This window comes from Zootoca vivipara, chromosome 7 (assembly GCF_965207765.1).
Source record: "Zootoca vivipara chromosome 7, rZooViv2.hap1.1, whole genome shotgun sequence".
Classification (NCBI taxonomy): Eukaryota; Metazoa; Chordata; class Lepidosauria; order Squamata; family Lacertidae; genus Zootoca; species Zootoca vivipara.
In genome coordinates, this window is record NC_142590.1 from 56,242,507 (window position 1) to 56,487,995 (window position 245,489).

Here is a 245,489-nt window from a genome sequence, read left to right on the forward strand (position 1 = left end):
CAGCACACACGCGCCCTTCAGCCGGGGGCGGAGCAAGCCACCCATGGCGGACATTCGGCACACCGCCCGACCCCCAACTCCCAAGCCTCCCTCAAGCTGTCAAAATGAAGAGGGAAGGGGAGAATGCCACTGCCAAAGCGACACAGCTTCCCCCTTTACCCCAACGGCTCGGGGTAGGCTTAGGAGTCGTGGGCGGGCGGCACGTCAAATGTCACCCCCCCCCCCAGTGAGGGCACCCGGGGCACCACTGCCAGTCATTATTGACAATACTGAAGTAGATGTACCAGTGATTTGACTTGGTATCAGGAAGCTTCCTATGTCCCATTTTTTTAAAACTCCTAGGAATATTGATTTATGTTTTTGTTCTTTCGCATTTGTATGGAAATGTAATCTGTTCATTCTAGTTTCACACACACCCTTCTAATTGATGGCATTATAGAATGAGCTTTGGACAAGTTGTTTACTTCCCTTCCCTCCTATATATGGAATTTCTCTCAAGTGTCTTATCTCATTTTACAGGGTGCCTCCCAATTGGCACAATGACTGGCATGTGATAAGTACACACATCTTGATTATTACCTTTGTGATCGATCCATCAGTGTAAGTGCCAGCCAAACACCCACCTTCATCCTATAATTAACAGCAATTATCCCTGAAAGGATTAATACATTGCAATATTGCTAGGACATTATGGCACACCCCCATGGTAATTTATTGGGCACATTCATAGAATCATAGAATCGTAGAGTTGGAAGAGACCACAAGGGCCATCCAGTCCAACCCCCTGCCAAGCAGGAAAAACACCATCAAAGCATTCTTGACATATGGCTGTCAAGCCCCTGCTTAAAGACCTCCAAAGAAGGAGACTCCACCACACTCCTTGGTAGCAAATTCCACTGCCGAACAGCTCTTACTGTCAGGAAGTTCTTCCTAATGTTTAGGTGGAATCTTCTTTCTTGTAGTTTGAATCCATTGCTCCGTGTCCACTTCTCTGGAGCAGCAGAAAACAATCTTTCTCCCTCCTCTATATGACATCCTTTCATATATTTGAACATGGCTATCATATCACCCCTTAACCTTCTCTTCTCCAGGCTAAACATACAAAGCTCCCTAAGCCGTTCCTCATAAGGCATCGTTTCCAGTCCTTTGACCATTTTGGTTGCCCTCTTCTGGACACATTCCAGCTTGTCAGTATCCTTCTTGAACTGTGGTGCCCAGAACTGGACACAGTACTCCAGGTGAGGTCTGACCAGAGCAGAATACAGTGGTACTATTACTTCCCTAGATCTAGATGCTATACTCCTATTGATGCAGCCCAGAATTGCATTGGCTTTTTTAGCTGCTGCATCACACTGCTGACTCATGTCAAGTTTGTGGTCTACCAAGACTCCTAGATCCTTTTCACATGTACTGCTCTCAAGCCAGGTGTCACCCATCCTGTATTTGTGCCTTTCAATTTTTTTGCCCAAGTGTAGTACTTTACATTTCTCCCTGTTAAAATTCATCTTGTTTGCTTTAGCCCAGTTGTCTAATCTGTTAAGGTCATTTTGAAGTGTGATCCTATCCTCTGGGGTATTAGCCACCCCTCCCAATTTGGCGTCGTCTGCAAACATGCTCAGGATGCCCTCAAGCCCATCATCCAAGTCATTGATAAAGATGTTGAATAAGATTGGGCCCAAGACAGAACCCTGTGGCACCCCACTAGTCACTACTCTCCAGGATGAGGAGGAGCCATTGATGAGCACCCTTTGGGTTCGGTCAGTCAGCCAGTTAAAAATCCACTGAATGGTAGCTGCGGCGGTGGCGAAGAGGCGCCCGATCAGCTGAGAAGCGGGCTGATCGGGCGCCTCTTCACTACCGCCGCAGCGCTCAGGGCACTCGTCCCCAATCGCCCACCCAGATCCCGGGCTTCACCTGCAGCCGCAGCTGCCTCTCACCAGGCTCTTCGCGCTGCGCTGCGCTCCCCGAAGTGGCTCCCGTGCAGCCGCCTCTTGCCGGTTCCTCCGCCGCCGCTTCTCTCACAGCCGCCTCTGCGGCTCCTTCCTGCTCCGCCGATGCGTTTGGATCCTTGGATCACGGCGTTTCTTCTGCTCCCCAGCAGCACGCAAATGGGAGGGCCGGAACTCCGCTGAGCTCCGCAGCTCCGCAGTATTACGGTATTATTGTGCTTTGTTACAAGGGCAGCCTTGCCATTTTTATTTTCTGCTCCCCGGCTCTCAACGGGTCCTGCACGGTGCGCTGCTGCCGGCTCTCAACGGGTCGGGGCTCGGCGCAGCATGCTGTTGCCAGCTCCCGCTCGAAAAAAATAAGACATCCCCCGAAAATAAGCCGTGGTGTGTTTTTTGGAGGAAAAATAAATATAAGACGTGTCTTATTTTAGGAGAAACACGGTAGCAGGGTAGGGGGGGATCTCAAGCCAACCTAGATTTCTTCTGATGTGAATGAGCCCTTTGTATGCATGTGCTGTTTCCCTTCACATGAGCACTAGAAACAGAGCTTCCAAGGGTGAGGAGTCATGGCTGGTATGCACATAATCCGTGGAGAACAGGGCTGGCCAGCATAACTCTGCAACCCTTTCACAGTGCTTTCAACACTTGAGAAAGCCACATCTTAGATGGCAGTGACACGCCTTCTCAGGTTCCTATGCTGCTCTCCTGTCCCCTCTCAGATCCAACAGAAACTCCATGTCCTTCAAACCACCCAATGGCCTCTCCTGCCCACCCTCCAATGCCTGCTCTTCATTCCTCTGGCTAAACCACTCTCAGACATACAGAGATGTCCTGCTACCTTAAACAACTCTACCCTTTCTGCTTGCCTGACCCTTATACTGAAGCCATTGTAGAACTGGGAAAGGGGCAACTCAAAAGGCTGGTGCAGGCATCCCAAAACTCGGCCCACCAGATGTTTTGGGACTACAATTCCATCATCCCTAGCTAACAGGACCAGTGGTCAGGAATGATGGGAATTGTAGTCCTAAAACATCTGGAGTTTGGGGATGCCTAGGCTGGAGCAACTCCTCATTGAGAAAAAGTTGCAACATTTCTGTCTTTTTAGCTTAACCCCCCCCAAACAAAAACAGGTAAGTAAAAGGGGGCAGGGGGCATGATAGAAGTGTATAAATTATGCATGGCGTAGAAAAAGTGGAGAGGGATCATCCAGCCTTTCTACTTAATGTTGGTTTTTATTTTAAAGTTTTCAGAACTTCCTCTGACAGTGTGGGAGTTGGGTGAATGAAACATTTATTTTTGCCTCTTCCCTCCCAGGTTGGCCTTTCTACAATGCACTGTTTTCCTCCACAAGTCTGCTTTGCTTTGTATTCTTCTCCCCCATGCAACCCAGGAAAGCATACATGTGAAAAGCCACATGGATTTTTCAGGAAAGATCTGCAAAAAGCGTAAAAGCACTGCATCAAATTTTCTTGAATGGCATTACTAAAACACATTGTTGGAAGAACTGAGAGTAGCAGGGTAATTTGCTTGGGGGACTTGATCCTCGAGTGGCATAGGTGCCAACTTCCTGGGGCCCTGGGTGCCTGAGCACCCACAACATTCCCCATGAAGGGGCCAGGCACCCACAAATTTCGATGCTAGGGCCATGCACACTGCATGACACCCAAGCCCCAGGCAGCCACAGTCGTGGAGCCAAGTTGGCACTCCTGCCACATGGAATGACTCCAAAAGGTAGTAGACACTCCCTCTCCCAATATTTCCTGCCACTCTTCTCATTCCCTAAATTTTCAGTTACAGCCCATGAAGTTATGCTGTTGCCAGGGGTGTAACAAGGGAGGTGCGTTGGGGGCGGGTCGCCCCGAGTGCCACCCTGGAGGGGGGTGACACTCGGCACGCCTCCCAAACCAAGCCCCGCCGCCCAGTAAAAAGCCTCGCTCGGCACGGCGGGGGCTGGCTTGGGAGGCGCACTTTGCTTGAGGGCGCGGCGTCCGTACGGGCTACCGCTCTCACGCGCTGTCCGTACAGGATGCCGCCCATGCAGCAACCTATATGGCCACTGTGTGAGCAGCAGCCCGTACGGACTGCGCATGTGTGGCACCCTGTACGGAGTGCGCACATACGGGATGCCGCACTTGTGCAGTGTGTATGGGGTGCTGCACAGGCGTCGCACCGGGTACCGTTTGGGCTTGGTACGCCACTGGCTGTTGCGTGGATTAAATCTTTGCTTCCTGAATAATGGTCTTTGCCAGTCTTTTTCTTCCCCAAACAAGCTTTTTCTGCAATTGCCTCAGGTCCTTACAATCATTGGAGCTAGCTGTCATTTTGGAGTGGGGGGTGGGCAGGATATGATTGTTCAAGCTGTTCAGTTCTGGAACTAGGAATGATCTGAACAAAATCATGTGGACATTCCAAACCATCTAAGTAAAACCGGCATGTGTTTGTGTTTAAGAAAGCACAAAGCATTATGCAATCGGAATCACGCAGAGTTGCAGATTACCAGTTCAGGTTCATTTGGCCGTGCAATATTCTGCAACAGAGAATAATTATTTTGGAAAAGGAAGTCCTTCTAATTTAAATGTGAGAAAAGATGGCTGAAAGTTGAGGAGGGAGGTTGCTAAGCAACAACTGCTTTACAAAGGGTTTTTTCACTCTCCTCTCTCAGCTGACATTTTTCTTGAATATTTTAGATGGAGTTTGGCCAATATATTAAACCACCCATATGACTGTGATACTGTTTTCAAACTATGATTTTCACTACTTTGCTTTAGCAGCAAAGCATGAGTATCAGGTTTTTGAAATCAGATAAAACAAGTGTTTACTAGCAGTACCTTTTCCTGAACTAGTTTTTCATTGGAAATTACCCACCTGGAGCAGAGTAAATTCTCCACCATTCCTGAAATTAGCAGGTGTGCTAAGAAGTTTCCAACAATTAGAAAATGGATGTAAATTGTGTGAAAATTTCTATATAAGATGCATTTCCCTCTCTGACAGATGCAGCGTGACTGGCCTTTTAATTCTACCTTCTCATCTTTCTTTTCAAGAGACTGTTTCACTGCAGTGTTTATTTTATTGTTGACTTGCTGTGGCAATGGGTTGAGCATATAGACCACAAAACTGCAAACTGTTATAGATTTGGGCAACTTGGCTTCCCATTAGGATTAGTGCTTGACAGTAAATGGTATCGGGATATTACATTTGCTCCACCTGGACTGTGTTTAAATGTGCATCCTTCCTTTGATAGTCCAGGCATTGGTTATCTCGGAAGGGGGGTGGGGAGGAAATCAGATAGACTAATATAATTAAAGAACCTTTTTCTTTCCAGGTTAAACCCAATTGGGATACCATTGTAGGGGTTCCAGGACTAATCCTGGAGTTTCTTTGTTCCTACAATAACTGCATCTTTGATTAGCTGAGGTTTCTGATAAACACTGACACCGCTGATTTATTATCTACTTCTTGGTTCCCAAGGATACCGTGCATGTTCCATTCTACAATATGCTGTTCCTAACCTAAAGGTGAATGTTTCAAAATACCAGTGTCTCTCCTGTTCTCCATGGGTATTTATCTTTTTCCATTCCATAACCTGTATTTTAGGCAGCTTTCTGATAACAAATCCTTTCTCTGATGCAGTGTGTCTCATTCTTTCATTTTTTTTAAAAAATATATTTTATTAATTTTCCAATTAAAACCAATTATATCACATTCATTATTTCAAATTATACACATATATATATCAATCAAGCCGAATGTTATGCCAAATCATCTAAAGAATTTTTTATTTGGGTTCCCATGCTTCAAGAAATTGGGGATTCCTCGCAACCGTCCACTGCCGTCTTTTTTCTAAAGTTCAAATCGTCCTCCAAGTTCATAATAATCCAGATCTTCCCCTTACAGTCACATAGATGTTTTCCACTTTCAACCAATTGTTTCCCAGCTGCTGTGTGTCTCATTCTTTCAATTTGACTGGCTTTTGCAAGTCTTTTCTTGCCATATCAAATCAAATCAAACTGAAAACCTTTGGTTTCTTGATGTTGTCAGGATGTATCACATAGGACATGCCAGCATAGGGGTTTCATAGAGGAGCTCTGATTCATTGATCCAGCAATCCCCACAGGCTATTAATATGTTCATTATTATTATTATTATTATTATTATTATTTAAAAATATATTATTATTATTATTTAAAAATATATTATTATTTATTAAATATACAGCCCTTCATCCAAAGGGCGGTTCACAACATAAAAATAGAAAATGAGAAGACAAAATACATAATAAAACACAAACAAACCAATAACTCCCCTCCCACAAACATATTTAAAAAGCTGTAGAATGTTAATTAGCCAAAGGCCTGGTTGAAGAGAAACGTTTTTGCCTGGTGCCTAAAGATATGTAATGAAGGTGCTAAGCAAGCCTCTCTGCCATTCAGCAACAGAAACAAGGTATAGCCATAGTTGCAAATCAGTGCAAGGAATGGACAGCATAAGCCAAAAAGAATAACCAATATAGCTGGTTGGTTATTAATATTAAAGTAAATGGCTGATAAATAGTTCTTCCTTATAGTGACCAGTGTTTTCTTCATCTGTGACACACATGAAGCCAACATGGTGCCTTCCAGATATTGTTGGACTATCGCAGAGCCAGCCAGCATGGTCAATAGTCAGGAATGATGGGAGTTGGGAGTTCAGCCTTGGGTTAGCCACTGCTGGTCTATGGTGTTTCATAACACTGGCAATGTTTGGTTCAGCTGTTGTCCTTTGGCTTATGCTTAGCCCATTTTTCTTCTCCAGCAATGAGTCCTCATCCCTCCCTTGATCACCCTCAACATTAATTGACATGACTAACCAAAGTCCATCAATTTCAATCTGAATCTACTCTGAGTAGAACTCGGTTGGACACAACATCCTATATTAAGGATTGCTATCGATTGGGGACCTGCCTCAGACATTTAAGAACTACAGGTGTTTGGGCAAATATAACATCAATTGGCCAACCTTGCCCTAGCTTCTTCTAATGAGGTCAAATGACAATGCGGCATGTCAGAAATAGACAGATCTCACTCATCAGCTGAGAGCATGCTGGACATGAACAGGGATTTGTTTCTTGGGGAAACAAGCTGCCATTTGGCTTACGAACGTATTTGTGGGCACTCCTCATAACAGGAAGAATTACCTCAACTAGGTGGAACAGTTGTCTGCTAAGATAAAAGTAACTACTCCAGTCTGGGTGACTGAATAAATAAATCTGACAGACTGACGTGCCCAGACTTCACTGCCTCTGCACAGGGGAGCCTCTCCCATCCTCTGCAGGCGAAAAAAGGGAGAGCCCAGATGTTTTTGCTTCAAGACCCACCCTCTCTTTAAGCACATCAGGTTAATTTTTGAAGGTGTGAATAAATCTCAGGCTGATACTTTTGACAGAACAAGAAAGTCTCAAGGTTACCCACCCATCTCTGCAATCTGTCCTCCATTCACTCCTTCCCCATAAAACTGTGTCATGCTTCATTTCAGCTACTGGACACTGTGATCCAAAGGCTCCGAGTTATGGTTTTACTACTAACAAAATGTGCACCAAATGGTGGAAGTGTGTATTGAATAGCTGAGTTGGCGGTGAAAGTATGCCCACATTCCTTCTTCATGAGTACTTAATTTCTAAAGAAGAAATGCTGAGGCTCAAGTCTGTCTGGAAACAGAAACATCTGATCTGGAAGCTCTTCTTATCCTGGTTGTGTGGAGGCTCCCTCTCAGTGACAATGCTCTGAATCTGTTCAGTAACACCTCGTGCCTTTCAGGAACAGACCATGGCATTGAAAATAAATGCTCTGGAACAAACAAAGCCCTGTTGCCAGTCCATTGGTACACATGCAAATAGGTGCGAGATGGGGGTGGGAATTGGTGAATTGCTGTTGATGTCACATAGTGCTAACACAGGGGGAAGCGGTGATATTCTCAATATGCTTGCTGGAAGGGGGGAGGCATTTGAGGCAGTTCCCTCCCAACTGTAATGTTCCCTAAACTCAGTCTAATACTTTCTCCACCATCTTGGCTGTCTGTTGGTACATCTTCCACCGGTAGGAGCAAAGCTGAGATAAGATGAATGAATACCTGCAGGCGTGTAGTTAGTAGATCATATTCTGTAACAAATCTATCCACTACTGCAGCCAATTCCACCGAGTACAACAGACAATGGCATCAGTGGCCTGCTTTCAGCTAGAGCACTCTGTGCATGCTACTCATGTAAATTGGTTCCGGGGCCATTTGTTTAGCCCACTGCCAAGGATGCGCAGCTTCTCCTAACCCCTCACCCATTTAAGAATACCGTAAATGTCTAAAGCAGGCATCCCCAAACTGCGGCCCTCCAGATGTTTTGGCCTACAACTCCCATGATCTCTAGCTAACAGGACCAGTGGTCAGGGATGATGGGAATTGTAGTCCAAAACATCTGGCGGGCCGAGGTTTGGGGATGCCTGAAAGCAAGGAGCCTTTTCTCTCCCTAGTGGTTCCCCATGTGTTTTAGTAACAGGGTTTTAAATCATGCAGGCAGCTTACATGGACAGAAAAGACTTCCTGATTTAAACATTAGCAGGTGAGGGGCCAGCAGCTGTGCTGGGGGTGAGGGGGGCTAAACAAATGGCCCTGCAGCCCCTTCATATCTGTGTTGCCCTCTTAAATGAGTGGCACATGAAAGGGCCATAGTAGATCAATGTTTGTTTTAATGCAATTTCCCTGATTGTGTGTGTGTGTGTACATTCATAAGCCCCTACTCACCAATAGACATCTAAATAGACAGGTGCAATTGTGCTCTGGAAATCTGTGGTCATGCTTATGCACATCTTGTGTGTTCTGGGTTCCTTGAAAGGATGATGTGCTCACATTTTATACAATTTGCGGGGTTGCATCCGATATTGGAATATGATTAAAGGAGGCATAATTGCAAAAAATTGTGAACTGTAATGTTCAGTAGGGTTTTAATATGAACTTAAAAAGAATTGTGTTGTTGGAGAGAAGCAGCATGATGCTTCCTTATTGAGAAAGCTCCTGGCTTCTCAAGCTCACATACAAGTTCCTGTGTACACCGACATACAGATGGAAGCCAGTAGGAGACATTTTGAGCTAATTTTCCTGGAGTATGATGTTACCCAGAGACATCAAATTGTCAGTATTTTGAAGAACCACAGATGATGGGCAAACAGCTGCCAAAACCACATGAAGCGTGAGATTTCTTTTGAAGAGTCCAGACCTGGGCATCTTGTTTTCTTTTACTGCTGTCCAAAATTAGCTCCGTTTGAGTAAAAAAAAAAAATCAATGAGGAGTGCAACCACTTTTAGTTTAAAGCATACGTTTTGACAAGGAGCACTGATGAAAGACTTAGGAATGTTTGCACACAAGATACCATTGAGATGTGGCTGCTGCTTTTGGCAAGCTGGTTACAGAGTTCATGGGAAGAGCAGACAAAACATGCCTGCTAGAACACTTTCCACCCTTCCCCCACACCCGTTTCTTCTTTCAAACAGAAACCACACATGTGAGTGAGCCATTTGCCTACAGCAAGATATGGACGTACTGCTGCCTGCATAACAGCACCGAATCATGGATCCTGCAATTATGGAAGGCTCTACCGTTCAAAGCCATCCTCTTGGATAACATGCACCCAGATGGCCAAGCGCCATTTTAGTGGGCTAAAGAGTGAGAGTCTAGTTCTAGTTGCTGTAGGTTTTAATTCCATCACACGCAGCTTGCCTTCATAGGCAGAAAGGAAATCATTAATTATTACAGGCAGCCTTTTGTTCCGGTGTCCTTGCAATGTGGCACTTGTGAGCTGGCTTCTCGTATCACAGCAATGGCTGCGTTTCAGTGGAAACCGAATCCCTACGTGTGCTCAGCGTATACTTTTTAGAGGTTATACATTAAATTATACTGAAAAAATGGGGAAGACTGAAATGATCCCTCCCCCTTCTTAACACGGTTCCTTTTAGAATGAAGCTGAAATGATTTATCGTTGTCTTGCTGTGACTTTTCCCCTCTTCCTTCCTTCTGTTCAACCTGTGCAGCCAGCTACGATTGGTGTTGAATAATGCATAGAAAAGAAAAGAGAATGCATTACCAATAACACTGATATTGTTGCACACAAGTGTGCGGCATCTTAAAACAGACCTGAGGGAAAGCAAGTGCACTTGCTTTATTGGAATTCAGATTTTTTTATATGGCTCTTCTTGTGCCATCCAATTTGGGTACGGCAAGCCTCTGCATTTGACATTGTCTCAAATTCAAAACCCAAATAGGTCACTTGTTTGTATGTATGTGCGTAAGACACACAGAAAGAGAGAGACATAGCTCTAGTTTAAGCAGGTGCAGAATTAGGCTATTCCCCCCTTATGAAATTCTGAGGACAGTTATTTGATTCTTCTCCTCCACTGCAACAAGAAAAGTATGGATATATGCCTGCGTACCTTGTTTTAGTGACACACACACACACACTTTCAATAGCAGTTTATGTATTCGGGTTTTTGGAGTTCAACAAACAGCATTACTTTGACCTCCCTGTGCTCAAATATTGCCATTTTATAAATATAACATACACAACCAGTTGCATTCACAGCAGCATTAGGGCCTGTACAATAAAAAGTCATTTAATCAACACTATGCTGAAAATTTATGAACTCCTACCTTTCAGTATGACGGACAACAAATAAATCAGTTTATTGCTTATGCCCACATTGTATTTTAATATTACTACCAAAACTTTAGTGAATATTAGGCTTGTGTATCTTCGATCAAATCATTGTTTTAACTGGGGTGGCTTGACAGCTGACAAACCGGCAAGAGCTAAGTGTAGAGACATAATTCAGCTGAACTAAGCACTTTGGAGTCATGCATTCTGTTGAATAATGCACACTTTCTTTTTGTTTAGAGTACCTCTATCAGTGCAATCCGATACAGGTTTACTCAGAGGTAAAGGTAAAGGGACCCCTGACCATTAGGTCCAGTCGTGACCGACTCTGGGGTTGCGCGCTCATCTCGCATTATTGGCCGAGGGAGCCGGCGTATAGCTTCCAGGTCATGTGGCCAGCATGACAAAGCCGCTTCTGGCAAATCAGAGCAGCACATGGAAATGCCGTTTACCTTCCCGCTGTAGCAGTTCCTATTTATCTACTTGCATTTTGACGTGCTTTCGAACTGCTAGGTTGGCAGGAGCTGGGACCAAGCAACGGGAGCTCACCCCATCACAGGGATTCGAACCGCCGACCTTCTGATCAGCAAGCCCTAGGCTTAGTGGTTTAACCACAGCGCCACCTGGGTCCCTCTACTCAGAGGGTATTCATGAATTCAATAGCGTTAATGCATAGACAAGGACAAAGGATCACACCCTAATTTTCTCATTGGATTTTTCTTCCAATGCAGCATCCAACTGATTATCTGTGGGGTTTGGAAGGCTTGTTATGACCCTCTGCCTGCAACAGTTTGTTTACACAACCCAGACGGTTTCCCAAAATTGTTTTTTATCTTCCACAAACGCCCATTAAGCTCTCATATTGAATCAGATTGTAAGTCCATTTAGCCCAGCACTGCCTGCTGTCTGTCACAGCCCTGCTACTCCAGATCATTTGACAACAGATGCTATTGATTGAACCTAGGCCCTCCCCAATACTTCTGAAATGGATGGCTGAACCCTACACAATGTACACAATGCTTCCATGTGAAGACACTCATGATTACTTTTAAAGGTCCAGCATATGTTCTGAAAGTTGCTTTAGAGCAAGAGGTGGGGGGGGACTCGTAGCTCTCCAGGTGTTGCTGGACTCTAGCTCCCACCAACTCCTGATCACTGGTCATACTGGCCTGACAAGATTTGGAGTGCAACAGTCATCGACTCTTCTGGTTCCATGGATCCACACCACTACTTCCCAATTCATAGAATAAAAATAATACTCCGCTGCCAAAGTCTCACGTTCTGCATCAGAAGTGACAATCCTTGCATGGTGCTGCTTGTTTATTTGAAACTTCTTTTCAGGAGATGCTGAGTGCAAACATTGAACAAAGTAACAGGTGTTTATAATCTTTATGTCCTTGGGTAGCTACAAGAATCTCAGGATTTTTAATATTTGTGCTCAACTAAGTAACACATGGTGCTGCTTTTTCACTGTGTGTGTGTGTAACGAATGAACAAAATGCAATTGTTCTAATGGCTAACTAGATGTTCTTCAAAATACTTAGCTGCCACTTAAATCTGGCAGTGGTGCATTGAGCTTCCCTTCCATAATGTTCTGCAGTTACCCATACCCCACTCGGGTGCCACCCAATCCTAAACTCATTTACTAGGTAGTAGGGAGCAATGTCCTTTGAACTTAGTAGGTCTTACTTTTGAGTACACATGGTCAGGATCTTACTGCACAACTGATTTGTTGAGAATGCTATTCCCCCACTTTTTGCCTTCCTTATTTTACAACTGAAGGTCTTGATCTTTCTGACATTTTAAGTCAATTTCTCACTTTAAAACACATTCCCAGAGTGAATTTTGTGGGTTTTTTTTTTTAGGGCAGGTGTTACCTTAGCGGATTTTGTGTATACAAAGGGTGCTCTTATTAAAGCTGCAAATATTTTGTGCTTTAAATAAGTTGGTATTAAACTGAAGTCAGTTCCAAGAGAAGTTGAGTTCCAGAACCTGGGTAAATGATGCTCACCATTTGCTTTGCTTCTGCTGGCTGGGAGGAAAGCAACAACTTAAGCCCCCTGCTTTGGCATCAGAGATTTCACCAGGCTTATATTGGAAGCCTTAACAGCTAGAAAGCAGTTTTAAAAATAAATAAAAGGTGAGAATCTCCAGATACTGAACTACCGGTATGTTATTGTGGAAATGCATAATACACACAGCACACTGACTTTTATTATATACAGTTCATATAGCTGATAGATATTTGAACTCTCTGCAGTTAGGGAGGCATTTTGGCGCAGAAGATGAGGCCCTCAGTAGAATGAGCAGAAGGGCTCATAGAAAGTACAGCAAGGCTGGTGTACCACATTTTGAAGTAATCAAATAATTTACACCATAGAAAGCAAGAATAGGGAACGCTTTTCAGCCTGAAGGCCTCATTCCCTTTGAGGCCACCTGCTAGTGGTGGCTGAGGCTAAAAAATGGGTGGAACAACAAATGTAAAAGTTACTTTTGTGCAGTGGGCTAGATAAACACACACACACACTTCTCTATCATCTACCTAGAAAAGCAGGAGGCATCTGAGTTCAAGGACGCATACCTGCCATGCAAAAATAATCAGTGTAAAAGTGAGCATTGTGACCTAGAGAACTATGAGGGCCAGATTTGGAGGCTTGGAGGTTCTCCTCCGCTGATCCAAAGCATGTGCGTGCGCATGTGAGTGAGTGTATGAGAGGGGGGGGGGAAGAGAGAACACCCATTAAATTGAAAGTCTAAATTACCTAACTGCCCCACTTACTGGCAGATACCTCCACTGTTATGAATGACTGAGTCAGTCTATAACTTTTGGAGGGTTTCACATAATGATCGCACCTACGCACCAAGAAAACGTAAAAACATAACCAACATTCTGGAAATTCATTCAGCACCATCTTGCAAACACCAACAGCACCAGCAAAACTCAGGAAGCATTTGGAATAAGCTGCTCCCTGAATTTATGACTGGCTCCGTTCAAGTGAATGAAAGCAATGTGGGCACTAGAGTTGTAGGCTCACCACAGCAAAGATTCTGGAACTGCACCAGGCCCTAAAATGCCCTATAAACTAGAGCAGTGTTTCTCAACCTTTTTTGGGCCAAGGCACACTTGTTCCATGAAAAAAATCACGAGGCACACCACCATTAAAAAAGTTTAAAAAATTAACTCTGTGCCGCCCTATATTGACTATATAATTATGACTGTAAGAAACACTTGCCAATTGCTGTGTTGGTTGCAATCTCCTGTAATAAGGCTTCACAAGCCGCTGATTTCTCTGCCAGCACAATCCTTTGCTCAGCAAGTTTCAGGTTGAGCTCATCCAGCCAGCTTCTTTAAGTTTGTCTAAAACCACCCTCCCGTGGTGGTGGCTGTTGAGAGCTGCGCTCGCCCCGCGTCGTGACCCGGCCGGCTTCCTTTCCGGCAGGTTAGCGCTGTTTATTGGCGGCCGCCAGGCACGTGACAATGCAAATTGCCCTTCTCGTCGCTGCACGTCGCGGCACACCAGCCAGCGTCTCGCGGCACACTAGTGTGTCGCAGAACAGCGGTTGAGAAACGCTGAACTAGAGGGCTGAAAGTATCAACACAGCTTGAAAATTCTCAATATTTTTTCCTTCTTCCAAAGAGGATATTAGTACCCTTTAAAAAATCATGCTCCAGATAACACTTACATCATTTTGAAAAAGAGTAAATGTTCTACCTGCGGCTACTTAGCTGCTTCTGCTACTTTAGACTTCAGTACACTACTGGCTAGATGCAATTCAAGCCATGCCTGGTTGCTACATTCTTTCCAAAAGGCACTGTGCCACCAGATACGTAGGGAATACTCTTATGCCAGCAGTAGAGAAACCAGAAGGATTTAAATTTTTTTTGACCTGACCCTGCATTTACTACATTCTCCTTCAGCGTCACTCTCACTGCTCATTTCTTCTTGTAAACAACTAGAGAAACGGACAAACACAGTTAAAAATGCTGCCGCTTGGACACTGTTCTTTTAAGCCTCTTTGTTTCTTGATTGCACGCATTAAAGGGGATATCTGCAGGTCCAGAAGCTGGGGTCTCTTGTTCTTTTGTTAGCATTTCTTTGCATCTTCTCCTTCCATTAGGAGCAGGGAAACATGCCAGTTCCCAGGCGATGTCCTCACACTTGTTGGCCATTTGTGCGCTGGCAGAGAAAAAGCTATTCAGTAGGTTTCCTCGAAATCTGGCCTTTGAGCAGAACCAAACATTGTGCTGCACTTGCACGAGGGAAGCAGAAATACCTAGATTTAAGAGCTTCCCAATATGTTATGCAAACATGGGATTCTGGAAGGCAGCCAACAGCACAGAGTTGGTATTCACTGCCGGAGCGCTGTGTAGCAGCATTAACCGTGGTTCCTGAAGAGAGGCCTTTTACAACCCCTGACTCAGCCAGCAAAACAGGGAAAAGGAGTCATGCAGGCCGGCAGATAACTTGCCACATCAAACACCACTGGATCTTTCCCTGCGTCGCTTCCAGACCTTTTTTTGTGCAACCAGGAGCGATGGCGATGTGGAGCTCATTCCTTGATCTTCCGTACATAAATGCTGTCCTGTAGGATATGGGCAATAGCAAGCAGTTGCAGAAGCCAGGGGGGGCATACTGATGGTGCTCTGGAAAGCAAGGACTGACTTTTGACCTTCAAATCCTGGTCATCCTGTACAACAGGATGCCTAGCAGATCAGACAGTGTAAGGTCAACAGGTATTATTACCCTTTGAAGTGCTTTCCCTCTGTCTTGCTGGGATTTGCACATCGTGTTTCTTGTCCGTGTGAGAGGCACACCATGCAGCACATAGCTGGTGACATTTATCGGATGTACTCGTCTTCAGAGATGCTGGACAAGTCTTCATCTGCGCTTTCCTCTGAATCTGGTAAGTTGCCCCAAAGCAGTAAGTTTGTACCTTAAAAAGAAAAGGCAAAAAAACTTCCATTGCATTCTCTCTGACCAGGATCTCATGCTAATGAAGCAAAACACGTTGCCAAATGAAGCTACAACCCCAGCAATAGATAAAGGCTAATAAACAAAGTAACATGAACATGCAATTTAAGCCTTTAATTCCACCTCCGTATTTAAATGCCACATTCTAGAACAGGGCTGGTCAACCGTCCAGCACCCAGGTTCCTATAAACTAGGGGTAGGGAACCTTCTGTAGCCCGAGGGCCGTGTCCCCTTACAACAACCTTCTGAGGGCCTAATTAATGCTAGTGGTGGGTGGGCCAGTGAAGCAAAAGTGGGTGGTAAAATGACTGCAAATCTTACCCTTTGCACATTAACCAACATTCCAGCCATACAAAAGCCAGAGGGTTGTACAAACCATGCATTATCACAGCTGATTGGTTGGCCTCCCACTCCACTGAGCTCTGCACGTTGTTGCTCAGAAATGAGACTATGACGCTATGATTCTATGCTTCTGTTATATACCTGAGGCCTTGTTCTCAAACATGGCAGTTCAAGATGGCTTTTGCCTGAGTATTTATCACTTCTTTTTAATTCATGCTTTCCCACCTTGGATTGCTATTTTATGAACTGTGAGCTCAGATCTGGTGCTAAAAACAAATTCCTGGGCCGAGTGCTTGTGCTCAGAGGCACCCTGTTCCTTAAGTTGGAAGTGTGTAAAACCCCCGAGTATGTTGACGCTTTAATAAAAATTAAAGTAGGTCCAACAAGCCTGAAGTATGTCTAACTCTCTTTGTATACATTTTCTAAGAGGCACACAATTCACTGTAGTAAAAGCTTTGGAATAGGACACTCCAAGGGGATAAGAACAATAAACTTTGTGCGTGGAATGAAATTTTCCATACCGGAAGAATCGAGCCTGTTGATTCCAAAAACAGTCTGGCTGTGAAACATCCAGAAGTGCCCATTGTTGCAGGACAGCAAACAAGGTTTGCATGGAGCGATCACATGGTAACCTACCACATTCCCACTAGAAAAGCAAACACACAAGTTCTTAGGTGAAAGAGTAGACAGAAAAGTAAGCTCTAAAATCAACAGTAAAATGAATGTCCTCATGGTAAATAGCAAGTTAATAAAACAGGATCCCACCCTATCTAGTAGAACTAGTTGTGAATGTTTGACTAAATACTGAGCAAGATGCCTTTGGAAAACAGTCCAGAAATAGCCTGTACAGTATGTTCAGCCTGCAACTTTCTTTTTAACCCCCCAAATGGGCACCTATATTATGAATGTATCAACAACAGATGTTGCCTGTTCTTAAATATAAAACCTATTTTATAGAACATAACCTCACCTCACCTCATATCACAAAAATGGGAAAATACTGACCTACTGATCCCTGTGGCTCTAGAAAGCATGGGATATAATGATTATTGATGTCATGACAAATTCATACAGAGATGACTAAAACCAGGACCATTTTATGGTGGCTGATAGTTACATTTTTAGAATAAAAGCCATTAAATTGAAGAAAACTGAATAGATATGAATCTATACTGAACTTCTCTACATTTTCTCTGATTTGGGTTGGGGGACACAAGCCACAGGGTAAAATCTTGATTTGCTAGTTATTGTGCTGTTTCATGAATATCTAATAAGTGGCCACAGAAAAGGCTATCTTCTGCCCCACTGGCAATCTAGCCACCTTGATGTGTGCAGTATTGTAGTCAAATTCCTTTGAGTTTATGTATTTCAGCTAGTACTGCCCCCTCCCTATTTTAACCCTGTCCCTGTTCCATCAACAGCATACTGACATGCAGAAATTAAGGAGGAAAAACTCCTTCCATCTCTGCGTGATGAAAAACTTCACCTGCCACATTTCTGCCTGTCAGACTGCTATTAAAGCACAGAATGAAAGCCAGGAAAAAGGTGGGCAACACTACAAGTGAAGATAACACATGTCAATAACCTATTCTGCTTTGTACCTGTACTACCACAGTTTTGGAAATCCTGAGGATATCAGAATAGTCCAGTTTTCCCAAGTACAGTAAATCTGGGAGCTCTTTATGCCAACCATTTTATTGCTGGAATTTATCCTGGACATTGTCAGCCAAGGACTTCTTTGATGGTGGATAGTTAAATTCAAGTGAGCATTTGATAATCAAGTTTGCTTCAGGCTCTTGCACACAAATGAATGAAGAGGTAGAGACCACACAGCTGTTCAAAACACTATGCTAAGTTAAACTGCAGCATTACTTACTTACCATTTCAAACAGGCCACATCTTTCAGTTTACATTTGCAGATTTCTGTGAAATAGCAATTTCCAATGAAGCCAACAGTACTGTGGGAGAAATAGTTAAAAATGAACTTGATCACAGTTTCACAATGTGAAGTATTGTGGCAATAAAAGTTCCAGCAGAATGCTATTCTCTTTGTTTATTGTTAGTTTACAAATCTATATGTGCCAACAGCCATTGTAAACCTCTCTTTGCTAACAGCCATTGTAAGCAAGGCAATATACGACATAACTGTACATTGATCCAGCTTTTAGTTTAATGTGTTTTGATAGGTAGTCTTTTCCTTGCATTGTCTCTTCAAAAATGACCGAGCTGAGTTGCCTGTTGGAGAAAACACTTTAGCAAACCCTATAAAGTTGTGATCCCCATGACTTATATGAAATGCTGTTTCACTCTACTTAAAACAAGAGGCATTCGTTATTGGCTCCTATGTTACAAGGAGGGGAAACTTTTGGCTCACAAGATGCTAATGAATTCCAACTCTCATCAGCCTCAAGAAACATGGCCAATGGTCACCACTCCACACTCTGCGTAGTGGTGTAGGGAGCTGCAGGAGACAGAGAGGGGCAGGAATCAGTGGCCCCCTTCTTTCTGTGCTGGACATGGAAGAGCCCAAGTGTCCTTCACAGGAAGAAATACAGGGGGTTGCTGGAGGGACAGACAAAGTGCTCTATCCTTGTGCCTCTTAGCAGTCTTCTCACCTGTCTACATGTGAATGGTTAAAGGGAAAGTTTGGATTGGGCTATAAGGCTGTAATCCTCTTCATATTTCCCAGAAAACAAATCCCAGTCCACTTACTTCCAACTAAACATGCATAAGATCACATTGTAAGAAAGCAATTTTCTCCCAAAGTGGGCCTAGTAATGAAGCAAATTTTCCTATGAAAGCTCCACTAGTTTAAGGGATTGCACCACATGACACTAAGAGGTTTCAGGATTGCTGCCTAAGCTTGCAAAAGAAGCAAATCAGATAAGAGGTCAAAACTGCCTTCGGAGCAAAAACAGCTTGAACCCTGTAGTTCAAGCCATTGTGATCATTCCACAATAGCTACCCGGTAAGAGAATCACTATTGCTCTTTAGTAACAATAGATTAGTCTGCTTCGATTCTAAAAACATCTCCAACTCCAGCTTCCTGGTGTAACCAGCCAGGTGGAAGAGTATCAGCCAGTGCAATATGTTACCATAGCTTCTGTCCAAGAATTGGTCTGTTGATATTTGTTATTCAATAGAGCAATTTTGTTTCTGGTTCTCATGATGAAGCAGAGGGAGATATGGGCTCTACAGCCAAGCATGACCATTCCATCAGCGTTGCAGCCCAGAGCCACTTTACCTATTGCTAGCCATGAATCATGGCAACAGAATGAGATGAACAGGTGTAGAAGACTTATTAAGAGTGCCGACAGCATCCTGTACAACAGAGGAAGCGACAACCAATCATTCCATCAGCACCTGCAACTGAATAGTTTTCAACAACCATTAATCTGTGTTTGCTCTTGGATGTGTGTTCCTTTGCTTACAAATGAAGCAGTCTGATCATTACTGCATTCCTGACAGGATTAAAACAGTTTTTCTGTATGATTCACACCAAACAGACCTCTTCCCAGAGCTGATCTATATTAGACAGAAAATTAAAAACTATCCCTGGGTGTTGCCATGGTAGAAAGGATTCAGGTGGCAGGCAGCTACTACCAGTAATCAGTTATAGCGTTGCCATTTTTTATTTAGAGTTTCAAAATGTAGATGCTTCGCAACACTTAAGCTCTCCCTTCAAGTTTAACCGCTCAGCCCGAACAGAGTACAGTACCCCCCCCCCCGGCTGCCATGCTAATCAATTATTACATTATAAAGAAACCAATCATGATAAATAATTTCCCGAGGCACTAAAACATAGCTTTCCTTTTAATATCTCAGTTTGAAGTAAGAGGTTTACTGAATTCCATTACCACATTTCTGTAATAGCAATAGTCAGCGTTGTTTCATTGTTCAACATTATCATAGACATACCATTTGTAACCACACAGAATAAATTCAATTAAGGTTTGTCAGTTACTTAACATTTATACAGTATAATATCTAAGTGTGGGGAAAGTCTCAGCTATGAAACATTTCTGTCATTTGCTTAAAATATATATTTACTTATATTGAATGGATCTTGATGTTGGCTTTTGGAAGACTTTTAATTTCAAGCTGTTTTGTGTAATTTTTAACAACTTGTTTTATACTTTGCAGTTCAAAATTATTTTACTCTTTGATTTTATATTTGCTCTCTTGAAATCTGTAAGTTTCCCAGAGCACTGACACCCAACTTTAATGTATGGGGCAGGAGAGATAATAGCTCAGTACTAGAGCACAAGCTTTTTATGCAGAAGATCCCAGGTTCAGTCCCCAGCATATGCAGGTAGGGCTAGGAAAGACCCTTCCCTGAAACCTTGGATAGCCACTGCCCATTCTTATAGACCAGGGTTGGCCAACTGTGTGTTCCAGATGCCCTCTCATTGTGGCCACTGACCATGCTGCCTGGGGCTAATCAGGGTTGGAGTCCAAAAGCATATGGAGGCCACCACATTGGCTACCTTGGTGTAGACAATACTGAGCTTGACCAATGTCTTCTACATCTGTTCATCTCTTCTGAGTCCATATAACACAGATTCCTATGTACAGTATATTTGAAATAATAATAAATTTCCAGTACTACCCACCTGAAAGCCAAGTGGAGTTTCCTTTGGCCTTGTATATCTTCTCAAATAAATTACCAGCAGTACTGGTTGACCAGTTTACTCTCTGGGAACTCGGTTGATAATTATAGTACAATTTAGATTCTAAAGGGCTGTCAGATGGAGAACACTTGTTTTCTCTGGTTCTGGAGGGTAGGACCACAACCCTCTTTGTTCCTTGTTGCCCACACTAATGGATTCAAGTTACAAGGAAGGAGATTCTGACTAAACATCAGGGAGAACTTTCTGACAGTAAAAGTTCTTTGACAGTGGAGCAGATTCCCACAAGGTGGTAGAATCACCTTGGAGGTTTTTAATGAGAGGTTGGATGGCCACCTGTCATGTATGATCTAGCTAAGATTCCTGCATTACATTGTTGGACTAGATGGCCCTTGGGTCCCTTCCAACATGATTCTATGATTTGTCAGAAACATTAAGCCTTCCACCCCCAACGTGCAGGCCATCTTTTTATCCATTTGAATTACTGAATCTGCAATCATATTGCTGAAGATAGAGTAAGGCATGCTGATGACACTAGCTCTCTGTGACAAAAGTTCCATTAGTTTAGGGTTCCCTTAAGAAGTTTTGATTAAATATGATTATGATTTCCTACATGTACAGTATATCAATGTCATCACCAATGAAACTTGCCTTCTTCTTCCAACACTCCTTCCTTTTCTCATGCTTGAAAGTTGCATTTTGATTCACAATCACTGAGGATGTAGGAAAGCAAAGACTATGTCTTCCTGTGGTTTATACAACACCCCCCATTGTGCTTTTGACTGTTACCACAACAAATACTGTAGACCAGAAACTGACTATTAAGAGAAGTGAAAGTGACAGTTCTAGCATACCGGTAGTGCCACTAAGTTCTCCTACTGTTATGGCGTTGGTGGTGCTATTCTAATATTAGAATCATGCCCCGCTTTCATAATGCAAGATGATTAAGGAAGACAGACTACACAGGCTGCTGTGATTCCCTGAGCTGAACATAACAGAAGTTGTGCAGACCTGCTTTAGAAAGCCCATGTTCTGAATATTTTATTTTGACCTCAAGTCTTGGATTCTGCATTTTTACAAAATGAAAATATTTTCCTACATTATGGCAGATATTGTAAGGGCTGTATGCCACATGAGTGCATGAAATACCCAGAAGGACAGAAAAGGTTAAGACATACCTCTTTTCATAGCCCATGCACACATGTGAGTTAGGACAGCAGCCACAGCATCTGCAACCTGGCAGACCAATATAGGCGATTGTTGAAACCTGAATGTGTAGTGTATTCTGCCAAGACCCTTCACTAGTATTATTTTTATTATATTTATAGCCCACTTTTCCTCCTAGCTCAAGGCGGCATACAGGGGTCTTCCTGTGCCGTTTTCAACCTCACAACAACCCTGTGAGGTAGGTTTGGTCAAGAGACAGTGACTAGCCCAAGGTTTGTCTTCATGGCTCCTTTGAATTTTGTGTGCCAGATCCTAGTGCAGCACCTTAACCATTACACTATACTGAGTTAAGAATGTGAAAGACCACCGAAACTGGACCTTAGACCTAATGCAGATAAGTCACTATGGTTCTTGAGGTTCTTTAAAAAAAATGTGTGAGAGATGCCAAGCAAAATACTTACTGTGGGACAGAAAATTACAGCCAATTCAAGATTCTCTGAGTCTCCTTGTGTTGACTCACCTGGTGGGAGGGATGTCTGTGGAGTAGAGATCTGTCTCTGTATCAGCCAGGAGAACAGCTTTCATGCCCCGGGAACTTAGCACTTGCTGGCAAAACCTGCAGCACAGCACAGTCACACATCTGTCTGCAAAACTGCAGCTGCTGGCGGACATGGCAAGGCCCGTCTGATCCAGAGGAGATTCCAGGGCACCCCTGTGCTTCTTTCAGTAGGGTAGAAAAATAATTTGTCTTCTGGGGCCAGCAAGGTCCTTCTCCCCCACAGGACTTACTGGTACTCTTAGTTTATCAGCTTTGACTACCAACCCTCTTGTTCCTTGTCACAGATTAAAACTCTTACCAAGTGTGGTGATGGTCCTTCCAATCTTATACTGGAGGCTATCTAATCAGCATTAATCAATATTAACTATTGAATTGAGGGAAATTTTCTCCCTCCCCCAGTCCAAGTCTGTTTCTCTTATTTAGTTACTATTTATTTCTTCAAATTTATACGCCCCTTGATTGCAAAGAAAAAAAGCAATATATAAAAAGATAAGACAGAAAAATCAAGAAAAAATTCTAATATTTTGAAACATACAAAAAGTTAAAATGTTAGAACTGATTTAAATTCACAATAGCATTTCTAAGCATCTGGGAAGGCTTGCGCAAACAAGAACTGTTTTAGCTGGCCGCGAAAGGAATACAGCGAAAGCGCCTGGTTGATATCAATTGGCAGGGAGTTCCAAAGTGTAGGTGCTGCCAGCACTAAACGGTATAGTTCTTACAAATGCGGAACGGGTGTTATGTGGCACCTGCAGTAGTGCTAATTCTGCTTTATTTCACTGCCTAGACCCCGGGGTCCTTCCTATCATTCCCTTCTCCCCAACCACCGAGGGCAAGAAACATGCCCGCCTCCCAATTAATCCTACTGTCCCCAATTTAGGATTCTTTACTTCCTTCTCGGCCACTCACGGACTGACTCCGGATCCCCCTGCCTCCTGCCAGCGACCCCAACCTGGACGGCTCCTTTCTTTACGTGCGCGAGAAATGCTCAGAATTAAGACCTCGCGTCGCCTCCCAGTCCCCTGTCAGTTTGAATCTGTGGCTTTGCCTCCCATTGGGGGAAATCTGGCCCACCACCGGCACCTGATTGGTAAAAAAGACAACAACCCGCGTCTCCCCGCTTGCCATTGGATAAACTGACCCTCTCTCGTTCCTACCTACGTGCGGGGCATGAGGACGCGCCCCCTTGCTTCCCATTGGTCCACACGGGGCTTGTATTTGCATGCCCCACCCTTCGTGGTCGTAACCCGCTTCTGTCCCCTCCGAGCATTCTGAGTGGCCCCATCTCCGTCCTGGGTGGGCGGTGCCAATACGGAAAAGTGGCGGGACCGAGGCTGAGGGAGGAGGTAGGCGGGGCGCGGCTATTGGCTGGAGCGCCCGCCAGCTTTCGGAACCTCCCCTCCCGATTGGTGCTCCTCTGTGGAATGGGCGGATGCGCTGGAGCGGGGCTGCGGCGGGGAGCGGACCGTGGGAGCAGCGGGTGGCCTGAGGAACGCGCCTCATGGGGGGAAAGGACTCGCCGTCCGAGCAGCAGCACTGCAGGTAACAGTCGCGTCCGGGACGGAGGAATCCTGAGTTTGGGGTGAGCTCGTGGCAGATTCCCTGCGGTAGATCCCCTTGCCTATCCCATAATATCCCCTTGGCGGGATCCGCCTCCTTTTCCAACTTGGCTGCAATTCGTGTAATGCTAGCCTCCCGCCAGCACAAGGAAGCCCACTCCTTCCAGAAGGCTGTACAGCAGCAGTCTCCATCCTATAATACTCTTCCCGCGCGTGTGTGTCTTGTCTTCCTAGTTCCCTTGGTAGCCCGCAGCGAGCACAGGCGCCCTGCTGGAGCCATCCCGTGCTCCAGTCCACCGGGAGAGGGTCGGTGTCCCATCCATCCCATAATATTCCCCACTGCGGCAAGCGCGGGGAGGGGGGGGGGGAAGCCGGACTCCCCGCATCCCGTACTCGCCCCGAGGGAGAAGCATTCCTCCACAAATAGCCACAGCCCCGTCGAAGCCCAGCTCTTTTTAAAGGGATCCCCCCCCTCTCTCTCTCTCTCTCTCACACACACACACTCTCACACACACACACACCCCGGAGAAGGCAGTTCTATGCGCTCGCAAACGAGCCTTGAAGCAGTTTCATTCCAGATCAGTCTCTTCAAGCTACGAAGCTCAGCGGCGTCAACACAGACTGGCCGCGGCTCTCCCGAGTTTTCAGGGGGAACCTTTCCCGCCCGGCCCTACCTGGAGACGCAGCTGATTGAACCTGGAACATCTGGCATGCGAAGCGTGTGCTCTGCGGCTGAGCGAGGTTCCTTTCCGAACTAAATCCGCAGTACTCTTATTCCCAGAAGATAGTCCCATAGCAGTCTATTCCTCCTCCTCAAATACAGGTCTTAGTTCGTAATATTCCTGGGTGAGCAGGAATATTCCTGCTCGTAATATTCCTGGGTGTGGAGGTATTCCTCTGCCCCATTAAGCTAGTGTTACTTGCCAGACAATAATATACCTACCTTCTTATCCTCCCAGGCCATAAACCCCTTTTCTAGTCTGATGCATTTCCTCTTTACATCATCTCCCTGAAAAGTGCAGCACCAAGAAGGAAAGGCAGGGCTGGATTCCTAACTTCCCGTAGATCAGATCTGTACACTTACTGTGATCCACCAAGCTGAATACAGCTCACCACCCATGTGCAATGGTTTGCTATGGGCTCAGTAAACCTCCTGGTTTTGCTTGGTACTATTGGGTGGGTGGCAGATGTCAGATTCTCAAGCACTTGAACCAACTAATTGAATGTTTTCAGCTTGGTGGGTCACAAGTTGTGCAAGCCTATGACGTACCGGATCGAAAGAGGAAAACAGCATATATCCTTCAAATGTTGCTGCAATTGACTTTTGAATTGAACAGCTATCTTCTTGTAAAGGAGAAAGCACAGTCTTGAGCTTTCAAAAAGTAAAGGTAGCTGTATTGTACCATGAGAAAAATTCAAAAAGTATATTAGCACATTACTTTTATTAGGCCAACCATAATATCACAAAATAGTGTGCAAGGTTTTGAGTTCTTCAGAACACTACATCAGGGTAGACTTGGGATGGTGGCTATGGTTATGCTTCTTCCCAGCCAGACTTGTTGGAATCTGATAACATCTGTGGCACCTAAAAGGCCTCATTGAATGTCTGCTGTCTATTTCCACATTCTCCCTTGAGACTCTTACTCACGGGCATCACCATCATTAATTTTAGCCTGATGAAGAATACTGGATAATTCGAAAGCTTGCAAACTGTTTTGTGATATTTTGGTTGGCTTAGTAAAGATATTTCCCTAATACGGTTTTTGACCTTGCAAGGGGCTATTGGGATGGACTACAAGGTTTTAGTGATTTCTCTTTGTATTTCAGGGAGGTAGCTTTAAATATGTTTGCATAGTTACTTCACAGCAGGCTGACAGTATGTGCTAGCACTGGGTAGAAATATGCCAGATTTCGATTGTGTTTTCATGCTGTAGCTCTCAATCCTAACTCCACTTGTTTGGGAGTAAATCCCATTGAATTTGGTAGGATTTACATCAGAGGAGATTACACTGTTAGGATTACACTGTTATTCCTTAGTCAGTGAGCCATTACCATTTCCTGTCTGTTGGCCACATTGTTTCTCTATTTGGATGTGGATCCAGGTTTCTGGAATCCCCTCTTCTTAACATTTGCTGCCAACAGTAGTTTGTAATTCAGAAAAAGAAGTTTTGTCCTTACTTTGCTCTGCTTGCATCTCTCTTGCACATACTGCTCTGTTTCCCCAGGCTCCAAATCTGCTTTGATGTCTACAGCAGATACATATATCCCTCCTCCCTCTTTACTTTACTTTGCCAGCTTTTGGGGGTTCAATCCTCTAAAATTAACAATGATGCATAATAAAAAAATACCTAAAGCTAGTCTGTTGGCTGGACCAAGATCTGCAGCTTTAGCTACACCAAAGGGGATTAGTCTTGTTTATACAATGGCTTGTGGGTTCATTTTCGAGCTCCTGTAGTTCAAGTAATTTGAGGATTTGGGTCTGATTTCCCTTTTTAGCATATCATATTGCTCTGTCTCCAGTTGTTGTTTAAACTAACCAAGAAGGAACACAAAACTGCTTTTGCAGGACCTGTTTTCCTTTGTCTCCCCATTTTCTTGGATTTAGGAGGTTCTGATGATATTAACCCCCCCCCAGCTCTCTACCTAAAATGTAACTATTGTACCCTTTTCTTCAATTGGATGCATTTTTTTTCTGCTGCAGTTTGAGTAGCTTGCATTTGTACTTTGCATTTCTAGCTTTCAGTCACATTTGTTGTTTTGTATATGCCTGTAACTGGTTGAGAGTCAATTATGTATTTGAATTTGCAGGCAGTTGAACTGAAGAAAGTGACTTTGGAGCTTTCATCTCTTCTACCATTTGGGATTTAATTTGCATCATCTCTGGCTCTATAAAAAGAAAAAGAAAAAGTCAAACCCACACACAACATGTTGTTGCGCAGAAAGACTTCCACTCCCTGGCTGTGCTATTAATGTTAGCAATCAGGAAAAGCCTTTGGGGGCTGCAGATTCTCTGTAGTCTGATGCTGCTGCTGCTGCCACCGCCACCACTGCTGCTAAGGGTTTTGGTGCAGGGAATCCAAACTGCTGCCTTTTCTGTCCGCTGAGCTCTTCACATCTGCATGTCTCTGCTGCTCACACACACTCCATCTCCCACCCTCTCTCCATGGACTGATTGCTGTTGAGGGAAGACGAGCCTGGCCAAGTGATTGTTTTTGGGAGGAACACAAATTGCATTTATTTTGTCGTATTCTGGAGGATCTGCTCTGAGGATAATCTTTTTTTTTTTTTTGCTGGGGGTGGGTGGGAAGGAAAACATGACGTCGCCAGCGAAATTCAAAAAGGATAAGGAGATCATAGCTGAATATGACACTCAAGTCAAAGGTAAGCATATATATATTCTTTAATGTGGACATGGTTTGTTTCTGTATGTGTTTCAGTCTGCAGTTGCATATGCAGGCACTCATGCTACATTTTTGGGTGTGGAAGGGGAAAGCATTTGCAGATTGCCAGGAATTTGCAGTGCTTCTCTATAGTGCAATGTTAGAAGGGATTGACAGGGATTGTTGCTTCTTTGGGTGGGTTCTTGGTGTATCCACCCCACTATCTTTTTTTAAATATAGCTTTCATTTTATGGCACTTTTTTGCTTGAGAGTAGGCTAGAGGAATATAGAACATACATTTGTATTTTTAAAAAATCAATTTTGATTGTAAATGCCTCCTTCCCCTGGGGAAATGTATGTATTAGCCTAAGAAGCTTTGTTGAATTTCAGCTTAGAGGAGCTCTTTTACAGCTGTATGCACCAAAAGGCTTTCACTCTTCATCAACGCCTTCTGTGTGTGGCTGTTTCACACACCTCTGGCAGCTGGTTGCCGTGCCCTTCAATTGAAACTGCATATATTCAATGATAAAGTGTTTTTGGTGATTCTGTGCTCTTTTTGCAAGATGTCCATTAAAGGCTGTGCTATGTTTGCAATGGCAACAACTTGATAGGCGTGCTCCATGCAAAAAATACCTTGGTGACATTAGGCAAGTGGGTTTGGTTTCACATCCTCACATGTCCTGAGTGACACAGTTAAGAGACGCTTGCCTAACCCTTTTGTGTCTGCAGAGTTTTCAGCATTACTTCATACATGTGTTCCTAGTGAGACCTCATTCCTGCACGTGTCTAGCCTGACACAATGCTTCTTGATAGGGGAACTTTGAAGTAGTCATTTTAATGAGAAGTCCTTGATCTGCTTGTCTGCGTAGGATGGCATGAGAGAGTGATTTTGAGTTTGTGGAAAATTAACTGGCTTCTAATTGTGAACTACATGTGCTCAAGGGCTTTTCTGCTCTCATTCAAGTACAGTAATTGCAGAGCTTTTGTGGATTTGTGGCCTCTTGATATGATATGATCTGAGAGAGATCACTGTCTTTACCATGTTTTAACATATAAAAAGCAAGACTTTTTTTTAAAAAAAGGTTCTGCTGCTTGGACTAAATATGGCTTTTTAATAAAAGTGTTCTGGGATTCCTGGGTTGGAGGCAGTAGCCAGTGAAAGCATTTTTGTCTTCCACTCCTCTCCCCCCCCCCAAATGTAATCTTTTGCTTGGCCAAGCTAGCAACCAAGGTTTTAGGAATTCCAATAGCCAACAGGAGGCATTGATTCAGAAAAGCATCTTATCCATCCAGCAATAGATTGCTGTCTGGGCTGGAAGAGTAGGTGGTCTTAAAAATGCAGTTTTCCAAATATATGTAGAGACTTGGATTTCCTTTGTTTCAGGATACAGCAGGGAGGGTTCCCTCTTCCAGCTTGTTGAAACAATGCAAAAGGCATTTGTTCTGTTCTTAGTGACTCAACCTACTGCACAAGTATTGTAGCCTCCATTCTACATGGTGGTCTGTATTTAGGGAAAGGATTTCAGGTATGCAGAAAAAAAGAAAAGACTGTTTATTTTAGCAGTCTATTTGCAGTTGTAGTGTTAAATAGAGCTTGGCATTTAGATAGGAACTCTTATTAAAAAGTATTGTTACTTTATCTTTTTTAAAGAAAAGCACTGCTGTTTCAGCCTGGTTTAAAGTGAAGTTCTGTCCCCTGCTGCTAAAATATTTTAAATTCTTATTAAAAATGACAGATTTTGAACATGGGACTAAATCATGCACATTAAAGCCATCTCAACCCTTGCTTTTTCATGCAAAACCATTTGCAGTCGTTTTCGGTCATCAACAGCTATCAGTCAGTCAATCACCCATTTCCACCACCCTTCTGAGTGATCCCCCCTCCCCTCCCCCTCCCCACCCCTTCTCTACATAAGTGCCTGGGGACTCCTATTTCACTGTATCTGAAGAAGTGTGCATGCACACGAAAGCTCATACCAAAATAAAAACTTAGTTGGTCTTTAAGGTGCTACTGAAGGAATTTTTTTATGCATGGAATAGTTACATCTCTTCTGATGAGAGATGCTGTTCTATGGAAAACAGACTGGTAGCTCCTCTTAGCATGGCTGTAGCAATTTCAAGGAATTACCTGGACCTGAGTAGCCACTTCTAAAATGCCATCCTATGCAACACAAGAGAAGAGAGCTGTCCGACTGTGTTCTCTGCCTGTTTCAAACCTACACAGACTTCTCCTTTCCTTTTTCTTTTTGCTAGAGTTTGGGCAAATGGGCTGGTTCCCAAGGAAGAATAGTGAATCGCTACTTTCCTATGATAGTTTGTTTCCTCCACCTGCAATTCTTCACTTTTCTTATACAGTACAGCAGTTCTATACTTTGATGCATCAATTTACAGTGGTACCTTGGTTTACGAACTTAATCTGTTCCAGAAGTCCTTTCTTAAACCAAAGCGTTCTTAAACCAAGGTGTCCTTTCCCATAGCACCAGGGGACTCTATTTACAAATGGAACACACTCAACAGGAAGTGGAATATGTTCTGCTTCCTAGGCAAAGTTCACACACCAAAACACCTACGTGTGTGTGTGTGTGTGTGTGTTTGTGTGTGTGTGTGTGTAAAACTCAGGAGTCTGGCAGACATTTCTTGAAGGGAAAGAGTCATAGAACTACGTGGACAAGTGAGAGGAGGGATTATGTTCTTGCTGGCTTCCATTTAGGAAATTGAGAGCTGTCACAGTTTAAGCTTCTTTGGACATCTTCCAATGAGTGGCTATTTCTCGTGAGGGCAAAGTACTCTGCTTATGCTCATGAATGCTCTTCATAGTATTACCTGATTCCTGCCCTCTTTGGCAACTCAGTCACCAGGCCAAATTTTAAGGTTCTATGGCACCTAGATTTTTGCTTCTCTGACTGGTGGCACAGAGCTTTTTATCATATGATTGAACTGAAAAAAATCAGAAGTGGTTTGTTTGGGTTCTTCTGTCGTTGCGCAAAAACATGTTACAAATAAAGTATACATGTGAAATTTATTGTGATGGTTAATTAGTGGAGGAAAACCACTGTTTTTAGTGATGTGTGAATATTTCACATTAATACCATGCGTTTGTGAGCTATCAAGATATCAAACTCTGCGAATGAAACCTCAAGTTCTAGTAGCTTTTTTTGAAACTACCTTACTAAAACCTAAACATAAATGCTCTATCAGTTGCACAATTGATATTACTGAAAGTCAGAGGTTTCTATCTGCTGGTTAGCTGTAAACTTGGAGAGTATAAAAGGTGGAGCTATGTACATTACAACAGATGTTGTATGAGAAACTCCAAGTTTTCTCTGTTACACTGATGATCATGAATATTTTTGCCACTGTTGCAGTGTTGAAGTATAAACCCATCTATGGCTTGTTAACCCATCTATCACTGTAATTCTGGGTTCTCCTGTGTCATGGAAGACTGTGATTAAAAATACATGGTGTATTGGATGATGGAATATGCTGAATAGCTGAAATGGGAGGCAGGAAGGAGAATGTTGTCTTTCTCTTAAGATAAAAGAGTTCTGTAAAGCTAGAAGGGAGAGAACCATCACTTCCAATATAGAACCCTCAATAATGCAAGTTCCTTGTTCTGTCTGAATGCAACCACAAGCCATCTATTCAGCACTTTATCCCTTTTCTTCAGTGTTTCCTTGCTTGATAATTTTTGTTTTTATGTGATCTTTCACCTGACATAAAATCCACTTCTAGAAAACTAGTAGAAGTTTATCACTCTTTCCTGATTTAATTGCTCCCAGAAAAAAAATATCAATTTGTAACCCTGTGAACCCAGAAAAAAAGTTTTGCACTTTAATATTCTTTGTACTTTAATATTCTCATGGTTTTTATGGATCATGCCTCTGCTGTTCACGTTATGAAATTTTGGGTGGTATTCTGGCACATGGTTCTTTCCACTATTCTCTTGGGGGAACAGAAGTACAAATACCTATAAAGGGTGGTGATATAGCCTATATCAGTTGTGTCAAACCACGCCCACTGGTATGAATGAAACTGAGCATGGCATGGTGCTATATTGATCAAAAAGCTACAGTTCCCTCACACAATTGGGACAGAAGTGCTAGCATTATAACCAGGACAATTAACTCAATAATCACCATGTGTAAATGAATGTTTGTTATACCACCAAGCTAATTTATGTGTGATAATATGATTTCTATGAATGGTTGTAGCTTCTTCTTCTTGGAATGTCTTAAGAGTCATGGGTGTAGCCAGGATTTTTGTTGGGGGGAGGGGCAGAACCTCAGTTAGCTAAGGTATGTATATATATTGATTTATATTGATTTGGGGGGGAACAGCTGCCCCTCCCTGCCCCCCTTGTCTATGCCCATGTTAAAAGTACCACAATTATTTGTGGCTTAATTGTGTTAATGGAAGGTGGCGCTGTGGTCTAAACCAGTGGTCCTCAACCTTGGGCCTCCAGATGTTTTGAGACTACAATTCACATCATCCCTGACCACTGGTCCTGCTAGCTAGGGATCATGGGAGTTGTAGGCCAAAAACATCTGGAGGCCCAAGGTTGAGGACCACTGGTCTAAACCACTGAGCTTCTTGGGCTTGCTGATCAGAAGGTCGGCAGTTCAAATCTGCACGAAGGGGTGAGCTCCTGTTGCTCTGTCCCAGCTTCTGCCAACATAGCAGTTTGAAAGCATACCGGTGCAAGTAGATAAATAGGTATCGCTGCGGTGGGAAGGTAAACGGCATTTCTGTGTGCTCTGGCGTCCGTCGCGGTGTTCCGTTGTGCCAGAAGCGGTTTAGTCATGCTGGCTACATGACCCCGAAAGCTGTCTGTGGACAAACGCCGACTCCCTCGGTCTGAAGTGAGATGAGAGCCACACCCCATAGCTGCCTTTGACTGGACCTAACCGTCCAGGGGTCCTTTACCTTTACCTTTTTACCTAATGGCATCTAGATACACTGGGATTAAGATAAAGAACCAGGATGCTACACCACCTCACATTCTGATGAATTGTTAAATTTAATTCATTTCCTTAAAGGTGGAGTAAATTAATTCTTGAATGTTGGCATGTTTTTACTGCAGGGATAATTTACCTTCTTGGGGGGCTGGGGGCTGGAAGAAAGCTTCCAGCAAACTTAAGCAGTTTAGTGAAGTTCCTATGAAAGCTCAAACTAATCTATGCAATGGGGAGGAAAATGATGTACAGGATAAACTTGGTCACCCATTCAGTTTGCTTGACGCTTCTTCAAACTTTTATAAGTGAGGCCTAGTGCAGCAGAAATTCAATTATTGTTACAAATATTCACTTTTCAAAAATAGTTAGAAGGGTTTAACAAACTGTAGTTTGGGCTGATGATGTTGAGCATTAATACATACATACACACATAATTTTATTTGTCTGCACGCCTTCCACATTTCAGACCCTGATCAAGGAGGCTTACAACATGAAAAAATACACTACAGTGGTACCTCGGTTTATGAACACAATTGGTTCCGGAAGTCTGTTCATAAACTGAAGCGTTCATAAACTGAAGCGAACTTTCCCATTGAAAGTAATGGAAAGTGGATTAATCTGTTCCAGATGGTCTGTGGAGTACTTAAACTGAAGTGTTCATAAACTGAAGCAAACTTTCCCATTGAAAGTACAGTGGTGCCTCGCTAGACAAATTTAATTCGTTCCACGGGTCTTTTCTTATAACGAAAAATTCGTCTAGCGAATCCCATTGAGGTTTTTTTGAATTTTTTTTGCCCATGGGAACGCATTAATTGAATTTCAATGCATTCCTATTGGAAACCGCGATTCGCTAGACGAATTTTTCATAAAACGAATTCGTCTAGCGAGGCAACCTCCGCTCGAAAAATCCTTTCGTTAAGCAGAAATTTCGTTAAGCAGGGCATTCGTTAAGCGAGGCACCACTGTAATGGAAATCCGTTCCAGACGGGTCCGTGGAGTACTCAACCTGAAGCATACATAACCCGAAGCATGGGTGTAATTGGTTCCGGAAGTCTGTTCATAAACTGAAGCGTTCATAAACTGAAGCGAACTTTCCCATTGAAAGTAATGGAAAGTGAATTAATCCGTTCCAGATGGGTCCACGGCGTTCGTAAACCGAAAATTCATAAACCGAGGTGTTCATAAACCGAGGTTCCACTGTATTGCAACATTACAAAAGTAGTCACAAACAACAAAACACACACAACCAAACTGAACAATTTTCGCATAAATCACAAGATCTAAAATAAAGATACATAAAACCAACGGCAACAAACCCCCATCAACAAAACCCCCCCAGCCCTGATGTAGATATACAGTAATTCATTGCTACCAGCTGCCTGATAAAACATACTTTATGATGGTAGGATATAGAATGGGGTCTGGGGAACACTGTGCTCATAGATGGTGCACAAACATTTTTCTTGGAAGAGCCAATAAGAGCACAAACATCAAGAAGTTTAAGGAAATGGTTTAATAATTAAATTCAACCAGACGTCCAAAGCTTTAAGCAGAGATGTGTGAAAAGAGGACTTATTGAATAGAAATTAAGCATTAAGCTTACTCTTGAAACTTTCTATATTTTACAAAAATAATTCCAGATGTTCAACTTTGAAACAACACAAAACAGTTTGCTTTCATGCTTCATAAAAGAAACATGCTTCATTTCTGGATTTCACTTCAGTGTAGATATATATGTTGTTGTTGTTGTTGTTTAGTCATTTAGTCGTGTCCGACTCTTCGTGACCCCATGGACCATAGCACGCCAGGCACTCCTGTCTTCCACTGCCTCCCGCAGTTTGGTCAAACTCATGTTCGTAGCTTCGAGAACACTGTCCAACCATCTCGTCCTCTGTCGTCCCCTTCTCCTAGTGCCCTCCATCTTTCCCAACATCAAGGTCTTTTCCAAAGATTCTTCTCTTCTCATGAGGTGGCCAAAGTATTGGAGCCTCAGCTTCACGATCTGTCCTTCCAGGGAGCACTCAGGGCTGATTTCCTTAAGAATGGATAGGTTTGATCTTCTTGCAGTCCATGGGACTCTCAAGAGTCTCCTCCAGCACCATAATTCATAACATATGGGACGCAGGTGGCGCTGTGGGTTAAACCACAGAGCCTAGAGCTTGCCGATCAGAAGGTCGGTGGTTCGAATCCCTGCGACGGGGTGAGCTCCCGTTGCTCGGTCCCAGCTCCTGCCAACCTAGCAGTTCGAAAGCACGTCAAAGTGCAAGTAGATAAATAGGTACCGCTATAGCGGGAAGGTAAACGGCGTTTCCGTGTGCTGCTCTGGTTCACCAGAAGCGGCTTTGTCATGCTGGCAACATGACCTGGAAGCTGTACGCTGGCTCCCTCGGCCAATAATGCGAGATGAGTGCCGCAACCCCAGAGTCGGTCACGACTGGACCTAATGGTCAGGGGTCCCTTTACCTTTACCTATATTACATATTATATATATATAACAAAATATATTACAAATACACACACACACACACACAAAAAAAAACTCATGTAATTAAACATTAATTTAACACGAGTACTATGCTATAGCTAATTAATGGTTGCTTTTGTTAGTTATTTGAAACATGATACCCTTAGTGTGTGCTTTCCCGCAAAGCAACTGACTTTGCAAGTAGTACCTCTGAAGGCAATAGGATTTCCCCCATGCATATTATTTTCAGACTGCTGTAGAAGTTTTGTTCAAGTTTCACTTCTTATGATTCTTACAGATAAAGAGATAAGTTACTGGCAACTTTGTGCATTAGTAGCACAGACAATTTGTGGTTAGAAATCTCATTTGTTTTCAGAAGGAAATCCCACACTCCTAAAGGGTTGAGCTTAGTAAAGCCACCTCTCAAAATTAGTGTATTGTGTGCTTCATCACTTTTAATAATTGCTTGTGGCCTTGAAATTTGCCATCTGAAACTTGTCTTATGGGACTGAATAATTCTTTGTATGAGATGCAGAAATGTAATGCAGGGTGGGTGCAAAGTACAAGATTTTTAAAGAAGCGAATGTAAAATGATCTTGTGTTTACAAGAATTATAATTGTTTGGGAGTGAAGTCTGGAAACATGATGTTACAACACTAGTATGTAGTCTGTGGTATGTCTAGATAACAACAAGAGAGGGAGAGCTTGGTTAGAAATTGCCACTAGGTAAAATGAGCTGACAACTTGTCATTTCTTAGGCAGTGCTAGAAGGCAAAAGCAAATATATATGTAAATATGAAACTGAGGGGGAGCAGACTTCCCTAAAGTGGTTACAATGAGGGCTATTATATGATCTGGTACATGGCTGCTTTGTATGCTGCTATGCATTCCTTCAGGAACACTATGGATGGGATGATAGTTACTCAGCTTTGTGGAGAACATGGCCTGTGGCAGGAGGGCATCATACTGGGGAAATTAGAAACAATCCCTTAGAAGGGATCCATCTCCCCCAAAAGGTGTGATTATATAGACTATACTTCTCTGAGTGGGTGATGGAGTTCTCATAATGGAATGCAGCCATTTGGAACACAGAGTGATGGGCATGTAGACTTAATGGAAATTTGCCTACCTGGTGTGAAGGTAGGATGATGGCATTTGTGGTGCTAAGTTTCCATGTCCATAACATATTGAGGAAATAGTCTTCGAAACTAAGTTACGGTAGGTAAGATGTTGAACTCTACAGTCTCCAAGATATAATATCTACATGCAGTGCAAGCTAGACGGGAGAGTTGCAGGGCCTCAGTGATCAGAGTCAGATGTCATATTCCCACTCCAACAAACAAAGGTTGGTCTGGAACAGGGTCCCCAAACTAAGGCCCAGGGGCCGGATGCGGCCCAATCGCCTTCTCAATCTGGCCCACGGACAGTCCAGGAATCAGCATGTTTTTACATGAGTAGAATGTGTCCTTTTATTTAAAATGCATCTCTGGGTTATTTGTGGGGCCTGCCTGGTGTTTTTACATGAGTAGAATGTGTCCTTTTATTTTAAATGAATCTCTGGGTTATTTGTGGGGCATAGGAATTCGTTCATATTTTTTTTTCAAAATATAGTCTGGCCCCCCACAAGGTCTGAGGGACAGTGGACCGGCCCCCTGCTGAAAAAGTTTGCATCTAGCCTTCCTCCTTACAGTTTCTTGTGGTGTGTGAACCAGGAAAGTTAAGTGTTCCCAACAAACAAAAGAGTGCAAATCAGGATCAGCTTGTCACTAGTGCCCCATTTGTGACATGTGTTCCGATTTTCTTCAGATGCCACTAAGGTACTTCTATTCTTGATTTGTAGTACTTAACTGGGATCTGAACAATTTATTTTATAACTATTAAAAAATGGAACTTGAGAAAAGAGAGTGTGTTGACTTGAACCAACTTGCATTTCACTGTTGAAATTGCAAGAAAGTCTTTTACTGAATAAGTGGATTTAATTTTTTTCCAAGAAAGGATTTGGTCTTTAGAAAAAGAGCATTGAAAACTGTGAAGAAATTTAGTGAGTGGTATTAATTTTAAGATTCTTTTCATATTAGAGGATTCCACTGCCTTATTTATTCCAAAGTGGTATTTTCCTATCTCTGTTTGGGCATGTATTTCCATGCAAATTATAATCACAGGAACCTAACAATTTTCTGATGTCTGAGCTTATGATTAAATGGTAGCAATTCTTACCTAAAAATTAGAGTTGATATGGTAGAACAAGATATACTCTTTTTTTCTGAAACCATTTTATCCTTAACCTTCTGGATAAATATAACTTTATTGATAGTACAATCATGAATGTCGGAACAGTTTGTCCAGTAGCATACGAATCAATGCCCTTTTTGGTGAAAGCATTAAAGGTAAAGGTAAAGGGACCCCTGGCCATTACCGACTCTGGGGTTGCAGCGCTCATCGTGTGTTATTGGCCGAGGGAGCCGGCATACAGCTTCCAGGTCATGTGACCAGCATGACAAAGCCGCTTCTGGCGAACCAGAGCAGCGCACGGAAATGCCATTTACCTTTCCGGTTGGAGCGGTACCTATTTATCTACTTGCACTTTGACGTGCTTTCAAACTGCTAGGTTGGCAGGAGCTGGGACCGAGCAACGGGAGCTCACCCCATCGCGGGGATTCGAACCACTGACCTTCTGATGAGCAAGCCCTAGGCTCTGTGGTTTAAAGCAACATTGGTAGCACATTAGAATAAGGTTACCAGATATTTTTCAATGAATCAGCGGACACTTTTCAACTTCAATGTATTTTGTATGGGGACTGATTCGTAAATCCGGGGACCGTCCCCAGGAAATGGGGATGTCTGGTAACCTTACATTAGAATATTTTGCTTTTCAGGAATGCATGCAAATTCAGAATGGCTGTAGGATCTCAACACAAGCATCATCTATGCATGTGACCCTTCACTTCAGAATGTGCCTCATCCTGTGGGCTTTTTATCAGTTCTTGTTTACAGTAAGGGGATTATATGGCAGGGGTCTGTCCACTTCATATCCATAGGCTGCCACGTCATCTGCCATGATACAAACTATGTGCTATAACAGCTATATTTTTGTACAATTGTACTGTCTTGTTGGAAAATGTTTCTCCTTTCGTCTTAGGTTGTATGTTCCAGTGCAGTCATGAGACAAATAGGCTTTCCATTCCTAGGTTTGTAGTTTGAAAGCTCTAAATGATTTTAAGGGTGAGTTTCAAAACAATGTGCTTAGTGCATTGTACAATTGCTGGCTACCCTATCCTTTTGAAGTTCTGAAGACTTCATCTCTGGGCACAGAAGTGTCTGCAGCATTCTTTTATTTAAACTTCTTTCATAACTTTGGCACACATGCAGTCAACGCATGTATGAGGAAGGTAATGGGATCACATTGCTGGCACCTCCCCTGGTAATGCTTTCTCCTGTTGACAGAAACTCAGTATGTAGAGACAAAGATCTAAAAGAAGGCACCTACTTATATAGATGCACAGATCTTCCACACTCAAGGTTCCCATTTGAGAACATATGAAGAGCCTACTGGATCAGCCTTCAAGCCTATCCAGTCCAGCATCTTGTTCTCACAGTTGCCAGCCAGATGTCCGTGGGAAGTCCGAAAGCAGGACCTGAGTACACCAATACTATTCCCCACCTGTAGTTTTCAGCACTGAGCTGTCAGCTGTGAGCTCAAAGGTCTTGCTCCTGGTCAGTCATCACCCTATGAGGTATATGTAAAATTAAGACACACACGTTGCCCATATATGCATCACCTCACATTTGATTACATTGGATTGTATTTGGCCTCTCTCAATTGCAATCTTGTGCCGCTGTGCTTTTAGTGCAGGCTTCCTCAACCTCGGCCCTCCCAGGATTCCCTAGCTAGCAGGACCAGTGGTCAGGGATGATGGGAATTGTAGTCTCAAAACATCTGGAGGGCCGAGGTTGAGGAAGCCTGGGTTAGTGCCTAGTTCCCCACCTCCTCCGTATTTATTTCCATCTTCATTCAGGTAGGGGAGAAGGGAGATTTGTTCCCTCATAAGCTCCTATCAACTTCCTCCCCCGGCTGCCCGCCATCAGTTTAAAAGTTGTTCTGCCATCTTTTTAAATTTTAAGCAGCAACTATCTGGTTGCATCCTGGTTCAAGTGAAGCCTTTCTCTACTGGCCTCCTCCCCCTTAGCTCATGCATTATACATTATTACAGGATTTGGCTCCTAGCACACAATGACCTTACGGTGCCCTTATTAGTCTGAGCTGCTTTAATTAAATAATTAGTCTGAGTTGCTTTATTAAAAAAAGGGTGTTACTTGTGCTCTTGTTGCTTTGTTGTTTAACTTGCCTTGATGCTTTGTCAGCCAGGACTCACTGTAGCTCATGGAGCAATATTGCGGAGTGTGCAGATGCAGCAGTATTTGGGATGGGGGCAGTGTGCCATTGCACTCCCTATGCTATATTAGAATATTTGGAGGAAAAGGTATGAAAGTAGAATCATCCTGAAATCCAGTGTGTCTTCTAAAAATACAGCTATACATCCCCATCTCCATTCTTTTCTCTTCCCTTACATGTGGATAAAGTCCAAAGGTTCATCAAGTTAATTTATTCACCCTCATCTCAAGAATTCTCTGCAGTTATTTTGCTTTTTGTCAACTTGGACATCAGCGGAGTTGACCAAAGCCTGTCAATCAGGTTGCCTGTGCAAATGGGGCTGTAAGGTTATTTATTACTTAATATATTTTGCAGCACAAGCTGTTTCAAATGTTTGCTGCCCATCTTGATAGAGAAGATAAAATTATATTACACTGCCACCTGACCAATTTGCAATGGGACTTTGTCCAGGTGGAGACAGATTTTTATGAAGGCTTTGAGGATGCTCTAATTTCTGTAGTCCAATAGTTTTGAAGTACCCTGTTAACCTTAAAAGTAATCCCTGAAACGTAACCCCTTCGCAAGTGGCAGGCTTTCTGTAATAAACGACAGATTTTCAGCAGTGTGGCCCTAGCAACTACAAATCCTTGGTTGGCTTCTATGCTGTAAAGTTGTACTGCCTTTTAAAAGCATTTTGGGAAACCACATCTGCTATGATTTTCTCCTCTGATCATTGATGCCTTAAGGGGGCTTGTCATCAAAAGATAAAAGAGGAAACACTTTGGCTTTCATCTCCTAGAAACTGGGTGATCAACTCTTGGTGACTGAGTTGGTCTCATTTAATTTACCTCTCCATTTGTGATGCTATAGCAGTTAAACCAGGCCAAGTTCAATGTGTTACTATTGGTGTATATACCCCTTAATGACTTGGGACCAGTTTACCTCCAAGATCACCTAACCCCACATGTACCCACCTGACCGCTTCAATTGGTAGAATTGGCACTACTCCCAGTGCCACATAATACCCATTCTGCATTTGTAAGAACTCTATTGTTTAGTGTGGTAGCACCTCCACTTTGGAACTCCCTGTCTATTGCCTGGCATGCTCTGGTCCATGGGGTCACGAAGAGTTGGACACGACTAAACGACTAAACAACAACATCTATTGATATCAAGCAAGTGCGTTCACTATATTCCTTTTGGGGCCTGCTAAAATAGTTCTTGTTTAGGCAAGCCTTCCCCGATGCTTCAAAAGTTAAGGTAATTTTAAGCTGCTGTAGTAATTTAACTTTTGCAGCTTTTAAAGTATGGTTGTTTTTTTTCTTGGTTTTACTGTTTTATTCTTTGTAAACTATTTTGAGGAATATATTTGTACAATCAAGTGGTGTACACATTTTAGAAAATAAAGTAATAAAATAAATAATAAAAAGTGATGGTCTCCTAATCACATCTTCCTCTCTTACAGCCCCCACCCTAAATTTTGATAGGAGCATGTTAGTTCTTCCAAAGGGTATGTGCCAGTTCAGAGTGTTGTAAAGTATGGTACAGTAGTTGATCATGGGAAGCCTGGGACCTCCTCTACCTTCCTAGGAAGTTAAAGGTGGCTTTGACTTTCAGACCTTGAAAAAAGAGGTGTTATTTGTTGAACTGGTGTCAACTGAATTGGAAGAGAAGTTAGTTGTATAGACTGATTACCTAAGGATAATCTTATCTGTGAAACCAGGGATGGGAGGGCCAGATCATAGAATAGTAGAATTGTACAGTTGGAAGAGACCCTGATATAAGTTAAGACTCCATCTCCTGTCAGCCTCAACCAGCATTGCAAATTGTCCGTGAAGTTGGGAGTTGTCCTCTAAATACAGACGTACCTTGGTTGACAAACGCCTTGCGACTCAAACATTTTGGCTCCCGAATGCTGCAAACCTGGAAGTGAGTGTTCTGGTTTGCAAACCTTCTTTGGAACCCAAATGTCCAACGCGGCTTACGTGGCTTCTGGTTTGGTTGCAGGAGCTTCCTGCAGCCAATGAGAAGCCGAACCTTGGTTTCCAAACATTTTGGAAGTCAGACGGACTTCCAGAATGGATTCCGTTCAACTTCCAAGGTACCACTACATCTGGATGACACCAAGTTTTCCGTTCCTGTTTTAAACCAGTGTTTGTAGCTAGGCTAAAAACTGTAAACCTGAGTGAATAGGATCCAAGCACATACTGGCTGATAGAGGCTCTTTACATCTTATGTCACAAGATCTGGGGTGGAGGAAGGTTGCATAAGTCACATGACAGTTTTAATCCTGTGTTCATATTTAGTGATTAACTTTCTCCCTAGCTGTCTTGCTTTAGTTGTCCTGCTGTTGTTTCTTATCAGAGACCTACAATGAAGCCATTATTAAAGGTCATGGTTTAACTGATTAGGAGTGGGTTGCCACCTTATTCAGTTGTAAAATCTTTCCTTGTTTTTTCATTCCCCCCCCAGTGCATGTGTTCAGCAGCCTCTCAGTAGTTACCTGGCTTGAGTGTTTATCCTTTGAAGTTAGATTCCTTGTGCTTTTCAGCAGATTTCTTCTGCCCTTTCTCTCCTCTTCCCTCCTCCCCAACACTTCGTGCATTTAGCAAGTCCCTATTCCTCATGAACCACAAATGGTTTTGAAATGCAGACTTTAGCCCCTCCTTCATGTTCATTTTTAACAAAATATTCACTTTCCCCCTCTCAATTGTAATTATTCTTAAATTGGCAAAAAGGGGGCCTGTTTCCCCAATCAGTCTTCAAAGTCAGTGTGCTTCCTGTAATTTTCCCCGCCTTTTTGGTCTGCTTTTGTGCAATCAGCCTGCTATTATCCATGTAATGTCTCAATAGGGCTGACTCCAGAGGACTGCAGGAAGAAGCTATAATATGAACAAAAGACTTGAATTTTTGTGTTTCTTTTAAAGTCACATACTGTACATCTGGAGTGGGAGGGGAAAGGCTCTTTGACTGTATAAAGGAAAGGGCAACTAAAGCATTACAAAGGCCACAGGATATAGGATTGATGTTTGGATGGAAACTTAACTCTGCTGTGAATGAAAATGTGCACTCACTTTTCCCAGTGAGGTTGAATTTCTAAAGGGCATGAGTATTTGTTTTCATACCTTTCTCACAGTGTAAACTCGGGCCTACTAGTAGGATGCTTCTAGTTGTGGAAGAAAGGCTAGGACTTTTGTCTTTGGCCTGGGCTAGCAGTACATGTTGTCTTCATGATGACAGAACACATGCAGTGGAAGTGTTCCTGTATGTTAGATTTCCCAAAGTGGAGTGCCTGATTTTCTAGGGCTGGAGAGGCATTCATGTTGGACAGTTTGTGGTGAAGGGACAAGATGATATTATTGGCATGCAATGATCAGTGACATTCAGGGGCTAGGAGTCCTCCCGCCTGTCTCTGCACTCCCCAGGCTGTTCCCTTGCTGCTCTGGGTGGCTGGGTGAAAGGACAGGGGAACCCTGATACAGCTGCTTGCCAAGGGCACAAGGGAACCTAGCTAATTCCTTGGTGACATTAATGTCCCCATTAACTGTCAGCAGAGAAAGCATGCAAACTCCAGGTCAGAAGGTGCTTGAGCCCAACTGGTGATGATTACAGCTCACTAAAAAGCCCGCTATATGGTGCAGGTGTGGTCTGTTCAGGATGGGACAGTATTGTGGCAGCTTCAGTATGGTAGCATTCAGGGATTCTGCAACCTGTGACTTGCTCAATTTGAATCAACCCTATTCTGCTCAAGTGGATAACTCCATGGGTGAATATGTGCTAAGGAGGACCTAATCAGCACATGCCTCCGTGGCTGCTGTGGCCCTAGAGTGTTCTGATTGAATAATTGGTATGTGGCTAGGTATACATAGCAAGAAGCCTGCTGGATCAGGCCAAAAGCCAATCTAGTTTTGCATTTTGTTCTCACAGTGGCCAACCAGATGCCTGCAAACAGGTCCTGAGCTCAACAGCACTCTCCCCGCTTCTCATTCCCAGTATCTGGTATTCAGACACATACAGTATCTAATTCTGGAATATACATCATGGCGAGTAGTCACTGATAGACAAATTCATGACGGATAAAACTAATCCCCCTTTAAAGCCATTCAAGCTGATGCCTATTCCTACACCTTGTGGGAGAAAACTCCATAGTTTAACTATGCCCTATATCAGGCATGGCCAACTTGGCCCTCCAGCTGTTTTGGGACTACAACTCCCATCATCCCTAGCTAACAGACCAGTGGTCAGGGATGAGGGAACTGTAGCCCCAAAACAGCTGGAGGGCCAAGTTTGGTAATGCCTTCCCTATACGAATAGGGCAAAGTAAAAAATTATTTTGTCTGTCCCAAATCCTCCAATATTCAGCTTCATTGTCCCCAGATTCTAGTGTTATGAGAAACAGGGCAAAGCTTTTCTCTATCCACTTTCTCCATGCATAATCTTACACACCTTTTCACTAAACTAAAAAGTCCCAAATGTACCAGTAACCTTCTCTCATAGGGTAATTGCTCCAGCCCTTTGAATGTTTGGGTTGCCTCCCCCCCCCCCGAACTCTTTCCAGCTCTGAAATACCCTTTATGAGGTGAGGCAACCAGTATTATATACTGTATTCCAGGTATGGTCATGCATAGATTTGTATATTGGGGAGTTTTATTTTCAGCCATTTCCCTAATGATCCCTAGCAGGGAGTTGGCCCTTTTCATGGTTGCACACGAGATTGACATCTTCATTGAACTGCCTACTACAACCCAAGATCTCGTTCCTGGTCAGTCACCATCAATTCAACTCTTCTTGGTGTATATGTGAAGTTAAGCCAATCATTCTTGTTGGTGCCTTTCTGGAAGCTGCCTTTTGAAGCATTTCAATTTATTTATAAATCGAGATGTATTTTTAGATCTTCAGGTTTTTTTTGATCCTTTCTTGTTCTATGAAAGATGGTTCCTTAGATTTACTCGAATCTAATGCTCACCCTTTTTGGCCAAATTGCGTTACGAAAATTAAGATGCACATTAGATTCGATGGCGCATTAGACTCAAGTAAATATGGTATTGTCTGGCTTCTTCCCCAGTTTAAAGTGAGCAGAGTATATTAACACTGCTGGGTGTGCACGTGGGCAAGTGACTAACATACTTTTGTGCTCTTCATAAAGTACAGCATTGTTTTGCATCTTAGTCCCTCTCCTCCAAGATTACGTCAGTGAGCTTTGGGGTGTGCTCTAAATACAGATGTCCTTGATTACCCTGCATGATTGAGATAATATGGAGAGGTCTCAGTGCTGGTAACTATTATTCACATTATCCATGAGAGGGTGACTGCAGAGATGTGGTCCTGGATTACTATGAGGAAACATTCTCAAAGGTTTTGCATGTAAAGATGGATACACACATCTTATATGTTCTTCAGACACTTGAGGGAGGATGAACGAAGCCTTTCACAGTATCTGTACATCTAAGCAGGTTGGCAGTAGCTTTCCTGGGCTCTTGTTTTTCTCTATAGGTTTTTCAAGTAGAGATCTTGAACTGCAGGATGCTGGGGATTGGATCTTGGAACTGTTTGCATCCAGATTATAGGCTCTGTCACAATGAGTTTTGGGTTCTGTCCTCAATAGTAGTAGGCAGAACTAGTGATTGATCAGAATTGAAATTAAATTCCATTCTTTAGAAAACATTGGACAAAGGATTTGCCCACAGTGTCTAGCTAAAATGAAATCTGAACTATTTGCACTCTGATCAGTTTTACTTAGGGTTCTGTTATGCTAAAATGTATGCAATCCCCTTAGTAGCTTCTTTCTGTCAAATGGAAGTGGGAGGAAGAAGGATCTCTCCATTTTTAAAGTGAGTGTTTCCTAAGTGATCTTTCATTATGCAGAAGGTGTTCACTATAAAAAATAGAAAGAATCCACTAAGGGATGCTGCATCTGTCTGTAGGAAAAGTCAGCTGATCTTCTTAACTGTTTGGCATTTAACCAACTTGACCCATGTTGTTTCTTGTGAGAAGGTTAAATGGTGCTTTCAGAATGACTTGGACTCTTTGACAAGTGGTAAAAATAAATCCATCTCTGAATAGACAAAGGGCTTTCTGGTAGATGAGGAAACTGCCTCCTCCTTTTTCTGCTGCTGCTGCTCCAGTGGTTCCTTTCTAAAAACAAGCAGTTTGATTTATGTAAAGACACACAAGCATCAGTGCAATTGCTTGTATCTTTTTAAAAAAACCTGTCTTCAGTGTGCATTCTCAGTTTCTACAATAAAGGTGTAGTGTTGTGAGGAAGATAATTTATTAGACTTCATATAAGAACCATTTTTTTAAAATAAAAAAATACAATTCTTTAACAGCACATTTTAACCATGGACTTTTTTATTTGAGTGCTGCATATTCCAGTTCCACTAAATTCAGCACCATAACTGGGTCACTGTCATAGGAAAACAGGAAGCATCTTTATACTAGGGCAGGCTGCTTGTCTTGTATTTTCTGCTTGGACTGGCAGCAGCTGTCCAGGGCCCACAGGTCGAGGTCTTTCACATTGCCTGCTACTTGATCCTTTATTGATGCCAGGGAATGAACCTTGGAACTTCTGCATGCCGAGCAGGTGCTCTGTCAATGCACTACAGTTCCTCGCTGACTCATGGCACATGTTGGGTATGACAGCCTCCGTTTTGGCTTCTGTTTTCATTCTGCGTGTAGGGATTACTACGAAGTTATTCTTGCCTGTAGGTCCCCAAGCTAGCACTCTCCCAGACCTGTGGAAGTGAAATGTCTTTGAGGAGAAAATCTGAACAGTCTTAGAACTGCTTACGCAAGTATTTGAATGATGTATGGAGGATCACTGTATGGAGTCACGAAGGAGCAATGTATATTAATTACACAACATTTTAAAATGTATTCCTGTATGCTTTTCTGTCCAAAATTATGCTCTGCATCCCACAGTAAAACTTTATGTATTGCATTATGTCAGTTATGCAACTTCATTAATCACTAAGATAGCCTCTTACGTCAGAGGAAGTTCTGAAAAAACAGTTTCCTCTTATTGTGCTGAGAATATGTTGTTTAAATTGTATTCTGTTCTGCTCATTCAGCTTTGAAGAAAAGATAAGTAAGCAATTTTTTTCTTCCCAGGTTTTGATCAGACCAGAGTGGTTGAAGGATTTGTGCAGCACAATCATATTCAAGTCTACAGTGGTACCTCGGTTTAAGAACAGCCCTCTTTACGAACTATTCGGTTTACGAACTCCGCAAAACCGGTGCCCCGGTTTGCGAACTTTACCTCGGTCTAAGAACGGAATCCGAATGGTGGAAGGGCACTGGTTGCAGGAGGCCTCATTAGGGAAAGCGCGCCTCGGTTTAAGAATGGTTTCGGTTTAAGAACGGACTTCCCGAAAGGGTTAAGTTGGTAAACCGAGGTACCACTGTATTTGGAAGTAAGCCCCATTGAGTTTAATGGAACTTACTCCCAGGTAAATATGTGTAGAATTGCAGAATTGTAGAATTAAGCTTTATCATTAAGTACTTTTTAAAAATCCTAGTACAGTAACATAGATACCCATACAGTAAGGTGGCACTGTGGGTTAAACCACAGAGCCTAGGGCTTGCCGATCAGAAGGTCGGTGGTTCGAATCCCTGCGACGGGGTGAGCTCCCGTTGCTCGGTCCCAGCTCCTGCCAACCTAGCAGTTCGAAAGCACGTCAAAGTGCAAGGAGATAAATAGGTACCGCTACAGCGGGAAGGTAAACAGCATTTCCGTGTGCTGCTCTGGTTTGCCAGAAGCGGCTTTGTCATGCTGGCCACATGACCTGGAAGCTGTACGCCGGCTCCCTCGGCCAATAATGCGAGATGAGCGCCACAACCCCAGAGTCGGTCACGACTGGACCTTTACTTAAAAAAAAATCCTAGTACAGTAACATAGATACCCATATAGTAAAATTTTCCTTAAGACTACCCTATCATGATTCAAGTGTAAAAGTTTGTCATTTTGAAATGATACCAAAGCTCAGGCCTGAATGAATGCCTCAGGTGTTGGAGTTCCACAGCTGAGGAGCAATTCCCAAGAATGCACTTACTTGTATTACTTGCAGAGAGGAGACTACTTATTTCTTTTTGGGGGGTCCTTTACCTTTTATCCTTCTCAAGCACCATTTTGTAAGCATAGGGGCTACAGGATGAGTATTCCCAGTTACCATTTCAGAATGGTACTTGGGGGAAAAAACCAAGGTCTTGGTCTTCATGTGTAGCACAGAGTATCGGTTGGATGCAGTTTTTAATACAGTATTCCTCTGCTTATAATATTCCCTTCAAGTCGAACAAAACAGAAATCACTATTCCCTCAGACATGACAGGGAATCTCCCTTCTGTGCTATGCCTTGAGGAAGGACCCCCCCCCCCCATAGCACACATTTAGGTTACTTAGGCAAAAGGTAGATGGGGACTCTTTATGTAATGGACACTGAACACAATGCAGTGTGGATGGGCAACCTCTGCATTTGGTTGCACATCAGAATAGAGTTGTCCATGAGTGTTCAGTAATTTTCTTTCTGTGGTTTTCATTGACTCCTCAAATATAAAGTGATTAAAAATACTCTGAGACAATAACATAAAACGACAACAAACACCTTACTTCAAGTATTTTAAGGAGCACGGGGAATAAGAAAAGGGGAAAATTGTATCATTAAATCAATGCAGAAATATACAGAGGAGTTTTGGCATTATGTTCTTATTGTAAACACACCTTGTGATGAATCATGGGAACAGAGTGGTGGTGTTCTGCTTTATTTGTAGAAGTAATAAAATCGCACCAAACAACAACAAAAAGTTTCTTCTCCTCTAGTTATCTTTAATTTGTGTAAAACGCCACCCCCCAAGTGCTATCTGTCACACTTCGATATACCAGTAATCCGGATCTTTGGTGTGGTATTTGAATACCCAAGCACAAGCCTGTTCAGATTGAATTCAAATAAGAAAGTACATGTGAAAGTTAGGTAAACTGCTGTGAGAGGGAGCATCAATTACATAAAATCCCTTGAATAAATTATATCTTGTTCAAACTTGGTTTGTGATCAAACACTTAAGTTAATTCAGATGTTTGTTTTCCTGTTAGCAGGTTTTCTCCCCAGGGCATGCTGGTACTAGCAAGTTGGTTATCTGACACCTCAGGTTGGACTGAGCTCTCATTTCTCTTAAACCAGGACCAATAGCAAAACAAGTTTAGCACAGATTTTGCCAGTAATTCACACAGCTGTAGTGCTACACAGATATCTGGTTGTATGTGTAGCTAAACAATTTAGATATTTGGGGGTGGGGGTGGGTGACAGTCATCTAAGCCATACTTTGAGTAGACCCATTGAAATAAATGATTTTCTCTTATTTTGGGAATCACTCTCTGAATAGAATTCACAGAAAACCTGTTTAAAATTTACTTTTACAGTACTTTTAATTAGATTACCATCAAGCATTCCCATAAATAAGCTTCCTTCCAGGGTTTTTGTTCCTGGAAGTTGCCCCTATAGAACCCCAACACTGCTCTTTAAATTCACCTCCCCCAGTTGAAAAAGAGGTTTTGGGATGAGGCACTATAGCATTTTAAAGGCGAAATAACAGCAAAATATTCTAATGTAAGGTTACCAGACATCCCCATTTCCTGGGGACGGTCCCTGGATTTACGAATCAGTCCCCATACAAAATCCATTGAAGTTGAAAAGTGTCCCCTGATTCATTGAAAAAAATCTGGTAACCTTATTCTAATGTGCTACCAATGTTGCTTTAAACCACAGAGCCTAGGGCTTGCTCATCAGAAGGTCAGCGGTTCAAATCCCCGCGATGGGGTGAGCTCCCGTTGTTCGGCCCCAGCTCCTGCCAACCTAGCAGTTCGAAAGCACGTCAAAGTGCAAGTAGATAAATAGGTACCGCTCCAAGCGGGAAGGTAAAGTGCGCTGCTCTGGTTCGCCAGAAGCGGCTTAGTCATGCTGGCCACATGACCTGGAAGCTGTATGCCGGCTCCCTTGGCCAATAACGCGAGATGAGTGCCGTAACCCCAGAGTCGGTCACGACTGGACCTAATGGTCAGGGGTCCCTTTACCTTTACCAAATATCAATATCTTTGAAATGGGGAGAGGGGAGTAAAAGAGTTGTTTAAGGCTTTTGAGGGGAGACTTTCCGAGAGAAACGCTGGGTTCTATGGTTTGCATTGCTGGTGTACAACCCCCTCTTTTTAAGGTTTAATATAACAGTGATGTTGAAATTGTAGCCAAATTTATTGTTCTGTGATATGGAACAAAGTTTAGAGAAATGGAGCCTTAGTCAGAAGCCTCTGTTTAGCTCTTGATGACAGGCTAAACTTTACTTTAGACAGAGCCAAATACATTAAAAATATTCTTTTTTAAACCTCTGGTGCCTGAGCCCACAAATGTGTTTAACTAATAATAAAACTTTTATTCTCCGTGTGAGTAGTATGCATTTTTTAAAAATACTTTCCTGTATAAATGTTCCTTTTGCACCTGTGAGAACAAAGCTATGAAGACAATCCCCCCTTAAAGGTTTAGAAAAGATAAAAGCTTAAGTGAATTTTAATACCAGCAAAAGATGAGTGGGTGAAAGCCCTAGATATCAAATGTGTGACTTAAATTTTTTTAGCCGCAGTGTGTCAAGGAAATATATCTGCTGAGACTATAAAATCTGTGACATGTTCACTTTACAGGCTCCCCCCCCCCCGCATTGAATAGATTAGACTTTTATCAATTTAAAGGGAATTTGAAGCAAGAGAAATTTAGTTTTCTTTTATCGTGTCCACACACCCAACAAATAACCTTCAGCTTTAATAAAACACTTCAGCGTTTCAAATGGTGGATTTGTAAAAAGAATACAATGGGGAGAGGAGAAGCTGTTCCAAGTATTTGTCTATGGAGGTGGTTCTATGTGTAGGGGAAATGGGTGGGGGTTAATGGAGCAGGAGACCTTGGGTTGGGTGAGGGTTGTGGAGATGGAGGAGCAGAAATTGCAGGGTGGGCATAGAAGGCAGGTTTATGGTTATGGAATGGAAAGATTGGGATGGGATTCATCTAACACACACCGTCTGCAGAAGCCCTGCACAAGGAATTCCAATTGTCCCCTCACATCCCCAAAATTGGCTTGGTAGGGTCTGGGAGAACACCTCAAGAGCAACTTGCAGCAGGAGGAGGGGGAGAATTGTTCCCTCTGGCAATCCACATTAGTGCAGGTGGAACGTTTATAATAGCAAAGCATTTAATTCCATCTAAGGAGTTTTTTTGCTGGGCTCAGAAGTGAATAATAAAAGTGGAAGGCCAGAGAAAAGAAGGTTTCAGTAGTGGAGGCGAAGATGAGCAGAACATGAAACGGAGTTATAGCTGAAGGGACCAAGATGAATGGGCAGAGTTTGGGCGTATTGTGGGGTGGGAGGCAAGCCACACGTTGTCAATTGGTCAACTGACTTGAAGACTGACTATTGAACAGGCAGGTGGAGGTGTATAGTGGACCTAGCAGGGGGAGGTCTAGGGTGCACAGATGCAGCAGGATGCCATTGGCATGTAGGTAATACCCTGTCTTGTCCAAAAAACTTCCCGCAAAACAATAAATAATGGGGTGAAGAGATCAGGTGTCACACTGCCTGGAAATGATGTTTACCTTGGTCTTGTTATAGAGGTGTGGACTTGTTTGTGCAGCTTTTCACTTGAACTGGGGAAGGAAGTTTTGTCAAATTCAAACTCCTTCCTGTAAGCAGAATAGGCAAGAAGAGCAAACTACTTGAGAGTTTATATTGTGTCCTTTTTATTTAAAGTGCTCTTTATTTGTTGGAGTGCACTTGTTAAACCAAACTTGAAGGCTTGCTTTAGATGCTAATGTGGACATAAAGGTTATTGCTGTCAGAACAAGCAGAAGAGTGGGTTCAATAGGAAGTCTTGATTCCTTGCCTTCTTGCTAGGGATATTTCTGGAAACATTTATTCTGTGCTCCCTTTTCTCTCTCTTCATTTTACTGGTGCAAGTTTGCATTGGTAGAAAGCTGATCAGCCAGAGGGACTTTGATTTTTGCCCATTCTTGACAAATGCAGGTTATAAGAGGGTTTGTTTGCAAGCAGCCACTGCAACCTTACGCTACTAATCTATGATGAAACACTCATGCCCTCTCCTTTTCTTTCCTTGTTCAAAGAAGAGAAGTGATCCAAAGGCAATTTACACATAACTCTGAGAAGTGATGGATTGGGATGGGAGGTGAGAGCCAAAAGGAGTAATTATTGGGTTTGGTGCTTAGTTACTTTACAGACCTTCATTTTCTATGTATCATAGTTTTGTTTGCGACTACATAGCTCTTACTAAGATGTATTCAAACAGGGCAGAGGTTTTAAACCTCAGGACAGAACTAGCATTTAGATGGTTAACAAAATCCAAATACGTGGATTATTTTTAGATTTATGCCTGTAATTTGAGCTCTAAATAAAATACAAAATGATCGTTGCTGTCTTGGGTCCATCAACTCAGCAACTGAACACTCCCTTTCCCCCCTTTTTCCCTAACCCTCAACTGAATGTTGTACCTATTGTAAAACGAAGTACATGTATTGCCCTCTGACATACTGACATACTGACCACACTAAAGGACAGTGATGTTGCAGTCCTGTAGAAGTACTGATAGGACTCTTACTTTTGATCACACAGTATTATGTTTATTGGCTGGAAAGAGGAAGAAGAGTTTGGATTTTATATCCCGCTTTATCACTACCCTAAGGAGTCTCAAAGCGGCTAACATTCTCCTTTCCCTTCCTCCCTCACAGCAAACACTCTGTGAGGTGAGTGGGGCTGAGAGACTTCAAAGAAGTGTGACTAGCCCAAGGTCACCCAGCAGCTGCATGTGGAGGAGCGGAGACACGAACCCTGTTCCCCAGATTAGGAGTCTACCGCTCTTAACCACTACAGCACACTGACTCTCAGTGTGAACCCTTCTTTAATTATTTGGGATGTTTCTTTGTTGTGTACATGCAGCTCAGGATAGGTTAACTCAGATTTTTCTTTTGAGTTGCTTTAAGAAATTCACCTGCTCCAACTTACACCCCCCCAATGCTTGTGGTTAGGGGGCGTTGGGGTGCTGAAGGAAGAGGGCTCACACTAGGAGCCTCTCAAATCTGGAGCCAGCCCTAGATACATTCGGCTAGGCTCTTTTATTGCTGTATGGTCTGCATTTCAGCAGAAATACTTTAAAAAATTGTGACAAGCATTTAATGTTTCAGAACCTCAGTGAGACTCTTCCTGCCAAATCTCTGCCAGATACACTTGGATAGAAAAGCAATCTGGAGGTATCCAGGGCAGCTTAACCTTTATAAACCCCAAATGCCACTGGCAATTGGTATCTCTCTCTCTCTCTCTCTCTCTCTCTCTCTCTCTCTCTCTCTCTCTCTCTCTCTCTTTTAAGGCAGAATAGCTATAGCTGCTCTGGAGAACTTTCATTCAGTGTTCAGAATTTTTGTACTGTACTTGAAAATTTCATCCACCTTGAAATAATCCCCACACTTGGCATTTTCTGTGAAAAAGACTCATGCCCATAAAATGGTGGGAGAAACTGCCCTGTTGTCAAGGAGCTTTGTGGGTGGTGCTTACAGCTAAGGAAGAATGTTTTCTTTTCTATTAAGAAAGGATATGAGTTGTTCAAGCTTGTGTATGTTACCAGTGACACCTTCCTGGATGTCTACTCTTTTAGTAAATCAGAATTTCTAGATGTAGTACATTGAAGATCAAAATTATGGAAACATGCTTGTACTGCCATTTTTTGTTGAGTGGATTCACCTCAACTTCAGAAATAAAAAATGCAACATTCTGATTCTTTGCTTTGTCAATACTGTTCCCAGTAGCCATGTCTCATTGATTGATACCCAGTCCTTGCCAGAGCCTTCTGCAGAAACCCAGACTGGGCCAATGCACAAATCTGAATTACTTACTCTTACTGCACAGTCTTGTTTATGTTTACTCAGAAGTCCTCCTTGCAAAGTTCAGTAGGACTTACTCCCTAGTAAGTGTGCAGAGCTGCAGCCTTAATTGAATGTAGATGGATTTCCTCCATGAATTGGAATTTTGTTGATACAGAGTATGCCCAGCCCTGATGTGAGGAGCGTTTCATAGGTGTTGCAGAGCTGCAGCATGTCCAACCAGTTTTACTGCGCTGGTTGCTTTTCAAAGAGTTCCTGACATGTTTGAGTGGCTTAACATAAACTGCTTCTGTCTAGATTTCTTTTCTTCTTCTTTTTTTAGCATTTCAAAAGCAGCAGTGACAACCTATCTTGGGAGATAAGTTTCCAAATAAAATCATTGCCATAGTACCATTTGCATTTGATTTATTATATAGAATACTTTAGTGATTTTTTTTGGCTTTGTATTGGACATTACATGCTACTCCACTTGGCAATTGTGATTTGAATCATAACTTCACATTTTTACATGTAAAATATTTTATGATGGAAAGAAGAAACAGAGAAATGACTTAATGGGGGTATCTCATCACTAGTTATAAACCTGGTAGGGGAGCCAGCTAAGAAGGATTATGCAAATTTCAACATTAATTTACAGCCTTCAGCGTAGACCAGTAAACCCAAAGCTAAGTGGCTTGTAAACTCCTTAATTGCTGTTGTTTTTAGCAAAAAGGTGAATGTGCCCTTGTTGGTGTATACTGAATCATTGTCAGATCTCATTTACTGATAGAATTATCCCCTGTGAGGTCAGAGGTCCAAGTGAATTTGGTTTAGGTAAAAGGTGATTGAAGAGCTGGTATTGACTTTTTCCTTTCAATAAAAACTATATATAATTTTATTGCAAGCAGGTTTTCTTCAACAGCCTGTTCATAAGACTTACTGCAGGCCCTGTCAGGACAGCAAGAATACCAGAGACTTGGATAATGCCTTTAATATTGTATCATAGATAGTATCACACCCAGACTGTATTGTATCGTGTTGTATTTTTTTTTGCAAGAGATAATATAATTGAAAGATGGGGTGTAAATCTTTAAGATAGCTGAAAGCTTTGAAAGTTTTTTTTAATGCCCCTCTGTCACTGAGCTATGGCCTTTCCCCATTAACTTGACTGTGGGCAGGCTAACCGAATTCTTCCTAATTCAACTGATAATGTAAATCCATAATAGCATGTAATTTTCAAAGGAAATTTTAGATGTATCCACATCTGCTCTATTTTTAAATGCTTAGCTGATCTGTATATTTTCCATTTCCCCATGATGGTGATATTTAGAATTGCATCTCTTTAACTGAAAAGTTCTGGTTTCGGTGGCAGCCAACACACCCCAAATTAGACCATATTTTCCATGCTGGATCATGATTATAGCCATACAGACTTCTAGATTTGACTTATAGCACTTTTTTGTATTAAACATGACTAATTTGTGGTATCTTCTGATTTTTTCTATTTACAGAATACATTGTACACATGAGCCAAGCTGACATTTCATTTTTCATGGCGATGTATTTATGCTTTTGAATTTTGTTTTATTTTTTTATCACAGTATCTTAAATGTTGGATCTAAAACAATGCAGCTGAGCCATGTCTGTGCATCATTAAGTAGGTTATGGCCTATGAAAAATCATACCACAATAAATTCAGTTTGTCTCTATGCACAATGGCACGTTTTGCCTATTTCAGAATTGGCAGAATCTTTCTGAAATCTGGCAATTTCAGAGCTATTATTTAGGCTAGCTTTCTGTGTAGAAACAGATGCTGAAAGACAAACCTGCTGGTCTCGCACTTTAAATAGCCCTCAGATGGCAATGCGGATAGCGAGAAAACACAATACTGTGGAGACTGCTTGATTATGTTGGCTTTGCAGTTCTATTATTAGATCACAATAACGGGAACGGAATGCTGTAGCTACTGCATTGCACACTAGAACGATCCAATGGATATGATGCATTTTTAATTCTGATATTTAGAAGCCTTACAGGCTCCTTCTTTGTGCTACTAGTTGTTTGGAATCTAGTCTTGTTTTTCTTCAGTAAAGGTCAGAAAGGTCGTTTACAGCCCAGAGCTGCAAAATGACCATTGTTCTAGAGCAGCCTTAAATTCTCGCCTTGTTAAAATAGTGATGTGTTCCAAACATCAGCCCTCTTCAGATGTTTGTTGCTCTACATTAGGGTGGGGAACCCTTTTGACCCAACAAAAGTTTGCCTTGGGAAACTTTGTGATGCCTGAGCGATTTTTTTTTTGGTGTGTCTAATAAACAAAGCTAAAAATGTTGAAAATGCCAAAACTTGCCTAATATTGTAGGACCTAAGTCCCACCCGGGTAATAGGTGGGACTGGTGGATGCACAATCCTTTTATACAGTCACAAACAGGCAACACCTGATTTCCTCGAAAACAAAACTTAACTACAAAAAGCACATGTATTCCAAACTGCCATACTCCCTTCTCCCTTCTTATCTGGCCCTGTGAGCCTAGCTTGTATTCCCCTCCTTCCTTTATCCGGCCTTACTGGGTGGGTGGGTGTAGGGTAGGCATTTGATAACAGTTTGCAAGCTACGTGCTTATGGCCCCTTGCTTTGTCACACTTCAAGCCCCTCTATACAATGTGCTGTGTATTTGAATCCTAAATACTATGCAACTATTTTCATATCAATTATGTGTGTCTTAAAATAAAGGTATTGACAGTGTTCATGGCCCTTCAATATTGCACTTGCAGTGGGCACCCACCCATTGTTGCTTATGGGCTTACGAAATGCAAAATTTTCCACAGAAAAACAAAGGGTTTGAAAAAAAGTCTCCCTGCGTCACTGACTAAAGATGGAAAACGCTTAACGTAACGAAAATAGCTTGCTGAAATACCTGATTCTGTTTGTCATGGTTTTCTGCTGCCTGTTCAGCCACATTTTTATACTTTGTCCTCTGAAGAGGGCTGGATGGGTGGTACATATGGCTAGATTACAGGTTCCCAGAGTTAAAAATAGGAAAGCGATGTGGAAGTGAAGGAAGACTGAATCCTCTTGATGTCCTGGTAAAATGGCCAGACTGATTTATCATGGCTTGGGGTCAAGTGCCTCCTACTGCTTAAATGGTTCTTAGCCCTCCAGGTCTGCTTTGTAGCAGCCAGACGATGAGGACAAATGATTGAGTTCAATTGTTTCAATCTGACTGCACACAAAGCAGGGGAGTCCTGCATTGCTTTGGGGAAGAAAACAACCCCCATTTAGATGCTGCTGTCAATGGTTGTTGTTGTTGTTGTTGCTGTTGTTGTTTTAAATCAAACTACAGTGGTACCTCGGGTTAAGAACTTAATTCGTTCCGGAGGTCCGTTCTTAACCTGAAACTGTTCTTAACCCGAGGTACCACTTTAGCTAATGGGGCCTCCCGCTGCCGCCGCACGATTTCTGTTCTCATCCTGAAGCAAAGTTCTTAACCTTGAGGTATATCTGGGTTAGCGGAGTCTGTAACCTGAAGCGTTTGTAACCTGAAGCATTTGTAACCCAAGGTACCACTGTAGAAGGTTCAAAGCTGAAAGTAGAGTAGCATATTGGCTGTTGGCCATGCTAACGCTGTGGTTACAGTAAGAGAGAGCTGTTCTCCCACAAGCTTTTTAAATAGTCTTTTGTGCAAAAACCAAACCCATGTACCAAGGAAACTGCTGCACAGCATAAACTCTATTGCTGCCTGTTCCAGAAAGCTGCTTGGTCACTGTGTAATACTGAAAAATGATATCTAAATAAGCTTTAAACGAAATAAAACCAGTTTAAAACCAAAGAGTTAATATAGAACATCTTATTTGCCAAATACCCAGATATCTTCTGGATAGTTTTCCCAACAGACATGCTTTCTAGTCTGCCAGAATATTTATTGTTCTCCTTCATACTACCATGTGTTACTTTGGTGGTTAAAACTTTGCTTCTCTGTTTCTAACCTGACTTTATCTACCTCTCATAGTTTATTGGCTTTTTCTTGGATTGCATCTGTCCAAGTCTGAACACACATTATGTCCAGGAAACTTCAGCACCTCTTGTCAAGATTTTTTATACTAAGACTTAAAACACAAGCTCTGTTCATATTGGACTGATTCACACGCAATGGCAAACATAATTTGGCTGTTCACATCTGAGCCTTGGGTTAATTCATTTCTCCTTTCCCCTTGCCTTTAGATGCTCCATTACCTTGTTTGCACAAATCATGATTGGATATTTAATACAAATTGGCAAACAATGGCTTTTGCAAACAAGGAAGTGAAGATGATAACCTGAGCATTTGATTGGCCCAGGGGTGAGGAGCTGTATGAGTTTGAGCTACAGTATGGGAACCACCAACATTTAGCCATTAAATATGGATCATCCCTTTGTGTGAGTAAATCTATATTTTAAATCTATTTACGAGTAAAGATACAAAGTGGATAGTGTGGGTGTGTAAAGAAATAAGTCGTACCTTAGTTTTCGAACAGCTTAGTTCTCAAACATTTTGGCTCCCGAATGTTGCAAACGCGGAAGTGAGTGTTCCAGTTTGCGAACTATTTTTGGAAGCCGAACATCCGGTAGGGCTTCCGATTGGCTTCAGGAGCTTCCATCAGCCAATCAGAAGCCACACTTTGGTTTTCGAACATTTTGGAAGTCAAACGGACTTCCAGAATGGATTCTATTTGACTTCTAAGGTATGACTATAAATCCAAACAATTCCATTACCCTCCTTTCTCTTTTTCTCACCTCCCTCTACATACCTTAAAATCCTAATATGTGATATGATGTCTTCTTCCAAGAGCACCTTTTTTTTCTTCTTCTGCACTTCTGCTACACCAATGTACAGCTTAGTTTGTTGTTCAAACCTTGGCTATAGCTCATGGTTCTCAATGAGAGAGCTTAACTGCAAGCCTGGGTTTGGATAACATGCTACACCAAACTTTGATTTAGCTCAGCGTGGGAAAGCAAAAGAACAGGGAAGACCAAAATTTGCCTTACACTCAGGTGTGAATGAAGGAAATGTGGGGAATTCAGAAGTTTTTTTTTTTAACTGAAGCTGTGAGTAAAAGGAAATGTACTCAATGTACAAAGTAAATACCACAAGGCCATAATTTCTGCAATGAGCAAACTGATTTCAAGGAGCATTGCCTACTTACTTGGTGCTATTTACTTTCTCATTGATCTGAAGAAATGATTCATGGAAGTGGAATGGTACAGTACCAGTGTGTAAGACAGGTCTCTCTTTGAAGAAGAGGTAGAAGTAACGATTACTGATTTTTATCACGGAATAGTTTGGGAGTTAAACTAGCTACCCCACGTTTGAAAAATAATCCCCCACCCCCTGTATTAAATTCCTGACCAATTCAATTCCTTTTCAAAGAGCTGGGAAAGGGCAGGACTCAACTTGTCCAGACTCCCTATGGAACCATGGTCACATGACAGCAGATGCATGTGCTGCTACTTGTTGCATGTAGGAACATGACTAATATAAAATCCACAAGTTCACTTGCTAGAAGGAAAGCAATTTATTTGCAAGTGCATCAGAAATATATGACCCAGGGCATTTTAAGGGGAACAACTGTTCTTAAAGTACAAATAGACTCACAATGGTGTTTGATTCAGCCTTCAACCACTTCTTTTTGTTGTTGCGTGGTTCCATATAAATTATGTTTCTTAAAGCAGCTCGTCTTGACACTTTGGCTGATTAGACCATTCAACCTGGGAGACGAGGGCCATATGTGCTCTCTGTAATTCCATATCCATTATTTTTCTATGGCCTATGTGTCTGAAAATGCTGAAACTTCTAAAAATCGGTTAGTATATCCTAAGGGATACACAATTCCTATACTTCGTCTGCTTTCAAAGATTTTCTGGCAATCTTTCATGAGTTAGATAGGTCATTCCTCCCCCCCCCACTTTTTTAATTTGAGCCTGTCTAGGAGCAAGTCTCTTTAAAGCCTTTAAAATATTTTTAATGCTCTTTAGGCCTCAATGTCTCTTCCAGATGGTAACAGTATGAGTCAGATTGTAAGATACCGATTTTTATTTTTAAGAGAGGATCATGCTTTCTCTTGTACAGCACAGAGGAAGTGGATGAGTGATATGTTTTGCAGTGCGGAGGACCTAATCCTGCTCCCTTCTCTGCTTCCTGTTCCTTAAGGGCAAAGCCAGGTCCTCTTTATCATTTTTCTTGGCATTGAACACCACACTCCTCCTCTTTGTGGTCATACAAGACAATCTCTCTCTCTCTCTCTCTCTCTCTCTCTCTCTCACACACACACACACACACACAGAGAGAGAGAGAGAGAGAGAGAGAGAGAGAGAGAGAGAGTTCCATATTGTAAATGGTTAATAGGCTTCCATGCAAACCTCACAGTAAGGTCTTGTTGTGCCATTATATTGCTAGGAAGGGAACAGTGGGAAGAGTGTGTGGAAACACTTCAAAGTGTGCTCAAAGTTCTAAGCCACCTTTACCTTAAAATAAATCTTTTTTATCCTCTTGAAATATGAAAAAAGCAGAAGCTGTCTTGATCTGCCACAAAAGAAAAATAGCTTTAGTGAGAATAAATCGAACACATCATACTTGGCTTTTGTCAGATGCAAAGAGATATTCTCTCCTCCACCCCCTTTCCCCCTGAAGCATCTTGTGGTACCTCATCGCCTTGCAAATAAATCAATACAAATAGGTATGTTAGTCAGTTGTGGGATATGAATGGCTTGAAAGGAAAGAACCACTAACCTCCTCTTGCTGTTGACATAAAAAAATGTGTCTGCTTTATCTGGGACTATGACACTCATTGCGCGCACGTGGGGGGGGGCAGCAAATTTGGCTTAACTTGGTAGTCAAGCTTTGTTTAAAATAGCCAGTGAATGAGACTTGACTGTCAACTTGCTGCTCCACACTAGGTACTTACTACCTAGTGAGGGAATGTTTCTTTGGGAAGGAACACGGGGTGGGATTCAACTAAATAGTTCTCTGTTTGTGCAAGGACTACTGCAAGTGCAATGGTACGTTCCACCCAACCCCATACACACCCTGTGCAGTCTCCAGATCAGATTTAGGGGTGCATGATGGGTGGAGACGGGGAGAACATTCCGTTGCATATTGAGGAATCATTGCACTGATTAAATTAGCAACTTAACACTACACTGAATACAACCTAGTATTTTGTGATGCTCCAGTTTCATTCTTCCTCAGGTGCTACTTAATGAACAGTTAAAGTCTCCATAGGTAAAGGGTAAAGGGACCCCTGACCATTAGGTCTAGTTGCAGACGACTTGTGGCACTCATCTCGCTTTATTGGCCAAGGGAGCTGGGGTACAGCTTCCAGATCATGTGGCCAGCATGACTAAGCCGCTTCTGGCAAACCAGAGCAGCGCACAGAAATGCCGTTAACCTTCCCACCAGAGCGGTACCTATTGATCTACTTGCACTTTGATGTGCTTTTGAACTGCTAGGTTGGCAGGAGTAGGGACCGAACAACGGGAGCTCACCCCGTCACGGGGATACCAACCGCCGACCTTCTGATTGGCAAGCCCTAGGCTCTGTGGTTTAACCCACAGCGCCACCCGCGTCCCATGGTAGACACCAAATCAAAGGCGCTTCTCAGATTTGTAAGCCCAATACAGTGGTACCTCAGTTTACAAACAGTCCTGTTTACGAACGCCTCCGTTTATGAACACCGCGGACCCGTAAGTGTTTACATCCGGGTTCTGCGGCGTCGGATGCGCATGCGCAGACGCGATCTGCACAGCGTGTGCATGTGCAGAAGCGCTCTATCGGCGCTTCGCGCACGCCCAGAAGCGTGCCTTCGGGGAGCGAATGCCTCCGTTTACGAACGCCTCCGTGGAACGTATCACATTCGTAAACCGAGGTTCCACTGTATTGGCATTATTTTCCCAACAAAAGTTGTTCCTAGTTGATCTGGAAGCTATAGCTTGTCAGAATACTAGACAAGTGGCTTTTGAAAACTGCTCTGGGAGCCTTTTTGGCTAAGGAGTTCAATGCTTTAAGCTTATGAAGAAATAAGTTTAATGTTGTCAGCAATTTGGATGTGTGTTTCTTCATTGTATAGCCAATAGTTTTCAGGTATTTTGATGTCACTGTTAAGTCATTTGTATCTAAGGACTCGAAAGGTGGCATTCAACTAAGTTTTACTAAGCCTAGATCCATGGAAATTAATGCACATGATTAAGTTAGGTTCATTTATTCTGAGTAAAGCCATGTATCATGATAGCATTAGCCCTTTAACATTGTGCCAAGGGTCACCATTCTCTTAGATTGCAATAAATTTTATATTTTTGCACTACATAGAACAAATGATTAGTGTGATAAATTTCCTAGGTGGTTGTCATAATTTAATATAGGGTCATACTAGGAAACCATATTTGTGGACTCTTTTACTAGCTACAATTTATGGGCAGGTCATTATTTGCAAGCCTGGTTCCTCATTTTGGGGGCAAGTTTTGAGAGAGGTTGCAGGCAGCTACCATCTTGCCTTTATTTTCTGAAACCTCCTTTTAAATGATGATGATGATGATGAGTAGTAGTATAAATTTATCATGTCAGCATTCTTTGGCAACTGAACATGTTTAGCATTGGGCTGTTGTGGGTTCTCTTGGGTTTTTTCCTGCAATGTTTTTTCTCTCTACCTCTTAGACAAATTGTATATGATGATGTGAAGCAAAACTCAGCATCAGAGACAAGAAATTAAAAGAAGAAGAGGAAAATAAAAGGGGATTAGACCGGAGCTAAAACCCCAATAGATTAGGTGCCCGGTCAGCCTTTCCAGGGAGGGCATTCCATAACTAGGTGGCACTATTAAAAATGCACTTGCACTAGTGGGAAGTACATTCAGGTACTTTGGTAGCAACCCACAAAACTTCATAAATATAAAATTAGCACTATGAATTGGGCCTGAAAATGGACGATGAAACACTGGCCTAATATGTTTATATCGCCTGGTTCTAGATAGTCATCCGTCAGCCATATTGTAGGTTACCTAAAGTTTCTGCATCATTTCCAAAGGCAGTCCTACATGTTATTTATATTGCAGTAATTGAAATGGAAGGTTAGCAGGACAGCTATAACTGAAGGGAAGATTATCCTTATCCACATAGTGTACTCTCCTAAACTAGTAAAATATTATCTGGGTCACAGAGGCCAGTTATGTCTCCACTGACACAGATGGATCAAAGAGCATACCTAGACCACAAACGTGGTCCTTTATGGCAGAATGCGACTCCCTTCAGATGTGGTTGAACACAACTGACCAGGGCAGATAAACCAAGCGTTAACACGGGCATCCCCAAACTTCGGCCCTCCAGATGTTTTGGACTACAATTCCCATCATCCCTGACCACTGGTCCTGTTAGCTAGGGATCATGGGAGTTGTAGGCCAAAACATCTGGAGGGCCGCAGTTTGGGGATGTCTGCGTTAACAGTACCACTGTGTTGTCTGGATTGAGCTTCAGTTAATTGGCCTTTGTTTGGTCTGTTACTGCATTCAGGTGCTGATTTAGCACTCCTGCTGCCTCACCTGAGTTTGGTGAAAAGGAGAAATAGAACTGTGTATTGATGACATCTCACTCTTAACCTTCAGAGACCTTACTCGGCAGTTTTCTATAGATATTTAATAGCATGAGGGGTCTTAATAAACCATGTGGAACGCTAATGTCACAGTGCTGAGCAGAAATCCTGCCCCACCTTCAAACTTCCATCCAGGTATGAGCAGAACCTCTGGAGAGAAGTGCTCCTAATCTCCAGTTTGGACAGCATCTCTGTAAGCTGCAAGCTGACCGTATCAAAAACCACTTACGAGATCCAGGACCATTTAGGGTTCAAATTCTCCTGTGCATCTCCCTGAAGCAGCAGAAGTCATCCCACATCGTACGTGGGAAGCACAACTTTGTACCAAATCAGGCTGAAAAGCCACAGACCTGAACACACCTTTTAACACCAGGCCCTCCCCTGATGGTGGGTTCAACGAGCAAAAGAAAACACCCTCTTTACTTTACGGCTGTTTTTTCTTGCCTAGAGGAAGTTTCTGAATTGTTGACCACCACTGAGAATTGCAGTACTAACTCTGTGTGCACAGTGAGACTATGTTTATTATTATCTGAACTATAGCCACCCAAACCAAATGTTGGGGGGATAAACAGTGTTTGCTACTTAGGGATGAATTTCAAAGTGGCTTGTAAGGCAACACGTGAGATGTTTTTGTGTATTTTTAATGCAAAAATTCTGATGGCTTCCCCATGCCCTTGGGCATGCCTAAAGGTTGTCTATGGATTGTGCTTATTGTAAACAAATAAACAAACCCAAAACTATGTGATAACCAGTGGCATGCACTTCACTTTTAACTGGTTTTCCCCTCTAGCTTTCCCAAAGTGATGATGAAAGGGGAAGGAAGAATTAAAGGCTATTGCAAATATGAAATAGCGTTTGAAAGCTTTTTAAGAACTTGAAGGGTTTGTAATGCAGATAAAGAGATTTGGCTTAGAATTCAAAGTATGCCTTTAAGAGCTTTGACTGTCACTTTTTTGTTTTTCTTTCAGCCGCATGTGCATTAAATTCTTGTCAGTGTGTGTCTGTGCCAGGAGTGCTTCTGCATCTTAATCAGGGTATGAACCGTAAATAGATGCTGCTGGATTGTCTCTGCTTAATATTATGGCTGGCCTACATAAAAGCCCATGAAGAGTTATATATCTTATGGCTAATTAGGAAGTAAATCTCCATAGGAAAAACTAAATGTCTGCTGAGCTTTTATGAGAAAAGAACAAGCGATGCTAAGTTGGCTTATTTGGCTCAATTTTTTAGAAAAACGTAATAACATTGTTAGTGTTTGCTATTGTGTGTGTCTCTTGTTCTCCCCCCCCCCCAATTTAATACAACTTTAAAGCTTACAATATCTCAGGGCTGCTTCAAACACTCTATAGTAGGGCGTTATAGTCTGCTTTGACACACTAGTGCTTGCACTTGCAATATACATGCATTTGTTTTTAAACATGTTAATATAAAGCCTTAACTTGTGAAGTGGTCTTCAGTACAGGTGAGATCATAGCCATGTTCACCTGATTAATTTTAGACAAGCCAGTTACTCATTAGAAAAAGCAGCGTGGGGCATGCCGCTGGGAGGGTACCTGGAAGGGACACCCAGGAAGGGCACAGCTGGCATATGCCGGCCTTCAGGTTTCCCTCCCGAGCCCCAGCCGCCCTCCCAGTGGCACACCCCACAGTGTTTTTTCCAACAGCGCTGGGGTGGTGCATGCTAGTTGCTTCCCTCCTGGGAGGGATGCATGCTCAGGTGGCACGCTCTGCCCACTTGGATGCCCCAACCCCATGGTGTGGGGGTTGTGTTCGTGTACCCCCCGCCCTGCCCCTGGCACTGGTTGGGGATGCTATGCCAGTGAGGAGCAATGAAACAGGAGCATTCTGTGCCTTCAGGGTAAATCATTAATCACGATTTGCTGTAATGTCAGAATGCAACTATTGTCTGGATAAGGAAAAGTTGTTTGTTTTGAAACACCCTTGCACAGCCATGTCCAAAGTCCATTTTAGGGGCCTAATCCGGCTTGCCGGTCGGTTTAACCCGGCCCCTGTGGCAGTTTATTTCCTGGGGTAAAATCCTAAAAAAAAACCTCCACCATCCTAAAAAACGCTGAACAATTTCAACCCTAAAAAAAGCTCACGACTTTGGGGTAAAAATCATAAAAAAGGTCAACAACTTCAATCCTAAAGAAAGGTCAACAATTTTGGTGGTTGGTCCTTTGGTCAGCCCTCATGGCCCTTCACTTAATCAAATCTGGCCCTCTTTGGAAAATACCACTGCCCTTGCAGGAGGAAGCTCAAACTAAAATTAAATTAACATGCACTTTTTAATTTTGTAGTTAATGAGCTAGGGTACAATCATCTGCCACTAGGGATAATGAAAAATAACCCGCAAATTTAAATCAACTGCTGTTTGGTATCGGCTTACTGCATCAAAGGAATTAACCACTCCCTGGAAAAGATGCCTTGTGACACAGTCTAACTGGTTAAGATCTTTTGACTGGCACTTTCCGGAACTTCAGCTGCTTAGCATGTGGGATATAAGTTACAAAGAAATGCAGGAACTGTAGCAGAGCTGCAGTATGGGTCTCTGGTTAGGGTGGCAGCTTCAGGATGACATTCAAGTAAACTAGGATATGCTTGTAGATGAAAACATTGTACATTACTAGCACAGGCTAGCAAAGGCATTGTTTTACATCTGGAAGCTGAAGCACTAATGCTAATAGCTCCATTTTTTTAAACGAGGGCCCATTCATGAGGTGGGGTGAAGCCTCCTCCTAAGGTGGTGTTCCCACTGCCTCCACCACTGATGCTGGCCGGGACGTGCCACCTCTGCCTCTGTGAGCCATCATTTTCACTGCCATGTCAGTCAGCCACAGATACCTTCAATGAGTCATAACTGTTTAGCAAATTTGGCAGATTAAAAAAAAGAAAGGACTGCTAAGCTTAAATTTGATAGAAATTTTGCATGACAGGACTCGGGTGGTGCTGTGGGTTAAATCACAGAGCCTAGGGCTTGTCGATCAGAAGGTCAGCGGTTTGAATCCCCATGACGGGGTGAGCTCCCGCTGCTCAGTCCCAGCTCCTGCCAACCTAGCAGTTTGAAAGCACGTCAAAGTGCAAGTAGATAAATAGGTGCCACACCGGCGGGAAGGTAAACGGCGTTTCCGTGTGCTGCTCTGGTTCTCCAGAAGTGGCGTAGTCATGCTGGCCACATGACCTGGAAGCTGTATGCCAGCTCCCTCGGCCAATAAAGTGTGATGAGCGCTGCAACCCCAGAGTCATCCGCGACAGGACCTAAATGGTTAGGGGTCCCTTTACCTTTACTGTACTTTAATTCTAGGAAAAACTGCAAGCTCCTACTACTGTTCTAAAGTATGAAGTTTAGGTGCTATGCATTTCTCTCTCTCTCCCTCTCTGGTAGGTTCACAATACTGTACACCTTTTCATCCAGACAGCTTTTTTGCGTGTTTACACTTTTATAAGTTTACAAAAGTAAGTGTGTTATGCAGCAAACATTTCTGTCTCATTTATCTGAACAAGAAAGTGACGCATATTGTTCTCAGCACCATTCTTCCTAAATGCTTGACTATGGTTGCATTGTAATGCACTCTTAATAGGTTTCTAAACTTTTTTTATTAGTATACTAGTTAGATCCATACTGTACTGTACTAGTTTTTAACTTCTTAAGTTATAATGTAGTCTTTTGGGTTTGTTTTACACCTTTTGGTATCCCCTTGCTCACTGTAAGGAACGTACTGGATCTGCTTGTTACTTTGAAAGCTCAATGAGTTGCTAATAAGTATGAATTTATTTTGGCAGTTCTTAAATTTTTGTAAAATATTGCCACTCCCATTGCAGTCATGGGGTGGGACTGGGTAGGTGGGGAGGTCAAGAGAGCCCACAGAACAGCGCATGTGGGGAGGAGGGATATTTCTAATTCCGTCTGGCAAACTGATATACTTGTGCAGATGGAACGTTTGTAATTATGTGACATTTGATTTTCACCCAATGTGTTAAGGCTTGTCTTGTGTGGTTCACGTACTCAGAAGTTCAAAGATATTTAGGGGGAAATAACATGGGTATGCACAGTGTATTGGACATGAACTAAACAGACACCTCAGAATAGATTTATTAAGGTTTTGGTGTGTAGAACTTATGGGTATCTACAGGAAGAAATGGAAACTTCTCTCTTAATTTGGATGTTCCATATATTTCCCCATAGACTCCAGGACCTCTCAGAATAGAAGTATGTGGTACATGTAAACTTAGATAGAGGCTTGAGATTCTGTCTGAGGAGAGGAGATACAGAGCTTATCTTTATGATGAGTACAAAGTTTGGTGGTGTGGTCTCTTATTCCATGTTCCAATAAACCATCTGTAAAATGGAAATCCTACATTTGAGTTAAAAGCAGCTTTCATTTTGATCTCTTGTCTAAATCTTCTTAAACCGATTTTAAATTGGCTTGGGAATTATTGCATAAAGACTCATGAAACAGATTAAAACAGCTGATTGTAATTAATGGCTGCCTTGGGTATTGTTGCAAGGAAGTAAAAAAAACCATAATGGGGAAGGGAATTGGCTCTTTATGGATTTGCACATCTGATTTGGGTAGAGCAAACTGTCTTTTTCCAGCCTTTTAGCTTCTCTTGTGGAAACTAAAATGGGAATTTAACAATATTATTAAAGGATGGCATTGTGAGGACTAATGACTTTGCAGTTTCTCAAAGTACATGCAAAGGACTTTCATTACTGACTATAAAATAAATGGATGATAAGCAATTTTGTCTGTTTCAGATAGGAGATGGGAAATAATTGATAGGTGTCCCCCTCCTGTTTCTTTGAACCACTGAAATTTATATCAGGCATGTCAAGGGTTGCCAGATTTCAAAAAGTAAAAACCAGGAAAACCTAAAAGTTGTTGATCTTTTACTTTATTTTTACAAAAACGCCAAAAAGGTGATTTTTTGATACATCCAGAACAAAGCACCACATTTCGGAATTTCCCCCTGGACTTCAATTCCACCTTTGAAATCTCAGTAATGTTAGAGAAAATCCAGATGTATGGCAGCCCTAGGTATGTCAAAATCATTGAATTGGTAAGAAGGAGAAAAAAAAGCCTTTGGGGGGAAAAAGATGCAGACCTTTGGACTGACCACCAATTGCCCAAAGCTTTTTAAGAATATCTCTTTACTGTTATTGAAGGAATACTGGGACAAAATAAAATTTAGTCTTCTACTAGTGAGATTTAAGAGGGAATCTACTTTTATGACGCCTTGAGTGGTTTCTAACGGCTAGTAAATCAAGGAAGATTTTGTGGAGAAGAGAAAACACTGACAGAATCAGCTAAAAGAGTTGGTTGCCATAGCAGCAAGAACTCATACAGAGTAGTGGAAGTGGCTTGAGGTTATCTTTCCAAAGACACACAGCTAATAGGAAACCTATTACCGTCTGTGTTCTTGTATCTGTTGGACTGTTAAAGGAAATGCTGTGTTCAGGTTGACTAAACAATGACCAAAATGAGGGGCAAGGTCTTTTAATTGCTGATGTGTTGAGGGGCAATATGCTTGGAGTATTGTGAGTATCCCTTCATGTCATGCCTTTCCATAGAAGCTGTTAACATTTTAGCATTTCCTCTTTCTACACTTAATCACTTTCACAGTTTTAATCAAAAAAAGAGATCCTGAGTTGATAGTGGATCACGAACTAAAATCAGGCATTGCATTTGTAGCTCAGCCACATGGTACCCAAGGGATTAGCTTTCCACTGAAGATTTCTAATGTACTCCCAACCAAAGCAACATGATAAATGAGCCTTTCTAGTACTTGAAAATTGGCCCAGTGTAGTTTTTGCTTTTTTGTATTAGGTCTCCATGTGCTACATTTATATTTTCTTGCTTGCCTTTTTACTATGCCAGTTATGGTGAATATGTGGCCCTTCAGGTGTTGTTGGTATGCATCATCTCGGGCCATGCTGTCTGGAGTGGATGGGAATGGAGTCCAACAAAATCTGGAGTGACTTCCCACCTCTGATGTACACCTAGTTCAGAACTTAAGAATGACCCTGCTGGATTCACCAAAAGTCAGCCAGCTTCCGCTTCCCAACACCTGGTTTTCAAAGTTAGCACTCTCTAAATGTGGTTACAGGTAGGTAGCCGTGTTGGTCTGGGTCGAAGTAAAATAAAAAAATTCCTTCAGTAGCACCTTAAAGACCAACTAAGTTTTTATTTTGGTATGAGCTTTCGTGTGCATGCACACTTCTAAATGTGGGTTTCCATTTAGCTGTTGTGAATAGCTGGTGATTGAAGTTATAGCTTTAAAATGTCTTTATTCGTCTGAGTGATCCTTCCCCTAGTCATAATAATCAAATCGGTAGGAAAATGTTGGCTTTCCCTAGGCAGCAACTTGTGTTGGTTTGTGTTCCAAAACTTGAACACCCACTGGAATAAGTTTGGTGGTGAAGCACACCAGCTCTTTTGCTACTACCCTGTGAGAAGAAGCATGGAAATGAAACAGAAATGCAAACGAGAGAGAAAAAAATTGGTAGACCTGATTAATACTGAACCATATGTCAAATATTTAAAGTTATATAGTGGATGCTCGGGTTGCGAACGTGATCTGTCCGGGAGGCAGGTTCACAACCCGCAGCATTCGCAGCACGCAGTGCTGCGTCTGTGCACGCGTGGGTCGCAATGTGGTGCTCATGCGCAAAGTGCGATCTTGTGTTTTTATGCGCATGCGCGAGCGCCAAAACCCAGAAGTAACCTGTTCGGGTACTTCCGGGTTCGACGCGGAACACAACCTGAAAAGACATAACCTGAAGCGTCTGTAACCCGAGGTATGACTGTATTGCACTTAAAAGAGGCAACTAAGCTTTTATTAGTTCTAAATCATTCAGTGCACTGCCCAGACCCTCAGAATTTTTCAGGTTGGTAGTTCAGGAACCATTGGTCTACTTTCCATTGACGACAGCTCTTGAAAGGCCTTTTTGCTTTACTAGCCGAGGGAGCTGGCATACAGCTTCTGGGTCATGTGGCCAGCATGACTAAGCCGCTTCTGGCAAACCAGAGCAGTGCATGGAAACGCCGTTTACCTTCCCGCTGTAGCAGTTCCTATTTATCTACTTGCACTTTGACGTGCTTTCGAACTGCTAGGTTGGCAGGAGCTGGGACCAAACAACGGGAGCTCACCCCGTCACGGGGATTCGAACCACCGACCTTCTGATCAGCAAGCCCTAGGCTCTGTGGTTTAACCCACAGCGCCACCCTGGGTAGCAACTGCCAAATAGGCTACAATACTTTGATGGATGGAGCAATGGTCTGGCTTGGTATAATTCAGATTTAGCTTTTTCCTAGGCCCCTGATTTAATCCGACTTAGTAAAAATAAGAATATTGAACAAACAGATAAGGCTACATTACTGAAAGTGCCTCCGAGAATGAATATTAAAACATGCAGCTTAAATACCCAGATTTCTACCACTACTAAAACTCAGCTTAAATATTAGAAGTTTTATATTTCTTAAGTCACCCAGGAGCTTAGCTTGGCAGATCTCTAGACTGCGGAAGTTGCAGAGCTGGGAAGCAGAAATACTGCATTATGCCGTCTTCTGGAGTTGATTGAAAGCTAGAAAACAGCCGTTGGCTTATTTAGTAATAGTGCCTAAATGGAGAACCCCTTGAGCTCATTTAACTGTTTCCAATAAGTGTTACATACTTGTGAGTTAAAGAATGCCTTATACGGTACATAATGGCTTTAGAATAAAGGTTTGTGAGTTTGGTTAAACCCTCACTACGCATCCCGGAGTGTTTTAGCATCCCATAGGTTGGCCTGTGAAAATACTTGATATTGAGTACAATGTAGAGATGTAAAATTTCCGGAAATTTTGAAGCTAAAAAACAACAACAACCACCACCCGGTTTTTCCCCCGCTTCAGGAAGAAACCCCGCTTTTTTTCCTTTTTTTTCCGGGCCTTCATATCTCTAGTACAATGTGCTAGCAGCATTTCTTGCACAGGCCCTCTTTTGTGTATATTAATTCCAATGGCTTTGCTGGTGGGATTTGAGCTCAGAAATATTTTTCTCTGCTGCATAAAGACATAGCAAACGTTGGGTGTGAATGTGTTCTCTGTTGAGCAGAGATGAAGGATACAGCCTTAAAATGTTTATAAGGAGCAGCCCTTCAGCATGCACACTTTGAAGGATTAGCCAAGAAGGAGGAGTGATGAGAGTTTAAGCTGCTCCTGAACATTATTTGCTATACAAAAATGAAGTCATGTAAGGGGCTGGGGAAACTGAACACGAGCAATTTACAAAGAATACATTTTACCCTTTGGATGTTTTTTGCTGGTTCGATACTAATAAGTGATGCTGGTAGAAAATCTTTCCTAGCTACTAACAGATTTGTTTGCAAAGCGACTTTTGAATTTTATCTACTGCCTAGGGTGAATTGCCTAGGTATATTATGTAGATTCTATTATCTCCTCCTCCTTCCTCCCCATCCGCTCCCTGCAAAGGCCATTTTCACCATTATAAAAGACAAGCTTTCATGTAGAGAGTCAAGATATTGAATTTCTGACTAGCAGACAAAATAGTTCAATACCCAATAATGCAGCGTGTTTATCATTTCCCAGGACAATTTGAACCTTGATTTTGTTGAAGATTCCTGAGGCAGGGGATTATCTTCCTTTCAGATAAACGAGAATGATTTCTCTAAGGGTTGACTGGAGAATGGAGAATTGCAGAATTTATTCTGAAGACCTTTAGAGCAGTTCTAAGTGTCAGTCATTCGGTATGAATTAATAGTGTTTGTGGTGGAATGCCAGCCCTCTGGCATGATTGGTTTTTGGGGAGGAACAGGGTGGGGGAAGGTCACTTTTTATTCTATGTAATTTTAAAGAGACAAAAGATTACCTGTGGTCAAAAAGCAAACTAGCCCCACATAGAAGCTGTGCATCCTGACTCTTAATTTCCAGATGTAATTACAGTGGAACCTTGGTTCCCGAACGGCATAGTTGATGAACAAATTGGCTCCTGAACACCGCAAACCCAGAAGTAAGTGTTCCTGTTTGTGAACGTATTTCAGAAGCCGAATGTCTATTTCAGCTGTCAGTATTGTTTCTGGGGCCAATCAGACAATCACAAGCTGTGCCTTGGTTTCTGAACATTTTGGCAGTTAACGTACTTCCAGAATGGATAGAGTTTGAGAAGCAAGAAATTTGTACACAAGAAATTTGCATGCTTTCACCTTTGTAGGGTAGTAATGAACTGTTGTTGTCTATAAAACACCAACCGTCTATAAAACACCAACAGTGTTCAAACCCAGCAAGAAAATTTGTCCAACTTTTGAATAGATAGACCCTAAAAATTGGGATAGTCTTGTGGCATCCTAGAAACTAACAGTTTTACTATGGCACAAACTTTTATGGACTTGGCCCTACTTCATCAAATATATGAAGTGATGAAATCTTAGTTTGCAGGTGTATAAAGGAGAAATCAGCCATTGGCTTATTTGGTAATAGTAAAAGGATACAATTGTATGGTGAAGGTTGGATGACAATAAGATGCAAAAATTGCAGTGAGTGATAATTAGGTATATGTTAAGTGGGCACCTTTACAGTAGTAGACTGGAAATTAGCAATCAGCAAGGTGCCCATTTAACATATATTTAAGCTCTAATTATCACTGACTGTAATTTTTGAAACTCATTGCCGTTCAACTTCCACCTTGCAATTTTCTGATATCATTAGCCCCACAGCCTGGGCTTCTCACTGGGCACACAGGTCTTCCAAATAGCCTGAGAGGAAGGTGAGAGAGTGTTGAGTTGAGGCTTTGATTCAGAAGCCTGAACCGACTTTATCACTGAAGAATGAACAGTAAACCTTAAATGAAGCCGGAAGGGTGAGAAGAAAATTCCTGTAATTGTATATGCTTTTTAATATTATTCTCTCTCTCTCTCTCTCTCTCTCTCTCTCTCTCTCTCTCTCTCTCTCTCTCTCTCTCTCTCTCTCAATAAAAGGTAACAATGTAAAAATCATTTGCACTCCTACAACACTCCTACAAATAAGGCCATACAGGGCTCTACAACTTGTGCTCTTCAACTTGTCAGTGACTTGTCATATCTCACTGTGGACTGCCTGTCTCAGGCCGACAAGAGTGATTGTCGAGGGCTCATCTGGGACCTCATGTTGGACTGTTGGAGGAATTGGGAGCAGCAGGATTTCTCAAAATCAGCATAACCAGAGGGACAAGCCCTCTCCTTCCTTCAAGCCTGGAATCTGGGCAAAGGATTGGTTTTGTTGTAGAGCTTCCAGTGCAACGTTAGGGGCAAGCTTCTGCTCTTCTCCTGATCCTGCAACTTAGGAAAAGGACAGGGTTAATCTCTGCATTGCATTGACTTTTTGAGGCACCCACAGACAAGACACTGGCCTTTTCCTGAGTTAGGGGCAGACAGATGACCTAAACTTTTGATGGATGCCAAAGTCAGCCAAAATATGTTGCCCCTTAGCCATACATCATAATCCTGACTGATTCCTGTTGCTTTCATTTAATAAATTTAGGCCCTGTGATGGAACAACGTTGGGCAAATTCTTCCCCCCTGCGGTTTAATTAAAAACAATAACACTGAATGGGGAAAGGAAAATAGTGTGTGCATATGTGTGAGGGGGAGAGACTTAAATACTTTGGAACATATTCCTCCCCCCCCCACTTCATGCAACTTATTCAACAGACACTGTTAGGAAAATCTATTATTCCTGCATTGCAGGGGGTGGACTAGATGACCCTCAGGGTCCCTTCCAACTCTACGATTCTTTGAAAAGGACCTTTTGCCAGCCACTTAATAGAATTTTAGTGGAGAGCTGTGTGTTATCTGAGCAGACTGCTGCAAGACAACTAAAGAGAAAGGATCAAATATTCAAAGATCCTTTGTTACCTAATCAATGAAACGTAGACTCTGGGAGCTGTCTCAGTGAGAATATCTTTCTTTCTCTTACACCTGACACCAATCCCTGTGTAACCTTTTATTTATATGCCTTTTAAAGGGACTAGAATGCAAGTGAAAGATGCCAGATTGACATTCTTGAACACTGAAGACTTTTATCAAAGGATGGTGGGGGGGGGGGAGATGTAGCTCAGCTGGTAGGAGTGCCGCCTTCCCTGCCATTGTGTCTTTAACCCTATATTAGAGTGGAGAGGGGGAAAGTTCATTCCCCCTGTCACCTCTTCATTCTTCCTGTTGTGGAATTCTGCCAGCAAGTATGACAAGAGCAGTTGACATGGCAGGATGGAAGCTGCCAAATCTTCTGCTATAATGCCATTCAGTAGGAAGTATGTATTTGATCCAGGCAAGCATCTGAAATGCTTGTCTGGGGGTGGAGAGAAATGCATTACATGCCTGTTGGCTGGCCTCTTTAGCCTTTGTGCTCACACAAATATTGTATCGCCCCTCATTTTAGTGTGTGCTCTGAAAAGTATTGTGGTGAAATCGGTGTTAGGAAAGCACCAGTAAGTAGAACCTGGATGTCTGTTGGTGGCAAAGCCGTATGGCAAAGTTTGTCTTCCTGATGCTTTGTTTCAATCTGATAAAGTGCATCTTGAAGCAATTTTACAACTAGCTGCTGAATCCTAAAAAAAAGTGCATGCTTAAATTTATCGCCCCTGTAATAATTCTAAAACAACCATGGTAGCAGGGCATTTGAACATATACCCAGTAGATATGGATGGATATACCTGTGTGCAAATGAACCTTCAACCACCATACCTTCGTAAATGGGTTTGTCTGGATTGACATCACTAAATGACCACTTATCCTTAATTCCAGAAAATTGGTTCATTTTGTGTGTGGAGGCAAGTAGAACCTCTTTTGTTGCAAGTACTAAATGGCTTCGGTCCAGTATATCTGAAGGAGCATCTTCACCCCTATCGTTCTGCTCGGACACTGAGGTCCAGCGCTGAGGGCCTTCTGGCGGTTCCCTCGATGCGAGAAGCCAAGTTACAGGGAACCAGGCAGAGGGCCTTCTCGGTAGTGGCACCCGCCCTGTGGAACGCCCTCCCACCAGATGTCAAAGAGAAAACCAACTTCCAGATTTTGGGAGACATCTGAAGGCAGCCCTGTTTAGGGAAGCTTTTAATGTTTAATAGATCATTGTATTTTAATGTCTTGTTGGAAGCCGCCCAGAGTGGCTGGGGAAACCCAGCCAGATGGGCGGGGTATAAATATTATTATTATTATTATTATTATACAACAGAATGTTGTAAAGTGGAATGCTTTTGTTCAGTGTGCCAGCCAGCATTGGGCTGGGTTTCTGCTTTGGTTTTGTAGTGGGGATTGCCCACACAGTTTTTTCTTTCCTAAAGTTTCATTGTTGGGCAAATCTAGGGTTCCCCCATGCACGCCAATATTCCATGGTGATACAGTCTTCACTCTTACAGTCAGAGGTTCAGAGTAACTTAAGACAAGAGGTCGCCTGAATCTTCCACCTGCTAGCTTGGCAATTCAGACGATATATTTCCTGTTTTTACATTTTTTTTTATTCGTACAAATAACAAGAAAAAAAGTGCTTGGTTTGCTCACAAAGTGAGTTTGAGATTTACGTTTCACACTGAAGCAGAAAACCCTAAACTGGCAAGAGAGTCTAGTGAACTAACCAGCCCATTATTGCAAGCTCCACTTGAATAACATTCGAAACACAAGTTAATTGTAGCTTTATGAGACAGGAGTTTCTGTTTTAGTTTAGAGGTTGATTGCAGATGTGGTCTAGGATCTAAAATTACTACTTCAGCTGACTGCATAAATGTGACTCTCTGTTCATTCTGGAGCATTTTGTTTTTGACCTGCTGCTGAGTCACTTGAAAGAGAAAAGATACTAGCTCAGCCACACTGCTAATTAAAGTTTGGGTTTCTGTTTTGTTTAGGTAGCTTTATATAGTCAACTTTCCATTAATTCATTTGAGGGCTATAAAATTTGTTAACTGTTTGGCTGCAGTTGAAATTTCTGGCAACCCTCCTTCCTTCCTTCCTTCCTTCCTTTCTTCCATAGCCTAGCCTGTCTTGTCCTTAATTTCAATGTGTGCTGGCATGTATTTCATATATCTAAAATAGTTGGGAGATCCAGTTAGTTCTGAGGGAAGAGCTATCTGTGTGTGACATACAGCATATTCTACAGAGAAGGGTCCCTCTGGAAAAAGATGGCTTGGACTTCCAAGTCTCCAGCGTGAAAGAAGGCCATCACTTGTGTCGAATCACCATGAATCTTACTATGTTTGATTTTCACAAAGACTGGCAAGAGTTTCTCTGCCAGTTAACTTGATCCATGTGGGTGGTCAGAACATCTCGTATTAATTTTTTAGTACTGTGAGTGGACCCTAGGTATGGGTTTGTGTTATTCCTCTCCTCAGTCTCTTATCATTTTAAATTGCTTGGCATTTGGGAGTAGGATAAAAGCATCTTGGAAGTCCTGTGCTGTGATAAGGTAGATGGGTGCCAAGGAAATCTTGGCTTTCCTCCCAGAATGCTTTGTTTATTTCTCTTTTTTTCTCCATCTTAGGAGGACACAAAGGGCTCGGGCTCCCATTTGGTTGCTCATAATAGAATGCAATATGTATTTGTAACGTGCCAAATCCCATTGGTTCAGACAGGTATTTAAAATGAATTATTTTTTAATCTGCATAATAAAAGAAAACCAGAAATTACACTATAAGGGCTGAAACAAAATAAAAAAATACCTTCCGTGCATGCACACGAAAGCTAATATCAATGACAAACTTAGTTGGTCTCTAAGGTTCTACTGGAAGGAATTTTTTTATTTCGTTTTGACCACGGCAGATCAACACGGCTACCTACCTTTAAATAGAACTATAAGGACTGGTTTGCAATCGTGCTCTCGTACAAGTTAAGCAGTAGTGGCATCACTGTGGAGGAGTGCGTACACACTGTGCGCCAGTGATATTGCAATTACTTGGTTTGGAATGCAAATTGGCACTTCCCAAAAGGACTCCTGTATTCTGAAATAGACCATCTCAAATGGCTCTAGGTGTTCTAAGCACCAGTAAGGGGGTCCCTGCTAACACAGACTAGTAAAAGGGGCTTCTTGCACAGCTTAAATTACAAACTAAGCTGGCGAAGGAGCTCCTTTTACTTGTCTCTGTTATCAGAGGCTCCTTTCCTTGTGCTTAGAATGTTGCTATGGCAATGTATCAGCAACTCCGGATGCTTGAGATGCTGCCCCAGCATTGTACCAAGCATTAGGGAGATGGGAGAGATATATCATCTGATTTCAGAGGCAGGTAATAGGTTTGAGGGCTCATGGGTTGAAAGGGTGGGACAGGAATTTGGATCCTTTTGTTCATCTGAAAATGATAAGGTTGTTTTTAAATTACAAGTTTCTGTGCTTGAGAAAAATACCAAGCAAGTTCCTGCAGTTTCTTCCTTTCAGAGCTACATACGTGGTCTGCTTTTGCTTTCTCAACAACTGAATTTCCCTTGAAGCTTGTCATCTTTTGAAAAAAACTGCTGTTGAATTTTCCGGGGGATTTCTTCAAATCCGTTGATCTGTTGGGAAACTTTGCATTATTGAGAAGCACGTGAACACAGATTCAACCAACTTCCCGTTTTATAAATGAGAGCTCATAACACTACATATTAAAAGAAACCCTCTGTTTCACTGGTTTCTAGTGAATTCAGCAACAGGGCAAGCAGATGATCTCAACCCATGTAAAGTGGAAACCCTAAATGTAAAGTAATGCAACATCGTGTCTTTTTATGAGCAGTTAAATTACTGTAGATGCTGAGGAGTTTGTGCCAAGTGAGGCAGATGAAAGCAGAGATAAGAGGTATGAAAAAGAAGAGATGGAAAGCAAATCTATGAGGATGCAAGCAATTGTAGACCTTTACAATCAGCAGAGCAAAGGTATTTCATTTCCCTTTGGATTCCTGAGATTATTGTTGGTATTTCTTACAGCTGGCAAAAAAATAAATAAATAACAGCAGCCTTTTTTTAAAAAAGAAAGTGAGAGTAAGTACAGCTGCCCTGTAGCAAGAGGCCTTTGTATTTTAAGAGATGAGGGAGAGAGTTCAAGACAGTTGAATGTCTGGATGTATGAGATGATGAAGAAGAAGAGTTTTGATTTGATATCCCGCTTTATCACTACCCAAAGGAGTCTCAAAGCTGCTAACATTCTCCTTTCCCTTCCTCCTCCACAACAAACACTCTGTGAGGTGAGTGGGACTGAGAGACTTCAGAGAAGTGTGACCAGCCCAAGGTCACCCAGCAGCTGCATGTGGAGGAGCGGAGACACGAACCTGGTTCACCAGATTACGAGTCTACCGCTCTTAACCAGTACACCACACTGGCAAGATAAACAGGAGTGTGTGCAATGATCAAGCTCTGGGCCGCAGGATAGTTCAGAATTTTCTGAAGATCCTTCTAGTCAAGGTCATCTTTCTGTTTGGTTTACTGAACTATAAGCTTTCCTAGTCAATGACTAAATGACTACTAAGGTACTGCAGAAAGGTGTTTTTTAATAAATAAAATACAGCCGTGTTGGCATATAACACTGGTCAGAAACAATGGTTGGGGACCTTGGCCGGTGCATACAGCTTGAGTAGTTCCTCCTTTGCTCCTTCCTTAGGAGAATGCGGAAACAAACTATGGAGTGACTGGCTCAGTGTTCGCTTAGCTGTGAATCAGTGTTTTTATTTTGTTTTCCTTCCAAGAAACCAGGATCATAAGCCAAGGTTTGTTTTTGGCATCCCAGTCATTGTTTGAGAGAAACAAACCAACAGTGCTAGTTCATACTGTATTCATTTGCTGAGCCTGTTGCTCTGTGGTCTATTTCCCTCATTCTGGCTGCTTAAGGGACTGCTTAAACCAGGGGCCGGCAACCTAAGGTAGCGGCCCACGAGGCTTGTCTAACCAGCCCATGACGACCCCTGCTCCCCCCCTGCCTGCTCTTACTGGCGCGGTGCGGCACGGGACCGACTTCCGAGTTGATGGCGCCTGTGTGCATGTACACGGGCACTCCTCCGACCCGGATGTGCACCAGAAATAGCATGTGCGCACGTGTACGGGATGGAGAAGCACCCATGCACATGCACACACGCTATTTCCGGCACACTTGCTGGTCAGAGGAGTGCCGGAAATAGTGTGTGTGCACGTGCATGGCTGCTCCTCCTACCCGGAAGAGAGCACATGCACACACGCTCTGGCCCATCCTCCGGATCGTTGACTGGCCCATCCTGTGATAAGGTTGCCGACCTCTGGCTTAAACTGTGTGCACTAGAATGCAGCTTGTGCACAGGCTAATTTCCCTAACCATGATTAAGGACCAGCATTACATCTGATTGCAGCCATATTAGTGCAGCATTGGTCAGTCTATATAGTAAGTCTTACTTGATATAGCCTCAGCGAAGATGTCAGAGTTTTGAACCTGCTGGATACCAAGGCTTAGTCAGGCGTGTAAGTGCTCTTGTGATAAAGTGTGTACATTATTTAAGCAGTGGAGCTTCCAAGAGGATACTATAAGTTTGTTAAATTCATACTCTGCAAAAAGGGGAAAAGGTATCAGTTACTTTAAAATACCAGCATTCATAGAATCATAGAAATGAAGGACCCCCGAGGGTCATTTAGTCCAACTCTCTGCAATGCAAGAATCAAAAGCTAAAGCATCCCTGACAGATGTCTACCCAGCCTTTGCTTAAAAACATCCAATGAAAAAGAGTCTACCACCTCTCACGGGAGTGTGTTCCACTGTTGATCAGTTCTATCAGAAAGTTCTTCCTAATGTTTAGTTGGAATTTCCTTGCTTGTGATTTGAATCAATATTGCATTATTTATCTTGTTGTTGTTTTTTCAAATTGCATTGTGATTCTTATGGGCAAAATGTTACACTTGGCGCGCACACCCCCCCCCCCCACACACACCCTGCTGTGTTTCTTTAGGGTTTTTTGTGGGCTGGTGGCCTAGTGAGAACTGGGTGGATGCACCAGTTTTATCAGCCAGTGCCGCCATATGGGGCACTCTCTGCTGACCCTGCCATTCCCATGATTGCACCTGTCCTTTTATGCCATCCTGTTGGTCCAAATGGCACAGGCTGTGTTGACAGTACTCATGGAGAGCTTCCACGAAGCCTCCACCAGCTTCCCACTGGGTCATGAGCCCTCCAGCAATATGAACGAGTGCTTTGTTCTCCATGTGTTACAAAGTAATACGGTAACTGTTCCAAAGGATCGAACACTTTCCTGCTGTCCACAATAGAGCAAAAAATGTAGGCAAGCCAATATTTTCTTATGAATTTTAGTAAAAAGGAGAAGCTGGTGTTGGTTTGATCCAGTATGGGGGTTGCTGTTCAGAATTAATTCTTTCTTCTTTTGTGCTGTATACCAGTTGGAGTTCCTTAATTATAATTAGCAGCTGCAAAGCATCGATACATCCAAGAGTTGGCAGTATGCCTGCTCAAACTTGTGTGGATACAATCTTGGTAATTGCTGCTGCTTTTTAACCTCTGTTGGAAAGGGTGTGTGTGTGTGTGTGTGTGTGTGCGCGCGCGCGCACACGCCTTGAGTTTGTTTTAAAAAATACCGTCATAATGGAATCATCCTGGACTAAATATTGGCTTAAAGGCTTTGTGACTTGGCTTTATGCAAATGTAATACCCCAGCTCTTTTAGAATAGTGATGAGTTGCTTGTGATTGACAAGGAGCATCCTAAGGCAGTTAGCATATGGAGGGGGGGAAGGGTTAGTTAGAGTTAAGGTACGTTAAGGAAGAGAGGTTGGCAGTGGTGGAGGAGAGAAAACATATAAAAAGAAAAATCTTGTTTAGTCTTTGGATTTGCTGCTGTGAGGATTATTGCTTATGAAGATAGCATCTGTTTATTATTCAGTTCTTCAGTAATTATCAGCAAGTTTTCTTTTTATAAAAAACCCCCACATCTGTCTCATCTCTGTCTCTTTTGTAAGTGTAAAATAAAATAGCTCGCTGACCTTGCACACCTTGCAGGGTGGGGCACTCAGAATAGCATCACCTGTTCTTTAGTTAGTGCAAGAGATGCAAGTTTTGATCTTGGGCCCTTAATACATAAGTTTCTGTGCTATTATAAAAATGAAGGCTATTGATTATAAAAATGATATGAAGGAAAACTCTTCCTGTTGAAAGAGAAAGTTAAAACCTTTGGTAAAAGTACTCTTTGTAGCTGATTTGCCAAAATTGTATTGCACCAAGGCCAATATTTTTGCATTGAAAGTAGATTTATCTTTGGTTTAGAATGATTGACTATTATTTTACCCTAGGAATCTGGAGCCTTCATTAATGTCTCATGATGCATGTGTCCTAAAGGTTCTTTTAAAAGGCGGTGAAATGCCACCCAGCCACATGAGAGCATATTAACTTGCACTGGAGAGCACATTAAACTGATGCTGTGGTTCCTTAAGGCTGACTTTAAGGTGCTGGTTTCAATCTATGGCTCCCTAATTTTTTTGGGAACTTGGAGATCTGAATGCTCTTTACATTTCTTCATGATCCTCAAAGTGTTGAGTTGTCAGACTTCAGAGTTATAATTTCTGGAGCTCCACACTTCATGTGCTCTACAAGGATGATAAAAACCCACCATTGTAACTTGCAGTTAAGCTTGTCCATCAAGCTACGGTTGAGCCTGGTTTTCCCATCTCTTACTTCACCTCTTATGTTTCAAATATTTTTCTGTGTTTTGTGGTGCTGCAGGGAAGGAAAAACTGTCTCCCACACTTCGTGCTTAAGCGATTCTAGGTGACAGACTCCCTGTTGGGTCAGCTGCAGACTCTAGCATGTACTAAGCCTTCAGCAAGCCTGAAAGCAATGCAAATTCTCCTTATGTAGGTTGGTCTTTTGGTGGCTACAGCAGATAAGGGCTTGTTAATTCAGTATATTATACATTTGGCTTGTTAAGTAAATAAGGAGGATGAATCAGGCTGGCTCTGCAATTTATGTTATCTCCTCATTGTTTCTGGTTTTGTTCTCTTAGAGGTTCTCATACAAAAATGTTACTCTTTTGTGATATTTCTTACTGTGAATTTTCAAAGAAAAAAACGATAAAGCAGAGTGCTGCTGAATTGCTTATTTAATTGTAAGATTTTTTTTTAAGTCACCCGAGTTAAATTTACAGGGAAGCTCCATGAGGGCTTGCAATGAGCCTTGCAGATACTCACTGGTGTCTGCATGTGGCAGAGTGCATGCTGTGAGGCTACTTCTAAATTAGGATCACTGTTCTAAAAATATTGCATGTGTTTTTGCCCCAAACACACATTTTTTTTTCCTTTTCAGGATTTTGATTTGAGGGGGTGGTGAACACATTTTTGCAAGTTTACAGTGAACACTCCCCCCCCCCAAAAAAACCCCCTCTGGATGGGTTTCCTTTAACAACAACAACACCTTATGATCTCTTTTTAAAAATAAGGTGAACATATTACTAGATGTTAACAGATAAAATAGTAACACTTGCAGGAAGAAAATTTTCCCTAGTTAAGACAGGCTACTGATAATATATTCTGACCTCCTCCCCATGGTCTCTGTGTTAAGTTTTGTTGCTGAAATTGGATGGTAGCGCCCTTTTCTCGCATTTGTCCTCTGCTTGTGGTGCACTGTGGTTTTGGGATTGTTGTTGTTGTTTAGTCGTGTCCGACTCTTCGTGACCCCATGGACCATAGCACGCCAGGCACTCCTGTCTTCCACTGCCTCCCGCAGCTTGCTCAAACTCATGTTTGTAGCTTCAAGACACCCTCCAAGCGAATGAAGATATATAATTTTTTTAAGGAGTGTGAAATTCCAAACTAAATTGGTTGTGGCCTGTAATTCAGGGTAAGTATTTTAGGAGTTACCAGTCCTTTCAGTATATTTATTGCATCTGCAGTTTCTTTTTGTGCTGTAATACAGTGGCCCACTGTGCCTTAGTATGTTCGGACAGGAGGTGGTGGTGGTGGGGAACCCTCTCTGCTTGTATAAGGATTGGGATTGGATAACAGGAATACATTGTATAGCCTTGGAAAACTTTCTGGGCTTCAGGAAATTCCTGCATTCTTGACTTCATTTTATTTGCAGCCAGAACAACAACAAAAAACCTGTGAAAACCTATCTGTAAGCAAGACTGCTCTTCTGTATTTAAGTCTTTCAGGAGGGGCACTTGGGCCATCAATGAACCATTGTTCCCCAGTGCCAGCAAACCCAATCAGCTGCTGTTTTCCCTCCAATGGAAATGCAGTCCTATGGAAACTGGTCCTGATGTAGCACATCTCTGCAGAAACAAAAGGGAGCAACCATTGACTGTGGCTTGCAGGATGTGACATATCCTGTTTCTCCTATTTTAAGACGTAGTCATAAAATAAGCCATAGCAGGATTTTTAAGCATTCAAGAAATATAAGCCATACCCCGAAAATAAGACATAGTGATAGGCGCAGCAGCAATACCAGCCGCGGCAGGAGGGGGAGGAAAAATATACAACATCCCCTGAAAATAAGCCATAGTGTGCTTTTTTGAGGAAAAATAAATATAAGACGGTGTCTTATTTTCGGAGAAACACGGTAGTTGTTATATTGCTTGGCCCAGTTTGGTTTTCCTGAGCATAGGAGCCCTGCCTCATGACAATTCATAGCAAGCGTTTCTTTAAACGGGGTTGCGGAGCTCATCTTGCTTTACAGGCCAAGGGAGCCAGTGTTTGTCCACAGACAGCTTTCTGGGTCATGTGGTCAGCATGACTAAACCGCTTCCAGCGAAACCAGAGCAGCGCACGGAAATGCCATTTACCTTCCTGCTGGAGCGCTACCTATTTATCTACTTGCACTTCGGACGTGCTTTCGAACTGCTAGGTAGGCAGGAGCTTGGAACGAGCAACGGGGGCTCACCCCGTTGTAGGGATTCAAACCGCCGACCTTCTGATTGGCAAGCTCAAGAGGCTCAGTGGTTTAGACCACAGCGCCACCCGTGTGAGGGATAGGGATGACCTTTTGCAATGCTCCTGTTCTTGCTGCTTGTTCTCCAGTGAGCACTCCATTTTGAGAGGGTTGTCTGCTTTAAAACTATTGATTTTTCCCATGTCTTGCCAAACACTGTCTGGTGGTTTGCCTCCCAAAAGAATTGAGGTGGACCTGGCCAATATGTTCACAGAATTCTATTATGCTGTGTTTTGTAATCTCAAGAAACAACCAGTTGGTTGGGGGCAGGGGTTTCAGTGTATGGTGGTGTACTTTGATCACAGCGAATTCTTCCTACAAAGAGCAACTGAAAATACTACGGGAGCTTGTTTTATCTCACGGAGAAAAATAATTCCAGGAACAGTTAATTAGGCAGCATATAGCAAGCGATCAGATTGTTATTCAATGGTCTCTTTAGACAAGGCACCCCCAAACTCAGCCCTCCAAATGTTTTGGGACTACAATTCGCATCATCCCTGACCACTGGTCCTGTTAGCTAGGGATGATGGGAGTTGTAGTCCCAAAACATCTGGAGGGCCGAGTTTGGGGATGCCTGCTTTAGACCTTGCTTCCCTGCACAGCTCCCACAAGACCAGTACTCTTGATTTCTCCTACTACAGGCTGGCTGTTTCAGCACCGTACATTCTCTGTGGGATTTTGCTACCTCCAAACTAGCTCTCTAGGCTGCCATTGCTGCCTGCCCCCAAAGCTGCAAAAGTGATTTCCTCAGCAGGTGTAAGTGTCATGATTACTATAGAAACTACTGGATTTTCTGTACTCCCAACCTTCCTAAGAAATCAATGAAAAGCAAGAGGAATGGGAAGCTGTGGTGAGCGAAAGACATGCATTGACATTATCTCTCCTGGGGGGCAACACCTACCCACCCCCATAAGGCTTCTTTCTTTCTTACTTACACATTTGTATTCTGCTGTGCGGCTGCACCTATGTGCATCTGTGGAACATTTTAAAAGTATTTCTACCACCTTTAAAAAGTCTTCGAGCTCTAAGTCTTTTTATATCTATCTGAGAAGTGCTGTTGTGCTGCATCTAAAACTTCTGTGGAATTAACTGGAACACTATAAAGCAGCTAATTGAATTATATGCATGCACACACGCACACACACACACCATTGGTCTTCAGTCGTTGGGTTGTGAAGTGTCCAAACTGGGTGATGCCCTTTTTTTTAAGGGTAACTTGCAGTAGCAAAAACCATTGCATTGTTATTTTTAAAAGCTGCTTTAAGAGAAGAGGGGGAAGGGTTATATGGTAAAACTATTAAGAGTGAGTCCCGTGTTTGGAGGTTGAGTTAAATATGTTTTGGGTCTACAAATGCTGAAGATTATTATTAGTATATATTCTGTTCATGTGATGGATAGGACACATGAAGACTCCATGCAGTTGTTTGGGTCCCCTGAACAGTTTCAGATAAAGTAGCTATGAAGTTGAACCTACCATGTGGAAACTTGAAGATGCTCGGCATATCTGCTCTGATTGCTCGTGAAAATGAAGTGATGTATAAAATGCATTTTCTTTTTCCCTCATTGCCTGATTGTTGGCCCAGTTCAGTGTGCTGCTTGAAGGTTAAGATGATTCTTCCAGCTTTTCCAAGGGAAAGCTTTTAGACCTCTGAACATTGCTCTGAACAATGTGGTTTCTGTTACTGACCAGAGACCTACCTGTAGTTTCCTTTTTTCAGTCAGTAGTTTTCCCTCGTTTTGGATGTTATATCCAGTTATGGCACCCTTGCATAAATAGGGACTTGGCTGCAGCATTCATCTTTTCTCCCCAATATGCTTAGAGGGTTGTTGGGGGGGGGGGCTTTGGAGCAAATGGGGGGACATGGGAGCTGTGGGGGAAGGAGAAGGACTGGGGAAGTCTCAGCAGCTGGTGTGATGTTGGATCTTATCCTTGCTTCTTTGTCTGTAGTTTGCGTGCATTTAAAACAGGCCATTTAAAAAAGACAAACACTTGCAAAAGCCCTCTTGCTCTGGTGCTGCTTGCACTGCTGTTTTGTATCCAAATGATCCAGAGTCATAAAGAAAAGACAGAAGCTCAGTGAATGCTAAGTGTGTTGCATTTGCTTATTTATGTTGTTTGGTATCAATTTGATCTGGGAATGAGACTGTTATATAAATAACTGAGATCGGCCACAGAAAATCCACAGGCATAGCAGGCAGTTCTAATTAGCTTTTCAAATGTCCAGGGAGTTTTGGAGGGAAATGCATAGCCCGATCATTTTGTTGGGCATTTAGGGGGCTGAGGCAGAGGCGTTATTAATGGATCTGCAACCAACTTATTTAATAGCTCAGTAGCCAAAGGCCGTAGGTTGGTGGGGTTTGATATAATAACTGAGAATGGTACTTTTACTTGCCAGGTGTCATGCCAGTTGTTTAGCTTTCCCATGGGTCAGAAATATATAGTTTTATATTTCCAAAGGCTACTTCAAGCATTGGGTGGTCTTAATAAAACATTTATCTGCCCCAGTAGTAAAAATGGTATATTAACAGCCGTGTCATCTATGCTAAAACCACTCTCTGTGCAGGAGAAAGGAATCTGCCTGAAATTTTTGCCCAAAGACATCCTTTTCATGAAAAATGAAACTGTCTTGTGACCTTTTCCAATTGGGAATGCGAATCAGTTGGACCTTCCAAAGGCAAAGTATTCTCAATTTGATGTGCTGCATTTAATTGCAGTGGCGCAGCTGGAGTCCCAGCAACTAATTGAATGATCCCAAATTGGTGTCTTCTGGGAATGCCCGGCATGATCAGTGCTTTGGTTTTGCCCTAGGAATAGCCTGCAAAGGAATTTGATGGAGAGTCTCTGGAGGGAATTTGAGCTAACAGCGGGGCATTGCAGTGTTAGCCAGCCCTGTGGCCCTTATCTAGAGAGATTCAGTACATTTTTCGACAATGACCACTTCATTGGGATACCAAATGTGCCCTTGACATTGCTGATTGATAGAATCTTCAGCAGTAAAAGCCTTCCTTGTAAGTGAACTGTATTGGGTTCCAAGTTGCTTTGTTATCCCTTGGCCGCAATGTCCAAAACACAATTATAGTTATTTTTCTGTCTACAGGCACAGTTAATCATGGAGAGGTTTTGCTGACATTGAGGTTGGTTAGAGGCCAGAGGGGAAGTGAGAGGCATGGGGAGCAATTTTAGCCTTGATTTTACTAACTGCCTTGTACATAATATTTATAGCATTCATATCCTGCTCTTCCTCCAAAGAGTGAAGGGCAGCATACATAGGACTATCACATTTTCATTCTCAGTAGCCTTGTGAAGTGGGTTACACAGTGGGGCTAAAGTACATATGATGCTAATTGCATTATTCCCAATTATATTGTGTGTGTTCTTTTAAAAATATAATTACGGACAGAGTAATTTTAATTGGGAATGGAGTGGGAGGGCTTAACTCTTTCATTCTTGCCAAACGGCAGTTTGGCTAGTTAGGCTTTGGGGTGAAAAAATACTCTCATGTGTACCCCAATAATTGCAGTGTGGGATGGATTTATTTTGTCACCAATGGTTTGGGAGATTAAAAATCTCTCCATGCACTGCATTTCCAGTCACTCCCCATGCCTGACATGAAATGTTAGAGAACCACATTGTGATTGGGAGTAAAACAAAAAGTGGAGCATGTGGTTTGAGAAGCATAGAATCACAAATGGAAGGGGCCCTAAGGATCATCTAGTCCAGGCATAGGCAACCTTGGCTCTCCAGATGGTTTGGAACTACAACTCCCATGATCCCTGACCACTGGCCCTGTTAGCTAGGGATCATGGGAGTTGTAGTTCTAAAACATCTGGAGAGCCAAGGTTGCCTATGCCTGATCTAGTCCAACCCCATGGAATGTAGGAATATGCAGCTGTCCCATATGGAGATCGAACCTGCAACTTTGGCATTATCAGCACCACCCTCTAACCAACTGAGCTATCCAGCTTAGGCCCTGCGTGTGTAAGCTCAGGCCAGCCAATTTGTATTCTGAATTGGTTTGAAATCCAGATCCTCCAGTCAGGGTTTGAAATTAGCAGGGCACGAGACGTATTTCGTCCTTAAAATTCTCCATTTGCGAGCGCCTCAAAAAGCCTGGGTGCCATTTTTTGCGTCTGGCTGACACTCAATGCATGTGCTTTGAAATCTCGAAGTGCATGTTAAGGATAGACAATATGTTAAGGAGTTTAACAATGAAGAGTAGAGTATTTTGAAAACTTAAGTATGGTACCAATATTTTAATTGTAAACACCAAATTAAACATGGATTAACAATTTCCTTTAAAAATGTGATATTAACATTGTGTCATGTGAATTGTGTATTGTTGTTGTTTAGTCGTTTAGTCGTGTCCGACTCTTCGTGACCCCATGGACCATAGCACGCCAGGCACTCCTGTCTTGCACTGCCTCCCGCAGTTTGGTCAAACTCGTGTTCGTAGCTTCGAGAACACTGTCCAGCCATCTCGTCCTCTGTCGTCCCCTTCTCCTAGTGCCCTCAATCTTTCCCAACATCATGGTCTTTTCCAGGGGGTCTTCTCTTCTCATGTGGTGGCCCAAGTAATGGAGCCTCAGCTTCACGATCTGTCCTTCCAGTGAGCACTCAGGGCTGATTTGCGTATTAGTTCATGCTTATCAAAATAAAAAAAAGTGTTGCCGATCCCCACTCCCCCAAATGACGACTAGACATTCTGTTTTGGCGCCTACAACCAAGGTCCCAGGAGCCATTTGGTTCCTGGCTTCTCTGTCCCAGTTTCTAACAATGCCTCCAATTATATACTTATGATATATAACACTATCCAATATTGGCTCTTCTTTAGGTAGCTCAGAGTTGTTGACATGGCTCTCTTAGGCAGTTTCTTACCTGATGCCTGCTTAGTTTTAACCAATGTTCTAGCACTATGACCACCAGACATCTTGTTATATTTTATGCTCTTTTTAAGAATCTGTTTTAACACTCAATTTGTGGCCTCCCCCCCCCTTTGTTTTACAGAGATCCGAGCCCAGCTTATTGAACAACTGAAATGTCTTGATCAGCAGTGTGAGCTTAGAGTCCAACTGCTCCAGGACCTGCAGGATTTTTTCCGCAAAAAGGCTGAGATCGAGATGGATTACTCCAGGAACTTGGAGAAGCTAGCTGAACGATTTCTGGCAAAAACAAGGAGCACCAAAGACCAGCAATTCAAGTAAAGTGTTCTTTCTTGCACAAGGGAAGGGGATAAAACAAACAAATAACATGAAAACATATCTATTTATGAATGAATGTCTATAACAAAGTATTTGGTGTATTTCTTCTTCCTGTCGGGTATTTTCCTGTAAAGCAAATGCTGAACAGTAGTTTTTATCCTGCTCCTCCTTCCAGATTTAGCTTGGGAGGGTGGGGCACTCAAATGTGTTGTGTCAGCGTATGTGATCTCTGCAGAATCACAGCACTTGTGCTCATCTCTTAGTTGCTTGCCCAGTGGGAAGATGCAGTCTGCTGTGAAATCTGGTACTTTTATGCCCTCTGTTACTGCTTCCTTCCCTCCTCTTTGGGCCTTAAAGATAAGGACCCGAGAATGGAGGATGCAAATCTAACACATAACTGGCGTTTGTAAGTATAAAGTGTGGCCTTTGGAAAGCAATGATTCTTCCTAAAGCTGTGCCACTGCATTTTGTTGCTGATGTTTGTGAACTGTGGCTGCTGTGACTTTATTTGAAGTGCTTCAGCTTTGATGCCTGTGAGAGGTTTCACACATGCAAGCAGCACCAGGATTTCCCACCTATTTGCCATGGGTTGCTAGCAGGGGCTCCTCCCATTCTCTGTTATGATAATCACTGGCGTCAATGACGGGATGTGCAAAAGGAGAAGAGGAAATGAGCCGCTCCTGCTGCTTTGAGAATGGCTTTGAGAATGGATATGGGTTGCGAATGCTCTGAAAATGAATGGAAGGCTGTTTGACATCAATGTCAAAGGAAGAGGGCTCAGTATTGTATAGCTCCGTCCTTCAAGCCTGAAGGACAGCAGTCAGAGTGGGTCACCATCTATGTCTGACAGCCACACAGTTTGAGGGGGGGAGGGGATAAAGAGAAAGAGAAGATGCTTTTGTATTAAAGTGATAAGTGAGATCTTAGGGAGCATATGTGACCATGATTCATTCTTGCTTCCTCTGCCAGCTACATTTATTTTTGGAGCTGCATGTATGCACTTGAAGATGGTGCTTTTAAAGGGAACTGCCCCCAAAATTGTGAGCCAAATGGGACAGTCCTCTGCATTTTCATTGTCTCAGTAGGACATGATCTTTTATCCCATAGCTCCATGGCTCTGGTGAGTTACGTGCTTCATTTTGAAAATTGATATTTGAATAAAACCTGGTTTCTAATACTACCGTATGTATCCCCTCAAGACTGTGTTTGTTTGCTTTGCAAACTTAAAGGTGGCCAAGATACTCTGTGCAAATGCACTAATCCTTCATTCCATTGAGCAATATCCCTACTAATCTGCCTATTGTGCAGCATTTAATGTAGGATACCAGTATTTTGGAACAGAATTGAAATGAATTGCCCATGGACTCCACCACATGGCGAAGGTGCTTCTGTAGTGTCTCAATGTTCTTATATTAGAAACTATATTTTCTTCTTAAAATGTTCCTAGCACATACGTTTTCAGAGATGTGTATGGACATATGATAGCATAGAATTGTTTAACAGAACAGAAACATGGAGGCATCTAAGAGAACTCAATCTAATGGATGTTAGTGTGCTAAACTTCCCTGCTTCTAAAATATCCCCAGCAAAAATTTTGATCCCAGGGTTGCAAGTTTCTCACATTTCATGAATGCCAAATTCATGATATGTTTTGTGGCAGAATATATGCAGACCAACCTCTTATAATTTTACAGCTTCAAGACTCATGGGAATGCCATGCAAGAAATGCAAATGATGTGTAAATTAGACATGGCTTTCTGGCTCATTATGAGATCTAGTATTGCTTTCAGATGGACAAGATGCCCATCTCTAGAAAAGGGAAAAGGCCCTGCTTGTTCTCTATATTGGACTATAGGGAGAGGAGAACCTTCCTAACTTCTGCTGCATATCTCGACAATGTACGAAGCCTGTCAAATTGTGTTGTTGGGATAGCAGCTGGGATGGCAGCTTGATGTAAAATCAGTGTTGGGATCACAATAATTTCTGTTCCAGAATACTCAGCCTGTTCTCGGGAGAAAACGTCCATCTGGATGAGCCTCCATCCTAAATTCAGTTTGTTTAATTTCCAGCCATTGAGGCCTTAGAATGCTTTGTTTTTATTACTCGATTTAATTGCTGTGTTTGGGAATACTGTTTGGCTGTGATGGGAGATGCAACCTTCCTTTTTACTAGAAAGCCTTCCTCTGAAAGCCATTAACTTTTCACCCTTTGGCTTCCTTTTTATACAGCTTTGAAGTGGTTCACCTTTTGTTCTCCTCCTAACTGATACTTAATGCAAACATCCTCATTAAGACATACACTGAACTATATCACTACCAAAGCCTGATCCTCTAAGCATAGCCAATAAAGAGAGTTGTAAGTGTCCTTCTCATATTTATAGAACTATAATTGTGTCTTGAACATTTTTTGTCTGCCATTTTCCGTCAACAGGAGGAGGCTTTAAAAATGCTTTAGATCTGCACTCTATGTGCCATTAAAGAGAAATGTCAGTTTTGGGTAGTTGTTAGTTCTTGTGTAGTCCAAATGCACAACCCCTAGGTTTTTCCAGTGATAACTGCAAGAATAAACTTCCGTTTAATGATGGTGTCAAATTTCCCTAGTGGAAATGCTCTCTCATTAGAGGCATTTTGCCTATAGATGTTGCTTTCCTTCTGTTGGGTGTTTCAGTTGAACATTTGATATGGAAGTTGTTAAGCTAGCCAGCAGGCTTTTAATTAATGCTGCAGTGTGTGTTACTCAGAAGTGTTGGGGAACAGTTGTAGCAGATTACTTTTTTCTTTCTGTTCATGGGTGAAATTTTGTTTGTTAAAGCAAGGGTGTCTTGGTTTCCCATATGATTATAGCCTGAAGCGTGATGTGTATCAAAAGTAGATAAAATGGTGACTATGATCCGTTGTTCTAATTTGGAGTACACAACATTTTAAGTTTCCTAGCACTGATTCTCACCCATCCCTGCAGCAAAATTTTCACAACCCATGAAACCTGTGTTTTGGGGTAATATTCATAGGTTGTTGGAGACCAGAATTTGGTCACGAGCAGCTTTTCCTGTTTTAATGTTTGCATCTTATAGATGCTATTTTGGTGGTTTCCCTGCTGGCATCAGCGGCTTTTAAGCTACTTGTTTTGCTGTGGTGTGATCAATTTTCCCCCAGTCAGTGGTGATTATACAATAATATCACTGTTTGTAGCTTTGAAATGTTCCAAGTTGTCTCTTGTTTGTCTTCTTTGGCGATCACTCGTAGCCGAGTAAGATTGTCTTCCATGAACACGCTCTTAACAGTGAGTCCGTGAGTGACTGTGGAGACCAATGCTGGATCCACAAGTCCTTCCACAGTGGGGACATAGGTTTCTGGGCAGGAGTTGATCATGGTGAGGGTTTGCCAAGTGTGCCTTCCTCTTAGCTCGTTTCTGCTTTTCACCTTGAGTTTGTGCTTCTTCAAAGTCCATGACACCTTTGGTAAAGGTTGTTCTCCAATTGGAGCGCTTGCAGGTCAGTGTTTCCAAGTTACCAGTGCTTATACTACATTTTTTCAGATTTGCCTTGAGAGCGTCTTTAAACCTCTTTTGTTGTCCTCCGGTATTTTGCTTTCCATTCTTAAGTTGGGAGTAGTTGCTTTGGAAGATGATAATCAGGCATCTGAACAACATGGCCAATCCAACGAAGTTGATGTTAAAGAATCATTGCTTCGACACTGGTGATCTTTGCGTATTCCAGGTTGTACAAAAAGTAAAGGTGGACATGTTGGCTCATAAGAAGAACTCCAAAATCTGTATTAGTGGAATGTCTTTTTGATAGGCCTACTGAAGTATCACAAAATAGCATGCAAGCATTTGAGTGCTGCAGAACTTTTCACCAGGGTAGGAGGTAAGCAAAGCAAAGTTGGGGCAGGGAGAAAAACTGCTGGTGGTGATGCCTTGAGTCTATATCTGGTATGAATGTTAATGCAGAATGGGGAAGGAAGTAGCAGGCATTCAGATGAAACTCCTTTATGTGCCACACAGGTATCAGGTTGCACCAAAGCCTTCGGGGAAGGAGAAAAATAGCAAAGACTGATTCCTCAACTCTGGAATTACAAAAACCAACTGTTAATCCCAAGTTTATCCCTTTACCTTTGGGTAAGACACAGAATTTCCATCATAGGCGGAGAACAGTAATAAAAAGAAACTAGGGAGAAATTAGGGCTGTATACAATCAACAACAGGTAGAGATTAATTTTTGTGGTGTGCCTAAACATCAATAGAAGCAAATTTGGTAACTTTACCTAACAGCTGGAGGAAATGTTCCCTCAGAGAATCAAGTTTTATCTTCAGGTGATAAAAGACCTTCTTCTTCCAGTTCTGCTGTTTAATGACTAAATTCAGTATAAAAAGGTAAAGGGAACCCTGACCATTAGGTCCAGTCGTGACCGACTCTGGGGTTGCGCGCTCATCTCGCATTATTGGCCGAGGGAGCCGGCATATAGCTTCCAGGTCATGTGGCCAGCATGACAAAGCCGCTTCTGGCAAACCAGAGCAGCACATGGAAATGCCGTTTACCTTCCCGCTGTAGCGGTTCCTATTTATCTACTTGCATTTTGACGTGCTTTCGAACTGCTAGGTTGGCAGGAGCTAGGACCAAGCAACGGGAGCTCACCCCGTCACAGGGATTCGAACCGCCGACCTTCTGATCAGCAAGCCCTAGGCTCAGTGGTTTAACCACAGCGCCACCTGGGTATATTCCAAGCCAAATGAAAGGTAGCTGTGTTTGTCCATAAAAAAACAATACCAGAATTCATCTCAGGACAATACCTAATAGCAATACAAAGTCAAGCTCTCCTTACCATACGGCGTGAGAATTTTTCTCTCCTCTCCCACTTTGCTTTATTTTACTGTCTAGCTCGATAAGAGCTTAGGAGAACGCAAAACACTTGCACGCACGCCCCCCCCCAGTTGGCCAGTTTAAAGGTATTCCCCTAATACGGATTTTTGAAATGCTTGTAACTGTAAGTCATGTTCTTTCTTGCTACTCAGGAATCCTCTCATCTGAAGATCAGTCTGAGACCCTTCAAAGGCCTCTACTTTCCATCTCAGCTGTTTGTGTCACCTGCCATCTGTCTGTCACTTGTGGCGTTCCACAAAAGCCTCCAGTTTGAAACAAGAGAGATGGCACTTGAAGGCCTTTGCTGCAATTCTTACAAGATTTTGTGAGAATAGCAGCATCTTTCTGTCTCTCTTGAATGCTTTTCATGTCTTCTAAAACTCTTCTTCTGTAAGGGCAGAGCAAGCAACACATGTAGGCATTGTGCAGTATATGAACACTCCCAAGGATGTTCTCCACCTGTTAATAAGCCCATTTGACAGGGGACCAAAAGGGCAATCTCCCCAATTTACCTCTCTCCTTTCCTGTTTCCAATGAATGACAAGATTTAACGCCCTTGGGATTCAGACAACATGCTGGTCCCCCCACTTCCATTTCCCCTTTTTAATGGATGGTTCCCTCACTCACTCACTCCAGCAACTGCCATTGTCCCCTTGATGCACAACTTAAAAATGGGGTTGTTTGTCTCCCTTGCCTCAGGAGGTCCTGTGCATTCAACTACATATAAGAAGAGTGATGCTGCAGCTTTATGTAAGCCATAAAACTAATAATGTAGGGACTATATTAGAGGGCGGATTAGTAAAAAATATATTACTGCTTCATTTTCTTTTTTGCAGTTTCTGATATCTCTTACTTCTTTATCTTGAATCCTTTAATCACACATCCTGAATTTAAAATGTGGTGTAGATTAAACAGCTTTACTTATTCACAGTCTCAAATTGACTCTCAATCACAGTTGGGGTTTCTAATGTCATGTGGCTACTAAAAGGGAGCTGACTCGGATCGGTCTCTTCCAAGTTCACACATGTTCAGGCCAACCTTTCCATAGGGTGGAGTGTATGTGTGAGTAAATAACACAAAGGTCACCTCCAGGTTTGTCCTACCTTGGAAGGAAGGTGGGGAACCTGTCAGCCCCTTTACTTTACCCAAAGTTGCTCCAGAAACTTAGTTTCCCCCAGTCCATGAGCTGCTATAAGAATGGAAGTCAGAGAAGCTTTGTTTATGCTGTGTCTACCACACGGGTCCAATATGACATTAAAAGAGCTCAGGCTCTTCTAATGCAGCCATGATATAGAAATAAGCTACTTTTTCTGGTCATTGACGTGAAGGGAGAAGAATATTGAATTCGTCATGGTGCTTGCTGCTAAACGTGCAGGAAAATAGACACTGAGGCCTCAAACTGAAGCTTTGAATCAAACACTTTGGAAACCCCAAGAGAGTTTATTCTTTAGCAGAGCTATTTCAGGGTAGCAGATGGTTTGAAATCTGGCTCCAAGTCCCAAACTCTCTGCAGTGGATGCAGAACAATGGATTTACCTGCAGGGGAAGCTTCTGATGCTACTGTTTTCTCTTATTTCTGGAGCAGGAGCTACTGTATGTGGAATGGAATATCCAATGCTAACAATGCAAGTATGTTGCGCCCTCCTGCCTGTAGTTGAGTGCAGTAAACTGGGGCCAGCAACCTTTTTCATCCATGGGCTGGTCCACCGTCCCTCAGACCATGTGGGGGGCCGGACTATATTTTGAAAAAAATAATAATGAACGAATTCCTGTGCCCTACAAATGACCCAGAGTTTCATTTTAAATAAAAGCACACATTCTACTCATGTAAACACACCAGGCAGGCCCCACAAATAACCCAGAGATGCATTTTAAATAAAAGGACACATTCTACTCATGTAAAAACATGCTGATTCCCAGACCGTCCACGGGCCGGATTGAACAGACAATTGGGCCGCATCCGGCCCACGGGCCTTAGGTTGTCTAACCCCTGGTGTAGTTGAATCAGGAACTTGCATGTGCTAAAGGGAGAGTTCAACATAGATTTCAGGGATGAGGCCCACTTCTGGCTTTCTGCACAGCTGCATCCTTAATTAATTAATTAAATAATAATAATAATAATAATAATAATAATAATAATAAACTAGGGTACATATATGAAGGTTAGAGAATGGAATGTCCTACAGTGAAGCAACTTTTTCCTGACATTTGTAACTCTGATATGTTCTAACATTTATACTGCCAAATTACCTCTGCTATACATTGTCTTGCAAAATCACACTTATGGCCCGCTCAACCTCCAAAATGCTTAATTAAATTTGTTTTCAAGGAGAAGTATGGTGTCCCCAGTATGCTGATGATATGCAGCTCTATCTGTGCATTCCATCTGAATCAGGAGAGACTGTGGAGGTGTTGGACTGGTGCCTGGAAGCAGTGATGGACTGGATTGGGGCCAAGAAAGTGAAACTGAATCCTGAAAAGATGGAGGTGCTCTTGGGTGGTCAGCTCTCATAACAGGGAATTAGGTAGATGATGTTTGGCGGAGTTGCTGCACTCCCCCTAAAGGAATATGTTCCTTTAGCCTGGGGCGACTCATTGATATCATATCTGTCCAAGTGGCCTCTGTGACTAGGAGTAATTATGCCCAGCTCAGGCTGGTCCACTAGCTATGGCCCTTCCTGGACTGGGAAAGTCCAACTTCAGAGGTCCTCTCCTCCTGTCCGGAATCTGCAGCTAGTACAGGTTGGTGAATAGTTTAGCCCAATGGGACCACAGGTCACCAGTCCTGAAAGCACTGTGTGTGGCTCCTAGTGAGCTACCATTCCCAACTCAAGCTGTTAATATTTGCCCTAAATGGCTTGGCACCTCCACCAGTATCAACCACCTCAGATCTTACAGTCTACAGGGGAGATCCTGTTGGGGGTGCCGTCTCTGGAGGCTGCCTGGTTGGCACTGATTCATAACAGAGCCTTCTTGATAGGACACTCCTTTTTGTGGAACATTTTTTCCTGGTGAGGTGTATCTGTCTCCCTCAGTGTTAATGTTTAGGTGGAATTTTAAAACATTCCTTTAAAGAGCCAGTGTGGTGTAGTGGTTAAGAGCGGTAGTCTCGTAATCTGGTGAACTGGGTTTGATTCCGCATTCCTCCACATGCAGCTGCTGGGTGACCTTGGGCTAGTCACACTTCTCTGAAGTCTCTCAGCCCCACTCACCTCACAGAGTGTTTGTTGTGGGGGAGGAAGGGAAAGGAGAATGTTAGCCGCTTTGAGACTCCCAGTGATAAAGTGGGATATCAAATCCAAACTCCTCCTCCTCCTCCTCCTCCTCCTCCTCCTCCTCCTCCTCCTCCTCCTCCTCTTCTTCTTCTTCCTTTTCCTTTTCCTTTTCCTTTTCCTTTTCCTTTTCCTGTCCACCGAGGCACATGGTGGTTGAAAGACATCGTTTCTGGCAACTTTGAAATTAGTAGTAGTGAGGATGTTTGTTTTTTCTTTAATTATTTTTTGTAGTTTGTTGTTTGCTATCTTTGGGTGGCGGGTGGTGGTGATGATACTGTCTGCAGCTCTGCGTGGCCTGGGTGAGAGAGTTTTCTAAGTCTTCTTGCTTGAATTCCTTTAACTAGACCTGCCAGGAGGCCTTGATACAGTGTATAAAAAGCATGTTCTCTGCCATATCTTACCAAGCAGCTAAACAAAAGTAACACTGCGGCCTATTTTAAGACAGGATGATAAAATGGCTTTAGAAAATGAAGATAATCTTCGGAAGTGAGATGCTAAGCAGCAATTGTCAACTTCTAACTATCAGAGCAGCCAGGACATCCCAGCATGAAGTTCAGGCGACTTTTTGGCTGCCTGTGTCCTGAAGAGGATGCAGAACAAGCCTGGCAGCCTTCAGGCTGAGCACTTGTAAACAACAGATGTTCACAACTAGAATATTGGGTGGTGGTTGTGGTTGGTGTTTTTTTTTTTTTGGAAGGACTTGAGGTGTGGGGGAAATGAGCCTAAAGATCACCACTGCTTCAAAATGTTAAAAGTATATAATTAGAATAAAGAGTGCATTATGACTTTAGGCGGTTTGAAAGAAACAAGTCTTGTACTGTATATGAAAACAGTGCTAAACCTTGAAAATTCTATTATGCTTTGGGCATTTTCATAAATGACCTTGTACTATGGAGGGTGTGGCTTGTTAAATTTCAGCATGCCATTAATGATGAAATGGATTTATTGAATATTTTAATACAAAAAGGATACATATATTTAATATAAAAAGAATACATGCTATTAATGATAACATTGATTAATCACAGCAAGAAAGATATTGATGTTTTTATTCAGATTTTATTGTAGTTTTATTGTTGCATGTTACGTTTTGTTTGATATCCTCTATCATGTGTCTGGGTATGTTCAGTGGTGAAGTGGATTATAAACAATCACATTAAAAAGGTAAATAATGTCTATTTACCTTTTTATTGTGATTGTTTACAACTAGTTTTAGTTTAAAATATCTTTTTGATATTCCATTTCCTAAGTACTTTCATCTTGTAACAGATGTTAAGATCTGGGAATTAAATCTAAAAGCTGTTGTATTTTAGTACTTTAATCTCATTGCAAGCTACTGATAGCTAAACTTCTAAATATCAGTCATTAGATTTGAAAAATTAATACCAACCTCTTAAGTGCCGTCTTTTATCTTGTGTGTGTGTGTTTTTTTTTAAATATGGTAAATGGGCATGTTAAAGTATTCAGAACTTTTCCTTTCCTCCCCATGATCCTAGGCGTGTATTTGGCATATACGGTTTTGAGAGACCTGCTTTACCCCCTAGCCTTTGTTTGAATTACTCAACGGCGACTCAGTGGACCTGTTTTGTAAATCAAAACACTAGGAATGCCAGTAGATTTTGCCTTATTGAATTGGTTCTGCAAATGTTCAGATACATTCTGTTTCAACATAAATTTTGAAAGCCTTCAGAGGATGAGGAAAGTTCTGATTGGGGAAGTTCACCAGGGTGCTTAAGAGTGCAATCCTATACTGTACCTGGGGATAATCCTCACTGAATTAAATGGGACTTTCTTCTAAGTGTACTAAGTGTACTATACAAGTATAAATTTGTGCTGTAAATGGTTGAAATTCTACTTCTTAACATCAAACCTGTAAATTGGGTCTGTAAACTAGTTTAACAGGCAGTCGTGCTGGTCCAAAATAGCTTATCAGGTAGTGTAACCCCTGTCCTACTTGCTGCCTGAGGTATAATATGTTAACAACCTCTGACCCTCTTGCTACAGACAGAGAATCCCCATTATTGCTGAATATATAACTTAAGAGTCAATGTCAAAGGCTTGCATTACATCTGGAATTATTAAAATTTTCATAGCTATTTGCAGCATTTATGCAGTTGTTCAGTGAAAAGCGAATAGGAACCTTTTTGTTTCAACCCTTACCTGAGTTTTTTGAATAATGAATGCTAGTTGTATGCCACTGACTGTGAAATGATTCAGTTAGTAACAAGTCATTGAAATACTTTGTGTTACAACAACATGCTTATATCTTGACGGTTGTGGGCACTTTTACCTACATTGGTGAACTTACTACTATTAACTGCAGCTGAGATCTGGACTAGGTAATGTGTCTCAACATGAGCATAGGAACGGTCACACAAAACCAGAAATGGTTGTGCCAGAATTATTGCCTCTTATTTTGGCATACTTAGAATCATAGAATTGGAGAATTGGAAGGGACCACAGGGGTCATCTAGTCCAGCCCCCTGCAATGCAGGAATCTTTTGCGCAGTATGGGACTCGAACCCATGACCCTGAGATTAAAAGTCCCATGCTCTACCAACTGAGCCAAAAGCAGAAGCCCAAACTTCTCTCTCTTCCCCTCGGCTTTGCTTCCTGGTTTATCACCATTGTTTGGGAAGCAGGCATTAGCAGCGAGCGCCATATTTTTAAACAAGTAAAAAAACGGGTCTTGTTACCAAACTTCAGGAGCCTATGCTGTTGTTGTTTTTTTTATTTGCTTTTTTTGGAGAGGGGAAGTATTTGTATTTGAGCACAAGCAACCTGGTATGGTTGAACCAGCTCCAGTCTCTGGGGAAATATCATCCTTTAATCCTTTTCACACTGAAGCATTGGAGCAATAATATCCAACCAGAAGTAATGAATTGGAGTCAATGTTTGATCTACATGAAGGGATCCCTTTTGAGCACTGCACGTTTGAAGCCTTCTCCTTGGGTGGTCATAAATCTAAATTAGAGCATTCACCACTTTCACAGCAAAAGTCAGCTTGCTTGGTACAGTAGCTGCATTTAGTGGTGCTTAAATTCCTTTGTAGATTTAGTTAGAAATGCTATTAGCTTCCCTTCCATGAAATTCCCATCAGAAGCAATCACCCTCCAGTTATAAGTGACAGTTCTTGTGTATGCATGGCTATCATTGAGTGAGTTTTTAATTTTTATGAAAGCAAAACCCTTTTTTTAAACCTCCACCTCTGCTTTTCTCTTTCCCATAATATCCTGTCTGTCTTGTCTGTCTTTTTCAGATTGAGATCTCTTTACTGCAGGGTTAGTCCTTATCTCTGCAAATGCTTCTCAGTGCTGAGCTGCCTGTGTTAAATAAAAATTATGTAAATAGTCTGTTTATTTTGTAAAATCTCTTTCAGATGAAGTGTGCAAAAACAAGAAAGGCGGCCTTATTGTTCCTGGATTAAATAGGGGTCGAGGGGAGCCCTAATGGTTATAATGCAATATCTAAAGTGGGTTCCCAATACATGTGTCCCGACTGCGTGAGGCCGAGATTTGGGCGTGGACTGATTGAGGTGACAGTCCCAGACAGAAATTAGAATGGTGCTGTGCTTGATCATATTCCCCCCCCTCCTGCCCTATGGCCTTTCATGTGTAACCTCATGCGGTATGTCAACATGCAAACTGGCGCCACCAGACACCAGTGGTTCTACTTGCCATATTTCTGTGGGCCCTTGGTATTTCTGCTATGCACCACTTTGGAATAGCTTTGTGAATTGTGGCACAGTAGTTTGGACAGCTGAGAATTGTCTCTCTTAACTCTTTAATGTCCATATATTTTCCTTTGGTTTAAAGGAGATTTTCATGCTGTGCTCTTCTTGCACATACTCGCTCTCTTTTTGGCGGGGAGGGTGGGGAGAACCATGTCATCTAAGCTGTATCAGTTGGCCTAGGGCTTGGGTAGGCAACTCTAAAGAACCAGAGAATGGTGATTTCAGTCCTCCTGTTCTGGTGGCGGGCACTTTCTAGGTCTTGCCAGTGCTGTGCATTGGTTTGGCTCATAACATATTAATTCTTGACAGTTTTGGGAATTCAGTTGCAAGGCATGAAAAACTGGCATAATGGCGTGTTTGGAAGAGAGAGCAAGTCTTCATAGTTGGTAGTAGAGCCTTAGTATGGCAGTCTAGCTGGACTGGATGTAAGGAGGAGCTCCAGCTTTATGGCAACTGCTGAGAAGAAACAAAAGGAGAACTACCGTGTTTCTCATAAAATAAGACATGCCTATAAAATAAGCCATGGCACGATTTTCATGCGTTGAAAAAATATAAGACATACCCCGAAAATAAGCCGTAGTGCTAAGTGCAGTTCTGGAGGGCCTCGCCAAAACACCCAGCAGCGCGCGCCGCATGGAGCCCCAAGCCAGCGGGAGCCAGCAATGCCCAGCAGCGTGCGCCGCGTGGAGCCCCAAGCCAGCGGGACCCAGCAACGTCCGCAGCGCGTGCCATGTGGAGCCCTGAGCCAGCGGGACCCAGCTGAAGCACCGACAAAGCACCAGGCAGCGCCGCGCAGAGCGCCCCGAGCCGCAGGAGGAGGAGGAGGATTCAAAGTGCTACAGAGCACTGCTGGGTCCCGCCCGCGGTACTCCGCGTGGTGCTGCTGGGCGCTTTGTCGGCGCTTCAGCGGGGTGCGCTGCTGGGTCCCGCTGGCTTGGGACTCCACGCGGTGCGTGCTGCGGGCCCCGCTGAAGCGCCGACAAAGTACCCAGCAGCGCCATGCGGAGCGCCCCAAGCCAGCGGGACCCAGCAGTGCTCTGTAGCACTTTTAATCCTCCTCCTCCTGCGGCTCGGGGCGCTCTGCGCATCGCTGCCGGGCGCTTTGTCGGCACTTCAGCGGGTCCCGCTGGCTCGGGGCTCCCTGCGGCGCGCGCTGCTGGGTGCTTTGTCGGCGCTTGAGCAGCAGCAACAACTTAGCGGTAATAAAATAAAATAAAATAAGACACCCCCCAATATAAATATATCGTATAAATATATAGTAGAATAAATATAAGGCGGTGTCTTATTTTATGAGAAACACAGTGGTTGTTTTTACCGCCCCCCTCCAAAAGGGTGGGGGAAGCATCTTGATGAAAAGAGACATTTGACCTCCATAAAAAGGTTGACTTGGAGCAATTCTCTCCCTAAACATGTTTGCTTGGCACAACCATTGTTAGCTTTTTGGTACTAGGTTATGTCATTTAGGTATATTATTATTATTATTATTATTATTATTATTATTATTATTATTATTATTAGACCAAGCCTTTAAGACCTTTACTGTAACTGCCCTTGTTTGCTTTTTACTTGCTTTTAATATTATGTTAATATTATGTTAAATAAATAAAACAAAACAACCCCAAACTATTAGAGTGGTAAGCTGCCCTGAGGACTTCATATCGTACAAAGGTGGGGTAGATCTTCTTTAAACAAACTGTGGTATGGTCAGTAGTTTCTTCCAAAAAGCTCTCCTTCCCTCACTCTCCTTTTTAAAAAAAATGTGTTACTGTGTACTGTGTTACTTTCCATGATGACAAGCTGCTCCTCGGGAGGCTGGCCGTGAATAAACTCCTCTACCTGTTTTTCCAACGTCACACTGTTCTTTGGCTCAGAGGCATGAAGGGCAATTTTGAGGAAATGTTTTGCTAGCTTTAGCAAAGCAGAGGAAGAAGATCACGCTTCTTGCAGGAATATATGACAATGCCTACTGAAATAGATGCCTTGTTCCACCTTCCTAACCTACACTGGCTATGCCAGGGTGGATGGGGAACCATAAGCCCTCTTCAGGAGTTCATGAACTCAAGAAGGGGGAAGTGTGTGCATGCCACCCCCAGTGACTCTGTGTACACCTGCCGCACCCTTTCTCATATTTAGTCTGAGCATCTGAAGAAGTCTGGATGGACATGCTTTGAAGCTACCTCAGTGCCTGGAATCCTGATAATGCAGGGTTTCTGATCACAGGGAGGCTTCTCTGAGCGTGTTCAACCAAACACACATGAGCTTTGGGTGTGTAGGGTACGGGGCAAGTGCATGTGAGGACATTGGGGGGAAAGCCAGCCCCCTGCATACTTTTTGCCCTTGTGTGTTCAGGATGAATGCCTGCAGAAGCTAAAGATAGCCTGCTTGGTCCTTCAGGGGGAAGGGATCCAAAGCACACAATAGGGCAATACTGTACCTTTATAAGGACCCTTCAAAAATGTCACAAAGTAGTAAATAAGCTTTGGAACTTTCCAGAAAGCTTCACTCAAGCCAGGTGTTAAAACAGGGGGGTGGAGAAGTAAGGAGAAGGGGAAAGCTGGCATGACACCAGCAGATGGAAACAATCTTAAAATGGATTCCAGCAGTTGTGGTGCAGACATAATTAGATTAGTCTCTGCTGGGTGCTAAAATGGCTTTTCAGACTGTGTTGAGGGCTGTTAGGAGTAAGAAACAAAAGCGGTTCCTCCGTGACATTCTGGAAATAAAGTTGTACCTTGGAAGTCAAACGGAATCCTTTCTGGAAAGTCCATTTGACTTCCAAAACATTTGGAAACCAAGACGCAGCTTCCAATTGGCTGCAGGAAGCTCCTGCAGCCAATTGGAAGTTGCAGAAGCTGCGTTGGACGTTTGGGTTCCAAAGAAAATTTGCAAACCGGAACACTCACTTCTGGGTTTGCAGCATTTGGGAGCCAAAACGTTCAACTTGCAAGGCATTCGGGATCCAAGGTACGACTGTACAATATTTAACCGAGTCTTGGTTCTGTCTCTGGCCTGAAGTGGAGTGCACGGGCAACTTGCTGTTTTGGAAACATTCATATATGGACCAGAGTGGGGATGAGATAGTAAAGTTAGCCGTATTGGTCCATAAGAAAAATGTCTGAAATCCACAATTACCGTAGGTAATAGCTTAATTAGGATCAACCAAAAGGTCACAAACTTGTGCCAAGCTTTTGAAATTTGGACTGCAGTTCCCATCAGTCCCAGATAGCACATATTGCCCTAGAAGGTGTGGACTTAGGACTTCAAATTTTAGTGTCCTTGACCCAAGGAAGTTGCGTGATTTCCCTTACCTGCTAATGCTGACATTCTGAATCTTTGTCATGCCATTTATGTATGGGCAAAGTTATTCTGGTTTTATTAACAGGTCGCATTCTCATAACATCTAGTATCAAGGTCAGTGTTAACATTGTTTGTTCTAACCCGTTCTTTGATTAGATCATCAAATACAATGTAAATCCCTTAAGGCACATGAGGTAAGATGTTCCAAACCAGCTCAGCTCAAGAGTCCACCACTACTCTGTCCTAAAAACTCTGGCCAAAAATGAGACCGTGAGTGCTGTGTGGGTTCTTGGAGAGCTTTTAATTTTTTTTTAAAAAAAGCCTTGTTTTGTTTCCCAAATAGGAGTGATTTTTATATCTCTACTCCCATGCTGTGCCTCTTGTTTTGTTGAAATTTGAATGAAACTTCTGCCATCCTCATTCTTGCTTTGTGTGGGTTGGGGAATATATTCCTTTCTTCCAGCTTTAGTGTGTGACGTTTTAAAGCTATTAAAATGTGCCGCTTGTTTTGCAAAGGAAAAAAAACCCCGCTTCTCTGAGAGCACAATGGGAATACAGAACTGCTCTTTGGATGTTTTAGAAGGAAAGGTTTCTGATCTGTAAATATTATCTAAATCTCCTTTCTATGGGATATTAATGGATTTCCCAAATAATGTTTAAAGAGCTCAAAACATATTCTGTCTCTTGACAGGTGCTCCTGAGAATTTCAGAAGCAATCAGAGCACAGCTTCCAACCACCTCTTATGGCCAGAGATACATCAATTTTTGAGGATGCCAGGCTACCATGTGTAGTATCAGTTGTACTGTTTACATTTGCACCCTGCCCCTTCTTCACGATACTTGCTTGTCAGTTATTTATATTATATTATATTTTATTAATTATACACACATACATACACACACATACCATATTTTTCCGTGTATAAGACTAGGTTCCCCCCTAATAAATTATGTCAAAAATTAGGGGGCGTCTTATACACAGATAGTGCTGAGGCCATTTTCTTAAATCTGAGTCCCCCCAAATAGGGGGCATCTTATACATGGGGGTGTCTTATAGATGGAAAAATATGGCACTTTATTTATATATCATATTAAATGCTTCTACCTTGGGGGGGGGTGGAGGGGAAGGGAGGAGGGTTATTGTTTTGTTTTGCTCTTGTTTTTATTATGTATTTTGTGTATTTATCTTGTATCTTTATGATTTGAACTGCCCCGAGATCTACAGATGAGGGGTGGGGCAGCATACAAAATTAATAAATGGACCCTTGTGCCGAGTTTGGCAAGGATTACTTTTAAGCAGGCACCTAAATGCCAATACTGCAGGTGCCTGACAAATGGTCCTTGGAAGCGTATTCCAAGGGGCAAGCAATCACACTAAAGGCCCTGCTGGTCTTGGTAGGGTACAACAAACACACAAGACATAACCGGCTGTGCATTCACATAAATAATGCTCTTCTGTATTTTCCACAATATCAAATATTTCTCTCATACGTAATCAACACATAAAGTTCAACAAAGTAAACAGAAGTCCCAATAGATCAGTTCATTCACAAAGCCCAAATATTTGCTAGTTTCTATTCCACGTATGTCTTTGGATATTCATGAAATCCAAAAGGGGGCTTGCTACAGTTCCACAGAGTCTTGACAAGGATTTCCGGAATAATGACCTTGTTTCACCCTCCTGGGCTTTGTCAGTTGTACATGTTCGTCTGTAGTATATCAAGATTGTGCATCTTATGACATAGTGGAGGGTAGTATTTGAAAGCCCACAGTATATATAGGCAGCTTCCCAAGTGTCCCCAGTGTCCCTTAATTCTTGATTGTATAGCCCCAGGCTGTTTAATCTGCCTATGATGTTACAGCAGCTAAAATAGATCCTGACCAGGGTTGCATTGGAGCAGATCGACCACTTGCTGTAAGATGACCCCCTGCGAGCTCTTTTGCACTAGCACAGTGTCATATGAAAATGCATAGCCAGGTGGCTAAAGAAATGCAAAGCCTGTAAACTTTATGGAGTAGCATAAGTACAGTCCATTAGACTGGCAGACCTCTTGCTATTTTTATATAAGAAGAAAGAGCTTGTGTGTCCCAGCCAGCTTATTGTCAAGTTTGAGGAGTGCTGCCTTTTGATCCTTTTGTTGGCTTTTGTCTGTTGTAGCAGCATACATACACAAGTTCAGGGAATGTGAACATTTCCCCCTCTTGTACGTGCTGGCTTTCCTTGGCAAGCAAAGCTAAGTAGTAGTTTTGCTTCACCCTGGCTCTCTCACTTCCCTTACACACTGAACCTTGAAACAATCCAGATTGCAAACTTCAGTCATTTCCTGTGATATTTTTCACAGGGCAAGAAACTCTGCCAGATCAGCTGCTTTGAAAGTGCCATTCTTGTGTTTTGTTCTTTAAATGAAACTATAATCTGTTTTTTTACTACAGATCCAATCTCTCTCTCTCTCTCTCTCTCTCTCTCTCTCTCTCTCTCTCTCTCTCTCTCTCTCTCTCTCTCTCCCTCCCCCTTCGCCCTCCCCGTCTAAGGAAAGAACAATGGAAGTCAACAGTAATCTGTATTCCTAACATTTCTAGGAAAGTTAACAGCATTTTTCTGACAGGAAACCTCTGTTATCTTCTGACAATGGAATAAGGGATTTGTTTTTTTGGGACTGCATCCTACTCCATCAGGAAGATGGTGCTGCATTTGCATCACAGTGGAAAATATATCCTAGAAGCTGAAACATGAAGTAAAATACACAGAAGACGAATTATGAATCTTGGCTTAAAGGCTGATTATTCTGTGCATGTAGTAGAGGAACTGCTATCTCTTTGTGTATGCGTGTGTGAACAATTTATACTGGTTTAGAGGTGCAAACTATTTGTTCTTTATACATGTTTACCTTAGCCTCCTTCTGAAAATATCAAGAGGATATGCCCCTCTATTTTATCATTATAATAACCTTATGAGTTGAACTAGATTAGGCTTCCTCAAACTCGGCCCTCCAGATGTTTTGAGCCTACAATTCCCATCATCCCTGGCCACTGGTCCTTCTAGCTAGGGATCATGGGAGTTGTATGCAAAAACATATAGAGGGCCGAGTTTGAGCAAGCCTGGATTAGAATGAGAGAGAGAGAGAGAGAGAGAGAGAGAGAGAGAGAGAGAGAGAGAGAGAGTAATGAGTCTATGAACACCCAATATGTTTCACACCCATGCAGGGATTTAAACCCAGGTGTCATTGGTTCTAGTCCACTAGTATACCAGCTGTGGGGAACCTCTGGGCCTCCACATGTCATTGGACTCCAATAACCATCAACTCCAACTAGCAAGGCCAGGACGGGAATTGTAGAGGATAGGAGTTGTGATCTACCCCTGCCCTTTATCATATCAGTTCTAGTTGAGTTGTAAATAGTGTGGTCGTGAGAATTAGTCCACCTTTGTTTGCTGCTATATTTCTGGTGCCATCTGTACACATTGGACTTCCCATGCAGCACAAATGGGTCCTGACAAACCATGTGGAAATGCTGAGTTTGGAAATTTGAGAAATATCTGGTGGGATATTTGATCCCTAATCGAGAACACTGTGCTCAATGGTCTTTTGTAATGGTTTTGTAATTATGGAATTGGCAGCTACCCGCTCTTTATCTGCTTTTAGTCAGGAGTGGGAAGACTCACTGGGTGTTCTTTCTATATTGAGTTGTGGAAGACTCTTTTCTTCTCTTGCGCCAGAGGCTTCTATCCTTCTACATGTGGTGTGTCCCGTCAGTATGCAAAGAAGGCAACCCCGCAAATGAGTTTCATACTTTTTGTATTACCAGAAAGCATGGCTGTGCGCCAGTGGAAGTGTGTGTTGCCAGCTATCCTCATGATCTTTAGGATGAATCAGCCTGTTTGATAATTGTGTCCTCTGATTTGGATGCCCAACTGTTCTCTTCCCACCCTCTTTCCCATTTTTAAAAGGAAGATTTTGTGTGGCTTGCTTTAGTGGGGAGAAACACACTCCTCTGTTTAATTCCACATGAGCTTTAAAGTGAATTCTACAGCTGTTGGAAACATTCCTGCCATAGTCTGGCTTAAAACAATATTTTTATTATTGTCCCTTCCAAGTATTACACAATACAGTGGAAAAAAGAGTGGATGTAAACAAATGATAAAGGGAAACTAATCTAGGCAAGTTAGAAAATCAGAAGTACAATCTCCTGGGAAGGTGTCTGATGACAGCTCCTTTTACAGAGCTCAAGGTGGTTTACATACTTCCCCTCCACTCAGCTTTCGCCTCACAACAACCCTGTGAGGTAGGCTAGGCTGAGAGGCAGTGACTGGCCTGAGCTCACCTAGCAAGCTTTGAACTCTTATTTGAACTCTTGTCTCCCAGGTTCTAGTCCAGTACTCTAACCACAACAACACCACACTGACACAGTTTATTGAGACTTGTAAGTGACCTTCCTACCTGCTATTATCTGAGTTACTGCTCTTGCTTTAGCCAGGCAGTATACAGCTTTTGTAATACCTACCCTCCTCCATGGTGTTTGTTGCTGACAGGCTGCAGTATCTTTTCAAAGTAGTATGTGTAGAAAAAGCATTCTTCAGCTGGCAGGCAGCCTTAAACGCCCCTCTCTGCACAAATGTGCATATTTAGCGCATGCGTAGAATAACAAAGATGGCAGCCACAGCAGATGAAGACCACAACTTCCAGAGAAGGAGTCTGCCTTTAAACAGGCTTCAGAATATCCGCTTGCCACTCCAAGTGCGACACTGCCCTCCAAAAAGTGGGATGAATAGCTGACTTTCCTATTAACTTCAAAGCTAGACAAATAAAATTGTCTGTTGCAGATCCCTGACAACTCTCTAGCTCCAGAACTGAGAGGACGGCCTAGGACTGTTTGGCAGCTGCATGGCCAAGGCCCTCAGAGAGACTTACGGTAGTCATGAAGGGCCAAACCAGCAAGCCACAGTTCCACGCAAGCCTTTCCCATTGACAAAAGCTAGAAGGACTTGACAGGTGGGGAAGCGGCCTAGTGACTGCACTTTATTTATTTATTCGGCTTGGTGTGCAAGACCAGTGAAAAATTGTAGACCTCTGTCATTATTCATGGCTTGGGATTAGGAATGTGCTGCAGGATTTGCCCAGATCCTGAATTGGACTTTAGGATTACCCCAAACCAGAGTTACCAATAGTCAGATAGTGCTGCAGAACCAGAATGGGAAATGCGGGAAGAGGAACCAAGAGCATTTTCTTGTTGGTGAGTCAGAGAGGAAATGGAAGTATAAAATCACGTGGCCCAGTCATTAAACCCATAGTTCACAGTTACATCTGTGCTGGCCCCATTGCTTATGTGTTGGTTTTCAAGAAAGAGAAGGAGAAATGTAAAAACTGAAGCGCATCCAAAATGAGGTCTCAGGATGCTGGAAAAAATAAGGATTTTATTCTTAAACAGCCTACATGGATTTTTTTTTTCTCACAACAGCCCACAGCCTCCTGAGATATGTTCTTTTTTTTTTGCTTTCTAGAAGGGAAAATAAATTCAGAGTATAAAGCAGAGCTAAAGGTGTCTTATTGATTAAGCAGAGGTTGGATGGCCATCTGCCATGTATGATCTAGTTGAGATTCCTGCATTGCAGGAAGTTGGACTAAATGACCCTTGGGGTCCCTTCGAATGCTACAGTTCTATGATTCCAACTTAATTATTTACAAAATCATGGCTAATTCTAGGTTTCTGCTTTACTAAGGAAATAATAAGATAAGTTTGAATATAAGAATTCTAACAAGAAGAAAGCATATTAATAGCTTTATCAAAATCTCTTTCTATTGCACATTATCCTAATTATGTTCTGGTTCTCTGGGTATTAAAGCAAACTCATTTGTGTACAAAAAATTCTCCGCTTGCACAGACATATAAACCCCAAACAGACTTAAAACTGAGATGATCATACCATTCAGATAACCCTTTGGAAAAAATAATTGCCTTGAACTACTTCTTGTAGCTGCCTTGGAATAATCCAGTAAAGATCCTGTATTCTCAGTGATTTTTATAACACCTGCTTATAGTTGCTGAACGAATCCAAAAGCAGAGGCTGTTCTTTCAGCACTACAAATATCCCCTTAATCCCTGGATTATTCCAAGTCTGCTACAGAGTCCCCTGATGTGCCCTGCATCCCAGTCCCCATTTGCTCCTTTTTTTTTTACTTTTAGCAACCCTTCATCCCTGTTGTCTACAGCCTAGCTACTCCTTTACCCTCATTAATGTTTGCTTCCTTCTTCCTGCCTTTTACACTGAGTTTTCCCTACCCATTTTTCTTTGCCTACTTACAGGGTTATATGTTTTCTACACATTTGCTGTGCATAAAATGGTAGCTATCAAACCTCTGCTTTAATTTTAGAAAAGTGAGTTTTTACCCTTATGGTGGCACAGAAGACCTTGAATGACTAGGCTGCCTGGACCTGCCTTGGGCCTTTCCAAGGGACAAGAATAGAGCCCCCAAATGATTAAGGCGATGGAACGACTTTCCTGTGTGAGGAAAGGTTTTGGCATTTGGGACTTTTTAGTTTAGAGAAAAGGCAAGTCAGAGGTGACAAGATAATCATGCAGGGCATGGAGAGAATATAATATAATATAATATAATATAATATAATATAATATAATATAATATAATATAATATAATATAATATAGAGAATGGAAAAACTTCTCTTGAAAGAAAGAAAGAAATTGTTGCAAGATATATGTACACTTACTAACTTTGCATAATGCAACCCCATCAATGAACTGAGGCTTCGTTTGTGCAGAATTTTGATGGTTGAGAGGAAGACAGAATATGCACAGTCTTGCATTTGATTTTTGTCTTAAACACCTTGGGGAGAAGATATCACTGGACTCCATTATAGACAGCATTCACCCCTGGCTGCTGCTTGACCCCTGCTGTGAATTGCACCTCTGTGATAATCCATGGATGCCAGGGTGGACTATGGACTTTTGGCCAGTTGGGGCCAAAAAACCCATGTTCTGAATCCTATCCCCACTATGACTGTGGTTGTCTTACTAATAAGAGATGGCAAATGGGTGATGACCACTCTGTCATCATTTAATTTTTGTAACTGAAAATTAAAAGGGTCTTGACCTAGTGTCTAAGTGGGCTCCCAGATAAGCAGGTAAAGGTAAAGGGACCCCTGACCATTTGGTGCAATTGTGACCGACTCTGGGGTTGCGGCGCTCATCTCACATTATTGGCCAATGGAGCCTGCGTACAGCTTCCAGGTCATGTGGCCAGCATGACAAAGCCGCTTCTGGCGAACTAGAGCAGCACACGGAAATGCCGTTTACCTTCCCGCTGTAGCGGTACCTATTTATCTACTTGCACTTTGACATGCTTTCGAACTGCTAGGTTTGCAGGAGCTGGGACCAAGCAACGGGAGCTCACCCCGCCGCGGGGATTTGAACTGCCAACCTTCTGATCGGCAAGCCCTAGGCTCAGTGGTTTAACAGCCCTAATTTTCATTTGTGTGCTTTTCTGCTAAGATTTTGTGGAGGCCGTAGCAATGAGGAGAACACATTATAGGAGAACAGAGTGAGAGGTTTTGACACTGTTTCTCTTTCTATGTTATAGCTGGGGTTTTTTAATAAAAAAAATTCAGTGTAGATTATTGTAAGGTGCTATGCAGCCATTCTCCTTGCAAAGAAAAAGAATCATAGGGTGACACTAGTGTCCTAAGAGAGCCCAGGGAAGTTGTTTATTTATATAGGCCAGTGGTGTGTTGTATTTTAAAGCCCTGTTATTTTTATTAATACTTTGCTGTCAGGATAAATGGTGAGTTAGTGAGCATTTGTTAAACATTCTGTCGTGAGATGTGCCTCCTGGCTGCTCTGAGAAGAAATGATTGTGGTCATTGTTCTGAGAAAGTTACCGCCCTGCTTTCTGTTCCCTGATATTGAACATTCAGTTTCTGGAAGGCTACAGTTCACAAGGTCCTCAGGTAGCGGACTTGTAACTTTCTCTCAGCATGTCATCTAATGTTTCTCTACTAGGGTTGATTTACAGATATAACCTTGTTGAAATCTGGTTTGTACAGATTGGTGGAAAGAGATTGCTGGCAAAGCCATCAGGAGCTTTTGTGATACTTCACCCTAAAGGTGATCATTCCGAAACAGAATGAAACAATATTTATTTTATTGTATTGTATTTTTTAAATCTTATTTGGCTTAATTTTACAGGGTTTAGTGGCTTACAGTGGAATGTTCAGTTGGGATTTATTGTCACTGGGAGCTACTTTAAGACCTTTCTGGTGAAAAATGATGTATAAATAACAAAGAACAATAGTCTTTAAAGATGGTTTGATCTATATCTATATCTATATGGCTAGGTATCTATCTAGCGATGTCCCAGTGGACTCCCAGGAGGCTTTTAGCTGTTCAGGGTGAGTCTGGGCTCCGTCCCCCTAGGCCAGGTGAAAATGGGCCTTGCAGCAGGGAGCGGTCTTCCTTCCAGCACTCATGGCAGCAGCAGGTTGTGTACATAAGGACATACGAATAGCCTGCTGGATCAGGCCAATGGCCCATCTAGTCCAGCATTCTTTTCTTACATTGGCCTTCCAGATGCCTGTGAGAAGCGAGGGATCACAACATGAGCACAAAAGCAATCTTCCCTCCCATAGTTTCCAGCAACTGGAATTGTAAATTGTTGTAAAAGTTGTGCTTTAATTCCTGATAACTGCCTCAATTTTTGCATTTTGCAAACTTCAGTGTTTCACAGTACATACACATTACTACTATACAGTGGTACATTGGAAAAGTTCAGTATATTGTATTGCATCTCCTATGGAAAAAGACGAGGATAAAATTAATACTTTGGTTCTGCTTTCCCTGCAGGAAGGATCAGAATGTTCTTTCACCTGTCAATTGCTGGAACCTCCTTTTAAACCAGGTGAAGCGGGAGAGCAGGGACCACACCACCTTAAGTGACATCTACCTGAACAACATCATCCCTCGGTTTGTTCAAGTCAGTGAAGATTCTGGGCGACTTTTCAAAAAGGTAATGCTTTTATTGCTACATGCATTATTTCATAGCTTCAGAGATGGCTTTTAGTAACATAACACAAGTGAATTTGTCCCCTTGTTGCATCTGAATTGGATTACTGTTATGTGCTGTATGTGGAGCTGTGACTAAAGACTGGTTGGAAATTATAGTTGAACCAGTATGAAGCTAGCAGGCTGTTGATTTGGGCACATACCTTATATTCCGGCATATAAGGCGACTGGGCGTATAAGACGACCCCCAACTTTTCCAGTCAAAATATAGAGTTTGGGATATACTCGCTGTAACGAGTATCTCCCAAACTTCTAACACACACTACGAAAATCTTCTCTCCAGTCCAAAGATTTAAATGAATAAAATGTCAACAATGAGAAACATTGTCAACTGTCATGGAGGTTTTCCCAAAGGTTTTGGTTAGTACCGTATATTTCTGTATCTCTTCCTGGCACCAAGGTGAGGGGGGGGGGAGAGAGAGAGGAAAGCCCCGCACGTCCCCTCTTCCTGCAAGGAAAGAAGGCAGCAGCCGCTTACATACATGTAAGTGGCTGCTGCTTTCTTTCCATGCAGGGAGGAGGGAGGAAAGCCCCGCGCCTCCCCTTTTCCTGCAAGGAAAGAAAGTGGCAGCTGCTTACACGGTCGCCGCATACGACGGGGATGCGGCCGCGGCCGTTTTTGAGCTCCCCCACCGTATGCGGCGGCCACAGATCTTATACCCGGCGTATAAGACGACCCCCAACTTTTGAAGAGATTTTGCGGGGTTCAAAAGTTGTCTTATACGCCAGAATATACGGTAGGTCAAACATGTCACTCAGATGTTCTGTTTTTCATTGAGTTACTAATTAGCTCCTGGGCTCAATTCAAAGTGCTGGTTTTGATCTTTTTAAAGACCCAAATGGTTAAGGACCCGAGTACTTTGAGATACTTGTCCTGGCAGAATCCTAAGTGAGCAAGAGTTACCCTAACAGCAGCCTCCTAGCACAAGAGAATCAAGATTACAATAGTGTAATTACTTCCATTGGTGTCCTGCTGTGCTTCTCAAATGCAAGTGGCTTTCAGAGTGATCTTATTGCACCCACTAGGCAATACTTTGAGGCTGGGACTATTATACATGTTTTATAATCAGGCAGAGCGCTCCCTTTCTATAAAATGTAATTGTGGCAGTTGTGAAGTAGCTCTTTATGAAGCAGGGCAGTGGACAGGGAGGGAAACAGACTTCTTCAAAACTACCCCTCCCCCTTATCATTGCTTCATTTTAAAAGGGGAAAAAAGAAAGTGAGTGGATTATCCCTTCCATTTACCGGTATTAAGTATGGCTAGGTATGGTGTGGCAGCCTCTAGATCAGGGTTGGCATGCATGGGATCATGTCTAACTTCCCCCCTTTTTAAAACCATCTGGAAAAGTTTAATACGGTAGTAATAACAAGTGATTATGAAGTCACTGAATATGGGTATGTGCGTTATCTGATACTTGTTTATTTTTTGGTTTAAACATGCACACCCTGCCTTTTCTAAAAAGTTGAAGCTGGCTAACCAGAAAAAAAATAACTAAAATAACAATAAACAAATACAGGGGAGAAATTTCAGATAGCATAATTAGTCAAAAACCCTAGTAGCAGAGGATACTTAAAGGCATTGCATTGTCCTATAATCCTATCTGGAATGTTGAAGGGTATGACTAGCACCCTTCAGGCCTATGTGCTCATTTGACATTCTGAAATGCCTGTGTTTCCTGAAGCGGAGATGGCAGTACCATTTGTTTCCAAGTTATGTGAAAGTAACAGCTTTATTTGACCTTCTGAAACTTTTTGCTAATTAAATTATCATTGATTAAGTACTTAGAAGGGATTATTGAGTAACAGGGACCCTTTAATTTCCCTTAATCTTCATGGAGGATAAGTAATGTTTCTACATTATGCTCTTGAGGACAACAAGAAAAACAAATTGGCTGGCTGGCAAGCACAAAGGATTTCTTTGGGAAGGTGGTCTGATATAACATAGTTACAGGTAGGTAGCTGTGTTGGAAGCATTGTCCCCACCCCCACTTGGTTAATTTCACTGTAATTTGGTGATCAGACACCCATGTGCAGTGGTGGTTAGAGCAGGAATGGAGAACCAGTGGCTCTCCAGATGTTGTTGGACCCAACTCCCATTATCCCTTGACCCCATCCCTGGGTTAAGAGCGCTGGACCAGGACCAGGGAGACCTGGGTTCAAAACTACATCAATTTACTAGTTTATATTGGAGCAGTCATTATCTCTTAGCCTCACTTGGGAGAATGATGTTTGCCACCCTGAGCATCTTGGAGGATAGATAAAATATAAAAAGTAGCAAATTAATCTAGAGTTTGGATATTTCTTTAACTTTGCCTGCACTTCCACAAAGACATCTGTAGTTTTAACTGCGTAGCTGCCATTCAAAGGAAAATGGCATTCTTTCACTACACTCTTATTAGTTACATTAAAACCTTGGTTGTCGAACGTAATCTGTTCTGGAAGCCTGTTCGGCTTCTGAAATGTTCGACAACCGAGGCAAGGCTTCCGATTGGTTGCAGGAGTTTCCTGCACTCAGCAGAAGCAGTGTTGGATGTTTGGCTTTCGAAAACCGGAGCATTTACTTCTGGGTTTTTAGTGTTTGGGAGCCAAAACGTTCTGAAACTGAGGTGTTCAGGATCCGAGGTTTGACTGTTTACATATTGTATGGAAAAATGAGTGACTCAGGCTACAATCCAGTGCATGCTTTCTTGGGATTAAGTCTTTGCTTAAATCAGGCATCCCCAAACTTCGGCCCTCCCGATGTTTTGGATTACAATTCCCATCTTCCTCAACCACTGGTCCTGTTAGCTAGGGATCATGGGAGTTGTAGGCCAAAACATCTGGAGGGCCACAGTTTAGGGATGCCTGGCTTAAATCCTCCCTATTGAAAAATACAGAGCTTGTGCATTTTTTCTGGCAGTAGTGGCAACATGCTCTGTTGGCCACCACTGTGCAGAAGCTAAGGAGATGAGGTCCGGTTACTTCTGAACAGCTACTTCTGAACTGTGCTGTGAGGTTGGGTGGTGTTGGGGGTGCTTTGCTCATGATGCCACCAATTTGCACCTTTGCAACCTGCCAGAGGCTTCTGTATAGGTTGCCCTGCACATTCTAGGGCAGCCTTCCCTACTGGGCGCTGCTCATATGTTGTTGCACTCCAACTCCCAGCAGCTCTGGCTAGCCTGGCCAGTGGTCAGGGACGATGGGAACAGTAGTTTTTTTAAAAAAAAAAATCTGGAAGGTATCATGTTGGAGAAGGCTGGACTAGGTCCCCCACCCCATGCACTAAGTTAGGTCTACCGGTAGTAGCAAGGGAAAATTGAATTACCCTCCCTTTCCTACTTTTTTTCTTATTATAAAGAATGAAATGGTGGACTGGAAAGAAGTTACATTGCTAAGAAAAAGTGCAACATTGAAGTAGCCTACTATGGGAACAGAAAATTAATATTGTCACAGTGGCCTGGGTGGGCTACTTCAGAGTAACGACTCCACACAGCTCTGCATTTTATCCTTTTATTGGTGCTGTGTATTTACAGTGCTGAAAACAGTGCTATTTACAGATGGTAGTACATATTGTCAGTCTCCCACAGAACCTCCGAATGGCGGTTCGCGCGTTTTCCTCCAACAAAGTAATCTTGGCATACTGAATCTCCTCCCCCCAGCGCTTCTTACGCAATTCCGGGGTAGCTGGGATCGGCCTCTTTCCCACCGTCTCCCTGCTTCCCTGTTCCTTTCCCCGGCGGTGCCTGTGCTCCGCTAGGGTACTCAAGCTCCTGTTTCCACTTCCTGAATCACCACTCGAAGTCTCCCCCTCCCCGCTGGGGGAGGAGCTGGTATTCAGGATGGGAGGGGGCTGTCGGTAGCTCTTATCCCTCACAAATATAGATAGCATGATTTTAAATGGTACATGAAAATATCTCTTAGTTTGTTTTCCACAAGTTGTGCAAAGACAGGAGCTTTAGAATTTAGTATCCAGATAACAGGTTTGCCAAGTTGGTCAAATGCCAGGATAGTTTCTTCTGTTAACTCTCTTTATGCTTGCTATGTGTCACTAGCACATAATTCTTTGCACCAGTCCCTCCTGGGGAACCTTTCTCAGACTGACATGTGATATGCGGAATGGAAATAGTTTGTGACTGAACCCAGAGCCACTGGTGATTGTGCTCTTTGCTGGAAAGCTCTCTCAATTTCCTGCATCCCAATCAACCTGACAAGTGTGAACTAGCACAAGACTACTGATAAAGCCCAAATATCAAAGCGCTTAAGGGGCTGATTTGTTAACCAGCGAATAGCCAGTGTCTCAATGTAGAATTATGAAAGAAAGCAGCACTGTACATATCACACCATTTCTAAGTGCTTCATTTAGTATGTATAATTGTACTTGCTACATGCCATCTAAATGTCTGAAAGCAGCTTTTATTAAAAAATAACCCCTTCAGATATTATTCAAGGGAAATAAGATAGTTGATTTCCAGCTGTTTTGCAAATGGACTAGACATTAAATTGCAATTTGTTCCAACTTCATTTTGTTGTTGTTGCAAGATTGTGTACTTCAAATCCAGCACATAAACAATGTTGATGTTTGTAATTTTTGTTAAATAAGAGATTCATGCTTTGGCAGCCACTGGGTGAGTGTGGCTGCAAATAAAGTATTTCAATTGTTTACATAGGGGCTATTTACAGAAGTCAACTGATCACACTTTTCAGTGTTACGGGTATCTGTGCCATAACTAATGAATGATTTCCAAAAGTTAGCTCAGTTGGTAGAGCATGAGACAATCTCAGGATTGTGGGTTTGAGCCAGACCTTGGGAGCAAAAGATTCCTGCATTGCAGGGGGTTGGACTTAGATGCTCCTCGTGGTCCCTTCCAACTCTATGATTCAATGATCTAAGAGCAATCCAGGGTGAAGAAAAACATCAAGATGTATGTCACACTAGGGGGAAATAAGCTGTGCTCTGTGGGCAAGTGGGTCTTGGGTCCAAGAAATTAGCTGGTTCCTGCTCTGTATGGGATTGCACTCCCTTTGAAGGACCAGCCTGGGGCAGCTGCAGGATTCAGCATTGTCACTGGAAGCCCAAGTGGCCTCAATGGCTAGGAGTGCCTTTAACTTACCAGGCTTTGACTGTTAAGACAATTTTGAAAGTTCCTGGACTGGGACAGCTTGACCACAGTGATTGAGGCATTGGTATCTTCCAAAGGGGATTGCTACAATATGGTGCTTCCCTTGCACTTAATTTGGAAGCTGCAGTTCGTGTAAAATGCTGCAACATGATTGCTGACAGGAACAAAAGTCTGTCAGCATATTACAACTGCGCCCAGTGATCTGCACTAGTTCTAGTTTGCTACCGGGAATTGTTCAGGGTGCTACTATTGGTATATAAATCCCTTAATGCAGGGATGAGAAACTTTGGGGTTTGTGGGCCAGATCCTTAACAGGATCAGCCTCACAGGCCAAATTCTGCAGATGGGTGTAGTCACCTACCTGTCCATAACTATTCATGCAATAGTACACAAATGACTTTTAAATCTCTAGCATTGGCTGTTTAAGGGGTGGGGAGGGGGAAGTGGTTCTTTCTGCCCTGTGGTGGGGAAAGGTTGGAGGAGAAAGAAGGCATCACGTGTGAGGAGTTCCTCCAGCAGCAGCTCTGCAAAAAATGCAGATCCATTGCTGGAAGGACTCACACACACTGCGTGTAAAATGTAGGCTTCTTCCCACCCCCATGGGGGGATAAGTACCACTTTGCAAGCATCCCCCCCCCAGTAGGGGTGGCAAAAAGCCTGTGCAGTCATACCTTGGAAGTCTAATGGAATCCATTCCAGAAGTGCGTTCGACTTCCAAAATGTTCGGAAACCAAAGCGCGGAAGCCCTAGACGTTCGGGTTCCAAAGAACATTTGCGAACTGGAATACTCACTTCTGGGTTTGTGGCATTCAGGAGCCAAAACATCCGAGTACCAAGGCGTTCGGGATCCAAGGTACAACTGTAATTTATAGGCAATGTGCACAAGAGAAGTCCCACTAGCAGGTGATCTGCAAAAAGCAAGGGGGAGAAACATCCACTTGTGATATGAGTTACTGCTTTAATGTGACAGCATCTGCTCCCATTTACATTAAACCAGTTTACAACTCATTGCCTGTTTACATTTGACCAGGTGCCTTTGTTACCCTGTTTTAACTGAAAACAGGTACACCTGCTGAATTTTTATGTTACTTTTAATTGTATTGTTTTATCACAGATGTGCTTGCTGCGGGGACTCTTTTGGGAGGAGGGGCAGCATATACATTTAATAAATAGCACGCTTTCATATAATGTTGTTGTTTAGTCGTGTCCGACTCTTCGTGACCCCATGGACCATAGCACGCCAGGCACTCCTGTCTTGCACTGCCTCCCGCAGTTTGGTCAAACTCATGTTCGTAGCTTCGAGAACACTGTCCAACCATCTTGTCCTCTGTCGTCCCCTTCTCCTAGTGCCCTCCATCTTTCCCAACATCAGGGTCTTTTCCAAGGATTCTTCTCTTCTCACGAGGTGGCCAAAGTATTGGAGCCTCAGCTTCTGTCCTTCCAGGTAGCACTCAGGGCTGATTTCCTTAAGAATGGATAGGTTTGATCTTCTTGCAGTCCATGGGACTCTCAAGAGTCTCCTCCAGCACCATAATTCAAAAGCATCAATTCTTTGGCGATCAGCCTTCTTTATGGTCCAGCTCTCACTTCCATACATCACTACTGGGAAAACCATAGCTTTAACTATACGGACCTTTGTCGGCAAGGTGATGTCTCTGCTTTTTAAGATGCTGTCTAGGTTTGTCATTGCTTTTCTCCCAAGAAGCAGGCGTCTTTTAATTTCGTGACTGCTGTCACCATCTGCAGTGATCAAGGAGCCCAAGAAAGTAAAATCTCTCACTGCCTCCATTTCTTCCCCTTCTATTTGCCAGGAGGTGATGGGACCAGTGGCCATGATCTTGGTTTTTTTGATGTTGAGTTTCAGACCATATTTTGCGCTCTCCTCTTTCACCCTCATTAAAAGGTTCTTTAATTCCTCCTCACTTTCTGCCATCAAGGTTGTGTCATCTGCATATCTGAGGTTGTTGATATTTCTTCCGGCAATCTTAATTCTTGCTTGGGATTCATCTAGTCCAGCCTTTCACATGATGAATTCTGCATATAAGTTAAATAAGCAGGGAGACAATATACAACCTTGTCGTACTCCTTTCCCAATTTTGAACCAATCAGTTGTTTCATATCCAGTTCTAACTGTAGCTTCTTGTCCCACATAGAGATTTCTCAGGAGACAGATGAGGTGATCAGGCACTCCCATTTCTTTAAGAACTTGCCATAGTTTGCTGTGGTTGACACAGTCAAAGGCTTTTGCATAGTCAATGAAGCAGAAGTAGACGTTTTTATGGAACTCTCTAGCTTTCTCCATAATCCAGCGCATGTTTGCTATTTGGTCTCTGGTTCCTCTGCCCCTTCGAAATCCAGCTTGCACTTCTGGGAGTTCTCGGTCCACATACTGCCTAAGCCTGCCTTGTAGAATTTTAAGCATAACCTTGCTAGCGTGTGAAATGAGCGCAATTGTGCGGTAGTTGGAGCATTCTTTGGCACTGCCCTTCTTTGGAATTGGGATGTAGACTGATCTTCTCCAATCCTCTGGCCATTGCTGAGTTTTCCAAACTTGCTGGCATATTGGGTGTAGCACCTTAACAGCATCATCTTTTAAAATTTTAAATAGTTCAGCTGGAATATCATCACTTCCACTGGCCTTGTTATTAGCAGTGCTTTCTAAGGCCCATTTGACTTCACTCTCCAAGATGTCTGGCTCAAGGTCAGCAACCCTACTACCTGGGGTGTACGAGACCTCCATATCTTTCTGGTATAATTCCTCTGTGTATTCTTGCCACCTCTTCTTGATGTCTTCTGCTTCTGTTTGGTCCTTACCACTTTTGTCCTTGATTATGGTAATCTTTGTACGAAATGTTCCTTTCATATCTCCAATTTTCTTGAACAGATCTCTGGTTTTCCCCATTCTATTGTTTTCCTCTATTTCTTTGCATTGCTCATTTAAGAAGACCCTCTTGTCTCTCCTTGCTGTTTTTTGGAAATCTGCATTCAGTTTCCTGTATCTTTCCCTATCTCCCTTGCATTTTGCTTGCCTCCTCTCCTCCGCTATTTGTAAGGCCTCGTTGGACAACCATTTTGCTTTCTTGCATTTCCTTTTCCTTGGGATGGTTTTCGTTGCTGCCTCCTGTATAATGTTACGAGCCTCCATCCATAGTTCTTCAGGCACTCTGTCCACCAAATCTAAATCCTTAAACCTGTTCCTCACTTCCACTGTGTATTCATAAGGCATTTGATTCAGATTGTATCTTACTGGCCCAGTGGTTTTTCCTACTTTCTTCAGTTTAAGCTGGAATTTTGCTATAAGAAGCTGATGATCTGAGTTACAGTCAGCTCCAGGTCTTGTTTTTGCTGACTGTATAGAGCTTCTCCATCTTTGGCTGCAGAGAATATAATCAATCTGATTTTGATGCTGCCCATTTGGTGATATCCATGTGTAGAGTCGTCTCTTGTGTTGTTGGAAGAGAGTGTTTGTGATGACCAGCTTGTTCTCTTGACAGAACTCTATTAGCCTTTGCCCTGCTTCATTTTGAACTCCAAGGCCAAACTTGCCAGTTGTTCCTTTTATCTCTTGATTCCCTACTTTAGCATTCCAATCCCCTGTAATGAGAAGAACATCCTTCTTTGGTGTCATTTCTAGAAGGTGTTGTAGGTCTTCATAGAATTGGTCAATTTCACTTTCTTCAGCACCGGTAGTTGGTGCATAAACTTGAATTACTGTGATGTTAAAAGGTCTGCCTTGGATTCGTATCGAGATCATTCTGTCATTTTTGAGATTGCATCCCATTACAGCTTTTGCCACTCTTTTGTTGACTATGAGGGCCACTCCATTTCTTCTACAGGATTCTTGCCCACAGTAGTAGATATGATAGTCACCCGAACTGAATTCGCCCATTCCCTTCCATTTTAGTTCACTGATGCCCAGGATGTCGATATTTATTCTTGTCATCTCATTTTTGACCACATCCAGCTTACCTCCATTCATGGTTCTTACATTCCAGGTTCCTATGCAATATTTTTCTTTACAGCATCGGACTTTCCTTTCCCTTCCAGGCATATCCGCAACTGAACGTCCTTTCGGCTTTGGCCCAGCCGCTTCATCAGCTCTGAATCTACTTGTACTTGTCCTCCGCTCTTCCTCAGTAGCATGTTGGACGCCTTCCGACCTGAGGGGCTCATCTTCCAGCGTCATAACTTTTATATGCCTGTTGTCTTTGTCCATGGAGTTTTCTTGGCAGGGATACTGGAGTGGCTTGCCAGTTCCTTCTCCAGGTGGATCACGTTTAGTCAAAACTCTCCACTATGACCTGTCCATCTTGGGTGGCCCTGCATGGCATAGCTCATAGCTTCTCTGAGTTAGTCAAGCCCCTTCGCCACGACAAGGCATTGATCCATGAAGGGATCCATTGATCCATTTCATATAATGTCCATGTGCAATTAAAGATGCATGCAAAAGAATGTATTTTCCAGATGGGGACAAAAACGACATATCCTGGAAGGGAGAAGGCTGGTCCCTGTATCTAGCTTACCAGATTTGAAAAGCTCATTCTGATTCATTTGCGGATGGTTTCCAGAAGCACAAAGTGCTGGAATTGAAGCTGGGTTGTGACAAATTGCAAAGGGCGCATTTCACTCGAGAGATGAGCTGCTGCATTCTGCACCCGGTGGAGCAAAGCCCCCTTTCAAGGATAGTTAGAAGAGAAGTCTGCCACTATAATCTACCCTTCTGGCTACATAGGCCTGTGTAGCTGTGATAAGGTCTGCACGAGGCACAGTCACAGCCTGTGGTCATTTTCTCAGAGCCTGGAAGATGCATCCTGTCACAGCTATTGTCTGTGAATCCTGACATCGCAATAGATCCCATAAAGAAGGGTCCTGCCTTTTTATGCACTTAACAGCAAAACGCAGCTGTGACTTTTCTGTGAAATGTGTGGAAGTAGGTAGCCCAGCCCTCCAGTGAGAAATGTGCAGGCCACAACAAATTCTCTTGTCTCTTCCTGCAAGATTCTTCTTGTTTTGAAGGGAAGGTGTTACAAGGATGGTGCAGGCATACTGCCTGTCAGGCTCTGGCATGTTTGTCTGTAATATGATTAACTTCCAAACTTCCAGAAGCAATTTATATTTGGGTTTTTATGAAGCTTTTCAGATTTCTGTCCTCCTCAGCCTGGGCTGTCAAGTTCTGCTGCTGTTGCAAGAAGCCTTCAATATGGTCTGACTTAATCTAATTGAGTTTTTCTCTTCCTATCTCACAATGAAGAGATCCTTTTCAGGGCTGTGATACGAGGAAGGGTCTCATTTGTTTGAGCAGTGGATGGAAGCCTGCCAACCACTTCAAAGGTATCTTTGCTGATAAGGGAAGTCAGGTTTGCTGCCAAAGCCCAACGGTTTGAGTGGTGTCTGAGATACGAGTGTGTTGCTAACATTTCTCACTGGCTGCTAGAGGGGCTTTAGTGCCCTCCCAAGGCCTCTCCTTAAAATGCTTGCTGAATGGCTACAAGCAGCAATATTTTGGGGGGGCATTCAAGATGGAAGTGATTCTGGAACCACTTCATGCAACAAGGGAATAAGAAAATGGGGTGGATTTAAATGCCAAGGAGCAACAGGCTGAAGTCAACTAAGTCACTGTGTGAGTGGAATGACTTGCACTTGTGCAACAAAACTTTAATCCACCCTCACATATCCCAAAATCTTCTCTGGCAGAAGCTCCATTGTGTAAACAGAAGTTGTTCTACTTACAAAATTACTTGGCTGGATACAATCCAAAGATTTACAGGTACTTTGTGTTGAAAAAACAAAGTTCTCACTATATATTGGTTGTACATAAGCCCCTGCATGTTTAATAGCTGGGCCAGCCATTAGGGAGGGTGAGACCACTGCCTTAGGCACCAGTAGCCCCCCTCCCCAGGTAGCACTCACACTGGTGACCCACTTGCCCCATCACTTCTGTCAGTGATGGAGAAGCACTACCACTACTGGTGCCGATTTTGGGCAAGATCATGTCACTTTGGGGCAATATCTCACCCCAGATCGGCACCATCTTGTCTGAAATCAGCTCTGATGGCAATGGCGCTTCTCCGCCAGTGGCAAATGTGGCAGGACCTGCAGTGGTGTCAGAAACAGCTAGGTAGTAGCGGCAGAGCAGGGCGGCCCTTCCCTTTTTACATCAAGCAGTGGAACATGATTCACCACCCTTGATGTTCACCAGTTAGAATCTGCCACTTCAGGAATTCCTTGTTTGGGAGCATCATATCCTTATCCCAGTCCTCTGAGAATCTACTTGTTTTGTTTAATTCTGACTACAGAATTGGCTGTTGCTTGCAACGCAGACTGGAATAGTTTTATCAAATTGGTCATGCGACAATATAGGGCCAATTCAGACTGTCGTAGCTCAACTTATTAAGGCAAGATACGCAGGAGCCTTGTGAACAGATCCCTTTTGTCATGGCTCATGAGCAAAGGATGCCTCTAGTTTACCACGGTTCTGAAACTGGTTCAAGTGAAATGGGAATCTATGGTTAGTTAGAGATTTCCAGGTTTAATTGTGGCTTGCAGTAAAGGGAGGAGAAATAGCTCTTTGCATGGGTATGTGAATATCTCAGCTCAATATTGTGCAGGGGGTGGGGGCACATGCAAAAATAAGCTGGACCGGCATTATTTGACTCTGCTAAGAATGGCACTGATCGTACATTTCTACTATTTGCTATGATTCTACAACCCCTCTGGAACTGTATCACTTCAGAATAAAAGAGGGACCATGTTCCCACATGTGAAAGGAAAACAAACAAACAAACAAACAAACAAACAAACAAATAAATAAATAAATAAGCTTGGAAGCCTTAGCATATAAGGGAGAAGGCTAGGTTACAAGCCCTTCTTTGCTTCAGTTGGCTCTCTAAGGGGAGGAGGAGGGAGTGGCGGTGTGTGTGTGTGTTTGGGTGTGGGAGCATTCAAGCATTGGCTGCCAGTTATTCAGCCCCAGGAGAGAAAGCACCATATGCCTGAACAAGCAGGCTGACTCAAAGTTCTCTTTGGATACATGTTCTTCTTTTTAAAGGGATTCTACATAAATATGTGGATGTTGTTCTGTTCCATAGCAGTGACCACATTCCATGAAAATTGGGCAATTCCAAAACTGTGGAATCTAGCACTTTAAGAAAAACAACAAAGGCTTTGCTTTCAAATAGAAAAGGTTAATCTGATGAGAGGGGATTGCAAGCCTTAGTTAAAATAATGCAGAGATTGGCACTTCTAGGGAAGAATACATTGTTTCTGCCTTGCCTATAACTAATTATATTACATTACCCTGTATGAATTCTAATGAAGTTCATGTGTGAGCCCTACACATTGGCTCACGTTGAGTTCTGATCCTCTCCTTGCAAATCTCAGGAGAGTAGGCTGCTTTGATATTGCTTCCATTCTTCTTTTTTCAGGTTTCTTTTGATTTCTTGCTTTTCTCTTTGTGCAGTACATATCTTTGATTCCTCTGTATTTCGAGCTTTGAGTGTGCTCCTTTTTAACTCTCTTCTGTTTAAATTTATTATCTTCAGATAAAACAGTGTTATGAAAAGCAGCCCAGTCCTTGGATTCCTACCCCCTTCTAACTATTCTGTTTTCCTTTAAGTTTCTGTGTGCGCTCATAATTCTCTGCATGGCGACACCATCATATTTTTAGCAAGATTTCCAGATCTTCTCCTGCTGATGTTATTTACACATATGGCCTCTTTTTACGGAAGAGGCCCTTGTAATTTAGTCTCCTTCATTGTCGCTCCTTGCCAATTGCGATAGAAGAGAGAGATATCTCTGAGTCAAACCAATTTTGACATGTTTTATGAATCTCTTATGTATGTAGCAGATTTTGGCATGAAGCAGCAGGCTATGCGTTCCTATTTCAGCTCATTAAAGAATTTTGTGTTGCACATGAAATAGGGTCTGCCTGCCTCTAGACAGAAATGATATACTTCGGAGGTTAACAAATCTGTATTACCTAACCATGTAGGATTCCCTCCCCCCGCCCCTTTCCGTTCTGGCTAGTTTCTGAACAGACAAATTTTCTTCTGGTTCCTTTAGCTCCTTGACTGCAGCTCAGAGAAACAACAAGAGAAACCTGAGAACTGAGATCTGTTTAAATAGCCTTCTTCTTGATTCTGTGCAATTTATTTTTATGTGCAACTGGCCTCTTTAGGCATATTATCAGCTGAGGTGAAAGGTAAATGCCAAGAAATACAGATCTATATTATATATATATATCTGTGAGGAAGCTGAGCTAATCTCCTCAGTGTGCTTTCCTCTGCATCCATTTCCTTTGCTGGAGTCTTCTAGGGCAGGAGAATGTTTCTTCCCATGACACGGTTTCCTCTATATCAGGCATCCCCAAACTGCGGCCCTCCAGATGTTTTGGCCTACAACTCCCATGATCCCTAGCTAACAAGTCCAGTGGTCTTGTGGATTAATGCAATCAAAGCGGAGCTGCAGCTCAAGGGGAATTTTGCTGTTTTGTTTATATATGTGTAAAGGGCCGCTAAAAGCGGGATCCACCAGTCTTTATTGGCTTTGATGGCATCAATAGATATAAGATCATCTCCGGGGACCTTGCCCACTTTTAATTGGTCTATAAGGGTTTCAACTTCAGGGCAGGATACTGGATCCCAACCAGGCAGTGGTTCCAACTCCACCATTTCTCCACCAGCCGCATGATCTGCATATAGATCGAAGAAGTATCTTTCCCAGGTATCCGCTGGGATTTGGGGTTCAATCCTTGCAAGCGGCCTGCCCAGATATCTGGAAATTAAGTGCCAAAAGGAGGGTTGGTTTCTGTTCTCTGCGGCTATCAACAGGTTATTCCAATTGTTTCTTTCAGCTGCATGTTTCTTTTCCCTTAATAAGTTTTTATACCTCCTCCTAAGGTTCATAAGATGGTTACTAGGCACAGGGTCATTTGATGCTCTATAGGCCAGACATTCATCATACAGATAGTTCTTGAAATTCCTACATTCCTTGTCAAACCTTTTTGTGTGTGTGGTAAAACTGCTTACGATTCCTTGTGGGGGCCCATGCCAGTGTTGGTTTTAATGTTATGCATCTACTTCAGCTTTTCCATGAGAACAGCGAACAATTTTTACTGCTTACCTGTTCAAGCAACTGGCAGCAAGGAAAGATTCCGTGACTTTTTGTGGGGCAATTTTCATGACAAGATGGATAGTACATCTTCCTTTTGGTCAGCTCTGTATACTTCCAAGCCACCACCCCCCACTTCCAACACTAAATTTCACCTTCTGCTTTCTTAGTTTTAGTTCAAAGGGTGGTTGACAAGGGCTGCTTTCACTCACCTTGGTGGTGGTAAGGAACCTCCTAATGACAAGGAAGTAGCTTTCATGGGCTGTTTGCTCCACCAGCCAAATGCTTGTACAAATAAGAGATCCCCCCCACACCTAATATTTAGTCTGAAATTGCTTCCCCATACTTCTTTGCTTTGATCCCCTTTGGGCATCATTAACATTATTTCATGATAAAAAACTTGGAAATTGAAGGGGTTTTTTTGGCCATATGTAAATACATTAACTGAACTGTTTAAAACCATTTAGTCGATATTTTTTAAGCTTACCCTCTCTTATGGATCCTTTTACTCACATCTACTCTTGTTGTTAATTCACAAAAGTTTACCGCTTTGTCAGTTCTATCCAATTATCCAGTTCAGTCATGTTTGTGAACAGGATATGCAGATAAACCATCTTCCCATAACTTCTGAGTTCTTGTACTAGTTTTGCTATGTAAAGCTGTAGGGGATTTGGTCATGAAAGGTGCTGGTAGCTCATCCTGCTTTGTGTTGTATTTGATAAAAAGTGAAAATCTATAAAATGCAGGAGACATTTTCAAATGATCAATTAAACAAATGTAATTTTGGCTTGCTGAAGGGTATAATTCTCATAAAAGGTTGTATTCAGACCTTTTGCTCTATAAGACTACTAATAGGATTGGCAGAAAAGGTGCTGAACTGCATTAAATGAGTGTATAAGAAGTGAAGAGACCAGAAATTTAAGACTCTAAATTCTCTGAAACTTTAGAATTGGAGAGATCCTAGATGTCATATAATCTGCACCCTCCAGAAACTAAATTATAAACATTTTTTCTGTCTGACATCTGTGTTTTGAAGAACCTATGATCATGGTAACAGGCTCTGTATCTAATAGCTAATTAAGTACTGGGAGATAGTTCAATTGTTGGGCTTTTTATTAAAAAAAGAGCCATTGCTGCAATCTAAGTAAATGAAGATTCCAGTGGCTAGGAGCCATATGATTGCTAGTCCAACAAGGGAGTATTGTAGTTTGGAAATGAACTGCAGGCTTGGGAGGAGGGTAATCAGATTGTCTTGGAACCACAGTTAACTGTTTTGAAAATTGCAGTCTAGGTGCCTAGGGCTATATGAGGAAGTGGTCACCTTGGGCCCTCTCAGCCATGTGCTAAGCCGGAACTGTGTGGTCATCCCCACTCACCCATAGTGCAGTTAAAAACAGGTATATTTTAAGCATTGATCCCAGTTGTTTGAATCTACTCCTGCTAGCTGGGGTAGAGAAATTATTAGGTGTGTTTTTAAATGATTTAAACATGTCTTTCACATGGTTTCCAGTGCTCCATATCAGTTTTAGATATTATTTTATGAAGATGTTTTGCTCCGGGCCAGTCACTGTACAACTCAAGGGTATAGTTAAATGAGTTCAAAGCCTGGAAAGATGTTTCCTGTCTGTGGCATGGGTGAGTTGCTAGAACCAGCTCTTCTTAGTGTGGAAAATGAACTGCCCATGCTGCATTTCCATTTACCTTCCCTATATTTATTCACAGAATTGATGTTGATCACTTTAAAAACATTTTGCTTGTTGTTTGACAGACTTTGCAATGGATTAGATTCAGGTCATCTAAGAGATGGGCAACAGCAGCTTGAGGATGGCAGGTTGGTCATCCAGCTGCGGTGCCTACAGCCAACTATGTCAAGATAATATTTTCCTAAGGGTTTGAGAAAGAGCGCCAGCGAAGGTAGGGTGCATGAACCTGTCATGAGTGGCATTGAAATTGTGCAAGATGGATTATAGGGCATTACTTCCAATACCTCACAGGCCTTTGCAGGCAGCTGGCAGAGTGGGCCACCTATTGAAGGTGGCCCACACATGCTTCTATTTCATTTTGAAAGGCAAAACAATATTGGTAGTTTCACGGAGAATCTGATGACTGGGACTTGACAGCATTTAAGATGACAGGGTTATTTGGAAGCCAAATTTATGAACCTAAGAATTATACAGCAGTGTTGTTTTGACCTAGAATGGAGGTGAATTAGTTTGTCATAACTGAGGAGAAATGCACCTCACCATTATACGAGATTAAAATCTACATTGTAGTGAAATTTAGGAATGGCACTCAGTGTGAAGGAGTCCCTTTTACTTCATTGGTTAGAACAAACTGTATCTGCTTAATTACTATGTAGTTGCCTTTAAAAACCAAGCCTCTATAGGTAGGCCTCTATAGGTAAATGTTGCTGGCTCCCTTGCCCTCTTGCAAGTCACTGTTCTAGCCTGAACATAGGATAGATAGTCTGACTCAGGAACATAGGGAACTATTGGCCCATCTAGCTCAGTACTGTGTGCAGGGCTGGCTCTTCTGCAGCCAAAGGGGTGTGTGTGGGTGTAACAATCTAGTTGGTGGCCAGGGGCAGAAGGAAATTGAGGCAGGATCACGCAGAGGATGGGGATGTAACCATCTAGTTGTCTTGGCAATGAGGATGTGGCGGTGAGTGGCAGTCCACTTGCCAAAGCAATGGCAGATTCTTCCCAATGCTGTGATATTTTGTTGTTGTTGTTGTTGTTGTTGTTGTTGTTGTTGTTGTCGTCCATCCATCCATCTTGAGAGACAACGGAGTGCACCTCCGGGGGCCAAGTCAAACTACTGTGTTAGCAGCACCAAAGTGACCTCCCCTGGACTCAAGCCTGGGCAGTGGATATGGAAGCCTAGGGCTGCCCAGACAATGAGACGACACCCACCCCCCACCTCCCTGATGCATAGCTGCCAAGTTTTCCCTTTTCTCGCGAGGAAGCCTATTCAGCATAAGGGAAAATCCCTTAAAATAAGGGATAACTTGGCAGCTATGCCCTGATGTGGTCCAAAGGAAAGAAGAGCAATTCGTTAGGCACCAGCTTGGCTGCAGGAGTTTCTGGAAGGAGTCGTACAAGATGCCATCCAACTATCTTAAGGACTCCGCACCAGATTTGTGTAGAGTTTGCTCCTTAGCCTTTTCTTCTCCCAAAGATGTCCCTCATGGCAGTGGAGGACCAGAGTTTTCCTTCTCCTAGATGGGCTACCTTCCCGGGTTGACGAACCCCATCTGCCCCTCACATCCTTCTATAGCACATGCAGAAACCACCTTTTTGACTACTATTGGTCTCATCCACTCAATCTGCTGGATCCTGTCTTCACATGCAGGGCATAGCTGCCAAGTCCCCCGTATTCCCCGGGAAACCCCCATTTCCAGGACTTTCTGGAAGGAGTCATACAAGATGCCATCCAACCATCTTAAGGACTCCACACCAGATTTGTGTAGGGTTTGCTCCTTAGCCTTTTTTTCTCCCAAAGATATCCTGAAAGGCAGTGGAGGTTTATACACCACTACTTGGACTATGTGCTGCACATTGGGGGGGAACAGGTGGCATGTGAAGCCCTGGTGCCAAACCAAAGGGACTGGGCAACTGCTGACAAGGGATGTCAAACCCCCCCCCAATGCAGAGTTTGACAGAGTGCCAGGAGCCCAGGGAATAGGAGAGGTTATACAGGGGTGATTGTTAAACCCTTACCTCAAATGAGGCCATAGCACACATCCAGGGCCCATTGCCATGTCCCTTGCTTAGCTTTAGAAGGAAGCCTTCGGACCATGCACATCGACTGGTATGCTTGGTTTGCCATGTAAAATGCATTTTCTGCATCAATACATAACACTTTTATGTCTAAAGTTATTCTCTATGTGCATTTTAATGTAGCTCAGTTTAGTTTTTAGAAAATACTAATAAGAGACAATTGAGGTTCTTGAATGAGAATACATTTCAATTTTTATTTTCCATAGTGTAAGCATTCAAAATAAGTGGTGCTGGGGACCCCTAAAATCTGTCTAATCCATAGATTGTACTGGTAGTTGGTGGCTTGGTATTTCTGCCTTTTAAAGTCTGGATAGAGAGCGACTGAGAACTTGTAACTATATTGATTGTATGGACAAAAAAGTAGCAAAAGGACTACCTAATTTCCCTGTTGATACATGGAAAATCAACAAAATATCATTTTGACTTCAGTTTTTAGCAACAGAGTAAACCATGCTAATTTTTAAAGTAGTTATTTTGAAGCAAAAAGTTGTGTCTTCTCCCCAGGACTCTGTATCCACGTTTAGAGGGTATGTTATATTTAGGCCATAAAATGTTGACAGCGTATCTAACTTGCCTTTTTTATTAGTGCCCTAAATATTTTGAAGCTGCAGCTGTAATTTTCAGTGGAATGCGGAACAGCCAAGTAAGCATTGCCATAGATCCAAAAAATCTTGATTAAATTAGACGGAGGCTGGGTTAGGCGGGCGGGAGTGGGGTGGGGGGTGGGAACAGGACAAAGAGAGTCTTGAGTAGCCTGCTGTGGTATTCTGAGAGTTAATGTTCCAGTTAACTGTGGCAGTGACCTACGGCTCTGCATGTGATTCATGCACAGACCCAAAGGTAGCAAGCAAAGGACTGTGTGAGTGTGCCTATGTGTATGAGATAGGAGGAGGCAGTGTGTGTATTTTCATGCACACATTTGTGGCTACTTTTGCTTTTCTATTCCTTTTTGATGGGGGCAGGGGTGGGAAATGTTACACTAAGGCAGAAGAAAGCAAGATATTGATCTTGAGGCAAGGCAGCCATGTAATAGCTTGCCCTTCAGCCAGCGTTGCTTTCTTAATGCTAAGCATATGGGCCTGTTAGACTGCAGTTAGGTTTTTCTGCTCTACTATGTAACTCTTCTATGACCTCCAAGCAGTGGTCATCTGCAATGCATGCACAGCCGAATTTGCCCTTGGTCATTATTAGCTCAGTAAGAAGGGTCTTTGTGTGCCAGATTCTAAGCCTCCGTGAAATCAATCATTGTACACTGAGGTGGGAAACCTCACAGCTGAGGACCACATCTCCAGGCCTCCCTATCCAGCCCTCCCCCTGGAACAAACAAACAAAGTGCTTTTGACTTCCTGGAATGTGCTCAATGGAAAGTGGGGTGCGTGTGTGTGTGTAGAAACTTCTGCATTTTGTGTGACTGGAATGTAGCTTCTTGTACGAATGAGCATTAAATAAATTGCCTGGTCCACTTTTGCTTCTGGCCCCACACATTACTGGCATGTGGCCCCCAGAAGGTCCTTGTGTGTGGGGGGGGGTGTTGATTGTTGGGATGAAAAAGTTCCCCCACGTATGTTTCCTTTCATAGAATCATAGAATTGTAGAGTTGGAAGGGATCCCCAGAGTCATCTAGTCCAAACTCCTGCAATGCAGGAATCTCAGCTAAAGCATCCATGACAGATGCCTACTCAGTAAATGTTTTCCATCAACATCATTAGGCATTTCCCTTTTGTCTTTTTATTGCTTATGGCTCCATATCCTCCTAATTCAGATAGGTTTTTAGTTAGCCATTTTTAACCCCTTTTAATGAGCCTCACCCACTGGTTGTATTGGAGTTGCTATGATTTGGAACTTCTGAAATCACATTTGCTTTTGTGACTGTGATGTTTCCTACTTGACTTTCTCTGCTACTTATACTCTCATTTTAATTAAGCATAATCTGTCAGTTTGTGTTCCTTCCTTTTATACGTTTCTTCTTTCCTCTTCAACCTGACCTTTAAGCTCAGAAGCATCAAGCATGCTGATCTTCTACAGGCCCTTAAACAATGGCTCCCTGCACACATTTGCATGGTCTATAAATATCTACAAGTAGTACATGGTATGGAACTAACCATGTTCTGAAATGACACTGGCCTGGCCAATAGATAATTACTCTGAAATGAAGCACAATACCGAACATTAATTTTTTATTTTTTTATTTAAACAATTAAGCATTAGTAGAATTAAAATATATGCATTTGAAATATCATGTACTGATTGCTACAATAAAAGCATCACAGCACTGTACTTTTCTTAAAAGTAAGTGGCCCTATTAGAGAAGAAAGTTCCAAAGGGCTGATTGTGGCAAACTGTGGCAAGCAGTCATAAAAACAGGAAGGATAAAATTTCAAGATAATAAGATAATGTTCAAAATAATCTTAGAAAGTTTTTAAAAGAATGAATGGCGTAGAATATATTCCATAGTGACAAGGTTCATTTTCTCCCAGACATTCCTAAATGTTGCCAAGTAAACTCATATTTAGTGGGAATGTACCTACCATGGCTAGTTTGGTCATATAAATCTCAAGCTGCCCCCAAGCAGAAGCAAAGTCAGAGGGGGTCCTCATCACTCCTGGTGGCACATATTTTATGAGTCAGTTTTTCAGAAAGGGCAATGAGCATGACTTTTTAAAACCACAGGTCCATAGGATAACAATATGCACCCTTTCACCCTTGAGAGATCACTAGACAAGCAACAACCAACAAATATAGAATTAATTGTTGAGAAGTAAGGCCAGCATTGGCACCATCAAAAATGGAGTAAGCTGGTCACCTTGGATGCTAAACTAACAATTATACCAGTTTCCATTGCAACCTGCTTCCAGAACTTGTGTACATAATTACACCCCCCACCATATATGCCAATATGTACCTTGTACCTTATAACCCCGCCAGCATAACGGGGGACCAGATCTTACAATGTGAACAAGTCTGACCCGGTTTAAAAACCAGCGGTGGACCATCTTCAAAGAATTCTCCCTAATGTTAGCAAGCATGAACCTCAAGAGACAAGCCAACCATGTATTTATTTTATTGTATTTTTATTAATAAATAAACATACACCCCCCTTTCCCCCTCCTTTCCTCCCAGGGACTTCCCTCAATCTCCCCTTCTGGTTCTTTTTAATATTTTCTCATTCTGCATATTTTAATATATCTTAATATCATTCTCCTTTGCCTAAATGCTCTATTTCCCCCCAAATTTTATACCAAATCATTAAAATCCCATATTATACTTATTTGTTTTCAAATCAGCCAACCAGATTTTAAGCCATTGAGAATTTTTCACTTTGCCTGTAGGGTCCCATCTCCTACACTGATTTCAAAGTAGTAAATGGAAAGGACTGGGATTCACTCAGAAACGCAGGGTGTCAGTGATATATATCCCCTACTGATACAATATGAATTACTAAGCATTTTGGTCAAAAAGGTTTGAGTTTCATTTGTCTGTCTTGATAAACAATTTTTTAAATTTCCAATTACAAACCAATTATATCACATCAAATATTTCAAATTATACAAATACAATCAATCAAACTGAATATTATGCCAAATCATACAATTTTTGACTTCCCATGGCTCAGAATCTGGGGATTCTAAATAACGTTCCGCCCTGCCTTCCTGATTCTAATGTCCAAATCTTCGTCTGTCTTGATAATTCAGTTTAAGAAAATGACTATTATAATTGATGGTGCTCTTCACAACAGGGACCACCTTTGTTCTGAAAAAGTATTGGAGAGTATTGCTTGCAAAAATCCTCAGTTAGTTGGGGGCTGTTTGATCTTTTTCTTTCTAAGTCTAGCAATTATAAGAGCAGAATGCTTTTCTTTGTCAGGCTTCAGGACTTGGTTTATTTACTTGGCAATGTATCTGGCCACCCAAGGATGGTGGTGTGAAACCTGGGGGCATGAGTTGAACTAGTGCAGGGAAACTCAAGCCATTTCAACATCCTGATCATTCTGCTTGCTTTCTTGTTTGCTTACTTTGAGGCATCACTATTGAATAACACCAGCTGTTTCATAAATTGGTAAGATGACTCTATATGAAGGCTGAGATCAGGACTCATGTCAAATTAAGTACACTTTTTAAAAAGTTGCACATATCATAATGAAGTTGTAGAATGAAATAATAATTAGTTGGGTTATTCAAAGAGGGAAGTGTAATGTAGAGAATTACCGTACTTTTCCGTGTATAAGACTAAGTTTTTTAAATTAAAAATTATGTTCACAATTGTGGGTCATCTTATACACAGACACAATCTCCCCCCATTTTCTCAATTTGGAGTCCCCCCCCAATAGTCTTATGCACTGAAAAAATACGGTACCATCTAGTCCAGGGGTCCCCAGACTTACCCGGCTTTGGGTTGGAGGGCGGGGGAGTGCGCGCCCGTGCGCATGTGCGCGCACACTTACTGGCGCGGTGGCGCGCTTCCAGGCCGGAAAAAGCACCGGAAATCATTTGTGTGCATGCGTATGGGCCTCCCCTGACCCGGAAGAGCACCGGAAATGACCTCTTCTGGGTCGGGAGAGGCCCATACGCATGCGCACAAACGATTTCTGGCACTTTTTTCTGACCTGGAAGAGCGCCGCCGCACTGCACGCCGTAAGAGCGGGCGGTGGGGGTCGTCGCGGGCTGGACTGGGAGGCCAATTGGGCCGCATCTGGCCCGCGGGCCGGTCTGGGGACCCCTGATCTAGTCCATTTCAATGTTGGTTTCTTTCCAGGGTGTTAATTCTTTGTACATTTACTGGCAGACAAAAAAAGTGCTCAAGTATTCTCATTAATGATTAGCCTTTGTTGCCCAGTTGATAAGAGAACTTGTTTGGGTGCATCATGAAAGCAAAATAAAGCAATTAAATTAATGTATGTAAGTTAAAAACTGACCATTTCTAGATTTCTTGTTCCTTTATCTAATTAGAACTAGCTTCTGTTAAATGCAGATTAATGAACACTATGGAATACCACTTTCATCTGTTGTGGGAATTCTTCTGAAACAAAGAATGTAGCCAGTTTCAAAGGCCTTTCTCCTGTTTGTCCTACAGGGAGGTGATCAATCAGAAAAATCATTTACAATTAGATTACATTTTGTTCCCCCACTGTTCCTTGTTAATGTTTCTGCCTTTTGTAATCTGAACTAAATTGTGTTAGGAAACCCTTAGTCAATTGACTGCTTTCTTTTTCATAACTTGATGCTTTGATTTCAGAGCAAGGGGTTGGGTCATACACATCTTTTCATTGTCATGCTGCAGATGAAATGTGGCCTGTTTCCCTAACCCTGGTTAGCAATCAGAAGCTCGTGGGTTTATTTCCTACCTTTTCTTTCCTTATGTTGGCATTTTCCCTCTTTCCACTTCTGGAACTAAACTCCAGTTAACTCTGCACTGGTGTATAGTGCTAAATCACAATTTTCTACTGTAGCAATTTTCATACCTTCATGTAGTGGGCATGTAGGAGGCCACCAGGAAGGAAGGGTGAAGCTGTATAAGGAGGCTTTCAGGAGGGAGATCAGATTTGGAGCAGTGATGACCATGGACAGTAATGTATCTGGATATGAGGGCAGAGATTGGGACCAAAGCAGTGGTGAGCTTTAAGGCATAAGGACTTTGTGCCAGTGCAAAAGTGGATGGGAAACCAATGGACCAGTAGGTATTTGAGGAGAGGCATCACATGGACAGAATGTGATGAGAGGTGAACAATCTGAGCAGCAGAATTCTGGGCTAGAACTGGGTTTTGCTTTGTTTCAGCACAGAGTTGCACACAAGCATCTCGGGATGCTTCCCAGTCAATTATATTTATAATTAACTACTATTCAAGCAAAGGGGAAATTATGAGCTTTCTTAATCATATAAGATGGGTGTGGGGAAACTTCTGGCCTTACAGATGTTGTTGGACTCCAGTTTCTATAAGCAGAAGTGGGGAACTTGTGGACCATGTAAAGAAGGAGGTATGGGTCAGAGAAGCATAGATATGTTGTGGGCATTATTTTTATATATGTTTAATTGACATAATTCAATTTTAAAAAATCAGTGCATAGGTGACTATAAATACATGGTAGTGTTTATAAATACATGGTAGTGTTCTTGTAATGCCAGTTAATGTGGCTTCCAGTGCGTGAATGTTCCAGAGCATTGAAATTAAGACATTATTTAAGACGTTGAGTATCCTGGGGAGTACATAGTGCATGCCTCTGAACAAGAAACAGCTTATAGCCAAATATTATGTCAAAGAGCATGTTTCAGCAGGCTTGGCAAACTTGCCACTCACAGCCCTGTTATGTGCTGCCCTCCCTCAGGGATCTGAATAAATTACTTTGAATGCAAACCATAGCCGGCATTGTGTTGCCTTTTCTGCTTTGTTTCTCATATTCCCTGTATAAAAGTCACACAAAGTAGGTGGATCATATCATTGAAGTGACTCAGATTAATATTACTTGGCAGTGGGCATATATACCCGCCTTGTTGGAACAGAGGGAAAGCTAAAATGACCTCAGGTCAAACCATTTTCTATGCTCTTGTCATCATTTGCTCCCTGCTGATCCCAATATTGGATGCATAACCAAAGCAACAACTACTGCATCACAATCAGTGCTGGCAGCTGGTACCCTGTGCCAGGCTGTGAGTGTCCCATTCTTCCTCTCACTTCTAGCAACATTAATCAGAAACTTCCAGCAATATTGGACCTTAGGTTCAAGCATGGCGTGCATTGATAGCCCCCAACTTTGAAAAGTACCCACCTTCTTCCCCCCCATGAGTTTATAATAGAGTACAGTATTTTCCCTCAGTCCCTTTCATTCCAGATTCTTCTTGGTTCTGGACAGTTTTAAGGTTCTCCACTTTCTTGCTTGGGATGGGACAGTGAAGCATTTCTGAAAAAGAGCTGTCAATCGTCTTTCTCTGTAGGGATATCAAAACAATGTGTCTATAGTTGCAGTCTCTGTCACTTTTTCAGAGGCTACAAACTTTGCTCCATCTTGCTTGTGTCAATATTCAGGTGCAAACATTAGCTCCATTTAGGGGCGTAGCTCACAGGGGCGGGGCGGCAATCCGTGCCCAGGGGCGGCGCAGTGATCCACCCAGGAGAGCGCTGTGGCGAGCTGCCCACGGAATCCGCCTGGCAGGCTCAAGTCCCATGCTGCCGTTTCGGGCAGCAAGGAGCTCGAGTCACTGCATCACTCCCAGGAGAGACGTGTGGCTTGGGTGCACTGCAGGCCAGGCCCCGCGGTAAGTGCTGGCCCCCATGGTGTGCCATTTTGTCACGCCCTCCGGGATGACACCCGGGACGGCCCGCACCCCCCTTTCCCATGCCCCTGGCTCCATTTGTTGCATTATGGAATCCTTTTATATTGAACAACTAGAACCTGAAACCAAGTATCTCCAGCATCAAAAGGAGACAACTGTGGAATACTGGCATTGTTCAGGTCTCTTGAGAGTGGGGAGATTCAGGAAGCAGAAAGAGGAAATGACACCTTTCTGTGGCACTAGAGAGCTCAGGTTTGGGCTGACTGTCAGCCACAAATCAAGGCAGTTTATTGCTTTACTAGTGTCATTCAGCCCGTTAAGTAAACGGGCGCTAGAACTTGCATATTATTATATAGGATGTGTGGGGAGGAAGGGGGGAAATATCAGCCTGGAGGGATCAGGGGCAGCCTGAGCAGCAGGAAGAAGGGGCAGGATCTGGGCCTCTGCCCACCCCACATATGTTTTCTTGGGGGGGGAAGGTTTCCTCCTTGGCCTCCCCCCACCCCCACCCCAAAGGGAGGAGGTTCAGCCTGCCTTGAGGGGCAGCCAAGAGGAGGGGCGGGGGATGCCACTCTGCATATGCTCAGAGGTGCTCTCATCGCTGACCCTCTCCCCTACCCCAGCCGGACTCACTGTTCCTGGTTATCTCCATCCCTGCAGCTGGCTGGCTCCGGGGCTTCAGTGACAGCAGCAGCAGCGAGAGCCGCGGGCCAGGTCAGGCCTCGGCTCAGGCCCAGCAGAAGCGCGGGCACTTCCGGAAAAAACCCCACTTCGGCGCGACCCCCCCCCTGGCCCGAGCGCGTGACGCGCCTCCCTCCGCTCGCGCCCGACTCACACCGGCTGTCAGCCTTGGGCCGCCCCCCCCCCCGAGGGAGCCCAGAAACAGAGGCTGCCGCCGTTGCCAAAGAGGGTGTGGACAGCACAGCGCTTCTCCTCAGACAAACCGGGGGGGGGGTCACCTCAGCCCCTCACCCGCCTCCCTCGGCCAGCCTGAGGCGGACTCGAACTGCCGGCGTAAGGGTTACCGCCCGCCCGCCACTGCGGGACTACCAGTCCCGAAGTGCACCGCAGCAGCATTTCTCCTTGGGCGGGGGGAGGTTTCAAAGGGGAGAGAAATAGGAACGGAGAGAGTGGGAGGGAGGGCTCGCGCCCGCCCGCCATTGCATGACGGGAAGCGTAGTTTGAAAGGCGGCCGGGGGACGCCACTGCCACTGAGGCCGTGCGGTGCTTTCTGCCTCCATCTTGTGACCGAATTTGTGGCCGTCTCCCGCTCCTCCTCCCCCCGCACGTTGCTCCACTTGGGTGCCGGTGCTCCGAAAGAGGGAGCTGAGGAGGTGGCTGCACAATTGTCACCTGTGGCCAGAGTGAAGAGGCTGGAAAGGAGCCCAAGCCTAGAGCTGGTAAGGGGAGGGAGCCGAATGCCTCGTGTCTCTGCATCCAGTCCCTGTGTCCGTGGTGCACATGCGCAGTAGCGCGGACACAGGGACTGGACGCAGAGACACTTGCACTTTATTATATAGGATAGTGGTTCTGAGGAGAATCCGGAGAGTGCAAACTGTGTCTCTCTTCCATTATATGTGAAACATTTCTATTGGGGCGAGGAGGAGATCTTTGTTACCCTTATGACATGCATAAAGATGCTTACTATGCAAATCTGTTGCCCTTCATATATTTAGGGACTCAAATTCCCATCAGCCACATCTAGCACAGCCAATTTATAGGGTGATGGGAGCTTGTATTCTGCAATGTGCTATCCCATACTTGCTGCCCTGGCTATAAGTTGTCAGCAGTTAAGAAGGTCATGGATCTTGCTCATACAGTGGACTTCCTTGCTATGTTGTCCTCTTTTCCTGGAATTTTTTTTTAAAACCAGCAGCATCATTTTACCACCTCTCTCTCTCTCTCTCTCTCTCTCTCTCTCTCTCTCTCTCTCTCTCTCTCTCTCTCTCTCTCTGTGTGTGTGTGTGTGTGTGTGTGTGTGTGTGTGTAAGAAAGCAGCAATAGGGTTACATTTCTTTCCTATAGGATCAACTGCCATCAATAGTCCTAGAAGCTCATAGATCCTTTTTGTGGCATTGGGTGGCTCTTTTTAACCTCCAGATAGACACTGTGAACTTCCCATATGCCTTAGGGTGGCAACTGTGGAAACAGAATGCTGAAGTAGATAAGGCTTTGTTCTGATCCAGATGGGTTCATCTTATGATATAGTTATGAGTTGAGGCCACCTGAGTTGACTATTAAAGGGAATGATAAAGTTTATGAGCCTTAGCCAGGCAGATACATACCGCCATCGAGTGCAAGTAAGCTTTCTTTAAAAACTGCCACTGTTAATGGCAGTTTCCACAGTGAGGAGGGAATGCTTCTGGGCTTCTAACATGTATTTCCAAAACTGTAACTGAAATATAAAAACCTAGAAAATTGGATTTCATCTTAAAAATCATGATACAGCTTTAATTTTAAATGCATGAATAGTGCTGATTCAATAACCTTTGAATGCATTAAATATTTAAGCTGGCTAAAATCTTCTTTCCTTCATGTTGAAGTAAATTGAGTCAGAGTTCCTTGTTTAGAAAAGTTTAAATTATGACTTCCCCACTGAGTGGTGTGTGTGTGTGTGTGTGCTTATGAATGCTAAGAAAGCAAGTTGGAATTTGGCTACCCACTTCAATCCCCCCTCCCATTTTATATTCCTAACCATTTATTCCTTTAATTTTATACTCATTTTATACTCATGAAAAGTAGAAAGATTCACATTGGCTTTGGCCTGATGTTTCATTCTAAGTAAACTCAGTTATAAAAAGGCTGATAGAGGGATTAAAATGTTGAGAAAGACTCAAGTGCTAAAGCTGCACATTTGGCAGGTTTTCTTCTGGGTAACATTTGGCATGGAATGCAGATACAGATGCAATTAGACAATTATGACTGTCTAGATAGGAGCAAATATAAACTTGGAAGTTCTACTTAAAACAATCATGAAAACAATCATTCTAATTGACTGAAATTCCCTATGGTCTTAGTGGAACTTCAGCTTTGCAAGAAATTAAACATAAATAAACAACAGAGTAATAGATTGTTTTATTGCTTGAAGTTTTCATCCCCTCCACTGAAAATGTAGACAAAACCTTGGTATAGTAATAGCTCAGGATTCTGATAAGAGAAGGAGGGAAAGTGAACTTTTATTTAGGATAAATATTTATATCCTGGCTTTCCATAATTCATGCTCAAGATTCTTAATAGTAACAAAACCATAAAATTAATTATCTTAATTATTAAGAATCTTTCACATTGAAAAGTAAAAACCAATAAACAGACAGTGTTAAAATTTGGAACAGTGCCTTCAAAGTATTTGTTTAAAAGGGTAACAGACACAAATGTCTGAAACTGTCTCTTAAAGGCTAAAATTCTCTCTCTCTCTCTCTCTCTCTCTCTCTCTCTCTCTCTCTCTCTCTCTGTGTGTGTGTGTGTGTGTGTGTGTGTGTGTTTGTGATAGAGGGGAATCCTTTTCATAGCAAGCAGTAAATTTTCCACTTAGAGGACTAAGAGGAGTCTTGTTAGCTCAGACTAAATGCCCATCTAAGTCAACCTGTGTCAATTTAATGCCCTTCACATGTTTTGGACTAAAACTTCCACTGGCCATTTACCTCTAAATAAAAAATACATCGCTTGCTTTAAGACTGGATTCATTCACATGCACACAGAGGTTGGTGAGGCTGTTTTGCTTTAGCATCCTAGTTCACAGTGGCTAAACAAATACCATACCTTTGGGAAGCAGATTTTAATGGCTGCTCATAGCTGTTAATGATGGCTGTCATCCATGAATTAATCGAAACCGTTTTTTTAAGCCACCTAAGCCAGTGACCATCACCACATCTTATAGCAGTGAATTCCCTAAATTAATTGCATTCTGTGAAGAACTACCGGTACTTCCTGAATCATCTGCTAATCAATGTCATTAGATGACTTTGAGTTCTAGAATTATGAGAGCATGGGAAATTTCTCACTATCCATTTTCTCCACACCATGTAACTGTTATAAAAATCTATCATGTTTCCTTTACCCTTAAGTGTATTTTTTCTAATCATAAAGGTCTTTAAACTGGAAGGTACTCCCAGCACCTTGATAAGAATATGAGAAGAATCTGCTAGATCAGCCCAGTGGCCTATCTGGTCCAGCATCATGCTCTTACACTTACAAACCCAGAAGTTCTTTAGGAAGCCTGCAAGCAGGACTCAAGTGCAAGAGCACTCTCCCCTCCAGTGGCTTCCACAACTGGCATTCAGAAGTTTACAGTTTTATTCCTAATGATCCGCAACATAGAATTTGCCCCTTTCACAGCTGCTGCACACTGGGTCAACATCTTCATCTTCACTATGACCCCATGAGCATATATGCGAAGTTAAGATTTATTTTTTTGCCCCAACATACAAAACAACACATGTTGAATTGTATTTGCGATTTTATGGCCCATTCACACAGTTTGGAGAGATCCTTTTGGAGCATTTTGCAATCACTTTTTTTAAAAAATGACCCTGAACAACTTATGGTAGTATCATCAGCAAACTTGGCCACTTCGCTGCTCACATCATGGTTGCCGACTTCTGCTTTAACATTATTGTTTCTTACTTGGGACCATCAAAACATTATTTTACAGATGTGGCTTCACTGTCAGTTTTTATGAAGTTATGATTCTTGTTGGTTTTTAATATAATAATCCCTAGCATGGGATTCACCTTTTTCATAGCTGTCACATACTGAATTAACAATTTCATCAAACCATCTGCTACAGGCCTAGGATCGTTTCCCTAGCTAGACAGTTTCCTGGTAAGCTGTTGAGAACATTCTTCTTTCAATAAAATGGACTACATTTGCTTATGATGGAGTTGTGTTTCGCCTCCCCTCCCCCAAATTTCTTCTCCATTGTATAGGATTTTAGGGAAGAAACAGCTTTTGGGGGAGTGGGAACAGGGGTGAGAGTCATACCAGGTTTCACATGGTAAATAATTGTCTCTTTGTCCTCCTGGTCAGGTTTTTAGTCGGGGAATTTCCCCCTGATATGCCCAGTTTCCTTCTCTGTCATGCTTTCAGGCAGCTAATTACATTTTTTTAACGGGTGTAATGTAGGGCACTCTAGATCAGAGAGCCACTGTTCCAGCTTCCTTTACGCACCATAGTAATCTTGGGTGAGTGTTACAAGACTACGATTGTTAACTGTGACTCTGTGTCAGCAATGCTTTGGGTTTCCAAAGGCCCCTTTCATTTTAAATAGTGTAGAGTTTCACTTGGCTTATGAAGTACAATACCAGTCTCCATAGGGATCCATGGCTGAAGCAGTAAGTCACAATCATTTCAACAGCCTGTTCAAATAAACAAGGATGCTGTTTGATACATCCCTTCTTAGAACTGTTGTTGGGAAGAAAGGAAACATCTGCCTGGATATAATTGTCATTTTATTGGTTTTATTCCCTCCCCGTTGTGATGTATTGAGCCATGCGATTGCATAATTGTGAAACTATTATATGCTGTTGTGCAATAAATGTAAAGAGACTTCTCTTGATCCCTGGCACTACTACCTTTCTGTTTGGAAAGTGAAAATACTATTTTAGGATGTTAAACAGCTGTGGAAGGAAAGAAAAGGACAATGTGTTGGCCAGCAGTAGAAGTAGTAAGCAAGTGTGTGATTATAGTTTTCTGTTCCAGTCACCCCCCCCCCCACCATGAATTGACTATTTTTATACTCACCTTAATGATATATCTTACATGGATAGAGGGTGCATCCATGGTTCAACAGCTGCAAGTCAATAGGTCCTTAGTGTGTTGAATTCATAATTCTTTTTTCTTTAACCATTCATACAGTGAGGACCAATACAAATACCTTAACAAGTTAACAAGACTACAGATTGCCACCCTATTGTGGGAAAGATAGTGGGAGAAATGGAATGCATACTCTGGAAGAAAAGGATTTGCTTTTTTTGCAGCAACTGAGAAGTAAAAAGCAAATGACTTGATAGGTTGAAGATGGTGAAGGCCAATGCAATGATAAGATGCTCACTGGTATTGTTTGTGGAAGCAGTTTAGGCTTCTCTGCTTAGCTCTTGTAAACTATTAGACAAGTGTGGCACATCTCTTTCAGTATGGGTATATTGCTATTTAAGACCACCCCCACCCCAAAAACCCTGACTGCTGCCATGTGGCCAATTTTAAATGAATAAATACATACTTTAAAACAGAGAGCGAATGGATCCATCTAAAGCCCGGTTTGACAGTCCATCACATTTGTTTGTGGCTTTCCTTTATTTTTTTTCTGGTGCTAATAAATCCTACTAAAGCGAGCAAATTCATGAGTCACATTGTATGGGGTTTAATTTGGTGGCTCAGTTACCCAAGTGCCTCCTACCATGGAGTATATTATGTCAATACAGATACAAGTCCCTTGTGGTTCTTTTCTGTTTAAAAATAGATAAGTGTATTTTCAGTGGAGGAAAATGTCACACCTGGGCCCTTGGCACATGCTGAGACTTGACTGTGTGTGGATATGAAGTGCCTTGGGTGTGGTTTCTTTTGTCTTCTCTCTTGGCACTGAGTGTGGATTCTAAAATAAGAGTAAATGTAGTTTTGCACAGGTTGTGACAAAACAAAACTTCCTTTCTCAGGTTTGGTGGTCATATTCATTGGAACTTATTGCTAAGCATATGGACATAAGAAGAGCATTGGATGCTAGCATAGCCATGTGCTACCTCTGACAGCAGCCAGAGTTTCCTTTGCAGAGATGAACGCTTGCTTCGACCACACACTACCAGCATTTGGCTGGCTTTGTGTGCAGCCTATTGCATTTTATTAAAATAGGTTGTTTAATTTGAATGTAATTGGAGCTAAGCTGAGTGTTTATTGGATTTGCCAGTGTGAATAATGACGATCAATTGTGTCTGAATTATTGTGAACATCATGGCATGTTTGCAGCCGCTGCCACCACCTTGCCCCTGTTTTCCTCTCTTTTCTTCCAGTTAACCTTTTCTGGTTCTTTTGTATTCCAGAGCAAAGAAGTGGGGCAGCAGCTCCAGGAAGACTTGATGAAGGTCCTGAATGAGCTTTACACGGTAAATCAAGTTGCTTTCTTGGCTCCTTTTCAGAAAGTAGGAAAGAAATGTTTGACTTTACCCTGCCTGCTGCAACAGCGGCAATCAAGCATTGGAAGTGATAAATGGCTGCAGTCTGTACTGAAGCAGTGTGTTATTTGCTAGTTGGTTATGTACTGTAAATTTCTCCCCCCCCCCTTTTTGTTCCATTTTTATCCTCTGCCTGCATCTCTATTGCTTTTCCTCATGTCATCTGATTATGTTCCACATCAGGCTGCAAATACTAGTGAAGACTTGGGGTGCATCATTGAAACTGTGCACAGTATAATAACTGCAGCTCTGAGATCAGCTTTGGCTGCAAGCATGCCACATACAATTGGTTCCATTCATTCCATGTGCAGGAATGCACTATGCACTAACTTCGTCATGCAGTAATTTTTCCACAATGATGATTTATAGTAGATGCTTGCATATCACTTACTGCTTTACGTCTGCCTTCTTAGAAGGCAGGGTGGCAGCAGGTTTTAGATTTCTTAAATATATTGAGGCAGTAATGTTTATTACAATTCAACATGCTGCATCAGCTGTATACCTGGACCCCAGGGTGGATAAAGCCAGAGAGTCTGCAAAGACACAGCCTTGCTGTCAGTTCAGTGCATATGAGTCTTCAGAAATACTATCCATATACACCAAATGTATCTTAATAATAAAAAGACTAGTATAAGCCCAGAGAAATGCCAGATGTATTATCCCTATACTATAGATCGATGGTAAAGTTCACAGAGTTATTGTACGTGGGGGTGGGGGAATCTTTCCCAAACCAGCATCTTGCAATGAGGACTCTGTACATATGTATTTGGTGATTTTTCATTTTATTAATTTATTGTAATTGAATTTTTGCACTAATTTTAGCCTACACATATGAGATTCACAAATCCACTATTCAAAAAGACCACCAAAGGTTATTCCCTTCATTATCATTGCTGCCTTGGGCCTCCTTTGGAAGGGCAGGATATAAATTTAATGAACCAATCAAATCAATATATAAGCACAACTGATAACTCAACCACTAGTGAAAATCTTACAAAGAAAGCTTGTCTGGTACCATAAGTATGTTTTTCATTTTGGAGTACTCCATGCATTCTGGCACTGGTGAAGGGGAGTTAATCCCATCTATAAGAAATCCATGTCTTGCACCAGGAGACCCGTCTTATTTGGTATTGTGTTAGCACAGGCATAGGCAAACCCTCCAGATGTTTTGGGACTACAATCCCCCTCATCCCTGACCACTGGTCCTGTTAGCTAGGGATCATGGGAGTTGTAGTCCCAAAACATCTGGAGGGCCGAGTTTGCCTATGCCTGTGTTAGCATCTAGTGTTGGGCCAGAGAGACACGTCAGTGATTCTTCTGGTAAACTGGCAATCTTGCTGCCCATCATTCTCCCTGGCTGAGGTGGTCTTGTGTGTGTTCTCTTGGTGAACCCCTTGGAGATTTCAATAGCCACATGGAGATTACTTATCCTGCTCAGGACTTCATGGCTGCCATGATAACCACAGGGCTGCCTCGGAATATAATTGATCCCACACATTTATCAGGTCACACTATTGATCTAGTTTTTTCAGCCTAGCGGGGGGGAGGGGGGTTAATGAGTTGGAAATTCATTCGGGGGGAGGGCTTTCTGTAACCACATTATCATGGTCTGACTACTTCTCTGTTTAGTTGGACAGTAACTACCGGTACTCACCTCTGCAGGCAAGGGCCCCCCCAGATCTGAGGGCTCCCTGACTACCATCGTGCCATTTCTGGTTGATATGGATGGCACTCCTGTTTTACAGTTACTATGTCTAGAATATTGTTTTATTTATAAGTGCATTGTACTGGTTTTTTGTTTGTTGTTACCTTCTGATTTAGAACCGTGGTGTTTTCATAGACGAAAGGTGGTCTTGATTTTTTTAAATAAAAAAACAACCCTTCTTTAATAAATAAATTAATAGAACCTGACGATTTCTGGTGGCTCCTGATGCTTTGCCAGTGCAGTCTGGTGTGCTGCATATGTGCAGGGAAACTCCTGTTCGTGCTTACATACAGCCCCTTAACTTGAAGCTGCTAGTAGATCTGCAGCTGCTGAAAAGCAAAAGAGAGCTACGTCAGGGAGCAGAAGCCTGCAACACACATCAGTGGCTGCCCTGTCCTTTCATTTACTCTGCAGCACAATCACTGGGTCAAGACAGCATCAACTGCATTATCGAGGGTTCATTTGTCTCCACGTCAACTACTGTCACACATGCTGTCATCTTTCAGCAATTTCTGATGGTTACTTAGGCTCGGGTGGCGAGAAGGTAGATGGGGATGTACCGATGTAGAGTGATTTATAGCAGATCAGCAAGGTTTCAGTCTACCGATGGTTTCACGGTCGCAGCAACAAAAAGCCCCCCCCCCGCTCTAAATGAAACTGCTGAGATCAAGAAAGTCAGCAGTGGGGAGAGAAGCAGATTTTTGTTTCACTGTAAGGTCTGTTCTTGTACTGAAAGCAAATTCCTATGATGGGTATGTGCCCAAAAGCATCATTTTGCTTAATTCTAAGAGCAAAATCCCCCCCCCCACGTGCTATTTTGTATCTGGCTCTCATTGGTGCCTCTCAGGGTTCTAGTAAACAAAACATAGACGTTGCAAGCCAGAAGGCTGTGCATCCCTGAATTGTTTATTTCCTAACGTTAATATCCTGCTTTTGTTCCAACATGCAAACTAAGGCAGCATACACATGTCATCCAGACACTAACTAGATCTGGATCTGCTTGGCTGCAGGAAGGTCTTCTTCCATGTCTTCTGACCATTCCCTGGGACTTAGGTCAGCGTTTCTCAACCGCTGTTCTGCGGCACACTAGTGTGCCGCGAGACGCTGGCTGGTGTGCCGCGATGTGTGGCGACGAGAAGGGCAATATGCATTGTCACGTGCCTGGCGGCCGCCAATATCCAACACTGACCCGCCGGAAAGGAAGCCGGCCGGGTCACGACGCGGGGCGAGTGCAGCTCTCAACAGCCACCACCACGGGAGGGTGGTTTTAGACAAACTTAAAGAAGCTGGCTGGATGAGCTCAACCTGAAACTTGCTGAGCAAAGGATTGTGCTGGCAGAGAAATCAGCGGCTTGTGAAGCCTTATTACAGGAGATTGCAACCAACACAGCAATTGGCAAGTGTTTCTTACAGTCATAATTATATAGTCAATATAGGGCGGCACAGAGTTAATTTTTTAAACTTTTTTAATGGTGGTGTGCCTCGTGATTTTTTTCATGGAACAAGTGTGCCTTGGCCCAAAAAAGGTTGAGAAACACTGACAGGCAAAACTCTCTCTCTCTCTGGAGCTGCAGCAACTCAGGCTCCTCAGGCTCACAGTTTGTATGCTTAGCTGTTACGCAACCAGCTTTCTGTTTTAATGCCGTTCTGCTCAGCACTATAGCTAGTAAGAGGAACAAGGAAGAGACATTGCCTGGAGAGAAAGAAGAAAGTGTTAATAAAAGTCTCCCATGCAAGACATTTCTTCTTGCACAGCTGAATGGGATATGTTCGGCGTTGATTAAATCTGTCTACACAGCAACTGTGACCAAATTGCCTCTATTTTTGGAAAAAAACGTGCAAATGTTTTCTTTGGGATTACTGTTCAAAAGAGGGGGTGCTCTTGGATTCTACCTAGTCAACAGGGATTGCTGCAGTGCCAAAGTCTTTTCTCCACACAATCTGTGAAAAGATGCTTTAGGAATGCTCTTGTTACCCAAAGCACATTAGCCCTGACACAGAGCGGGGGATATTAAACACTAAGGTTAGATCCAGAATGATTTTGCAGAACCAATGTGAATCAGCAAATTAAAGAGGAATAGAGGTTATGTTTTATTGTGGCCAAATGTTTGGAAATGCCTTTTTAAAGCTGCATTTCAGGACCTTTACTGCATGGTGTGGTGCAATGGAATTTTTAGTACTTAGCTAAATTCCAGCTGCAGATGTTTAGCATCTGAACGCTAGGCTGGTGTGGCGACATAACAGCAGCACTCTGCAGGAGACTGGAGGGTGTGTCCTGCTTGCGGTTTTTAGCTCGCTTCCTGGAAAATGGGAATAGTTAGCCTTGCTAAATCCACAAGCATATTCCTATAGGAAAAAGTTTGTGCTGATTTGCAACAATGTCATTAGGTCATTGCGATTACTAAGCAGCAGTGTGGTGTGATTGTGAGGAGCTTAGGATAACTGTTTTAAAAATGTGTATAGTGACTGCCCAGTGTTTAATTTGACCACCCTAGCTGTTGAGTATTTAGCCTTATTTTAAGTGAGAGTTACAGGGACTTGCATACTTTCTGGATAGAACTATACTGATAGTGGAAAATAGCACTAAATTGTGTGGTGGTGTATCACTAGCCATAGGTCTCTTGAAAGAATACTCCTGAGCTACATCATTTAATTTTCTCCTGTCTTTCACACATGGGTGAAGACATTCGTGCATCACAGTGGACAACTACAACCAGCTACTTTTAATTTTAACTGGGTACTAATGGATTTTTTTTTCATGGAGACTAGGCAATGTTTTGGAGGACCCCACGTACCAGGAAATGTGTGTAGAATCATTTCAAAACATTATTTTGTTCCTGAGATAACCAGTGTGGTGCCCTCCAGATGTTATGGCACTGTGTCCCTCATTGTCCCTGGCCTTTGGCCATGCTGGTTGGGGGAGCTGGGAGCTGGTGTTCTACAATATCTGGAAGGTACCATATTGACTCCCCCTATCATATGCTCTTGTCTGGAGAAACCATGATGTACTGATGATGTACACACACACACACACACACACACACACACACACACACACCGCTTGAACTTCCTATACATTATTGCAATTCACTACTAACATTCTCTCAAGTTCAGAGCAAACAGTAATGTGAAGATTGGGAGAGTTGTGTTCCAGATAAAATAATTGCTCATTATGCTGATGTTGCATGCTTCTCTCCAGCATCTAAATATCGGGTTCTGACAAATAGCAGAAACAAACCATAATGCAACACTATGCCATTTTAGGGGGGTGCTGTTGTTTCCACTGTTTGCTTCACTTTTCAGTTTCTTTCTACTTCGATCAAGCATATTTTGTTGTAACTGTTTTAGAAGCAGGGCATGGGCATTTGCTCTGACTACGACTGCCATTACTGAGCCTTAAAAGATATTTAAAATTGAGTATCTACTCCAGGGGTTGTCAACCTGGTCCTTACCACCCACTAGTGGGCGTTTCAGGATTCTAGGTGGGCAGTAGGGGGTTCTACAGCGCAAACTGAATCCTCCTTCCCTCGAGCACTGGTGGGCGGAAGGCAATTTTACCATCAAGGAAGATGCATTAGTTGGCGGCAGGTATAAAAAGGTTGACTACCCTGATCTACTTCATAAAGTCAAGGCCCATAATTTTTTTTGACCCATGATCCCATTCTTAAAATTCTATAATTGCGGCATAATTTGAGGGAATGCACATTTACTGACCTAACCATATCAATTTCAAATGGCAAAAATAGATAGTGAAGATAGTTGCTAGTAGCAAATTGATGAGGTGCCAGTAAAGAAAGGTTTCTAGAATCTGACCAATCCTAGATAAATATAAATCTGTCTTCCAAGGTAGTGGCATTTGATCTTTCCAGGCCAGAGACCTTCCTGTAGCCTCAGTCTTAATCACAGCACCCAACCTTCCATTCCCCTCTCCCCTCTCCCTTCTTACTGCTTCTCTGCCTTATTCAACTCAGCCCACATCACATCTATTAGTCCAGTCAATTTTGCTTACATATGCATGTACTGACAGGCAGTCATTTTAGATTTCTTAACCTACACCATGCATATTTTTTCCAGTGCAATCCAATGTCTTCCATAATGATCAATAGCAAAGTGCAGGGCTCCTCAAATGGTGGCGGTGGTACTGGTACAACCCATGTTAGGAGTTGTCTACACATGAGTAGGACCATGGCAGAGACACATGCCCTACTGGCATGCTGGTCGATCGTTTGGGAGCTTCATAAGCTTTCTCCAGCCCAAACATCACAGCGACTGACACCAAAAAGCATTAGCATGCTTAGGGATCCACAGAGTCTTCACGCAGTTTGCGTAACAAACCTCAGCAACTCAGCATTTGGCTAATCTACGTTTATTTACATATAATACACACAGAGCACTGCAACATGGCTCTCTCTCTCTCTAGCATCAGACAGCAAAGAGAAAGGACAAAGGATACAGAACACAGTATCACAAACATCCTGTCTCTGTCACTTCCCACTCTGTGGAATGAAAACATATACAGTCATGTGATAGACAACAATCCCATGACTGCAAACACAGGGAATGAATCTTCAACACTTAGCTGGTTGTGGCCCACTTGTGGAACATGAATCAGCCATTTGAAAACCAATGCTCATTCATCCTGTTATTGAGGTGTTGTCGTTTTGTTTTAGCAGTTGCTGCTCCCACCCACTCACCCAGTGAAATGGGTACTAGAAATCTAGATGTCTAACTGTGAAAGAACAATGCGCCTTTGCTACCTAAAAAGCTTTGTCAGCTATTGCAGCTTGGGAAATAAGAAAATGATCTCAAAAGGAAGATGAATCATTTGGGCGGAAGGAAGGGAAGGGACTTCATGTATTCCTGGGTAAAATAATGGCTTTAACCCATTGGGATTTTGAACACTTGTGAGAGTACTTTCCAGTTCTTTCAGGCAGAGAAAGAAAGAGAGATAATTTGTTTTAAATGTAAAGCCTGTGCTGACTAATAGTCTGTTAAAGTGATGGAAATATTTTTATTTTTTTTAAAAAGAAATTCACTCCAGTGATGCTTACAATAAATTAGAAACTCTCTTCCACTTCAGGAGCATCTCTGCCTGGCAGAGACAATCTACCCGGTGACTGAAATTGTACATACAGTTACAGGTTTTTTTGGGGGGGTTGCATGTTAAACCTCTTAGTCATTCTATTGATCTGATTATTCATTAATCCCTTAAGATGTCATAGAATTCCTTCATCCCATGATTAGTGATAGTAGCTATAGTAGAAGACACAGCACATTCCCCACAATCAATTGCCACCACAATGCATGTGCTCAAGGCCCAATGTACAGGAAAAGCGTGATGTGCCATCTGTTTCCTGGATTTGGGAGCTGGATTTACAACATAAAACTCAAGTTTCCTCCTTTATCTCTAGTTTAGCAACAAATGTGTTTTTTTAAACAATGCATGGAGTTATCAGAAATGTGATGCTTCTGCTGACTCTGCAGCCTGAGAATTGCTAGTATGAGAGAAGGGGCTGTAATTCTAATCTGCCTACATTCCACTTTACAGCAATATGGCCTGCGTATCAAGAGGCCCTCATCAGTTTCCTCTTCCAAGGGTGACTCCAGGTGGTGTTGAGAGTGGTGAAGAAAAGGATGACCTGTAACAGCCTCTGCTGGTGTGGTGTTTACAGCAGCCATATTTCTGTCCTGGGTCTTCATGTAGTTGATATGATCCTTGACCATGATACTAACATAATTAGAAGCCAACTATTACGTATTTCAGTTCCAGACATGGAGATAACCAGTTTCTGGGCTGGGTCTCTTTCCTTCAATGGAAGGAGGTGGGAGAGACTAGTTCTCTGCCCTGTTTAAAGCTATTATTCTAGCTGCCTCTTTTCATCTTTTCATATGTGATAGCTCCACGTTGGCATGTAAATTATTCAGCACATCACTTTAACACTGACCGGGCTTGCATTTTTAACTGCGGCTTCTTTCTGTAACCAAGAAGCATTGCTTAATTGCTACAGGAGGGGAGAGACATAGAGAAGGAGAGGGAGTGGGAGTGTATTCTATTTAACAAAAAATATAGCCAGGTTCAAACTGAGGTGAAACAAAAGTCAATAGCTTTGTGCCAAAAAATTGAAAGGACTTGAGGCGGGAGTTTGGCTTGTGTCAGGATTTCAAAGCTGGAACAGAGATCTGCTCACTGCTGAGCGTGTTTACAATCCAGTTAGTATTGAATATCTAAGATATTTTGTGGATGGGGGAGCATGACAACATTTGGAGACCTCATAAACTTTTAAAATAACAATCTGTTTTCCAACTTCATTATGGCAAGCCATCATGAACACAATATGTGGAAAGGGAAGGGGGAAAAGACTTTCAATAACTAAACCACAGTGCATTTGCCACTGTCCTATGTCTTCCTCCTTCCCTTGCCCCAGTAAAAAGCTGGGCTAAGGAGATGCTGAGGTGGAGAGCAGAGTGTCTGTGTTTAATAGAGGTCTAAGGTTGAAGCCCTGGTCAAAGATTCTCCAATTTTATCATACTTAGCCTCCCCAAAGTGGAAAGTAGCCACCAAGCATGCTCATATGTACCAGTATGTGAAGCACACTGCTAAAGCTCACTTATATTTAGCATGTCGCCACCTGGAAGCATTGCAAGCAAGGAAAGGAACAAGTCAGTTTTGGTTCAGTTTTGGTCATACTTCCTTTACAAAAATAATGTGCATCCTGGAGAAACATAGAACCACTGAATCATGTTTTAAGACTGTTATTTTCCTAATTCCAAATAGATGCTTTTATATTCCAGATAGATGCTTTTATATAAGTGTAAAGTAGAAGCCTTGGTATGTTGACTGGGGCGAGTGAAAATCATGCCTTTCCCTTCAGGGCAGGTAAAAAGCTTGTGCTCAACTGCTGGACAATTGTCTCTTGCAGGTGATGAAGACCTACCACATGTACAATGCAGACAGCATCAGTGCTCAGAGCAAGCTGAAAGAGGCAGAGAAGCAGGAAGAGAAGCAGATTGGCAAGTCTGTGAAGCAAGAGGATAAGCAAACCCCACGCTCCCCTGATTCAGCCTCCAGTGTCAAGTTTGAAGAAAAACATGTCCGGCGGAGCTCAGTCAAGAAGATTGAGAAAATGAAAGAAAAGGTGTGTGAGCAGCATGATGGGATTAAACTGCTGGGTGACTGCAAAATGAGGTATCTATTGGGGTATTAAGGAGACGGAGCCAAATAATGGAGAAATCAATAAATTAATAAGTGGATGGCTTTCATTTGCTTTGTCAGGGAAATGCTGACATCCTTCCAGGGAATCTGGAAGCTTTGGGTTTTAGGCCTTCAGTGTCTCGCATAGTTTCTTGGTGCCAAAGCCAAGTAACACTCCATAGTGTGTTCAACACAGAGAACTATAGAACTGCAAGTAGAGTTGTGGGACTAGACCAAATAACCCTATGCAATGATGTTCCCATGGGGTGCCAATTGGCCCTTGAAATCACCAAAGAAATACGGTATGTGGTTTACATACTACTTACAGGATGCTTTTGTTTTGTCTAAAAGTATTGAAGATGTCGTAGAGCTCAGGTCCGACAGTGAGGAATGTTGAGAGTCAAAGAATGCTATGTGTTCTTTGCGTGAGACCCGCACTTCTTTTTCTTCTCTTCATTGTTCTTCTTTTTAATAAACTCCTTTTGGTTTGTTTTCAGCGCCAGGCAAAATACACAGAAAATAAACTGAAGGCAATTAAGGCAAGAAATGAGTATCTTCTGGCTCTGGAGGCCACCAATGCTTCTGTGTTCAAGTATTACATCCACGACCTGTCCGATCTCATTGATGTAAGTACACTTGTTGTTTGGGCCCATATACTGAAGGTTGCTGCTGTAAACCCCATTATGTTTCTCTTCTCAGTTAAACTGTGTGGTCGGCCATCATCGTACAATTCAGGATTATCTATTTACCTGTGTACAGAGTAGTGTCTCAAGCAATTGCATGAGATCAGCAGTGCTAGGGCAGTTGTTCGTGAACATGGAATTCATTACATGGGGGTTCAAAACCTTTGGCTGGCCTTGCTAGATAGGCCAAAATTTGTGATTTCCAGATTGTTGCCCTTCCTTCAGCACAATCTTATACATGCCTACTCTTAAGTAAATTTCACTGTTTTCAATGGAGTTTACTCCCAGATAAGTGTGCACAGAAATTTCAGTTTTGGAAGCAAGCCTATGCACACTTATTCTGGAACTCAGTGGGTCTGACTTAGGAGCAGACATGCATAGGGTTAGGATTTTTCATTTCTGATCTCATGTTGCATCTCTGTGTGAGGTCAGGGACTATTCCTTTCTCCTCTCCCCCAGCTGTGGTTTGTTTCAGTGCTGAGCCTCTCAGAGTGCCTCTACAACTGGGTGTCCACACTGCCAGGTCTAGCCTTTCCCTCTAGGACAAGGACAAAGTATAGACTTGTTTTGGCATGGGACGGTATGAAAGGGGAGTACTAGAACATTCAGTGTAGCTGTATTGGACTGTCCAAATCTCAGGGCAACTCAGTTCCTTCCTTGTCCCCAACTGCAAGCTGGATAGAGAAGTGGGGTTCCTATTGCCCTTGCCCCATAGGGCAGTGGAACAATAGCCATAGCGACCATGGTAAGCAGGATTGTGGACCACTGTGACTAAGCTAAAAAGCTGGTGGGACAAATTGCAGCGTTTTAAATTCTTAAGTGATTAAGTAGCTAATACTGAAAAATGATCCAAGTCTTTTAGAGTGTGGTTAAATAAAACATTATCTGCTGTGTGGATTCTCTACTTCCATCCGAGAGGACTGATGCAGTGACTATATCGAGCTGATTACTGCTGAACACTGCTTTCTCTGCTTCTTGGTGGCAGCTGTAATAGCGTCCTGTAATCAAAGTTAAAAATAGCCATTGGGGAGCCCTAAGGGTAATTTGGGGGTTGGGGGAAGGGGCCTCCAAACAAGCAAATTAATTTATCATCTTTGCCTGCTCTCCACTGTTCCTTGTTCAGCCAGTCATAAAATCAAACAGGTCATGCTCACTTCAGCTCACTTCAAGTATTTATTGGAGGACTTGACTGTTCTTTCTGCTGTGAAGTGCAAGCCTTAGCAATACTAGGAAACCCTGTTTTGTCTTGGTGGAGAATAGTTGTGCTGTTATAGAATCATATAGTCCTGTGGATACCTTCTATTTTCTTTTGCTTTTGTATGTTGGCTGTTGCCTGATTTCAAAGTACTTATGAATTACACGTAAACAAGATCTGTTCTGTAATGCTCCTTAAATACCCACCGTTTAATTTATCTGAATGATCTGGAGGGCATCAAGTGAATTGTCATCCTGTATTCTTAAGGCTATGCATGAGATGCAGGGTAATTACATTTGACTTACCAAGGGGAGATGTACATGTTCATACAAAGTTTGTGGTACCACCTTCATCAGAATATAATTTTAGCATACAAGTTAGTGATTTGCTTCAGTGCTTCTCCTGTGTAAAACTCCCTGTCAATAGAAAACTAGCATCTTAGAGAAAAAATGTTTTAGATCAGCCTTCTCCTAGATTTTAAGAACACCTTACATTGAGAATTATTTTTTAAAATCTGATTCTCCCACGTGCATTTTGAAGTGGTAGAGGTCCATGAGGGCTCTAACATTGCTTTTTCTGAACATGTATGCTTTTTTAAAATGAGAAGGATTATTCTCTAGGGCAGGGGTGGCCAACTCCCAAGAGACTGCGATCTACTCACAGAGTTAAAGACTGGCAGTGATCTGCCCCCTTTTTGGGGGTTCAGGTCAAAGATGTTGAACTTTTTTTTAGGAAGGAGGAAGGCCCATTTTAGGGAGGAGGAAAGCACTGTTTTTGGGGGTGCAGGGGAAAATGTTGAGCTTTTTTTAGGGGAGCAAAATTTGTTGAGCTTCTTTGGGGGGGGCAGTGGTCTACCAGTAATCTACCACAGATGTCCAGTGATCTACCGGTAGATCACGATCTACCTGTTCGACGTGCCTGCTCTAGGGGCTATGCCTGGTGCTAGAACTGTTGATGCTGAGCTTCTTTCTTTAATGTTTTATATGGTGCCAGCAATATGCAGGTGTGACATTATCTATAACTCTAGGACAGCGTTAGAGCCTATATTAAGCAGGTGAGTCAATAATGAGGGAGCAGAAGGAGGATGAGGAGATGGCTTGATAAGTAAACAAGAAATCATCCCAGGCATGACAGAAGGCACAGAGATGGGAGACAAAGACAACCAACAGCAGATATTTTTTGTTGCAAAAGGAGTGAAGAGTTTAAAGGGGGATATGGGACCATATTATAATCACAGTTAAAGGGAGATGTGGGACAAGCTATAGTCAGAGTTTAAAACGACTAGATTATTAACATCCGGAAAGTAATGGAAGAACTAAAGGAGGAGGCTGATGCGATCATAGTAAAATGCCATGAAATATGAGGTGGCTCTCCCTGCCAATGTCTATTCACAATTTTCACTTTCTGTGCCATTAGAAAGCTTCCCTGAGGCATGCGTTGGGAGGAATCTTGTTAGAGCCCGTTTGGATTTCCTTAATAAATCCTTAACTCTTCTTTAAACACAGAGCGGTAATCTGAAGGAGTTGAGATAAGCGCCATCATTTATCCAGATTACAGGGTGACGCTTCTCCTCAGGAGCCCTAAGGCTGCTCTACTGGCACAGCTGTCTGGTTATACACCGGTGCCAGGCAAAAGCATTTGTTTCAGCAATGCATCACTGTTTGCTATTTCTGAGCGCCGAGAGAGCCAGCTCACGCGAGAGACTTTCATCCATCTAATTTGTCACAATCGTTTAACTATATACAGTAAAATAAAAAAATTCCTTCAGTAGCACCTTAAAGACCAACTAAGTTTTTATTTTGGTATGAGCTTTCGTGTGCATGCACACTTCTTCAGAGTATACAGTATATATACAGTAAAGAGTTTGCTGTGCTTGATAGTACTTTTATTCTGCAATCCTAAATAACGCTTTCTAGTGAATTGAGAGACGTATTTCTGAGAAAATTAGGATTGCGCTGCACATTTTGGAAGGGGTTGTAACAAGGTGCTGCTGTGCTGTGGAGTGGCAGGGTGGGGAGCAGGTGTCTGGTAGCTAGAGGTTTACATAGGCTGAGGTCAAGTCAGAAGGCCATACATCTTTATTGGTTACAGCTCACAAAGTTTGGCAGGGCATAGGGGAAGGAAAGCATGACTGTTGGCTGACGCAGCCATCCCAGCCCACTTGCTAGGTTAATGCTGATGGGAGTGGCAGGTATATAGGAATGATCACAGCCCAAACCAATACCATGGACCAGTCTGATGACCTGGATGTGAGGCAACCATGACAGCTCCAGAGGTGGGCCTTAGGGGGACCATTCTTTGGGGAGTGGGGCTCCCACCCCTGTTGACTCCTGATATGAATCTGGCCCATTGCCTTATCTTCCAAGAACAGAGTTGTGACAGTAAAATTAGACCATGCAATCGGTCAACAAACTGGCAGCATTGCTGTGCCAGTGGCAAAAACCTTGTGTTGCAGAGCCCTATCGAAGGGGAAAGGTGGGGTATAAATAAATAAATATATGATAACAATATTGCACTATGTTTAAAATTGCTTCCTAGACCTGTCAGCTTGGTGGCTCACCTCTGATCTTGGCAAGGGAGCAAACTCTAGAACTTAGGAGGAGTGAGTGGATAAGTCAACAATGGGGTATTGCCCAATACACATGGGGGTCTATAATTTGTGCCCTAGAAGCAAACCAAAGGAAGAAAATTCCCCTACAGGTCTGCTTGTCCCCTCCCACAGCAATAAGAAAGCCCAACTTACTGGCTCCTGGGGTAGAGACTCTCATCAGCATGGCAGCCTCTGTGTGAACATGCCATCAGCTGCACCCAAGAGGGAGCTGCCCTTTTTGCTCCCTCCCATCGCCATATCATGGGACAAAGCTGATAAGCAGTGGCCCAGGGCTTGACATCTTTTCATAGGTGAGGTAACAGAAGAATGCTGTTGGATCATCCCTGTGAGTGCTGTTATGTTAACATTCACTCGAGGCAGGAGGCAGTTGTGTGACTTAGCTGAGGTGACTTAAGCCAGGAAAAGAGAAACAGAGGGACATAGTCAGATCATTGGTCCATCTAACTCATTGCAATGAGTTGCAGTAGCTCTTCAGGGTTTCAAATGAGTCTTTCCAAGTCGTCCTACCTGGCAGTACCTTGGGCCTTGGACTCTCTGCTACTGCCCTTGCATTCACATCACACGTTAAATCTGTTGAAACAGTAAGTATACAAATCAGGTTTAATGTTCGGGGAAACCATATTCTAACAATAAGTGTTCCAAGCAGTATTTGAAAAATGTGAAAGCAAACCAAAAGTTGGCTCCCTTGCCTAACTGTTCCATGCTGTTCCTCTTTGTGCAGAAGCCATCCACTCAGAATTAAGGAGGCGTAAATTCCACAAGCCCACCCATTCCAATGAAAGACACACTTGGGCTGCTTAGAACTGCAGGCTGAATTCATTGTTAATCGGAACAACTGGAGGTTTTCATGCAGTCATTCAGTTGTAACAATTCCCTGATGGTTTTGAATTTGCTGAAACTCTTTGAACTGATGCTAATCCCTTATGCTAAATAAATATTGCACTAATGGAAAAATGGGTTTGCCTAGCTGAGGATGCTTGTGGAGGGCAGGGGTTGGCTCAGCTGTAGAGCTCAGCTGGCTGATAAAATTGGCATTAAGCTGGTGAAGATTCCAGTGGGGAACTGCTGGGGTGGACACTGAGATGTTGGCCTCTATGTCTAGACAACCCAAAAATGTGAAAAGAGACTTCTGAGTGATGGTTCCTTTCAATATGCCTTTAAGCAATGAGATTCCTTCAACAAGCAATAGAAAGGAAGTGTGCATCTTCCATATAAAAACACCAATCATATTTCTAAACCTCTGCTATGGTGGCTTTTAAACTTGGCCCAGTGATCTCTGGTGTGCAGTTTTAGGTGGCTCTTGAGACTGAAGCAAGGAAGTAGTTTGGGATAAGAATTTATGTTATTTGGCTGTAATTATGTATGTATTGCCTAAACACCAGCTCCTGGGTTTGGGTGGGGTACCACAGAATAAAAAGAAAGGAGGCGAGGGGAAGGAAGGAAGGAAGGAAAATGAGAGGCAAAACAATTAAATGCCCATTGCTTTTTGGTAGATGACAGCACTGAAAGAACAAATATAAAATGATGGACATAATGTACACAATTGTTATTTAAAATATTTAGTAAATTTGTTACCTGTCCTTCACAAACTGGGTTAGAAGAGGGAAGGTTACAAGAATTTAAAATTAATTTTTAAAAAAGTTAAAATGGTAGCATGAATAGATGGGCCTTATAAACACTCATCTCAGGTATCAAAGGCCAAGAGGGAAAGAGATGCATCCTTAGCTCACAAATGTCCTCACAAAGTGGCTTCCATAAAAATGAAATACAATCACAAATGAATGGGAATGTTATGTTTATAAATGTGGGCAGTAATTATAGTAGAACAACCCATGACAATAAAATTCATTAAGCATGGAATAAACCTTATAACCTCAACTGATCATAATATAAACTTTCATCAGACACACTTGTGTTCTGCGAAATATTGGATAGATAAGATACAGATATATAAAATGAAGCTTTATAACCTCCTTGTTGTAAAAACAGGCATATGAAAGGATTTACAACATAATCAAGTTCTTAAAAGAAGGCACACTTGATAAAAAATACAGTCTATGGATCTTTATAGTACATGAAAAACAGGAAGGAATTAGCAAGATAAAGAAATTAAGAGTAAAGCAAGCACACTACAATCCACTTTTTAATTACAGAGAAAAGAAGAACTTAATTAGAACAGTTCAAAATATTTCAATCTTTGTTCATAATTATCTGAATTATGGCTAATTTTTTTATTTATATGTGCTATCAAAGCCCTTTGAGGAAAGTTGTCATCAGCCAAATGCACTGGGCATTTTATTGCTTTATAATTACGATTACTATTTAGTACCATTTACAGCAGGTGTTGCTACCTTCAGTCTGGATCCAGCCCATTGAGACCCCAGATTTGTATCCCGATCTGATTGGGTGCTTAAAATTCCTGTTTTGAAACAGAGGTTGCCCTCCCAGCTTCACTGGTGGCCCACCAAAGCCCAGACCCCACCTACGCAATATGGTGTAAATAGGTTGAGGAAATGCAGAGTACCAGCCAATGTTCATCTAGATCAGGGGTGCACAACCTGTGCCTTGAAAAAAAATCTGGCAACCATACTTTAACCCTCCCTTGCTCCATTATCAACCTGGTGAGCAAGGAGATAGAGAATGATCCAGACTGTGGCACTGCAGTGGGTGGAGAGGCTGGTCTCTTTAGCCCAGGAAGCAACTGCAGTAGAGGGGTGTGCATGACTCCCCTGCATAGCTTATTGGCTGACTGCCACAGAGGACAAATGCAGCCATTAAAATTTAATTTGCATAATTGTTTGGGCATCCTCCTGTCTGGTAGTGGTAAGGAAAGAATAGAAGCTTACCTGCAGAAAACAAGCAAACTTGAAGTGTATTCCTCCCTTCAGTGATGCTTAAGAACTACCGGTAAAAAACCAAAATACACAAATCAAGATCTTCCTAGTACTGATTTATTTTAGCCATTCACAGTATCTAGCACTGCTGCATTTATACTCATTATAGCTCCTCCCTTCAGCATTTTTTCCCTAGTGACCGGCTATGGAGTATTCTGAATTGAATTTTGAAATGCAGAGTATTTTCTTGGCCTTTGGCCTTCCAGGTTAGCACTTTTAAAGTCTCCTAGCTAGCAATGGGTTAATCAGCTGTCACGCTGAGAAGTGAATTTGGATGAGCTATCATTAAATTCTTATAAAACATTGATTTCCTTGGAGAACGTTTCCATCAAACATTTATATAACCTAGAAAAGTCCAGTGAGACAGACACACTTATAAATATGTTATTTTGCACATTTGTAAATGTTATGGATGGGGAAGGAGTGCTGAAAAATGTTTACTGCCAATAGTTGCTATAAAGATGGAAAACATTGCTGTTGTCTTAATATAATCCTCCAGATTTCGTATGGAAGTGGCTTATAAAATATTAATAACTGTTTTTCTCTTTCATTCTGTGAAACACACACACACAGAGAGAGACAGAGAGAGGCTGACTATCTGGTCTTCCTTATAAAGATAAATCCAAATATTATGGATGTATTTTGCCAACTGCATCCAAGGGGGATCCGTCCACAATGGGGGATTCATAGTAGATTGACCCATGTGCTTCTCTTAAGTTTTGAACCCTCTTAAGAGGGTTCTAATTCTCACTTGAAGGCAGTTTCCCTCCAGTTGCGCTGTGTAAAACATGGACTTTTAGTGTGACAGCAAAGCTGCAACTGCTTGTATGTCTTTTTTACCCAATGAGCCACCCTCTGCATGTGCAAATTCTCAATCAATCTGCTTTTGTTTTTGTGCTTGGTCTTTGTGCATCTTGATTGAATTGAACGTCCTTCCATTCTGCGCTTCCAGTAAAGCCAGAAACTGCTGCTTTATAAGAGCTCGACACCTGCCACACTCCACAGCCTCTTGGCACTGTACCCAGGCATCTTTTGGCACGCCGTGGCAAGACTTGTTTCAAAAGTGTTGGAAGGTGGCTCGGGTTGCAGTTCTTTCCTTCCCTTTCCCCCTTTCCGTCGTCCCCTTCTTTTTCCCCATTTCCCATTTAGTTTCATGCCTTGCCTCTCCCATGCCCCAAATAATTATGCAGGAGGAGGAGATTCTATTGATTTCAGTTCCAGAGGAGGGCATCCATCAAGCAGATGGGCCCTTCCTCCTTTTGGATGGCTTCCTAGCATATTTAATTTTTGCTCACTCACTCTCTTTTTTATTTTGGTCTACTGATTTCTTTTAAAAGCAAATCTGCTTCTGATGAAGAAATAGCAGGAGCTTCTTTCCCATAAGTACGGTAATATGATTTGCTTTGTATAGCAAATTGGCTTTCATGAACAATATGTTAAAGTTGTCAGAAGTGCAGCAAAAGGGATTCCTTTTTAAAGTTTTTCTTCACTTTCTTTTCTTTGATCTGCAAAATACTAAAAATACTACATACTAAAAAAAATTTTTAGTATTTTTTTTCATATATTTCATTCCTACCCTTCACACAATAAAAACAAGGAAGTTCTGGTACAGGAGTAAGATAAGCTAACAATAAAAGTAGTCTAATGTTGTCGTTGGCATCTGTCTGTCTGAAAGGACAATTAAGTGTGCTTCCAGGGGCGAAGTCAAACTTCTGTGTTAGCAGCACTGAAGTGACCTCCCCAGGACTCAAGCCTGAGCAGTGGATATGGAGGCCTAGGGCTGCCCAAACGACGAGTCCCCCCCCCCAGCAGCCTCCCTGATGTGGTCCAAAGGAAAACAGAGCAATATGGTAGACACCAGCTTGGCTGCAGGAGTTTCTGGAAGGAGTCATACAAGGTGCCAACCAACCATCTTAAGGACTCCACACCTGATTTGTGTAGAGTTTGCTCCTTAGCCTTTTCTTCTCCCAAAGATGTCCCTCAAGGCAGTGGAGGACCAGAGTTTTCCTTCTCCTAGATGGGCTACCTTCCCGGGTTGACGAACCCCATTTGCCCCTCACTTCCTTCTACAGCACATGCAGAAACCACCTTTTTGACTACTATTGGTCTCATCCACTCAATCCGCTGGATCCTGTCTTCACATGCAGGGCATAGCTGCCAAGTCCCCCGTATTCCCCGGGAAACCCCCATTTTTCCAGCCGTTTCCCACTGGCAGCCCGGATTTTTAAAAACCCCGTAAATCCCCCGGATTCTTAACGGCCCAGGGAGACTCCTTCTGCGCATGTCTGGAGTCTCTGGACATGCACAGAAGTGATTTCTGGCGCTGCGGCCATTTTGGAAATGGGCAGAGCATGCGTAGAAGCAACTTCCGGTGTCGCTTTGCCCAGTTCCAAAATGGCCGCAGCACAACTTCCGGTTCCGCGCAGCTGCCGATCCCGGATTTTTCAAGCTGGAAGTTGGCACCTATGATGCAGGGGACGTCCTCAACACACCAAGGGTTTGAGACCCATTGGCTATCCGCACCTGGTTTTGCAAGCCAGTCAAAGCTATTCCCTGGGTGTGGGTGCTGACAGCTTTTAGGAGCCACAGGTGTGAGCTAAGTACAGGGTGGGGAAAGGTGGTCAAACTACCCCAGAAAGAGCACCAGAGGTACTGCCCCTCCCCTAACATCCCATACACCCCAAAGCGGTGGATAGAACCAGAGAAGCAAACTCCTAGGGGCTGAGGGGTCTTCACCCCCCCAATAAAATATTTGAGGGGGTCGCCTCCCCCCACGTTGATGGGCATTGCCATTCAAATGGTTTGTATGCACTGTGTCATGTGATTGATTATGCAGGGTGGGGCTCCCCCCCCCCATTTTATTGAAGTTGGCACTCCTGGATAGAACAGTAGAAACAAGGTATTGAAAACAATGCAATGGAGTCTCCAAATAGATATCATTAAAGGCATGTGGAGTGGACTTTAACTCTAGTAACTGAAAGTTAACAAAGTTGGTGTCAGGCAAACATGTCCAAGGATGTTGCAAAGCTTGGTCATTGCCACTGAGAAGGTCCATTCTCTTGCAGCGCTCAATTAAGATCCTCTTCAGAGACCCTTCTCCATTGTCCCCAACGAGTACAGTTTATTTAAAGAGGATCCTAAGCCCTTATTGCTTTCTGGCATTTGGGAAAAGAAACAGCACCAGCTAGGATATGAGCAGGAGCTGGTAAATCAGGTCACCCAGGCTTAACAACCAGAGAGGGAGTGAGTCTGAAAGACTTGAGAGCAGGAGAAAAGCACACACAATGGCACCAATCCAGAATGCTGGAGTACATCTGCAAGTGTGAATTAGGCTTGGTAAGGCAGATCAATATTAAGCAGAGTGTTCTAGATTGTTTAATTGAGCTGGGTCCATTTCATTGAGTCTACCTGATAAGCAGCCACAGAAACCCATCTTGCCAGTTCAAGGCTTGCTCAGTTACATGAGAAAATTTGATACAATCCAAAATTGGCTGCATGGTCGAAACAAAATTTAAAAAATCATTCCAGCAGCAGCTTAAAGACCAACTAAGTTTTTATTTTGGTATGACCTTTCGTGTGTATGCACACTTCTTCAGATACAGTACACTGAAATAGAAGTTCATGGTGTAACTTTTAAACATGGTGTAACTATTAAACAAGATTTTGATAACTCAGCTCTGGACACTAGTTTCATGTTTCTTGTCTAGTGGATTGGACCTTCTGAGACTGAATGAATAATAATAATAATAATAATAATAATAATAATAATTTATTATTTATACCCCGCCCATCTGGCTGGGTCTCCCCAGCCACTCTGGGCGGCTTCCAACAGAGAAATAGAACACAGTAATCTATTAAACATGAAAAGCCTCCCTGAACAGGGCTGCCTTCAGATGACTGAAATCAACGTGATGAGTAATGCGTGTAAAATCATTGATAAATTATAACCTCTGCATCCTGACTACGGCCCGGGGGCCACATACGGCCCCTGAGGCTCTTTTAAGCGGCCCCCGGGGACCCCCGCCGCCAGCTGCTGCCACCCGCTCTTACGGGCGCGTTGTGACGCGGCTGCTGACTTCCGACCCAGAAAAGCAACGGAAATAGCTTGTGCGCATGCACAAGCGTCATTTCCGGTGTACTTCTGGGTCAGAGGAGGCTTCTGCACATGCGCACAAGCTATTTCCGGTGCTTTCCAGGTCGGGAGTGTGCCAGAAATAGCGTTTGCGCATGCACATGGGCAAACCTAGACAGCATCTTAAAAAGCAGAGACATCACCTTGCCGACAAAGGTCCGTATAGTTAAAGCTATGGTTTTCCCAGTAGTGATGTATGGAAGTGAGAGCTGGACCATAAAGAAGGCTGATCGCCGAAGAATTGATGCTTTTGAATTATGGTGCTGGAGGAGACTCTTGAGAGTCCCATGGACTGCTAGAAGATCAAACCTATCCATTCTTAAGGAAATCAGCCCTGAGTGCTCCCTGGAAGGACAGATTGTGAAGCTGAGGCTCCAATACTTTGGCCACCTCATGAGAAGAGAAGAATCCTTGGAAAAGACCCTGATGTTGGGAAAGATTGAGGGCACTAGGAGAAGGGGACGACAGAGGACAAGATGGTTGGACAGTGTTCTCGAAGCTACGAACATGAGTTTGACCAAACTGCGGGAGGCAGTGCAAGACAGGAGTGCCTGGCGTGCTATGGTCCATGGGGTCACGAAGAGTCGGACACGACTAAACGACTAAACAACAACAACATGCACATGGGCGTGCACAGCTGTGTGCCCCTGCGCCCGCTCCCCCACCTTCCGGCCCACCATGCAATCGGCGCGGCGGGCATCCGGCCCAAAGCCGGGTAAGTTTGGGGACCCCTGCTGTAGAGCTTCTTGGGTTTCAGATGGCCTTTCTTTTTTATTTTTATTTTCCAGCAGTGCTGTGACCTGGGATATCATGCCAGCCTCGGTAGGGCACTCAGGACATTCCTGTCAGCAGAGCTGAACTTAGAACAATCAAAGCACGAGGGCCTGGATGCCATTGAGAATGCTGTGGAGAACCTGGATGCCAACAGCGACAAGCAGCGCCTCATGGAGATGTGCAACAATGTCTTCTGCCCACCCATGAAGTTTGAGTTTCAGCCGCACATGGGAGACATGGTTAGTTTTATTCTTTTTCATAAATAAGCATATAATGGAATTTCCAATCCAGTCAAGGTAAGGACTGTGGAGGGAATCAAGCAAATTGCCTTGAATTGGTCAGTGACCTGACATCTTGGCCTTCGGCCTGGGCATCAAATTATGAAAGAATGTCCTAATTTAAGCAACATATATCTTCATGGGTAAGAAGAGAAAGTGAATTTGTAGTATCAGTTTGTGATTATCTTCTCATTTGTAATAACGATGGCTTCTTAGAAAAGAAGTGATCCAATTGCTTCACCCTTAGAATAAAATTAATTGGGAAAAGAATTTACTGTAGAGATTACCAGTATTTCCTAGCACCATGATAAATAAAAGAGTTGAAGCTCAATGTCATTACTATGTAGTATGTACAGGAATCGCTCACTGAATTGTGAACCATAAAAGTGAAGGTTGGTATTTTATTGCATATTTGGTGGCTCTCTTGGAAAACTCAGTAGTACAAACTCTGCTCTATTGGCCATTAATTTATTTAGTTATATGTTTTCTATGCTGGTTGCTCTAATGATATCCTCTTCAAGCTGGTCTCCTTCCTTCATAAGAGACTCTTTCGCTTCTCTAAGACCTAATTTGCACAACTATTGTATTGTGAATCTGTCTTCTCATGGTGATTGCCGTTGTTCAAATGCTGGAAAATGGCTGCGAATCAGGCCTGAGAATTCAGTGCTTTAATTTATTATTTATTTAATGGATTTATAGGCCACTTTTTGTATTTACAAAAATACAAATCCAAGTGTAATATAAAAAAACTTTAAAATTATCAATTTCATAGTAATACTAAAGCAAAAAATATAATAATCCATCATCGAGATAAACTACAGACCATAGCACAATAGCCCCAATTTATAGCCCCAGTTTATATTAACTATTAAAAGCCACCAGGAAAAGGGGTGTCTTTGTGCCCTACTGAAAAGATACAAGAGTTAGGGTGATTCATGTTTCATCCCAACCTGTAAGTAGTTTTTTTGTTTCTTGAGACTTTCCCCCTTAATATCTGCGTATAAAACTCTGACTGTTGGCATTATATATCCAGTGGGTCACCCAAGTTGAGTTTTTTCCACTAATTCACAGCATAGGAAACAGAATCCTCTGTAAAACCTGTCACTGAATTTAACATGCCAACTAAGAATAGCAAAGTCATCCATTTTTGTCCCCCCTCTCCCCCGAGGTCTTCCTATATAACAAGATACCTTGTAAAGGCAGATAATTGTGCATGCTGGATGGTGAGCCATAAAACTAAAGCTCAGTATTTCATTGCATATTCCTCTGGTATTTATTGCATGTTTCCTTCATCTAGTGTATCTACTCCCAAGAGACGGTTATCACAGATGCTTTGCATTAGGTCTTTTTTCAGTGTTCTTATCCATGGAATTTTCTTAGCTGTTGCATACAGCTGCGATATATTAGAGCTCATGTTGTTGAAGAAGCAAGCGCCATTGGATCCCATGCAGAGTGTTACAACTTTATTCAAAGGGACACAATCTCTGTCTTGATTCATGTCACTATTATGGAGAACGAAAGTGTTACTTAATTTGTTGTTGTATGTCTGTATTCATTGGGAAGTGAGAATATCTCAGTGATGCAGACACCATCAAGAGTTCTGTATTATACTATAAAATTCATTAAATCTCATATTTGCTCTGGTAATTGTAATCACATGTATATGCTATAACCCCAAACTTATGATTATTTATTATTACAATTACATCCCATTTTTCCTCCAAGCTCATGGTGGTGTACATAGTTCTCCCCCGTCCCTATTTAATCATCACAACCACCCTGTGAGAAAAGTTAGGCTAAGAGATCACACATTGAGCTTCCTGAGTAGGGATTTGAGTTTGCAAATGTAAAATATCCTAATATATTCTAATATTCCAGTGAAATCTGAAAATACAGTACTTCATGTAGCCATCACCCCCCATATTTGTACCAATAATAGAGGCTTATGGTGGTTCTGAAATATGTTCAAACGTCGGAGCAAATGATGAACCTTCCATTGATTTTTACCCCCCATAGAGCTGTATTGGATTTTTGTGTTTTTTATAGCATCATCTTGTTGCTTTGAAATCTGCCCAAGGGCTAGATGCACATCCAGCAATGGAATTAACTGGCAATCAAAACTCTCCTCCAACAATGTATTTTGGAGTTCAGGATTAAAAATAAAAAATAAAAATAAGCTGCTTCTTTAAATTTGAGCATGCAGATATTGAGTTACCCTTAATGTTACAGGTTTGAGCAAGGAATGGAAGATTAAGATACTACATTGGGATAATCATATCTTGGCTTCATAAGTTAAGATATGAACAAGCTTTTTCTTCTTCAGCACATCAGTCCCATCTCTCCTTGCTTGTTATAAACCACGATTAAACCAGGAATTTAATCACAGTTAACCATTTCATCCCAACCGGGAAGTTATAGTTACCACCTTCAATAAGAAGCAGAATTTCAAACCATGGTTTGGAATTGCTTTAAGATCCTTGCTTGTCTGAAACTGGTAAACATGTTTACCCACTTAGGACAAAACAGGAAACTATGTTTAATTCAAGATTTCATCATGATTTGATCATGAGTTGTGCAAAGGGCAGAAAGAAGAGGCCTGTGAATACAGGTAAAAGGCTCATACCTCAGTTTATTAAGCCAAAATGTTTTCTTACAATATATTAAATTTGCTTAAATATTTAATTATCTTTGTTAATAATGGGTAGAAATCTTGCTTGAACCAAACACCATAGTCCTGGCTTCCTCAACCTCGGCCCTTCAGATGTTTTTGGCCTACAACTCCCATGATCCCTAGCTATCAGGCCACTCAGGGAAGATGGGAATTGCAGTCTCAAAACATCAGGAGGATTGAGGTTGAGGAAGCCTAGCATAGTCTTTGGGTTCATTTACATGTTACATGTATCTCCACAATCCTTTTGAGGGACAGTTCTGGTCCTGTCTCTCATCCTTGCTCACAGGTCAATGCTGGTCCAAGAAAAGCTATAGGCAGTATGCATTAAGGATTTATGCTAGCACAAAAGGACTTCTCTCCCTATCTCCTCTCACTAGTCCCAAATCTACTCTGGAGGGTTGAATGAAAACCCAGAACCAATTTAGGGAGGTACATGGTGAGGAGATGGGGAGATTGTTCCATTGGCCGAGGAAAAGCCCCTGCACTGAAGGAATGTATGTATGTATTTTATTTGTCTACCACTCTACACCTGTAGATCTCAGGGCGGTTTACAACATATGATTACAATATAAAAAAATATAAAACACATAACAAAACTCAGAACAGAAGCAAACCAATAAAACCCCTTCCACAGCACATTTAAAAGGGCATTGAATATCAGTAAACCAAAGGCCTGTTTAAAGAGGAATGTTTTTGCCTGGTGCCTAAAAGTATATAATGAGGGTGCCAAGCTAACCTCCTTCCACAAATGGGGAGCCACTGCAGAAAAGGTCCGTTCTCGTGTTGCCACCCTCCAGACCTCTCATGGAGGAAGCACACAAAGGAGGGCCTTAGAGGATGATCTCAGGGTCTGTGTAGGTTCATATTCCATTACTGTCTGGTATTGTACAGCCTCTAAGCTGGATAAGAATAGGCTCCAACAAGCAGTAAGAACTGCAGAGAGGTTAGTTCATGTTAGTTTGACTCCAATAGAGACACTTTATGCCACTCGAGTCAGGAAGAGAGCAGAGCAAATTGCTGTAGACCCTTCGCGTCCTGGTCATCACCTGTTTGATTTACTCTCATCCGGATGTCGGTACAGGACTCTATATACAAAAACGTCTATGCACAGGAATAGCTTTTTTCCTTGTGCCATCAAATTGTTGAATCTGTAGTTGTGTGGGCGGAAGGGAGGCCAGTTGGTGGTATGGGGCCTTTTCACTGTGGTGTTGTACTGTGAGGGGAATAGTGTTTGTATGAGGTACATTTTTTATTTACATTGCAATGTAGTCGAAGCAAAATTCCAAGTATGGTTGATACTTGGCCAATAAATTATTCTATTCTATTCTATATGGAAAGATGCAGTTCTTGAAGTATTGCGGTCCTGAGCCGTTTCTCCTATGAAACCCTATGACTTCATTTGTTCCATGGCCCAGTCCACACCTCTCATACATGTGCAGAGCTGAAGAATCAAATGTCTAGAAACTTTCAGAAGTTCCATTTCTTTTCCAGGTGTCCCAGCTGTGTGCCCAGCAGCCTGTGCAGAGTGAGTTAGTGCAGAGGTGTCAGCAGCTACAGTCTAGGCTATCCACGCTGAAGATAGAAAATGAAGAGGTAAGCTAACAAATTCCATTTTTTATTGGTCTTTTCCCTTGCTGTTTTAGCATAGTCTAGACAATACAGTATGTTGGAGGAGAGTAAGGGCAGCTGAGAAGATAAAAACATATAAGCTTCAGTTCAGGCACAAATTTTTAAGGCAACCAAACAGCAAATTTTAGATGTACAGTTGTGTACATTTTGGTCCAAGTTTCATGAATTTGTTCCACCTATGCTATAATGGTAATTGAAAGTGTGCATAAGATTAAACCCTCAGTCTCCTCTCAGCCACTTGTTTTATGTAGACCCTGTTCATGTTAATTGTGTTGTGTTGTGCTTGGGAATCACAGACCCCCAGTTGCAGTAAATGACAAACCGAGTGATAACAAGGCATTTTCCTCTGCATTCCCACCTTCACTCTTTTCCCTCCCCCCTCCTTTATAATTCCTCTCTTGTGTTCACTCTGCCAGGTTAAGAAAACAATGGAGGCCACACTGCAGACTATCCAGGATATCGTCACCATTGAGGATTTTGATGTCTCTGACTGCTTCCAGTATAGCAACTCGATGGAGTCTGTAAAATCAACAGTCTCCGAAACCTTCATGAGCAAGCCAAGCATTGCCAAGAGACGGGCAAATCAGCAGGAGACAGAACAGTTCTACTTCACGGTAAGAGACCTGACTTTTAACACGCTTGCAGCAAAGCTGATATGTGTTGCAGCTGGGAAACTGTATGTGTCGTCTGCAGTTCTGGCTAACAAGCTGTCAGCGTAATTCTTGAGAGGAATAATAAGAATGGCCCACCTACAAGTTCAGTGTCTGTGTGATTATTTCCCCTCGCCCCTTTGAAAGCCTATGTTCATCCATGAAAGCTTTCACCATAATGAATTTGTTCGTCTTTAAGTAGCCACAGAGCTCTTCGTTTTAAATAATGTTTGCGTCTTGTTAAGTGGAATGTAAGCAAAAATAACATTGCATCTAAACTACAGATCACAATAAGGTGTCTTTGTTCCTCTATCAATTTATAAGCTTTGATAGCTTACAGGTTGATAACGAAGTTAAATCTGGTGATGATTTAATTTCAGGATGGATCTTTCACTGAAAATTGTTCATCGGTTTATCCATTGTTTTAATACTCATTTCCTGAAAGCTTTTCTGAAAAGTGGATGAAATTAGGATCATAAGACACATAGAAGGAACATAGGAAACTGCCTTATACAGAGTCAGACCATTGGTTCATCTAGCTCAGTATTGTCTTCACTGACTGACAGCAGTTCTTCTGGGTTTCAGATGAGGACATTCCCAGCTCTACCTGGAGATGCCAGGAACTGAACCTGGGATCTTCTGCAATAAAAGCAGATGCCTCCTATTGAGCTACAGCCCTTCCTTATCATTCCCTGCCATCAGCATGTGTATTAACTGGATGAGGAGCCATGTGGCACAGTTCCATTCCACCCCATTCCACCTTCCATGCCTAACAGCTGACTAGTGATATTTTAGATTCTAAAAACAGGACTCCATGGGCAATCATTTGGATCAGGGCATGTGTATAGAAGGTCTTTATTTTTTAAATAAAAAACTTGCTCTGTAACTTGCCTTTCTAAATGGATTTTGCAGTATTTAAAATATTTTTATTCCTCTTAAAAGAATGATAGTGTTCATGAATAAATGCTATACATTGGGTAAATTTCTTTGGGCAAGATGGTTTATGTTGAGTCTTGCCTATAAATAGGTTTACCGGAGAGTGTATCACTCCCTTAGACAAGCACTCAAAATACTTCAAATGCCGCATTAAATTAAAAGGTCTGCTTAGAAAGAGAATTTATCAGAAAAATGTGGGTGGAGAAAGTGATTCAATTAAGAAGCAATTGACTTCCCTGGCTGTGCAAATGGCTATTTAATTGAACTTGCAGATCTTCTTTTTCTAGAGAAAAACATACTCTCTTTTCTAACAAGCACGTACTAATTTTACCCGTGCATGATGCTTTGTTTTCATTTGTACCATGCTTACCCACAATCCGTGCCAATAATATTAGACTTTTGCCTCCAGGGAATAAAAGTAGAGTTTGTCATGTCATATACATGTACCCAGGATAAAGAAGTGGGGATTAAAAGAGGCTGTTGTATAAACAGCCTTTTTTTTTAGTTCAAACACTTGATAGATCTGCTATGTGAGAGACTTATAAATATCCTGAATAAGAATATGAGGCTTTGGTTTAAAACAATTAGATTGGGGTTTCTTGACATAAAAATGGGTAATGGCTGAGCATTCCTGTTAATGAAGGGAGGAAATGCGGGGAACAAAGGTAAACCATCAGTAGAACTGCATTTTCATATGACATAAGTTTGGCAAGACACAAAAGATGCACCGCTTTGAAGATATTTGCAGCACTCTGGGGTGGGTCTAAATTAGACGTTAGAAACTTGACATTGGAAAGGTCTTTTTTCATTTGGCACTTTTCTCCTCCTGTCTAACTCTAGTGCATTATGGGAGCTTTTTACATGCCTGTCTGCAATGGAGCTACAGGCGTGCCACCACCTAACTCGGGATATTTTAGCAGACATCTAAAATTATCCTGAGGCTTGATCTGTCAAACAGCACTTGCACATCTTGTCAATTTTTATTTTCCCAAAATACGTCAAGGATCAGCTCATGCAGCCAGGGTTGATCATGAGTAGGGCTCCAGTTCTGGGTTTGGTCATATTTTAAAGAAGCACCCCCTCTTCATTAATCTAGTCTGGATAGGCAAGCAGGCCTGCCACTTGAAGTGGCCCAGGGTGGCAAATTGCAAGCAACCCTAGGGGGAGGGAGAAAAAGAACTGTGCTGTTTCTTCCAAACCCTGTACAGTGGAACCTTGGGTTATGTACTGTCCTCCTTACGAATGCTTCGGGTAATGAGCGCCTCTAACCCGGAAGTAGGTGCTCCTGGTAGCAAACTTTGCCCTGGGATGCAAGTGGAAGTCGCGCGCCAGCGGCACGGCAACAGCAGCAGGAGGCCCCATTAGCGAAAGTGCGCCTCAGGTTAAGAACGGTTTCAGGTTAAGAACGGACCTCCGGAACGAATTAAGTTTGTAACCGGAGGTACCACTGTAATTAGCTGAGCAGAAGATGGCTACTTGTTAGGATAGGTTCCTGTCATGCCACGGTGTAGATTTGTGCTCTTCTCACCGGTTGATCCCTTCTGAAGAAAATGACTCGGCTTGCTGTTTATTGCGCTAGCTTGAATGCTTGTAAGTAATTCTTGTGTGGCTCATTTTAAGTACCGACTTGTGGTTCTTAGGGAGAATTATTGGGGCAATAGGATGTTCATAGGTATGTGGCAGTGGAAGTAACTTCAATATAGTCCCCTTTTATAAATTGTTGCTGTTGTTTTCCTGTCCATTACAGTAATATCCAGAAACATCAATCACAGATAAAGGCTCTCTTGTACAGATTGTCATTTGTAAAAAAACCATAATAAAATGTTAGTAGGTTTCAAATATCAGCAGGTTGACGCAGGTACTGCAGGAACATAGGAAAAAGGCAAGACTACAAGAATCCCCAGGATGGGAAATACTCTCTCACCCCCGCCCATTTATTGAAGGCATTGCAGCAGCAGAGGGAGTGAAGGAAGACCATTAATCTTACAAATATATCTGGAAAACCTCTTTCCCTTCAGGAGCAAACACTCAAATTGTATGTGCTTACTGCTCTATTCTCCACACAAAACTGCTCCCTCTCAGGGAAGTGTGATGGAACAAGGTGCAAAAGGGGGAATGAATTGACACTTCACATTAGCGACTCATGCCATGTGTTCCTTATGTAAACCCAACCCTTGGCTCTTTAGTAGCCTCAGAACAAGAAATATAGCATGCCTGCAACACATTTCTCTGTGCGCCCCCACACTTTTAAGCTTCCATTATAAAATGTCAAAGACAAAATAACGTTGAATTGCTGCTTTATTCTGTGATTCAAGCGATCCTTTTCACAGCCAGTTTTAGCACTGATTTTCTTGGGAGATGTTTTCTGGTAGATGCAGCACATTCAACACCAATTTTTAGTTTGCAGGGAAGACAATGACTATTATTACTGAAGGGGGAGAGAGGAAATATTGGTGGTTGGTGCACAATCCTTGGGTTCACATAATCCCCACTTCTGATCCTACCATAACCCTATTGCTTGTTTTCTGTGCTTCGGTATCTCTCTTGTAAAGCAAGGGTAAGAGTAATTTCACACTTCACAATGGTGGTTAGAATAAGCACATGAAATTGAGGTGCTGGTATGGTGAGGGAGGTGTACATGTAGCAAAATAAGTAAGACATCTGAAGAAAGGATGGATGATTGTAGTTTACAGTTAATTGCTATCACTTGTTAAAAATATCAAGCCACTATGGAGTCCTTCATCTTCAAAGTACTTGGCAGAAATACTTCGTTAATCTGCACAAAATCCGTAAGACTTATGAAAATATTATTTATAACCTTGCCTGTAATCAGTGCCATGCTGCTTTTTATCAATGTGCTGTTCTTTCTCCCTTTTTAATCATCAACAGTAGTGCAGCACTGTGGTGCTCCCGATTTCCTTCCCCTCCCCCAGTGCATTCTGGGAATATCTCTCCTCAAGCTGAATGCCTGCATCAGCTTTGATGTTGCTTTTTTCAAAAATGAGCTGAGTGATCTGGATTCCTGAGAGGGGGTTAAGGATATGAGACATATAACAGAAGGTATTTCCATACAGCCTCAAAAGCATAACACTGTTGCTTTGCCAGCAAGGCAGGAAGACCTAGATTGGGTTGCACATTAACCTATTATGTTTTTCTCTTGACAGCTGTTTCATACTGGTAAATACCAAGGTGGAAGATAGCGTTCATAGTTGTGCAGTTGTGGGGAGAGGGAGCACCGTTAAGATTCTTCTGGTATAGAGTAACACACTGGCAGTTAACGAAACAACACTGTGATTTTAGGCTGACTTTTGCTTCCTGATATAGGACTTCTAATGTATTGTACCTGGGCCAGAAGTGCTATCATCTTGAGGTGGCATTGTATTTATTTCAAAATGTTAACTTGGTTTGTATGCACAGGAATACAGTGGCTTTACAGTGGAAATACTTGCCACTGATGCTCAAAACAAATTAGATTGATGTTGCATATGATGGAATTAAAACAAGTGACTTATAACCCAATGTTGTGAGTGCCGACATCAGCACTAGTTCACATAGAGGCTTACCTGTATACTTACCTGTTGACTCAAGCATGCAGGAGGTAGGCCCTCAGGCACAGTGACTTATATGCTGGAAAGCTGGTGCAGCAGTTTGTCATTAAGTCGCTTATAATTGCTCAGAGGTGGGAGTGCAACTTGGAATAGGACAAAAGTGGCTGCTGCTACCAATTCTCCACGGTAGCATTATGAATCATTAATTTCCCTTTTCCCCCATTACTTTGATAGTTTTGCCCTTTAAAATGGTGAGTTTAACACTGCTTATTTTAACTTCACAGTTAGTAGGCATTACACTGAAATAAAAATATTTGAAGCCAATATGAAGTAAGAAATAAATGTGAAAATGTCACAATGATAGCTAGGCACTTAGGTATTTAAAGAACTTTTTCCAATAATATGCTGATTCAACTGCCTAAGACCCCAGCACACACCAGACACTGGGTTGGAGGGTGGGGTGCATGTTGGATTGGGTGAAGGTGGACAGTGTTCTCGAAACTACCAACATGAATTTGACGAAACTCCGGGAGGCAGTGGAAGACAGGAGTGCCTGGTGTGCTCTGGTTCATGGGGTCACAAAGAGTCGGACACGACTAAACGACTAAACAACAACAACATCCTTCTGCCCATGAAGCTGGCTTCCCACCAACACGCCATGGCTGGTTTGACAGTCAATGTGAAGTGTAAGAAAGCTCTGGCTAAAGCAGAGATTTGAATAAGAATCCGTCATAGGAATCCATGGACGTGAATTGGAATACAAAAGTCTGCCCCAAATAAGAAAGCTGGATATACGAAAACCCCATGGCAGGAATTGGGACTAGCAGTAATGGAACAGAGGGAAAACAAACTCTGGGAATTGGTGGCCAGGGTTTTAAATGAAGCGAAATCACCATAAAAAGCCTCAATTCGTGCCTGGCAATCATATATGCCAGTAGTATAGAATGATTTATCCACCTACCTGAATGGCAACCAGTCTCCCGTAATGAGATAAAGGTCCTTATTTCCTTTTTGAAGTTGAATAAAGCTCCTGGAGCTCTATATTCCTGTGTAAGGAATACATAGAATGGTGGGTGCCTATCCTGGCTGGCTTATTTACCACCATAAACAACATGGGCCAAATGCCCTCTGGATGGAAAATAAGTATTCTTTTCCCAGTTTATAAGAAAGGCAGTAGGAATGATCTGCAAAACTATCTGCCAGTTAGCTTGTTAGACAACTCCTCAAAGCTATATGAGCAGTATCGCCTTCAAAAATTTATCCGACTAGTTGCAAAAGAGCAACATTATTCATGAAGTACAAGCGGGATTCAGAGAAGGGCACAGTCCCATTGATAAGTGTTTTACTCTGAACCATATTATAAGGAAATATACTAAGAACATAAAGAATAATCTTTATGTAGCCTTTATTGATCTTTCTGCTGCATTCGACTTTGTTAATCAATACAGAGTGTGGGAGAAATTTCAAATTGCCAACACCAACTGCAGATTTCTGCTATTGATCCAAGAACTATGCAGAAATGAGGGTCAGAGTAGTTTTAAAATGATGGTATGACTGATGCTTTTTAAAAGGTCATGAGGAATGCAAGGTTGCATTCTTACCCCTCCTTACTTTCATATTAATGGTTTGGTGCCATATTGTTACCTCCGAGGATGTGGACAGACTGCTTGGACGAGTGAAACCAACCACCTGTCTCCTTGACCCTTGCCCATCCTGGCTAATAAAAGCTAACCAGGAAGGGCTGGGCGATGGGCTCCGCGGGGTGGTAAATGCTTCCCTCTATGAGGGAGTATTCCCAGACCCGCTGAAAGAGGCGGTCATTAAACCGCTTCTTAAAAAACCATCTTTAGATGCGGCTAATATGGCCAACTATCGCCCAGTCTCAAATCTTCCATTCTTGGGCAAGGTTATTGAGCGAGTGGTTGCTGAACAACTCCAGGCACGCCTGGAAGAAGCGGACCATTTGGATCCCTTCCAGTCGGGGTTCAGGCCTCATCATGGGACTGAAACTGCCCTGGTTGCACTGGTTGATGATCTCCAGCGGGCTAGGGACAAAGGTGAGAGCTGTTTCCTAGTCCTGCTGGATCTCTCAGCGGCTTTTGACACCATCGACCATAATATCCTTCTGGACCGTCTAGAGGGGTTGGGAGCTGGGGGCACTGTTATACAGTGGTTCCGCTCCTTCCTCCTGGGCCGTGTTCAGAAAGTGGTGGCGGGGGATGAGTGTTCAGACCCAGCCAGATGGGCGGGGTATAAATAATAATAATAATAATAATAATAATAATAATATATTATTATTATTATTATTATTATTATATTTAGCCAATGCAAACTCTCCCCCTCCAATAATTAGGAACAGAAATATCTCAATTTTGATGTATGCAGATGATTTGGCACTCCTCTCTCCAGATTGGGCTCAAAAATCTCTTGGAGGTGTTTGGCACATACTGTTAACAGGAAGGTCTGTCTATAAATACTCGTAAGACAATGATTATATGATTTTTGGCAAACACAGTCCTAGATATAAATGGTGCTTATAGAAAAAATGCAGTCTGTTAGACACCTGGGGATACTCATTAGTGAAACCCTCTCTTGGAAGTTTCATACAGAGGCAGTGAAAGTCAAAGTGCAGAAAACCATAGGGTCATTGATAAAGTTCTGCTACAATAAGTGACGACAGCTGATTGAACCTGTCCTAATATTTAGCAGCAAAATGCTTACTCAAATGTTCTATGGCATTGAAATCTGAGGCTCTGATTTGAACTCCATTAAAGATTTGGAAATGGTGCAGAATACCCCCCCCCCTCCGGAAGCTATGCTCTTTACCATCAGGAATTTCAGCAGCACTTTGTACAGAATCCAGGTGGCCAACACTTAAGGCAAGAGCGTACTGCGCTCAGTTAAAGTATATTTTAAAAATTGCTACTATGCCTATTGAGTGTTTTCCTGCTCTGTGCTATATGGAATTCCGTGATAAGCAACTCTGGAAAGCAGCTAGTCAAGATGTTTTAGAGTATTATTATTTTCCAGAACTGAGTTTCGCTTTGACCTTGAAGAAGTATCTACTAAAGGATTGGCTCTTCTACTGGTAGAAAGAATCCAGAAGCGACCTACAACTAATTAGAAACACCAAATTTCCCCATTGGGAAATATTGAGAGCAGAGCATTTTAGAGCTAGTGGTGCTGGTGGCGCTGTGGGTTAAACCACAGAGCCTAGGGCCTGCCGATCAGAAGGTCAGCGGTTCGAACCCCCGCGACGGAGTGAGCTCCCATTGCTCGGTCCCAGCTCCTGCCTACCTAGCAGTTCGAAAGCACGTCAAAGTGCAAGTAGATAAATACATACTGCTACAGCGGGAAGGTAAATGGTGTTTCCGTGCGCTGCTCTGGTTCGCCAGAAGCAGCTTAGTCATGCCGGCCACATGACCCGGAAGCTGTGTGCCGGCTCCCTTGGCCAATAATGCGAGATGAGCGCTGCAACCCCAGAGTCGGTCATGACTGGACCTAATGGTCAGGGGTCCCTTTACCTATCTGACCAAGCTCTCACCAGCTGCCGTAAGAAATGCCTTTATTGAGCTCTGTTTCCAAGTGATGCCTACCTCTGTCTTAGATGGATGCTACAACAAGGTCCCATACGCAGACAGACTTCATATTTGTGGTCAGCCACAGGTAAAATACATCACTCATTCTCTGTTAGCCTGTCGAAGAGATCACTTTCTCAAACCTTTGTTCATACATGCATGGTTTCTTTCGAGTGACAATAATAGATTCATAACACATAGAGTGGCCCTCTATGCACTGGCTGAAAAAAAATAAGAAAAAAGGAATTAGATAAAAATGCTATAAATGGTTGTGGTGATTCAGAGTTTTAATCTGAAATCAAGTTGGATTTGTTGGTGCCCCTGGTAACTTCTCTCTCTTATATCATGGATGTTGGCAATTTGGATTTTCAAAAGGCAGAATAATATTAGCGTTGAGATGCACAAGGGAAACTGTGTATTAATGCTTAAGAACTCAGCAAAGTCTTTACAAATTTTATATTATCGATGTATGTCTTGTACTATTTTATTAATACTGTTGCTTAGTACAAATTTGTCATAGCCTTTGGCTTGAACAATAAACTTATCAGCTGCACTGTTTCATGCCTGTAGCTGCATTTAACCAATCTCCAAATCCTAGTTTGGAGGATCAGGAGTATGTAGCAGTCCCTTCTTGCTTTCCTCCGCACAGAAGGGGAAGTGATTAGAACAGCCCACTTCTAATGAGTGGTGAAGCATAGTTTGCCATTATGTCCAAATGCTGCATACTATAATTTTCTAAACGCCCATATTAATATGGGATTGAACTGATTGTTCTAATTATTGGGCTGCATTGTGGACTTTATTTTATTTTATTTTGTGATCTGCATATAGCTATCTAATAGTTTAGGGCTCAGAGTCTCACCTTCAGGTTTAAATTGGCTCCAGGCAGGCAATCTGTCATGTCTTATTATCAAGTGGTTATTTATTTTAATGGGGCCTTGACTGACAGCAGGGTGCAAACCACTGAACTGTGAACATGCTTGCAATGAAAGGTTTCTCTAATGGCACTGTGCTTTGGCATTGTGTTCCTCTGCTTCTTAGGATAGTGTGGGTTGGTTTGACTGCTCATTTAAACCCTAAATTTATTTGCAGTTGTATTAGTTTTGTGCTATACCATGCTCTTAATTTTAAGGCTTATTGAGAATTTATGGGCAAACTGTTTTCTGGATTATTTCCCCTTTTAAATCAGCATTGGTAATACTTGATATTAATTTTTCCTTCCTTCCTCCCCCTTTCCCCCCATTGCTTTGATTTTTGAAAGCTTTGCCCTTTAAAGTGGGGAATTTAACACTGCTTATTTTAACTGCACAGAGTTGTAATCCGTAACACTGTAATGAGCTAGGACACTGAAATAAAAATATTTGAAAAATTAAGTAAGAAATAAATGTGAAAATGTCACAATGATATCTAGACACTTTCCCCTGAAAATAAAGTCATTTCCCTGGTAATGTGCTGCTTAAAGGTTGTCCTGTGAATTTTTCAAGTTTCTGTTGCAGAATAATTCATCATATAATACACACTGGGTTGGAGGGCGAGAGGTGCATGTTGGATTGGGTGCAAGTGTCCCTCTGCCCTGCCCAGCTCTGCCTGCTAAGCAGACCTCCTGCCAGCTGCCACCAGTGCAGAGCTTCTCCTGCATGCCAAATGTGTGGGAAGGCAAAAGTACTACTGCAGGATTCTCACTGGCAGTAGCCAGTGGAAGGCCACAAAATGGGGCATTCCAGAGGCAGAGAACATGGGTGGGTTACCAGTTTGGGATCTGCTGGAACCCAAACCAGTCCCATGGCTATTGTTTCTTTAAGGGAGAACACAGGGTCTCATGTCCTATTAAGGTCTCATGTCCTATTAAGGTTCACAAAGAGAGCAACAAACACAGAGATGAAGCAAGGAAGGGAGCTCTAGCTGATGTTGTAGCAAACCAACCAAGGGAAGTTCTCATGAGACTTTTATCCTGGATAGTCTGAATTGGCTTCAAATAGCCTGAATGAGGAAAGCACCCTTGGAAACTGAGCACATTGCACAATATAGTCCCTTGGGGGCAAACACTTTAAAGGATTGTGTTACTTAAGGAGAGGAGCTACCCGAGGCATAAGATGGACTTGATTCTAGCCACTGCCAGGCAAAGGGGAGACCAGGGTAATATTGATGCTTGAGGAGAAAGGGCATTTCCCATGTTTCCCACCACAAAATGGGCAGGATATTCATAGGGAGCAGGGCTGAGGGCCATGAGCCAATCAAATGAGGTATCCTAAATACCAAGCACATTTGTAACTTCAGTATGTAGTGCAAAGCTGAAGGGCTCTATTAAAGGCTATCAGTGATTGCTAGCCATGATGGCAGTTCTGTGCCTCTGCAGTTGTAGGAAGTTTGCTTCTGAATGCCAGTTTCTGGAAACTGCAGTCGGGATGAGTGCTCTTCCACTTGCACCCTTAAAAATTCTATAGATCTCATGTCTCTATATGGGGCCAGGAATGGATAAAGTCCTTGGGTTTTTTGAATGGCTTGTTTTAAATGTTCTCTTCAGTAGGCTGAGCCCCACACAAATTCTTCTGCCAGCACTACTCCAGATTTGCAGTACAATCTGATTGCTAGCCCAGAAGGTATTGTTTTAAAATCCGTAAGATGACAAAGAGACAGGCTATGGTATCATTCAGCAGGGTTAGGCCAGTGTTATGAAGGATACTTGTGTTGGCTGATACTGCTTTTCATTTGATGCACAATCACAATGATAATTATTTGTGAAAGCTTCTTCACTCTACTGAGCTGCCCTGTGTTAGGTTGCATGTGTTTCTGTGAAAGGTCTTGGTTATTTAGGTCTTATTTAGTTATTGCATGGGAACCATGATGGTTTGATTTACCCTAAGCTCTTTGTCACATAGGGGGTATCTTAGTCCGTTCCGGTCTCTTGGTCCATAGTCCTTTTGTGTCCTAGACGTAGATGCTGATCCTTGGCTTCTTTTTGCTCCGACAGAAGTTGAAGGAGTATCTGGAAGGGCGGAACCTCATCACCAAGCTTCAGGCAAAACATGACCTCCTTCAGAAGACTCTGGGAGAAAGTAAGTCTGGGAATCACTTGTCATTGTGTCAGCCCATCCCTCGTAATTACTGAATTAGGCAGCTGACTGAGCATAACAGTCTTGGATTATCAATGCTAAGTGGACAAAGTCATGTTTTATGAATTTATTATTCAATCCCTACTGCACTGCTTAAGTAATGATGAAAGGGAAGTGCTTAATGAGCCAATAATGTGCATCATCTATTTGTTTAACTGAAGCATATGCCTATTTCCCCTCCCCCTCCACTTCCCCCATCCATTATAACAATTCCACAGAATCAAATTGGAGTAATCCTAGTAATTTGTTTCTCCTAGCATGCAAATATTCCTATCATTTAAGGAAATGTTTTTTTCCACGTGGACTTGTTTGCCTTTCATCTCCGTGTGGATTCTTTTAAGAAATCCAGGATAAAGGGGGTATTCATAGGTAGAATCGGAGGTAACCATTCTACCAGTGCACAGCCTGTTGTAACTTCACTGAACTGCTTGGACCACCAGCAGCTGGAGCTGGCATGATTAGTTGTCTATGACACTGATGTTGAACCTAGGTGTCACCAGAAGTTTATGTATCTGACTGCCCATGAAAAACCCATCTGTCCAGCTTCTGGGGAAGGGCAAGGCGAGGTAATCCTAGACTCGATAGAATTATCTGTTCATATCACAACAAAGACCAGCTGCAGCTTTCATTGTAGCTGTCTGTGTTGATCTGTTTCCCATTTCCAGGATTCAGGTCTTTGGGGAAAGGAGCTAAATCAGAGGGTTTGTTCTGAACTGTAATACGTTATAAAAGTCTTTTTGCCAACACTTCCTTTCATTCTCGCAAAATCTGCTCTGAGCCATATGGCTGAATGCCTCTGGCCCAGAATTAGCTGCTTCGAGTACAGCATCATATTGGTACAATGAATACAGTGACACGGCATTTTTATTTCTTCAAATCATCTACGTGTGCCTATGACCATTAATGTGAATAGTTTGGAAAGTGCTTTGCATTCTGGATCCACAAATTTGCTGGATAAAGCTGTTGGTTATTTTTAAATTGACTCTGATCCATAGGAAGTGAAATGAGGCAATGGACACATTTTCCAGGTTTTCTGGCACAAGAAACTATTTGTCTATCAAAAAAGTAGAACAAGTCATGCCATTTCCTGGGAGCATTTTCTCCCTCTGAGTGTCTGGATATAATGCTCCTGCTGCTCCTGTGATGAATCACATTCCTGGGTCATAGCTGACTTCTGCAGAAAGCTAAATGTCTTTCTTTTTTGACTTTCTAAAGTCAGAGAGCCCCTTTTGTTTATGTAATGCTGTTGTGGATTACGTTGAAATGTGGTTGCAAAGGTCCTTGTCCCTGAGTTGGAGCCATTAAAACAGGCACCCCCAAACTATGCCCTCCAGATGTTTTGGGACTACAACTCCCATCATCCCTAGCTAACAGGATCAGTGGTCAGGGATGATGGGAATTGTAGTCCCAAAATGTCTGGAGGGCCGAGTTTGGGGATGCCTGCATTAAAACAACAACAACAACAACAACAACAACAACAACAACAACAACAACAACAACATGGATGCTATTGTCTTGGAGAACAAGGAATTTAGAAAAATGTATATCCTTGCAACCCCAAATTAGAACACTATAAACTGAAGCAATTTTAGATGCCAATCCTAACCAGTTTATAAATGCTATTGCAGTCTATAGTGGGTGACTGAAATCATAGAAACGTCTTTCTAAAACTTTAGCGCTGAGAAGGGTTATTTGGCAGAGTGCTTGACTTGCCTAACTTTGGAGGAACTTGATAGGGGTTTGTGTCTTGCCTCACCCCCCACTTCCCTTTAAGGTGACGTTTGGCTTCATTTGCCAATTATTTTAATCTGAAGATGACAAGTTCCGTTAATAAAAAGCACCAGCAGATCTCTCTATCTGCGAGTAATTATTTCCCTGCCTTCCATCTGCATTTGTCACTGTAATACTATAGCCCTTTGATGTTGCCACAGCCATGTAATTTATACATATGAATATTCTGTGATGGAAGTGGGACAGATGGTAAGAAACTCTGGTTTGGAATAATGTTGCTATAAATTATGCACCATTCTGGGTAATTGAGGTTTATGTTGGGAGGGAGAAAGTGACTGTTCAAAATGGGTTATTTATTTTCCATGATCAACAATTAGCTTCATTCCCATCACTTCATTTTTAATCTTGAGCTATCAGGCCAAGTCCTTAGTTGATACAAATCAGCATCATTCCATTGCATAAGGCAACTTAAAAACTGTCTGAGCTCTGATATGTGCCAAATAATTCGTGTGTCTATCCTCCTCCTTTTTTAAAATCCTCACTGTGGTATTTTTAAATATTGCCTGTATCAGCACTAGGCATAGTGGTTTGGGCCCTTTCCTTCCAAGCCATAATAAGGTTGGTGGTAGGTTGGTAGGGTTTTTTTGTTTTGTTTTTGTATATAAATATGATTCCATAAAATATCATTTAAACCCATAACTCCTGAAATAGATGGGATGCTGGCACCTTGTGCTTGTGGGCTAGCAAATCTGTGAATGTTTTCAGTCTCTCCAAGTGGTTTCATAAAACATAATCTCTCTTCACTGCTGATTCCTTCTGGGAAGATGTCGGAGGGAGAAGTGGCGTGGCTCTACTTTGGCAGTAGCAGTCAACAATTATTGCATCTCTAGAAAACCAATTTCTAAAAACAATGCTTTCCATAGAGTCTTCAGGCAGCTTGGAGCTGTTTTGTGCATTTCCTGGTCAGCCATGGAGGAGCCTTGCCTGTGGGGACATGCTCTCTTGATCTCCATAGGAACAGGAGCAGGCAAAGAGTGGGGGTGTGTGTGTTCAGTCGCATTTCTTTATTTATTTATTAAGCCCCCCCAGTCCCTTTTGCCCCCTAACCAAGGTTGAAATCACACCCACCCTTCCTCCTGTCTGCTACAAGTCTCTCCTCTTTTGAAACATAGCTTTTGAAACATAGCTGTTTTTCTCTTAACAGGTCAAAGGACTGACTGCTCTCTTGCCAGGTAGGTGTGGTTCCAAGCAGCTTTGTTGTTTCCAGTGTCTTCCACTAACCCAAACAGTCCTTTTCTTGCAAACAAAGCACTTGCCAATTCTCCTTCAAACTACTCCTCATTTTGATGGCACTTCTTATGTTTGTATTTTTTCCTAAAAACAAAAATGCAGCTTCTGGAAATGTAAGCTTCCATATGAAAGGTTTTGAAGCAGCCTCCCACACAATGGCCACAACACAAGAAAGGACTGAGTTAGCACTATGTGCATAAGCTAGAACAAGCCCATGGAACCTTGGGCTTGTATGCTCCTCACTCCCACCCCAAGACGACATGCCTGGTGTTGGGGAAGGGCCTCTATGAATCCTTGCTTCTTGTTATGTATGAACTGGGTATTGTGGTTTGCAAACACTAGTTAGTTAAAACTCTGGTCAGTTAAAACAAACTAGCTTCATAATTGATGGCTTGAAATTGGCTTATTTTGAAACTTACCGGACTGTTTTAAACCACTGTCTTTGGTTCGTATGTAACAAGTCACTGTTCATGGAAACAGAAAATGAATGTTTCAGAATTCCTTTCCCCTGACTGCACAGAAGAAGGGAGAGGAGGGGAGCAGGGAGCCCACAAGCCTTCCCTTGGCCTCACTTCAGCTTGAGTGCATATCACTAAGCCAGCCTTTGCTAACCTGGCGCCCTCCACATATTTTCAGCTGAAAGTCCCACCATAAGTCCCAGTTTTCAAAGCTTGCTGGTGAAGTGTATTGGATGTTATAGTTTAAAACATTCAGAAGACACCAGGATGGCGGCGATTGCATTCAAACCATGGCTTAGCATTAAGTGTGAATGGACACAAAATAAGACATGCTATTGGCATGCTATTTAAGTAGAGTTGTTACGACTGTGTTTACCTGGGGAAATTTGGATAAATTGATATTAATTACCAAGAATTCTAACACATGGGTTGTGCTGTCTAACTTGGGTCTCAGGACAGAAATAGATACTAGATGTCAGGAACGGTGGGAGGAACCAGCTGGGGAACCACCAAGGGAAGAAGGCTCAGAGCCTGGGGATTGGGGTGGGATGACGACGAGTGGTCAGAAGGAGAAGAGGGAGAAAACTGGGAGGAGGAGGTGTCAGAAGCTGAAGAGGTAACAGGGTTTAGTGTGCTGGGAGAGTCTGTGGCAAAGAAGTCTAGGCCCAGAGGCAGAAGCTGAAGCAGGAGAGAAGGGAGGCCAAGAGACAGAGATGAGACCAGAGATGAGGCATGGGTGTCTCCCCCTCTTACTGCGATGAGCTTCCCCTCCTCCCTGGTCTCCAAGAACCAGGAGAGGAATGAAAAGGGAGGAGGATAAGTAAGCTTCACACAGGAGAAATCTCAGACTGCTTTGGGAAAGCCCTGGAGAGGAGAGGACTTACGCAGATGTGGGGAAGTGGGGACCTTCTATCACAACAACTCCTTCATCAGGGCAAGACCTACTGGAGATGAGTTGCTGTGCTCATTAGGCCTGGCATTCCTGTGTAGATCTTGCTTTTGCTATTAAGGAGGTAACTCCACATGCTCAGTGTGATTTACTGCTGGCTCACTCCTGTCACTAAACAACAATGGGGATGCCACCAAAAGTGGAAACTCATGTCAAGTTGTCCTCCCAGCCCCATAAAGTTTAGGCAAAGCTACACACATTGTGAGATCATCCTTGACTCCTAACGGAGCTGGGAAACAACACAAATATGTATCTTTCAATGACATGAGGAGAGGGTTTGGCTTTTGATGAGCATCACATATAGTTCCAGCCTGACAAACTTGCTTAGGAGAGGGAAAGGGTGTGCCAATTAGTTAATATGCTGTCATCTCTTTTCTTCTTTTTTCCCTGGTCTAAACACCTTCCATTTTTCCAGGCTGGAGAAGACATTGTGCTCTGCTGGAACTCCTCTTGTCATGGGGGATAAAAAGCCCTGAAATAAATACCTGAAGAGCTTTTGATTGTTTAATGGGGATGGGGAGGGATCAGTCATACAAGGGGTTTTCTTTCACTTTGGCCTATTGACCTCATCTGGTCTGACATGGAATTGGATTGCAGCAGTGGAGAAAATAAACGTTTTGTTATAACTGGGCCCGGCATCAATCATGCTATCATAAATGTCACCGTATATGTGGAAATAATAATAGAAAAATATGACTTTTGATGAGGCCTTCTTTGAAACATTGCAGATCTCCAAATTGCCTTTCTGTATTGGCTTAGAAGTCATGTACATGTGGAGAGAGTGCAAGCGCATACATGAGCCTTTCTAACAAAGGGAGGGTAATTATTCCATATCTGGAGTCATTACTTCATTTTGCATTTCTTATAGTAAAGCAGAGCTGACAGGTCCTAATAAGGGTCTGACAGCTGTAATAATAAAATATTATTCATTGCAGAACAACATTAAATATTGGGGAATCATTTAGGGTTGATAATTTAAAATATATTACATTCCTGTGGCATTAATCTCCTCCCCCACCCGCCCCGCCTGCCCCCGACACCATCCCTGCAGTTTGGTCATCCTTTCTTTTTCATCAGAATACCTCAATATTAAAAGTGCCATTATGGTTCTTAAGTGTGCAAGCAAGATTGCTTTCCTCACAGACTCAGTAACCATCTGTCCTGGCGGGGAGTTTGGTTTCATGATCCAGGGACTTTTCAGTAGTTTGTATCTTCTGCAATTCATTTGGCAGAACAGAAATGGCTGAATCAGAAGCAAAGGTGGAGAGAAGACAAATGGATCAAGGCTATTAGAGCTGATTTGAAACATCTTTTCAAGGGTAAAGAGAAGTGCTCCCACATAACAGGTGGATGATCTGAATCAGAGATACTTGAAGCCAATTTTTTTTTACATAAGATCAATAAAGGTTGGGCAAGGTAGCCCTCCAGATGTTGTGGATTCCATTTCTGAGCCAGAACATCCAGTGGTTAAGAATGGTGGACGTTGTAGTTCAGAATATCTGAATAGCACTCTGATGGCCACCTGTGCACTAAGAGCATTGCCACTGTGCTCTGCACTTACCACATCACATTTTCTTGCGCCACAACAGATTTTGTTAATGCATGGATCTGTCCATATCATAAGGGGATATTTACACTTTCCACTGAAGGAGAAGCTTCTATCAATTTGTGTGTTGTGATAATATGAAATCCCGCTCCTATGCAGTGGACTGCTGCCCTTTGGCAGTTTTTTTTTACATCCCTAAAACTACTACAGTTGTACCTTGGAATTCGAACAGAATCTATTCTGGAAGTCCATTCGACTTCCAAATTGTTCAGAAACCAAAGCGTGGCTTTTGATTGGCAACCGGATGCTCCGGCAGCCAATCGGAAGCTGTGGAAGCCCCTTTGGACATTCGGCTTCCAAAAATAGTTCGTAAACCAGAACAGTCACTTCCATGTTTGAGGCATTTGGGAGCCAAAATGTACAAGAACTAAGCTGTTCAAAAGCCAAGGTACGACTGTATATGAGAAGCAAATAGAAGGGCATAGCTAGAGCTATAATATTTCAGGTTCAATCTCTGGCCTGAAACTCTGGACAGCTATTGACAATACTGAGCTCGATGGGATTCTTCTTCTTCTTCTTCCTTGTACTCTTCCCATCTGATTGGGTTGCCCTAGACCAGGGGTCCCCAAACTAAGGCCCGGGGGCCAGATGTGGCCCAATCGCCTTCTAAATCCGGCCTGCGGACGGTCCTGGAATCAGCATTTTTTACATGAGTAGAATGTGTCCTTTTATTTAAAATGCATCTCTGGGTTACTTGTGGGAAATGGAGTCTCTGTTGGGCCTTTCTGACCACCTGAGTGAGTATGTTGATTTTCCAAGTGAGGTCCTCACTAAGGTAAACACCCAGGAATAAGGTAGATATAAGGTAGCTTACTGCGTTCCTCTCTACAATGAAAGCAGGCACAACAGAAGTTAGAGAAAACACTGTGAGACGGTCACACCAAATGTAGCTTCACACATTCTCAGGATGAGCCACTCACATGGCTGAGTAAGTACCTGAGTTCTATAGATGGAACTTGCCAAAATCCTTAAGTAAGGGAATTACAAAGGACTAGCTGAACTTCCATTGACCTTCAGGACTCCAGAGAAGGATTCTTAGTCCTTCTGTTGGTACCAAGCATATACCGTCTAGGTACCCTTCCTGCTTCTCAGAAATTCACAGCCTGGAAAGTCTGTTATTGCTTTCTATCCAGGCAACATCTCCAGCTCGCATTGGATGTGGCTGCACATCACACAACTTATTTACTCTTTCGTAAGGCTACTCCCATACTCTTTGTAGCCATGGTATGCTGCTTGCCGTAGCTATCAGCTCCATCTGATAGTATAGTTCAGTGTTTTCCAACCTTGGGTCTCCAACTGTTTTTGGACTACAACTCCCATCATCCCTAGTTAGCAAGACCACTGTTCAGGGATGATGGGAATTGTAGTCCGAAAACAGCTGGAGACTGAAGGTTGGGAAACACTGGTATAGTTAACAAAGGATTTAAGTGTGTCTGCCCTCAAATGAAATGCAGTCAGGACAAGAACTATCTACAGAGAAATGATACGAAAGGTTCTCATTTCCTTCCCTCGCTAGTGGAGAAGGCTTGGCAAAAAAAAAAAAAACCAACATAAAAGGCCATTCCTTCCTCTTTGGATCATACACTAACATCCGAGAACACAAACAGTAATCACGAGGCCATTTGTAACATAGCTTGTCATTTCAGTGTGGTTTAATTTGTCTGTCACTTTCCTTTTCTTGGGCACTTGTTTTAATAAAGAAACATTAATAGGTTTATATTAATCTCCACAAGAGAAACCAATTTGCGTTTTTTCCTCCCCCTTGTGGTTCTAAATCACTCAGCAGAACTCACCTACCTTAGTGTGGTGCAGCCTGTAAATTATCACTAACTGGCACGAGAATGATGGGAGGTTTATAATGGGTTTCTCTGCAGCTGGAAGTAAAAGGTTAAGTATAGCCTTATGTTAGCAATAAGCTTTGCTGCGTCCATTTTGGGCTTTTATTTTAATGTTTCTAAAAGTCAGGAGTAAATGAGTGGATTTTTCCCCTGCCTCTGGTTCCTCTCCACCCCCAGGAAGAGCCATTTATATACCAAGTGAGGCTGCATTTGGATTGTAGGTGATTATGTTGACATATGCCTTTGCTTTCTTTTCCTCTTCTCGCTCCTTGATCAATCATGGCCCGTCTTGACTTTGGGATCAACAGCAGACACAGTTCTACCATAAGGAAGCAGGTAATAAAGACTTCATACAATTACAGAAAGATTAATTGATGCCATTTATATGATTGCCAGATGTTATTTATTGCCACCAATATTTCATAGAGGGGGAAATGATGGGACCAACCCAAATTACCTTGGCCAAATCAAGACAGCCGGCAAGTGCAGTCCTCAAAGGAGGGAATGCATAATCTCCTCCTTACCCAAAAGAATCTGCATAATGGATTGTTATTTCAAGAAAAAAAAACCTAAACCAATATTAGTTTTGTGTTTGATAAATCACTAAGCTTATGAAGCACCAAATGAACACTTCTCTATTTAGAGACTCCTCAGACCTAGTCATTTCTAGCAGCAACACTGAACCCTTTTGGGAAGTGTTTATGTCCACAGTATACAACAGCAAGTTGCTTCAATCTGACATAGCCTCCAAACTTCAAGCCTATACGCAATGGGGAAGATTTAATTGTCTTCATCTCTTGCTTTTTCCTCTTCTCCCTCCTTTTTCTCTAGAATGATACCGTGGCTTGTAGATTTGCTGAGCTGAATGCTAGGGGAAGATAGAGCTTAGTAAGAGACTCTGCTCTGATCTATTTGCTTGGGAGGGAGGGAGGGAGGGAGGGAGGGAGGGAGGGAGGGAGGGAGGAACAGAGACAGCATAAGACAGGCATGTCCAAAGTCCGTTTCAGGGGCCTAATTCGGCCCCTGCGGCAGTTTATTTCCTGGGGTAAAATCCTTTAAAAAGCACAACTCTGGGGTAAAATCGTTTTTTAAAAAGGTCAACAACTTTGGTCGGTCTTTTGGTCGGCCTTCACGCATGTTCACTACATCAAATCTGGCCCTCTTTGAAATGAAAAAAGTTTGGGCACCCCTGGTGCCATAAGCCAACACTCTGGCTCCAAAGCAATTAAGCAAAGCAAAGCAATTGCCTTTGAATTGTCCAGGGAGTGGGCAGCTCATCTTGAGACAATGTATTCAGATAACTGAGTGCATAGTCGGTGAGTCAATAGACAGGGCTGCTCTGTTGTCCTAAGCTGTTGCACATGACATTGGAACTCCAGGAACACAGAGAGGGAGAGGGGCCTTGGCAGGCTAAAGGGTCCTGGGCAAGAGCATCTCTTGATGATATTTTAGTATACTTTGTTGTAGGCTTAGCATTTATCCTTTACTCCTTTACTCACTTGCATGTTACACAGCAGTGTGAACTGTTTCATATAGATGAAAACTTCTATGCCCCACCCCCTTTTGTGTGTGTTCTCTCCCCTTATCGTCTCCTGTCTGGGGCCTCTGAGTTTGAAGCTATTGCCCTCTAATGGCTCTAGCCAGTATAAGCTGTGTATCATAATTCACATTTATGCTACTCAGCTTATTGCTTCTGTCTGTTGTAATTGTTTACAAGAGTTGTCGGCTGCTCAGCTTGCCTTCCTCTTCTGCTTTGCTAGATAGGATTTTGTTAAATGTGCACATGTGCTCCACTAATCAGAGAAAATCCAATATATCTTTTTTTGTCCCCGGTGGATGATTTACAGCATTGTAATTTGGGCGCAATAATAAAGAAACTAGGTCATATTGTCATGGGACAGGGAGGACCTGATATCTTTTTCTAGGCCAGTTTTGATTTGAGGCTTTGCTTGTTCTTATAGTAGTTTTTTTTAAAAAAAATTGTTAATAACTTGAAGCATACAGGAATGTTAAGTTAATTTGTCCAGAAAGTAGACTGTTTCTATTTTGAAGTCAATTCTATATCAGGATAACCAGCTCCATGTGTCTATTACTGATGATACCTTTGCCACTGAATAAATTAAAGACAAAATATTTTGGCATAACATGTTCCAAATAAGATATGTAAAAATTCCAATAAGTTTTTTCTCATTGTAAATCCAATTCCTTGTTGCATGCAAATGTTTGCTTTTATCCTGAAGCCATTTTCTTATTTCTTTGGAGTAGAATGAAAGGATTTGTAAGGCCTTTGATTTTATTTATTTTTGTTTACATAATGCACATGGTTTGGAAATGGCGGAAAGGCTTGTCGTGATTTGTATACTTGCCTCACCCTTCCATGCTATACAAATTAGAGGCTCTTTTATTTTCTAAGTGCCCTTTTGGGGGGGGGGTGTTTCCTGCCATCTACGTGCTCTTCTCTTGCAAAGCTCAATCTTTGAATACCTAAAATAATTAATTTCTGGAGGCTGTGTTGTTCTGTTTACACACTTGAAAAAGACTCTCTAGAACATCTAAGGTCTCTCATAGGATTCACCGGTGTTTGTTTTCTGTCAAGTCACACCAGACGCTGCAAATATCCTTTTGCGGGTGGAGGAGCGGCTTGGGCTGGACACAGGGGCGCTTCCTATCTCTGCTCTGCCCAGCATCCCTCCACCCCATAGCGAGCTCCCCATTCTGCCTGCTGATGGAAAGCCTCAAAATTGAGCATTCAGGGGGGGGATAGCTGAGCCAGCCTGGCATGCCAAGCCAGCCCCACTGCCACCGCAGCACTATGGGGCCTGATTGGAGCCCATTCAAAGATGGTGCAGAGATTTCCATTGCTGCCCTCCTGCCCCCTTCCACATACACATGGTCCTGCCTAGCCATGCTTGGGATTGCAGACTAAGGTACTATAATGAAAACAGCAGGGAATTATCACCTTCAATATAACCACAACACTGAATAATGGCAGTAATTCCGCTAACATTATTCTGTTTAACCGTTCTCTATGAGGGTGAATAAATTCCAACTCCAGGTTTAACCCAGACTTTCTTTGAGAGAGGGAGGGAGGGAGATATTCTAGCAGCTAAAATACAGAAAATCCAATAGCTACCGGTATTAATGACTCCCTCCAGTGTGTGGATACACGAAGAAAGCATATATTGCACAGTGTCTGCCGTGTAGGAATTTTGTGAAGTATCCCTCCATTTGTAGCCTTTTCCGAAGAATGTTCATTTCGAAACGGTATCATTTTTTAAAACTGCACTATCATTTGAATATTCTTTTCATTGCATATTTCTCATTTTGTTGTTCAGGATTCCAGCCAAGCAATTCCCCTGGTGGTAGAGAGCTGCATACGATTCATTAGCAGACATGGTGAGTTTGGAGATAGTTAAGCTAAAGTGTAGTTTTTTCTGCACAGTATTCAAGTAGCCTGTTCAAGCATAGTCAGGACTGTGATCTGAAAACACAGGAGGCAGCCCTCCAGTTAACCCTGTGGACATTGCCTTGAGTTTCCTCTCAAATAAATAAAAGGCAGGACATAATCAAAATGCATAAGTAGAGCACAGCTTGTGATTGTAGGACTGCCTTTTAGTGTGTGCGTGTGTGATATTTCTTAAGTTACTAGAAAATGCCCTGGACCTTTTGAATTAAGATATAGAAATGTTTTAAATAAATCTGTAAAGTTTGCATACAGTGATTTTTCTACTCAAGCTAGCTGTATTCTTATTTAATAAAGTAAATAACTTAATAAATTTGTATTAAGAAATTTACATAAGTATTTAATAAATAGTTAATAATATTTTATGGAGCCACTCTGTTTTCAGAACTGTGACACAGGAGCCAAAACTATACACACATATTATATGTATAGTCCTTCTGGATTTCTGATACGTTATTCTTTTTCTTCCCGCTCTCTCTCTCTCTTAGCATTAAGGTGTTGCATCTTTTTTCCTTTCAAATCGATCTTTTGCTTCACCTTATGAGTTCTGAGATTTCAGCGGGCATGTCCTGTGTATTGCTGAACTTTTAGTCAGAGTGGAATGGTGTCCCTTGCTCTATCAGAAGGCTATTTTGCCTATTTGGGGTTGTTTTTGTTGTGTATTGCGTCAAAGGATTTGTCATAGTTCTGCCAAGTCTTCCTCCTGCCTGCACCCCTTCATGCACAGTGGGCTCTAACTCTGTTCCAGAAAGGTTTCCCCAACCCTCTGGAACAGAATTTGGGTGCACATAGGGGGGGTGCCTCTCTCACATTGTGGAGATGGAAGACTTCATTGGATCAAGTAACATGTATCAGGAGGATGCTACTCTATGTATTTATCATTTATCTATTTATGTTCTTCCATTTGTATTATGCCTTTTTACCTACCATGAGACCCAAAATTTCTGTGGTTACTCATCCAATCACTGACCCAGACATGCTTAGTCTCAGCAAGATTATTTGTTCAAAAATCATAATTATCACAATTTAAAAGATTTATGAAATAAACACCATTCCACAGGAAATAAGGTATACTCCGACATAATTAATTTGTCTTTGGCTATATGGTATGTTAAGATAAATGGCTCTAGATCAAAGCTTTGCATGTTGCTGGTCTCTCCCCCCCCCCTCCACACCCCTATCTTCTTCTAGCGAACACAAACATACTTTATGTGTAAGAGACATTTTGTTATCTGATAACAAATAGCAGATTTTCTCCCAAGTCATTACAGAGGCTGCATTTCTGAAAATGATCTATGAAAGATGTGTTCCTTGGGGAACATAGGTTTAGATCCAGTCTTTGCTCCATGAATGGAAATCCCCTACTTCTCATCAAAGGGCCCTTCTATTCAAAGAGCAAAGATTTTGGATCCAACCCATATTTGGTAGAATAACATAATGCACCGCAGTCTTCAAAAATTGCTCACCATATATATGCAAACAATTTATTAATAGAAGTTTTGACACATCTTTTCAGTTAAGCTGCTGGTATTTTACTTACTTACTACCCACATTTCTATACTGCCCTTTATCTGAGAATCACAGGGCAGTTTACAATATAAAAAGACAAAAATACATACCTTAGTAACAAACTGTACACACACACCCCCACTGCCTCCCCCAACACACACAGTTTAAAAGGACACAGATTGTTTAATTGCCCAAAGGCGTGGAAGAACAGGAATGCTTTTGCCTGGCTCCTAAAGGTACCCAACGACAGTGCCAGACAAGGTTCCCTGGGTATAGTCTAGAAGCCTTCATTTGGGATAGGTGGTTAAATAGGATGTCTGAGCATATTTTTAAGAGGTTGTGCCACTTCTGTGGATGGCAAGGTAAAAATATATTCCATATCCAATTGAACATCCTGATGTTATCAAATTTGGGACCTGCTTCCTCACCACATTAACAGTTAAAACTTTCAGTTCATCTGGAACTACGGTAACTTATAATTTAAAATAAACATTGCATTTCACTCTGTTTCAGAATTTTAAATAACTTTCAGATTTCTTGGCTCAGTTATTCTGGGTGCTTTTTTTTTTGCAAGTTGCTCTAGTGGCAGGTCTTTTGTAACCCTGCTTCCTCTATGCAACATCAGCCAATATGATAGCAAGGTATGATGGGCTTAGATCTTTATATGTAGTATAAAACTGTTCTTGGTTTTCATCATGGTTGTGGGTGTATAAATGGCCAAAGTGGCACCCACCAGATGGTGTTGGGACTAAAAGTCCTGTCAATTTGACTCATGCTGGCTGGGGCTGATGGGAGTTGGAATCCAGCAACATCTGGAAGGCATCACATTGGCTTCACTGGTGTATAGTGTTGAAGGTCTTAAAGCAACAATTCTGAACAGCTTCTGGCCCATCCTTGCCCACCAGATTTCAACTTCATAAGCTGTTTGTAGAACATAGGTGGTTGCCTCCTGTGAAAAAGTAACATTAAGTATGGTATTAGCTGTCACCTCCAGATGTTCCACCCAAGATTCTCCCTCATTCAGTATGGATCTGAGTATTGAAAGGGTTTAATCAGATTTATAACAGTAATAATTCTCCATTTATAATGATGAGAATTCTCCTTTCACATAAGCCTGTTCCCTGGATAACAATATTTGTAATTATACCATCCAACATAAAATTAAGTACCATTTTAGTTATCCTGCCAGCTGTTTCAGGTGAGCCTATCTAGCTATCTTAAGCTCTTATTCTTATTAGTTTTCTATAGTCTCTCTTTTCTACATCCTCAAGGGGATTTTCCCTGGAGGCTTATCTGCCCTAGAGATGGACATATATATATAAGAATAGAAACATTTCTCTAGTGATTACACCTGGGCAGTAAAATTATTCCTATACAGTTATGGGATTCATATATAAGAAAGCAAACTACTGATCTCCTTTGTTGTTTCCTTTTAGCATTGGTTTAAGTAATCTTTAAATGAAAGCAAGATTCATCTACACTGGAGATAATATGAATTTCCTCTGCTGCTGTTATCACGCCCTTCTTGTTTTTGGTGCTAAAATATTGTGAAGAATCAAACAAGCATCTGCTCTTGATATGTGATGAGGGATTATCCTTCCTAGTAGAGAGCTCCTTACCCTAACGCCTTAGGACCACCATCACTATGATTTGCTTTTCTTTCATACTATGTAGCAACGTATTTTCTATAAACCATCTGATAGATTCCCCTAGAATTTCTGCCTTGACAATTGATCTTAATTAAATGACCTGAAGTGTGACCTTTGTCTAGAAAATCGGTCCTCTTAATTGATTCGCCCTGTTGTTTCTCTATGCTTAGCCTTTTGTTTTTAAAGGCTCCGCGTGGAAAGGCACAGGATTCTGATCCAGCACCACATTCCTACCAAGGTTTGTGCTATGATTTACAGCTAGTGGGTTGTCTGGGAGAGCTAAACCATGACCCCAGGTTCGGACAATTTGCTAAGTCAAACCACGGCATAGCACAACACAGCAGCAGAATTGCCAGAGAGGAGCCCAGCAGTCACAATCTCCTCTCCCGGAACCTGCACATTTGCAGCTAAGCCATGGTTCGACGCAAGCTGCTGATTCAACAAAATCTTATCTTAATTTGATTTTCTAGACTGAGTGAACCCCATTTGAAAAACTGCCATCTAATTCATCTTGTGTTTTGAAAACTTATTGATATTACCAAAAATCCTTTCAATGAAGGTAGTGTTAGTGTATAGCACTTCTTGAACAATTGCTTAATTATTATTAATTTAAAAGACACATTACACAATAGTTAAGATGCTGGTTGTCCAGTAAACACAGAATTAGAGCAGGGGCAGGCAACTGGTCTGTAAAGCCGTCTGTAAAGCCCACCAGCCTTCTGCTGATTTTCTTGGCGGCAGCAGCAGCTGCACCAGAGCAGAAGAAAAGCCAACCACCCAGTTTCCTTTGTTGCGCCAATGTTCCATTGTCTTTTATAACAGCCTGGCTGTGGTGGTGTTGGCAGCAATGAAGAAAACCCAAACAAACCACCCAGTGTTCTCTCTTCTGTGATTTCTGTTCATCTCAGGAACACTCAGTCATCATTGGAGGAGCATCGCCGGCACTGGACAAGATTGCAAGTGATCCTCCTCCCATCTCACCCTTTTGAAGCATCAGAGAGATTTTGCCTCCAGCATCATCTGACTCCTCCAAGCAGGCAGGAGGTGGATTCCTGACAGGAAGGAAGAAGTCAATGCCAAATTGGAGAAAGGCCCTAAGGGGGCAGAGTAGGGCTGAGGCTGGTGACCGATGCTCTTTTGGGGCTTGCTTATTTAGAATCTGTTGGCAAAGCTCCATCCCATTGCAGCCAAGTGATGGTGCGCAAGCAGGACACACTCGGGAAAGACATATGCATGATCACTTGCTCCCTTTCTCCCCAGGCCTAATCTTTCACAGAATCGCCTTGAAAATGATAAATATCTTAGTACACTCTAAAGTACAGCAATTACTTCAAACTTCTGGGAGTGGGGCATGTCCCATGAAGGCACCACCATCTATAAGAGTCAAACATGTTATTTGTAGTCCTGGATGCTATGAAAGTAGTTCCTTGGAATTGCCTCTAATAGAGCATAATCTGTGTGCGTGTGCTCCATCTGTTTCTCTTTTAGGCCAAGATAAGTTTAGCAAGCCTTGATGTCACTCCTCGCCCCCTTCCTTTCTCTCTCTAGAATCTTTCTCATTCCAGAATTGCCACCCTAAGAGCCCTGCTGTTCTAGGAACCGTGGACCATGGGTGCTTCCTCAGTGCTATGTGTCTTTTAGAAGCCATTAAAATCAGTCGTATTGGCTTCTTGAATGCCAAAGTGAATTCTAAAAAATTAGATGAATACTTTTTAACAACGTATGAATTGTGCCAACTTATTGCTATGGATTTAATTACACCAGTGCTGGTGTGCCACTTTTAATTAATTTTAGCTGTCAAACAAGTTGGATTAACGGCCGGGTAATGATATGGCATCTCGATTTGGATTAGTGTGTGCTTATATCATCATGTTGTTGAATTTGACAGATAACTGAATTTCAGTGACTGAAGGAAGGATTGTAAGAATGTTGTAAGTGTATCACTTGCTTAGGTATTTCTGGTTTCATGGATTTCTCTTATTTTCGTTGCAGGGCTGCAGCATGAAGGGATATTCAGGGTGTCGGGATCTCAGGTTGAGGTGAATGATATAAAAAATGCATTTGAGAGAGGTAAGGGTAGTTGGTTTTTTTTGTATTGCACAATTCTCTGCAATGTGTCTTCATGCTTCTGGGTTATTAGTTTAAGCGAGGTGAGACTGGTGTCATAAATGAAGACTTCAAAGGTCTGCCCAATCTTAGGCAATTCCCACTTCCCCCAGTGGCTCCCACACACTGCATCTCAAATTGTTTTTGAGTAGTACTTAAGTAGAGTACTTAAGTAGACCCCCAACACGCTGGAGAGTTTGGGAGGGCACAAGTGGCTGCATGGGGAAGCAGAAAACAGGGCACTTCATTGTCCTTAGTTACCTTAGAATCATATATACTGTAACTTAAGCCCATTGTCACTAAAGCAGAGTGGTGCTTTCAAGTCACTGTTCTCTTCTTTCCAAAACATGGCACCTGTATTCTCCAGTCAGCTTGAAAGGCTGGTCTTAATATCACACAATATTTTACATTCAAATTATCTGCCTAGTAAAAGCAGAGCAGCATGTCCAACTAGGGTTGCCAGACTCAATAGAGGACAGGACTTCTGTGCCTTCAATTGCCCTGCTCTCTCTTGAGTCTGGAAACCTTAAAGAGAAACCAGCAGACCCTTTGCTTGGAAATTAAACAAAGGGTCTGCTGGTTTCTCTTTAAGGTTTCCAGACTCAAAAGAGAGCAGGGCAATTAAAGGCACAGAAGTCCTGTCCTCTATTGAGTCTGGCAACCCTATGTCCAACCCATGTCAAAGGGCCTCTGGCTAACAGTGCGTATGTGTGTAACTTTATCAGTCATGACGTTATGGAGATTGCTGTGCATTTGTCCTTTGCCTAAGAATAAGACATGATCTATAAGGGTTTGTGAAAATCTGTTTTGTGGTGGGTGGATGCCAGATGCAAAGGGTTACACTTTATGGAGCATTTATGGAAGGCTGCTTAGAGAAAATAGATAACTGTTCTAGTATCTTTGCATGCATAACATTGATTCCCCCCCCCCATTTCATCTCTCATGGCCTCAAATCCAATGAGGAACTAAACTAATGAAGTTAACCTTAATGTATGTGAGTTTATTACTCCATCAAGAGCCCTTGGTGACAGTTAATACTGGGGATAATGCTCTAATTCATAGTTGCCTATTTATTATACTCTGTGGTGTTAAGATAATAGCTGTGCCTTGACTATTTCTCTCGTAATGGATATCTCTATGAGAAGAGAGAAGGCTTGCCACATCATCAAATCTGATTATGTCCAACAGCAAGTTCTCCTTGAGGACTTTCTGCTTCGGTGCAAATCTTTCCTTTGTCTTTGGCCAAAACCAAACCTATAAACTCCAGTAGATTAAGAGTCACACCCAAGACCTGTGTGTTCATGCACTTCATTAGCTTTGCTAGTCTAGCACTACCTGCCTTTGAAGCTGAGCAGGCTGGTAATCAAGCTTTCCATCAGTTGCATGTAAGACTCAGCTCTGCTGGAAGACGGAAGGGTCTACGTGTTGCAAATTGGAATCATAGAACTGTAGAGTCGGAAGGGACCCTGAGGATCATCTAGTCCAACCCCCTGCAGTGCAGGAATATGCAGCTATTGTATACGGGGATCAAACCTGCAACCTTGGTGTTATCTGCACCATGCTGTCTCCTTTTGTTGACTGTCTTTGGATAGGAGATGGGGCTGCTGAGAAGTGTTGCTTACCCAATGTACTTACATAGAATCTTTTGTGGGATACCTGTTGGGGGGGAGGGGAGGGGTGTTTGAAATCATTATAGGTTACACATTGTGAGCCACTTGGGCTCCTGCCTGTTATTTCTCCTCCTGTGAGGTTCAAGCTTCTAATAGATCACTCCTTATTTTGTTTTGCTAATATGCACCTTCTCTGTTCTCTTGTCATTCTTGTTTTGTGGTAACCAGGGGAGGATCCACTGGCTGGAGATCAAAATGACCATGATATGGACTCAATAGCAGGTGTACTAAAGCTCTACTTTCGTGGGCTAGAGCATCCCCTCTTCCCCAAGGAAATCTTTCATGACCTGATTGCCTGCGTCAGTAAGTAGCACAAGGATGAAATGAGTCAGTTGAAGATAAGGCATGCAAAGAAACACAACACAAGGAGATAGCTGCCCCTATCGAGTGACAGAATGAGTAGCAAACCACAAAGGTGTAAAAATATTTAATATAACGTAGAAGGTAACACATATTCTAATGTGCATTGAAGCAGAAATGTTTTTCTTCAGGAGATATGTTAAAATCACAATTTTAATGCATGAAAACAATAATCAAAATGTTAATGCCATTCACCGATGCAAAATCTAACCCCAACAAAAATTGAGCGTGCTCTTCTTCAGAGAGAATTCTTAATATATCTGGCACAAAGCACATAGGATAAACCATTTTCTATAATACATAAAATAAAGTTTCTTGCACCTTCTGACATTTTTCTCTCTGTGCTCTCTGCCCCATAAAAGTCAGTTAATGATAACATTTTACGTAGTTCAGCCTTTTGTATATATCTGTAGGAACTTGCTCATTATCCATCCTCTGTGTCTACACAATCTTCCCTTTTTACACTCCCCCCCAGCACTTGTAAGACTTCAGCTATCTCTCTAAAACCACGCTGCTGGCTTCTCAGAACATTCCCTGATACTTTGATAGTATCTCAAGGAAAATGAGCAAGAAACCGGAATTGTACAAGGTTGTATTAGAACCTACTATAATTTGATGCCCCAGTTAGTTGCTGAGGTGGCAACATTAAACGCAGAGCAAGAGTTAGAAAGAGGACCTCTTTCTGTTTGCTTCTCATTAGCGATGGCCTGTTGACAGTTAAGTCATCAATATGTATATCTGCTTATTGTATTAGTTCATTTAAAATGTTTTCTATATTGCCTTTCAGCCCGGAATTCCATAGCAATTAACAGATTAGAACTACTAATGAAACATCAGGGAAATACTATGTTAAAGAGAAACTGACTGACAAGCAGTACAGGAAGTCTCCTGGTTGACTCACCCTTAAAAAAAGGGGGGGGAGAACTTGCTGTCTATACTGCTTGAAGATACAGTAGTTGCAATGTGTCTTGGGCTGTATGTATATTTAGAAACCCAGCAGCTGTGTCTTTTTTTGGCCGGGTACCTTCCGTAACCATAAGCGTCAATTCCTTATGGTGTTTCTGTACAGAACATAGAAAAGGACTTTCAACTAGTTAAGCTGTTAAACGTACAACTTTATCATTTCAAGGGTGCTTTTTAAATGTTCTTGTGACTCCAAGTTTGCAATGAACTCCCCCTGACTCATTCAGAGAGCAAACAATGAATCCATTGTCCGAGTGTAAGAATGTCAGTGATGGAAGCAGCCTTTGAAGTAGCATGTAGGAGAGCTCCTTTTAAAAGGATCTGTGGTTTCATTCTCCCTGCAAATTAGTCTACGCAGTTTTACTCCTGTTAGATGAAAAGAGCAGTCTTTTGCCAAATAATTCTGGACTTCCAGAGCCAAGGATATATGCTGCCCACTTTTTTCCCATTAGACTGCTGCAGACAGAGCTCTTTACCTCACCCTCCAGTTATGTTAATCTATCTGTGGAATACTGTGCCAAAGGTTTTGCTTAAGACACCCACCTTACAGAGCTAACTTTAATGGGCTATTGTGTTGTGGCTTGTGCAACATACAACACTCAATTCACCCGCACTGCATGGACCTTGAAGATAAATTTCTCATCTTCTGCTTTGAAGGACCTTTTTCATAACAGATAGGAAATCATGCCTCTGTCATCTTCTGTGCAGTGCTTCATAAATGTTTTCAAGAACTGCTCAGACCTTTTCCTTCCCACCCCCAATTAAGGGTCATTTCACAAATGGCACTGAAGTCACATTTCTGTTTTACTTCATGTGTCATCTTGAGGGGCTGCAGGTGGCAGTAAGTTCTCACTTCCCATGTGATAAAATAGACTTTGGCACAGTCTTCACACATTGGATTTTTCCTGCACCCGTATAAATATGAAACAGTACATAAAAGTAGCAATGTAAAGTTTCCATAGATGTTGCAATGCCACTTATTGTGTGATTAAACAGCAGCTCCCTGCTCTTTTTTCTCCTTCCTCCTAGCAATGGACAATCTGCAGGAGAGAGCTCTACACATCCGGAAAGTCCTTCTGACTTTGCCTAAAACCACTTTGATTGTAATGAGATACCTCTTTGCATTCCTCAATCAGTAAGTATTCCTCAAGCACAACAGATCTGAAGTGTTGGTTTGCCAAGTAAGAATCATAGAGTTGGTGGGCCTTGCTTGGTTCAAAGAGTCCAGAAACCTCAAGAGATGCCTCTCCACCCTTTGTGTGAAGACTTCCATGAGACCTGCAAGAAAGAGCCTCTCCCCGTCATTCACATTATGCACAGAACTGAGTTCCTGATCACTTAAGTGTAAAGCATTCATTTCTTTTTAGTTGGAGCCTGTGCTTGAGCTCATCTCTGAATATCACTTGTATTTTTACTGCCAACCTGTGGGCTTTTTTTCTTGTTCAGGTAGCATTCTGTTGGCAAAAATCTCCATTACCAGTACAGTATTGCTGTTCCCTGTTTCTAAGTGGAAATCTTGCTAAAAGAGCTACCTTTTAGGGACAGCCATCGTTTCAGGGTACTGGAGAATTTTTGTTCGGATGAAATAAGGCCTGTCTTGAGACTTCCTGTAGTATTGCTCTGGAAAACAATGAGGTCTTGATTGCAGCCTGGAAAATTCAAAACCATATCCCCACAAAGTGTGCCATTGTCCTGCCACCCCTCAGATAGTGTTAGATAGGAAAGACCCAATTTCCTGCAGCTCAGGAACAGAACTTTCCACAGCAGTGTTAGGAAATTCTTCCATGCCTTGGGATTCCCTTCCCTCAGATGCCGCTTCTAAGTCACTGAAGTGAATGGCTGCTTCCGCCCTTAATAGTGTCTCATTATTCAAAGAACTGGACTGGAAAGCAGTGTTTGTTTCAAGAAGAATTGTCCGGGCATCTAATAACCCTGTTTTGTGCTTAACCATTAACATGGTGCCCTGAAATGCCCAAATTGATGCAATTTGCTTTTAAGATTTAATGGCACAAACCTGACCATTTAGAAAACTGCATTACCACGCAGGAAACTCACTCTTCCCACTTTGCATTTTAATTTGGCCAATAGATAGCTTTGGAGGGGTTCTAAACAGGGGACAATACCAACATTGGAGAGAAGGAGTTTGGTTTTGAGAACCCCGTGTATTAGGGTGGGTCATAAAAAACTTTTTTTGGAAAATGTTTCCTCCCTTGATCTTATATATTAAGTATAATGTGATGTTTTGATGCAACACATAATATGAGTGGTGTTTTATTGTTTAATGTTTATGTTTACTTGTTTAGTACACCGTTTGCTTAATTGTTCCATATAATTTGTTCAAAACCATTGGTTTTTCATGTAAATTATCAACATGTTTTATCTTAAATAAATAAATATTGCAGAAAATAATAGTATGCAACTATTATTGCTCTACATAAAATCTAAAATTTTTGTTTATTAGTTCACAATTTAACATACTGAGAATAAATGAGTCAAATTCCTATGTTTTCATCACTCGTAGTGAGGCAAAATTTCAATCTGTAGGAGCAGGGTCTAAATATTAACAGATTTGTCCCAAATTTGAAATTTGACTATGTTTATACCATACGCCTGATATAAGATCAAGGGAGGAAACATTTTCCAAAAAAAGTTTTTTATGACCCACCCTACCGTGTATGAACATGAGGGGCTAAAAAAGTAGGTGCCAGCTGCTGGATGTTGCTTGCTAGCAGAGTTCATATTTTGTTCATATAGCAGAGTTCATATTTAGCTTGCCCTATCAGTAAGATATGTAGGAAGGAATGAAGTATGTGATAACATATCTGGTTAAAAATCAAGCTCTATTCTATAACTCTTTCCCCCACTTAAAACCTTATTTCCAGGAACTTAATTAAATGCTTGGTTGGACAGTGTTCTCGTAGCTACGAACATGAGTCTGACCAAACTGCGGGAGGCAGTGGAAGACAGGAGTGCCTGGCGTGCTATGGTCCATGGGGTCACGAAGAGTCGGACACGACTAAACAACTAAACAACAACAACAGCAGCAAATTAAATGCTTGCAAAGGAAACCAAGACTCCAGCCTCCTTTGGGCATTTGCTTGAACATGTGACAGTTAAAATTGTGTAGAGGGTGTAGTCATGCCTGCAAGCCCCACCCTGTCCCCCCCAGCCCTGCATGTGGATTCCTTTCTGAGCTTTGGGCCTTGAGCACAGATGTCCATGTGGGGTTTGGCTGATCATGCTTAGAAGCCTCTGCCCAATGAAGAGCACTAATAAGGCAGGGTTCCTTATCGTGACAAAGTTCCTATGCATGTTCAGCCAAACACACACAGGTCTTGGAGAAACCCGAGTTCTTGGGGATCTTAGTTTGCATATGTGTCCCGCACCATTCTACACATTTTTTAAAGCCTCACATGTTCAGATGAATGCTTGTAAAAGAGTTTTGATGGGCCTTGGTGGAAAGAGAACTGCATACATCTTTCATTGGACAGGGATAGTCTGGCTACAGTGATCAATGCATTGGCAAGCCTTGATTATTGTTATGTGCTCTCTGTGAGGTTACTCTTGGGCCTAGTCCAGAGGCTCTAGCTGGTGAAGATTCTGCAGCTAGATTGTTGATGGGGACAAACTATTGCAAGCACGTAATTTCAGTGCTCAAAAGTCTGCATTGGTTGCTCATACACTACCAGGCCAAAGTTCTTTTATTAATTTACAAGGCCTTTAACAATCAGAGCCCAGGGTACCTCAAGAATTGCCTAATCCCTGATCATTGTGGAGTCATGGCTCAGATGCCCACCTCATCTCCACCAGAAGCTATATTGTTTTGTATTGTAGGCCCAGTTTCATGGAACTCCCTTGCAGATGAGGTTGGGGAGGCCCTGCCTATTGAAGGTTGCTGTTGTTTTTGTTGTTCCAGCTGCCATTTTAGCTGAAGTTTAATTTTATCATATTAACTGGTTTTTATTTTCTGTGTTGTATTCTTTATAAACGACTCTTGTAGCTAAGCAGCATATAAATTGTTTAAATGACATAAGTGTGGGGCAGAGGGGCCTTTTCTTTTGCCTTTTGGAGGGTTACAGTGGTTAAACAGCAGCACTGGAATTGCATGCTCTTGGCAGTGACAAACATAATACCCCAGACAGCCACAGTAAGGTGGGGTTCATAAGATTCCTCCAACCTTTCAAAGCAAAGTTGTCCCTCTGAGCCTTGTTTAACTTCAAACATTTTCACTGTGTTACACTGACAGATGCTCAAAATACCCATGACTGACATTCCATTTTGAATGTTGGCTGGCATTTTAGCATTCTCAGCAGTTCTTGGGCAGCTGAAAGAGAGATAAATGTTGGCTGTGAGGAAGGGTGCAAATGGAAAAAGCCAGAGGGGTGTGCTGGTTGCCAGGTTCTTGGCAGCCTTGTGCTGTGAACCATGCGGCACCGTGGCTCAGTCACACTTTCATCTGTTTCTTGGCTGGATAGGAGGTGTTGCTTCTGCAGCTGCTATCCAGGCAGGGTGCACTGAATGAAATGCCAAGAAATAAATCCCTGGCAACAGCATTCAATCGGCACGGAGAATAAGCCTCCTTAAAAGGGAGCTAGATGATGATGACTCTTCCCAACACATGCACACACGCTTTTAACAAATGCCCTACGTGTTAATTGAAGGGATGTTCAGAAAATGGAAAAGAGGCTGGCTGCTTAATAAAGAAATCAATGCGCTAGTCAGCAGGGAAGTGCTCTGAATATGCATTCAGTGCAAATGATCAGAGAAGCACCATCTATGCAAACAAAACTGAATTTGATCCAAGGCGGTACAGCCAGAAAAACTCGCCGTTCTTTTGGTAAATACCATTACTGTTGAGGGTGGTGGTCATTTTTTCCTAAGTAGCCTCAAGACATTCTTCCCACATGAGATCAAGTTTTAAAATCCGAGCAAGCAGAGCTAACCCCCCCCCCCCGCCTTCATTTTAGCAATTCGCTCTGTACTTTAGGTATCGTTGCTCCTAATTCACCCTCTTCCTCTCATTCCTTCCCTGTCTTCTGCAGTTTATCTCAGTTCAGTGAAGACAACATGATGGACCCCTACAATTTAGCCATCTGCTTCGGGCCCACGCTGATGTCAGTGCCTGAAGGCCACGATCAGGTCTCCTGCCAAGCCCATGTCAATGAGCTCATCAAAACTATAATCATACAACACGAGAATGTCTTCCCCGGACCAAGAGAGCTGGAGGGCCCTATATACACCAGGGGTGGAAGCACTGAGGATTACTGGTACGGTAGGAGATAATGGGTAACAAGTGAAGGGGGTATATAGCGCTAGATTGTAGTCTGACTAGTAAATTACATATTTCGACAATGCTGTCATTTTCCCGTTTCAAATGCTGGCCCCAGGATTTATCCCGTTTGTGAGTCACATACTGAGCAGAGGCAAGATTGGCGAGGTTCACAGTCCTGAGCGCAACAGATTTCCCCCACCCTAAACCTGCAGGCCCCCAAGATTCAGAAAGCATGTTGCATGACTGCACTTCATTATACCGAAGGATAATGCCCATGACACTGTCCGAAAGGGTGTTATGGTAATTACCGTAATCTGCTGGCGAAAGCTGCACAGCAGACACATAGCCTGAATTCATCGCTGACATTCTTCTCATTTTTCCACATATCTTGAGCGACTTTACTTCAGAGACAAGGTCAGTAGCAGCTGAACTTAGAAAGCTGCAGCATGGGTTAATTTCAGGGCAGCAGCAACAAGCAGGGGAAACTTGAAGCCTTCCTTTCTCTCCTGCCCAGCGCACAGGGGGCCTGGCTGCGCATTCAGACTGAAGCCGACATCTGCAAACAATTCAGCCAGAGCAGCTCCTGTCATGAGATGGGGGGGGGGTGAGGCGGGGAGTTGTAGTGGAGGAGCAGCTTGCCCCACTATTTTACCTGAAAAGGAGAATGTGAAAATAGCCCGCTTGGTTGCATCTTTACCAGAACAATCCCTTTCCACTATGCACAGTGCAGACACTGAACCCCAGACTGCAATATTCATACTTCCAAAAAATTGGAGCCTTTCTTTGCTTTCATTTGCTACTGATCTTAGTTTTATTTTGATTAGTTAAGCCCTTTTTGCTGTTTAATCTTGGTCGCAAAATGACCACAGTACTATATGAAAATAAGTGCCTCCATTAGTGCCTTTACTTAGAGTTTTCAAGATATCACACAGTTGTATTTTCAGCTGGGAAAGGGGTATAGAAACTAGTTTATTGGTATTTCAGCAGCTGGTGTTTAAAAGAGCATAAAAAATTATGGAAAATGTTTGAAGAAATCAAACTTGCCGACTTTGGACAATGGGCTCTGGAGTGCCCAGCAGACCTTGGTGATGATAAAAAAAAATACTTCTGTTAAAAGACTTTGAGAAATTATACAACCTACAGTCATGGACAGTTGAAGATCCTTCTTGTACTGGAATGAAGGAATTTGCCAAGAAATCCTAAATGTTGTATCATGAATTTTATGGCTGTAACCTTCTTTCTGGACAGATATTACCTGTATCAATATTTCTATTTTATTTTTATGAAAATAAAAATTATTATATAAAATAAATAATGATGGAAATATAATATGATAACAGTATAATATACCTAACATTATGCACTTTGTACGGCTTGCAAACAAACTCTCTATAAAAGGCTGCTTCAGAAGCCATCTGGTTCCATTATTCTCCATGGATTAGGCCAGGTTTATGCCTTTCACTTAAGATTTTCACATTTCAGTCCTGAAACAATTTGCAGTGCAACCTCTTTCTCTCTCTGTCTCTCTTGTCACAATAAGATTGCTGCCCCAAAACCATAAACAGTATGAGGTGCGACGGGGCAATGAACAATATTTAAATGAGAGTTTTAAACTTCCTGGATCAGAGAAGATAACAGATTCAAATAATGCCGGGACCTCCCAATTTGAGTGTTTTCATCTTGTGATAAAGAGAGTAAGGGACAGAGTATACAAGCCTGATGCTGCCTTCTAATCTTGATGTGATCTCTCTCTCTCTCTCTCTCTCTCTCTCTCTCTCTCTCTCTCTCTCTCTCTCTCTCTCTCTGTGTGTGTGTGTGAAAAATGGTGGCAGAGCAAAGAATTGCCAGAAGAAGACCTCAGATGCACAACCTGCTGAATTAAAAAAAATAGCAGTGATCTTGCCCAGTTTTTTTTTTAAAAAAAAGATTTGTATTGGTTTTCAAAAATATAAGCATAACATCAACAAAACAATTGGTTTTCCCCCATTCCCACCTTCCTCCTCCTCCTAACAGAAGTGGGCGCTTATCATCAGGATGTTTATTTGAGTGTTTTAGAAAAATGCATTATTCAGGACATGTACCCTCTTAGTATCTCAGATAAAGCAATTGTTCATAAATTCTGCTTCCATTGTGTGACATGTATCTTGCTCAGTTTTCATTGAACATGTGTCTTTGGTTGCTGGGCAGTTGCTCCTCATCCTTTTCAGTATGAATGTGAAGAGTCCCTTATACATTGCAGGTGTTCTGGGGTTTTCTTTCTTTCCTTTGTTACTACATCTATTTGTCTCAAATCTATTTGTCTTAAATGGACTTTGAGTGTCCATTTAATTTTCTACCATGAACTTACTTTCCATTCACTTCGGATGTCCATGAGCATCACAACCCTTGTCATGGTTCAACATTTGGGGGACAAACTGTAGTGAGAAGTTTTGATTTTGTGAAACATTGGGAAACAAATTGGCCTGCACACACCACAAGACCATTTATTCAACACAAGGTGATAGGAATCATTGTGTTTCTAGAAAAAGCACTAGATCATGTGAGTTCACCAGACATTTCTTCCCTTGAAGGCAAAGCAGTTGAGTTCATCATTTTATGTGCAGAGTTAATTAATCTAGGAAAAATATGACCTTTGCTTCCTAAGTATCATAGGATTAAGTCATACTGTGTGGAGGGATCTGAACCTCAGAGGTTTCTACCGTACATGGCATAGGGGTCCCCTAGCAGCTAAGCTAGTTCTCTCAACACATTGTAACAGTATTTCTTGTCTTAAATTCTTCTAGTGTTCTGCCTCATTACAGTACAGTACATAAATGGCCACATAAGAGTTAGAAATACAGTATCTCTTTCAACCAAGGAAATTAATTCTGAATAAAGATTGAGCTTGTGGGTAGGGGCAGGAATGCCATGGGATCATATCTTTGCACTGTACACCAGTACATTTTTATAATAATCTTCATTATCTCAAAATCTGTAATGTTCGCCATTGCCTTTAAACGTCTTACTTACCATGCTTTGATAAAAAAAGGAGGACTGCCTGTCATCTCCTAAGATGCAGGTTCTGGGTGCACTCAAAAGCTTGGATTTCATATAGATTAACTGTAATGAGATGTTCCATTTTTTTCAACATGCATATGCATGCACACACTTTTATTAAAAATGGCGGCCAATTAATTCCTAAAAAAGATGATACAAAGCATTCCACTGTGAAGGCATTTGAGGATTTTAGAGAGACCAAAAATCAGTCTACAAGTTGCTATTGGTACAATCATAATAGGGCAAAATTGTGCCTTTTGATTAATACTGAGGTCTCTGTAAATGTCTGAATTGTCATATCTATTTCCCCCTGATCTAGTAAGCTACAAGGCTAAATATAGTCTGCTGCAGGTGTCATGCTCACTCACAGAAGGATTCTGTGCCCACTAAGGTCCCCTTTCTCTCTCAATTATTTTTAATGGATTTTTGTGTGTGAGTGATTGTTTAGTTCAAAGTGTGCCTTTTGTCTACTTTATTGGGGGCGGGTTCTGAGCCTCATCAGTTTTAATTCTGTGAATTGGTTATTTTGTGGCATCCACAACAGCTTCTTACATTTCCAGATATACCCCAAAATGAGGGGTGGGGTAGCATAACAAATCCTTCCAGATGTACTGTATGGGTACTTAGCATGTCAGACATCTACTTACTGAGGTTGGGGGGGGGGTGGAAGGCCAGTGGAGGCTGATCCATTAGGATAAATGGGGCACTGCCCCACCACCTTGAGTCTGTGTTCAGCCAAATCCACCTCCCCCAGGGGATGGCCCTAGTCAATGGTTTCTTCCTCCTTCATCTCAGTTTTGCCTTTGTAAAACTAAGAAGGGAGGAGGAGGAGGACAAAACTAGAATTTGCTGTCTCTGCCTGACATTGCCTCTGCCTCCACCTACTATTTGCCCCCCTACTTTCTTCCCCACCACTCCCAACTGGCACCAGCCACCACTGTGGCTTCCTCCCTAGGCTTTACACATGCACCCACTCCCCTTATCTCGCTGCCTTGACCAAGGGATTTGGTGGAAAGCTAGATCCGGTTATGGAAGTGTACAGAAGCTGCCTAGTTCCTATTATATCCTGGTCTTCTGATTCAGGGGATCAAGGCTCTGTTACGCCCTATCTCTGGATGTGTCTGCATCGAGTGCACAGCACCAATGTCAGACTGGATAAAAATACACAGCAACTATTATTATAGTGGTCTGAAATATTTTCACAACTTGTGCCAAGTGCCATCTGTATTTGGAAGAGCTCCTGAGGCTTAATGTTGGGGGCAGCTTGGTGAAATTTTAAAAAAGGAAAGAAAAATTGTGCAGGAGGGAGAAACAAAACAGGAGGAAAGCAACTAGTTGTTCCGGACAGAATCATGATGTGGAATTCATTGTTCTGTTTCCAGAAGCACTGCAGCTTGCCCCTCTCTTGACCATGTTCCCCCAGTCAATTTTGGAGCACATAGTATGGGGAAGTCCTGTTGCATGAGCAAAAGTCCTTGAGTAGACTTTGACTTCTGGGCCTGTTTAGGTGAATCCCACCCATAGAGTTGACAGGGACTTCAAAGATCTTCTAGTCCAGACTCCTAACGATGCAAGAAATCTATTGCTACAGGATGACTGATGTACTTTTGAGTTGGGGGATTGAAATTTGAACCAACATAACTACAGTAAAGTATTTGCTTGTCTGTTCTGAGCCTTGGGCCTGACGCAGAGCATATGGAACAAAACTTGATTATTTTGCTGGTTCAGCTCAATTTATGAACTGCCTGATAAAAATACTATCTAGGTGGCATACACAGTAAAAATGTGTGTGTGTGTGTGTGTGTGTGTGTGTGTGTAAAGAAACCACTCAATAAAGACATAAACCAGTAAAACTGACCCACACAATCCAAGACAGACACAAAGCCACAAAATACAGCCCAGCTACAAAAGCTAAAATCTGAAAATAATGCCACCATTCGGCAAATACTATAATAAAATGATAACAATAAAGAATAAGGCCCCAGTGAACAAAAGAAGTATTTTCCTGATGCCAAACCGTTGTGAATCGCCCTGAGATCTACAGATGGAAGGCCATATACAAAATTAATTAATTAATAAGATCTTATAAAGTAGGCAAAACTTTAGATTAGTCTTTCTAGCAAGGTCCCATTCAGAGCTTAGCAACATGGACCTCACCTTGTGTGGCACCCACTGATAGACCTTCAAGCCTTTGTTCCCAGCTCTCACACAATGCACCTCAGGCCCCATGTTTTTCAAGCATTCCATGGCACCAGCTAAACTGTTAGGAGGGCCCATAGCTCCATAGTACAGCACACAGAGACGATTTCAAGTTTATCATCAGCATATTCAGTTAAAAGGATCAGGTAGCAGAGACCCTGGAAAGCTGCTGCAAATCTCAGTAAACTATACTGGGCTAGGTGGACCAAGAGTCAGATTCAGCGTAAGGAAACTTCACATGTTGACCTGTGCTGGAGTAGATGGACCACCACATATTCTTCGAGATGTTGGAGTAGGACATGTGCCTCCCATCTTCTGACCTATTCCAAAAGCCCCATCTATGACAAGTCCCCATCTATGACATAACCCCCTGCAGAGTTAAGCTTAAGGAGAGAAGTTACTATTGCCACCCAAGCCTCAAAAGGTTGCTACTCTACATGCTTTGCATGTCTCCATCAAATATTGGTCTTCCACCCAAAAGTTCAAGTGTCACTGGGATACCCCTGGTGCCACATACCATTTACCAGCCAGTTCTTTTCTTTTTTGAGAAAACAGGAAAACATGCCCCGTCAACATAGCCCTCTCTGTCTTTCTTCTTGCAGTGAAAGCCCCCATGGAGAGACAGTCTCCACAGAAGATACAGCTCAGGATATGGTCCCTGAACACCACACCAGCGATGATGGTAAGCACTTGTTTGACAGCTGTTTCAAAGCTGGCTGCCCATTTACTTTCAAGCTTGGCATGAGATGGGAAAGCCGTTTTGGCATGTGGGTGTCATCCCTCTGTAGGTAGGCTTATTTGACAAAACAGAATTTACCAGCAAGAGAAGGTGGGTTTAAGATATTTCCTCATGTTTCTTAGCTAGAGCCACAAATCTGGCATGCCATTTTTAATACTTGACTGATCACAAAGATTTCACTGAGCCCGTTGTCAAGGTAGCAAGATGGAGATGTACTACAGGAGAAGAGCTGTGGTCTCTGAATGTCTCTTGTTAACATCTCTTTGTCTTGCTTACTTGAACTATCTAGAAATCCAAGTGCACAGTTTTAGTAATTAGGCTGTGTTGGCCTCTGGCATGGGGCTGTTTTTTGCTCCTGTTTTCCTGACTATGGTATTAAACCATATTAACTGTGTGTTAAAGCATCTTAACTATAATCTGTAAGCCATCCTAGCTATAATCATCAGGTAATCATGAAGTTTATGTTAATAGGTTTAACAGTCATGCCTTAAGACTGAGAATTGGATTAGATGGTTTTCTTCCCCAATTCCATTGTCTCTTGCTATGTCAAGTGTGAATTGCAATATTGTTGGAACCTTTCCTGGTCCATTGAGTGATAATTAATAGACAAAGACTAATAGGCCACGCCTAGGTTCAAAGTTGAGAGGAGGATCAGTAGCTATTTTTGAACAGATCCTGAAGCTGAGGCTCCAATACTTTGGCCACCTCATGAGAAGAAAAGACTCCCTGGAAAAGACCCTGATGTTGGGAAAGACTGAGGGCACAAGGAGAAGGGGACCACAGAGAATGAGACTGTTGGACAGTGTTCTCGAAGCTAATAACATGAGTTTGACCAAACTGCAGGAGGCAGTGGAAGACAGGAGTGCCTGATGTGCTCTGGTCTACGGGGTCACGAAGAGTCGGACACAACTAAACGACTTAACATCGACAACAGGTTCAAAGTTGAGAGGAGGACCAGTAGCTATTTTTGATCTTTATCCCCCACCTGTAGTGCAGACCTGCTGGGCATTAGAGATCATTATCCTTTGCCAGGCTAAAGGCTAAATTCCAAAAGGGAATATTGGAAGTTAAGTTATGGTTACCAGATATTTTTCAGAGAATCCAGGGACACTTTTTTTAAAAAAAAATTCATGCTTTATTATTTTAGGAAAGGGTTGCCCAGAGTTCTTGACCTTTTTTAGGGGGGGGATCCCAAAGTTGTTGGGTGCTCACCTTGACACATGGCAGGCGGAGAAGTCCATCTACAAACACAGAAACGCCCAAGCAAAAGAGGGGTTTTTTTTGGGGGGGGGAGATCGAGTAAAGGCGCTTGCTGGTCTTGGTAAAACACGCATTAAAACACACACACACAAGGCTCCGTCTTTCTCTGTCTCGCAACGCAGCACAGCTCTTTTCTAGGCTTCTCCTCTTCTTTATTGCCTCAGTGTGTCGCTCACCCTCCCCCCCAGACTCGGGTGCGCAGAGCTCTGTGCAATTTCAGGGCAAGTGTTGATCGAGGAAGCGAGCCAGAAGGAAGTTCTCTGGCTCGCGCCTCGGTTTAAATAGCCCCCCCCCCTCCAGCCAGCGGATTGGCTGGCTGGAACTTCGACGTGGTCGGAACCTCCGGTGCTGCTCACTGCCATGGCACCCACCATGTTGCCTCGCTGGAAGTCCCCAGGCATAAATCAGGGGACATTAATTAAAATCCGGGGACAGATTTTGTCCGGGGACAGATTGGTGAATCCGGGGACTGTCCCTGGAAACCGGAGACGTCTGGCAACCCTAAGTTAAGTGGCCTGCTGATTTTGGTATAATAAACAATTGCTATTTGAAATATACAATTCCCTAGCTGGTAATAAAATGCACAATGGAGGCCCGTTTAAAAAAAGAAGAAAATGTGTTAGTTGGTGCCAGAAACTACCGGTAATCAAGCGAGAGAAAAACAGGGAAGCACACAATTCAATGAGTATTCATTGGGGGGGAAAACCTCCAACCCAGCTAAAAACAACAATGCTTTCTAACCCTGGTAAAACCTTGTTCACTAGTGTGAGCTGATTACTCGAGCTCTCTGTCTACAAACTACTCTGCAATGCATAGTTCAGATAACTCCTTTTCTTTCTGGAAAATCCATTACTGGATTTTCAGTCTTACAGATGTGCTTGCTTGGCCTTCAGCCAGTCCCTGTGCTTTGCAGCCTCGGGGGTTAAGCTCAGTTTCTTGGTTCGAGGGGCTCCAAAGGCTGATGAGTCAGGCAGCGGTGGTGAAGTCTCTTTGTCTCAGACACATTCGCCCTGTATTTCCTGAGACAGCCTACCCAGATCACAATTGTCTTTGCCCAAAGAAGGGCTTCCTCTTCGAACATGCAACTTTTCTGAGGCATAACTTAAGTTGCTGTCTGATTCATGCTGTTGGGCTTTTAGGTAGTGACTTATTGCATAATGAAAATCAGCCAAGGAGAAAGGCTATCCAAATGGAGAGTGAATTCAGTAATAATAACAATAACAATAACAATAATGTGTTTTTGAATGAGTGTGTTCATCTGAGCCAAGCAAAATTTGCCAAGACTAGGAAGGGAAGAAAGAGCAAGGCTCAAGACTGAGAGGTCAATTGTAGAGGTCATCATAGGTGGTAAGGTGGAAAGAAGTGGGATAACCAGTCACAAACTAGAACTAGAATACAGTGGGTGGGATTCAACTAATGAGTCTTGTCAGCAGATGCTTTCCACTTGGACTTCTGCATATGCAACAGGGCTTTCCTCCCCGCCCCCTGGGTACCCGCTATTTCTCCTGAAATTGGCTCAGGAAGTTTAGGAGAGGTGGGATTGCTTCATCTCGGAAGCCAAAATGCTTGTTGAAATGGAACAACCCACTTAGCATGATGTTGAATTCCTCCCAAAGAATTAGATTGTAGACAAGAGCCATGGACTGGATTACAAAGGGGGGGGGACCTCAGTGCAGGAAGACTCTTCTCATGATCCCTATTGGGATTCATTGCTTGGGAATGTAATAAGTTAGAACAACTTCCACCCTATGGAGCAGTATGTCCAGCAGGCCATTCCACTGTACAGAAACAAACCTGTTTTTGCCACTAACTATATACTCTACAGGGAGCTGCATGCAGTCTTGGGTCCCTGGTGTACCTGTTACAATACAGTTCCCAAGCATCTTCTTCGCAACATTTATATAGACCATGGGTAGGCAACCTAAGGCCCATGGGCCGGATGCGGCCCAATCACCTTCTCAATCCGGCCCACGGACGGTCTGGGAATCAGCATGTTTTTACATAAGTAGAATGTGTCCTTATATTTAAAATGCACCTCTGGGTTATTTGTGAGGCATAGGAATTCGTTCATTCCCCCCCCCCAAAAAAATATATAGTCCGGCCCACCACATGGTCGGAGGAATGGTGGACCGGCCCATGGCTGAAAAAGGTTGCTGACTCCTGATATAGACTGCATATATTTAGGTATCCACTTAAGGTAGGGGTGTGTGTGTACTCTTACGTGGACACCTAGGTGAAGAAACCCTTAGAGCCTTTACCTTGTCAATAAGCATAGAACCATAGAATTGTAGAGTTGGAAGGGACCCCAAGGGCCATCTAGTCCAACCCTCTGCAATACAGGAATCTCAACTAAAGTATCTCACAATCTCATTCCACCCTGACGACAAGCCAAACCAAGGGCCTGTACGTACCTTAGCTTCATGTGGATTGTGAACCCCTTGTGGCTCGATTAGCGCCCCCTCATGCAGCAGTTGGCAAGTACTTCTACTGCAACTTTCAGGCCCAGCATGATCCAGATCCTAAGGAGCCATTAAGGTCTCAACAGGCTTTACCATTTTCTGACCTGGCTACTCCTAACTGAGCAATTCTTTGCTTAGTACAGAATATACTGTGTGTCTAGAAATCCTGTAGACTGGCCCACCTGTCCTCAGCTGCCAGGACAGTTATGTTGAGTTCACTGTTGAGGTAAGCATTCATGAACATTTCACTGGTAGCAGTAGACCTCTACAGCTTTGGAGGGTGTATAACATGCTTCTAAATGGCCTGGCCTCATTTCCCAGGTGCATTTGACCTCCAGTATCTCAGCTGACAACATATACGGATATTTGAATTCCTCGCTTTTATTTTATTTTTTTAAGGTGAATGGTTTAAACACTGATAGTTTATGAACATGCAAATTCATTGAAATGTTATTTCTTATCCCTGCAGAATGTGAACCTATTGAAGCAATAGCCAAATTTGACTACGGTGGCCGAACAGCACGTGAGCTCTCTTTTAAAAAGGGGGCTTCCCTCCTGCTTTATCACCGGGCCTCTGACGACTGGTGGGAGGGCCGTCACAACGGAATTGATGGCCTGATCCCCCATCAATACATCGTTGTCCAGGACACGTATGTTACCTCTTAAGACCATTGGGGCATGGTACTTGGATAAACAGGGTTCAGGTTTAATATTGCTTCTGAGGAAGAGGATGTCCTGAAATGCCTATTTGCACCTTAAGCTATTAGGAACAAAGAGTTGGGAAGGATCTAGTCGAGAGCTTTCCAAACTGTGTGTCGCAACATGTTAGTTAGTGTGTCGGCAGCAGTGTGTAGTGCGAACAGTCCCCGCGCTGCTCCCAGGACTGGAAAAGGGTTAGTTTAACCCCCGGTTTGCTAGTAAAACTGAATTACTGTGTCATGGCATTTTGCGTGTCTAAAACGTGTGTCACCGACATCAAAAGTTTGCAAAGCTCTGATCTAGTCCAACCCCCATGCTTTAATATGGGATCTTGCAATCTTAACATTCCTGGCAGATTAGCATCCAGCCTCTGTTTAAACACCTCCAAGGAAGAAGGGCACACCACTTCCCATCAGACAACTCTAGCTGTTAGGAAGTGTCGCCGAAATCTGCTTCCCTATCATTCCTACCCATGCATTCTAATCCTGCCCTCTGGAGCAACAGGGAATAGGTCTGCTTCATCGGCCACATAGCAGCCCTTCAGATAATACAAGGTGCCCATCATGCCACCTCCTTTCAGCGCCAGATTTAGGGCAGTGTGGGTGGTTCCCCCACACAGGGTGCTGAGCCAAGGGGGTGCAACATAATATTAAAAGTCAAAATGTTTATATTTATTTAAAAAAACCAACTGTACCAAAAGGGATTGGGGGAATTTTGTCTTCAATCATATTACCATATTACCAAAGTCCACCCCCGCTCCCTAAACCTTTTTGAGGCTAGGCATGCCCAGGTCTTCCAACTATTCCTTATACCGTAGTTGGTTTCCAGATTCCTCACTGCTGCCCTATACACATGCTCAGCTGCTTCATGTGATCATATGAAAATAGTCAACAACACACACACCCCACCCGAAAAGAGCATCTTAGTTTTACAAGCTGCATTATGGCTGCTCTCAGGATCCAAGTACATACACCACCTAGCCTTTAAGTAAAGCATTAAAATGAGATCTTGTAATCTGAGAGCATTCAAAAAAACCTGATGATTAAATTGTTCTGGCTATCGCGTCTTCTACTATGGCTTATCTTGAGGATGTAACATAGGTTTTGTGGTTGTGGCTCTTTTCTTCTCTAGTGAGGATGGAGTATCAGAAAGATCAAGCCCAAAATCTGAAATAGAAGTAAATTCAGAGCCACCGGAAGAAAAGGTGACTGCCAGAGCTGGTTCCAACTGCCCAAGTGGGAGCCATGTTGCAGACATTTATCTTGCAAATATCAATAAGTAAGAGTTAATGTTGGTTTTGTATTGCTACTCTTTAATGTATGTGTTGAGCATTGTTTTTCTCTTTTGTTTAGTTTTGAGCTGTTGGGCTAGTTTAGCTTGTTTGTATTGTTTTATGTAATGTTTTGTCCCACCGGGAGTATACTACTAGTTGCAGCTCTGAATTAAAGGTCAGTAGGCCAACATTTCACAGTACTGAAACATTTCCCATTTGGCTGTCAATAATGTTGAAACCTTTTTGTTTCAATCAATCATTTATATTTTACATTTCTAGCCCACCCTCCCTTCAAGTAACCCAGAGCAGTGTGCCAGATTCTTGCCCTGCTTTCCCCCTGTAATAACCCTATAAAGTGGGCTGAGGGAAGCTGGCTGGCCTCAAATCACCCAGTGAGGTTTGCGGCTAAGTGGAGAATAGAACCTGGGTCCTTCCTGTTTCTGTTCTGACGCGCTAACCTTCATGCTGGATTTTTATTATAAGCAGAGTGGAAAAGGTGATTTAGTTCAGAATGTTTGTTTTGTGATTTCAGTATCCTTTCATTGCCTTTCTGGGATTCCTGTGTTGAAATACAACTTCTATAACATTTAATCCCCACCCCCCACTTCTTTTATGGTGACAGGCAAAGAAAGAGACCAGAGTCTGGCAGCATACGAAGAGCTTTCCGTCAAAGTGACAGCCATGGGCTGCCCAGCTCCCTGGGAGAACCAGTCCCGCCAGGAGCTGTGGCCAGTTCACGTCCCTCCTCACAACCCATTATGAGCCAAAGTCTCCCGAAAGAGGTACCAGATGCATCTTCCATCAGTGGCCATGGGAGCCTCAATTCGCTCAGCCGGCATGCCTCTCTGAAGAACAGGATAGATAGCCCCCACATCCGGAAAAATGTGACCACTGGAAGGTCAAAGAGCTTTAATAACCACCGGCCCATGGACCCTGAAGTCATTGCACAGGTAATAAGAAGCTAGGCCAGGTTGAGGTAAGATGGGGCTTAACTTGCATACAGTGGTGAACAAATATTTCCACTCCATGTTACCCATTCTGTTAAAAAAAATATATCTCATTTGTGAATTTTGATGTTGACTATTCACTAAAACATTCATCTAATACTCAAATATGTTCCAGCTGTTCTGTGAATGTTGTATATTTAGCAACAAATGTTATTTGATATCAATATTTTATATTTTGCTTCAGTATTTGCTTCAGATCAGGAAGCGTCCCCTTAGAGGTGATCAAAACAAGTCAAGTTTTGAATTCTGAGGTAACCTCTGAATTTTTAAAATTCGAACATTTAAATTTCTGTTCAGTTCTAAAACATCAGCTCGGTTTGTGATTGCTGCATGCCTAGTCAATCAAAAAAGCATGGAACAGCACCTATGTTTAATCAACTTGAAACCAATTTCCAAAGATTCATAAGGGTTAGAAATTACCCGCATCAAAGCATCCCAGTTAAGATGCATTTGATTGAGAACCTTGGCTACATGACCAAATTTTGATCACATGTGACTCACTTAAACTTTGAGAGAAGACTAATTGTTTCTGCTCTTCACCCATCCATGAGGAAATTGCTAAAACATAGAAATGGTTAAAGCCATGGGTATTTAGTGCTCTTGGTTTAACCCATAGCAAAATACTAATGGCAGAGTATGTTTCCTGTTAGTTTTAGACAGTCTTCCCCAATCTGGTGTCCTCCAGATGTTTTAGACTACAACTCCCATGATTATGGTTTTAGAAAACATAAGCAGTTTTCATAGGCAATGTAGAACAGAGGGATCTGGCCAGATTCCTGTGCTTTGAGAAACAGAAGTCCTCTAAGGTAAGCAGGAAGCCATTTAATTTTGTCATTTTCTGCTCACCCAGGACTTTGAGATACAAATGTGAAAGGGACCAAAGACTGTCTAGAACTCCTGCATTTTTATATGGTGTATACCTATTCCATTGAGTTTTATCATCTTGTATAATACACTCAAATCTCTTGCCACCTAAGGAATACACCTTGGTGAAAAGTGCATGGAAACATACCTGCTTTAACACTATATATCCTTTTTCCTACTGTTCTGTTTCTACAGTTGATTGTTGAACCTTGCTGAAACTAACAGTCAGGGAATGAGGGCCATAACACCACCATAACCACTGTCCCCAGTCCTGTTTTTGTTTTTTGTTTTTTTTGTTTTTTTTGTAGTGCAATTATCTGAATTAAAAATCGCATTTTATTTCTTCACTGTGCGCTCTTTCCACTTACTGTCATCATAGTCATCATCTAACTCTGTTTCCCCTAAATCATTTGGGATAAATGTTGGTAAAGGCTTTGGTGAAAACAGATCTATGTGCAGGGTTAATATTCTATGCTTTCAGGAATCTGTGTTAGAATCGCAAAGCCCGGGATTTTTGAAAAACTGAGTTTTTGGTGCCTCTGTTTTGAACCCACAGCCCAGATCTGTGAGTTTGTTTAACTGCACTTAGAGGTTAAAGGATCATAAAAAGAACACAACAATCTATCCTGTTTTTATGGGATTTTTGTAGTAGCTTTTCTCTTGCTTTGCAGTTTCAGTCAGTGATAAGGAGCTACCTTCAAACAAAGCAGATCTCTTTGTTTCTGTTGGCAGGGATAGGGGATGGTTTCACTGGTGTGTACACAGCTGTGGCTGGATGTGGGCGCTGAGACTTTTAGATCATGTTAGCGTAAAGCCATCATGTGATTCCCCTCCTCCTCTAATTTTTGAAATGAGCACTGTTTTCACAGAAGGTTGATAGTGCGACATTGGTCCAGAGTGGAACACAAGCCCACAAAAATGTGTTCCTATTGACCAGGAAGGAAGCCTTACAGGAATTTTTTCTCAATTAACTACTCCATATCCACATAATGTATTTTCACCTTCTAAAAACAGAGCGGGAGTTTCTGTTCAGTGCAAAACTGGTTCACTAGAAGGGGGGGAAAAACCATCTCATCATGTGTATGGGACTGCACAGTTACAGAATACATTGGAAATCATTTTTTAAAAAAACTGCTAGAGACTTGAAGTATCCTTCCAGTCTTCAGAAATGTTAATCCATCTAAGTCTGTCAGTGCTATGCTATGTGCTCAGAGAAGGTTTTGGTCCTTGGTTTCCTCTCCAACTGTAGGTGTACTGCACTTACATGCTTGGCCAGGTCTTCTGCTTTTCACTTTGTGATGAATCTGTCAAAAGCTCACATGCACTTGAATCTCATATTACAATGTCAGGCATTCCAAGAAAAGAAGCTAGGCTAAAACGTGAAGGAACTCACTAGGCTGTCAGATGCCAAAGAGGAGAGGAAGGGTTTGCTGCTGTTGTTTGAATGTTTGGCTTTTATACCTCCTGGTCGTGTGCAATTACTTTTATTTCATTGTTTATCCTGCCTTAGGGCATAGATAGATATAGATATAGATATAGATATAGATATAGACACACACACACACACACACACACACACACACACACCACTCACTTTAAAGGGGAAACTATATAACCACTTAATTCTAAAGGGAGAGAAAGAAACTGTATTAAAACATCAGAGAATAAAGTCCCTTTGAATACTAATAGATAATTCCTTGAAGCACATTATCACAGCATCCAGAAATCTGGTCTTGGAAATAAGCAGGCACACATTGTCTTTATCTGTTGTTCCATGCCACCTGTTGGGGTGTGGGGCATGCGACAGATTTCTTTTCCTGTCCAGTTATTTGTTTTAAGGCACTCAATATGAACAGAACCAACCACCAAGTCATTTAGCATTTGGGCTGCAATCCTGTGCCCATTGTGCATTCTCATCTCACCTGTTTCAAGATCATAGGATTTCATGCTGGAGTTGATGCTGAACTTTTCATAAGGCATTTCAGATTCTTGGATACCACAGATTGGATTGTAAATAGAGGTCACCATTAGGGCTGAATCTTGGCTATACTAACCAGCCCTGGGAACAGGATCTAGCTCAGGGGTCCCCAGACTTACCGCACAGCGGGCCGGAGGGCAGGGGAGTGCGCGCGCAGCGGGCCGGAGGGCGGGGGAGTGCGCGCCCGTGCGCATGCGCACACGCACACGGTCGGGAAAAAATCGCCGAAAATCGCTTGTGCGCATGGGTATGGGCCTCCCCCGACCCGGAAGTGCATCGGAAATGACCTCTTCTGGGTCGGGAGAGGCCCATACGCATGCGCACAAAGGATTTTCGGCGATTTTTTGGCGATTTTTAAGATCGTCGCTGCGCAACGCGCCGTAAGAGCGGGCAGCGGCAGCGGGCGGCGGGGGTCGTCACGGGCCGGATTGGGAGGCCGGTTGGGCCGCATCCGGCCCGGGGGCCGTAGTTTGGGGACCCCGATCTAGCTTCTACAGTTTCTGCCTTGTCTATAATACATATTGTGGTTTTCTTCTGAAAAGCTGTCCTTTGCCCTTATGGTGCATTTCCTTCTTCTGTCTATATGAGAAGGCTACATGTGGATTATATCTTTTGGCAATGCTTTGAATGACATATAGCAGCCTCTCTTGCCTTTCAGTTAAATTCTTCTTTTATCCGCCCTCCTCTTTTTGCCCTTATGTAATTTATTGTTTCCATAGGGAAATGCACTCAGTAAAAGAAAAACGGGCTGCATTAAATTAGAGCTCCCCTTTCATGTGCTCTCAGGTGTCATTTCAAACAGTGTGAGGTACACCTCTTGCATTTGACACCAGTATCTCTGAAATCTGTGTTTTGCTTTAAGATCTTTTCAGACTGTGATGGGAGGAATCTGGTTACCATCTTTGGTTCATCCTCCTCCTTGACTGATTTACCTCCCTGTGTGCCTTAAAATGCCTATGAGGAAACAAAAATGTTGTAGCCAAGATGTGAGTCATGGAAACGCTAAATCATTTGAGCTCTCCAAGAATCGTAGTGCACTGGTCAAGGCCACCTCTACAGCTGAACTTCTAAGCAAACTTAGGTCATGATCTAGCCAAGATATTTTTTAAAAAAGGCTTGATGCTTCTTCCTAATTGTGACCTTTGCATTTATTTCCTGCATCTTTCATGTGAAGCAAGAATGAAGTGTCATATAAGCAACATTTTTCATATATCTTTTAAAAACACTATAGAATAGCAAGTGAGGAAATGCTGGTATGTGTCACGTTCCAGATTTAGAGTTGCATATTGCTCATTTGCCACATAGTTAGCAGCATAATGGGTTTCTACTCTTTTTGAGGAGTCTGTTTTCTCAAGCATCATTCTTGTTCCTCTTATCGATCTCCTTGCTTTCCAAGCTATTATCTACCAGTGTTTCAGTCATTTCCTACCAGCCATCTGACCAGGGAAAAGGTTTAAAGAAAAGTGTTATTACCTGGCATGCACTCTGGACTGAAATTAAGCAAAAATTTGTCTTGAGTACCAAACATAAAGCCAACATCCCTACCAATGATAAAAGGTACCAAGGCCAGAATAAGATCATCTCGCATTATTGTCCGAGGGAGCCAGCGTACAGCTTCCAGGTCATGTGGCCAGCATGACAAAGCCGCTTCTGGCGAACCACAGCAGCACACGGAAACGCCGTTTACCTTCCCGCTGTAGTGGTCCCTATTTATCTACTTGCACTTTGACGTGCTTTTGAACTGCTAGGTTGGCAGGAGCTGGGACCAAGCAACGGGAGCTCACCCCGTCGCAGGGATTCGAACCGCCAACCTTCTGATCAGCAAGCCCTAGGCTCTGTGGTTTAACCCACAGCGCCACCTGCGTCCTATGAAAACATGTATCATCTAGCTAAAGTCTTCAACTCTAAATACATTTTTTTTTTAAGTCGGTTGGATGCCTGGCCTCATACAGCTAGCAACAGGCTGGTCCTCTGGCAACATAGTTTCCCACCCTGTCCATATTACCTTGCAGGGAAGGGTGATAGTGGGACTGGTCATGCCACTAGGAAGAGATTTTCAATGCCATATCATTCCTCTTACGACAGGAGCAGCATCTGCCACTGTCTGCTTTTGCTTAATATTTTCGAGACACCACAGAGAATTAGTCGGGCTCTTTTCTAGCTCCTTTAATTGCTTCCAACGTCTCTCTTTTGCAGGATATTGAAGCTACTATGAACTCTGCTCTGAACGAGCTGCGGGAGCTGGAAAGGCAAAGCAGCGTGAAGCATGCGCCAGATGTTGTCCTGGACACCCTGGAGCCATTGAAAACCTCCCCTGTTGTGGCACCCACCTCGGAGCCTTCCAGCCCATTGCATACTCAGATCCTCAAAGACTCTGAACCAGCTTTCCAGCGAAGTGCCAGCACGGCAAGCGACATTCCCTGCGCCTTCAGGCCAGCAAAGTCCGTCAAAATGGCCACCCCGGTCAAACCTCCAGCAACCAGGCCAAAGCCTGCGGTTTTCCCCAAAACAAACACCACAAGCCCTGGGGTTGCCTCAGCATCTCAACAGTCTACTGACAAGTCCTGTACTGTCTGAACTTGAAAGCCTACTGTGAATATAGCAATTTTTTTTTTGTTTCAGCTGAGGGGACCCTGTTAAGGAGATGTTAGAAATTTCTATTTAATTAGTATTGAACTTCTGCTGAAGATTAGTTTGGAAGTTGCCATCGCCAGGGATTCTCCCGACAGGAAAGCCCCAACTAATTAAGTCTCATTTTGCACCGCCCATCCCCTGTGATGCTAGGACATCACAGCTAAGTGTAGCCCGAGACATAGAAAGTCTTATACAGTATCAGGTTGCTGTGAAATCAGTGAGGAAAAGGCAGAACTGAGTGGTAAACAGTCAATGCCTTGTTTGAGTGTCTGGTCACTAACAATGACCTTCAGGGTCATCTTTTAGAGGTTAGCAGAAAAGACTTCTGTGCTTCAACCACTACAGGGATACAATACAATATTGTTCACCCGTGGATGTTTTTGATCTCACTGGTTTAGGTGGCCGGGTATGCCTGGGGCGTATTTTTGTGCGCTATTACAGTGCATAATAGTGCCACGCAAGGTCAGGTCAGTTTCCATTACAGCCTGCATCATTTTTTTCAGGGGTACATGTTCTCAGACATACGTTTTCTGTCCAGTGTTTAAAAAAGAAATCATGAAAAGTACATAAGCTTAGCCTTGGTTTAAATGAGGCATATTACATGCACATATGCATGTGTTCATTTAAAGTTAAACTGATATTGCAGGGGAAATGAAGAGCATTAGAGCTTGCATGGTTAAACATCCCCGACTTATATCTTTGCTTGGTGCTTCCAGATCTAAAAGCAGCGTGAATTCTTTTGAAATGAGATTTTCAAACAGTGTCTCTAGAACAGCCTCTGTGCACTTTCATGGGCACTCAGGAGACAAAACTGAAAACGTAGGTTAAATTTTGAAAACCAGCTACTACTGATCAGTCTTTCTCTGTCTCTCTTCTGGCATTTCCAAGCGTGTACATCTTTAATGGTCTTTGCAAAATGAGATAGGTTCATGCCAACCACTCCAGTTCTGAACAATCATAGACTCAAGATCTGGTAATCCTAGTTAGCAGCTAGACCCTGCTTGTCTCTGTCTCTCTCTTCTCTGCCCCCCATCCCACCCCCTCCTCAGCTTGTGATTCAGTCTCCTATGAGCTTCTGATATGGCAGCATAGGGCAAATAAATTAAAAGCTGTTGTGGGACATGGACATAGTCCAGTATTCAGCATATTTCTGTGCCAGGTCACCATGTCTATAAGTACAGACAATAAAATGAATCATCTTTATATCTGGCATTTGCAGTGATGGACTGCAATTGCTCTGAATTCCAACAGACTGTATGGACTCATGTTTGCGTTGAATGGGAATATATTTTTCAAGAGGGTAACCATTTAAAAGAAGAAGAAATGCAGATTTAATAAGCAACTGGGAATTTATCTGCTGCCTCTATCACCACCAACCAAAGGAACAATGAATTAATATGGATTCCATCACCCTTCTTTGATGCTCAGCTGAGGGCAAGATAAGGAACTGAAATGTGTTTTCTTTCATGCGCTAGGTCTGAACTACAGTCTGTCTTCTTGTGGTTTTATGAATGAAATTGTTGGTATTTGATATTTTAATAGAAGCAAAATACTTAATCTTATGTATACAAAATTGCAGTAGTCTTCAGATTAATCTAAGGTTGTTAGTCAGACATTTTCTTTTAAGTTCCCTACAAGTTAGGGGGAAATTGTGTTTTTTAAAAATTATGTCTAAAAAGACGACAATCTCACAAATAGTGGTAGAAACAAAACCATGTAAAATGTTTTTTGTCTTTTTTTAATGGAGGGGCAGTTCTGTTCCTTAACATTTTACTAGTTGTTGCCTTTTAAATACACAGACATCCCACCCACCTCACTCCCTGGTATATGTGTACACATTACCTCTGCATCTTGGACCTTGGCCAGCTCAAGTGAAAGACCTGAGCACTGCGACTTGATCATTCATTCTCAGGATGGGACAGACTTCTAATCCAGGAATCTTAATTCTTTATTATTGCTTCTTCTTCTTTTTTAAGAGAATAGTGTTTCACTCAGGCCAAACTACTGGTTTTTTTTTTAAAGTTTTGTAAGTTCATGTTAGGGTTGCCAGCTTCTTGGCCAAAGCAGGGCTTCTGTGCCTATAGCAGCAACACAACAGTTTAGTTAGGTGCAACCGTTCCCTTTCCTGCAGCACAGTTTAGCTACTGTCATTGAAGGCACACGGGGCTCCCTTTAGCACAAGGCATTAGCAGGCCTAGTGTTATGTCGCTACCCAAGGTGGGGTGCAGGGATGAAAGCAGAATTTATTCATAGGAAAGCTATTGAGCACATGCTAGCAATGCCTTATTTTGTCTAGGTTTTATACCATGCCTTGTACCAGTGAAGGGCACGCCGGCCACCCAAGGCACATTGGAACAAAATGAGATTTCATGTCTTGCAAAGTGTTTTGGTATATGGGTGCAAACTGGCAAAAAATAATGATTAATGGCTTGATATTTTTATGACCTTTCTGTATATAACTTGCTTTTTTTTTCTTTTCTTTTTTCTTTTTGGCTGAACTCAGCACTAGGGAGGACCTACTAAAATGGAAGTAGAAATGTCAAAGGATGTACACCTTATCATATGCTATCCAATCGGAATTTTAAAACATGCACCATGATTTATATTGAGCATGTATATGTGAAAACAACTTTTCACAGGCAAGCACCAAGGAATGTTCATTATGTTTTTATATAAAAAAATGCTTAAATTGCTTAGTTTAAAATCTCTTAAGTTAAGTAATTTGGATCAGTTTCTCTTGCATAGATTTTCATGCCCTTGCACTAATGGAAAGGGCGCTTCCCACATATGAATTACTGTGGTTAGGACAGCCTTTGCCAACCCGGTGTCCTCCAAATGCTTTGAACTACAACTCCCATCTGCCCCAGCCAGCCCATGGAGTTGCAGTCCAAAACATCTGGAGGGTACCAGGTTGGCAAATTCTGATTTAGGGCATATCTACATTACAAACATGTCCATACACAACATACAGATAATCGGGTTCACTGGAAAGAGGGCATTACTTAAAACAACAACAACACCAAATCCTGATTTTAATGCTGTAATCCCATCCAGTTTCTTGGGAATCTGCACTGAATACAGTGGGACTTGTTGCCAAATGACCCTGGAGAGGATTGTTCTGCTGAGTTGTAATCACACGACACCAGGAGACTTGGGTGGAGGCCTATACTTATCAATTTATTAACTATGGCCCTGCTCCAAGCAGATTGATTTTGTCTTTTAATATCAGCGGAGCTAGGCCCTGGGGGTTCAGATGTAGTTTCAGCCAGAGGTTGGCAGCCTGTATCCAATCTCTGGCTTCCACACAGATTGTGCCAGTTTCTAGACGTAGGGCAGCATTTGACATGCAGGGGGGGGGCATTTGAAGGGCCGCTCTAATAAATTTTGACTGGATTCTTTCGAGTGGGATCAGATTTGGTGGCGGAACACATAGTTGGACTCTGTAGAGCAATTGGGCCATCGCTTTTGCCTCAAAAAGTTTTAGGGCCACAGGTATATATTATGTCCCCTTTGATCTAAAAAAACTTAAGATAGCTACGGAGGACTTATGGGCTACTGCCGCTGCCTGTGTTATATGGGCTTTCTTTAGCCCTTTATCATGGAAAATTATACCTAGGTATTTTAGGCAGTGAACTTGTTCACTTTTCCGACCATTTATGTTCCATGGACGAATCTTAGGGCGTTTGGCGAAAGACCTTACTTTTGTCTTCTGATAATTTATGACAAGACGGGCCTCTTTGCAATATTCAGCTAATGACAGTAGCACCCGTCGTAGCCCGACTGGAGTCCTGGATAAGATCAGGGCATCGTCCTCATATAGGAGAATAGAGATTGCCCTGTCTGCCAATTTGGGTGAATGAAATTCTGGTCCCTTTAATTTGGATACAATGTCATTTATGTAGTATGTCCCAGTTTCCTGGGAATCTGCACTGAATACAGTGGGACTTATTGCCAAATGACCCTGCAGAGGATTGTTCCGTTCATCTGTGGTTTAGATATGCCCATAAAATGCAACTTCACCTACCAGCGTGAGATACAAAGCCAAAAGCCGATGTAAGTTAGTGTCTTATGCAAGACCAGCATTTAACAAATAGATGGAGGTCATACGTATTCATTATGGAGGGGAATAACAGCATTTTAGCTGACAATCTGGAGTTTCTGTACCTGTAACTTGGCAACTAAATTCTTATTTCTTCCAGCTGACCACAGAATAATGTATTTCACTTACTGTTAAGCATCTCACTTTCTTTCAAATGGTGGTTATCTAAATGCCCCTTTCAACCTCTAGGCTCAGACACACATGCTAATACATTGAAATCTCTCTCTCTCTCTCTCTCTCTCTCTCTCTCTCTCTCTCTCTCTCTCTCTCTCTCTCTCTCTCTCTCTCTCTCTCTCTCTCTCCCAATGCTAAAACATCACATTTCCCTCATATCTCTACTGACTGAATGGTGAAGCACTGGATATTAAATAACACTGTGATCATGAACAAATCGATCCTTTACATACTTATTGAGGGGGCAGGAATCTCCCAAACCCTCATTCTCTTACTAATATACCATTGTTTGAATAATATTCTGTTCAGGTAACATCCTGCCCCGCCCTACCCCCGATAGAAAGTAGAAATGCCAGGTGTGAATCAAAGCAGGTGCTTTTGCTCTTCCTACAGCCATGGCCAATGACGTTTAGCTTTGTTTTGATGACCCTCTATGAAGCTTGGGGCCCCTGGCTGGGTGACAGTCAGAATCTCTGTGCAGCCACCACTGCTGCCCACAAGGTTCAGTCCTCCAAAGATTCATGTCTCTGCATAACAGTGCACAACGTCCGTATCTGTAACTCTCTGTAACTTTTCACTTGAATCGAGCACTGTTATTTGAGACCAGCACAATTGCATCTCAACTGTCTTTCTGACTCTGATTTTGGGCTGCAAGTGACATTGGTTGCCCATCTTCTCCAAACTGCTCCCCCTGTTAATGATCTGAAACAGGGGGAGCATACCAGGGAGAAGAGAGACCATCCACAGTTGAAACCCCCCCCCCAGGTATCATTCTCCCTTTGGCGTTTGCTAGGGAGCCCGGGGTCCCTCTTTTCCTCTAACATGTTTGCCTTCATCTGGCCTGTTTCTGGATTGTTTCAAGAGGAAAGGGAAAGAGTTTGACTGATCATACCGCACTGGTTTGGACTCTGCTCCCAAGGTGCTGGTATCTCCCAATTCTGGTACCTGACCCTGTTGCATGGAAAACACTAGAGCCTCATGAATGTAACCGTTTTCTTTGATAACAAATTTTAGCTGACATGTTTTCTGGGTCTTAGTCCAAAGGGCTGAACACCTTTCAGGACTAATCTTTCCTTTCACTGACTTTTCTAGGGTGTAATGTATACTGTGCTTTAAAATACAGCAAGCCTTTCAGTAGGGTAGCTACAAAACAATAATGAAATCTGTACCTAAGACACAGGGAGGAAACTGAGAACCAAGTTGCTCTTTGCTTATAAGCCTGCAAAGTCATATATGAGACATGCTTACCCAGAAAGTCTTCTCACTTGAGTGTCTCTTAGGATGCAATTTCTCAAAAGGGCAACACATACGTGTGTGTCAAGCAAATGGTAAATGTGGTGCTAAATTGTCTCAGACATGACTAGGAAAGATGGGTCCTAAAATTTTGTATTTGTGGGAAGATTTCTGCCTTGCTTATAGCTTTATGAATAGCTTCTAGAAATGTTTTCCCACCTCAGATAATTATGAATGAAGCTTGGACCGCACAATGCTTTGGAAAAGTCAATCTTGCCTCTCTGCTGCATAGCACACAACCAAATATGCACGTGCAGTAGCTGCTTTTCAAAGGTTTCAACAACTTTTCCTGTTCGAATGCTTAAATGCAAAAGAAGCAAAATGTAATAGAAATTTCCATCATAGTTGATCTGGCAAGCATGAGGGAGTCTATTTAAGGGTCTGGGTTATTGCTTTAGAATAAAATAAAAAACAATGTGTGAGCTTTCAATACAAACATTTCTGATTTTTTTTAAATTAAAAAAATGCAAATCTTAGAATCACCTTTGAACCAATATCTTTTAGGCTGTGTTTTCTTCTTTACAAGTGAGATGGTCCATATGATGGAAATAAAGCTTCAAGTTATAGTGGCACTAGCAAGATTTCTCTCTCTCTGGAAGTTGAAGGCTATAATCTGCATAAACAGAGCTACCTGCATTGGGCTCTGTGGGTGCCAAATTGCTAGAGCAATATACTCAAAATATGAACAGGTGACGTAAAAGACAGTAATCGATGTAGCCAAACTGCTAACGCATATATATATATTTGAAAAGGAATGGCAGTGGTGTCTTTATTCTACTGTATGTAACACAGTTCAGTTGCACAGTCTAACAGTCTTCAATTTTTATGTTTTAAAATCTAATCCTGCAAAGTCAGGTTTGGGTCCATTCAGTGCATTAGATTATATGGGTTGTTGTTGTTTTTAAATTAACAACTGTTGCTTTAATGGGTTTGGAATGAAATGTTCTTGTTTTAAAAGCAATTTTCCATTGTTTGTTTATCTTCTACACCAATCTATATATATGGTGTATATATTTTCCTTTCAAAGTAAAAAAGAAAAGAAAAAAAACCAAGCAAACTGTAAAATTGTACTTTGTATATATACTACTATGTACAATATTGGAGGTACATCTCTTCTTTCTTTTTGGTACAGTATTGTACAGTATTAGAGGAGTAAATGTGTTGGAACTGTTAAATCCGTACTGAGGGGAAACAAATATATCTGTTGTCATTAGCAATAGTTTTGGAAAAATAAATGTTTGGGTATGGTGGAAGTGCTGGCCTACAGACAAACCTGTGTAATGTCTGTTCTGTGTGAAATATGTTTGTTTATTTATTTACTATTACGTTCACAACCCTCCAAGGAGCTCAAGGTGGGATATGGGGTTTTCCAGTTTCCCATTTTATCTTCACCCCAATCCTGTGAGGTACATGAGAGCGTAAGAGGGGCTGCTGGATCAAACCAATGGCCCATCCAGTCCAGTGTTCTCATAGTGTCTAACCATATGCCTATGGGAAGCCAGGAAGCAGGAGCTGAGCTCTACAGCACTCTCCCCAGCTATGATTCCCTGCGGCTTCAACAGTGACGGTAGAACATAGCCATTGATCGCTTTGTGCTCCATGAATGTGTATAATTCTCTTTTTAAGCCATCCAAGTTGATGGCATTCACTATCCTTGTAGGAGATAATTTTATAGTTTGCGCTGCAGATAGGATAGACAGTAACTGTCTGAGTGGGGATCTCAACCCAGGGATTAGCTCTGCTTTGCTGAGACAGAAGGGCTACTAATTGGAGCTACAAGCAAGACCTCTGGTCATGGCACTCATGGACCTAATTTTTGGATTTTGTTGTTGTTTAGTCGTTTAGTCGTGTCCGACTCTTCATGACCCCATGGACCATAGCACGCCAGGCACTCCTGTCTTCTACTGCCTCCCGCAGTTTGGTCAAACTCATGTTCGTAGCTTCGAAAACACTGTCCAACCATCTCATCCTCTCTCGTCCCCTTCTCCTAGTGCCCTCCATCTTTCCCAACATCAGGGTCTTTTCCAAGGAGTCTTCTCTTCTCATGAGGTGGCCAAAGTATTGGAGCCTCAGCTTCACGATCTGTCCTTCCAGGGAGCACTCAGGGCTGATTTCCTTCAGAATGGATAGGTTTGATCTTCTTGCAGTCCATGGGACTCTCAAGAGTCTCCTCCAGCACCATAATTCAAAAGCATCAATTCTTCGGCGATCAGCCTTCTTTATGGTCCAGCTCTCACTTCCATACATCACTACTGGATTTGGATTTTACCTTTGTGCAATGTATTTACATCTTGACCATAGATCAAGAGGCAGTGGCAGGGAGGGTGAGCAACAACTTCAGTAAATATGTAGGGGGAGCAGCAGCCCCCATGTTATATGTTGGTTGTGCAGTGATGTAACTGTATGGAAGATAACTAACCAAAGAATTGCCCATATGCTTTCTCTCCTCTGAGTTGGCAATACAGTTTAAAAATATCTAAAGATATAACCCATGGGCATCTTACTTTCTTTTACCACTGAGTCTTCAGTGAGGCCCCAACAACTGGCCATGAATCTGCTGGTATTATTTCCATTGAGTTCATTTTGATGATTCACATTGTCAATACATTCACATGGAATGGGACTTGCAACCATGCTAAGCCAATGTCTGCCTTGCCTTGCACAGCTGCAATCTGCTTCCTGCTTCAGTCCTGCTTTAAGCATTCTGAGAACTGGAGGGTGAGTCCCCATGTGGCATGGAAGGCAGCCATCCATAAGAGGAAAATAACACATTGTTTTTTTTGGGGGGGGGGGACTCAGCTAGGTGTTTGTTAACAGAAGCACCGCAGGGAGATACTGTCAGCATGATCCACGTAAAGGAAAAACAGATGGGTTGGGGAGGCGGAATCAGCAAGATTCTGGAGCAGGGTGGCAATGGGAAAATACAGGGAAATTGATCTGAAGACAACTGATGTGCTTCTGTGTTTGAAGCTCAGCAGGGCTAGACATGACCTGCAATCAAATGGGAAACCACCTAAAACAGCCCCGAGAGGGTAAGATAAAAATTAATCAAATAAATCAAATGCATTAACAAAATCCCACTCCTGAAGGCAATTCTTCAGGGATGGCTTAGCATATCAGGCTTCTTTGATCTCCTGTGTCAACAAATGGTTCATGTGGCTCCCTGACTGAGAGTTGCTTATCTCTGAGAAGCTCCTACAGTGGCTTGGATAATGCTTACATGATTCAACTACTTGGCAGACCCTATTGATGTAGGTCTTTCCAGCAGGGTGCCAATTTCTATGGAGAGCCTTGTGCGATTGCTCCTACCCATTCCAGTCCTATGGGAGATGGGTCATTCAAGGGTTCACCCAGCCATGCAGGAGCTGTCAATAATAAATTATTCCCAGGTGGGAGAACACCGAAAAAACATTCCTGTGTGTTCTGAGAATCCAAGATGGAGCTGACTTTGTCAGAGGGTAAAAAGGAAAGATGAATTTCACACTGAAGGTGGTATTATTATTATTATTATTATTATTATTATTATTATTATTATTTGTTAATTGCTTGCTTCAGAAAGGACTGCAAGTGACTTGCAACATAATTAAAACATAAACATTTAAGTCCTGATCATTGTTGGTTGAAATCTGAGAACATTTAATGAAGATTTGAATGTCCAGGGAGGAAGGATTTGATGGCCTACCTTCCACCTTCTCATATTAGTGCTCCTATTCTGGTTCCCCAACCCCAATGACCCCCACTGCTTTGTCTCTGTGCCCTCCTGTACTATCCTGTGTGTCGCTGTTCTTTAGTCCTAAGCAAGGAAAGCCCATTTCTTACAAGGAGAATACGTCTTACATATTCATTGGAATTATAATTATGTCCAAATGGCAAACATGGATGTGTCAGTGCAAAGTGCCCCTACCCCCCAAGTGAGTTAGTATATTTCTATATATGCAGGGGAAAGCTCCCTTGGTATTCAGAAGTATACTCATGAGTCAATTAAGAGAGAGAATATTTGAAATGCCAGAATGGCCTGAGGGAAATGCATGAACATTTAGACTACCGGTGTTGATACTAAGTGTATAGCGATGGGAAATATTAACTCACCTAATTGTTTAGAAATGGAATTTCCAGGTTCATATTGAATGTCAAAGACAGAAACCTCCTGTCTTTGTTGCTACACTCACAGATTTTGTTAAAATCTGGATTTCACGTGTTTTCTGTCGGGAAACACTTAACTTCCACCTAAGAGACCAGGAGTTGTGTGAGTTTATCATTTATGTTTGGGAATCCATGCTGTATGGTTTAAAAAATTCCCTCCTTGCATTATACAGGGAAATTTGGGGAGGAAGAAAAATAAATAAGGCACTGTTTTTCTTTCTCACTCTTGGGAACCAGCTTCCTTCCTGCTTTATAGTTCTAAAATGGTCAAGTTAGGGGTCAGCAGCCAGTCCCCAGTCTAAAGCGCTATAGTGTTGTACTGTAAAGCACAGCCAAGAAAGCAGTATCCCTTTCTCCCTTTTTCCTCTCCTAAAACTTCCCCCACTCTAAGAATCAAAGACATCGAGGCTGACTACAGCCCTGAACAGAAGCATTCCTAAAATTTTAGTGGGTGGGAACTGGGAATATACACTGCAACATTTTGCTGTGGACCCTAATTCTACCCTACATGTATTAACTTGGAGGTCTCACTGCTATTGATGGAGTTTACTTCCAAGTAGCTTCCCTTCATGTATAATCTCAAATACAGTGGTACCTCGGTTTATGAACACAATTGGTTCCGGAAGTCTGTTCATAAACTGAAGCGTTCATAAACTGAAGCGAACTTTCCCATTGAAAGTAATGGAAAGTGAATTAATCCGTTCCAGATGGGTCCACGGCGTTCGTAAACTGAAAATTCATAAACCGAGGTGTTCATAAACCGAGGTTCCACTGTATGTTAACTAGGATTTCCTTGTCTCAAAAATGCTCAGAATGTTTCGAACGATTCATTTCACTATTGAATAGGACAAAGCTGACATGGAAGGGAATTCTGGGATCTGCTGAAATAAGGAAGATATTTTGCTCCTGTGTGTCCTTAAAAGGGGGGGATCAAGATTTTGCTTTACAACTCTCGCTCCCCCCTCACCCCCAGTGTGTCTTAGCTGTTGAACTGTGATAAGCCCTGAAGAGCTGTCAAATATTTTATGGCTGGGGAATTTTCAAAAAACAGACTGTAACATGAGTTAAAAGCACATTTTTCTCTGCTGTAAAATAGAGGAACACCAGAGGGCTTGAGAAGTACTTGGAAGGAAAAGTAACTTTAGGAGGAAGAGAAGGATTCTTTTATTATTATTTAGAGTTAATCAAATATTTAATAATACATACCTCTAAAAAGACAGAGATGAGCAAAGAGTTATACCGTACTTGCTTTTTGCATTGTAAGACTGATAGGTCTAAACTAGCTTTCCCCAACCTGATGCCGTCCAGATGTTTAGACTGATCTCAACCATAGTTGATAAGAGACAGAACAATTTTTGACATCACTTCCTGTTTGTGGTGATAGTGGCACGTTTACAGTTTGTGCAATGTCAAAATGTATTACTTATTACTGTATTATTATTATTATTATTATTATTATTATTTCTATATGACTGATAGAGCTTCAATTTGATATTATAATTTAAAATGTAAAATGTTTCTGTGGATACATTTCAAAACTATTTAACCACATCTATCCCTCCAGGTGTGAGTCTATACTTGCCTAGATGAATCAGCTCTGGGGTTGCTTCCAGGACGAAAGGGTTTTGAGTGTTATCTAGGGTTGCCAGACTCAATACTGTAGTGGACAGGACTTCTGTGCCTTTAATTGCCCTGTTCTCTTTTGAGTCTGGAAACCCTAAAGAGAAGCCAGCAGACCCTTTGCTTGGAAATTAAACAAAGGGTCTGCTGCTTTCTCTTTAAGGTTTCCAGACTCAAAAGAGAGCAGGGCAATCAAAGGCACAGAAGTCCTGTCCTCTTGAGTCTGGCAACCCTAGTGTTATCTTATTATTTTATTTTATTTTTACTTGCTTGTGTTTTAGTTTGGGACTTTTTAGTGGGATGCGATATACCAGTTTAATAAACATATCAGTAAATCAAATGTCTGTGCAGGGCTTTGTGTTAATCTGCCTTCTGACGGATTACCTGTGAGTCATAAGAAATGGGTTGTTCTAAATCGTTTTTAACATTGTGTTTCTGTGCTGTAATCTGCCCTGGGACCTTAGGGTGAAGGACAGGTAATAAATATAATTAATACAAGAAAAGAAAACCTCATATGTCACCTTTTAACTGGTAATGGGAACTAGTCGTTTCCTCTAAGGTGGCACAGACCCCTTGCATAGCCTCCAACACGACTCAGGAGAAAACAGGGACGCCATATTCCAGCGCCACATTCCCGCATGAGTCACATGACCTGTGTGAGATTGCAGCTCCAGAAATTTGGACACAGTGCCCCAAAATGATTGCCGCACAAGATGGCGCCCCTCCCCAAAGCACTTTTTCAGGGCAAGATCATGGCACCCAAAACGGCTGCTACGCTCTCATGGGGCAAATCAGGATGTCCTGGTTTTTCCAGGACAGTTGCCCCAACACACACACACACACACACACACTTTTCAAATTTCATTCTACTACACCAAACCAGCCACAAGGAATGTTACCATCTGGACAGGCCCTTCTTGTCAATGTCAAGGTATCTGGGCACTCCATCTCAACAAAATGTGGACGCAGAGCTTTCTTCCCATTCCTTGGCCCTCGGGGAGCCTTTGCTTCTTCCTCCCATTGGCCTTAACCTTTGATTTGCCAAGGAATGTCAGTTACTAATGAACACTGAAGCTTCTAATGCTTTCCATGCTTCCTCCTCAGCCCTCAACTATTTTAGATTAAACACACCTGTCTAGTTGCTAACAGGATGTGGCTGAGCATGACCACCTCCTGCAATGCCCTGATTACAAAAGGTTTCATCTTCAGGCTGTTGCCAAGCGAGCTTGGGGTGGAGGGGAGGGAGCATTCCTCCCAGCCAACCCCAGCTGGAGGGAGCTAAGCAAAGGGAACGATTCCTAATTTAGCTGGGGATTTATTTCCTTTTCCTTTTTTTTGTCCCCTTCAGCTTTTCAGCAGGGGGAAACCGCATCATATTTTTGTAATTACAGCTCCAAAAGTCCCTTTTGGTTTCTGTTCCAGGGAGTTAATTATTTACAGCAAGTTTTGGTGTGGGGAGGAGGGAAAGGCTTTTGATGTTCAATCAAGCTGTTTTCTGCAGGGTTGAAACGCAGCTGGTTGCAACAAGTTCTTTGCTCCGTCCCTGGTTTCACAGGAAGTCACAGCACTGGGGGTCATGGTGCCAGTGTTGAGACGAGGATGAATGATTCCCTCTCCCAGAGCAACTCAAAGGGTTTTCTCAACTCACATGTGCTATCAGTCCAATGTATTCAGGTGTCCCTAGGTGTGATTTATTCAACAGGACAGCCGGACCAGACTGCTGGTTGGTCAAGGCATAATTTCTGTAGCAAATTTGTGTTTCCCATGAGAGCAGCTCAATGACCATTTCAATGCATCACTCTTAATGTGATGACACATTTAAGGTTATTAGAACAGTGAGGCCATATGGGGCAAGAATGGGACCTCTTAAGTCAGGGGAACCTATGGCTCTCCTTGACCACTGGCCATGCTGCCTGGAGCCACAGGTTCCTCACCCCTTGCCCAAACCTCAGAGGCAGTATGTATACCGATGGCCTCTGGCTGACCGAAAAATGTTGCATTCTCCGTCATAACCTTTTCTATTGTTATGAGAATTATAAGGTCTAAGAAATAAAATAAATGTACCAAGCAAACACATACATAAATATATAAACCACATGTCTGAAACAGTACAGAAAAAAAAGTCCTGAAACCATTTTGTCTCTCCCAAATTGACCTCAAATGTTTCTCTGCAAGGAGGGAGGAAATGGGGAAAACCTCCCCATTGTCTCTTTGCTCACAAATCCTGCCTTAAGGGCACATTTGATATATGAATAGTGTGAGCCTGTGACCTGGACTCAGGAATTAAGTATTTATCATCACAAAATAATGGCTCACCAGGTAAACCCATTAACAGCCAGGTAAACCGATCAACAGGTTGCCTGCCAGACAGGATTCTGTTGTAGACCACCCCTTCTGTGATGTGTGTATGGTGTATTGGGATCATTGCCATTCCACAGATCAGCCCCTAGTGTCTACTTAAGTCAGGCTGTGCAGGCTGCAGTACAGGACTCAGCGAAGGATAATGTGGGGATGGGAGAATTTATGTACAAGAAGAATTATTTCATGCAAGATAGTTGGATCTCTACTATGGCTATCAGTGCTTTTGCCTCAGGTGACATGCAAGGTTCCTAATATTAAATGCAGCGTCAGAAATCCCCTTCCTATTCTTCACAAGTACTATCAGCCAGGAGACCTCGTCATTGCCGGTATTATGTCTCAGATCTACATATTCTTCAACTCAATAGACTTCCAAAAATGTCCTTCTAATGACCTCTTTGATGACATGGTGTAAGATTTGTTTTCTAAAACCCATTGCCTGTTTTCTCCTGCTTGTAATGCTCAGGTTCTGCCTCCTGTCCTATATTTGTAGTGATGGTGTGGAAGCAATCAAGATATTGTGGGAGAAAGCAGTACTGAGCAGATTAGGAGGATTGGCTGTGCACAATTCTAAAAAGAGAAGTTTGAGCCTTGACACTGGAAGCCTCGAGTGGCAGATGAAAATGACAGACTATGCTGAATTAGCTAGATTATCTTGCAAAATCCGAGACCAAGGAGAGACAAGGTTCCAAAAAGACTGGAGTAAATATGTGGACTATATGGAGAAAAACTGTAGAAGTTTAAAAACACTTGCAGGATTGAAATAAATCCTATGAATTGACTGAAAAAAGACAATAAGGAACTGCAAAAAAAGGAGTTAGTAAGAAATCCACATGAAGGGAGGGAGGGAAGTCACAGCTCGGCAGAGCAAGATGAAAGAGGGAAACATAAGATGTATTGTATAAAAGATTGATTTTTGTTTTCTTTTGTTGTTAATTGGAAAAATTGAATAAAAATATTTGAAAAAAAAGACACTGGAAGCCTCGACCATAACCATAACTATGTGGAAGTTTGCTATAGCCACCAATGTTAGGGGAAATCTTCATTGATTAGCACACTCCAAAAGTCATTCTCTGTCTCATATCAAGTCAGATTATTGGCTCATCTACCTCAGTATTTCCTGGATTGACTGGCAGCAGCTGTGCAGGGCTTCTGGTGGAAATTTTCCCAATCCCTCCTGTAGGGTCATCTAGCCCAACGCCCTGCAATGCAGGAATCCTGCCCCCAACTGTCCCAAGATGGGCTCGAACCACCAGCATTCTGGTTAACAGCCAGACACACTGGCCCATTGTGCCACCTCCAGGTGGTTTTTGATTTGGGGTGGGGTGGGGGTTAAACCAGGGACCTTTTGCATGCAGAGCAAATGCTCTACTGCTGAGCTATGACCCTGGCCCTTCACTGAAAATGGATGTTGATGCTGAGCCCTGAATGGGCACATGTGAATAACATATCATTTAAAATTCAAGGCTATGTTTTGAAGCAGTGGCAGGGTTCAGTTTGATCCCTACAATAGTGCATATTTCTTAATTGATGGTAAAATGTCTGAATAAAATTTCAGCGCATGCTCCTGAAGTGTTCAACTTTCTATCTGTTCATAAGGCTTAAGGCTGACATTGGCTATGCCCAAGCTTTGGCATACTTCTGGTATATCATGCACTGTATCTCTTGGTGCAATGCTAAAGAAGGAAGGAGATCTATCTTATTTGGCCACCTTTTTACCGTGTAAGAGTAGCTGATCCACATTGCTGATTTGTGGTATTGTTCCTAGTCATGATTTTACCCAAATATCTCATTGTATGTGAAGGGCCCCACCCAGATGCCTCTTTTTTTATCCCGGTCACTTTCTCAGACTTTTGTGAGCTAGGACTATCCCTGCCACAACCTTGATTTTTGAAGGTAAGCTGCCACCTTGTGGTGTGTTCTAAAACAAAATTATTTATTAATCTTCTAAAACAAATCATGTGTGTATTTATTCCGCCCTATTGCAATCTTAACTGTCTGTCAATTAAATCACTGTATCTACTGTATGTTTTGCAAAGTGGTTTGTTTGTTTGTCTGTCTGTCTGTCTGTCACTTCTCTATAGGTTCAGCCACCTCTCTTTTTTTTTTTTTTGAACATACTTTTTATTAATTTTACAAAATACAAAAAAGCAAAAAAAAGGTACATACTTAAACCCCTTTTCCACCTCCTTCCTACCCACCCACATGGGTCCTCCCCTGCCACAGAAGTATCCCATGTATGTGAACAGTCAGAGATGGTCCATTTTATGCTTGGGTTTCTGTCCTCCCCCCCCTCCCCTGACCCCAAAGCCCCCCCCTGCCACCAGGGAGCTCCAGCAAACCAGGGCAGTACGCAGGAGGACATCCATCCAACCATCTATTGTCATACCAAAAAAAAAAAAAGAGAAAAATAGAAATAGGAAAAAAGGGGGGAAAAAAGAAAGGGCGAAAAAAGAAAAAAGAAAAAACAATACAAAACAAAAATTTTTTCTTGCATTCATAGTTGTAAAACCATATTTTGTGGGCTTCCCCTCCCCCCCCTTCCCCGGTTTTCATCCCTTTTTTATCATCTGCAACAGTTTCTTACTTTATAAAAATACACCTTTGCATCTTATACAACTTATAAATCAATTGTTAACATTTTCATCTAATATTCAAATCACTGAGAAATCAAACTCCCATTTTCTCTTCCCGTGCCTAATTTTTTGTTTTTTCTCCCTCTATAAGCCTCCATATTTTCACATTTTCCAAAATCCATTCACTTTTAAAACTATAACTATTCTCAATTTAACCTTACATCCCCGATTGCCGGCTTCCCCCCCCAATCCAGCAAATTCCAAAATCAGCAGACCAGTTATAAACCTGTTAATCCATCCTTAATCACAACATCACTTTCCCTTCACCCCACCCCCTGTTTACAGTCTTTTGTCATCCAGGCCACCATACAGGACCCCTGAATTTCTTCTCTTCTCTGCATATTTTTTCCTTCTTCCCTGTGGGCGTTCTGGAGTTCCAATGATACCAATCGTGCCCCCCTCAAAAGCAGGGCACTCCATCCAACTTTTTGTAGAGTAGAGTCATCATTTTTTTCGTGGTGTGCTTCATTTTGTGTTGAATCATCACAATCCTCATCTTCTTCTTTTCCTTCCCCATCATTGTCATTCTCACATTCATCTTTTTCAGTGTCAAAAGCTTCATCTCCTAAAAAATCATATTCCGCCATCACCTCCTGGAATTTTTCCTGTAACTCTTGCCGTCGTGTCTCCTCTTGACATAACTCTATTCTTGTTTCCCACATTAAGGTCAAAACAGACCGCTGGAACTCAGGGGAACACTTTTTTGTTGACATATTTCAGTCCTGCCAAGGTCAAAACTTGTCACGTGGGGTGGAATATGATCACAGTTTATTTTTCGACTCCATTTTAACAAGCTGGCTGCATTCTTCAAGTCTTATTGACAATAAAGTTCGAACTCACATTTCACAAACACTTAAGCCAAAAAAGAAATTCCACAAAGTCCAGAAATACAAAGTGAAGTAAAATTTGACTTATAAATCCTGACAACTCACTGGGTTGTCTGGGCTGCCGGCTCCCGAGTGGAAAGGTTTTTTCTTAGGCTGTACCTCTTATTGCAGGGCAGTCATAAACCGCAGTCTCTCTCCCCTTTTCACCCTGCATCAAAGGGGAGATTCTCTTTGATGCCTTTGAGGGATCCTTTGAATTGTAAATCTTCTGTTTATGGCTTCGGGTTTCTATTTACTGTCTCTTTTGTTGCCGTGGGGGGGGGGTGGCTTCCTCTTTTCTCCCCTCTCTCCCAGATCCAAATTGTTTTATAATAATCCAAATCATGAGATTACTTACAGTCTTTTCCAATCGTTTTATTTTCGGAAGAATCCAGCGCTCTCCGCCTTCGGCTTGAAGCTTCTCCCTGCTAGAATAACGTTGCCGCTCAAAATGGCCCCCGCGACTTCTACCCTCCTCGCTCCGGAGCTCTTATTAGAGCTAGCCGAAGAGTTGGGGAGTCCGGATTGGGTCTGTGCCGAGCAAATTGCCCTCGGGACGCCCTTCCCGAGGTTCTAAGGGGCGCAGCGTCGCTCTCGCTGCCCTCCCCACTCCTAGCAGAGACGGGCCGTCTCGGAGACGAGACGAAGCCCCGCCGATCGACGCTGGCGCTGAACCCGGAAGCTCAGGTTCAGCCACCTCTCAAGACATATTCACCAAACTTGGCAGAAGGGTTCCCGAAATAGAGGCAGAAGTCTCTGTTGACGTTTAGACACCATGCACCATTTTGAATAAAGATGGCAGACCCAAACATGACTTTGGTGTGACTTCACTCAATTTTGTGTGTGATGGGTTCAAACTCACAAATTACACAATCCATTTAAGAATCACAATATTTTATTGTTTCTACAAATTCCCAGGCAGCGCTGGGGGACACCCCATGCTAGTATTCTGATAACATGTCTGATCTCAGATCTTCTAGTTAAGTGCTGCAATTAAAAGGAAGGGAGCTCATAGGCACATGGAATTCAGAAATAAATGCTATTGATTGGAAAACAGAAAGAGGCTTGAGGCAAAGTAACCTTGGCTTTAATAGTGACCTCTGCCAGAGCTTGCAAAGGTCTGGAGACATCCCTATGAGAGCCTGATTCAAAGATTGTTTGCTTGTTTGGTTCAGTGAAGCCAATGCTTAATTCCCTAAGCAAATAGAGGTCATCAGCTGCAAGTCAGTTCCTCATATTATGTGTTGCCCTAGTAAATTGAGTACTGAAGGAAATTGTTGTTGTTTTTTGTAAATATAGTATTGAACATTCCAAGGCAAATGAAGCAAATACCAAGGTATTAAAGCAGCCAAACAGGAGAGTTCCAGACATTCCCCAGATACCACCCAGACATTTTTGCTGTTAACCACGTTTGGCATCCAGCAATCTGAAAATTTAGCTAAGGATGCAGAACGTTGCTCTTCCACATATTTTTCTTTTGTTATTTAACAAAATTTATATACCTTGAATGTAATAAATTCTTTGATTACAAGAAATATTAAAATTCTCAATAAAAATAGCAAAAAATTTACGTAAAAGGTAATTAAATTTAAAGTAATTTAAAAGGTAGTTAACAGTCGACTAAAAAGAGATTAAAACACATCAACTGCTATGTATCTGGATAAACTTGGTTAAAGAAAAATGGTGGTGGAAAGGTACAACAAAGGTGCTTGCCTGATGTCAATAGGCAGTGAGTTCCAAAGTGTATGTGGCGCCATATTTAAATATTGATTTCTTACAGCAGGAAACCAAGTATTATGTGACACCCATAAGAATCCCAGCTACGCAGATTGAAATGGCTGAGTGGGCACATATGGATTAAGAATGACATTTCCCCATTCCTACAGCCAGCAAATCTTAAATCTACAGTATCTTTTGGAAAGTTATTTGTTCGTTATGCATTTGGACATTTCCTAAGATATCATAACTAAATTTTGCATGTTGGCTCCTGAGATCAAGGAGCAGGTTTTCATCGGTGTTTGGATACATCTGGTTGTCATTTTGAATCAATATTGGGGACTGAATCTGTCAAAACTGCACTGATTTTAACCACTGATTTCAAATCTGTGCTGGGTTTTTTGGGGGGTTTCTTAGAATTCCTGAGCAATGCCAACCAGGTACAAGGCTGCTTGTCACCTAAAAAGCAGGGTGGGGCGAGGGTTCTGCTTCTTATATCAAAATGAGCACACAGGGAGGGAAGGTGAAATATATATCACACTCACATTCCACTGCTCAATTTGGTTGCTTTATGTGATTTCCCTTCAGCCCAGCTCCAATACTAGAAGTGAGCTGGGTTGGTTGGAAATTGCTTAAAGCTGTAGATAGCAGCAAGGTGAGCCAAGAGGGCTGTGTGGCTTTTGCTCCTATCCACCACACACTCATTTTGATAGGAGAAGCAGACCGTCTCAC

At 42.5% G+C, this 245,489-nt stretch overlaps 2 protein-coding genes across 14 annotated transcripts; one reads left to right on the top strand and one right to left on the bottom strand.

Annotated features, from left to right (window-relative positions):
- Positions 1-8,901: 8,901 nt before the first annotated feature.
- On the bottom strand, positions 8,902-24,942 carry RUMY1 (regulator of UNG2 and MKLN1 interacting yippee protein 1). Of its 7 annotated transcripts, none has more exons than XR_015951106.1 (6): positions 24,524-24,783; positions 22,252-22,451; positions 17,817-17,894; positions 16,458-16,582; positions 15,367-15,556; positions 8,902-10,005 (listed from the first exon to the last, which is right to left on the bottom strand). XR_015951106.1 is itself a non-coding variant. In XM_088674339.1 (6 exons), exons 3-6 carry the CDS (start codon positions 19,192-19,194, stop codon positions 15,462-15,464), a joined length of 312 nt encoding a protein of 103 aa, XP_088530465.1. In that variant the 5' UTR covers positions 19,195-19,305; positions 22,252-22,451; positions 24,793-24,915; the 3' UTR covers positions 12,816-15,461. The 7 variants fall into 7 exon arrangements, 6 of the variants coding, with proteins under 6 accessions (XP_088530465.1, XP_088530466.1, XP_060133108.1 ...); XM_088674339.1 differs by lacking the exons at positions 8,902-10,005; positions 24,524-24,783 and adding exons at positions 19,181-19,305; positions 24,793-24,915 and having other exon boundaries at positions 12,816-15,556; XM_088674340.1 differs by lacking the exons at positions 8,902-10,005; positions 24,524-24,783 and adding exons at positions 19,181-19,305; positions 23,200-23,278 and having other exon boundaries at positions 12,816-15,556.
- On the top strand, positions 23,546-230,236 carry SRGAP2 (SLIT-ROBO Rho GTPase activating protein 2). Of its 7 annotated transcripts, XM_088674336.1 has the most exons (24): positions 23,546-23,832; positions 26,658-27,230; positions 88,411-88,603; positions 112,618-112,780; positions 145,120-145,182; positions 153,877-154,092; positions 154,646-154,774; positions 166,452-166,676; positions 170,878-170,979; positions 171,432-171,629; positions 182,699-182,783; positions 185,776-185,803; positions 191,021-191,048; positions 194,048-194,108; positions 199,326-199,403; positions 201,278-201,412; positions 203,462-203,567; positions 207,475-207,699; positions 213,542-213,621; positions 217,867-218,047; positions 219,228-219,374; positions 219,992-220,319; positions 220,561-220,627; positions 225,415-225,531. In XM_088674336.1, exons 2-23 carry the CDS (start codon positions 27,164-27,166, stop codon positions 220,624-220,626), a joined length of 2,904 nt encoding a protein of 967 aa, XP_088530462.1. In that variant the 5' UTR covers positions 23,546-23,832; positions 26,658-27,163; the 3' UTR covers position 220,627; positions 225,415-225,531. The 7 variants fall into 7 exon arrangements, with proteins under 7 accessions (XP_088530462.1, XP_034978233.2, XP_088530460.1 ...); XM_035122342.3 differs by lacking the exon at positions 220,561-220,627 and having other exon boundaries at positions 225,415-230,236; XM_088674334.1 differs by lacking the exon at positions 220,561-220,627 and having other exon boundaries at positions 191,024-191,048; positions 225,415-230,236.
- The last annotated feature ends 15,253 nt before the right edge of the window (positions 230,237-245,489 follow it).

What these genes read in the sequence shown, in the direction of transcription:
- SRGAP2 (XM_035122342.3), top strand. Translation starts at nt 27,164, where the DNA reads ATGACGTCGCCAGCGAAATTCAAAAAGGATAAGGAGATCATAGCTGAA. An exon ending in ACCTGTCCGATCTCATTGAT is followed by an intron (nt 154,775 to 166,451) that starts GTAAGTACACTT and finishes TTTATTTTCCAG; the next exon opens with CAGTGCTGTGACCTGGGATA. An exon ending in TACATCGTTGTCCAGGACAC is followed by an intron (nt 218,048 to 219,227) that starts GTATGTTACCTC and finishes TTTCTTCTCTAG; the next exon opens with TGAGGATGGAGTATCAGAAA.
- RUMY1 (XM_088674337.1), bottom strand. Translation starts at nt 24,643, where the DNA reads ATGGGACTATCTTCTGGGAATAAGAGTACTGCGGATTTAGTTCGGAAA. An exon ending in ACAGACATCCCTCCCACCAG is followed by an intron (nt 17,895 to 22,251) that starts GTGAGTCAACAC and finishes TTTCTCCCACAG; the next exon opens with TACTGTTGGCTTCATTGGAA. An exon ending in CAACAGGCTCGATTCTTCCG is followed by an intron (nt 15,557 to 16,457) that starts GTATGGAAAATT and finishes TTTCTTTTTAAG; the next exon opens with GTACAAACTTACTGCTTTGG.